At 45.0% G+C, this 285,278-nt stretch overlaps 4 protein-coding genes across 36 annotated transcripts in view; 2 read left to right on the plus strand and 2 right to left on the minus strand.

The window, feature by feature from the left end:
- Positions 1–61,480: 61,480 nt before the first annotated feature.
- On the plus strand, positions 61,481–102,581 carry LOC110530752 (kinesin-1 heavy chain). Of its 2 annotated transcripts, none has more exons than XM_036986457.2 (25): positions 61,481–61,930; positions 71,208–71,295; positions 74,264–74,442; positions 74,704–74,752; positions 75,522–75,577; positions 77,204–77,291; positions 77,475–77,599; positions 81,525–81,629; positions 81,917–82,062; positions 82,289–82,437; positions 84,640–84,827; positions 86,776–86,844; positions 87,056–87,142; positions 87,235–87,354; positions 87,517–87,660; positions 87,839–88,027; positions 94,562–94,679; positions 95,146–95,201; positions 95,439–95,548; positions 95,990–96,091; positions 96,508–96,568; positions 96,846–97,022; positions 97,789–98,005; positions 98,114–98,249; positions 98,932–102,581. In XM_036986457.2, exons 1-25 carry the CDS (start codon positions 61,802–61,804, stop codon positions 98,933–98,935), a joined length of 2,892 nt encoding a protein of 963 aa, XP_036842352.1. In that variant the 5' UTR covers positions 61,481–61,801; the 3' UTR covers positions 98,936–102,581. The 2 variants fall into 2 exon arrangements, with proteins under 2 accessions (XP_036842352.1, XP_036842351.1); XM_036986456.2 differs by having other exon boundaries at positions 61,493–61,930; positions 98,929–102,581.
- A 781-nt stretch (positions 102,582–103,362) lies between these two features.
- Positions 103,363–225,033, plus strand: LOC110530753 (rho GTPase-activating protein 12). Of its 32 annotated transcripts, none has more exons than XM_036986460.2 (21): positions 103,406–103,637; positions 103,784–103,911; positions 118,596–119,387; positions 175,258–175,401; positions 175,682–175,813; positions 179,082–179,291; positions 189,693–189,773; positions 193,790–193,924; positions 195,657–195,725; positions 197,118–197,198; positions 203,723–203,784; positions 205,657–205,738; positions 211,706–211,807; positions 214,358–214,456; positions 214,682–214,784; positions 215,002–215,121; positions 215,358–215,456; positions 219,231–219,308; positions 221,407–221,541; positions 221,894–221,999; positions 223,304–225,033. In XM_036986460.2, exons 3-21 carry the CDS (start codon positions 118,674–118,676, stop codon positions 223,473–223,475), a joined length of 2,724 nt encoding a protein of 907 aa, XP_036842355.2. In that variant the 5' UTR covers positions 103,406–103,637; positions 103,784–103,911; positions 118,596–118,673; the 3' UTR covers positions 223,476–225,033. The 32 variants fall into 32 exon arrangements, with proteins under 32 accessions (XP_036842359.2, XP_036842361.2, XP_036842357.2 ...); XM_036986463.2 differs by having other exon boundaries at positions 118,599–119,387; XM_036986462.2 differs by lacking the exon at positions 103,784–103,911 and having other exon boundaries at positions 103,375–103,637; positions 118,599–119,387.
- A 10,267-nt stretch (positions 225,034–235,300) lies between these two features.
- On the minus strand, positions 235,301–237,875 carry LOC149982159 (uncharacterized). The gene has a single exon (XM_090182837.1). It carries the CDS (start codon positions 237,791–237,793, stop codon positions 237,170–237,172), a length of 624 nt encoding a protein of 207 aa, XP_090038963.1. The 5' UTR covers positions 237,794–237,875; the 3' UTR covers positions 235,301–237,169.
- Positions 237,876–252,436: 14,561 nt separating this feature from the next.
- LOC110531011 (zinc finger E-box-binding homeobox 1) overlaps positions 252,437–285,278 on the minus strand; it is a 128,352-nt gene continuing 95,510 nt past the window's right edge. The window contains 9 exon segments of the mRNA XM_036986887.2: positions 252,437–252,610; positions 252,612–253,923; positions 256,606–256,786; positions 257,592–258,971; positions 259,397–259,863; positions 263,975–264,101; positions 265,893–266,104; positions 266,357–266,503; positions 280,648–280,812. Of these exon segments, the coding sequence (XP_036842782.2) occupies positions 252,532–252,610; positions 252,612–253,923; positions 256,606–256,786; positions 257,592–258,971; positions 259,397–259,863; positions 263,975–264,101; positions 265,893–266,104; positions 266,357–266,503; positions 280,648–280,812 (4,070 nt within the window). The 3' untranslated portion in view covers positions 252,437–252,531.

Genomic DNA, 285,278 nt, shown 5'->3' on the forward strand with positions numbered 1-285,278 from the left:
GGAATGTGAATTTCATCCCTCTGTGCCAGAGAGAGCTTAGGGAGTTCTGCAAACAAGACCTGAGCACACATAGGATCACACAGTTCTGCCCTGTACAACTCAGTATAAAACTCCACAGTTCACTCCCGCATCTCACCAACCACAGAGATCACCCGCCCATCAGACAGCCGTAGACAATGCATACCCTTGGCTTCACCACTCTGTCTTTCCAAACCAAAGAAGAAGGAGCTGGGAGCATCCATCTCCTTGAGGCATGGAGAACCTAGCTCTTACAAGTGCTCCCTTTGTTTTAACCTGGAAAAAACTGCCCAGGTCACTACGTAATTCAGCTAAATTTTCCTGGAGGCCTACATTGCCTTGCCCCACCATCTCTACCTCCATCTCATCTACGCTCTAGTTCCCACAACACTCTCCTAGCCTCTGAGGATGAGAGAGCTGTATACTGTTGACTTTCCCACATCCCACCATTAACCCAGAGCCTCATACTCCTCTCTTTGCTGCCTCCCCATTTCCCAAAAAATCTGGAAACCTGAGAAAAAAGTGGCAACTTGTAAGAGCTTTACATTAAACTTCCAATAGGATGCCTGTCGAGGCCCTGGTGAAATAGACAGCCGGGCCATGGATATGTGGTGATCTGAAAACCCCACTGGGAGAATGGTAGCACCCAACAGCCTATTGCTCTGATTTCTGGACATGTAAAACCGATCAAGTCGGGCTGAACTCACTCTAGCCCCAAATACCTTCACCCATGTTCTGCATTAGCATCAAATAGCCCCCGTGATATGCAACTTTTCAGGGAAGTTAGGAACAAATATACACAGGCGGTTAGGAAAGCTAAGACTAGCTTTTTCAAATGGAAAATTGCATCCTGTAGTACAAACTCAAAATAGTTCTGGGACACTGTAAAGTCCATGCAGAATAAGAGCACCTCCTCCCAGCTGCCCACTGCTCTGAGGCTAGGAAACACTGTTACCACCGATAAATCCACTATAATTGAGAATTTCAATAAGCATTTCTCTACGGCTGGCCATGCTTTCCACCTGGCTACCCCTACCCCGGTCAACTGCCCGGCACCCTCCACAGCAACCCACCCAGCCCCCACCATTTCTCCTTCACCCAAATCCAGATAGCTGTTGTTCTGAAAGAGCTGCAAAATCTGGACCCCTACAAATCAGCCGGGCTAGACAATCTGGACCCTTTCTTTCTAAAATGATCTGCCGAAATTGTAGCAACCCCTATTACTAGCCTGTTCAACCTCTCTTTCGTCTCGTCTGAGATTCCCAAAGATTGGAAAGCTGCCACAGTTATCCCCCTCTTCAAAGGGGGTGACACTCTAGACCCAAACTGCTACAGACCTATATCTATCTTACCCTGTCTTTCTAAGGTCTTCAAAAGCCAAGTTAACAAACAGATTATCAACCATTTCGAATCCCACCGTACCTTCTCCGCTATGAAATCTGGTTTCAGAGCTGGTCATGGGTGCACCTCAGCCACGCTCAAGGTCCTAAACGATATCATAACCGGCATCGATAAGAGACATTACTGTTCAGCCGTATTCATCAACCTGGCCAAAGCTTTCGACTCTGTCAATCACCACATTCTTATTGGCAGACTCGACAGCATTGGTTTTTCAAATGATTGCCTCACCTGGTTTACCAACTACTCTGATAGAGTTCAGTGTGTCAAATCGGAGGGCCTGTTGTCCGGAATTCTGGCAGTCTTTATGGGGGTGCTACAGGGTTCAATTCTCGGGCCGACTCTCTTCTCTGTATACATCAATGATGCCGCTCTTGCTGCTGGTGATTCTCTGATCCACCTCTACGCAGATGACACCATTCTGTGTACTTCTGGCCTCTCTTTGGACACTGTGTTAACTAACCTCCAGACAAGCTTCAATGAAATACAACTCTCCTTCCGTGGCCTCCAACTGCTCTTAAATGCAAGTAAAACTAAATGCATGCTATTCAATCGATCATTGCCCGCACCTGCCCGCCGGTCCAGCATCACTACTCTGGACGGCTCTGACTTAGAATACGTGAACGTGGTTAGACTGTAAACTCTCCTTCCAGACTCACATTAAGCATCTCCAATCCAAAATTAAATCTAGAATCGGATTCCTATATCGCAACAAAGCATCATTCACTCATGCTGCCAAACATACCCTCGTAAAACTGACCATCCTACCGATCCTCGACTTCGGCGATGTCATCTATAAAATAGACTCCAACACTCTACTCAACAAATTGGATGCAGTCTATCACAGTGCCATCCATTTAGTCACCAAAGCCCCATACACTACCCACCACTGCGACCTTTACGCTCTCGTTGGTTGGCCCTCGCTTCATACTCATCGCCAAACCCACTGGCTACAGGTTATCTACAAGTCTCTGCTAGGTAAAGCTTGCCTTATCTCAGCACCCACTCGTAGCACGCGCTCCAGCAGGTACAGTGGGGAGAACAAGTATTTGATACACTGCCGATTTTGCAGGTTTTCCTACTTACAAAGCATGTAGAGGTCTGTAATTTTTTATCATAGGTACACTTCAACTGCGAGAGACGGAATCTAAAACAACAATCCAGAAAATCACATTGTATGATTTTTAAGTAATTTTATTGCATGACATAAGTATTTGATACATCAGAAAAGCAGATCCTACCATTCTAGTGTTTAATTGCTATATTGTAATTACTTCGCCACCATGGCCTATTTATTGCCTTAACTCCATTATCTTACCTCATTTCCACTCACTGTATATAGACTTTTTGTTTTCTTTTTCTACTGTATTATTGACTAGGTTTTGTTTATTCCATGTGATACTCCGTGTTGTTGTATGTGTTGAATTGCTATGCTTTATCTTGGCCAGGTCGCAGTTGTAAATGAGAACTTGTTCTCAATTTGCCTACCTGTTTAAATAAAGGTGAAATAAAAATAAAAATAAATGTATACTGTCTTGTGTTGGGAAGTCTAGTTCTCCAAACATCCACTAGGTCAAACTGATTAATGATTAATGATGTCCCTTAGCACTCCCACTGACCCAGAATGAGGCTGTCTTCTGTCTTTAGTAAAAAATCCATTGTACAGTTCCAGTCCCCACCGACCACCAGAGTCTTCTCAGGCACTACCTGTGAGAGTTCCTGTCTAAGACACCCAAACAGATGCCCCCTCTCTCTCCCTGTGTTAGGGGCATACACATTTATAAAGACAAAACCCATGTTGTTAATTTCTGCTTTTACAACAAGCAGCCAACCCTACACACCTATTTTGAGGAGCACATTTTTACAGACAGCCCCGGTACAAAAAGGACTGCCACTCCTGCACTAAGATTTGTCCCATGGATCAACACACTTGCCCCTTTCCACCAGAGCTCCCAATCAACTTCATTCACCACATCACTATGAGTCTCCTGCAGAAACAACATCTGTACTTTTTTTGTTTTACATATTCACCCAACACACTCCTCATTCCCGCATCTCTGGCGCCATTTATATTGAGCGATCCTACCCGAAGAGTCTCCATAAGAAGTGGGAGAAAAGGCAGCAAAGAAAGAGACCAATAGCAAAGCTCAAAAAGCCCCAGTGTCAGTAAGAAATTATTCATCTAAACAGCATCTGTAGGTAGACCCTTACGCACTGTTGTGACCCACTTCCTCAACCTAAACCGTTTCCTGGGTGATTTTTCGTAGCATGTTGTACTGATCTTACAAACTTTCTCGGATCAGAAAAAAAACCCTCAAGATGAACTTTTTCCACCTTTTCCACTGGTTGTCAGCTCCAGGCCCATTGAAGAGGAGTCTGAAGAAAAGGCCTCCTCATCATCCTCTTCCTCAGACTCACTTTCCTCCTCCTCATCTCTATCTCCCATCCTGACCACCTGCCCTTCCTCTCTGGTCAGCCCCCCCCCCCCCCCAGCACCAGGTAAAGGTTCCTTGGGGCCTTTAACCACACCAGCCTCTCCCCTCCCACCTCCGTTCTTCTCCCCCTTTTTCATTTTTTTTAATGCTGGGCATAGTCATGGTGAAATTGGCATCAACACACCCCTTACAAATATTCCACTAACAATTAGCCTACCAACCAAATTTGCTCTTTTCATGAACACGACAACAGCTTTGTTCATTCTAGAAGCAGAATGTATAAATTCAGCTCCTACCTGTTCACCGACCGACCGCGAGCAGAACCTCCTCCACCTTAACTCCATTCTCAGGAACACACCTGAATCCATGCCGTATCGACAGCGTTTCCTCCGCGCTAGGTTGAGAAGCCATCGCGCACACCACATCTTCCAAACCCCAGGAAACTTACTCTGTCCTCTTCCACCCTAACTTTGAAAAAACTGTGGATACCGCTAAAACAAATATTCCATTAACCCTCCACCATAGAAAAATAACATTTCATGAAAATATCAAGGACAGAATCAAGAAAATAAGTTGATTCACACCAAACACACTGAACACATTCCAAAAAACTCCCAGCATGCACTGCAAGAGAGAGAGACAGAGAGACACAGAGAGAGAGACAGAGAGAGAGAGAGGGACAGAGAGAGACACACACAGAGATACACAGAGAGAGAGAGAGAGAGACACAGAGAGAGAGAGACAGAGAGAGAGAGACAGAAAGAGAGAGAGAACGAGAGACAGAGAGAGAGACAGAGAGAGAGAGAGACAGAGACAGAGAGAGAGAGAGAGAGAAAGAGAGAGAGACAGAGAGAGAGACAGAGAGATGCCAGCGAGGTGTGGGGTCCACACAAAACAAGATTTCACCAAATGGGACAAACCCCATTGAAACTCTGCATGCAGAGTTCTGTAAGATTCTCCTACATGTCCAGAGGAAAACTACAAACAATGCATGCAGGGCAGAATTAGGCCAATATCCACTAATAATAAAAACTCAAAAAAGTGCAATTAAGTTTTGGAAACATCTACAGTAGAGTGACCCCTCTCATATCATTACCAAGCCCTGCAATGCCAAGAGCTGAGCAAAGAAAAGAGTCCCCTCATCCAGATGGTCCTGGGGCTGAGTTCACAAACCTGTTCTACTAACACACTGAAGCCTCAGTCCCCTCATCCAGCTGGTCCTGGGGCTGAGTTCACAAACCTGTTCTACTAACACACTGAAGCCTCAGTCCCCTCATCCAGCTGGTCCTGGGGCTGACTTCACAAACCTGTTCTACTAACACACTGAAGCCTCAGTCCCCTCATCCAGATGGTCCTGGGGCTGAGTTCACAAACCTGTTCTACTAACACACTGAAGCCTCAGTCCCCTCATCCAGCTGGTCCTGGGGCTGAGTTCACAAACCTGTTCTACTAACACACTGAAGCCCCAGGACCAGAACATCCAATCAATCAGAATAAACCAAATTGCAACACAGTCAAAACAAAACTACATTGCTTAAGGGGAAACACAAGCACAAAGCTAAATGCAGTGCTATCTGGCCCAACATCGACAGTACACCGTGACTAAGTATTTGACTAAGGTTACTGATCAAAACCTTAGAAAAACCTTGACAAAGCACAGGCCCACTATGACTGTCTCTGACATGGCTAGCTTGTCATCAGCGGACCACTAAAAATAAAACAGTCAGACGGTTGCTGTGATGTGTTGTGTGTGTTTGTGCATCGTAACAGATGCAGCTGACTGAGTGTGTGTGGGAGGGAATGCTCTGTTTGGGGATTTTCTGGACACAGTCATTGTGTCCTATAAAAGGCGTTAAAATCTTGAAAAGGGGAGCTGAATGATAATGTGTTAAAGAGCAGGGGAAATCTGTCTAGCCACTCTGTTGTTATTGTAGGGGAGCAGTTTAATACAAGGAAAGTTATCCAACTGAAATGTGTCTTCTGCATTTAACCCAACCCCTCTGAATCAGAGAGGTGTGGGGGGCTGCCTTAATCAACATCGTCTGGGGAACAGTGGGTTAACTTGCTCAGGGGCAGAACAACATATTTTTACCTTGTCAGCTCGGGGATTCTGGGAGGACTCTGGGATGACAGGGTCTCTCCTAGCTGGGTCTCAGTCAGTTTGGTCAGGATTCTGATTTAACTCCTAGCTGGGTCTCAGTTTGGTCAGGATTCTGATTTAACTCCTAGCTGGGTCTCAGTTTGGTAACGATTCTGATTTATATCCTAGCTGGGTCACATTTTGGTCAGGATTCTGATTTAACTCCTAGCTGCGTCTCAGTTTGGTCAGGATTCTGATTTAACTCCTAGCTGGGTCTCAGTTTGGTAAGGATTCTGAATTAACTCCTAGCTGGGTCTCAGTTTGGTCAGGATTCTGATTTAACTCCTAGCTGGGTCTCAGTTTGGTAAGGATTCTGAATTAACTCCTAGCTGGGTCACATTTTGGTCAGGATTCTGATTTAACTCCTAGCTGGGTCTCAGTTTGGTCAGGATTCTGATTTAACTCCTAGCTGGGTCTCAGTTTGGTAAGGATTCTGAATTAACTCCTAGCTGGGTCTCAGTTTGGTCAGGATTCTGAATTAACTCCTAGCTCTGTGTTTGTCCATGATTTTAATTAGCAACATAAATGTTTTGTGTGTGTGATATGCTGTGTCCCCAGTGCAACATAGAGCTGCCATCTCAGTTCCCCTTAAAGCCTCTTGATGACAGAAGATCCAATGACTGAGTCTGAGATGCCTCTCTAGAGCCACCCAAGCCTGTGCTGTGTGAAAAGTTGCCACCATTTTGCAACATTTCTCGTGGCTTGCAGATTAGGCTGACATTGACTCACTGAAAGTGTGTGTGTGTGTGTGTGTGTGTATGTGGGTGGCTGGACAGGGGGAAGATGGGCTGTTGTATCCCTGGCAGCGGAGTGAGCACAAATGAGTGTCATTATGAAAAGTGCTTGTTGTGTCGTGTTCACAGTTACCTCATCCACCTCCTCACATCTCTCTCTCTCTCTGTCTCTCTCCCTCTCTTCTTGTCATCTCTCAATCTCTCTCGCTGTCTCCCTCACTATGTTTTTCTCTCCCTCCTCTCCCACTCTCACTCTCCCCGTCATCTCTCCATCTCTCTCTCTCTCTCTCTCTCTCTCGCTCTCTCCCTCTCTCTTTCTCTCTCTCTCTCTCTCTCACTGTCATCTCTCTATCTGCCTCTACTCCTCATTCTCTCCAAAGCCTCTGCAGCAAATTGGTTCACCAGTAGTGTTTACTGGGATGTCAATCACAGCCTGCAGAGTATTAGTTATCTCAACGTCGGCACACATACAATACACACATAATGAAGCTCCTGCTCAAGAGCTCAAGGCCTCTTATACCGTGTGTGTGTGTGTGTGTGTGTGTGTGTGTGTGTGTGTGTGTGTTTCTTCCCCTCTGTACGTCACAGCTCCTGGGATTCATCACTTTCTGACTAGGAGGTAGGAGGATAAGCTTTCTGGCTAGGAGGTAGGAGGATAAGCTTTCTGGCTAGGAGGTAGGAGGATAAGCTTTCTGACTAGGAGGTAGGAGGATAAGCTTTCTGACTAGGAGGTAGAGAGGATACGCTTGGAGTAGAGGAGATGGGGATGTCCACTAGAATATAGGGAGATGATGGAGTAGAGGCAATGGAGATGTCCACTAGGGTACAGGAGACATGGAGTAGAGGAGATGTCCACTAGGGTACAGGAGACATGGAGTAGAGGAGATGGGTATGTCCACTAGGGTACAGGAGACATGGAGTAGAGGAGATGGAGATGTCCACTAGGGTACAGGAGACATGGAGTAGAGGAGATGGAGATGTCCTATAGGGTACAGGAGACATGGAGTAGAGGAGATGGAGATGTCCACTAGGGTACAGGAGACATGGAGTAGAGGAGATTGGGATGTCCACTAGAATACAGGGAGATGATGGAGTAGAGGAGATTGGGATGTCCACTAGGGTACAGGAGACATGGAGTAGAGGAGATGGAGATGTCCACTAGAATATAGGGAGATGATGGAGTAGAGGCAATGGAGATGTCCACTAGGGTACAGGAGACATGGAGTAGAGGAGATGGAGATGTCCACTAGGGTACAGGAGACATGGAGTAGAGGAGATTGGGATGTCCACTAGAATACAGGGAGATGATGGAGTAGAGGAGATGGAGATGTCCACTAGGGTAAGGAGACATGGAGTAGAGGAGATGGAGATGTCCACTAGGGTACAGGAGACATGGAGTAGAGGAGATTGGGATGTCCACTAGGGTACAGGAGACATGGAGTAGAGGAGATGGGGATGTCTACTAGGGTACAGGAGACATGGATTAGAGGAGATGGGGATGTCCACTAGGGTACAGGAGACATGGAGTAGAGGAGATGGAGATGTCCACTAGGGTACATGAGACATGGAGTAGAGGAGATGGAGATGTCCACTAGGGTACAGGAGACATGGAGTAGAGGAGATTGGGATGTCCACTAGGGTACAGGAGACATGGAGTAGAGGAGATGGAGATGTCCACTAGGGTACAGGAGACATGGCGTAGAGGAGATGGAGATGTCCACTAGGGTACAGGAGACATGGAGTAGAGGAGATGGAGATGTCCACTAGAATACAGTGAGATGATGGAGTAGAGGAGATGGAGATGTCCACTAGGTTACAGGAGACATGGAGTAGAGGAGATGGAGATGTCCACTAGGGTAAAGGAGACATGGAGTAGAGGAGATGGAGATGTCCACTAGGGTACAGGAGACATGGAGTAGAGGAGATGGGATGTCCACTAGGGTACAGGAGACATGGAGTAGAGGAGATGGAGATGTCCACTATGGTACAGGAGACATGGAGTAGAGGAGATGGGGATGTCCACTAGGGTACAGGAGACATGGGAGTAGAGGAGATGGAGATGTCCACTAGGGTACAGGAGACATGGAGTAGAGGAGATTGGGATGTCCACTAGGGTACAGGAGACATGGAGTAGAGGAGATGGAGATGTCCACTAGGATACAGGAGACATGGAGTAGAGGAGATGGAGATGTCCACTAGGGTACAGGAGACATGGAGTAGAGGATATGGAGATGTCCACTAGGGTACAGGAGACATGGAGTAGAGGAGATGGAGATGTCCACTAGGGTACAGGAGACATGGCGTAGAGGAGATGGAGATGTCCACTAGGGTACAGGAGACATGGAGTAGAGGAGATGGAGATGTCCACTAGGGTACAGGAGACATGGAGTAGAGGAGATGGAGATGTCCACTAGGGTACAGGAGACATGGAGTAGAGGAGATGGAGATGTCCACTAGAATATGGGGAGATGATGGAGTAGAGGCGATGGAGATGTCCACTAGGGTACAGGAGACATGGAGTAGAGGAGATGGAGATGTCCACTAGGGTACAGGAGACATGGAGTAGAGGAGATGGGGATGTCCACTTGGGTACAGGAGACATGGAGTAGAGGACATGGGGATGTCCACTAGGGTACAGGAGACATGGAGTAGAGGAGATGGGATGTCCACTAGGGTACAGGAGACATGGAGTAGAGGAGATGGAGATGTCCACTATGGTACAGGAGACATGGAGTAGAGGAGATGGGGATGTCCACTAGGGTACAGGAGACATGGGAGTAGAGGAGATGGAGATGTCCACTAGGGTACAGGAGACATGGAGTAGAGGAGATTGGGATGTCCACTAGGGTACAGGAGACATGGAGTAGAGGAGATGGAGATGTCCACTATGGTACAGGAGACATGGAGTAGAGGAGATGGGGATGTCCACTAGGGTACAGGAGACATGGGAGTAGAGGAGATGGAGATGTCCACTAGGGTACAGGAGACATGGAGTAGAGGAGATTGGGATGTCCACTAGGGTACAGGAGACATGGAGTAGAGGAGATGGAGATGTCCACTAGGATACAGGAGACATGGAGTAGAGGAGATGGAGATGTCCACTAGGGTACAGGAGACATGGAGTAGAGGATATGGAGATGTCCACTAGGGTACAGGAGACATGGAGTAGAGGAGATGGAGATGTCCACTAGGGTACAGGAGACATGGCGTAGAGGAGATGGAGATGTCCACTAGGGTACAGGAGACATGGAGTAGAGGAGATGGAGATGTCCACTAGGGTACAGGAGACATGGAGTAGAGGAGATGGAGATGTCCACTAGGGTACAGGAGACATGGAGTAGAGGAGATGGAGATGTCCACTAGAATATGGGGAGATGATGGAGTAGAGGCGATGGAGATGTCCACTAGGGTACAGGAGACATGGAGTAGAGGAGATGGAGATGTCCACTAGGGTACAGGAGACATGGAGTAGAGGAGATGGGGATGTCCACTTGGGTACAGGAGACATGGAGTAGAGGACATGGGGATGTCCACTAGGGTACAGGAGACATGGAGTAGAGGAGATGGAGATGTCCACTAGGGTACAGGAGACATGGAGTAGAGGAGATGGAGATGTCCACTAGGGTACAGGAGACAAGGAGTAGAGGAGATTGGGATGTCCACTAGGGTACAGGAGACATGGAGTAGAGGAGATGGGGATGTCTACTAGGGTACAGGAGACATGGATTAGAGGAGATGGGGATGTCCACTAGGGTACAGGAGACATGGAGTAGAGGAGATGGAGATGTCCACTAGGGTACATGAGACATGGAGTAGAGGAGATGGAGATGTCCACTAGGGTACAGGAGACATGGAGTAGAGGAGATTGGGATGTCCACTAGGGTACAGGAGACATGGAGTAGAGGAGATGGAGATGTCCACTAGGGTACAGGAGACATGGAGTAGAGGAGATGGAGATGTCCACTAGGGTAAAGGAGACATGGAGTAGAGGAGATGGAGATGTCCACTAGGGTACAGGAGACATGGAGTAGAGGAGATGGAGATGTCCACTAGAATACAGTGAGATGATGGAGTAGAGGAGATGGAGATGTCCACTAGGGTAAGGAGACATGGAGTAGAGGAGATGGAGATGTCCACTAGAATACAGTGAGATGATGGAGTAGAGGAGATGGAGATGTCCACTAGGGTACAGGAGACATGGAGTAGAGGAGATGGAGATGTCCACTAGGGTAAAGGAGACATGGAGTAGAGGAGATGGAGATGTCCACTAGAATACAGGGAGATGATGGAGTAGAGGCGATGGAGATGTCCACTTGGGTACAGGAGACATGGAGTAGAGGAGATGGGGGTAGCTTTCTGGCTAGGAGGTAGGAGGATAAGCCTTCTGGCTAGGAGGTAGGAGGATAAGCTTTCTGACTAGGAGGTAGGAGGATAAGCTTTCTGGCTAGAAGGTAGGAGGATAAGCTTTCTGGCTAGGAGGTAGAAGGATAAGCTTTCTGACTAGGAGTTAGAGAGGATAAGCTTTCTGACTTGGAGTTAGAGAGGATAAGCTTTCTGACTAGGAGGTAGGAGGAAAAGCTCTTTGTCGAGCAAAATCGTCATGAATGGTTACGACCTTGGTTCCCATCTTCCATTTCATTATGTTTTATCAAGTTATCCTGCCTTTATTGGTATCAAATTGAATGTGTATGAAATTGAGAAAGAGAGAGAAAGATAATTGACATTTAACATTTCAGTATCTTTTATTGTATCAAACTGAATGCCTGTATGAAATTGAGAGAGAGCGAGAGAGAGAGAGGGTACAGGAGACATGGAGTAGAGGAGATGTCCACTAGGGTACAGGAGACATGGAGTAGAGGAGATGGGGATGTCCACTAGGGTACAGGAGACATGGAGTAGAGGAGATGGAGATGTCCACTAGGGTACAGGAGACATGGAGTAGAGGAGATGGAGATGTCCACTAGGGTACAGGAGACATGGAGTAGAGGAGATGGAGATGTCCACTAGGGTTCAGGGAGATGATGGAGTAGAGGAGATGTCCATTAGGGTACAGGAGACATGGAGTAGAGGAGATGGAGATGTCCACTAGGGTACAGGAGACATGAAGTAGAGGAGATGGAGATGTCCACTAGGGTAAAGGAGACATGGAGTAGAGGAGATGGAGATGTCCAGTAGGGTACAGGAGACATGGAGTAGAGGAGATGGGTATGTCCACTAGGGTACAGGAGACATGGAGTAGAGGGAATGGAGATGTCCACTAGAATACAGGGAGATTATGGAGTAGAGGAGATGGAGATGTCCACTAGGGTACAGGAGACATGGAGTAGAGGAGATGGAGATGTCCACTAGAATATAGGGAGACATGGAGTAGAGGAGATGGTAATGTCCACTAGGGTAAAGGAGACATGGAGTAGAGGAGATGGGGATATCCACTAGGGTACAGGAGACATGGAGTAGAGGGAATGGAGATGTCCACTAGGGTACAGGAGACATGGAGTAGAGGAGATGGGGATGTCCACTAGAATACAGGGAGATGATGGAGTAGAGGAGATGGAGATGTCCACTAGGGTACAGGAGACATGGAGTAGAGGAGATGGAGATGTCCACTAGAATACAGTGAGATGATGGAGTAGAGGAGATGGAGATGTCCACTAGGGTACAGGAGACATGGAGTAGAGGAGATGGAGATGTCCACTAGGGTAAAGGAGACATGGAGTAGAGGAGATGGAGATGTCCACTAGGGTACAGGAGACATGGAGTAGAGGAGATGGAGATGTCCACTAGAATACAGGGAGATGATGGAGTAGAGGCGATGGAGATGTCCACTTGGGTACAGGAGACATGGAGTAGAGGAGATGGGGGTAGCTTTCTGGCTAGGAGGTAGGAGGATAAGCCTTCTGGCTAGGAGGTAGGAGGATAAGCTTTCTGACTAGGAGGTAGGAGGATAAGCTTTCTGGCTAGAAGGTAGGAGGATAAGCTTTCTGGCTAGGAGGTAGAAGGATAAGCTTTCTGACTAGGAGTTAGAGAGGATAAGCTTTCTGACTTGGAGTTAGAGAGGATAAGCTTTCTGACTAGGAGGTAGGAGGAAAAGCTCTTTGTCGAGCAAAATCGTCATGAATGGTTACGACCTTGGTTCCCATCTTCCATTTCATTATGTTTTATCAAGTTATCCTGCCTTTATTGGTATCAAATTGAATGTGTATGAAATTGAGAAAGAGAGAGAAAGATAATTGACATTTAACATTTCAGTATCTTTTATTGTATCAAACTGAATGCCTGTATGAAATTGAGAGAGAGCGAGAGAGAGAGAGGGTACAGGAGACATGGAGTAGAGGAGATGTCCACTAGGGTACAGGAGACATGGAGTAGAGGAGATGGAGATGTCCACTAGGGTACAGGAGACATGGAGTAGAGGAGATGGAGATGTCCACTAGGGTACAGGAGACATGGAGTAGAGGAGATGGGTATGTCCACTAGGGTACAGGAGACATGGAGTAGAGGGAATGGAGATGTCCACTAGAATACAGGGAGATTATGGAGTAGAGGAGATGGAGATGTCCACTAGGGTACAGGAGACATGGAGTAGAGGAGATGGAGATGTCCACTAGAATATAGGGAGACATGGAGTAGAGGAGATGGTAATGTCCACTAGGGTAAAGGAGACATGGAGTAGAGGAGATGGGGATATCCACTAGGGTACAGGAGACATGGAGTAGAGGGAATGGAGATGTCCACTAGAATACAGGGAGATTATGGAGTAGAGGAGATGGAGATGTCCACTAGGGTACAGGAGACATGGAGTAGAGGAGATGGGGATGTCCACTAGAATACAGGGAGATGATGGAGTAGAGGAGATGGAGATGTCCACTAGGGTACAGGAGACATGGAGTAGAGGAGATGGGGATGTCCACTAGAATACAGGGAGATGATTGAGTCACCCAGGGAGTCATGCAGGGGGAATTATGATTTTGTTCAACACACAGGTAACACACTCAATAGAACCAATCAGGTGAAAGCTATGATCCCTTATTGATGTCACTGATGTTAAATCCACTTCAAATCAGTGTAGATGAAAGGGAGGAGACAGGTTAAAGAAGGAGTTTTAAGCCTTGAGACATGGATTGTGTATGTGTGCCATTGAGGGTGAATGGGCAAGACAAAATATTTAAGTGCCTTTGAACGGGGTATTGTAGTAGGTTCCAGACACACCGGTTTGTGTCAAGAACTGCAACGCTGCTGGGTTATTCACGCTCAACAGTTTCCCGTCTGTATCAAGAATTGTTCATCACCCAAACAGGAGTAGTGCATGTGTAAAATCCCTGAGGAAGCCAAGCCAGTAGAAAAAGCCATATTTCAACCGATACTGTCATCATTGTGTTGTTCGCTCTATAACCCTTTAGTTCATACGACACCGTGATGTACAACAAGGCATGACAACAAAAAGACAACAGTCACACAGTGGCGGAATAAGTTCGACGACACACACCTTTGTTTCATCACAAAACTGGAGAGCCACATCTGTCCGGTGAAGTCCACAAAGCAAATATTGCATACAAACAGCATGGTCAAGTATGTTCATGTTTGACAGTTTACTAAACATCTACTGATTTAGAACCACAGAGTTACCTCAAGTCAGCACAAAGACAACAGGAGCCTCCACTATTCCACAGAGAATTAAGTCAAAACTATAAATCCAAATGATAATCCCCATCCAAGGCTTAGGAAAGGGTCTATTTAGCAAACTAGCTACTGCAGGACACAAGCAGAACAGAAACAGACACGTTTTTCTGAAAATTACGTTTAGCAAAGGAAGTGATTTGATTGGTCTGAAGCCAAATTCTAACCGGCTTCCCTTGGGGGGCATTTTGCTGCACCAGGACAACCCGCAGTTGAGCTCAGATCAACGCTGATTGGCTAATTATTAATTTTGCTTGCTGGCATCAATCAATCAAATGCTACGGTGGCAACATGTTACACTCTTGGGCTACACATACTGAGACAGAGGGGCACTGTTTCCCTCGTTTGGATCACTTTGCCGGAATTTATTTTTGAAAACACAGAGGGACAAAAGATAAATCATTTCTTTATTGTGTTTTTTTTAATGGTCAAATATTTGGGGAAGCCTGGCTTCGCTTGGCCTCCATGAATAAACGCCACTGTCAAATGTCAAACGACATCCAGCCAATTTGACATAACTGTGAAGAATAACTTTTATTAAAAACAGAAATGGGGAACAACTATTGCTGCTCTGTCGAACACTGGATCTGTACATAGTCAGTGGAAGGCTACGAGGGGACTGGAACACTAGGTCTGTACATAGTCCGTGGAAGGCTACGAGGGGTCTATTTTGGGAGGTATACATGCAGCCAACCTCTTTGCAGTAGTACTGTAGATGTCATCACAGACTTAGATCCAGTGTCTTTCAGAGCATTCACAGTCAGCCCATTAAAACCACAGGGGAGAGAGCCCACTAAAACCACAAGGGAGAAGAGCCCACTAAAACCACAAGGGAGCAGAGCCTAGTAAAACCACAAGGGAGCAGAGCCTAGTAAAACCACAAGGGAGAAGAGCCTAGTAAAACCACAAGGGAGAAGAGCCCACTAAAACCACAAGGGAGCAGAGCCCACTAAAACCACAAGTGAGCAGAGCCCACTACAACCACAAGGGAGCAGAGCCCACTAAAACAACAAGGGAGACGGGCCCACTAAAACCACAAGGGAGCAAGAGCCTAGTAAAACCACAAGGGAGTAGAGCCTAGTAAAACCACAAGGGAGCAGAGCCCACTAAAACCACAAGGGAGCAGAGGCTAGTAAAACCACAAGGGAGCAGAGCCCATTAAAACCACAAGGGAGCAGAGCCCACTACAACCACAAGGGAGCAGAGTCCACTAAAACAACAAGGGAGACGGGCCCACTAAAACCACAAGGGAGCAAGAGCCTAGTAAAACCACAAGGGAGTAGAGCCTAGTAAAACCACAAGGGAGCAGAGCCCACTAAAACCACAAGGGAGCAGAGGCTAGTAAAACCACAAGGGAGCAGAGCCCATTAAAACCACAAGGGAGCAGAGCCTAGTAAAACCACAAGGGAGCAGAGCCCACTAAAACCACAAGGGAGCAGAGCCGAGTTAAACCACAAGGGAGCAGAGCCCACTAAAACCACAAGGGAGCAGAGCCTAGTAAAACCACAAGGGAGCAGAGCCCACCAAAACCACAAGGGAGCAGAGCCCACTAAAACCACAAGGGAGCAGAGCCCACTAAAACCACAAGGGAGCAGAGCCTAGTAAAACCACAAGGGAGAAGAGCCCACTAAAACCACAAGGGAGAAGATGTGAATATAGGTTTTGGCCTTCTCTGTACAACAATCTCTGGGCTGCTTGGAGCCGGAAAGCCATGATTCTAGAGGAAATGTCCACCAGGCCTTGCCCACCCTCGTGCAGTGGCAGGTACAGGGCTGCAGCTTTAATCCAGTGTTGTCCAGACCAGAAGAAATTGACAAGGGTCCTCTGAAGCTCTTGTATCAGACCCTTTGGTGGCTGCAAAATCATTAGTCTGTGCCACAGGGTAGAGGCAGCAAGATTATTAGCTACCAGGACCCTACCCGTATAAGACAGCTGGGGCAGCACCCATTTCCATCTTGACAGTCTGGCACACGCTTTCTCCACTACACCCTCCCAGTTCTTTTTATGAAAGACATCGGAGCCTAGAAAGAAAAAAAAAAGTATTCATCCCATCTCTGCCCCACTGAAGCCCCCTGGTAACCGTGGAGAGGTCCCCATCTGAATTCGCCCTGGTAACCGTGGAGCGGACCCCATCTGAAGCCCCCCTGGTAACCGTGGCGTGGTCCCCATCTGAAGCCCCCCTGGTAACCGTGGAGCGGACCCCACCTGAAGCCCCCCTGGTAACTGTGGAGCGGACCCCATCTGAAGCCCCCTTGGTAACCGTGGAGAGGACCCCATCTGAAGCCCCCTTGGTAACCGTGGAGAAGATCCCATCTGAAGCCCCCCTGGTAACCGTGGAGAGGACCCCATCTGAAGCCCCCCTGGTAACAGTGGAGAGGACCCCATCTGAAGCCCCCCTGGTAACCGTGGAGAGGACCCCATCTGAAGCCCCCCTGGTAACCGTGGAGCGGACCCCATCTGAAGCCCCCCTGGTAACCGTGGAGAGGACCCCATCTGAAGCCCCCCTGGTAACAGTGGAGAGGACCCCATCTGAAGCCCCCCTGGTAACCGTGGAGCGGACCCCATCTGAAGCCCCCCTGGTAACCGTGGAGCGGTCCCCATCTGAAGCCCCCCTGGTAACAGTGGAGAGGACCCCATCTGAAGCCCCCCTGGTAACAGTGGAGAGGACCCCATCTGAAGCCCCCCTGGTAACCGTGGAGTGGTCCCCATCTGAAGCCCCCCTGGTAACCGTGGAGCGGACCCCATCTGAAGCCCCCCTGGTAACAGTGGAGAGGACCCCATCTGAAGCCCCCCTGGTAACCGTGGAGAGGACCCCATCTGAAGCCCCCCTGGTATCCGTGGAGAGGACCCCATCTGAAGCCCCCCTGGTAACAGTGGAGAGGACCCCATCTGAAGCCCCCCTGGTATCCGTGGAGAGGACCCCATCTGAAGCCCCCCTGGTATCCGTGGAGAGGACCCCATCTGAAGCCCCCCTGGTAACAGTGGAGAGGACCCCATCTGAAGCCCCCCTGGTATCCGTGGAGCGGACCCCATCTGAAGCCCCCCTGGTAACCGTGGAACGGACCCCATCTGAAGCCCCCCTGGTAACCGTGGAGTGGTCCCCATCTGAAGCCCCCCTGGTAACAGTGGAGAGGACCCCATCTGAAGCCCCCCTGGTAACCGTGGAGAGGACCCCATCTGAAGCCCCCCTGGTAACCGTGGAGAGGACCCCATCTGAAGCCCCCCTGGTAACAGTGGAGAGGACCCCATCTGAATCCCCCCTGGTAACCGTGGAGAGGACCCCATCTGAAGCCCCCCTGGTAACAGTGGAGAGGACCCCATCTGAAGCCCCCCTGGTAACCGTGGAGAGGACCCCATCTGAAGCCCCCCTGGTAACAGTGGAGAGGACCCCATCTGAAGCCCCCCTGGTAACCGTGGAGAGGACCCCATCTGAAGCCCCCTTGGTAACCATGGAGCAGACCCCATCTGAAACCCCCCTGGTAACAGTGGAGAGGACCCCATCTGAAACCCCCCTGGTAACAGTGGAGAGGACCCCATCTGAAGCCCCCCTGGTAACCATGGAGCAGACCCCATCTGAAGCCCCCCTGGTAACAGTGGAGAGGACCCCATCTGAAACCCCCCTGGTAACAGTGGAGAGGACCCCATCTGAAGCCCCCCTGGTAACCGTGGAGAGGACCCCATCTGAAGCCCCCCTGGTAACAGTGGAGCGGACCCCATCTGAAGCCCCCCTGGTAACCGTGGAGAGGACCCCATCTGAAACCCCCCTGGTAACAGTGGAGAGGACCCCATCTGAAGCCCCCCTGGTAACCGTGGAGAGGACCCCATCTGAAGCCCCCCTGGTATCCGTGGAGAGGACCCCATCTGAAGCCCCCCTGGTAACAGTGGAGAGGACCCCATCTGAAGCCCCCCTGGTAACCGTGGAGAGGACCCCATCTGAAGCCCCCTGGTAACCGTGGAGAGGACCCCATCTGAAGCCCCCCTGGTAACAATGGAGAGGACCCCATCTGAAGCCCCCCTGGTAACCGTGGAGAGGACCCCATCTGAAGCCCCCTGGTAACCGTGGAGAGGACCCCATCTGAAGCCCCCCTGGTAACAGTGGAGAGGACCCCATCTGAAGCCCCCCTGGTAACCGTGGAGAGGACCCCATCTGAAGCCCCCCTGGTAACCGTGGAGAGGACCCAATCTGAAGCCCCCCTGGTAACCGTGGAACGGACCCCATCTGAAGCTGACCTGCCCACAGCGCTTCACTCTTTCCCCAATTGACTCTAGCCGAGGAGGCCCCCTCATACACCTTTAGAGTGTTGGAGAGAACCTTAACATCCTCACCTCCTGTAATAAAAACGGTCAGGTCATCTGCATATGCAGACAGTGCTATCGTCGGACCCTTCATTACACCTGGCACAGAGAAACCAGTAAGCTTCGCTCTTAAAAAACAACGCATTGGTTCAATCGCCAGACTATATAACTGCCCTGAAATTGGGCATCCCTGCCTGATGCCCCTTTGGACAGGGATGGGGCAACTCAAACCACCCCCCACCTTCACCATACATGAGGCCCCAGCATACAGTAAATTCATCCAAGAGAATAAAAACATCCCCAAACCCAAAGGCTTTCATTTAAACAAGTACTGGTGGTCCACACGATCAAAAGTCTTCTCCTGATCCAAAGAAAGTAAACCCACATTTACATCAGACAGTTTATAAATGTCTGAAACATCTCTTATTAGAAACAAGTTATCAACAATAGAGCGATAAGGTACACAGTAGGACTTTGTGCACCAACAATCCCAGATACTCTTTCAACCTGTTTGAGAGACATTTAGAAACAATTTTGTATTCAGCGCACAGCAAAGCAACAGGTCTCCATTTTTTTACGAGAGCCAAATCCCCCATTTTTTGGCAACAGTGAAAGCACCGCACGTTGACAGGATACAGGAAGAGAACCCTCATGAAAGGATTCACAAACCACTTCATAAAAATCCTCCCAAAAGACCCCCAAAAGTGCTTATAAAACTCAGATGGTAAACCATTGATGCCAGGGGCTCGGCCTGTTGAGAGCTGCATATCTGCTGTGGACAGCTCTTGCAGTGTAATGTCAGAGTCCAATGCGACTCTCTGCTCAGGTCCCAATTGAGGAAGACCGTGTAACAACTGTTCAGTACACAGAGTCACATTCCTCCGCCTTATAGAGGGCCGAGTAAAAATCCACGGCATGTTGACGCATTTCACTGCCATCCGTGGTCACCTTCCCATCAGGGAGACGAAGGCAGACCATCTGTTTATGTTGCAATGTCAACTGTCCTAGGTTTTCTTTTTAAGCGCTAGGAGCATCCATATCCTTGAGGGAAGCGAAACGAGACCTAATCAAGGCACCCTTCACTCTTTCATGCAGAAATGACCTCAGTTCGTGTCTCTTGTCCTGTAAGTTCATGACTAGTCCAGGGTCGTTCTGAGTGAGCAGCTTCAATTCAACAGACTTGATGTTTTGTTCAAGAGCCTTGATAGTCTCTTTAACTTCAATATGAGACAGAGCACTATACTGTTGACAAAATAATCGTATTTGGGTCTTCCCAACCTCCCACCATTGTCTCAAGGACTCAAAATTACCTTTTGTAACCCTCCATTTTTCCCAAAACAACAAAAACCTGTCACAAAACATGTAACAATTTAACATTAAAATACCAGTAAGGTGATGACCTTCGTGGACAGGACAAGTGAATATCAACAGTAACAATATGATGATCAGAGAAACCCACAGGAGTAATGGCACACTTTCCAACCCTACTACAGTATTGCTCAGATACATACAACCTGCTGCACTGACAAGACCTTCATTAACTTTTAGCCATGTGTATTGCCTATCTTTTGCATTCCTTACTCTCCACACATCAGAAAGTTCAAACTCAGTTAATAGGCCAGACAGGCAAGTGGCTGACCGCAGGTGAGGTTCTTCAGCGCTGCGATCAACAGTAAAATCCACTGTACAGTTCCAGTCCCCCCCTAAAACCATACACCCCTCTTGGTCACACTGTCTTAAGGTTTCCTTTATTTGATCAAATACAGCAACACGTTCTGTATCCTCATTAGGAGCAGAAACATAACAAATAAAAAAAATAAAAACATAACATCCACCTTGACCAATAAAACCCAACCCTTGACAATCTCTGTTGTAGATACCACAGTCACCCCTAAGCCTGAGGAAAACAGGATTGCCACCTCAGCACTGAAATTAGTACCATGACTGAGTATATGCTGCCCCTCCCACCACATACCCCAGTCAACCTCAATAGCCTCATCACTATGTGTCTCCTGTAGAAGTCAGCCTCATTTTCCTCATCACTATGTGTCTCCTGTAGAAGTCAACCTCATTTTCCTCATCACTCTGTGTCTCCTGTAGGAAAACTACATTAAGCCTTTTCTGTTTTATTACTTCTAATACCCAAGCCCTCTTATTCCTGTCCCTTCCCCCATTAATATTGAGAGAACCTACCCTTAGTACCTCCATATAGAAAAGAGAAAAGAAAAGCAGAAGAAACCACAGAGAAACCAAGGAGAAAAAAAGACATCCTATGTAGCATGATCATCATCATTATTTTAATCTTCTCTTAACCTGAACACGTTTCCCACCACCTTTTGCTGCTGAAACAGCAGTAATACATTTCCTCGAACGAAACCGCTTCATCTCACTCAGCTGGTCTAACCCCACCGTCTTCTGTAACATCACAGCTGACCTCACAAACTTATCAACATCAAAATAATCTGACAATTTGAAAGATTTCCCAAAGGTCTGATCCAGAAACCCATTTACCTCCTGTAGATTGTAAATTGAGTCGTCACCAGCTGCTGTCATATCAAAAGAGGTATCCATATCCTTCTCCTGATCCTCAACTGAGACCACAGACCCCTGACTCCCCTCTACCACATCCCTTTCAACACTCCCCACTTGCACCTCATCACTCGTACCAGGCATCTCCTCCACTACCTGGGAGACTAACCCCACCTGAACCTCATTACTCGTAGTGGGCATCTCCTCCACTACCTGGGAGACTAACCCTACCTGAACCCCATTACTCGTAGTGGGCATCTCCTCCACTACCTGGGAGACTAACCCCACCTGAACCTCATTACTCATAGTGGGCATCTCCTCCACTACCTGGGAGACTAACCCCACCTGAACCCCATTACTCGTAGTGGGCATCTCCTCCACTACCTGGGAGACTAAACCCACCTAAACCTCATTACTCGTAGTGGGCATCTTCTCCACTACCTGGAAGACTAACCCCACCTGAACCTCATTACTCGTAGTGGGCATCTCCTCCACTACCTGGGAGCCTAGCTCCACATGAACCCCCTCCTGTACCCCATTATTCGTAGTGGGCATCTCCTCCACTCCCTGGGAGCCTAGCTCCACATGAACCCCCTCCTGTACCCCATTACTCGTACTGGGCACCTCCTCCACTACCTGGGAGCCTAGCTCCACATGAACCCCCTCCTGTACCCCAGCACTCGTACTGGGCACCTCCTCCACTACCTGGGAGCCTAACTCCACATGAAGCCCCTCCTTTACCCCAGCACTCGTACTGGGCACCTCCTCCACTACCTGGGAGCCTAACTCCACATGAAGCCCCTCCTTCACCCCAGCACTCGTACTGGGCACCTCCTCCACTACCTGGGAGCCTAACTCCACATGAAGCCCCTCCTTTACCCCAGCACTCGTACTGGGCACCTCCTCCACTACCTGGGAGCCTAACTCCACATGAAGCCCCTCCTTTACCCCAGCACTCGTACTGGGCACCTCCTCCACTACCTGGGAGCCTAGCTCCACATGAACCCCCTCCTGTACCCCAGCACTCGTACTGGGCACCTGCTCACCAGTCTGAGGAACTGGCTCTTCAGATCCATCCTTACCTTCTACAACAATACTTTTCTGCTGCATAACATTTCCCTCTAATACAAGTTGCAACCCCGTGCCCTCAACACGGATAACTTGTTCCTCAGCAACAGGTGCTTGTGGCTGCTCTACCGCTGTCGGTCCACCTCTCCCTACATCAGTGGGCCAAGGCGTTAAGAGGACCACCTGCGCCCCTCTCTCGGCTTTCTCCCTTTTCGGGCAAACATGTTGCTTATGACCAACATCCCCACACTCAAAACACCGTTGACTACCCGTACTAGCATGAGCCATATACAATCTATTGTCATACTTGTCATACTTGATTTTAAAATCATGCACAGAAGAAAACAAAAAAATGCCACCAAGAAATAGAAAACCGAAAGAAAGTTGTGAATATCTAACTCTACACAACACACAAACACTCCCAGCATGCAGAGAGAGAGAGAGAGACAGAGAGAGAGAGAGAGAGAGAGAGCGAATGAGAGAGAGAGAGATGAGTGAAATACCACAGTGTGCCATCACAGCAGCAAGATTTGTGACCTGTTGCCACAAGAATAGGGCAACCAGTGAAGAACAAACACCATTGTAAATACAACCTATATTTATTTTCCCTTTGGTACTATAACTATTTGCACATCATTACAACACTGTATATATACATAATATGACATTTGAAATGTCTTTATTCTTTTAGAATTTCTGTGCGTGTAATGTTTACTGTACATTTGTATAGTTTATTTCACTTTTGTTTATTTCACTTGCTTTAGCAATGTTAACATATGTTTCCCATGATAATGAAGCCCTTTGAATTGAGGAGAGAGAGAGACATATGGTAGACATATAGAAAGGTGAGAGATAGATGAAAGTACACAAGTTGATGGAGGATTGTTGTGGTTTTGCTCACGTGTCTAATCCCCCCCCCCCCCCCCCCCCCCCAACAACCTTCTATAGCCACTGAGGCACGGGGGCCCAGCAACTAAGGGGGGAGGAATGGCACACAGTTGTCATGGTTCACCTTCCTTTAAACTAAGGTATCCATGGTGATTCCTTCTTGCAACACCTCTCTCTTGACTCTTTTTCTCTATATCTTCATCCTCTCTCTATATCTTCATCCTCTCTATTTCTTCATCCTCTCATAATATATCCTCTCTCTATATCTTCATCCTCTCTCTATTTCTTCATCCTCTCTCTATTTCTTCATCCTCTCTCTATATATTCATCCTCTCTCTATTTCTTCACCCTCTCCCTATATCCTCTCTATATTTTCATCCTCTCCCTATATCATCTCTGTATCTTCATCCTCTCCCTATATCCTCTCTATATCTTCATCCTCTCCCTATATCCTCTCTGTATGTTACGGTGCGTGAATGAGGACCCAAAAGCGAATCAACTTAAACAGAGCTTCTTTAATTACCAAACATAGGTAGGCTCAGATGGACCGGCAGATTCCGACAGGACAGGACAAGGTTACAGCAAACATGACGACAGTCTGGTTCAGGCATGAATGACACAAACAAACAAGAATCCGACAAGGACAGGAGCAGAAACAGAGAGAGATATAGGGACCTAATCAGAGGGAAAAAAGGGAACAGGTGGGGAACGGGGTGAATGGGTAGTTAGAGGAGACAAGGGACAGCTGGGGGAAAGCGGGGGAGAAAAGGTAACCTAACACGACCAGCAGAGGGAGACAGGGTGAAGGGAAAGGACAGAGACAAGACAACATGACAGTACATGACAGTACCCCCCCACTCACCGAGCGCCTCCTGGCGCACTCGAGGAGGAAACCTGGCGGCAACGGAGGAAATCATCAATCAGCGCACGGTCCAGCACGTCCCGAGAGGGAACCCAACTCCTCTCCTCAGGACCGTACCCCTCCCAGTCAACTAGGTACTGATGACCACGGCCCCGAGGACGCATGTCCAAGATCTTACGGACCCTGTAGATAGGTGCGCCCTCGACAAGGATGGGGGGGGGGGGGGGAAGACGAGCGGGGGCGCGAAGAACGGGCTTAACACAGGAGACATGGAAGACCGGGTGGACGCGACGAAGATATCGCGGAAGAAGAAGTCGCACTGCGACAGGATTAATGACCTGAGAGATACGGAATGGACCAATGAACCGCGGGGTCAACTTGCGAGAAGCCGTCTTAAGGGGAAGGTTCTGAGTGGAGAGCCAAACTCTCTGACCGCGACAATACCTAGGGCTCTTAGTTCTACGCTTATTAGCAGCTCTCACAGTCTGCGCCCTATAACGGCAAAGTGCAGACCTGACCCTCTTCCAGGTGCGCTCGCAACGTTGGACAAAAGCCTGAGCGGAGGGGACGCTGGACTCGGCGAACTGAGATGAGAACAACGGAGGCTGGTACCCGAGGCTACTCTGAAAAGGAGATAGCCCGGTCGCAGACGAAGGAAGCGAGTTGTGGGCGTATTCTGCCCAGGGGAGCTGTTCTGACCAAGACGCAGGGTTGCGAAAAGAAAGACTGCGTAAGATGCGACCAATAGTCTGATTGGCCCGTTCTGCTTGACCGTTAGACTGGGGGTGAAAGCCGGAAGAGAGACTGACGGAAGCCCCAATCAAACGGCAAAACTCCCTCCAAAATTGAGACGTGAATTGCGGACCTCTGTCCGAAACGACGTCTGACGGAAGGCCATGAATTCTGAAAACATTCTCGATGATGATTTGTGCCGTCTCTTTAGCAGAAGGAAGCTTAGCAAGGGGAATGAAATGAGCCGCCTTAGAGAACCTATCGACAACCGTAAGAATAACAGTCTTCCCCGCTGACGAAGGCAGTCCGGTGACAAAATCTAAGGCGATGTGAGACCACGGTCGAGAGGGAATAGGAAGCGGCCTGAGACGGCCGGCAGGAGGAGAGTTACCGGACTTAGTCTGCGCGCAGACCGAACAAGCAGCCACGAAACGACGCGTGTCATGCTCCCGGGTGGGCCACCAGAAACGCTGGCGAATGGAAGCAAGCGTACCCCGAACGCCAGGGTGGCCGGCTAACTTGGCAGAGTGAGCCCACTGAAGAACGGCCAGACGAGTAGGAACGGGAACGAAAAGAAGGTTCCTAGGACAAGCGCGCGGCGACGGAGTTTGAGTGAGTGCTTGCTTTACCTGCCTCTCAATTCCCCAGACAGTCAACCCGACAACACGCCCCTCAGGGAGAATCCCCTCGGGGTCAGTGGAGGCTACTGAAGAACTGAAGAGACGAGACAAAGCATCAGGCTTGGTGTTCTTAGAGCCCGGACGATAAGAAATCACAAACTCGAAACGAGCGAAAAACAGCGCCCAACGCGCCTGACGCGCATTAAGTCGTTTGGCAGAACGGATGTACTCAAGGTTCCTATGGTCAGTCCAAACGACAAAAGGAACGGTCGCCCCCTCCAACCACTGTCGCCATTCGCCTAGGGCTAACCGGATGGCGAGCAGTTCGCGGTTACCCACATCATAGTTACGTTCCGACGGCGACAGGCGATGAGAAAAATACGCGCATGGGTGGACCTTGTCGTCAGAGAGGGAGCGCTGAGAAAGGATGGCTCCCACTCCCACCTCTGACGCGTCAACCTCGACAACGAACTGTCTAGAGACGTCAGGTGTAACAAGGATAGGAGCGGATGTAAAACGATTCTTGAGGAGATCAAAAGCTCCCTGGGCGGAAACGGACCACTTAAAGCACGTCTTGACAGAAGTAAGGGCTGTGAGAGGAGCTGCCACCTGACCGAAATTACGGATGAAACGACGATAGAAGTTCGCGAAGCCGAGAAAGCGCTGCAGCTCGACGCGTGACTTAGGGACGGGCCAATCAATGACAGCTTGGACCTTAGCGGGATCCATCTTAATGCCTTCAGCGGAAATAACAGAACCGAGAAATGTGACGGAGGAGGCATGAAAAGTGCACTTCTCAGCCTTCACAAAAAGACAATTCTCTAAAAGGCGCTGGAGGACACGTCGAACGTGCTGAACATGAATCTGGAGTGACGGTGAAAAAATCAGGATATCGTCAAGGTAAACGAAAACAAAGATGTTCAGCATGTCTCTCAGGACATCATTGACTAATGCCTGAAAGACAGCTGGAGCGTTAGCGAGGCCGAAAGGAAGAACCCGGTATTCAAAGTGCCCTAACGGAGTGTTAAACGCCGTCTTCCACTCGTCCCCCTCCCTGATGCGCACGAGATGGTAAGCGTTACGAAGGTCCAACTTAGTGAAAAACCTGGCTCCCTGCAGGATCTCGAAGGCTGAAGACATAAGAGGAAGCGGATAACGATTCTTCACTGTTATGTCATTCAGCCCTCGATAATCTATGCAGGGGCGCAGAGACCCGTCCTTCTTCTTGACAAAAAAAAACCCCGCTCCGGCGGGAGAGGAGGAGGGGACTATGGTACCGGCGTCAAGAGCTACAGATAAATAATCTTCGAGAGCCTTACGTTCGGGAGCCGACAGAGAGTATAGTCTACCCCGGGGGGGGGTGGTTCCCGGAAGGAGATCAATACTACAATCATACGACCGGTGTGGAGGAAGAGAGGTGGCCCTGGACCGACTGAACACCGTGCGCAGATCGTGATATTCCTCCGGCACCCCTGTCAAATCACCAGGCTCCTCCTGTGAAGAAGAGACAGAGGAAACAGGAGGGATAGCAGACATTAAACATTTCACATGACAAGAGACGTTCCAGGAGAGGATAGAATTACTAGACCAATTAATGGAAGGATTATGACAAACTAGCCAGGGATGGCCCAAAACAACAGGTGTAAAAGGTGAACGAAAAATTAAAAAAGAAATGGTTTCACTATGATTACCAGAAACAGTGAGGGTTAAAGGTAGCGTCTCACGCTGAATCCTGGGGAGAGGACTACCATCCAGGGCGAACAAGGCCGTGGGCTCCTTTAACTGTCTGAGAGGAATGTCATGTTCCCGAGCCCAGGTCTCGTCCATAAAACAGCCCTCCGCCCCAGAGTCTATTAAGGCACTGCAGGAAGCTGACGAACCGGTCCAGCGTAGATGGACCGACAAGGTAGTGCAGGATCTTGAAGGAGAGACAGGAGTAGTAGCGCTCACCAGTAGCCCTCCGCTTACTGACGAGCTCTGGCCTTTTACTGGACATGAAGTGACAAAATGACCAGCGGAACCGCAATAGAGACAGAGGCGGTTGGTGATTCTCCGTTCCCTCTCCTCAGTCGAGATGCGGATACCTCCCAGCTGCATGGGCTCAGCACCCGAGCCGGCAGAGGAAGATGGTAGTGATGCGGAGAGGGAGGCGACGGAGAGCGCGAGCTCCTTTCCACGAGCTCGGTGACGAAGATCAACCCGTCGCTCAATGCGAATAGCGAGTTCAATCAAGGAATCCACGCTGGAAGGAACCTCCCGGGAGAGAATCTCATCCTTTACCTCTGCGCGGAAACCCTCCAGAAGACGAGCGAGCAAGGCCGGCTCGTTCCAGCCACTGGAGACAGCAAGAGTGCGAAACTCAATAGAGTAGTCTGTTATGGATCGATTGCCTTGACATAGGGAAGACAGGGCCCTGGAAGCCTCCTCCCCAAAAACAGATCGATCAAAAACCCGTATCATCTCCTCCTTAAAGTCTTGATACTGGTTAGTACACTCAGCCCTTGCCTCCCAGATTGCCGTGCCCCACTCACGAGCCCGTCCAATAAGGAGAGATATGACGTAGGCGACACGAGCAGTGCTCCTGGAGTAAGTGTTGGGCTGGAGAGAAAACACAATATCACACTGGGTGAGGAACGAGCGGCATTCAGTGGGCTCCCCAGAGTAACACGGCGGGTTATTGATTCTGGGCTCCGGAGATTCGAAAGCCCTGGAAGTGGCCGGTGGATCGAGGCGGAGATGGTGAACCTGTTCTGTGAGGTTGGAGACTTGGGTGGCCAGGGTCTCAACGGCATGTCGAGCAGCAGACAATTCCTGCTTGTGTCTGCCTAGCATCGCTCCCTGGATCTCGACGGCTGAGTGGAGAGGATCCGAAGTCGCTGGGTCCATTCTTGGTCGGATTCTTCTGTTACGGTGCGTGAATGAGGACCCAAAAGCGAATCAACTTAAACAGAGCTTCTTTAATTACCAAACATAGGTAGGCTCAGATGGACCGGCAGATTCCGACAGGACAGGACAAGGTTACAGCAAACATGACGACAGTCTGGTTCAGGCATGAATGACACAAACAAACAAGAATCCGACAAGGACAGGAGCAGAAACAGAGAGAGAGATAGGGACCTAATCAGAGGGAAAAAAGGGAACAGGTGGGGAACGGGGTGAATGGGTAGTTAGAGGAGACAAGGGACAGCTGGGGGAAAGCGGGGGAGAAAAGGTAACCTAACACGACCAGCAGAGGGAGACAGGGTGAAGGGAAAGGACAGAGACAAGACAACATGACAGTACATGACACTGTATCTTCATCCTCTCCCTATATCCTCTCTATATCTTCATCCTCTCTCTATTTCTTCATCTTCTCCCTATATCCTCTCTATATCTTCATCCTCTCCCTATATCCTCTCTATATTTTCATCCTCTCCCTATATCCTCTCTGTATCTTCATCCTCTCCCTATATCCTCTCTATATCTTCATCCTCTCTCTATTTCTTCATTCTCTCCCTATATCCTCTCTGTATCTTCATCCTCTCCCTATATCCTCTCTGTATCTTCATCCTCTCCCTATTTCTTCATCCTCTCCCTATATCCTCTCTGTATCTTCATCCTCTCCCTATATTCTCTCTGTATCTTCATCTTCTCCCTATATCCTCTCTATATCTTCATCCTCTCCCTATATCCTCTCTATATTTTCATCCTCTCCCTATATCCTCTCTGTATCTTCATCCTCTCCCTATATCCTCTCTATATCTACATCCTCTCCCTATATCCTCTCTATATCTTCATCCTCTCCCTATATCCTCTCTATATTTTCATCCTCTCCCTATATCCTCTCTGTATCTTCATCCTCTCCCTATATCCTCTCTATATCTACATCCTCTCCCTATATCCTCTCTATATCTTCATCCTCTCCCTATATCCTCTCTATATCTTCATCCTCTCCCTATATCCTCTCTATATCTACATTCTCTCCCTATATCCTCTCTATATCTTCATCCTCTCCCTATATCCTCTCTATACCTTCATCCTCTCCCTATATCCTCTCTATATCTACATTCTCTCCCTATATCCTCTCTATATCTTCATCCTCTCCCTATATCCTCTCTATATCTTCATCCTCTCCCTATATCCTCTCTATATCTTCATCCTCTCCCTATATCCTCTCTATATCTACATCCTCTCCCTATATCCTCTCTATATCTTCCTCTCTCTTACAGTCTATTCATTCGTCCCTTTCTTTCACGTATATTATTTTTCTCTTAATTGCCCTGTATCCTCCTGACCACCCCCTCTCCTCCTCTTCCTCCCTCTCACATCTTCCTCATACTCTCCGGCCCCTCCTCTCTCTCTCCTCCTCCTCCCTCTCTCATCCTCATCTTCCTCCCCCTCTTCGGCCTCTCATTCCGTGGTGAAAAGGTGTTCCTGTCTGTTATGTTGCAGGTGGTTCCTAACGAGCTGCATTGATGAGGTGATTAGCACAGAAACATGCTGAAGAGGAGAGAAAAGTGGAGAGGATAAGATGGGAGGACAGAGAATAAGAAGAGGGGAGAGAGGAGAGAAAAGTGGAGAGGATAAGATGAGAGGACAGAGAATGAGAAGAGGGGAGAGAGGAGAGAAAAGTGGAGAGGATAAGATGAGAGGACAGAGAATGAGAAGAGGGGAGAGAGGAGAGAAAAGAAAGATGTAGAGGAAAGGAGAGGAGGAGGAAAGGCAAGGGGAGGAGAGCGGAGGGGAAAGGAGGAGAGAGCAGGGAGAGAAGAGAGGAGAGGAGAGAGAGGATAAGAGAGGAGAGTAAATGAGAAGAGGGGGGAGACGAGAAGGGAAAGGAGAGGAGGAGGAAAGGAAAGGAAAGGAGAGTAGAAGGAACGAAAGAAGAGGAAAGGGGGAGAAATAAAAAGGATATAAGAGGAGAAGGGAGGGTGTTAGAACCGATTTGGACATATTTGTATAAAAGACTGAACATACGGAGCTCCATGTATATTTGTGTAAATATATTAAATATTAATGTAAATGATGAAATATTAGGTACGTACCTTTATGATGTATTTACCTGATTGAGAGATATTCGTTTGTTGTTAGTGATAAAGGCAGGAAGTTGGGCCTTCGGGGGGGGGGGGGGGGGGGGGGGGGTCCTTGCTAGATGCGGGAGCGGTGTAGTTTTTTGACCAGACATACATACAGACATACAGACATGTCATATTATGTATTTTCCATATCAAGTATTCTATTCTTCATTTATTTGTTAGATATAAGAAGAATAAACATTTTTGTTGCCCCATATCCCTGGATGTCATTGAATGTTTGGTCGTTTGGACTGTGTGTGTACCAAACAACCCCGCTTCAGGCTTGGGCAGTGGCTATGGTAAAGACACACCACTACAGAGGGGAAGGAGAGGAGAGGGAGCAGGGGAGGGGAGAGAACTTTTCATGTGCTGTTTGATGGGAGGAGGAGATGAGGGGTGTGTTTCAGTCGACTGCAGGGGACTTGATGTCTTTTCACAGTGCCACACAGACATGCTCATTCTGTACCTCATTACCTGCAGTGAGTCACCTATGCACACTTACCCTTTCACTAAAGAACATCCCAGCTGGTTTAATGCCTGCAAAATGCTATGGCAGATCTGGGAATAGATTTCCTATATATTCCCCTTATCTTTCCAGTCAGTGAGCGTTATGATGTCAATTATAATGGAAACCCTGTTTTTTCTCTCCTTGTTGACCATGTCCATATGATGCTGCCCTTTTCGTGTTATCTGTTCGTCTGTGCAGTCTCCAGACAGTCTCTATGTGTTCTTAATAATCCTATCTATTCCTCGTCTATTCATCCAAGTCTCCTCTCCTCTCCTCTCCTCCCCTCCCCTCTCCTCCTCCACCCCTCCTCTCCTCTCCTCCTCCTCTCCTCCTCCACATAACTTTATCACATTCACTCATTCCGCAGTGTGCTTCAGGCTATACCTCTCTACCTGTCTCTACCTGTCTCTACCTCTCCACATGTATACCTCTCTACCTGTCTCTACCTCTCTACCTGTCCATCTGTCTCTACCTCTCTACCTGTCTCTACCTCTCTACCTGTCTCTACCCCTCCATCTGTCTCTACCTCTCCACCTGTTTCTACCTCTCTACCTGTCTCTACCTCTCCACCTGTCTATACCTCTCTACCTGTCTCTACCTCTCTACCTGTCTCTACCTCTCTTCCTGTCTCTACCTCTCCATCTGTCTCTACCTCTCCATCTGTCTCTACCTCTCCATCTGTCTCTACCTCTCTACCTGTTTCTACCTCTCCACCTGTCTCTAACTCTCCACCTGTTTCTACCTCTCCACCTGTCTCTACCTCTCTACCTGTCTCTACTTATCCACCTGTCTCTACCTCTCTACCTGTCTCAACCTCTCCACCTGTCTATACCTCTCTACCTGTCTCTACCTCTCTACCTGTCTCTACCTCTCTAACTGTCTCTACTCCTCTACCTGTCTCTACCTCTCTAACTGTCTCTACCTCTCTACCTCTCTACCTTTCTCTACCTCTCCACCTGTCTCTACCTGTCTCTACCTCTCTACCTGTCTCTACCTCTCTACCTGTCTCTGCTTCTCCACCTGTCTCTACCTCTCTACCTGTCTATACCTCTCTACCTGTCTCAACCTCTCTACCTGTCTCTACCTCTCTACCTGTCTCTACCTCTACCTTTCTCTACCTCTCTACCTGTCTCTACCTCTCCACCTGTCTCAACCTCTCTACCTGTCTCTACCTCTCTACCGGTCTCTACCTCTCTACCTGCCTCTACCTCTCCACCTGTCTCAACCTCTCTACCTGTCTCTACCCCTCCATCTGTCTCTACCTCTCCACCTGTTTCTACCTCTCTACCTGTCTCTACCGCTCCACTTGTCTCTACTTCTCCACCTGTCTCTACCTCTCTACCTGTCTCTACCTCTCCATCTGTCTCTACCTCTCCACCTGTTTCTACCTGTCGACCTGTCTCTACCTCTCTACCTGTCTCTACCTCTCTACCTGTCTCTACCTCTCCACCTGTATCTACCTCTAACCTGTCTCTACCTCTCTACCTCTCCACCTGTCTCTACCTCTCTACCTTTCTCTACCTCTCTACCTCTCCACCTGTCTCTACCTGTCTCTAATTATCCACCTGTCTCTACCTCTCTGCCTGTCTCTACCTCTCTACCTGTCTATACCTCTCTACCTGTCTCTACCTCTCTACCTTTCTCTACCTCTCTACCTCTCCACCTGTCTCTACCTGTTTCTACTTCTCTAACTGTCTCTACCTCTCTACCTGTCTATACCTCTCTACCTGTCTCAACCTCTCTACCTGTCTCTACCTCTCTACCTGTCTCTACCTCTCCACCTGTCTCTACCTCTCTACCTTTCTCTACCTCTCTACCTCTCCACCTGTCTCTACCTGTCTCTAATTATCCACCTGTCTCTACCTCTCTGCCTGTCTCTACCTCTCTACCTGTCTATACCTCTCTACCTGTCTCAACTTCTCCACCTGTCTCTACCTCTCTACCTGTCTCTACCTCTCTACCTTTCTCTACCTCTCTACCTCTCCACCTGTCTCTACCTGTCTCTAATTATCCACCTGTCTCTACCTCTCTGCCTGTCTCTACCTCTCTACCTGTCTATACCTCTCTACCTGTCTCAACCTCTCCACCTGTCTCTACCTCTCTACCTGTCTCTACCTCTCTACCTTTCTCTACCTCTCTACCTCTCCACCTGTCTCTACCTGTCTCTAATTATCCACCTGTCTCTACCTCTCTGCCTGTCTCTACCTCTCTACCTGTCTCTGCTTCTCCACCTGTCTCTACCTCTCTACCTGTCTATACCTCTCTACCTGTTTCTACCTGTCGACCTGTCTCTACCTCTCTACCTGTCTCTACCTCTCTACCTGTCTCTACCTCTCCACCTGTATCTACCTCTAACCTGTCTCTACCTCTCTACCTCTCCACCTGTCTCTACCTCTCTACCTTTCTCTACCTCTCTACCTCTCCACCTGTCTCTACCTGTCTCTAATTATCCACCTGTCTCTACCTCTCTGCCTGTCTCTACCTCTCTACCTGTCTATACCTCTCTACCTGTCTCTACCTCTCTACCTTTCTCTACCTCTCTACCTCTCCACCTGTCTCTACCTGTTTCTACTTCTCTAACTGTCTCTACCTCTCTACCTGTCTATACCTCTCTACCTGTCTCAACCTCTCTACCTGTCTCTACCTCTCTACCTGTCTCTACCTCTCCACCTGTCTCTACCTCTCTACCTTTCTCTACCTCTCCACCTGTCTCTACCTGTCTCTAATTATCCACCTGTCTCTACCTCTCTGCCTGTCTCTACCTCTCTACCTGTCTATACCTCTCTACCTGTCTCAACTTCTCCACCTGTCTCTACCTCTCTACCTGTCTCTACCTCTCTACCTTTCTCTACCTCTCTACCTCTCCACCTGTCTCTACCTGTCTCTAATTATCCACCTGTCTCTACCTCTCTGCCTGTCTCTACCTCTCTACCTGTCTATACCTCTCTACCTGTCTCAACCTCTCCACCTGTCTCTACCTCTCTACCTGTCTCTACCTCTCTACCTTTCTCTACCTCTCTACCTCTCCACCTGTCTCTACCTGTCTCTAATTATCCACCTGTCTCTACCTCTCTGCCTGTCTCTACCTCTCTACCTGTCTCTGCTTCTCCACCTGTCTCTACCTCTCTACCTGTCTATACCTCTCTACCTGTCTAAACCTCTCTACCTGTCTCTACCTCTCTACCTGTCTCTACCTCTACCTTTCTCTACCTCTCTACCTGTCTCTACCTCTCCACCTGTCTCAACCTCTCTACCTGTCTCTACCTCTCTACCGGTCTCTACCTCTCTACCTGCCTCTACCTCTCCACCTGTCTCAACCTCTCTACCTGTCTCTACCCCTCCATCTGTCTCTACCTCTCCACCTGTTTCTACCTGTCGACCTGTCTCTACCTCTCTACCTGTCTCTACCTCTCTACCTGTCTCTACCTCTCCACCTGTATCTACCTCTAACCTGTCTCTACCTCTCTACCTCTCCACCTGTCTCTACCTCTCTACCTTTCTCTACCTCTCTACCTCTCCACCTGTCTCTACCTGTCTCTAATTATCCACCTGTCTCTACCTCTCTGCCTGTCTCTACCTCTCTACCTGTCTATACCTCTCTACCTGTCTCAACCTCTCCACCTGTCTCTACCTCTCTACCTGTCTCTACCTCTCTACCTTTCTCTACCTCTCTACCTCTCCACCTGTCTCTACCTGTCTCTAATTATCCACCTGTCTCTACTTCTCCACCTGTCTCTACCTCTCTACCTGTCTATACCTCTCTAACTGTCTCAACCTCTCTACCTGTCTCTACCTCTCTACCTGTCTCTACCTCTCTACCTGTCTCTACCTCTCTACCTTTCTCCAACCTCTCTATCTGTCTCTACCTCTCTACCTGTCTCTACCTCTCTACCTGTCTCTACCTCTCCACCTGTCTCTACCTCTCTACCTTTCTCTACCTCTCTACCTCTCCACCTGTCTCTACCTGTCTCTAATTATCCACCTGTCTCTACCTCTCTGCCTGTCTCTACCTCTCTACCTGTCTATACCTCTCTACCTGTCTCTACCTCTACCTTTCTCTACCTCTCTACCTCTCCACCTGTCTCTACCGGTCTCTACTTCTCCACCTGTCTCTACCTCTCTACCTGTCTATACCTCTCTACCTGTCTCAACCTCTCTACCTGTCTCTACCTCTCTACCTGTCTCTACCTCTCTACCTCTCTATCTGTCTCTACCTCTCTACCTGTCTCTACCTCTCTACCTGTCTCTACCTCTCCACCTGTCTCTACCTCTCCACCTGTCTCTACCTCTCTACCTGTCTCTACCGCTCCACCTGTCTCTACCTGTCTCTACTTCTCTACCTCTCTACCTCTCTACCTGTCTCTACCTCTCCACCTGTCTCTACCTCTCCATCTGTCTCTACCTCTCTACCTGTCTATACCTCTCTACCTCTCCACCTGTCTCTACATCTCTACCTCTCCACCTCTCCACCTGTCTATACCTCTCTACCTCTCCGTTTGTCTCTACCTCTCCACCTGTCTCTACCTCTCCATCAAATCAAATCAAATCAAATCAAATGTATTTATATAGCCCTTCGTACATCAGCTGATATCTCAAAGTGTTGTACAGAAACCCAGCCTAAAACCCCAAACAGCAAGCAACGCAGGTGTAGAAGCACGGTGGCTAGGAAAAACTCCCTAGAAAGGCCAAAACCTAGGAAGAAAACTAGAGAGGAACCAGGCTATGTGGGGTGGCTAGTCCTCTTCTGGCTGTGCCGGGTGGAGATTATAACAGAACATGGCCAAGATGTTCAAATGTTCATAAATGACCAGCATGGTCGAATAATAATAAGGCAGAACAGTTGAAACTGGAGCAGCAGCACGGTCAGGTGGACTGGGGACAGCAAGGACTCATCATGTCAGGTAGTCCTGGGGCATGGTCCTAGGGCTCAGGTCAGTTGAAACTGGAGCAGCAGCACGGCCAGGTGGACTGGGGACAGCAAGGAGTCATCATGTCAGGTAGTCCTGGGGCATGGTGCTAGGGCTCAGGTCCTCCGAGATAGAGAAAGAAAGAGAGAAGGAGAGAATTAGAGAACGCACACTTAGATTCACACAGGACACCGAATAGGACAGGAGAAGTACTCCAGATATAACAAACTGACCCTAGCCCCCCGACACATAAACTACTGCAGCATAAATACTGGAGGCTGAGACAGGAGGGGTCAGGAGACACTGTGGCCCCATCCGAGGACACCCCCGGACAGGGCCAAACAGGAAGGATATAACCCCACCCACCTTGCCAAAGCACAGCCCCCACACCACTAGAGGGATATCTTCAACCACCAACTTACCATCCTGAGACAAGGCTGAGTATAGCCCACAAAGACCTCCGCCACGGCACAACCCAAGGGGGGGGGGGGGTCGCTAACCCAGACAGGATGACCACATCAGTGAATCAACCCACTCAGGTGACGCACCCCCTCCAGGGACGGCATGAGAGAGCCCCAGTAAGCCAGTGACTCAGCCCCTGTAATAGGGTTAGAGGCAGAGAATCCCAGTGGAAAGAGGGGAACCGGCCAGGCAGAGACAGCAAGGGCGGTTCGTTGCTCCAGAGCCTTTCCGTTCACCTTCCCACTCCTGGGCCAGACTACACTCAATCATATGACCCACTGAAGAGATGAGTCTTCAGTAAAGACTTAAAGGTTGAGACCGAGATTGCGTCTCTGACATGGGTAGGCAGACCGTTCCATAAAAATGGAGCTCTATAGGAGAAAGCCCTGCCTCCAGCTGTTTGCTTAGAAATTCTAGGGACAATTAGGAGGCCTGCAGCCTGTGACCGTAGCGTACGTGTAGGTATGTACGGCAGGACCAAATCAGAGAGATAGGTAGGAGCAAGTCCATGTAATGCTTTGTAGGTTAGCAGTAAAACCTTGAAATCAGCCCTTGCTTTGACAGGAAGCCAGTGTAGAGAGGCTAGCACTGGACTAATATGATCAAATTTTTTGGTTCTAGTCAGGATTCTAGCAGCCGTATTTAGCACTAACTGAAGTTTATTTAGTGCTTTATCCGGGTAGCCGGAAAGTAGAGCATTGCAGTAGTCTAACCTAGAAGTGACAAAAGCATGGATTAATTTTTCTGCATCATTTTTGGAGAGAAAGTTTCTGATTTTTGCAATGTTACGTAGATGAAAAAAGCTGTCCTTGAAATGGTCTTGATATGTTCTTCAAAAGAGAGATCAGGGTCCAGAGTAACGCCAAGGTCCTTCACAGTTTTATTTGAGACGACTGTACAACCATTAAGATTAATTGTCAGATTCAACAGAAGATCTCTTTGTTTCTGTCTCTACCTCTCTACCTGTCTATACCTCTCTACCTGTCTATACCTCTCTACCTCTCTACCTCTCCACCTGTCTATACCTCTCCACCTGTCTCTACCTCTCCACCTGTCTCTACCTCTCTAACTGTCTCTACCTGTCTACCTGTCTATACCTCTCTAACTGTCTCTACCTCTCCACCTGTCTCTACCTCTCCACCTGTCTCTACCTCTCTACCTCTCCACCTGTCTCTACCTCTACTTCTCCACCTGTCTCTACCTCTCCACATGTCTCTACCTCTCTACCTGTCTCTACCTCTCCACCTGTCTCTACCTCTCTACCTGTCTCTACCTCTCCCCCTGTCTCTACCTCTCTACTTCTCCACCTGTCTCTACCTCTCCACATGTCTCTACCTCTCTACCTGTCTACCTCTCCACCTGTCTCTACCTCTATACCTCTCCACCTGTCTATCCCTTCTATACATCCCCCTTTACCTCCCTCTCTCTGTCTGTCTCTCTCTGTTTATCTTTCTCTCCTCCTGTCCGCCCCCCCCCCCCCACCTCTCCCTCTCTGTATGTGTGTGTGTGTGAGTGTTTGAGTGTGTGTCACCTTGGCTCTGTCTGACTCATCGCTGTTAGAGGTGCTGCGTGTGTACGACAGTGGGCTTTGTGTGTGTGTGTGTGTGTGTGTGTGTGTGTGTGTGTGTGTGTGTGTGTGTGTGTGTGTGTGTGTGTGTGTGTGTGTGTGTGTGTGTGTGTGTGTGTATGTGAGGGACGCAGTGTGACGCAGTCTCTGACGTAGGGGTAGTGAGAGGGGGAGGCATCGAGCTGAGCTTTAGAGACTGTTTCACCACTTAAAGGAATGAAGAAGACCTCCTAATAGAGACCGATTGTCTGGGGGAAAGGAACGCCTCCCATCATTTCTAAAAGAAAGGGTGCTATAACAAAAAAGATTTTCAACTTCTCCCTTCATAGGGGACCCTAATAAAATATATATATATAAACCGAGTGGTTTCAGCCCTGAATGCTGATTGGCTGAAAGCCGTGGTATATTTAAGCAATAAAGCCTGAGGGGGGTGTGGTATATGGCCAATATAACACGGCTAAGGGCTGTTCTTCCGCACGACACAACGCGGAGTGCCTGGATACAGACCTTAGCCGTGGTATACTGACCATATACCACAAACCCCCGAGGTGCCTTATTGCTATTATAAACTGGTTACCAACGTAGTTGGAGCAGTAAAAATAACTGTTTTGTCATACCCCTGGTACACGGTCTGATATACCACAGGTGTCAGCCAATCAGCATTCAGGGCTCTAACCACCCAGTTTGTAACAGACCGTATACCACGGGTATGACAAAAGAAAAACGTTTTACTGCTCTAATGACGTTGGTAATCAGTTTATCATATCAACAAGGCACCTCAGGGGTTTGTGGGGCCCAGTTTATCATATCAACAAGGCACCTCGGGGGTTTGTGGGGCCCAGTTTATAATATCAATAAGGCACCTCGGGGGTTTGAAGTCCATTGTTCTGTATCTATAAGTGAAGTCCATTGTTCTGTATCTATAAGTGAAGTCCATTGTTCTGTATCTATAAGTGAAGTCCATTGTTCTGTATCTATAAGTGAAGTCCATTGTTCTGTATCTATAAGTGAAGTCCATTGTTCTGTATCTATAAGTGAAGTCCATTGTTCTGTATCTATAAGTGAAGTCCATTGTTCTGTATCTATAAGTGAAGTCCATTGTTCTGTATCTATAAGTGAAGTCCATTGTTCTGTATCGATAAGTGAAGTCCATTGTTCTGTATCTGTAAGTGAAGTCCATTGTTCTGTATCTATAAGTGAAGTCCATTGTTCTGTATCTGTAAGTGAAGTCCATTGTTCTGTATCTGTAAGTGAAGTCCATTGTTCTGTATCTGTAAGTGAAGTCCATTGTTCTGTATCTGTAAGTGAAGTCCATTGTTCTGTATCTGTAAGTGAAGTCCATTGTTCTGTATCTGTAAGTGAAGTCCATTGTTCTGTATCTGTAAGTGAAGTCCATTGTTCTGTATCTGTAAGTGAAGTCCATTGTTCTGTATCTATAAGTGAAGTCCATTGTTCTGTATCTGTAAGTGAAGTCCATTGTTCTGTATCTGTAAGTGAAGTCCATTGTTCTGTATCTATAAGTGAAGTCCATTGTTCTGTATCTGTAAGTGAAGTCCATTGTTCTGTATCTATAAGTGAAGTCCATTGTTCTGTATCTGTAAGTGAAGTCCATTGTTCTGTATCTGTAAGTGAAGTCCATTGTTCTGTATCTATAAGTGAAGTCCATTGTTCTGTATCTATAAGTGAAGTCCATTGTTCTGTATCTGTAAGTGAAGTCCATTGTTCTGTATCTATAAGTGAAGTCCATTGTTCTGTATCTATAAGTGAAGTCCATTGTTCTGTATCTGTAAGTGAAGTCCATTGTTCTGTATCTATAAGTGAAGTCCATTGTTGTGTATCTATTCAGTCTATCAAATGTACACTACCGGTCAAAGGTTTTAGAACACCTACTCATTCAAAGTTTTTTCTTTATTTTTACTATTTTCTACATTGTAGAATAATAGTGAAGACATCAAAACTATGAAATAACACATATGGAATCATGTAGTAACCAAAAAAGTGTTAAACAAATCAAAATGTATTTTATGTTTGTGATTCTTCAAAGTAGCCACCCTTTGCCTTGATGACAGCTTTGCACACTCTTGGCATTCTCTCAACCAGTTTCATGAATGGAATGCATTTCAATTAACAGGTGTGCCTTCTTAAAAGTTAATGTGTGGAATTTCTTTCCCTCTTAATCAGTTGTGTTGTGACAAGGTACGGGTGGTGTACATAAGTTAGCCCAATATGGTAAAATACCAAGTCCATATTATGGCAAGAACAGCTAAAATCAGCAAAGAGAAACAAAGAGAAACAACAGTCCATCATTACTTTAAGACATGAAGTTCAGTCAATGCGGAACATTTCAAGAACTTTAAAAGTTTCTTCAAGTGCAGTCGCAAAAACCATCAAGCGCTATGATGAAACTGGCCACAGGAAAGGAAGACCCAGAGTTACCTCTGCTGCAGAGGATAAGTTCATTAGAGTTAACAGCCTCAGAAATTGCAGCCCAAATAAATGCTTCACAGAGTTCAAGTAACAGACACATTTCAACATCAACTGTTCAGATGAGACTACGTGAATCAGGCCTTCAGGGTCGATTTGCTGCAAAGAAACCACTACTAAAGGACACCAATAATAAGAAGAGATTTGCTTGGGCCAAGAAACACGAGCAATGGACATTAGACCGGTGGAAATCTGTCCTTTGGTCTGGAGTCCAAATTGGACATTTTTGGTTCCAACCGCTGTGTCTTTGTGAGACGCAGAGTAGGTGAACGGATGATCTCTGCATGTGTGGTTCCAACCGTAAAGCATGTAGGAGGACGTGTGACGGTGCTTTGCTGGTGACACTGTCTGTTATTTATTTAGAATTCAAGGCTCATTTAACCAGCATGGCTACCACAGAATTCTGCAGCGATAAGCCATCCCATCTGGTTTTGGCTTAATGGGACTATCATTTGTTTTTCAACAGGACAATGACCCAACACATCCAGGCTGTTTGACCAAGAAGGAGAGTGATGGTGTGCTGCATCAGATGACTGTGGCTCTGCCTGCGGCTATGGAACCCTGACCTGTTCACCGGACGTGCTACCTGTCCCAGACCTGCTGTTTTCAACTCTCTAGAGACAGCAGGAGTGGTAGAGATACTGTTAATGATCGGCTATGAAAAGCCAACTGACATTTACTCCTGAGGTGCTGACCTGTTGTACCCTCTAAAACCACTGTGATTATTATTATTTGACCCTGCTGGTTATCTATGAACATTTGAACATCTTGGCCATGTTCTGTTATAATCTCCACCCGGCACAGCCAGAAGAGGACTGGCCACCCTTCATTGCCTGGTTCCTCTCTAGGTTTCTTCCTAGGTTCATGCCTTTCTAGGGAGTTTTTCCAAGCCACCGTGCTCCTACACCTGCATCGCTTGCTATTTGTTTTTTTTGCTGGGTTTCTGTACAGCACTTTGTGACATCAGCTCATGTAGAAGGGCTTTATAAATACATTTGATTGATTGATGACTTGGTCTCCACAATCCCCCAACCTCAACCAAATTGAGATGGTTTGGGATGAGTCAGATCACAGAGTGAAGGAAAAGCAGCCAACAAGTGCTCAGCATATGTGGGAACTCCTTCAAGACCGTTGGAAAAACATTCCAGGTGAAGCTGGTTGAGAAAATGCCAAGAGTGTGCAATGCTGTCATCAAGGCAAAGGGAGGCTACCTTGAAGAATCTCCAATATAAAATATGTTTTGATTTGTTTAACACTTTTTTGGTTACTACATGTGTTATTTCATAGTTTTGATGTCTTCACTATTATTCTACAATGTAGAAATAAATAAAAACCCTTGAATGAGTAGGTGTTCTAAAACTATTGACCGGTAGTGTATCTATAAAGCCCTTCTTTTTTACATCAGCAGATGTCACAAAGTGCATATTCAGAAACCCTAAACAGCAATACAGATGTAGAAGCACGGTGGCTAGGAACATCTCCCTAAACTTTGAGGTGTGTTGTTCTATCAAATACTGTTGCTTAATAGCATTCTAGATAAAGACTCCTAATATATTAGTTATTAAAGGGCACTTGGTTCACTTGGTCAGAACTGTCAGACTTAGGTTACGCATACATACGGTTGATAACATCTCAGACTTTGGATAACAAGCAAAAGTGTGTATTTTTACACATCTTAGGACATACAGTTCAGTGTATTCTACCCGTTTCGCTCTGTAATGATATTCATGGGTTAAAGTTTCTGCCTGACTAATGGCCTCGGTACGCAGAGATCACAGCACACTGTGGGAGGTGCTTTGTTCTTTACAGTTCACCATCTCTCTCTCTCTCTCCATCTCTCCCTCTCTCCATCCCCCCATCTCTCCCTCTCTCCATTCCCCCCATCTCTCCCTCTCTCCATCCCCCATCTCTCCCTCTCTCCATATCTCCATCCCCCATCCCCCCATCTCTCCCTCTCTCCATCCCCCATCTCTCCATCTCTCCCTCTCTCCTTTAACACAGTGTGAGGTTGTGGAGGCGTTGTTCTGGAGCAGAGTCAACGATGGTCAGAAATGTGATAGTGTTGAAAATGCCAGGGTTAGACCATACTGAATATAGAGCTCATTAGACTATGGACACCTGCCTGTGTGTGTGTAGCTGTATGTGTGTAGCAGTGATTGTGTGTATGTGTGTGTGTAGCTGTGATTGTGTGTGTGTGTGTGTGTGTGTGTGTGTGTGTGTGTGTGTGTGTGTGTGTGTGTGTGTGTGTGTGTGTGTCTGCATGCACATGTGACAACACACCAGGAAAGAGGAAAACGTACACACATGAAATCAGACAGAAATGGACAGACAGATGAATACACACACACACACACACACACACACACACACACACACACACACTCACACACACATATATATGCTCTCAAGTGCACAAATCTGCACACACGCACGTCAGCTTTCTGAGTCATCAAACCAGCAGCAGTCTGCCACACCCCGATCCATGTCTGGATCTGTTATTGTGGTGATATTTTAAAAACAGCCCCCCTCCCCACTCCCTCCTCTACCTCTCCTACCTCTCCACCCTTTCTTCCCAGCCCATCCCTCCTCTCCTCCTCTCCCTCTCCTACCTCTCCACCCTTTCTTCCCAGCCCATCCCTCCTCTTCCTCTCCTACCTCTCCACCCTTTCTTCCCAGCCCATCCCTCCTCTTCCTCTCCTACCTCTCCACCCTTTCTTCCCAGCCCATCCCTCCTCTCCTCCTCTCCCTCTCCTACCTCTCCACCCTTTCTTCCCAGCCCATCCCTCCTCTTCCTCTCCTACCTCTCCACCCTTTCTTCCCAGCCCATCCCTCTTCTTCCTCTCCTACCTCTCCACCCTTTCTTCCCAGCCCATCCCTCCTCTTCCTCTCCTACCTCTCCACCCTTTCTTCCCAGCCCATCCCTCCTCTTCTTCTCCTACCTCTCCACCCTTTCTTCCCAGCCCATCCCTCCTCTTCCTCTCCTACCTCTCCACCCTTTCTTCCCAGCCCATCCCTCTTCTTCCTCTCCTACCTCTCCACCCTTTCTTCCCAGCCCATCCCTCCTGTTCCTCTCCTACCTCTCCACCCTTTCTTCCCAGCCCATCCCTCCTCTTCCTCTCCTACCTCTCCACCCTTTCTTCCCAGCCCATCCCTCCTCTTCCTCTCCTACCTCTCCTACCTCTCCACCCTTTCTTCCCAGCCCATCCCTCCTCTTCCTCTCCTACCTATCCACCCTTTCTTCCCAGCCCATCCCTCCTCTTCCTCTCCTACCTCTCCTACCTCTCCACCCTTTCTTCCCAGCCCATCCCTCTCTCTCCCTCTTTCCTTGTGTTCCTTACGTTCTATTTCTTTCCCACTCCCTTGTTTTTCTTAGTTTCTCCTCTCCCTCTCACTCTTTCTGTGATGATACAACTCGGGCTGTCTCCCAAAGCGTTTGCCCCTGTGCCTCCCCCTCTGCGTCCCCTAACTCCCCCCTCTACCTCCCCCGCACTCATTCTATAAATACCCAGCACCGGTGAGTCATCGGCCAGACGTATCAGTCGCTCTCTCTCTCTCTCTCTCTCTCTCTCTCTCTCTCTCTCTCTCTCTCTGTCTCTCTCTCTCTCCCTCCCTCACCCTCACCCCCTTTCTCTCATCGCTCTCCCGTCCTCATCCATCTCACCCTCCCTCATCCCTATCTCTCTCCCTCATCCCTCTCTCTCTGTCTCTCTCTCTCTCTCTTTCTCTCTCTCTCTCTCTCTCTCTCCTGAGTCTCTCTCATTAATGACCTCACACATGCAGCCAACCTTCACCTCAGCCTACACACAGCGTGAAACACAGCTCAGCCCAGCCAACACAACACAACACAGTACAGCTCAGCCCAGCCAACACAACACAGTACAGCTCAGCCCAGCCAACACAACACAGTACAGCTCAGCCCAGCCAACACTACACAACACAGCTCAGCCCAGCCAACACAACACAACACAGTACAGCTCAGCCCAGCCAACACTACACAACACAGCTCAGCCCAGCCAACACAACACAGTACAGCTCAGCCCAGCCAACACTACACAACACAGCTCAGCCCAGCCAACACAACACAGTACAGCTCAGCCCAGCCAACACAACACAGTACAGCTCAGACCAGCCAACACTACACAACACAGCTCAGCCCAGCCAACACAACACAGTACAGCTTAGCTCAGCCCAGCCAACACAACACAGCTCAGCTCAGCCCAGCCAACACTACGCAACACAACACAGTACAGCTCAGCCCAGCCAACACTACACAACACAGCTCAGCCCAGCCAACACTACACAACACAGCTCCGCCCAGCCAACACAACACAGTACAGCTCAGCCCATCCAACACAGCACAGCTCAGCCCAGCCAACACAACACAGCTCAGCCCAGCCAACACAGCTCAGCTCAGCTCAGCCCAGCCAACACAACACAGCTCAGCCCAGCCAACACAGCTCAGCTCAGCCCAGCCAACACAACACAGCTCAGCCCAGCCAACACAGCTCAGCTCAGCCCAGCCAACACAACACAACACAACACATCACAGTGAAAAACAGTACAGTAGAGTGCCAGCTCCAGCCCAGTACAGACTAACACAGACTCAGTATAGACTAACACAGCCCAGTACAGACTAACACAGCCCAGTATAGACTAACACAGCCCAGTACAGACTAACACAGCCCAGTACAGACTAACACAGCCCAGTACAGACTAACACAGACCCAGTATAGACTAACACAGACCCAGTATAGACTAACACAGTCCAGTGCAGACTAACACAGCCCCGTACAGACTAACACAGACCCAGTATAGACTAACACAGACCCAGTATAGACTAACACAGCCCAGTACAGACTAACACAGCCCAGCATAGATTAACACAGCCCCAGCACAGCCCAGTATAGACTAATACAGCCCCAGCACAGCACAGACCAGTATAGACTAACACAGCCCCAGCACAGCACAGCCCAGTATAGACTAACACAGCCCAGTATAGACTAACACAGCCCAGTATAGACTAACACAGCCCTGTACAGACTAACACAGCCCAGTACAGACTAACACAGCCCCAGCAAAGCCTTGAAAGTGTGAGCCAGGCTGTGGGTGTCTTGTCTGATTGTGAGAACAAACAACAAAAGTATTTGAACTCTGTTGAGAGTGTGGGCTGAGCATTGTGATTGAAGGAGATTGAAGGAGAGAGAGAGAGAGAGAGAGAGAGAGAGAGAGAGAGAGAGAGAGAGAGAGAGAGGGAGAGAGATGGGAGGAGAGAGACAAGTAGGTGCGAGACAAGCTTCCATGCACATGCGTACACACACACGCACACACACAGATACACACACACTCCTCTATGTGTGTGCATCAGAGGGTCAGTGGGCCAATACAGAATGTGTTTGAGCGGTGAGACAGGTCTGAAGGAGGAACAGTCAGGGAGACAGGTCTGAAGTGCGGACAGTCAGGGAGAGGTCAAAAGGGGGACAGTCAGAGGAGATCAGGTCTGAAGGAGGGACAGTCAGAGGAGAGGTCTGAAGGAGGGACAGTCAGGGAGACAGGTCTGAAGGGGGACAGTCAGGGGAGATCAGGTCTGAAGGAAGGACAGTCAGAGGAGAGGTCTGAAGGGGGACAGTCAGGGGAGATCAGGTCTGAAGGAGGGACAGTCAGATGAGAGGTCTGAAGGAGGGACAGTCAGGGGAGAGGTCTGAAGGAGGGACAGTCAGAGGAGATCAGGTCTGAAGGGGGACAGTCAGGGGAGAGGTCTGAAGGAGGGACAGTCAGGGAGACAAGTCTGAAGGAGGGACAGTCAGGGGAGACGGGTCTGAAGGGGGAGAGGTCTGAAGGAGGGACAGTCAGGGGAGAGGTCTGAAGGAGGGACAGTCAGAGGAGATCAGGTCTGAAGGGGGACAGTCAGGGGAGAGGGGTCTGAAGGGGGACAGTCAGGGGAGAGGTCTGAAGGAGGGACAGTCAGAGGAGACAGGTCTGAAGGAGGGACAGTCAGGGGAGAGGTCTGAAGGAGGGACAGTCAGGGAGACAGGTCTGAAGGGGGGACAGTCAGGGGAGATCAGGTCTGAAGGGGGAGAGGTCTGAAGGGTGACAGTCAGAGGAGAGGTCTGAAGGAGGGACAGTCAGGGAGAGAGGTCTGAAGGAGGGACAGTCAGGGAGACAGGTCTGAAGGAGGGACAGTCAGGGTGACAGGTCTAAAGGAGGCACAGTTAGGGGAGACGGGTCTGAAGAAGGAACAGTCAGGGAGACAGGTCTGAAGGAGGGACAGTCAGGGGAGAGGTCTGAAGAAGGGACAGTCAGGGAGACAGGTCTGAAGGAGGGACAGTCAGGGGAGAGGTCTGAAGGAGGGACAGTCAGGGGAGACAGGTCTGAAGGAGGGACAGTCAGGGAGACAGGTCTGAAGGGGGGACAGTCAGGGGAGAGGTCTGAAGGAGGGACAGTCAGAGGAGACAGGTCTGAAGGAGGGACAGTCAGGGGAGAGGTCTGAAGGAGGGACAGTCAGGAAGACAGCTCTGAAGTGGGGACAGTCAGGGGAGATCAGGTCTGAAGGAGGGACAGTCAGGGAGACAAGTCTGAAGGAGGGACAGTCAGGGGAGACGGGTCTGAAGGGGGAGAGGTCTGAAGGGTGACAGTCAGAGGAGAGATCTGAAGGAGGGACAGTCAGGGAGATAGGTCTGAAGGAGGGACAGTCAGGGAGACAGGTCTGAAGGAGGGACAGTCAGGGAGACAGGTCTGAAGGAGGGACAGTCAGGGGAGAGGTCTGAAGGAGGGACAGTCAGGGGAGAGGTCTGAAGAAGGGACAGTCAGGGAGACAGGTCTGAAGGAGGGACAGTCAGGGGAGAGGTCTGAAGGAGGGACAGTCAGGGGAGAGGTCTGAAGGAGGGACAGTCACGGAGACAGGTCTGAAGGAGGGACAATCAGGGGAGAGGTCTGAAGGAGGGACAGTCAGGGGAGACAGGTCTGAAGGAGGGACAGTCAGGGACACAGGTCTGAAGGGGGACAGTCAGGGGAGAGGTCTGAAGGAGGGACTGTCAGGGAGACAGGTCTGAAGGGGGACAGTCAGGGGAGAGGTCTGAAGGAGGGACAGTCAGGGGAGAGGTCTGAAGGAGGGACAGTCAGGGGAGAGGTCTGAAGGAGGGACAGTCAGGGGAGAGGTCTGAAGGAGGGACAGTCAGAGGAGAGGTCTGAAGGAGGGACAGTCAGGGGTGAGGTCTGAAGGAGGGACAGTCAGGGAGACAGGTCTGAAGGGGGGACAGTCAGGGGAGACGGGTCTGAAGGGGGAGAGGTCTGAAGGTTGACAGTCAGAGGAGAGGTCTGAAGGAGGGACAGTCAGGGAGACAGGTCTGAAGGAGGGTCAGTCAGGGAGACAGGTCTGAAGGAGGGACAGTCAGGGAGACAAGTCTGAAGCAGGGACAGTCAGGGGAGACGGGTCTGAAGGGGGAGAGGTCTGAAGGGTGACAGTCAGAGGAGAGGTCTGAAGGAGGGACAGTCAGGGAGATAGGTCTGAAGGAGGGACAGTCAGGGAGACAGGTCTGAAGGAGGGACAGTCAGGGAGACAGGTCTGAAGGAGGGACAGTCAGGGGAGAGGTCTGAAGGAGGGACAGTCAGGGGAGAGGTCTGAAGAAGGGACAGTCAGGGAGACAGGTCTGAAGGAGGGACAGTCAGGGGAGAGGTCTGAAGGAGGGACAGTCAGGGGAGAGGTCTGAAGGAGGGACAGTCACGGAGACAGGTCTGAAGGAGGGACAATCAGGGGAGAGGTCTGAAGGAGGGACAGTCAGGGGAGACAGGTCTGAAGGAGGGACAGTCAGGGACACAGGTCTGAAGGGGGACAGTCAGGGGAGAGGTCTGAAGGAGGGACTGTCAGGGAGACAGGTCTGAAGGGGGACAGTCAGGGGAGAGGTCTGAAGGAGGGACAGTCAGGGGAGAGGTCTGAAGGAGGGACAGTCAGGGGAGAGGTCTGAAGGAGGGACAGTCAGGGGAGAGGTCTGAAGGAGGGACAGTCAGAGGAGAGGTCTGAAGGAGGGACAGTCAGGGGTGAGGTCTGAAGGAGGGACAGTCAGGGAGACAGGTCTGAAGGGGGGACAGTCAGGGGAGACGGGTCTGAAGGGGGAGAGGTCTGAAGGTTGACAGTCAGAGGAGAGGTCTGAAGGAGGGACAGTCAGGGAGACAGGTCTGAAGGAGGGTCAGTCAGGGAGACAGGTCTGAAGGAGGGACAGTCAGGGAGACAAGTCTGAAGCAGGGACAGTCAGGGGAGACGGGTCTGAAGGGGGAGAGGTCTGAAGGGTGACAGTCAGAGGAGAGGTCTGAAGGAGGGACAGTCAGGGAGACAGGTCTGAAGGAGGGACAGTCAGGGAGACAGGTCTGAAGGGGGGACAGTCAGGGGAGATCAGGTCTGAAGGAGGGACAGTCAGGGGAGACAAGTCTGAAGGAGGGACAGTCAGGGAGACAGGTCTGAAGGAGGGACAGTCAGGGGAGAGGTCTGAAGAAGGGACAGTCAGGGGAGAGGTCTGAAGGAGGGACAGTCAGGGGAGAGGTCTGAAGGAGGGACAGTCACGGAGACAGGTCTGAAGGAGGGACAGTCAGGGGAGAGGTCTGAAGGAGGGACAGTCAGGGGAGAGGTCTGAAGGAGGGACAGTCAGGGGAGAGGTCTGAAGGAGGGACAGTCACGGAGACAGGTCTGAAGGAGGGACAGTCAGGGGAGAGGTCTGAAGGAGGGACAGTCAGGGGAGACAGGTCTGAAGGAGGGACAGTCAGGGAGACAGGTCTGAAGGACGGACAGTCAGGGGAGAGGTCTGAAGGAGGGACAGTCAGGGGAGAGGTCTGAAGGAGGGACAGTCAGGGGAGAGGTCTGAAGGAGGGACAGTCACGGAGACAGGTCTGAAGGGGGGACAGTCAGGGGAGATCAGGTCTGAAGGAGGGACAGTCAGGGGAGACAGGTCTGAAGGAGGGACAGTCAGGGAGACAGGTCTGAAGGAGGGACAGTCAGGGGAGAGGTCTGAAGAAGGGACAGTCAGGGGAGAGGTCTGAAGGAGGGACAGTCAGGGGAGAGGTCTGAAGGAGGGACAGTCACGGAGACAGGTCTGAAGGAGGGACAGTCAGGGGAGAGGTCTGAAGGAGGGACAGTCAGGGGAGAGGTCTGAAGGAGGGACAGTCAGGGGAGAGTTCTGAAGGAGGGACAGTCACGGAGACAGGTCTGAAGGAGGGACAGTCAGGGGAGAGGTCTGAAGGAGGGACAGTCAGGGGAGACAGGTCTGAAGGAGGGACAGTCAGGGAGACAGGTCTGAAGGACGGACAGTCAGGGGAGAGGTCTGAAGGAGGGACAGTCAGGGGAGAGGTCTGAAGGAGGGACAGTCAGGGGAGAGGTCTGAAGGAGGGACAGTCACGGAGACAGGTCTGAAGGAGGGACAGTCACGGGAGAGGTCTGAAGGAGGGACAGTCAGGGGAGAGGTCTGAAGGAGGGACAGTCAGGGGAGAGGTCTGAAGGAGGGACAGTCACGGAGACAGGTCTGAAGGAGGGACAGTCAGGGGAGAGGTCTGAAGGAGGGACAGTCAGGGGAGACAGGTCTGAAGGAGGGACAGTCAGGGAGACAGGTCTGAAGGACGGACAGTCAGGGGAGAGGTCTGAAGGAGGGACAGTCAGGGGAGAGGTCTGAAGGAGGGACAGTCAGGAGATCAGGTCTGAAGGAGGGACAGTCAGGAGATCAGGTCTGAAGGGGGATAATAATGATAAAGATAATGATAATGATAAAGATAATAATGATATCCCCAGTATTGCATCTCCATTATTTTGGCACTGTACATGTGTTTGCATATGTAGCCTATGTATTGGAATGATCCTGATATTCATGAAGGGTTGATCCAGGCCTTGATAGAATCGAACTACAATGTTACTGGTCTACCGGGGATGTTGGGAATTGACTTCCTGTGCGTTGGAGTGGAAGGCTTTTGTTTACTATAGCTCATATGAATGACTGTGAGGGTGTTATGAGTGATATGAGGTTGCAGTGAAGTCAACGGAATATGTAATGAGGAAAACCTGGAACGATTTGTTCTGTCCACGTCAATTCATCAGGCATCACACAGTCATCTCCAAATGTGAGACACTCACCACAGACACACACACACACACACACACACACACACACACACACACACACACACACACACACACACACACACACACACACACACACACACACACACACACACACACACACAAACACACACACCCTCGCTCCTGGCCTTCGTTGCCATAGAAACGCTGGCTTTGAGACATGATTCTAATCAAGCCATGGTGTTAGTCACTCTTTGTGTTTGTGGTAGAAAGTGCAGGTGTTAAACATACTGTACACAAAGAGACACAGTTCAAAATCATTCTCATTCAAAGGGCATTTCCACATTCACAAGAATCTGAATGATCCACACCCCATAGCAACTATGAATTAAACGAAATTAACACATACAAATATGGGATTTTTTCTTTAGACCAATCACAAAGTTTCACTTTCATGATATAATTTCTCAAAGCCAAATTACAAAGGAATAAGGAAAGAGACTCCTGCACATAGCTGATGATGTCACAATGCCAGTAAGCCACAAAAAAACGAGAAGGAAAAAGACCCCAAAAACAAGCTGATAACAAAGATGTAATAGGTTTAAATGAAATAGGTTTAAATGAGGTATTACATCTGTACAACTGGTATATCTTCCTGAACGTTGATCAAATTAACCTCTCCCCTCCCAACATAGTTACAGTATGAGAAACAATAAGTAGCCTTGAGCCAGAACGGCTCTTTGGAGCAGGAGCCTACGTATCTCCTGTTTCTGCAGCGTGAGCCATCTTATATCCCCTGTTTCTGCAGCATGAGGCAGCTTACTGTACAAGTACACCACCTGGACAGGATGCTAGTCTATCGCTAAGCCTGAGCAACAATAGGAGTGGTCAAATTAGCCCGTACACCACACTGTCTCTTGTCCTTAGGTACATCAGTAGTTTAGGTGTATGACAACACAACTAAGAAATGTACAGATGTAGGATCTTCATTTGAACAGTTTCTTACAGTAGGAAAATAATCCTGCAGCAATAGAACATTTGAATTATTATGTGGATTATAATACATTTGTGTAGGGGTTGATACATTTTTTTGTTAGGGTAAATCAGGTATAAAATTTAAAAGTGTCAATTACAAACTGTAGAAGCCTTTTTAAACCTCGAATACACTACAAGTTTAAATGTCCTGTGATGCAGGAAATGTACCTGCGACAACAGAGTGATCCAATTACGATGGAACATTTGTATGTGTTCCTCAGAGACAAACACTCGGGACAAAGCACTTAGTATATTCCCATGAACCATGTAGAAATCTTCTTAACCGTGCAACCAGGCAACCTACCGATGGTAGCCTGATGTGGTAAGCAGAGCATTGGGCTGGATAGAGATGGTTTGATGGTAGCCTGATGTGGTAAGCAGAGCATTGGACTGGATAGAGATGGTTTGTGGTAGCCTGATGTGGTAAGCAGAGCATTGGACTAGATAGAGATTGTTTGATGGTAGCCTGATGTGGTAAGCAGAGCATTGGACTGGATAGAGATGGTTTGATGGTAGCCTGATGTGGTAAGCAGAGCATTGGGCTGGATAGAGATGGTTTGATGGTAGCCTGATGTGGTAAGCAGAGCATTGGACTGGATAGAGATGGTTTGTGGTAGCCTGATGTGGTAAGCAGAGCATTGGACTGGATAGAGATGGTTTGATGGTAGCCTGATGTGGTAAGCAGAGCATTGGACTGGATAGAGATGGTTTAATGGTAGCCTGATGTGGTAAGCAGAGCATTGGACTGGATAGAGATGGTTTGATGGTAGCCTGATGTGGTAAGCAGAGCATTGGACTGGATAGAGATTGTTTGATGGTAGCCTGATGTGGTAAGCAGAGCATTGGACTGGATAGAGATGGTTTGATGGTAGCCTGATGTGGTAAGCAGAGCATTGGACTGGATAGAGATGGTTTGATGGTAGCCTGATGTGGTAAGCAGAGCATTGGACTGGATAGAGATGGTTTGATGGTAGCCTGATGTGGTAAGCAGAGCATTGGACTGGATAGAGATGGTTTGTGGTAGCCTGATGTGGTAAGCAGAGCATTGGACTGGATAGAGATGGTTTGATGGTAGCCTGATGTGGTAAGCAGAGCATTGGGCTGGATAGAGATGGTTTGATGGTAGCCTGATGTGGTAAGCAGAGCATTGGACTGGATAGAGATGGTTTGATGGTAGCCTGATGTGGTAAGCAGAGCATTGGACTGGATAGAGATGGTTTGTGGTAGCCTGATGTGGTAAGCAGAGCATTGGACTGGATAGAGATGGTTTGATGGTAGCCTGATGTGGTAAGCAGAGCATTGGACTGGATAGAGATGGTTTGATGGTAGCCTGATGTGGTAAGCAGAGCATTGGACTGGATAGAGATGGTTTGATGGTAGCCTGATGTGGTAAGCAGAGCATTGGGCTGGATAGAGATGGTTTGATGGTAGCCTGATGTGGTAAGCAGAGCATTGGACTGGATAGAGATGGTTTGTGGTAGCCTGATGTGGTAAGCAGAGCATTGGACTAGATAGAGATTGTTTGATGGTAGCCTGATGTGGTAAGCAGAGCATTGGACTGGATAGAGATGGTTTGATGGTAGCCTGATGTGGTAAGCAGAGCATTGGACTGGATAGAGATGGTTTGATGGTAGCCTGATGTGGTAAGCAGAGCATTGGGCTGGATAGAGATGGTTTGATGGTAGCCTGATGTGGTAAGCAGAGCATTGGACTGGATAGAGATGGTTTGTGGTAGCCTGATGTGGTAAGCAGAGCATTGGACTGGATAGAGATGGTTTGATGGTAGCCTGATGTGGTAAGCAGAGCATTGGACTGGATAGAGATGGTTTGATGGTAGCCTGATGTGGTAAGCAGAGCATTGGACTGGATAGAGATGGTTTGATGGTAGCCTGATGTGGTAAGCAGAGCATTGGACTGGATAGAGATTGTTTGATGGTAGCCTGATGTGGTAAGCAGAGCACTGGACTGGATAGAGATGGTTTGATGGTAGCCTGATGTGGTAAGCAGAGCATTGGACTGGATAGAGATGGTTTGATGGTAGCCTGATGTGGTAAGCAGAGCATTGGACTGGATAGAGATGGTTTGATGGTAGCCTGATGTGGTAAGCAGAGCATTGGACTGGATAGAGATGGTTTGTGGTAGCCTGATGTGGTAAGCAGAGCATTGGACTGGATAGAGATGGTTTGATGGTAGCCTGATGTGGTAAGCAGAGCATTGGGCTGGATAGAGATGGTTTGATGGTAGCCTGATGTGGTAAGCAGAGCATTGGACTGGATAGAGATGGTTTGATGGTAGCCTGATGTGGTAAGCAGAGCATTGGACTGGATAGAGATGGTTTGATGGTAGCCTGATGTGGTAAGCAGAGCATTGGACTGGATAGAGATGGTTTGATGGTAGCCTGATGTGGTAAGCAGAGCATTGGACTGGATAGAGATGGTTTGATGGTAGCCTGATGTGGTAAGCAGAGCATTGGACTGGATAGAGATGGTTTGTGGTAGCCTGATGTGGTAAGCAGAGCATTGGACTGGATAGAGATGGTTTGATGGTAGCCTGATGTGGTAAGCAGAGCATTGGGCTGGATAGAGATGGTTTGATGGTAGCCTGATGTGGTAAGCAGAGCATTGGACTGGATAGAGATGGTTTGATGGTAGCCTGATGTGGTAAGCAGAGCATTGGACTGGATAGAGATGGTTTGTGGTAGCCTGATGTGGTAAGCAGAGCATTGGACTGGATAGAGATGGTTTGATGGTAGCCTGATGTGGTAAGCAGAGCATTGGACTGGATAGAGATGGTTTGATGGTAGCCTGATGTGGTAAGCAGAGCATTGGACTGGATAGAGATGGTTTGATGGTAGCCTGATGTGGTAAGCAGAGCATTGGGCTGGATAGAGATGGTTTGATGGTAGCCTGATGTGGTAAGCAGAGCATTGGACTGGATAGAGATGGTTTGTGGTAGCCTGATGTGGTAAGCAGAGCATTGGACTAGATAGAGATTGTTTGATGGTAGCCTGATGTGGTAAGCAGAGCATTGGACTGGATAGAGATGGTTTGATGGTAGCCTGATGTGGTAAGCAGAGCATTGGGCTGGATAGAGATGGTTTGATGGTAGCCTGATGTGGTAAGCAGAGCATTGGACTGGATAGAGATGGTTTGTGGTAGCCTGATGTGGTAAGCAGAGCATTGGACTGGATAGAGATGGTTTGATGGTAGCCTGATGTGGTAAGCAGAGCATTGGACTGGATAGAGATGGTTTGATGGTAGCCTGATGTGGTAAGCAGAGCATTGGACTGGATAGAGATGGTTTGATGGTAGCCTGATGTGGTAAGCAGAGCATTGGACTGGATAGAGATTGTTTGATGGTAGCCTGATGTGGTAAGCAGAGCACTGGACTGGATAGAGATGGTTTGATGGTAGCCTGATGTGGTAAGCAGAGCATTGGACTGGATAGAGATGGTTTGATGGTAGCCTGATGTGGTAAGCAGAGCATTGGACTGGATAGAGATGGTTTGATGGTAGCCTGATGTGGTAAGCAGAGCATTGGACTGGATAGAGATGGTTTGTGGTAGCCTGATGTGGTAAGCAGAGCATTGGACTGGATAGAGATGGTTTGATGGTAGCCTGATGTGGTAAGCAGAGCATTGGGCTGGATAGAGATGGTTTGATGGTAGCCTGATGTGGTAAGCAGAGCATTGGACTGGATAGAGATGGTTTGATGGTAGCCTGATGTGGTAAGCAGAGCATTGGACTGGATAGAGATGGTTTGATGGTAGCCTGATGTGGTAAGCAGAGCATTGGACTGGATAGAGATGGTTTGATGGTAGCCTGATGTGGTAAGCAGAGCATTGGACTGGATAGAGATGGTTTGATGGTAGCCTGATGTGGTAAGCAGAGCATTGGACTGGATAGAGATGGTTTGATGGTAGCCTGATGTGGTAAGCAGAGCATTGGACTGGATAGAGATGGTTTGATGGTAGCCTGATGTGGTAAGCAGAGCATTGGACTGGATAGAGATGGTTTGATGGTAGCCTGATGTGGTAAGCAGAGCATTGGACTGGATAGAGATGGTTTGATGGTAGCCTGATGTGGTAAGCAGAGCATTGGACTGGATAGAGATGGTTTGATGGTAGCCTGATGTGGTAAGCAGAGCATTGGACTGGATAGAGATGGTTTGATGGTAGCCTGATGTGGTAAGCAGAGCATTGGGCTGGATAGAGATGGTTTGATGGTAGCCTGATGTGGTAAGCAGAGCATTGGACTGGATAGAGATGGTTTGATGGTAGCCTGATGTGGTAAGCAGAGCATTGGACTGGATAGAGATGGTTTGATGGTAGCCTGATGTGGTAAGCAGAGCATTGGACTGGATAGAGATGGTTTGATGGTAGCCTGATGTGGTAAGCAGAGCATTGGGCTGGATAGAGATGGTTTGATGGTAGCCTGATGTGGTAAGCAGAGCATTGGACTGGATAGAGATGGTTTGATGGTAGCCTGATGTGGTAAGCAGAGCATTGGACTGGATAGAGATGGTTTGATGGTAGCCTGATGTGGTAAGCAGAGCATTGGACTGGATAGAGATGGTTTGATGGTAGCCTGATGTGGTAAGCAGAGCATTGGACTGGATAGAGATGGTTTGTGAGTTGAATAGAAAAAAACTATCAAACGTCAGGAGAAGGAAATGGAAGAAGGGAACACTTGGGTTCCCTGTTGGTAACAGTATCAGTTTGACATCTTAACTGCATCATCCTTCATATAGACCTAGAGCTGGAACACTGGTGCATTGTGGGAGGCAACCCGTCTGTCTAGAGAGACTATGCTTCATACAGAGTTCATGCTTCATGCTATTAGTGAATTTGTGTACCAGAGCTGTGTTCTCGAACAGGAGGCGAGTGCAAATAATTCAAATGAACAAGAACGTAAACTGGCTTCAGACTTTACAGTATATCTGCCCAAAGTTGGTCAAGTAATGAAATGTTTCATTGGAACAAATCAAGACTCCAGTTGAACAATGAGACTAAGGCTATCTACTACGGTTATTGACTCTTGTAAAAATCACCTACAATCCAGAATAGAAGACATTTAAGTCAATACATGTCAAAATGTATGACAGTTGACAAAATATAGAACAGCCAACTTGTTCCTCTTCTATATACTGTACATTGCAAAAATACACAGTAATTAATTTGCAAGCAATACATAGAATATACACTAAGTGGCCAGTTTATTAGGTACACCAATCTAGTACTGTGTCGGACCCCCTTTGCCTCCATAACAGCTTGAATTCTTTGTGGCATGAAAACATTGATCAATTGGTATCACGGGACCTAACGTGTGCCAGGAAAACATTTCCCACACCATTACACCTCCGCCACCAGCCTGTACCGTTGGCACCAGGCAGGATGTGGTCATGGACTCGTGCTGATAACGCCAAATCCTGACTCTGCCATCAGCATGACGCAATAAGGAACTGGGTTTCATCGGACCAGCCGATGCTTTTCCACTCCTCAATTGTCCATTGTTGGTGATCGCGTGCCCAATGGAGCAGCTTCTTCTTGTTTTTAGCTGAGAGGAGTGGAACACGGTGTGGTCATCTGCTGCAATAGCCCATCAATGACAAAGACTGCTGAGTTGTGCAATCCGAGATGCCGTTCTGCACAGGTTGTACTGCAAAGTTATTTGCCAGTTTGTGTCCCGCCTGTTAGCTTGGACGATTCTTACCATTTTCTTTTAACCTCATATCAACAAGCTGTTGTCACCCACAGGACTGCCGCTGACTGTATTTTTTTCGTTTGTCGTACCATTCTCGGTAAACCAAAGACACTGTCATGCGTAAATAGCCCAGGAGGCCGGATGTTTCTGTGATACTGGAACTGGCCCGCCTGGCAGTGATGATCGTACCACGCTCAAAGTCGCTTAGGTCCCTCGTTTTGGCCTTTTCTAACATTCAATCGAACAGTAACTGAATGTCTCGAAGTCTGTCTGCCTGTTTTATATAGAAATCCACAGCCACATGACTCAATGTCTGTAGGAGCGAACGTATGGGGTGGTGTACCTGATAAATTGGCCACTGAGTGTATGGGGCCTATACATATGTCTTTTCATCGGGGATTAGATTTTTGAATCACGTGACCCAAATAACTTCCTGGAGACCCAAATAACTTCCTGTTCACCTGTAGTGAGTTTCTAACCCAAAGGCGCAACATCGCGAGGCTTCTGGGAGAGTTTGAGAAACAGACCAAATGCGTGATATTTCCACACATGAGTTTAGCTGGCCAACATCGCCTACAAGTGTGATCGGAGATTTCTATTGGAGAAGCAGTTTTCATACTGTACTGTCTTTGCCACTGTCTTCTTCTTTTACCACATTTACAAGACCAAAATATTGGTCTTTACTACAGAGTTCCCCATATAATAATCGGCACAGAACTTTCACAATCCAGAAAAACAGGTATGGAGTCATATTAGTGCCAACAAATGTGAATGAATTCAGATTCAATTTATGTTGGCACTATTGTGACTCCATAAAGAGACTATGCAACTACTTGTACAACAGTGTTTCTTGTCCTTCTGTTGGTCTGACTATTTGTTCTCCCTTAGGTTTCCTTTGTACATTTAGTTGGAAAGAAACAGAGCAGCTCCCTGTCTGCGCATTTTTCCTTTACATAATTTAGTTTTAGAATTTGTATTTCGTATAAATATTGCACATTCAATCCGTTCCTTCATATTTTATCATTGGTTCTCTTGGAGACATTCATGTGGTTCGTTAGGTCTCTCAGTCAATGTGAAAAACCTGCTCAGAACACAACAACAAATGAGCTATAAGACTGCCATCTTGTGGCGGTTTTGGAATACGGCTGCGGAAATGCTTCCATTGTAAAACTGTATGTATATTTATAATTTACATAAAAAACTATTGTATACACAACTGTGTGTATATATATTGAATCTACTTGGATTGTGGCTCTTTTAGTATGTATTTCTTGACATATATGAGTCCTGATAATCGTTTAGCCGTTTTCCTATAGACACTTACATTTCATAGTATTATCTTTAATGTCTTTGGTAGGTTATTGACTTGCCTCTGCTGTTTTATTAATTGAAACGTAGCCTACTACAGTGACATTTAATTGTGAAGCATTCTCTGTAAATAGTTTTCTAGTACTTTCCTCTCATTAGCTAAATTGACCACTAAATGAATGTCACTGTTCAAATCCAATCAAATGTTGGTTGTCACATGCAAACCTAAAACCAACTCATGCAAGCACAAATTCAAACAACAGTGTTTTTCCAATTATGATTATTATGTAAATAATGGCATAACACAATATATTTTGGGGAGTTTCTTTGAATTTTGATGCAGATACTAGATTTCCCTCTTGAATGACTGCATGCCTGCTGTCTTATTGCCAACACAGTCTTTGTTCCATGTAATAAGGCCTTTACTATCATTAACCATCTTTACAGCCTCCCAAGTGTAACGGATGTGAAACGGCTAGCTAGTTAGCAGTGGTGCGCGCTAAATAGTGTTTCAATCGGTGACCGTCACTTGCTCTGAGACCTTGAAGTAGTGGTTCCCCTTGCCTCGGATTTTGTGGAGCGATGGGTTTTGTGGAGCGATGGGTAACGATGCTTCGTGGGTGACTGTTGCTGATGTGTGCAGAGGGTCCCTGGTTTGCGCCCGGGTATGGGCGAGGGGACGGTCTAAAGTTATACTGTTACACAAGCACTGAAAAAGATAGACCTACGTCATCATCTTATAAAACTGAGGATTCTGGGCCAGCATTCCAAAAGTCCCCCCTATTCAGTGCACTACTTCGGACCAGGGCCCATAAGGCTCTGGTTAAAAGTAGTGCACTATCATAGGGCGAAAAAGGTGCAATTTGGGAAGCACTCTGTGTAATCCTGGTTTGAGAGAGATCCTTCTCGGTCATGTTTTTCCCACAAAAACCAGCAACAACATTTCTGGACAACGTAGCCTAAACCTAATGCCACTAGAAGTAGGTCTGCTGTTTTTCTACCGGCCGTCATTACACCTTGCTTCTGGTACTGAATGAAAACACCACTCTGATATTGTCAGTCAAGCTGCTTATGTGAAGTGATTATTATGATTCTACTAATTAACTACTTGCAGTGATTATGATGGTAATGACATCATCGATATAGGCTGCTCAGCCTTTCTCGCAGGTTGACAGTGAAGTGGGGCTGCTGTTAGAGGGGAACGAATGGGTTGAGTCCCAAATGGCACACCTTACTTTATAAGGAAATTTGAGACACTGTTTAAGCCTGGGGACTCCTCTGTTTCCTAGTGACAATGGTGACTATGATCCATGATCCAGTATCACAACCACACCTATTAACTCACTCTCACTCTGAGAAAATAAACAGAGAGCAACTCGATCTAGTATTTAAATGAGCTGAGACATCCCAAAAAATTGCCCTCCTTCGCTATTACAGGTAACAGCAGCCAGGAAATCTGTTTCAACACTATCTGGGCATTTTTCCATTGTGTTATATGTTGTGTGAGAGAGGAGGCTATAACAGAGAGTCTATAAGTCTACAGGGAATGATGTAGACAGTCATCTAATTGTTCTATATTACACACAGTGCCTTCAGAAAGTATTCATACCCCATTGACTTATTCCACATTTTGTTGTGTTACAGCCTGAATTCAAAATGTATTAAATATATATATTTTTCTAATCAAATCTACACACAATACCCCTGTGTCAATGTTAGACTCACATGTTAGATTCCATTTTTGGAAGCGATTACAGCTGTAATTATGTAAGAGCTTTGCACACATAGATTGTACAATATTTCCACATTATTATTAAAAAAATTCCTCAAGCTCTGTGGAAGTTGGTTGTTGATCAACTGCTTTTCAAGTCTTGCCATAGATTTCAAGCCGATTTAAGTAAAAAATGTAACTAGGCCACTCAGGAACATTCATTGTCATCTTGGTAAGCAACTCCAGTGTATATTTGGCCTTGTGTTTTAGGTTATTGTCCTTCTGAAATGTGAATTTGTCTCCCAGTGTATAAGACACAGGAAAGCCAACTGAACTAGGTTTTCCTCTAGGATTTTGCCTGTAATTAGCTCTATTCCATTTGTTTTTATCCTAAAAAAATATATATAATCCTTGCCAGTGACAAGCATACCCATAACATGATGCAGCCACCACCATGCTTGAAAATATAAAGACTGGTACTCAGTGATGTGTTGTGTTGGATTTGCCCCAAATATAACGCTTTGTGTTCAGGACTTAAAGTTAATTTCTTTGCCACATTTTTTTGCAGTTTTACTTTAGTGCCTTACTGCAAACTGGATGCATGTTTTGGAATATTTTCATTCTGTACAGGCTTCCTTCGTTTCACTCTGTCATTTAGGTTAGTATTGTAGAGTAACTACAATGTTGTTGATCCATCCTCCGTTTTCCCCTATCACAGCCATAAAACGCATAAAAACTGTTTTAATGTCACTATTGGCCTCATGTTGAAATCCCTGAGCGGTTTCCTTCCTCTCCTGCAACTGAGTTAGAAAGGACGTCTGTATCTTTGTAGTGAATGGGTTTACTGATACACCATCCAAAGTGGAATTAAAAACTTCACCGTGCTTAAAGGGATATTCAATGTCTGCTTAAAAAAATACATCTACCAATAGGTTCCCTTCCTTGTGAGGCATTGGAAAATATTACGGGGTATTGTGTGTAGGCCAAACACATAAAGTCTCAATTTAATCCATTTCATTTTCAGGCCTTCAACACAACAAAATGTGGAAAAAGTGAAGGGGTGCGAATACTTTTAATGATAACTAAACTCATGCATTAGCATCATTCATATGATCTGAGGGAATACTGGATAATCAATAACCATGCATTGCCATCAAGAAAAGCCAACATTATCTATTCATGCATGAGTAATAGCTAAGTAATAACTGATCTCAACAATTAGTCTATTGATTGGTTATTGCCATAGTATATTCATTTATATAGGTCAATGATATGAACTTGCAGAACCATAATCGACTAGACTGGATAGTGTACAGTAGCTACATCAGAGGGAGTGTTGACGATTTTGTGGTGACGTAATTTGGTATATGGGTCCCACGGACAGAGGGGGTGAGCAGCCAGTGATCCACCGGCATCATGGCTTCCACATTGGATATGAAGTGTTTTTAGCACACCCTAGAAGAAAATAGCCATTCATTGTTGAAAATCTGAGCCCATTCTAGTCTCATATTGGGACTGAGGGTCCGTGCCGCCCTCTTCTCTCCCTCGACCGCCTCTAGAAGGAGGATCTTCAGTGTTTTTATTGTGAGTTTTCATCCATAAATCGTGGAAGATGGCCGACGTACCGGCGGAGTGCACCATCAAAGTGATGTGCCGTTTCAGGCCCTTGAATAGTTCAGAAGTGACCAGAGGGGACAAATACATACCTAAGTTTCAAGGGGAAGACCATGTGGTCGTCGGGGTAAGTTGGTTTGTCATATTTCTTTTGTCTGCAAACGAGTGTCCTCTGTGACAGTCTGCGCTGCGCCATTGACACGGTGATCGGCTCGGCCAGCAGTGTCACTAGTGTGTTAGCGTAGCTAGCTAGCTGGCTAACTGACCTACCTGTCCACCCGCATCAGCTGTGTAGCGTTAAACGTTAGCACTAAGCTAGTTCACCCACACCATCACCGATCGGAAACAGGACACTATTGATTGCTAGCCAGTCACGTTTGTATCGTTAGCTAGCTGTATTTCTCTGCTTTACCGAGTCAACTTTTGTCATCGCAATGAACTAATCTTGCCGTGTCAGGTAACGTTAGCTACTGTAGCTGGTCAGTCAGCTGTCATCCAACAACAACAATGACAGGCAAGTGCTAGCTAACTTTAGCTAGCTAACTACAGTACCAACAACATGAGCTAACGTTGCGTTCAAAATAAATACTCATCATTTTTCAGTTAACACTCAACACCTGCTGGGAGTTCATCTCTAGCTATCCAGCTAACTTTAGGCCAGCTGAGATGGCAGTGGCAGTTTATCTGGCCTAAAGTTAGCTACACCCAGACGCAAAGATGGTGCAGAATTTGACTAGTTAGCTACTGTAACTGTTTCATCAACAAGATCACTGACAAGCCAGCTCCGACGACCGCCGCTGGGCCCAGTTGATTTATTTAGTCAAACCAAGACTGTTGTGCGGTACGTTACAAGACTAGAGTAGCCAAGTGCGGTACTGTATGAGGAGCAGAATTTACAATTTAGACACAACACATTTAATTAACTCGTAACCACTGTTACATTAGTAGATGTTTGTACGGTCTGTAGCTACAATGTCTGTTAATGTTGTTATAACGGCGGGTAGTGACATACATTTCTTCAAATGAGTGTAGTGCACTTAGGTAGCTACATCAGTTATTATCTCTGAAAATATCTGGTTAAAGTTACCACCACTGGCCCATTACTAAGTGGATTCAGGAAATGGCAGTTTGTTTGTTTTCTGTAGTCATCTGTCTGCACTCAAATGTCACTATATTCTCTATGTAGTGCACTACTTTTGACCAGAGCTCTATGGGGTGTATATAGGCAATAGGGTGTCATTTGGGACATACCCTTGACACCAGATAAGGATAATTAAATGGGTGCCACTCTGTTATGACAAAAGAAGGAAATGCCTTCCACACAAAGGGGTGCTTGAAGTTTAAAAAAAATAGTTTTATATTGTTCTCTCTAGACATAATCCCTTTCCTTGATCTGTGGGGAAATTGGTTTAAAAGAACTTGTCTGTACATGTCATATCATGCCATCTTTTCATATTTGCACTGTAGGCCAGAAGAGAATAAGCGCTAGATGAGGTATGACCACCTTTAGTCAGTGTTCAGACAGAGCCATGGACTTTGATTCCCTGGTCTGGACACACCTCACCAACGCCAACAAAATTAAGTCTAGAAAGGTTTATATAGTAGGCTACAAATAGCAAGCCGTTGTAGTTCTGTAACTTATTTGCACTGAGTGCATGTCCTTGCACATCTTCATCTTCAACTTCCCCTTTTACACTCCCGAGTGGCGCGGCGGTCTAAGGCACTGCTTCTCAGTGCAAGAGGCGTCACTACAGACACCCTGGTTCGAAACCAGGCTGTATCACAACCGGCTGTGATTGGGAGTCCCATAGGGCGGCGCACAATTGGCCCAGCATCGTCCGGATTTGGCCGGTGTAGGCCGTCATTGTAAATAACAATTTGTTCTGAACTGACTTGCCTACTAGTCAAATAAAAAATGTAAAAAACAACACAGTAAGTTTGTATATTTTAAATGTGGGTAGTACATACCACCACTATACACAACAATATCACGCTTGTAGGACTTGGCCTAGATTTGACTTTGTACTGGTACCCTCTGTATATAGCCTCACTACTGTTATTTTATTGTTGCTCTTTTGTTATTATTCTATTTTCAATTTAAATGTTTTCTTTCTTTCTTTTTGACTATAGTTTATTTTAGTAAATACTTTCTTAACACGTATTATTCTTAAAACTGCATTGTTGGTTAAGGGCTTGTAAGTAAACATTTCACTGTAAGGTCAACATCTGTTGTATTCAGGGCATGTCACAAATTAAATTTGATTTGAAGACTGAATAAAGAATGACATCATCATTCATGGGAAACACAGTATGATGACATCATGGCCATTGGCCACTGAAAGGGATGGTCAGTGGGGATATATAGTATATATTTGGGCCAGGTGTGGATCTGAGCTGGCATAATGGAACCTCAGCCACAAAGTTGGAAGACAATAATCTATTATAGCTATTATAGCGATAAAAAGTGATGGCTGTCTCCAGTGCTTGTTTTTGTTGACATTTTCAGTGCTTGTGATGTCATTACTTTCCCAGCGTATTATCAGAGCTTAGACCTCTTTTTCTGTCCAATCAGAGCTTAGGCCTCTCTCTCTGTCCAATCAGAGCTTAGGCCTCTCTGTCTCTGTCCAATTGCGCGCGCGCACACACACACACACACACACACACACACACACACACAGCTGGCCCCCTGGGTAATCCCCTTGTCTTTCTCCTGGCAACCAGCTGTTCCACCAATCAGAGCGAGTTCTGTTGGGTGCGGCTGTGTGCTTCCTCTGGGTTGGTGGGACTGTCTAGTGATTATTATTATTATAATGCTTGTTTCTTTCACGGATGCACCTATCCAGGGTGACTGACTCTAACTCACTTAGCTCATATTTTGTATCTATTTGAAACAATCCACTGTATTAATATAAAACCTCAACGGCAACATCTGTCCACTCCCTAGGCTTGGGACAAGTACCACACAGACAGTTTATCTCTGCTCTGATGTTCTTGGCACAGTGCAAACCAGGGGAGCTGAGATGGTGGGACAGATGATGCTTACACCTGGAACCTTGAACATACTGTATTTTTTTTTACTTCTCTCAGTCCTGATAGGCAGTCGTGAACCTTAACCAGTCAACTATTCAGAACCAGGATGTAGCCTCGACAATCTCAGTCAGCTTGGTACAGCAGTGGAGATGGAAGAAACTAAACTAACAGTCTTCCCTCCAGTCTCCGAGGAGACAGAGAGACAGAGAGAGTAGTTGACTAGATCTAGAATAGAAAATGCAGGGGTGAATTATTCAGGCTTCTATTACTGCCCTGACTGTCAGTCCTGCTGCTGGTGCTGCTCACGTAGAGAGAGCGATCACGTCAGCCTCCCAGGGTAGGATGCTGTCACATGATTCCACCATCTCCATACAGCTATACATGCACGCACGCGCACACGCACACGCACACACACACACACGCACGCACGCGCGCACACACACACACACACACACACACACACACACACAGCACCGTGAGAGTGTGCTACTTTTAGATTCAGCAGTGGAAACTAACAAAAGATAGGTGGAGGAGAGAGGAGGGAGGGAGGGAGGGAAGAGGAGTGAGGGTAGGGAGGGAGGGGAGGGAGGAAGGGAAGAGGAGTGAGGGAGGGAGGGAAGAGGAGTGAGGGAGGGAGTGGAGGGTAGAGGAGTGAGGGAGGGAGTGGAGGGAAGAGGAGTGAGGGAGGGAGTGGAGGGAAGAGGAGTGAGGGAGGGGAGGGAAGAGGAGTGAGGGAGGGGAGGGAAGAGGAGTGAGGGAGGGAGGGAAGAGGAGTGAGGGAGGAGAAGGAAGAGGAGTGAGTGAGTGAGGGAGGGAAGAGGGGTGAGGGAGGGAAAGAGGAGTGAGGGAGGAAGAGGAGTGAAGAAGAGATGAGAGAGAAAGGCTTCCACTATCAAATCACATTTTATTGGTCACATACACATGGTTAGCATGTTAATGCAAGTGTAGTGAAATGCTTGTGTTTCTAGTTCCGACAGTGCAGTAATATCTAACAAATTCACAACGACTACCTTATACACACAATGTAAGGGGAGGGAATAAGAATATGTACATAAAAATATATGGATGCGCGATGGCCGTGCGGCATAGGCAAGATGCAATAGATGGTCTAAAATACAGTATATACATATGAGATGAGTAATGTAGGATATGTAAACATTATTAAAGTGGCGTTATTTAAAATGACTGGTGATACCTTTATTAAATCCATTTCTTAAAGTGTCCAGTGATTTTAGTCTGTATGTAGGCAGCAGCATCTCTGTGTTAGTGATGGCTGTTTAACAGTCAGATGGCCTTTAGATAGAAGCTATTTTTCAGTCTCTCAGTCCCAGCTTTGATGCACCTGTACTGACCTCGCCTTCTGGATGATAGTGGGGTCAACAGGCAGTGGCTCGGTTGGTTGTTGTCCTTGATGATCTTTTTGGTCTTCCTGTGACATCGGGTGGTGTAGGTGTCCTAGAGGGCAGGTAGTTTGTCCCCGGAAATGCGTTGTGCAGACCGCACTACCCTCTGGAGTGCCTTGCGGTTGAGGGCGGTGCTGGTGCTGGTTTTAGGTGACAAGCCAAATTTCTTCAGCCTCCTGAGGTTGAAGAGGTGCTGTTGCGCCTTCTTCACCACACTACAGTGCCTTGCGAAAGTATTCGGCCCCCTTGAACTTTGCGACCTTTTGCCACATTTCAGGCTTCAAACATAAAGATATAAAACTGTATTTTTTTGTGAAGAATCAACAACAAGTGGGACACAATCATGAAGTGGAACGACATTTATTGGATATTTCAAACTTTTTTAACAAATCAAAAACGGAAAAATTGGGCGTGCAAAATTAGAGATTAGATCCCATGTCCAGGGTGGAGATCCAAACAAAGGTTCCGCTTCGGGAAAGACGTATTCCTGGTCGTAATGTTGGTAAATTGACGTCACTTTTATATCCAATAGTTTTTTGCTTAATAACACTTGAGGTTTTCTGGGCTAAAAATGTAAGAAATAATACATTAAAAAATGAATTACTGCATAGTTTCCTAAGAACGTGAAGCGAGGCGACCATCTCGCAGCACTAGGATTTAAACTGGGTATATACTTTCCAGGCAGTTATTACCATTCTATTGCCTAGTAAATACAGAGTCTATAGGGGGGGAGGGGGGGATCCAGTTGGCTAAAGCACTTCCACCCCCTGGGGCTGTTTATTCTGCACTCTGGGTGATCTTGTATTTATCACTGGCCTGATCAATAGATGTGTTTGTACATTCGAGACAAATCAGATTTTCCCAAGGCAGACCAAGAAGCCAGTAGTAGTGTCTGTGAAAGACATCACTTATAAATACTAGAACAATGGTTTCACTGTGTCATCTCCACTGAGTAATAATTACTCTTTCAGGCTGCAGTGTAGTGGAGGTAAAGGATCACTGCCTTCCAGACTCATGAGAACTTTGAACTTGGGCTGTACTACTGATAGTGAGGACAGGCCCAGCCTAATGTTGTCAGTACTGCAGTGTAAGTCTGGCTAGGTTGTGTTTTGTTGTGGCTGGCTGTGCCCCATCTTGTGACTGATCAGTGGGTCAGGTCAGGTGATGTCCTGTACGGATAACTCTGTGGTTCTGAGTAGTGAGCAGTGTTATAGCTGCTGTCCTGAATAGAGAGGTTCCTCGGAGCACAAACCCACATTTGCCTTTCGCTGTTCTACTGTGCTGCATTGATGTACAGTACCAGTCAAAAAGTTTGGGACACCTACTCATTCAAGGGTTTTTCTTTATTTTTAATATTTTCTACATAATATTTTCTACATAAATATGGAATCATGTAGTAACTAGAGGTCGACCGATTATGATTTTTCGACGAAGATACCGATTATTGGAGGACCAAAAAAGCAGATACCATTTAATTGGCCGATTTTTACATATACAGTTGAAGTCGGAAGTTTACATACACCTTAGCCAAATACATTTAAACACAGTTTTTTCCCATTCCTGACATTTAATCCTAGTAAAAATATCCACATACTTTTCCTGCCTCATGATGCCATCTATTTTGTGACGTGCACCAGTCCCTCCTGCAGCAAAGCACCCCCACAACATGATGCTACCACCCCCGTGCTTCACCGTTGGGATGGTGTTCTTCGGCTTGCAAGCCTCCCCCTTTTTCCTCCAAATATAATGATGGTCATTATGACCAAACAGTTCTATTTTTTTTTCATCAGACCAGAGGACATTTCTCCAAAAAGTATGATTTTTGTCCCTATGTGCAGTTGCAAACCGTAGTCTGACTTTTTTATGGCGGTTTTGGAGCAGTGGCTTCTTCATTGCTGAGCGGCCTTTCAGGTTTTGTCGATATAGGACTCGTTAAACTGTTGATATAGATACTTTTGTACCTGTTACCTCCAGCATCTTCACAAGGTCCTTTGCTGTTGTTCTGGGATTGATTTGCACTTTTCGCACCAAAGTACGTTCATCTCTAGGAGACAGAACGCGTCTCCTTCCTGAGTGGTATGACGGCTGTGTGGTCCCATGGTGTTTATACTTGCGTACTATTGTTTGTACAGATGAACGTGGTACCTTCAGGCATTTGGAAATTGCTCCCAATGATGAACCAGACTTGTGGAGGTCTGCAAAAAAAATTTATAAGGTCTTGGCTGATTTCTTTTGATTTCCCATGATGTCAAGCAGAGGCACTGAGTTTGAAGGTAGGCCCACAGGTACACCTCCAATTGACTCAAATGATGTCAATTAGCCTATCAGAAGCTTCTAAAGCATGACATCATTTTCTGGAATTTCCAAAGCTGTTTAAATGCACAGTCAACTTAGTGTATGTAAACTTCTGACCCACTGGAATTGTGATACAATCTGTAAACAATTGTTGGAAAAATGACTTGTGTCATGCACACAGTAGATGTCCTAACCCACTTGCCAAAACTATATTTTGTTAACAAGACATTTGTGAAGTGGTTGAAAAACAAGTTTTATTGACTCCAACCTAAGTGTCTGTAAACTTCTGACTTCAACTGTATTTGTAATAATGACAATTACAACAATACTGAATGAATAATGAACCCTTTTATTTTGACTTAATGCATGAATAAAATGTATTTAGTCTCAAATAAATACTGAAACATGTTCAATTTGGTTTAAATAATGCAAAAACACAGTGTTGGAGAAGAAAGTAAAATTGCAATATGTGCCATGTAAAAAAGCTAACGTTTAAGTTCCTTGCTCAGAACATGAGAACATATGAAAGCTGGTGGTTCCTTTTAACATGAGTCTTCAATATTCCCAGGTAAGAAGTTTTAGGTTGTAGTTATTATAGGAATTATAGGACTATTTCTCTCTATACCATTTGTATTTCATAATCCTTTGACTATTGGATGTTCTTATAGGCACTTTAGTATTACCAGTCTAATCTCGGGAGTTGATTAAGCTTGAAGTCATAAACAGCGCTGTGTGTCAAGCTGTGTGTCAAGCAAAGAGCTGCTCTCAAACGCAGTAAATTGCTGTTTGAATGAATGCTTACGAGCCTGCTGCTGCCTACCACCGCTCAGTCAGACTGCTCTATCAAATATCAAATCATAGACTTAATTATAATATATACACAGAAATTAGAAGCCTTTGGTCATTAATACGGTAATACGGTAAAATCCGGAAACTATTTCGAAAACAAAACGTTTATTCTTTCAGTGAAATACGGAACCGTTCTGTATGTTATCTAACGGGTGGCATCCATCAGTCTAAATATTGCTGTTACATTGCACAACCTTCAATGTTATGTCATAATTATGTAAAATTCTGGCAACCAAATTACGGTCTTTGTTAGGAAGAAACACAGTTCACAACGAGCCAGGTGGCCCAAACTGCTGCATATACCCTGACTCTGCTTGCACTGAACGCAAGAGAAGTAACACAATTTCCCTAGTTAATATTGCTTGCTAACATGTATTTATTTTAAGTAAATATGCAGGTTTAAAAATATATACTTCTGTGTATTGTTTTTAAGGAAGGCATTGATGTTTATAGTTAGGTACATTTGTGCAACGAATGTGCTTTTTTTGCGAATGCACTTTTGTTAAATCATCACCCGTTTGGCGAAGCTGAATTAGGCAGTGATCTGATGATAAATTAACAGTCACCGACTTGATTATGTAGTTAACTAGTGATTATGTGAAGATTGATAGTTTTTTTATAAGATATGTTTAATGCTAGCTTGCAACTTACCTTGGCTCATTGCAGCCACAAGGTCCTTTTGACGCTGCACTCGCGTAACAGGTGGTCAGCCTTCCACGCAGTTTCCTCATGGATTGCAATGTAATATTAATTGGCATCCAAAAAGGACGATTATCGATTGTTATGAAAACTTGAAATCGGCCCTAATTAATCGGCCATGCCGATTTAATCGGTCGACCTCTAGTAGTAACTGAAAAATTGTTAAACAAATCAAAATATATTTTAGATTCTTCAAAGTAGCCAATAGTTCTCCCACTTAAAAGGATGAGAGGCCTGTAAATCTTCATCATAGGTACACTTCAACTATGACAGACAAAATTAGAAAAAAAATCTAGAAAATCACATTGTAGGATTTTTAATGAATTTATTTGCAAATTATGGTGGAAAATAAGTATGGCTGGCATGGAGGGTCACCGGGGGTTTATTAGTGTGTGTATGTGCAGCTGATCACAGTGATGCTTTAACACTGATATGGTGTCCCATGAGGCTCAGTTGGTATAGTATGGCACTTGCAACTTCTCTGAATATTATTATTATTATTATTATTTAACCTTTATTTAACTAGGCAAGTCAGTTAAGAACACAGTCTTATTTACAATGACGACCAAACCCGGATGACGCTGGACCAATAGTACCTTTAGATAGCTCATCTGCAGCGTATAGCCCCTTACTGTGGGACACTTTATGCTGAGTCTTATGATGGAATAGGAAGTGTTTAAATTGAATGTCAGACAGACAGTTGTGAAACTTATTCTCTAATTTATTTTTCTCTCTCTGTCTCTCTGTCTCTCTCTGTCTCTCTGTCTCTGTCTCTCTCTGTCTCTCTGTCTCTGTCACTCTGTCTCTGTCTCTCTCTCTCTGTCTCTCTGTCTCTCTGTCTCTGTCTCTCTGTCTCTCTCTCTGTCTCTCTCTCTGTCTCTCTCTGTGTCTCTCTCTCTCTCTCTGTCTCTGTCTCTCTGTCTCTGTCTCTGTCTCTCTGTCTCTCTGTCTCTCTCTGTCTCTCTGTCTCTCTCTGTCTCTGTCTCTCTGTCTCTGTCTCTCTCTGTCTCTGTCGCTCTGTCTCTCTGTCTCTCTTTGTGTCTCTGTCTCTCTGTCTCTGTGTCTCTCTCTGTCTCTCTCTGTCTCTGTCTCTCTGTCTCTGTCTCTCTGTCTCTCTCTGCCTCGCAGAGCAAACCGTTCCAGTTTGACAGAGTGTTCCAGCCCAATACGACACAGGAGCAAGTATACAACGCCTGCGCCCAGAAGATCGTCAAAGGTGAGCTCTGCTCAGACATTGTTTATGAACACTCTGCTCTACTGTAGATGTTTGTTAACCCCTAAGGTCGATGTCCATGCCCCCGCAGAAATCTAATTAGCATAATACAAAAATCTCAATTTAAAATGTGTCAGTTTAAGCAGGAGATATGTTTTTTTTTTTGCATTGCGTCTCAAACCACCACATCCACCATGTCTCACTTCCACATCTTCGGTGAAAGCTGACAGAGCTCGAGCGGTGTTTGTCAGACCGTGAGACATCCCCAAAAAAACGGTTCTCTCACAAAATCGTCTGTAGCGTCTGAACAGTTTAGCTTACAAACTATTATGAGATATGAGACTCTCACAAACACAACGATGTTCTCCGTTGTACTGTACGACACTCACAAGCGTCTTGGGACTCGTCTGAAGTAGCATCCTAACATTTTGGGCTACACAGTAATAATACACTAATATACATCTGTGCAAAGGTGGGACTATCACGAACACGTCCATGTCGGCTGTGTTGCTCTAGGACGCCCACAGGCCTCACAAGACTCATCTGGGTCCCTCGGTACCAGTTTAAAAAATGTATGGAAGTATACTGTATATGGAGACTGTTTACTGCCCAAAGTATTGGGTTAAATACATGTAAATAGAACCCGCAGAGTTCCTCTGTCCAGTGTCTGTGTTCTTTTGCCCGTCTTAATCTTTTATTTTTATTGGCCAGTCTGAGATATGGCTTTTTCTTTGCAACTCTGCCTGTAAGGCCAGCATCCCGGAGTCGCCTCTTCACTGTTGATGTTGAGACTGGTGTTTTGCGGGTACTATTTAATGAAGCTGTCAGCTGAGGACTTGTGAGGCGTCTGTTTCTCAAACTAAACACCCTGATGTACTTCTCCTCTTGCTCAGTTGTGCACTGGGGCCTCCCACTCCTCTTACTATTCTGGTTAGAGTCCGTTTGCACTGTTCTGTGAAGGGAGTAGTACACAGCATTGTACGAGATCTTCAGTTTCTTTGTAATTTCTCGCATGGAATAGCCTTCATTTCTCAGAACAAGAATAGACTGACGGGTTTCAGAAGAAAGGTATTTGTTTCTGGACATTTTGAGCCTGTAATCGAACCCACAAATGCTGATGCTCCAGATACTCAACTAGTCTAAAGAAGGCCAGTTTTATTGCTTTAACATAATTGCAAAAGTGTTTTCTAATGATCAACTAGCCTTTTTAAATGATAAACTTGGATTAGCTAACACAACGTGCCATTGAAACACAGGAGTGATGGTTGCTGATAATGGGCCTCTGTACACCTATGTAGATATTCCATTAAAAATCAGCCGTTTCCAGCTACAGTAGTCATTTACAACATTAACAATGTCTACACTGTATTTATGATCAATTTGATGTAATTTTAATGGAAAAAAAATAGCTTTTCTTTCAAAAACAGGAACATTTCTAAGTGACACCAAACTTTTGCACTGTAGTGTGTGTCTGTGCATTTCTTTGTGTGTGTGTATTTCTGTCTGTGTGTGTGTGTATTTCTTTGTGTGTGTGTGTGTATTTCTGTCTGTGTGTGTGTGTGTATTTCTGTCTGTGTGTGTGTGTGTGTATTTCTTTGTGTGTGTGAGTGTATTTCTTTGTGTCTGTGTATTTCTGTCTGTGTGTGTATTTCTGTCTGTGTGTGTATTTCTGTCTGTGTGTGTGTGTGTATTTCTGTCTGTGTGTGTGTGTGTATTTCTGTCTGTGTGTGTGTGTGTATTTCTGTCTGTGTGTGTGTGTGTATTTCTTTGTGTGTGTGTATTTCTGTCTGTGTGTGTGTGTATTTCTGTCTGTGTGTGTGTGTGTATTTCTGTCTGTGTGTGTGTGTGTATTTCTTTGTGTGTGTGTATTTCTTTGTGTGTGTGTGTATTTCTGTCTGTGTGTGTATTTCTGTCTGTGTGTGTGTGTGTGTGTATTTCTGTCTGTGTGTGTGTGTGTATTTCTTTGTGTGTGTGTATTTCTGTCTGTGTGTGTGTGTGTATTTCTTTGTGTGTGTGTATTTCTGTCTGTGTGTGTGTGTGTATTTCTTTGTGTGTGTGTATTTCTGTCTGTGTGTGTGTGTATTTCTTTGTGTGTGTGTATTTCTTTGTGTGTGTGTATTTCTGTCTGTGTGTGTGTGTATTTCTTTGTGTGTGTGTGTATTTCTGTCTGTGTGTGTATTTCTGTCTGTGTGTGTGTGTGTGTGTATTTCTGTCTGTGTGTGTGTGTGTATTTCTTTGTGTGTGTGTATTTCTGTCTGTGTGTGTGTGTATTTCTTTGTGTGTGTGTATTTCTGTCTGTGTGTGTGTGCATTTCTTTGTGTGTGTGTATTTCTGTCTGTGTGTGTGTGTGTATTTCTGTCTGTGTGTGTGTGTGTATTTCTGTCTGTGTGTGTGTGTATTTCTTTGTGTGTGTGTATTTCTGTCTGTGTGTGTGTGTGTATTTCTTTGTGTGTGTGTATTTCTGTCTGTGTGTGTGTGTATTTCTTTGTGTGTGTGTATTTCTGTCTGTGTGTGTGTGCATTTCTTTGTGTGTGTGTATTTCTGTCTGTGTGTGTGTGTGTATTTCTGTCTGTGTGTGTGTGTGTATTTCTGTCTGTGTGTGTATTTCTGTCTGTGTGTGTGTGTGTATTTCTTTGTGTGTGTGTGTGTATTTCTGTCTGTGTGTGTATTTCTGTCTGTGTGTGTGTGTGTATTTCTGTCTGTGTGTGTGTGTGTATTTCTTTGTGTCTGTGTATTTCTTTGTGTGTGTGTGTGTATTTCTTTGTGTGTGTGTGTGTGTATTTCTGTCTGTGTGTGTGTGTGTATTTCTGTCTGTGTGTGTGTGTGTATTTCTGTCTGTGTGTGTGTGTGTATTTCTTTGTGTCTGTGCATTTCTTTGTGTGTGTGTATATTTCTTTGTGTGTGTGTGTGTTTCGGGGGATTTGGGTACATTTCCATCTTGGATTAACATTGATTCCTCTTCTTCTTCCAGATGTTCTGGAGGGGTACAACGGGACAATATTTGCATATGGACAGACGTCATCCGGCAAAACCCACACGATGGAGGGAAACCTTCATGACACAGATGGGATGGGGATCATCCCCAGGATAGTACAGGACATCTTTAACTACATCTACTCTATGGACGAGAACCTGGAGTTCCACATCAAGGTAACTACTGGCTAGAGCTCTACTACATCAGAACATAGAGTTCTACATCAAGGTAGCTACTGGCTACGGCTCTACTAGACAGAACATAGAGTTCTACATCAAGGTAGCTACTGGCTACGGCTCTACTACATCAGAGTTGAATTGCTTTACAGTAGCTAGTTGAAAGACATTCAGTAGAATCACTTTAGTTGACAGGGTTTTAAGACCTGTTGATTTGTCTCTCTGGATACTTTCTAATGAGACACTCCTCTTATTTTCCAGGTTTCATATTATGAAATTTACTTGGACAAGATTCGGGACCTCTTGGATAGTAAGTCTTAAGCAGAGTGAACACAGCATGTGTCCTAAATGGAAGGCCTATTACCTACGTAGTGCACTACTTTAGACCAAAGCCCCATGGGCCCTAGTTAAAACTAGTGCACTACGTAGGGAATAAGGTGCCATTTAGGACACGTCATGTATAGCGTGCCTCTACTCCTGGCTTGTGGCCATGCTGGTGTGTATAATTGGCTAGTTTACATCGCTGTCTGTTAAAAGGAGCTGATTGATGAAATGTTGCCTGTTGAAACAGGAAAGGGTGGATAGTGGTGTTCAGGACATCAGCTGGAAATGTTGTTACTGATATTAGAATGAATAGTCTGTTCATGTTTGGACTGAAGAGAAAGAAGGTCTGCATTGTGCCTCTGTAAACATGGTGTATTTGTATCGGTCGTTAAGGACGATACACCCAGTTTGAGCATGAGGTTTCTTCACACACACACAATGATACTTAAATGGCTAGTTCAATCTCCATTTAGACGGGCTTTCTGTTGTGGCTCCAGAACTATCCAGAATAGTCCACAGGAAGAGTGTCTAACTCATTCCATTGAGGGCCTATTGCCTGCAGGTTTTTGTGTTTTTTCCCTTCAGTTAAGATCTAGACAACCATGTGAGGGGAGTTCCTTACTAATTAGTGACCTTAATTCATCAATCAAGTTCAAGGGAGGAATGAAAACCCGCAGACACTCGGCCCTCCGTGGAATGAGGTTGACATCCCTGGTCTAGAGTCTTGACTATGTTGCATGTTTCCTTCTCTCCAGTGTCAAAGACCAACCTGTCAGTGCATGAAGACAAAAACAGAGTTCCCTATGTCAAGGTGAGTCTTTAGTCCAGAAATGAACTAAACGTCCTCACTGAGTTACTCACCCAGTACACTGTCTGAGTTAAGACTGCAGCCACCTAATAACATAAAACATGGTGTCACCTGACATAGACAATGTAGCGATTCCCTATGAAAAGACAGGCTCTGAAGCTACTCAACTGTATGCATGCACCACTCTAACTCTCTTTGGATAAAAGTGACTGCTTAAAGCCATTTATATCACTCTAACTCTCTTTGGATAAAAGTGACTGCTTAAAGCCATTTATATCACTCTAACTCTCTTTGGATAAAAGTGACTGCATAAAGCCATTTATATCACTCTAACTCTCTTTGGATAAAAGTGACTGCTTAAAGCCATTTATATCACTCTCTTAGGATAAAAGTGACTGCATAAAGCCATTTATATCACTCTAACTCTCTTTGGATAAAAGTGACTGCTTAAAGCCATTTATATCACTCTAACTCTCTTAGGATAAAAGTGACTGCTTAAAGCCATTTATATCACTCTAACTCTCTTAGGATAAAAGTGACTGCATAAAGCCATTTATATCACTCTAACTCTTTTAGGATAAAAGTGACTGCTTAAAGCCATTTATATCACTCTAACTCTCTTTGGATAAAAGTGACTGCTTAAAGCCATTTATATCACTCTAACTCTTTTAGGATAAAAGTGACTGCTTAAAGCCATTTATATCACTCTAACTCTCTTAGGATAAAAGTGACTGCATAAAGCCATTTATATCACTCTAACTCTCTTAGGATAAAAGTGACTGCTTAAAGCCATTTATATCACTCTAACTCTCTTTGGATAAAAGTGACTGCTTAAAGCCATTTATATCACTCTAACTCTCTTTGGATAAAAGTGACTGCATAAAGCCATTTATATCACTCTAACTCTCTTAGGATAAAAGTGACTGCATAAAGCCATTTATATCACTCTAACTCTCTTAGGATAAAAGTGACTGCTTAAAGCCATTTATATCACTCTAACTCTCTTTGGATAAAAGTGACTGCTTAAAGCCATTTATATCACTCTAACTCTCTTTGGATAAAAGTGACTGCTTAAAGCCATTTATATCACTCTAACTCTCTTAGGATAAAAGTGACTGCTTAAAGCCATTTATATCACTCTAACTCTCTTAGGATAAAAGTGACTGCATAAAGCCATTTATATCACTCTAACTCTCTTAGGATAAAAGTGACTGCTTAAAGCCATTTATATCACTCTAACTCTCTTTGGATAAAAGTGACTGCTTAAAGCCATTTATATCACTCTAACTCTTTTAGGATAAAAGTGACTGCTTAAAGCCATTTATATCACTCTAACTCTCTTAGGATAAAAGTGACTGCTTAAAGCCATTTATATCACTCTAACTCTCTTAGGATAAAAGTGACTGCATAAAGCCATTTATATCACTCTAACTCTTTTAGGATAAAAGTGACTGCATAAAGCCATTTATATCACTCTAACTCTTTTAGGATAAAAGTGACTGCTTAAAGCCATTTATATCACTCTCTTAGGATAAAAGTGACTGCATAAAGCCATTTATTTGTGTTATTACATTAAGAGTTGATAAGATGGTCCAGTGTCGTCACATCATAGGTTTTCTTTGTCCCCAGGGATGCACTGAGAGATTTGTCTGCAGCCCAGAGGAAGTCATGGACACCATTGATGAAGGCAAATCTAACAGACATGTAGCAGTTACAAGTAAGAGTCCACCCTAAGGTCCATCCCAAATGGCACCCTATTCCCTTTATAGTGCACTACTTTTGAGGGCTCTGATCGATGAAGGGAATAGGGTGCTTTTTCAGACACAACCAGTCTCTATTTGTGTGCTATTATTCTACCTGCCTGATCAGTGCTGATCCCAGATCTGTTGTCTTGTCTCAGACATGAATGAGCACAGCTCCAGAAGTCACAGTATCTTCCAGATCAACGTGAAGCAGGAGAACACTGCTACAGAGCAGAAACTGAGCGGAAAGCTCTACCTCGTCGACCTGGCTGGAAGTGAAAAGGTAGGAAAAGACTATCTGAGGTTAGCTTATTGCAGGTTCAGGAATAAAACAGTGAAAAGAGAAACCTGCACACTGGTCCTGTTCTGATGAAGGCAGACAACCGATTACGACATGTCATTTTTGAGAGCAGTGTGCAGGCGTTCTTTTTTTAGAGAAAAGTTACAACAACAACACAACATGTATGAGTCAAAACATCCTAATCTGGCCCCTCATGACTCTACTAACTGCCTGCTGTCTGAGGGAAACAGAGCTCCCTGACACAAATTCTCTCTCTCTGCTGCTCTCTCTTTTTTACCCTCTTTCTCACTCCCTCTCTCTGTTACTCTCTTTCTCTCCTGCTCTCTCTCTTATGCTCTCTCGTTCTCTCTCTATCCTGCTCTTTCTCTCGCTCTCTTTGCTGGTCTCTCTCTCCTGCTCTCTCTCTCTCTTTGCTGGTCTCTCTGCAGCTCTCTCTCTCTCTCTGCTGCTCTCTCTCTCTCTCTCTTTGCTGGTCTCTCTCTCCTGCTCTCTCTCTCTCTTTGCTGGTCTCTCTGCAGCTCTCTCTCTCTCTGCTGCTCTCTCTCTCTCTCTCTTTGCTGGTCTCTCTCTCTCCTGCTCTCTCTCTCTCTCCTGCTCTCTCTCTCTCTCTACTGCTCTCTGTCTCAATTCAATTTCAATTTTAGGGGCTTTATTGGCATGGGAAACATATGTTAACATTGCCAAAGCATGTGAAATAAACAAAAGTGAATAGTTCCAAAATAATTAACACATTTCAAATGTCATATTATGTTTATATGCAGTGTTGTAATTTATTTATTGAACCTTTATTTAACCAGGCAAGTCAGTTAAGAACAAATTCTTATCTACAATGACGGCCTACCGGGGAACGGTGGGTTAAGGGGGGAAGAACGACAGATTTTTACCTTGTCAGCTCAGGGATTTGAACTTGCAACCTTTCGGTTACTGGCCCAATGCTCTAACCACTAGGCTACCTGCCACACCAAATGCGATGTGCAGTAGTTAAAGTACAAAGGGGATAATAAATAAACATACACATAGGTTGTATTTATAATGGTGTTTGTTCTTCACTTTTCATGTGGCAACAGATATGGTAGATATGGGAGTTTATCAAAATCGGGTTTGTTTTCAAATTGTTTATGGGTCTGTGTAATCTGAGGGAAATATGTGTCTCTAATATGGTCATACATTTGGCAGGAGGTTAGGAAGTGCAGCTCAGTTTCCACCTCATTTTGTGGGCAGTGAGCACATAGCCTGTCTTCTCTTGAGAGCCAGGTCTGCCTACGGCCACTGTGTACTCTCTGTTTAGGGACAAATAGCATTCTAGTTTGCTCAGTTTTTTTGTAAATTCTTTCCAATGTGTGTCAAGTAATTATCCTTTTGTTTTCTCATGATTTGGTTGAGTCTAATTGTGTTGCTGTCCTGGGGCTCTGTGGGGTCTGCTTGTGTTTGTGATCAGAGCCCCAGGAACAGCTTGCTTAGGGGACTCTTCTCCAGGTTCATCTCTCTGTAGGTGATGGCTTTGTTTGGGAATCGCTTCCTTTTAGGTGGTTGTAGAATTTAACGGCTCTTTTCTGGATTTTGATAATTAGTAGGTATCGGGCTAATTGTGCTTTGCATGCATTATTTGGTGTTTTACATTGTACAGAATTCTGCATGCAGTGTCTCAATTTAGTGTTTGTCCCATTTTGTGAATTCTTGGTTTATGTTCCTTTTGATAGATAGTTCTTGACTTGTCTCTCAGATCGTTCAAGGCTTTGTGGAAGTTACCTGTGGCGCTTATGTTTAGGACAAGGTATGTATAGTTGTTTGTGTGCTCTAGGGCAACGGTGTCTAGATGGAATTTGTATTTGTGGTCCTGGCGACTGGACCTTTTTTGGAACATCGTTATGTTTGTCTTACTGAGACTTACTGTCAGGGCCCAGGTCTGACAGAATCTGTGCAGAAGATCTAGGTGCTGCTGTAGGCCCTCCTTGGTTGGGGACAGAAGCACCAGATCATTTTAGTAGGGTGAGGCCAGGTGCCGCAGACTTGTTGTTTGTGTACATGTATTTTATAATTTTGTATGATTTTCCTCCAACACCAATTTCCATCAGTTTGTATAGCAGGCCCTCTTGCCAAATTGAGTCAAAAGCTTTTTTGAAATCAACAAAGCATGATAAAACTTTGCCTTTGTTTTGATCTGTTTGTTTGTCAATTAGGGTGTGCAGGGTGAATACGTGGTCTGTCGTATGGTCATTTAGTAAAAAGCCAATTTCACATTTGCTCAGTACATTGTTTTTGCTGGGGAAATGTACAAGTCTGCTGCTAATGATAATGCAGAGGATTTTCCCAAGGTTGGTGTTGACGCATATCCCCCAGTAGTTATTGGGGTCAAATTTGTCTCCACTTTTGTGGATTAAAGTGATCAGTCTTTGGTTGCACATTTTGGGGAAGATGCCAGAGCTGAGGATGATGTTAAAGAGTTAGAATTTGTTGTCTGTATATTTTATCATTTAATTTAGGATACCATCAATGCCACAGGCCTTTTTGGGTTGGAGGGTTTGTATTTTGTCCTGTCGTTCATTCAGTGTAATTGGAGAATCCAGTGGGTTCTGGACATCTTTAATAGTTGATTCTAAGATTTGTATTTGATCATGTATATGTTATGTTCTTTGTTACAGAGCCAAAAATATTGGAGAAGTGGTTTACCCATACATCTCCATTTTGGATAGATAACTCTTCATGTTGTTGTTTGTTTAGTGTTTTCCAATTTTCCCAGAAGTGGTTAGAGTCTATGGATTCTTCAATTACATTGAGTTGATTTCTGCCATGCTGTTCCTTCTTTTTCCGTAGTGTATTTCTGTATTGGGGCGGCAGGTTTGCCAACAACAAATTCAATCCCTTCTGGACAATTTCCTGGACAAAATGTTTCACTGTAATAGTGAAGATAGTGAAGGTGTGAACTTGGCAGTAGAAACCCTACACAGTATATTTGACCTCTCAGCTTCCCTATCAAATCTAAACATTTCAAGCAGACCTAAGAAAATCGTTTTTTGGTAGATTTCCACACTATTTCCTTCCATCAATAGCATTTGTTAATATTATTCAGTTGCTTTGGCTTTGATGCCTCATGATTGAGCATAGCTCAAGTAGAGTGTGATTTTGCTGTGGTCTGATAGGGGTGTCAGTGCGCTGACTGTGAACTCTGAGAGACTCTGGGTTGAGGTCAGTGATAACGTAGTCGTCAGGACTACTGCCAAGAGATGAGCTATAGGTGTTCCTACCATAGGAGTCCTCTCGAAGCCTACCGTTGACAATGTAAATACCCAGCGTGCGACAGAGCTGCAGTAGTTGTGACCCATTTTTGTTGGTTATTTTGTTGTAATTGTGTCTAGGGGAGCATATGGGGGAGGGAATACTGTCACCTACAGGCAGGTGTTTGTCCCCCTGTGTGCTGAGGGTGTCAGGTTCTTGTCCGGTTCTGGCATTTAGGTCGCCACAGACTCTCTTTCTCTCTCTCCTGCTTTCTGTCTCTCTCTTCTGCTTTCTCTCTCTCTGTCGCTCTCTCTCTCTGCTGCTCTCTCTCCTGCTTTCTCTCTCTCTGTCACTCTCTTTCTCTGCTGCTCTCTTCCTCTTCTCTTTCTCTGCTGCTCTCTCTCCTGCTTTCTCTCTTTGTCGCTCTCCTTCTCTGCTGCTCTCTCCCTCTTCTCTTCTCTCTCTCTCTTCTGCTCTCTATCTCTCTTTCACCCTCTCTCTCTCTCTCTCTCTCTCTCTCTCTCATTCTCTTCTGCTGCACTCTCTTTTACCCCCCCCCCCCTCTAGATTTATCTCTGAGTAAATGTACATATCCCACAATGTCTCTTTTCCCAGTTGTCTAATCTGTTTATCAAGACTGATGAACATTGTTAGGTTACCAGACGGCCCCTGTCTGTCTCTGTCTTCCCAGGTCAGTAAGACTGGGGCGGAGGGAGCCGTGCTGGACGAGGCCAAGAACATCAATAAGTCTCTATCTTCTCTGGGCAACGTCATCTCAGCCCTGGCAGAAGGCTCTGTGAGTATCCCTCCACTATCACAGATACTGTGGCTGTTGGTTTGGTTGGTATAAAGATGAGTTGACCCACGAAAGCCTCACATCAACAGTATCCGTCATTATTTTAGAGATTTAAATATATGTTCCTAAAGGCCAGGTTTTGGTCCTAGCTGATTCACAGTTGTATAATTCCACTCCTTTTGTTTCAATCATAGATTGGTTTGTTTCGTTTCTTCTTTGCTCAGAATGTAACAACTTGAATGGGAATTGGATTGTTGTTTCTCTTAGTGAATGTTGTTTTGTTTCAGGGTTATATCCCGTACAGAGACAGTAAAATGACCAGAATCCTTCAGGACTCTCTGGGGGGGAACTGTAGGACCACCATTGTTATCTGTGCCTCTCCCTCTGCCTACAACGAGTCAGAGACCAAGTCCACCCTCATGTTTGGACAGAGGTGAGCTCACTCACTAGCTCCTAAAGGCATCGTTCACTCCAAAATATATTTGTAGTAGTCCGCTGTTAATACAATCCCACAAGTATGCATGGCAACAGTCACGTTTTCAAAAAAAAAACCATCAACAATTCACAATGAGTCACTACAATCACTGTTTAGTGAGCTATTCAGGGCTGTTGATTTAAAATAGGGTGTGACGGTTTAGTCCTGTTTGTGGTGTTTCCAGAGCGAAGACCATTAAGAACACCGTGTGTGTGAACGTGGAGCTGACGGCAGAACAGTGGAAGAAGAAGTACGAGAGGGAGAAGGAGAAGGGCAAGGCCCTGAGGAACACCATCACCTGGCTGGAGAATGAGCTCAACCGCTGGAGGAACGGTGAGGAGGAGAGGCCCAAAGTGATCAGCTGGCTAGGTCCTCATCTTTACTGTACAGACGTAGGAGTACAGCAAGGTCGTGTTCATTATGGCACAACGGAGCAAAACATTTCAAATGGTTTGCAATAGAATATGAAAATAAGTGTTTCTTATTGAAGAAGTACAGATACTACTACCTCCCTGATTTGTGTTTGTGTCATTTTCTTGAGAGAGGGACATTTGAGTAATTATGTGATGAATTAATTTGTTGGGGGGGAGGTGATTGAAGCCAGACACTCAGCTCAGATGAGAGCATTATGGCGATGAGAAGATAAATCAAATCAAATCAAATGTATTTATATAGCCCTTCGTACATCAGCTGATATCTCAAAGTGCTGTACAGAAACCCAGCCTAAAACCCCAAACAGCAAGCAATGCAGGTGTAGAAGCACGGTGGCTAGGAAAAACTCCCTTGAAAGGCCAAAACTTAGGAAGAAACCTAGAGAGGAACCAGGCTATGTGGGGTGGCCAGTCCTCTTCTGGCTGTGCCGGGTGGAGATTATAACAGAACATGGCCAAGATGTTCAAATGTTCATAAATGACCAGCATAGTCAAATAATAATGATCACAGGCAGAACAGTTGAAACTGGAGCAGCAGCACGGCCAGGTGGACTGGGGACAGCAAGGAGTCATCATGCCAGGTAGTCCTGACGCATGGTCCTAGGGCTCAGGTCCTCCCAAGAGAGAGAAAGAAAGAAAGAAAGAGAGAATTAGAGAGAGCATACTTAAATTCACACAGGACACCGGATAAGACAGGAGAAGTACTCCAGATATAACAAACTGACCCTAGCCCCCCGACACATAAACTACTGCAGCATAAATACTGGAGGCTGAGACAGGAGAGGTCAGGAGACACTGTGGCTCCATCCGCTGAAACCCCCGGACAGGGCCAAACAGGAAGGATATAACCCCACCCACTCTACCAAAGCACAGCCCCCACACCACTAGAGGGATATCTTCAACCACCAACTTACCATCCTGAGACAAGGCCGAGTATAGCCCACAAAAATCTCTGCCACGGCACAACCCAAGGGGGGGCGCCAACCCAGACAGGAAGATCACATCAGTGACTCAACCCACTCAAGTGACGCACCCCTCCTAGGGACGGCATGAAAGAGCCCTAGTAAGCCAGTGACTCAGCCCCTGTAATAGGGTTAGAGGCAGAGAGAATCCCAGTGGAAAGAGGGGAACCGGCCAGGCAGAGACAGCAAGGGCGGTTCGTTGCTCCAGAGCCTTTCCGTTCACCTTCACACTCCTGGACCAGACTACACTCAATCATATTACCCACTGAAGAGATGAGTCTTCAGTAAAGACTTAAAGGTTGAGACCGAGTTTGCGTCTCTCACATGGGTAGGCAGACCATTCCATAAAAATTGAGCTCTATAGGAGAAAGCCCTGCCTCCAGCTGCTTGTTTAGAAATTCTAGGGACAATTAGGAGGCCTGCGTCTTGTGACCGCAGCGTACGTGTAGGTATGTACGGCAGGACCAAATCAGAGAGATAGGTAGGAGCAAGCCCATGTAATGCTTTGTAGGTTAGCAGTAAAACCTTGAAATCAGCCCTTGCTTTGACAGGAAGCCAGTGTAGGGAGGCTAGCACTGGAGTAATATGATCACATTTTTTGGTTCTAGTCAAGATTCTAGGAGCCGTATTTAGCACTAACTGAAGTTTATTTAGTGCTTTATCCGGGTAGCCGGAAAGTAGAGCATTGCAGTAGTCTAAACTAGAAGTAATAAAAGCATGGATATATTTTTCTGCATCATTTTTGGACAGAAAGTTTCTGATTTTTGCAATGTTACGTAGATGGAAAAAAGCTGTCCTTGAAACAGTCTTGATATGTTCTTCAAAAGAGAGATCAGGGTCCAGAGTAACGCCGAGGTCCTTCACAGTTTTATTTGAGATGACTGTACAACCATTAAGATTAATTGTCAGATTCAACAGAAGATCTCTTTGTTTCTTGGGACCTAGAACAAGCATCTCTGTTTTGTCCGAGTTTAAAAGTAGAAAGTTTGCAGCCATCCACTTCCTTATGTCTGAAACACAGGCTTCTAGCGAGGGCAATTTTGGGGCTTCACCACGTTTCATTGAAATGTACAGCTGTGTGTCGGTTAGGCCTGCAGGGTGTGTCTGACCTCTCTGTGTGACCGTCACGCTGCCCCCTGCAGGTGAGAGTGTGCCTGTGGACGAGCAGTTTGACAAGGAGAAGGCCCAGGCTGAGGTGCTGGCCCTGGACAATGTGCCCAACGACAAGCCTGCCTCTACCCCCAACATGCCCCAGCTCCGTCTGACCGACGCAGAGAAGGACAAGTGTGAGGGGGAGCTGGCCAAGCTTTACAAGCAGCTGGATGATAAGGTGAGAGAGGCCGGCCACAGAGCGCGTGTGTGTGTGTGTGTGTGTGTGTGTGTGTGTGTGTGTGTGTGTGTGTGTGTGTGTGTGTGTGTGTGTGTGTGTGTGTGTGTGTGCGTAGGTGTTTGTGCGTGTTGAGAAGGACAAGTGTGAGGGGGAGCTGGCCAAGCTCTGCAAGCACCTGGACGATCAGGTGAGAGATGCCGGCCACAGAGCATCCAGCAGGAGGTAGCAACAGCCAATGTCTACGTCATAAATTGCACCCTATTCCCTATATTGTGTACTACTTTTAAACAGGACCCAATAGGGAACAGGGTGCCATTTAGGACTCAACTAATGAGTTGAAGGGAAAGAGCTGAGTAAGACACTCACACGGGTCTCATACACATGTTTAGCAGATGTTATTGCGGGTGTAGTGAAATGCTTGTGTTCGTAGCTCCTACAGTGCAGTAATATCTAACAATTCACAACAATACACACAAACCTAAAAGTAAAATAATGGAATTAACAAAATATACAAATATTAGGACGAGCCAACTGGACATGATGCAGGTGTGTTGTTGAACAACAATCCATCAAAATACACTATTTGTACTCCCCTTCAAATTGGTGGATTCATCCATTTCAGCCACACCCGTTGCTGACAGGTGTATAAAATCGAGCACACAGCCATGCAATCTCCACAGACAAACATTCGGTCAACTGTAAGTGGTAGTCCACACAAGCTCACAGAACGGGACCGCCGAGTGCTGAAGCTCGTAAAAATCGTCTATCCTCAGTTACAACACTCACTACCGAGTTCCAAACTGCCTCTAGAAGCAACGATGGCACAAGAACTGTTTGTTGGGGCCGAGCAGCCGCACACAAGCCTAAGGTAACCATGCGCAATGCCAAGCTTCGGCTGGAGGGGTGTAAAGCTCACTGCCATTGGACTCTGGAGCAGTAGAAACATGTTCTCTGGAGTGATGAATCACGCTTCACCATCTGGCAGTCCAACGGAGGCTTGAGGACCTCCAACTTTGTGGCAACAGTTTGGGGAAGGCCCTTTCCTGTTTCAGCATGACAATGCCTCCGTGCACAAAGCGAGGTACATACAGAAATTGACTGTCCAGTTCGGTGTGGAAGAACTTGACTGGCCTGCACAGAGCCCTGATCTCAACCCCATCGAACACCTTTGGGATTAATTGGAACGCCAACTGCGCAAGTCCCAGAGCAATGTTCCAACATCTAGTGGAAAGTCTTCCTAGAAGAGTGGAGGCTGTTATAGCAGAAAAGGGGGAACCAACTTCATATTAATGCCCAAGATTTTGGAATGAGATGGTGTCCACATACTTTTGGTAATTTAGTGTAGTTTACTGTCCATGGGAGACGTCCCATGTTGGAGCGTGTGTTTGTCTGTGTGTTTGAATGTGTGTTTGAATGATGATGATGCTAAACCTATCCTCTCTCTCTCCCTGCTGTCCTCTCTCTCTTTGCTGTCCTCTCTCTCCCTGCTGTCCTCTCTTTCCCTGCTGTCCTCTCTCTCTCTCTCTGCTGTCCTCTCTCTCTCTCTCTGCTGTCCTCTCTCTCTCTGCTGTCCTCTCTCTCCCTGCTGTCCTCTCTCTCTCTGCTGTCCTCTCTCTCTCTGCTGTCCTCTCTCTCTCTCTCTGCTGTCCTCTCTCTCTCTGCTGTCCTCTCTCTCCCTGCTGTCCTCTCTCTCTCTGCTGTCCTCTCTCTCTCCCTCCTGTCCTCTCTCTCTCTCTGCTGTCCTCTCTCTCTCTGCTGTCCTCTCTCTCTCTGCTATCCTCTCTCTCTCTGCTGTCCTCTCTCTCTCTCTGCTGTCCTCTCTCTCTCTCTGCTGTCCTCTCTCTCTCTGCTATCCTCTCTCTCTCTGCTGTCCTCTCTCTCTCTCTGCTGTCCTCTCTCTCTCTGCTATCCTCTCTCTCTCTGCTGTCCTCTCTCTCTGTGTGTCCAGGATGATGAGATAAACCAGCAGAGCCAGCTGGCTGAGAAGCTCAAGCAGCAGATGTTGGACCAGGAGGAGGTGAGTGCTGATTGGGCTGTTGTCATCTTGTTGTTACTGTAATTCTGGTTAAAGACTGTTGAACCTCAATCAAAGTAATCAAACTGTATGTTAGCTAAATGACCTTTCTATCTGTGTCATGGTCTCACTTTTCATTTGTGTGTGTGTGTGTGTGTGTGTGTGTGTGTGTGTGTGTGTGTGTGTGTGTGTGTGTGTGTGTGTGTGTGTGTAGCTGCTGGTGTCATCGCGACGCGACCATGACAACCTGCAGTCAGAGCTGAATCGCCTGCAGGCTGAGAACGAGGCTTCCAAGGATGAGGTGAAGGATAATAATATTGTTATTATTACTATAGTTATTTTTTAAAATTTATTATTATTATTAAAGTTACTATTAATGTTGTTGTGGTGTAGGTGAAGGAGGTGCTGCAGGCCCTGGAGGAGCTGGCTGTTAACTACGACCAGAAGAGTCAGGAGGTGGAGCAGAAGACCACGGACTTTGAGATGCTCAGCGAAGAGCTCAACCAGAAATCAGTGAGACAATGTCCACTCCTCATGAAGAAAGCTGTCTATTCATATTGTAATACGTTTTAAGACCTGCATGTTGTTTTTTGTTATCTGTATAAGTCAGTCATACCTCTATTTTTGTCCATATTATATTAAAATATGAAAATGTTTTTCTCTGTCTGTTTCCAGAACGTCCTGACGTCCATTGACTCTGAGCTGCAGAAAGTGAAGGAGATGACCAACCACCAGAAGAAGAGGACCAGTGAGATGATGTCATCACTACTCAAAGACCTGGCAGAGATTGGCATCGCCGTGGGCAGCAACGACATCAAGGTAAACAGGAAATGACACGTCACCACATGACATTCCAAAAGATGGGTATTATTTTATAAGCATCTAAAGGAAATATGTAATATATGTTTCCCCTAAACCCAAATAAAATTATAACCTTGCTCTTCTTTCTTTCTACATCTGTCTCTCTCTCTTTTCTCCCTCCCTCCCCCTCCCACAGCAACACGAGGGCAGTGGTCTGATAGACGAGGAGTTCACGGTGGCTCGTCTGTACATCAGTAAGATGAAGTCGGAGGTGAAGACCATGGTGAAACGCTGTAGACAGCTGGAGAGCACCCAGTCAGAGAGCAACCAGAAGATGGACGAGAACGACCAGGAGCTGGCCGCCTGTCAGCTGAGGATACAACAGGTTAGCCTGCTACTTATCATACAGTAGTTAATGTCCAACACATTCTTAGGCTGGAGTTATACCACGCAACTTTCACACCATTTTTTGTTACCGTTGTAAGTGACAGAATTTCAAGCAACTTTGCTGATACATGAAGCAACTCAAACGCAACTAAAATGACATGCAACAGCCAATCAAATTGAAGCTGCTTTTGTTTTGTCATATCATTTCACATGGTTTGGGAACTCTAAACCCACCCAATGTGGTTTGGGAACTCTAAACCCACCCACCTACTGCATTAAATTGTGATTTTCACAAATGTAATTGTTTATCCAACCATTTAGTTATTGTATAAGGATCGATTTAGACAACATTCTGGCTGTACATTTTTGCTAGCGAGCCCAAATTAAATTGACAGCACTGTTTTATCAAGCTAGCTAGCTAGCAACCATCTAACCAAGCTAGCAGCAAACTAAGCTAGCTAGCTAGCAACCAAGCTAGCAACAAATTAAGCTAGCTAGCTAGCAACCAAGCTAGCAACAAATTAAGCTAGCTAGCTAGCAACCAAGCTAGCAACAAACTAAGCTAGCTAGCTAGCAACCAAGCTAGCAACAAATTAAGCTAGCTAGCTAGCAACCAAGCTAGCAACAAATTAAGCTAGCTAGCTAGCAACCAAGTTAGCAACAAATTAAGCTAGCTAGCTAGCAACCAAGCTAGCAACAAACTAAGCTAGCTAGCTAGTGGCGCAGTTCATGTTGAACAATTTCAGTTGACACTGTTTAAAGAGAGGCCTGAGTTCACTTCAGAAATGACATTTATTGGCTGCCAAACCATATACATAAACCTTTACTAGCTTTGATGACAATATTTATATATACAGCTCCCGTTTAGCAAATCTCTCTTCACGATTCCCACAGCACTGGCAGTTGTACTGTTGACATGGCAACTGGGCACTGAGTTCTGACCCAAAGATATTTATAACTAACCCAAGATAGTTCATCTGTGTTGTTTTCAATGGAAGCAAATTAAGCACAATGGGCAACAAGGAGGAGGGCAGAGCCAGCTAGCGAGTTCTAACATGTATTTGCATATTTTCGAACACCTCTGTGAAGTGTGACAGTGCAACAACTCAATTCGCCCTTGCACTCCTATTAAAACAAATAAAAAACGGAGACTTTGGCGAAGGGTCACGTCTACAAAACTTAGTGCACCCTGTTCATAACTGAATGATGATGATTGTAGTTTTGGGAACAGAAAACTGCATTGAGATCGGGATTTTCTTCAATGAAAAAATCAGCAGAATGTGGGCTCGGTTTTATCTCTCTCCCACTGCTGGCCTTGGGGCTTCTTCTCATCACCATATTTAGTGGGTAGGGGAAATTCCAGCCAGATGTTTCAGATTATACATGCGGTAAAATAAACTCAGCATAAAAAGAAACGTCCTCACTGTCAACTGCGTTTATTTTCAGCAAACTTAACATGTGTAAATATTTGTATGAACATAACAAGATTCAACAACTGAGACATGAACTGAACAAGTTCCACAGACATGTGACTAACATAAATTGAATAATGTGTCCCTGACCAAAGGGGGGTTCGACTCAAAAGTAACAGTCAGTATCTGGTGTGGCCACCAGCTGCATTAAGTTCTGCAGTGCATCTCCCCCTCATGGACTGCACCAGATTTGCTAGTTCTTGCTGTGAGATGTTACCCCACTCTTCCACCAAGGCACCTGCAAGTTCCCAGACATTTCTGGGGGGAATGGCCCTAGCCCTAGCCCTCACCCTCCAAACCAACAGGTCCCAGACGTGCTCAATGGGATTGCGATCCGGGCTCTTCGCTGGCCATGGCAGAACACTGATATTCCTGTCTTGCAGGAAATCACACACAGAACGAGCAGTATGGCTGGTGGCATTGTCATGCTGGATGGTCATGTCAGGATTAGCCTGCAGGAAGGGTACCACATGAGGGAGGAGGATGTCTTCCCTGTAACGCACAGTGTTGAGATTGCCTGCAATACAACAAGCTCAGTCCGATGATGCTCTGACACACCGCCCCAGACCATGACGGACCCTCTACCTCCAAATCGATCCCGCTCCAGAGTACAGGCCTCGGTGTAATGCTCATTCCTTCAACGATAAACACAAATCCGACCATCACCCCTGGTGAGAGAGACAAAACCACGACTCGTCAGTGAAGAGCACTTTTTGCCAGTCCTGTCTGGTCCAGCGACGGTGGGTTTGTGCCCATAGGTGACGATGTTGCCATTGATGTCTGGTGAGGACCTGCCTTACAACAGGCCTACAAGCCCTCAGTCCAGCCTCTCTCAGCCTATTGCGGACATTCTGAGCACTGATGGAGGGATTGTGCGTTCCTGGTGTAACTCGGGCAGTTGTTGTTGCCATTCTGTACCTGTCCGCAGGTGTGATGTTCGGACATACCGATCCTGTGTCCGTCCTGTCTCCCTGTAGCGCTGTCTTAGGCGTCTCACAGTACGGACATTGCCATTTATTGCCCTGGCCACATCTGCAGTCCTCATCCCTCCTTGCAGCATGCCTAAGGCACATCCACGCACCATGCGATTATGTTAGGTCAGTACCTATTCACAAAAAACACAGCCATTTTCCAGGCAAAGAGAGGAGTCACAAAAAGCAGAAATAGAGATAAAATTAATCACTAACCTTTGATGATCTTCATCAGATGACACTCATAGGACTTCATGTTACACAATACATGTATGTTTTGTTCAATAAAGTTCATATTTATATCCAAAAATCTCAGTTTACATTGGCGCGTTGTAATGTTTTGCCTCCAAAACATCCGGTGAAAGTGCAGAGGGCCACGTCAATTTACAGAAATACTCATCATAAATGTTGATGAAAATACAACTGTTATGCATGGAATTAAATATATACTTGTCCTTAATGCAACCGCTGTGTGAGATTTCAAAAAAGCTTTACAGCGAAAGCACACCATGGAATAATCTGAGTACTGCGCTCAGAGACCAAAACAAGCCATACAGGTACCCGCCATGTTGTGGAGTCAACAAAAGTCAGAAATAGCATTATAAATATTCACTTACCTTTTGATCTTCATCAGAATGCACTCCCAGGAATCCCAGTTCCACAATAAATGTTAGTTTTGTTCGATAAAGTTCATCATTTATGTCGAAATACCAAATTTTTCTTCTCGCGTTTAGTACAGTAATCCAAATGCGCAGGCACTAGGTCCAGACAAAGTCAAAAAAGTTATTACAGTTCGTAGAAACATGTCAAACGATGTATATAATCAATCTTTAGGATGTTTTTATCATAAATCTTCAATAATGTTTCAACTGGAGAATTCCTTTGTCTTTAGAAATGAAAGGGAACGCAGCTAACTCTCACGGGCGCACGCCTGACTGAGCACATGGCCTTCTGGCAGATCCTTCTGGCAGACCTTACTCAATCAGCTCTTATTCTCTCCCCCTTCACAGTAGAAGCCTCAAACTAGGTTCTAAAGACTGTTGACATCTTGTGGAAGCCTTAGGAAGTGCAGTCGGACCAAATTTCCACTGTATATTGGATAGGCAAAGAGTTGAAAAACTACAAACCTCAGATTTCCCACTTCCTGGTTGGATTTTTTCTCAGGTTTTTGCCTGCCATATGAGTTCTGTTATACTCACATATATCATTCAAACAGTTTTAGAAACTTCAGAGTGTTTTCTATCCATATATACTAATCATATGCGTATCCTAGCATCTGGGCCTGAGTAGCAGGCAGTTTACTCTGGGCACGCTTTTCATCGGACATGAAAATACTGCCCCCTACCCCAAAGAAGTTAACTACCATTCCACAGGTGCACGTTCATTAATTGTTTATGGTTCATTGAACATGCATGGGAAACAGTGTTTAAACCCTTTACAATTATTTTGATTTTTACTAATTATCTTTGAAAGACAGGGTCCTGAAAAAGGGGACGTTTCTTTTTTTGCTGAGTTTATCTGGCTCCTTGTTATATCTGTGTCCAAACCTTCGAATGGATCATGTGACAAAAGCATCCTCTTGCACCAAGTTGAAAAGATGAGTTGCTTATAGTTCACAGAGCAATCAAGAAGCAATTATGTTGCAGGTTGCGTCGTGTAACAACTCTCAGGCACCACAGGTACAACAGTGGCTACTCGTCATCATTATTCTGTTACTTCTCACCCACTGCCTCTTGAAATCCAACAATATTGTGCTAGTTTCACAAATTGACAGTTAGACCTCCAAAAGAATCCAACAGATTTATCTGCATCTGCTTGGACCCCTTCTCTATAAAGACCCTGTATAGTGGTACTATACTGTAATAGAGTAAAGGGGGATACCTAGTCAGTTGTGCAACTGAATGCATCTGAATCTGAATCTGCCTTAATCGACATCCATGTCTTCGGCGCCCGTGGAACAGCGGGTTAACTGCCTTTCTCAGGAGCAGAACGACAGAGTTTTACCTTGTCAGCATGGTGATTCAATCCAGCAACCTTTCGGTTACTGGCCCAACGCTCTAACCACAAGGCTACCTGCCGTAGTCATGTAGTAATATAATGTAATACTGTCATATAATATAGTAGTGCAGTAATATAATATACTAATCTAATGTAGTAATATAATATAGTCATGTAATATAATATACTAATATAATGTAGTAATGTAATATAATATAGTAATGTAGTAATATAATAATGAAATGTAGTAATATAATGTAGTAATATAATAGTCAAATGTAGTAATATAATGTAGTAATATAATGTAGTAATATAATGTAGTAATATAATGTAGTAATATAATGTAGTAATATAATGTAGTAATATAATGTAGTAATATAATAGTCAAATGTAGTAATATAATGTAGTAATATAATGTAGTAATATAATGTAGTAATATAATGTAGTAATATAATGTAGTAATATAATAGTCAAATGTAGTAATATAATGTAGTAATATAATGTAGTAATATAATAATGAAATGTAGTAATATAGTAATATAATAATAAATGTAGTAATATAATGTAGTAATATAATGTAGTAATATAATGTAGTAATATAATGTAGTAATATAATAATGAAATGTAGTAATATAGTAATATAATAATAAATGTAGTAATATAATAATATAATGAAATGTAATATAATATAATAATGTAGTAATATAATATAGTAATATAATACAATAATGTAGTAATATAGTCATGTAGTAATATAATAATAAAATGTAGTGATATAATATAATGTAATAATATATTGTAGTAATATAATAATGAAATGTAGTAATATAATGTAATAATATAATAATATAATGTAGTAATATAATATGGTAATGTAGTAATATAATAATGTAGTAATATAATATAGTAATATAATACAATAATATAGTAATATAATAATATAATGTAGTAATATAATAATATAATGTAGTAATATAATGTAGTAATATAATACAATAATGTAGTAATATAATGTATCAATATAATCTAGTAATGTAGTAATATAATAATGCAGGAATACAATACAATAATGTAGTAATATAATATAGTAATGTAGTAATAATATATTAATATAGTAATAATATATAGTAATGTAATATAGTAATATAGTAACAGAATAATGAAATGTAGTAATATAGTAATGTAGTAATAATATATTCATATAGTTCTAATATGTGGTAATATAGTAATGTAGTAACATAATAATGAAATGTAGTAATAATATATTGTAGTAATATAATAATGAAATGTAGTAATATAATGTAATAATATAATAATATAATGTAGTAATATAATATGGTAATGTAGTAATATAATAATGTAGTAATATAATATAGTAATATAATACAATAATATAGTAATATAATGTAGTAATATAATAATATAATGTAGTAATATAATATAGTAATATAATACAATAATATAGTAATATAATGTAGTAATATAGTAATATAATGTAGTAATATAGTAATATAATGTAGTAATATAATATAGTAATATAATAATCTAGTAATATAATACAATAATGTAGTAATATAATGTAGTAATATAGTAATATAATGTAGTAATATAATGTAGTAATATAATGTAGTAATATAATGTAGTAATATAATGTAGTAATATAATAATATAATGTAGTAATATAATGTAGTAATATAATGTAGTAATATAATAATATAATGTAGTAATATAATATAGTAATATAATAATCTAGTAATATAATACAATAATGTAGTAATATAATGTATCAATATAATCTAGTAATGTAGTAATATAATAATGAAATGTAGTAATATAATGTAATAATATAATAATATAATGTAGTAATATAATATGGTAATGTAGTAATATAATAATGTAGTAATATAATATAGTAATATAATACAATAATATAGTAATATAATAATATAATGTAGTAATATAATAATATAATGTAGTAATATAATGTAGTAATAATATATTAATATAGTTCTAATATGTGGTAATATAGTAATGTAGTAACATAATAATGAAATGTAGTAATGTTGTAGTAATCTCCATCTCCCCCTGCAGCACGAGGCTAAGATCAAGTCTCTGACAGAGTACCTTCAGAACGTGGAGCAGAAGAAGAGACAGCTGGAGGAGAACGTTGACTCTCTGAACGAGGAACTGGTCAAGATCAGTGCCCAGGGTAACAAACCCCATCTCCTGTAACACACCCGAGCCGCTGTAACACACCCCCAGCCGCTGTAACACCCCATCCCCTCCAGCTGCTGTAACAGACACACCCAGCTGCTGTAACACCCCCCCCCCCCCCCCCCCCAGTCGCTGTAACAGACACACCCTGCCTCTGTAACAGACACACCCTGCCTCTAACAGACACACCCAGCCTCTAACAGACACACCCTGCCTACACCCTGCCTCTAACACACACCCAGCCTCTAACAGACACACCCTGCCTCTGTAACAGACACACCCAGCAGCTGTAACAGACACACCCAGCAGCTGTAACAGACACACCCAGCCTCTGTAACAGACACACCCAGCAGCTGTAACAGACACCCAGCACATAATAGAATACATTCCTTATAAACGTCTCTAAAACAGATTCACAACAAATAGTGCCATCTAGTGACAAAGGTCAAATGTTTTTGCAGAGAAAGTCACAGCCATGGAGAAGGAGAACGAGATCCAATCTGCTAATGAGGTCAAGGTATGTCACCCTGTTCATACTATAGAACTGCCTACTATGATCATATGTTATGGTTTATATATATATATATATATATATATATAGGGGAGACGCGGGATGTCTAAGTATCATTGGTTGTATATAAATTAGTTTGGAGCAGTCTGACTTTCCTTTCCGCCTTTCGTGGCGTCAGGAGCTGTTGTTGTTTCAGTTATCCAGATGATTGTTGACCTATTGACCTGTGTGTGGCATCCCCAGGAGGCTGTGGAGCAGCAGATCGCTGGTCACCGTGAGGCCCATCAGAAACAGATCAGCAGCCTGAGAGATGAACTGGACAGGAAGGAACACCTCATGACTGAACTGCAGGAGTAAGAGACACAGACACACACACACGCAGACACGCAGACACGCAGACACACACACACACAGACACAGACACACACACACAGACACAGACACACACACACAGACACGTAGACACACACACACACACACACACAGACACGTAGACACACACAGACACGCAGACACAGACACACACACACAGACACACACACAGACACAGACACACACACACAGACACACACACACACACACACACACACACACACACACAGACACGTAGACACACACAGACACGCAGACACAGACACACACACACACACACACACACACACAGACACGCAGACACACACAGACACACACACACAGACACAGACACACACACACACTATAAAGGGAATAGGGTGCCATAAGGAGATAACGGTGTTGTCCTACGCTGGGCTCACCGCGTTGTTGTTCTCCTCCAGTCTGAACCAGAAGATCATGCTGGAACAGGAGCGCCTCAGGGTGGAACACGACAAACTCAAGTCCACTGACCAGGAGAAGAGCCGGAAGCTGCACGAGCTCACGTACGTTACCTACACCTACAGACAGCATGTGATCGTTAAAGTACTGTGGCGTATGAACATTTGATTCTGTATTATTTAACCTTTATTTAACTAGGCAAGTCAGTTAAGAACAAATTCTTTTTTTCAATGACAGCTTACCGGGGAACGGTGGGTTAACTGCCTTGTTCAGGGGCAGAACGACAGATTTGTACCTTGTCAGCTCGGGGATTCAAGCCAGCAACCTTTCAGTTACTGACCCAACGCTCTAACCACTAGGCTACCTGCCGCCCCATATACAATGATGTTGTTCACTAGGGCCCACCTAACATGCTTACTATAGAAGTGTCACTTCTGGTTAGCTTTGTTTAGCACTATGACCTGTCCAATATCACTATAGTCAAGCTGTGACTAATGGCTCTGTGTGCTGTGTTGTGCAGGGTGATGCAGGACAGGAGAGAGCAGGCCAGACAGGACCTGAAGGGACTGGAGGAGACTGTGGTGAGTAGATGTGTATAACTGCACCTGCTTTCTCCTTCCACTGCAGCCACACTCAGGCACATGAACGCGGATGAAATCCTAAATGACCTACTGTACATTGTCCGTTTTTGTCCATCCACAGCACAACTCAAATCAACTATTTTCAGACCATACGTAAAAAGATAAGACTGTTAGTGTGTTTTTTAATGGACAATCGCTTCCTTTTATATATCCAACAACGGATCGCTCCCATAGAAATAGCTTTAAACCTCTTCTCTCTCTTTGTCCCCGTTCCCAGGCCAAGGAGCTCCAGACCCTGCACAACCTGAGGAAGCTGTTTGTCCAGGACCTGGCTACCCGAGTGAAGAAGAGTGCTGAGATGGACTCTGATGACACAGGAGGCAGCGCAGCTCAGAAACAGAAGATCTCCTTTCTGGAGAACAACCTGGAGCAACTTACCAAGGTTCACAAACAGGTATGTACTCTGTACTGTACAAACAGGTATGTACTCTGTACTGTACAAACAGGTATGTACTCTGTACTGTACTGTACAGCAGGTATGTACTCTGTACTGTACTGTACAAACAGGTATGTACTCTGTACTGTACAAACAGGTATGTACTCTGTACTGTACAAACAGGTATGTACTCTGTACTGTACTGTACAAACAGGTATGTACTCTGTACTGTACAAACAGGTATGTACTCTGTACTGTACAAACAGGTATGTACTCTGTACTGTACTGTACAAACAGGTATGTACTCTGTACTGTACTGTACAAACAGGTATGTACTCTGTACTGTACTGTACAACAGGTATGTACTCTGTACTGTACTGTACAAACAGGTATGTACTCTGTACTGTACAAACAGGTATGTACTCTGTACTGTACTGTACAACAGGTATGTACTCTGTACTGTACAAACAGGAATGTACTCTGAACTGTACAACAGGTATGTACTCCGTACTGTACAACAGGTATGTACTCCGTACTGTACAACAGGTATGTAATCAACTCGCCTATGAACCCAACAAACAGACCCAAATACACTGAAATCATACCGCTTCTTGTAACCTGGTCCCAGATCAACACCCCACCCCCCCATAGCCTGGTCCCAGATCAGCACCCCACCCCCCCATAGCCTGGAGTTGCTAGCACTAACATACTGACAGTCAGGCTACGCTTCTAGTGCTTTTGGAGATCACTAACTTGTTGTGATCTCCCCCCTTCCTTTTCTCAGCTGGTGCGTGATAATGCAGACCTGCGCTGTGAGCTTCCTAAACTGGAGAAGCGTCTGCGTGCTACGGCTGAGCGGGTCAAAGCCCTGGAGTCGGCGCTGAAGGAGGCCAAAGAGAACGCCGCACGCGACCGCAAACGCTATCAGCAGGAGGTGGACCGCATCAAAGAGGCCGTCAGGGCCAAGAACATGGCCAGGAGGGGCCACTCCGCTCAGATCGGTGAGGAGAGACACACACACACACCTCCCATAATGCAGTGCGTCTTTTAAAACAAATTGTTATTCAGTATATGAATGGATGCCGTTCCTCCCTCCACCCCCTCTACAGCCAAACCCATTCGTCCTGGCCAGCCCCCAGTGGCATCCCCCACCCACCCCAACGTGACCCGCATCGCAGGGGGTTTCTATCAGAACAGCCAGACCGTGGCCATCAGGGGAGGAGGAGGCGTCAAGCCAGACCAGAAGTGAGTGACTGAGACCACTGCCTCAATGAGGATAATATACTGTAGAATATGAGGAACAGCTGAGGTCAGGTCAGAGGTCAGGGTCTAGAGTAGAGACAGGTCACTGCCGGCATGATAGCCATAACACATAACAAAAGCAAAGCATGGGTTTGCTGTCTTACCTTATCCACAGACTGCTGAGGTCAGGTCAGAGGTCACCTTACCGGGTGAGGAAACATATGTCAGTTAGCAATTTGGGTGAACTACCCTTTTAATGGGCGAGGCTTGTGTGAGTGACAGCTAACCTGCTGCACAGAGCTTGGGAGTTTAGAAGGCTTTTGAAAGGATTTCCTAATAGTAAAGCTTTGAAGACAACTGCTGTGTGGTTGAAAGGCCTAGACTTTTCAGGAGGACACAGCAAGGATCCTGTAGTGATATGAGTCATGCTTGTTTTTTGCTAACCCGTGCTGATCACATTACCACATGTACATCACTCTAGGAAGATGCCAGTACGAATTTGTGTTAATAATCTCTTGGTAAAGTCCACTAATAGCCCTCTCTCCCTCTCCTACCTTCCCTCTCCTCCCCATCTTCCCTCTTCCCACCTTATCTTCTCACCTCCCCCCTCTATCTCTCCTCCACCTCCCCTCTCTTTCTCTTCTCCCCACGACATGTTCCTCTCCTCCTCTCGCCTCTGAAGCAGCTGAGGACAGGATGGGGCGTGATCACAGAAGAAGCAGAAGGATATCACCCTGACAACCTGTCATCCCATTACAGCCATTGGCTCCTTGCAGGGTATATATTAGAGTGAGGGAGGAGTTTTAATATAAATATATAAATATTCATTGCCTGTACAGATCCACCTACCCTCATGTTTCTTCTCTCTGAAACAAACATGAACTACAGAAATGAATTGAATATACAAAACAACACGACATCCACCAACCACAGAGTCTTGGTGTTATGAACGACATGTGACTTGAATGTGTAGCTTTGTTTCGTTGCACAGTTTGTTGTCATCTGTGTCTTAAGGTTTAGTCTGCACTGTGCCAAGTTGAATGTACTGTAACCAGGATTTCAGAAGAGGTGAGAGGAAAACATGAAAAGCGACTGGGGGGGGGGGGGGGGGAAGAAAGAAAAAGATGATTGATAACACAGATGTTATTTCACTAATCTCTTGTACAACACATTTCCTTATTGTCCTCCTGGTTGTACAACACTTCTTTCTCTGAATAGATTTTACAAGCTTGTTAAAAGGTCTGAACCGAATAGATGGCCATCGAGCACTACTGTCCTGTCGTACAGGTGTAACATGGCACTGCTTCCTTACGAGGTGTTTGGATTTGAAATGCCAAGAGGTGGGACTACAGTGTGGATCTATTTCATGACAGAAAACCTGTGGCGGCCATTGTTTTTTAGAGTAAGGAAAATAAAGCGACATGCGGGTGAGATGGCTACATTAAACGTATGAAGGAAAGAGGAGTCCGATCAGGAGCGTGCTGTCATGTCTGCGTCCCAAACGACACCCTTTCCCTTATATAGTGCACTTCTTTTCAACAGGACCAATAGGGCTCTGGTCAAAAGTAGTGCACTATATAAGGAATATGGTTATATTTGGGACACTACCTATACCTTATCACAGCCTATTTAGTCAATTTTAATGTGCTGTTTTTATCGGTTTTAAATGCCGGGTTGTTATTTATCTATCTGCACATAGGAGCACATGCATAGACTACTGGTCCACTGAGATAGATGGCACACACATGCTTGTCCTGTCCTAGCTAGGTCTTCTGATCCATTCATCACCTTTGCCCTGACCTCCTCTCTAAACAAACCAAGGATATTGGCTGGTTGCTGTTTTTCATTTTCTGTTTCTAGTATCTTATTGTTATCAAGGGGCTCCCATGTAGTGCCCTCCCTGTCATGTGAAGTGGATTAAACAAAGTTAATCAACTATGCTATTGGATACTGCTATATTTTATCCATCTATCTATTTTGTTTGAATCAATACTTTTCCCAGAGCCTTATATTGAGAATGAGACTTTTCCAAAAATATATATTTTTAAATGATCTGTATCTCTAATGCTACCAGTTACTACCCATAGAGTCAGCTCTATGGCTAACAGTTACTACCCATAGAGTCAGCTCTAATGCTAACAGTTACTACCCATAGAGTCAGCTCTAATGCTAACAGTTACTACCCATGGAGTCAGCTCTAAGGCTAACAGTTACTACCCATAGAGTCAGCTCTATGGCTAACAGTTACTACCCATTGAGTCAGCTCTAATGCTAACAGTTACTACCCATAGTGTCAGCTCTAATGCTAACAGTTACTACCCATAGAGTCAGCTCTAATGCTAACAGTTACTACCCATAGAGTCAGCTCAAATGCTAACAGTTACTACCCATAGTGTCAGCTCTAATGCTAACAGTTACTACCCATGGAGTCAGCTCTAAGGCTAACAGTTACTACCCATAGAGTCAGCTCTATGGCTAACAGTTACTACCCATTGAGTCAGCTCTAATGCTAACAGTTACTACCCATAGAGTCAGCTCTAATGCTAACAGTTACTACCCATAGAGTCAGCTCTAATGCTAACAGTTACTACCCATAGAGTCAGCTCTACGGCTAACAGTTACTACCCATAGAGTCAGCTCTAATGCTAACAGTTACTACCCATAGAGTCAGCTCTAATGCTAACAGTTACTACCCATAGAGTCAGCTCTAATGCTAACAGTTACTACCCATAGAGTCAGCTCTAATGCTAACAGTTACTACCCATTGAGTCAGCTCTACGGCTAACAGTTACTACCCATAGAGTCAGCTCTAATGCTAACAGTTACTTACTACTTATCGGTAGATTTCTGTGGATTGCTGTACTGTATCTGTCTGTAAATTGGATCTGGATTGGTTGGTTGGGATGGCAGTGTTTGATTGGCCCACCTTTGCCACTGATCAGCCAGTCAGATGAGCGGGGCCTTGGGTTAGGAAGGAGAGAATAGGGTATCCAGTTTTATATTTCCCCCACTGATGGTAAAGGTTAGGATTCGGGGAAGGGAAGCTGATCCTAGATCTGTACCTAGGGAAAACGTCACCCTGGAGCAGGTGGGGAACATAGTTTGGTTTAGTCTGCTGGTAAACTAAGGCTTTGTGTGAAATACCAGCCTATTCCCTATATAGTGGGCTTTCATACTCAGCCTATCCTAAAGAATATGGATTATTCATCAAATATCTAGTCAGGAGCCAAGGACTATACAGATAGATTTGACACTTCTTCTCTTGCATTTTTTTTAAATGTCTTCCCGAATCCCCTTATATATGAGAGTCAAATGTTTTCTCTTGATTTTATGTCCTGGTGTAAATTCTGAAACATTTGCAAAAACATTGCTGTGATTGTAGCTCAGCATGAATCAAACCAGCGACATCTTGTGAGTCCAATATGATTATACTGTATATCAACAATATATTGTTAGGCGTGACCAGGGTTTAATCTTTTTAATAGTCTTTAGCCATGACAAGGTGATGGTTTTTATGAAATGAACTTTTGTTGTCTTGGGAGGATTATACACACAAATTGATAGCACTTCAGAACTCTTCTCCACATACACCTTTAATGTAAACCTGACATTAGGTTCCCTTTTAAAACACTTCATACCTGTGGGAACTTATGAGGGGGAAGTGTAAAGCATTTTCAGAAGTCTGATAAATGTAACTTAAATGTATGCAACTTTGTTTACGTGATTGGCATAGTGGTCTATTTGCTGTTATTAGAGGCTAGTTTGGGAGAGGCTAGTTTGGGAGAGGTAGGTAGGCTATACCTATGACAGGACAATGCTTTCCGTCTATCACGTTTTCCTCTTTCTAACTTTTACAACAGTAAACACTTTGCAACGTGGTCTTCGAAGTGCTTCGTACCTTATCCTTACCTGCCCAGGGTTCTACTGATATGGATTTAATGGATATTAAATAGAAAAGTCTAGAACAAGAAGCACAGTAAACAGCCATTTGTCCATGGTAATTACCAACCAAATTAATTTGTTTGCATTGATTCTAAAGAAAAGCGTAGCCACTTTTATTACTGTGTAATAGTTACTCAACCATTTCTAATTTACAGATAAGGACAAAGGTACTGGATCATTCCTAGGGTTCTGTCCCAAATCGCATCCTATTTCCTATGTAGGGCACTACTTTGTACATAGGGAATAGGGTTCCATTTCGGACGGAACCATAGAGAACTGGGCCACAATCGCAGCGCTCTGATTGGAGGAGGAGGGGAGGTTAAAGGTTAATGATGATGTCACCTTTTTGGATTGACTGCATGTATGTGTGATTAAATCATTATGAGAAAAACATATCTGGCGTCATTCTCATTTTGTGCTCAACCCGTTCAGTCTCCTTCAAGCGTTCTTATTGTACAGATATTTTTTGGGCTGTTTCTGAGCTAATATCCTGCATTTTTTACATTTTAATATGGCTCAAGCATAATCATTTGGGTGGGCAACATGAAAGTTTGTGAGGGCAATGCTCTACCCTGTACCCCCATAGATGTTGGAAGAGATCTATTGAGGCTGATATTGACTAGTGTTCAAAAGTGATACAAATGAACTTTATCAGCATAAAACCTTTTTCCAATGTTGCATTACACCATATTTGTTATATTTCTCCCGCCACTGAGAATTCTTAGTGATTATTGAAATCCCTTCTTGATGTGTATACCATGTCCTACCAACCATTTTGGAAGCCTCCATACTGCCTTACAAAGGCAAAACGCAGCAACTACATGTTCTTTTTCCTGCAAAATCTGACTTCAATCTAGACTCTAGACAGACAGCAATTTCTGATACTCCATGATATATTCTGATCAACTGGCTTGTTCTTGTGTCAGGAAACTAAATACCACATTAATCAGATAAAAAATACCTGGCCATTACAACAGACCAAAGACATTTGACCAAATTCGTACTTACTGCGTTTTGCATTTGTAGGGCAGCATACATTTCAGTTGTAATGGGGTGTATGTAACCTTGATAGAAGCAGTTTCAAAATGCACCTTTGCTCGCCGAAGGTGTTTGGAGCCCTTTTCCCTTGCGCCACAAGGTGGAGCCGGTTTACCAACACTCCTCCCTCAAAAATAGTTGCGGACTGTGTTGAGCGGTAGGAGGCTGACGAAACTGGCAGATAGGCAAAAGCGGGAGCGAGCGCAGACGGGAACGTCAGGGAAAAGTGGAACAAGGCGGAGAAAGTGTGTAGTTAGTGCGGATACCTTGCTAGAAGTGTCGTAACTGATGACGGTGTAGTGTCCACAGGGAAGTCGAGGCGAAAAGATAAGACGAAAAGTTTATGGAATTATACCCTCTCCACAATTGCTTACTTTGACAAAACAAGGATTATTACAGCCTGAAGACAAGGTATGTCGAGTCTGACTGGTTGTCTTTCCCAGGAGAATGAAACATGTCTTATTTTCTGTTCTAGCTTGCTAGGTTGTTAATCCTGCTAACTAACTAACTAACTAACTAGCTAGCGCGTCTTCCCACACATTGAGTTTTGCTTTCAGCGAGTAAAACGAGCCACTGGCCTTCTGAAAGAAGAAGCAACCTGTTCCGACTCGCTGATCCACGGAACGATAGATTCAGGTGGTTGGATATTACTTGTACCTGGCGTTAGGAGGAAACACCAAACCAGGTAGACTTCCTTATTTCGTGCCCTTAGAATGTGAAATAGAGAAATATTGTACGTTGTTACTCCTAATAACACCACACTAGCTACCTAACCTAGGGGGGAGAGGAGGCATAAATATTCCAGGAAGCTGCTCAGTGGCTTCTTGGCTGGAAAACCGACGTTGCATTCCATTGAATTCTACGTCGGGCACAAATGAGTTACCTCACACGACCTCTACAAGCCATAATGTTGAATACAATTATATATTTTTCATACATTACCGGTTGTCCGTGCGGTTGGTCCTTTTTGGCGGTAGGTCATGTGAGACAGTATACCCACAGGAAAGTATCATTAAGGCAATTTTTCAAAGCACTGGTAGTGTTTTCAGATGTATATTACATTAAGCACGCACACAATATTAAAGTACATGCGGGAGATGCATGGTGCACGGTTTACATGGTTCTGCGCGTGTTTCAGGTGATAGAAATGTGAACCCACTTCCCCGTAGAAAGGTTTTAAAATTCTACTTTTCTGTGGATCTATTGTCACATTCCAACCGAACAACAGCACAGACAACTGGTAAAGTACATTAAAATATCATTTTAATTAAACATTCTGGCATGCAGAGGTGAGAGGAAACTTTCCTGATTCAAATGCTAATTTCTGCTCGATGTTGAATTAAATGCAGTTCAAAATCAGGTGTCCGGGCAACTTCTTGGCATGTTCCTACATGAAGAAGTACCCATAACTAGTAAGACAACTGCAGCTTGTTAACAAAATAGTTTATTTGGTTTTATACACAATCGAATCGAGTTACATTACCTTCATTAAGAATTCATACCCCTTGACTTATTCCACATTTTGTGTTACAGCCTGAATTCAAAATGGATTAAATGACTTTTTTTCTCACCCATCGACACAAAATACCCCATAATGACAAAGTGGAAAAAGTGTATTTATTATTGAAAATTCAAAGTATCTAATTTACATAAATAATCATATCACTGGCCCTGAGTCAATACATGTTAGAATCACCTTTGTCAGTGATTACAGCTGTGAGTCATTCTGGGTAAGTCTCTAAGAGCTTTGCACACCTGGATTGTACAATAATTGTCCATTTATTATTTTCAAAATTCTTCAAGCTCTGTCAATTTGGTTGTTGATCATTGCTAGACAACCATTTTAAAAGTCTTGCCACAGATTTAAGTCAAAACTGTAACTCGGCCACTCAGGAACATTCATTGTCTTCTTGGTATGCAGGTCCAGTGTAGATTTGGCCTTGTTCAGTCCTATTGAAAGGTGAATTCATCTCCCAGTGTCTGGTGGAAAGCAGACTGAACAGAGTTTTCCTCAAGGATTGCTTAGCGCTATTCTGTTTCTATTTTTGTCCTGAAAAACACCCCAGTCCGATTACAAGCATACCAATAAGTTCTTCCTAAATATTTCCAAAACTAAAAGCATTGTATTTGGGACAAATCATTCACTGAACGTTAAACCTCAACTATGTCTCGTAATGAATCATGTGGAAATTGAGCAAGTTGAGATGACTAAACTGCTTGGCGTAACCCTGGATTGTAAACTGTCATGGTCAAAACATATTGATACAACAGTAGTTAAGATGGGGAGAAGTCTGTCCATTATAAAGTGCTGCTCTGCCTTCTTAAGAGCACTATCAACAAGGCAGGTCCTACAGGCCCTAGTTTAACAACACTATCAACAAGGTAGGTCCTACAGGCCCTGGTTTCTACCTTCTTAACAACACTATCAACAAGGCAGGTCCTACAGGCCCTGGTTTTGGTGCACCTGGACTACTGTTCAGTAGTGTGGTCAGGTGCCACAAAGAAGGATTTGTGAAAATTGCAGTTGGCTCAGAACAGGGCAGCACAGCTGGCCCTTAAAAGTACACGGAGAGCTAACGTTACTGACATGCATTTCAATCTCTCCTGGCTCAAAGTGGAAGAGAGATTGACTTCATCATTACTTGTTTTTGTAAGATGTGTTGACAAGCTGAATGTACCGCGCTGTGTGCTAGTAGTTTAAACAGACAGCTCGGACACCCCACAACACAGAGTGAGAGGCAGGGAGGCAGACTATGGGAGGGACACAGTACTACATAGAGCCATGACTACATGGAACTCTTCCACATCAGGTAACTGATTCAAGCAGTAGAATCAGATTTAAAAAGCAGGTAAAAATACACCTTATGGAACAACAAGGTCTGTGAAGAGACACACAAAGGTACAGACACATGCATACGCACACATTGTGGTATTGTTGTATGGAGGTATTGAACATGTTGTGGATGTGTGGTGGTGTAGGGACGTTATATGATGGACTCTTTTGATCTTTAGCTCATTCAGTACAAACATAGTTCACTGTTTTATCTGTTGTTTTATATGTAATGTGGATGCTTTGGTGTGTTTGGACCCCAGGAAGAGTAGCTACTGTCTTGGCAGGAACTAATGGGGATCCATGATAAATCCACATAACGCAGCCGCTACTATTCTAGAAAATATGAAGAGTGGTACTCAGTAATGTGTTTTATTGGATTTGACCCAAATCTGTGGTACTCAGTAATGTGTTTTATTGGATTTGACCCAAATCTGTGGTACTCAGTAATGTGTTTTATTGGATTTGACCCAAATCTGTGGTACTCAGTAATGTGTTTTATTGGATTTGACCCAAATCTGTGGTACTCAGTAATGTGTTTTATTGGATTTGACCCAAATCTAACACTTTGTATTCCAGACAAAAAGTTAATTTCTTTGTCATAATTTGTTGTTGTTGTTGTTGTTGCAGTTTTACTTTAGTGCCTTGAGTTGAAAACAGGATGCATGTTTTGGAATATTTCTTATTCTGTTCACAAACTAGCCACCAAACTAATCACTGTAACCAAAAAAACATTTGGAAAGTTTGAGGTGAGGGAGAAAGTGTGGTGGAACAAGTATTAGCACTGTTAAGTGTCTTGCTAACTGTATCGACTTGTCCGTTAGCTAGCCAGAGAAATGTTGAGCAAAATTAGCCAACTCACCTGATCAAATAATTTAGTTTAATGTGTGAGAATTAGCTTGCTAATAAAGTCAGACAGCTAACGCTACAACATCAGATGAGCTAACATTAGTAACCTAACCAATTCGCTATTGTATTAACTATACGAATCCTTGCCGTTCTTCAAGTTGTAACACGTTTAGTTGCTCACTGGACCCCGGCAATCTGTGTGACATGTTAACTAGCTAACGAACTAACCGCTGTCTATTAACTAATCTTTTCCCTCTACAGTATGTGGTTCATTTTCAGAATGAGAGAATTAGGTGAAAATGAGGCGTTGCTTGTTAAACAAGTGGGATCAAGTGTAGCTGGAGCTGTGCCTGGTTTAAGATGGATGCCACTATAGAGGTGAAAGGAACACCACACACTTTCCCTCTTTCTCACTTTTGCTGACACATTGTAGAACAGATGTCCACAGGCAGAAAGTGTACAATGTAATAATGTGCAGTGTAGCCCAAAGATATCGTTTTTGTTTTCTTGACAGTAACACGTGTGAGTGAGGGGGGGATTATCATTTTTTATACTCAGTGAACGTTATTGTTGCACACATGTAGCCTTGTGCACTTGATCGATGTCTATAGTGGCCACTATAATATAGCAAAAATAGAATGCCTGTTTCATTCTATTTCTGCTTTAAGGTGTTTTTTTTATGTGTGTGGTAACAAGCGGTCTATTGTGAAGGCTGTCGTGGTAACAAGCGTTCTATTGTGAAGGCTGTCGTGGTAACAAGCGTTCTATTGTGAAGGCTGTCGTGGTAACAAGCGTTCTATTGTGAAGGCTGTCGTGGTAACAAGCGTTCTATTGTGAAGGCTGTCGTGGTAACAAGCGTTCTATTGTGAAGGCTGTCGTGGTAACAAGCGTTCTATTGTGAAGGCTGTCGTGGTAACAAGCGTTCTATTGTGAAGGCTGTCGTGGTAACAAGCGTTCTATTGTGAAGGCTGTCGTGGTAACAAGCGTTCTATTGTGAAGGCTGTCGTGGTAACAAGCGTTCTATTGTGAAGGCTGTCGTGGTAACAAGCGTTCTATTGTGAAGGCTGTCGTGGTAACAAGCGTTCTATTGTAAAGGCTGTCGTGGCTAACTGCAATATGTTTTTTTTCTCAAGACATGTCATTTTGCAGTAAAATCTTGGCAACAAATAACATTGGATTGCTTTCTTTACATGTTTTAGCTGTGAGTTAGGTTCACATTAACCACTTTTAATTTTACACAGAGACTGATCATGTAGATCACATTCTTTGTTATATGGGGCGGCAGGGTAGCCTAGTGATTAGAGCGTTGGGCTAGTAACCGGAAGGTTGCAAGTTCAAATCCCCGAGCTGACAAGGTACAAATCTGTCGTTCTGCCCCTGAACACGGCAGTAAATGCACAGTTCCTAGGCCGTCATTGAAAATAAGAATTTGTTCTTAACTGTCTTGCCTAATTAAATAAAGGTAAAATAAAAACATAAAATGTAATTAGTTAACCTGCATCTCCCCCTAGCATGTTTCAGTGCAACACAAAACAAAGTATCAACTTTTTGGGCCTTCAGCACTCTGTCACTCTGTCAATTAGGTTAGTATTGTGGATACAGTGTTGTTGATGTGGGTGTATTGATACACCATCCAGTGTAATGAATAACTTCACCAGGCTCAAAGGGATACTCAATGTCTGCTTTTTTTAACAAGCCCATCTACAAGGTCCCCTTTGTGAGGCAGTGGTAAAACTCCCTGGTGTGTGGTAGAATGTGTTTTTCAATTTACTGAGGGACCTGACAGTTAATTGTTTAGAGGTGAGGTAGTCATTCAAAAATCATGTTAAAGACTATTATTGCACACAGTGAGTCCATGCAACTTATTATGTGACTGGTTTAGCAAGTTGTTACTCCTGAACGTATTTAGACTTGCCATAACAAAGGGGTTGAATACTTAGACTCGACATTTCAGCTTTTCATTTTTGATTAATTTGTAAAAATGTCTAAAAACACAATTCCACATTGACATTATGGGGTATTGTGGTTAGGTCAGCGATGACAGAATCTAATTGTAATCCATTTTAAATTCAGGCCGTAACACAACAAAACAAGGTGTGGGGATACTTTCTGAGGCGCTGCATGTTGTCCTGCCTCCAAAGTGTTCCCACGCATAATAGAGAGATATGTGTTCATATACAAATGTAAACAAGGTTTGAAATTATTATTTTAGTCAAATATTATATCTGTTTGGGCTTCTTCCGGTCAATTTGCAATCTACAAATGATTTGAAATGATGTTCTGGCCCCCTGACCATCCGCTCTAGAAATAAATTGGGCCACGCCTGTGTCTAGTTGATGATCCCTGGTTTATGGTTTGATCATTTCTCTGGGCTTCTCTTTCTACATTCCATATGATATTGATTTATATGTAATGCCAGCAGCAGCAGGGAGGAAGGAACCTTCAGAAGAACCAGACTCAGCCCATCATTCCCCGGCTAGAGAAGGATTTCGTTTATTTAGCTTGACCGGGTCATTTAGCATCCATTGGATGTTGCAGCATAACCTCAGACATCCACAGGCTCAATTACTAGAGCGCCGTTTGGGGACGAGATGAGTTGGACTCACACCATGGCAATACCATCAAGTTGGCTGGATGTCCTTTGGGTGGTGGACCATTCTTGGTACACACAGGAAACTGTTGAGTGTGGAAAAACTCAGCAGCGTTGCAGTTCTTGACACAAACGGGTGCGCCTGGCACCTACTACCAGACCCCGTTCAAAGGCACTTACCTGTTTTGTCTTGCCCATTCACCCTCTGAATTCCACACAGACACCATCCATGTCTCAAGGCTTAAGAATCATTATTTAACCTGTCTCCTACCCTTCATCTACACTGATTGAAGTGGATTTAACTAGTGACATAAGGGATCATATCTTTCACCTGGTCAGTCTGTCTGTCATGGAAAGAGCAGGTGTTCTTAATGTTTTGTATACGCAGCAGTGGTGTAAAGTACTTCAGTAAAATACTTTAAAGTACTACTTAAGTAGTTTATTGAAGTATCTGTACTTTAACTGACTATTTATATTTTTGGACAACTTTTACTTTTACTCTACTACATTACTAAATAAAATAATATACTTTTTTATCCATTCATTTTCCCTGACACCCAAAAGTACCTGTTATATTTTCAATGCTTAGCAGGACAGGAAAAGAGTCCAATTCACACACTTATCAAGAGAACATCCCTGATCATACATACTGCCTCTGGTCTGGCAGTAGGGATGAACGGAAACCCCCCCCCAAAAAAACAATATGGTGCCGTTTGCTTTATATAAACCATTTGAAATGATTATACTTTTTCTTTTCGTACTTAAGTATATTTTATCAATTACATTTACTTTTGATACTAAACCAAATACTTTTAGGCTTTTGCTCAAGTAGTATTTTACTGGCTGACTTTCACTTTTACTTGAGCCATTTTCTGTTAAGGTATCTTTACTCTTTACTACTCAAGTATGACAATTGGATTCTTTTTCCACCACTGATACTCAGTGTATATTTAAGCAATAATGCACTAGGGGGTGTGATATATGGGGGTGTGATATATGGGGGTGTGATATATGGGGGTGTGGTATATGGGGGTGTGGTATATGGGGGTGTGATATATGGGGGTGTGATATATGGGGGTGTGATATATGGGGGTGTGGTATATGGGGGTGTGGTATATGGGGGTGTGGTATATGGGGGTGTGGTATATGGGGGTGTGGTATATGGGGGTGTGATATATGGGGGTGTGGTATATGGGGGTGTGGTATATGGGGGTGTGGTATATGGGGGTGTGATATATGGGGGTGTGATATATGGGGGTGTGATATATGGGGGTGTGGTATATGGGGGTGTGGTATATGGGGGTGTGGTATATGGGGGTGTGGTATATGGGGGTGTGGTATATGGGGGTGTGGTATATGGGGGTGTGATATATGGGGGTGTGATATATGCGGGTGTGGTATATGGTGGTGTGGTATATGGCCAATATAGCACATGTTTAGGGCTGTTCTTTGGCACAAAGCATACTGCCATCAGGTCTGTACCCTTTCATTCAGTAGAATTCTGTAAAGTGTTCTGTATTTTTTTTTTCCCCAAAATAACAATACACTTTGCTGATTGATGTATTGTTTTTTTTCTTACATTATTAAAAAACTTGAAAGTACTTTTTTAGGAGAGAGTTGGTCTGTGAGCAGGCAAGCAGGTTGCGCACGGCAGCTTGAAATTATTTGATTGACAGTTCTGGTTGCCTAGTGATGGAATTCAGAAGCAGCATTCCTGTTACAGACAAGTAAAATGTCCGTTCATATCACCGGAGAAGGTTTGGCATTTTAAAAACCCGTAATGTAGCCTACCCTAACAGACAGACAGACAGACAGACAGACAGACATGCTGTAGCCGAGGTGCGTTTAACGGGCCACGTTCCATTATGTCTGGAAAGCGTAATGAATACATGCTACCGATAGGTGCGTTTAACGGGCCACGTTCCATTATGTCTGGAAAGCGTAATCAATACATGCTACCGATAGCCGACTGTAATGAGGCAAAATGAAGAGAAGGATATTCTGTGCTTGCAGGACTGTCCCTGAAGAGAAGGATATTCTGTGCTTGCAGGACTGTCCCTGAAGAGAAGGATATTCTGTGCTTGCAGGACTGTCCCTGAAGAGAAGGATATTCTGTGCTTGCAGGACTGTCCCTGAAGAGAATGATATTCTGTGCTTGCAGGACTGTCCCTGAAGAGAAGGATATTCTGTGCTTGCAGGACTGTCCCTGAAGAGAAGGATATGCTGTGCTTGCAGGACTGTCCCTAAGACATCGGTACCATGAATACACTAGGATACACACAGACCTCCATTATTAGCCGGAGAGAGGGAGGCAGACGAAACATGCTCATATGTTTTGGTAATCTGCGTCTCGCAATGTCTTTTCATTCATGCCTTAAATTCACCAAGTAGCCTAAAGTTCACCTCCTCTCTGGTTTGATTTCAATTACAGTCTTCCCCCAGGCCTTTATAACCGATCGTTTAAAACATGGAAAACAATGTTTTATGATAACTGAAGTGTGATTTCAATGAAGTGGGGGGGGGGACATAAAAACATGTGGTAATGCAGACACCAGCCGTGCATCAGTCATTACCACGGTGTCTGGCATTGGTTATTAGATGAAGAGACAGGGTCCTGGTCAAACGTAGTGCACTACATAGGGAATAGGGTGCTATGGGTCCTGGTCAAACGTAGTGCACTACATAGGGAATAGGGTGCTATGGGTCCTGGTCAAACGTAGTGCACTACATAGGGAATAGGGTGCTATGGGTTCTGGTCAAACGTAGTGCACTACATAGGGAATAGGGTGCTATGGGTCCTGGTCAAACGTAGTGCACTACATAGGGATTAGGGTGCTATGGGTCCTGGTCAAACGTAGTGCACTACATAGGGAATAGGGTGCTATGGGTTCTGGTCAAACGTAGTGCACTACATAGGGAATAGGGTGCTATGGGTTCTGGTCAAACGTAGTGCACTACATAGGGAATAGGGTGCTATGGGTTCTGGTCAAAAGTAGTGCACTACATAGGGAATAGGGTGCTGTGGGTCCTGGTCAAACGTAGTGCACTACATAGGGATTAGGGTGCTATGGGTCCTGGTCAAACGTAGTGCACTACATAGGGAATAGGGTGCTGTGGGGTCCTGGTCAAACGTAGTGCACTACATAGGGAATATGGTGCTATGGGTCCTGGTCAAACGTAGTGCACTACATAGGGAATAGGGTGCTATGGGTTCTGGTCAAACGTAGTGCACTACATAGGGAATAGGGTGCTATGGGTCCTGGTCAAACGTAGTGCACTACATAAGGAATAGGGTGCTATGGGTTCTGGTCAAAAGTAGTGCACTACATAGGGAATAGGGTGCTGTGGGCTCTGGGCAAAGTAGTGCACTATATAGGGTGCTATTTGGGATGCTACCACAGAGTCCCAGCATTCCTAACTTGGCCTGACTTATGTCCTCTAGCTATTCTCTCTGTGACCCTTGTTTGTGTTCAGTACCATTGAAACTGCCCCTCCCTCCATGTCCCACCCCATACCTCATTATACGTAATCCTCTTTGTTCCTGGAGGAACATAGGGCGGGCCCGCCCTAAAGCACCTCCACTGTAAATCCCATCCCCTTATTGTCACGGAATACAAGTGGCCTTTAAAAGTCAATGCTGTGTCTTTTGGCTCTCTGCAGGCAGACCGATGCGGATCAAAGCCGTGTTAATGTGTGGTAGTTGTTCCTGTAGACAATGGCTCCAGAAACGGCCTTCGACTTCTTTCAAACTGCACGCAGAGACATACAAATGATATCCATCAATTAATCTGACTGGGTTTGTAGAAAAACGGGTTTAATTGCCCAAATGTCACACTGTCCTTTTAAGGGATGCTGCTAGGGACATACTCTGTTCCCGCCACTTTGATAAGAAGTGATCTTCATAGCAGGTTAGGAAAGCATTTTTTCTAACCCTAACCCTTTTCTTAACCTTAACCTGAGTCTCCTAACCTTAACCTGAGTCCCCTAACCTGCTACTTTAATTATCCTAATCTGCTGAAATAAATTCTCCAAACCAGCTATGAAAAAGTCACTTTGGTATGGGAAGGGGCGTGAAACGAGTGCTTCCCTACATTTCTAGGGTTGTTTATCTGGGACAGTGCCGTCTAGATATAGGTCTAATCAGCTGGTAGCAAACTGGTTCTCTGTCCAGTCCACACGGTGCTAGCCAGGCTCAGTCAGGTTGTCAGTCGACAGCAGTGCATGGACTTCGTATGAGAGGCCTAGGCATACAGTGGCAACAAAAACTACCTGAACCCTTTGGAAATACCCCGATTTCTGCATAAATTGGTCATAAAATTTGATCTGATCTTCATCTAGGTCACAACAATAGACGGACACAGTCTGCTTGAACTAATAACACACAAACAACTATACGTTATCATGTCTTTATTGAACACACCGTGTACACATTTAACAGTGTAGGGTGGGAAAAGCATGTGAATAACTAGTTGACCCTCCTTTGGCAGCAATCAACTCAACCAAGCGTTTTCTGTAGTTGCGGATCAGACCTGCACAACGGTCAGGAGGAATTTTGGACCCTTTCTCTTCACAAAACTGTTTCAGTTCAGCAATGTTCTTGGGACTTCTGGTGTGAACCGCCGTCTTGAGGTCATGCCACAGCATCTCCATCGGGTTGAGGTCAGGACTCTGACTGGGCCACTCCAGAAGGTCAGGACTCTGACTGGGCCACTCCAGAAGGTCAGGACTCTGACTGGGCCACTCCAGAAGGTCAGGACTCTGACTGGGTCACTCCAGAAGGTCAGGACTCTGACTGGGCCACTCCAGAAGGTCAGGACTCTGACTGGGAAGGTCAGGACTCTGACTGGGCCACTCCAGAAGGTCAGGACTCTGACTGGGCCACTCCAGAAGGTGTATTGTCTTCTGTTTTGTTGCTGTTGATTTACTTCTGTGTAATGGGTCGTTGTCCTGTTGCATCACCCAACTTCTGTTGAGCTTCAATTGGTGGACAGATAGCCTTACATTCTCCTGCAAAATGTCTTGATAAACTTTGGAATAGATTTTTCTTTCGATGATAGCAAGCGGTCCAGGCCCTAAGGCAGCAAAGCAGCCCCAAACCATGATGCTCCCTCCACCATACTTTACAGTTGTGATGAGGTTTTGATGTTGGTGTGCTGTCTTTTTTCTCCACACATAGTGTTGTATGTTCCTTCCAAACAACTCAACTTTAGTTTCATCTGTCCACAGAATATTTTTCCAGAAGCGCTGTGGAACATCCAGATGCTCTTTTGTGAACTTCAGATGTGCAGCAATGTTTTTTTTGGACAGCAGTGGCTTCTTCCGTGGTGTCCTCCCATGAACGAACACCAGTCTTGCACACTGTTTGTTTTATAGTTGTGACTTAGATGATGATCCAATCAAATTTGATGACCAATTCTATGTAGAAATACAGGTCATTTCAAAGGGTTCACATACTTTTTCTTGCCACGAGCTAGTTCTGAGATTTTTACAATATAATATGCCATGTTTAGCTGACACTTTTATCCAAAGCGACTTAGTCATGCGTGTATACATTTTCAGTATGGGTAGCCCCCGGTGGAAATCAAACCCACAATCCTTGGCGTTTCAAGCGTCATGCTCTACCAACTGAGCCACACAGACCCTAACCTAACACCTTGCAAAGCAGTACCCAATACCTTAGTCAGTCTGCAACTACCGCAGGCGAGGAGGCACACATCCTGTCAGTGCTGCTTTCTTCATGTGCCAGAGATGCCTGAAAAGCCTCTGGGAAGCAAGGTCGCTAGAAGAGACTGGCGTCTTGTCTTGGCCGCCCTCCATATCTCCTCAAAATAAGGTTTAGTCTGGACAGACTGAGAAGGGCTGCATCTTCCTGTCATTCTCGCCTGCCGAAACTGTCCGTCTGTCTGTCAGGAAATGCAGCTAGGAAATCACTCAGACCAAGTCTCCGTCCTAAATGTCACCCATACCCTATATAGTGCACTGCTTTTTGACCAGGGACCACACAGCTCTGGTCAAAAGTAGAACACTGAAATAGGGAATAGGTTTCCATTTTAGGATGCATTCACAGTCGTCCCATCTGGCCCCTAATTCAGTGTCCTATACTATAGTAGTGGCTCAGCTCAGCTGTGATTTATCATTCGGTAAACCATGGGATGTTTGGTTGGATTAATAGCCGTGGAGAGTGTGGTTGTGGTAATATGGGTGTTCTGGCTGAGGTATTCCTATTAGGGTTGTTAGTTAATCACACAGTCTCACGGTGTTTGTGTTTTAAGGTAATGATCTAAAGATAACATCTACTGGGAGTGACTGCAGACAAATGGCATCCCATTTCCTAAAGGTTCTGGTCAAAAGTAGTTTGTTAGAAAGGGTAAGGGGTGCCATTTGGGACAAACTAGGAGTGGCTGGAGAGACACTGCTATAATAGCCTATTGCAGACTGTGTAGACAGATGTTGATTGAGAACACATTTTATCTGTGTCTGAAATGGCAACTAGTGTCCGATATAGTGCACTACGAAATAGGGTGCTGTTTGAGATGCAACCTAGGCCTGACGAATTGTGATTCATAAAACCACCATCTGTTTGTTTACCATATTGGGTTTGAATTTAAATTACCCATGAGACACTGTGTTGTTGTTTATTTGGATCCTCTCTCTCTGGCTTCTTGTTCTTCTGTAGCGTGTGATGTGTGATGTGTGATCCACCTGAGTCTTCAGTGCTAATACATTCTGAGGGTTTTATCTTCACACTGCTCTGCTTTAAAAAAACAAACATGTATTGAACCTTTTATTTAACTAGGCAAGGTAAAGAAAGGATGAGAATAAATCCACAGTTGTCAGCACAGTGCACACTGAGCCACCTCAAGGCTGGACTTGCCTATCCCACAGTCTCCCCTATGAAGAGAGCAAGCGCTTTGTTGGTTTGTTAATGAGCGTTCTGCTTTAGGACCCTTTTCAGTACGGCTTGTCTGAGCCTGTTTCTGTAGCGTACGGCAGCTTGATGAACAAGTACACCCCCCCTGGACGTCTTTGGCATGGGTTGTCCTTAGTGAAAATCAAACCCACAATCCTTGGCGTTGCCAGCGCCATACTCTTTGGTACGACTCGACCGGGGATCAAAAAACCCCCCCAACCTTCCAATCTCAGGGCGGACACTAACCACATGGCCACATAACTCGTACCCCTTTCTGAGTCGTTTTTAGACCAGTCTCGGGGGGCCTCTAGCTGGGTGTTGGCTGGCTCAGTGGAGACAGGGCATAAATACTCAAAGCAGTTTGGCTCGCTGTGGTTTTCTTTCGGGGAGCCTTTTCTCAAGTCCCCAATAACTAGGCTACTCAAAACCAATGTTTTTGAAAAGGATGGTTTGGTGGACAGAAATGGGGGACATTTGAGAGCACTGACACCCTGTTTGTGTGACGATGACTGTCTTAATTAGCCTGTGTAAAGTTGGATGGCAGGATTTATCCAAGTACTGTACATGAAACATGGCCTAACTTTGAGGCTCGGAAAATCAGCAAGGGCCTCGGGCGGGGCAAATCAGCATGGGCCTCGGGCGGGGCAAATCAGCATGGGCCTCGGGCGGGGCAAATCAGCAAGGGCCTCGGGCGGGGCAAATCAGCAAGGGCCTCGGGCGGGGCAAATCAGCAAGGGCCTCGGGCGGGGCAAATCAGCAAGGGCCTCGGGCGGGGCAAATCAGCAAGGGCCTCGGGCGGGGCAAATCAGCAAGGGCCTCGGGGCGGGGCAAATCAGCAAGGGCCTCGGGGCGGGGCAAATCAGCAAGGGCCTCAGGGCGGGGCAAATCAGCAAGGGCCTCGGGGCGGGGCAAATCAGCAAGGGCCTCGGGGCGGGGCAAATCAGCAAGGGCCTCGGGGCGGGGCAAATCAGCAAGGGCCTCAGGGCGGGGCAAATCAGCAAGGGCCTCAGGGCGGGGCAAATCAGCAAGGGCCTCAGGGCGGGGCAAATCAGCAAGGGCCTCGGGCGGGGCAAATGACAAACTTCCCCTTCTGGAGCACAGTTTAGCCTGTCGGCATAACATCAGGACATTAAACATTATCACTGAGCTGGCACAGGGTTTTGGGTTGGATTTTGACAAGCTCAAATACTTGTACTGACTGTCAACTTCTTCTCTGGACCAATTGTGGGAATGTCAAAAGTGAAATGGAGCAATTCATTTTGGATTCCAGGCTAGTGAATGTCTCTCTTAGGTGGAGCTGCTCATCAAAGGTCAGATTGTGCAACAAGCTGCACATGACTGAGCTCATTTTTTTGTCCCTAGCCTCAGGTATGTGTGGCATCATGAGGGAAGTATGTGTGGGTTGAGTAATCAGAACAACGATTGGCACTGTGCTGCAGGTCTACGGCCAGTCAGTCAGAGCTGCAGGTCTACGGCCAGTCAGTCAGAGCTGCAGGTCTACGGCCAGTCAGTCAGTGCTGCAGGTCTGGGGCCAGCCAGTCAGTCAGAGCTGCAGGTCTACGGCCAGTCAGTCAGAGCTGCAGGTCTACGGCCAGTCAGTCAGTGCTGCAGGTCTGGGGCCAGCCAGTCAGTCAGAGCTGCAGGTCTACGGCCAGTCAGTCAGAGCTGCTTGCTCAGATTGAGAGTCCGTGTGTGAGTGGGGGAAAGAGGAACACGTGAGTCGTATTAGTCACGCTCACTCCCTTTAATGTTATCTAAACCCAGCCTAAACCCAGCCTAAACCCAGCCTAAACCCAGCCTAAACCCAGCCTAAACCCAGCCTAAACCCAGCCTTGTGGATGGGTTCACCCAGTCAGCCTTGTCTTCAGTCTTTTCTCTTGACTGTGTGTGTTCCTGTAATCTTATCTACCTGTTCCAGGCTGCTTCCTAGGCTAGGAGTACAACTCTTACTGTTTACAGTGTACATAGATGTGGGGAATGGGATTGCCAGTCAGTCTATGCTCTCTCGTCCCATCCCTCCATTCTATATTGTGAGTGTCTAAACTACACAAGCACAGAAATCTTGGAGTTGAAGGATTCCGGATTTCTTACTAATTCTCTCCTGATTCCAGGAATCTTTTACGGGACTTTTGCAACCCTAGTGTGTATATAAACTAATGATAAACTAGGCCTTTTCTCTCTTCTCTCCAGTAGTACGGTGGGCCATGCAGAGCCAGCCTGTGTCCCTGCAGGGGTGAGCTCCAGCACCAGCCAACGTTTTTCACCGTGATGGCAGCAGAGCGGGATGGGCGGGGGTGTGAGCTGCCCATCGCCCCGGGCCAGGTGTACATCGAGGTGGAGTATGACTACAATTACAAGTCCAAGGAGCGTCAGGTCTCCATCCACCAGGGAGAGTGTTACATGTTGGTGAAAAAGACCAACGGGGACTGGTGGCAGGTCAAGAAGGAGGAGGGGGCCAAGGCGTTCTATGTCCCAGCGCAGTACGTCAGGGAGGTCCGCAAGGCCCTCATGCCGCCTCCCAAGCCCCTGCACCTGGGGCATCACCGTGGGGGGAGCGGGGGGAACCCTGTGCGGGTCAAACCCATCGTCCTGGAGATGGACAGATCTAACGAGAGCCTGAATGTGACCAGTTTCAGTCGGCCCTCTCCCTCCTCACCCTCTCCCTCCTCCTCATCGGGGGCAGCCCTCACCCCTCCGAGGCAGCGCAGGGACAGGGATGCCAACAAGAACCCTGGTAGAGACCCTGGCAGTCCCACCGACCATGACAGGGCCTTGGTAGATGTCCTCCAAAACACCCACCCTCACGCTCCTGGACGGGGATGTAACACGCTGCCCCGTGCCCGTGCAACCTCCCCTGAGCTCCGCAGGGCGCCCCTAGACGTGGACATGCCTCCGGGGCAATGTGACTCGGAGGGGTCGGAGAGACGCAATGACTCAGAGTCTGGAGATGAGCTGAGCAGCGGTTCTAGTGAACACTTGCAGGTAAGATCTCTCCATCTCTCTCTCTGTTAAGGTCTCTCCATCTCTATCTGTTAAGGTCTCTCCATCTCTCTCTGTTAAGGTCTCTCCATCTCTCTCTGTTAAGATCTATCTCTCTGTTAAGGTCTCTCCATCTCTCTCTGTTAAGATCTCTCCATCTCTCTCTCTGTTAAGATCTCTCCATCTCTCTCTCTGTTAAGATCTCTCCATCTCTCTCTCTGTTAAGATCTCTCCATCTCTCTCTCTGTTAAGATCTCTCCATCTCTCTCTCTGTTAAGATCTCTCCATCTCTCTCTCTGTTAAGATCTCTCCATCTCTCTCTCTGTTAAGATCTCTCCATCTCTCTCTCTGTTAAGATCTCTCCATCTCTCTCTCTGTTAAGATCTCTCCATCTCTCTCTCTGTTAAGATCTCTCCATCTCTCTCTCTGTTAAGATCTCTCCATCTCTCTCTCTGTTAAGATCTCTCCATCTCTCTCTCTGTTAAGATCTCTCCATCTCTCTCTCTGTTAAGATCTCTCCATCTCTCTCTCTGTTAAGATCTCTCCATCTCTCTCTCAGTTAAGGTCTCTCCATCTCTCTCTGTTAAGATCTCTCCATCTCTCTCTGTTAAGATCTCTCCATCTCTCTCTCTGTTAAGATCTCTCCATCTCTCTCTCAGTTAAGGTCTCTCCATCTCTCTCTCAGTTAAGATCTCTCCATCTCTCTCTCAGTTAAGGTCTCTCCATCTCTCTCAGGTAAATATTGTTGAATGACAAAAGCTGGTGATGTTTTGGTCTTTCGCTCCTGTCTGAATCTTTTGAAATGTTTTCCTGCTGTTTGTGTGCAGTGGTGATGATGTGAAAGTAATCTGAGCCGACTGCAAGTGTTCTTTCTTTTAGGTAGCACAGTATGAGGTACTACTTGAACTGAATTATTGTACTATGGTACTATGGTACCCTGTTGTTCTCTGTAGTAGCTGGCTGATTAGGGCCTGGGTGTAGTAGCTGGCTGATTAGGGCCTGGGTGTAGTAGCTGGCTGATTAGGGCCTGGGTGTAGTGGCTGACTGATTAGGGCCTGGGTGTAGTGGCTGACTGATTAGGGCCTGGGTGTAGTGGCTGACTGATTAGGGCCTGGGTGTAGTGGCTGACTGATTAGGGCCTGGGTGTAGTGGCTGGCTGATTAGGGCCTGGGAGTAGTGGCTGGCTGATTAGGGCCTGGGAGTAGTGGCTGGCTGATTAGGCCCTGGGTGTAGTGGCTGGCTGATTAGGGCCTGGGTGTAGTGGCTGGCTGATTAGGACCTGGGTGTAGTGGCTGGCTGATTAGTGGCTGGCTGATTAGGGCCTGGGTGTAGTGGCTGGCTGATTAGGGCCTGGGTGTTGTGGCTGGCTGATTAGGGCCTGGGTGTAGTGGCTGGCTGATTAGGGCCTCGGTGTAGTGGCTGGCTGATTAGGGCCTGGGTGTAGTGGCTGGCTGATTAGGGCCTGGGTGTAGTGCATTGTTTCCTAAACTAGGGATCTTCTGAGAGAACTCTGAAATCAAATAAATCCAATTGAGCTTGGTTCATAGTACCAGGTGTTCATAGTACCAGGTGTTCATAGTACCAGGTGTTCATAGTACCAGGGGTTCATAGTACCAGGGGTTCTGTTTTCTTACTACAAATGCTCTGTCTTTTGTACCGTTTTATCTACTAAATATTATGACCCCATCACTGGTCCTCTGTGGATTAGAAGCCATGCAACCCTGCACCCACACTGGTCCTCTGTGGATAAGAAGCCCTGCAACCCTGGACCCACACTGGTCCTCTGTGGATAAGAAGCCATGCAACCCTGGACCCACACTGGCCTCTGTGGATAAGAAGCCATGCAACCCTGCACCCACACTGGTCCTCTGTGGATAAGAAGTCATGCAACCCTGGACCCACACTGGTCCTCTGTGGATAAGAAGCCATGCAACCCTGGACCCACACTGGTCCTCTGTGGACAAGAAGCCATGCAAACCTGCACCCACACTGGTCCTCTGTGGACAAGAAGCCATGCAACCCTGGACCCACACTGGTCCTCTGTGGATAAGAAGCCATGCAACCCTGGACCCACACTGGTCCTCTGTGGATAAGAAGCCATGCAACCCTGGACCCACACTGGTCCTCTGTGGATAACAAGCCATGCAACCCTGGACCCACACTGGTCCTCTGTGGATAAGAAGCCATGCAACCCTGGACCCACACTGGTCCTCTGTGGATAAGAAGCCATGCAACCCTGGACCCACACTGGTCCTCTGTGGATAAGAAGCCATGCAACCCTGGACCCACACTGGTCCTCTGTGGATAAGAAGCCATGCAACCCTGGACCCACACTGGTCCTCTGTGGATAAGAAGCCATGCAACCCTGGACCCACACTGGTCCTCTGTGGATAAGAAGCCATCTTCTTGTCCCTCACTTGTTTGTATTTTTTGTCCATCACTTGTAGGTATTCTATCCCTGATATCCCTCAACCCTGATCTTCTTCTTCTCTCTCTGCGTCACATGACTACCTGTCCACTCCGAACGTCTTGGAGAGTAGAGGTTTCTAATTGGTTCTAATCTTGGGAAAGGCTCTATGACTAGACATACTTAATAGGAGCATACTGGACTTAATCGGAGCATACTGGGCTTAATAGGAGCATACTGGGCTTAATAGGAGCATACTGGGCTTAATAGGAGCATACTGGGCTTAATAGGAACTTACTTAACTGACTTGCCTAGTTAAATAAAGGTTAAGAACAAATTCTCATTTACAATGACGGCCTGCCCCGGGCCAAACCCGGCCTACGCTGGGCCAATTGTGCGCCGCCCTATATGACTCCCAATCAAGGCCGGATGTGATAGAGCCTTGATTCGACCCAGGGACTGTAGTGACGCCTCTTGCACTGAGATGCAGTGCCTTAGACCGCTGCACCATTCGGGAGCCCTAACAATGGTGATTTATGGTGAAAAAGACAGAATAGAAAACTCTACTCGTAAAATATTTAGAAACAAATGGTTTTGGGGTATAAATATACACTGTAGAATACAATATTATGCAAAGTTAGTATTGATCATATCGAGTAATATATATTTATTTATTGTCATGTACATTCTGTGTAGCGAGAGCGTGCTGCTGTACCCCTTTCAAGCTGCCGTATTTACCCCTGGGTGACCTGACCAAATTCACATAGAAATATGAGTTATGGATCTGTTATTTCCATTGAAAGCAAGTCTAAGAAGCAGTATATCTGTTCTAAGGGTGCTATTACTATGCTTCCCGTTGTTAAGTTGTGTTTTTTGTGTTGTCTTTCGGTTCTGTACACCAGCTTCAAACACCTGAATTATTTTGTATTAAATGTAGTTACTGAACAGATATTTCACAGCAGTTTAGATGGGACATTGATTCTCTACACTATACAGTACATTGCTTGTTTTTGTCATGTAAACTGAAATTAGGAGAACTATCACAGTTTTAGCAACCAGAAAATGGATGCTCGATTTAAAAATAAATGTTTTTGCATAATGCACCTTTAAGCCCAGCTGAGATAAATGTCAAGTTAACAAAATGACATCTATGTTTAACAATGCAAGGCTCATTTAACAGTAACATAAGACAAAATGCATTTAAAAATGTAAGCTAGAAATGCCTGAAATCTTTTCTCTTGTTGTAGTTCACCAGGTTATGTTGCTACTGTGTGACTGAGTCACGCAGCCCCAACTGCTAGCATGAAAAGCCAGATGCTTTTAATGGTAATGAATGCCATTGAAATATGCTATCACTGGCATTCATCAGCACATCAATCTCTTCATTTTACATGAAGTATCATCGCCTATTTTAGCAGGTATAAAACATATTTTAAAAGTGTTTATCCGAGGGTCGCCTCAACCCAACTTTTTTTTTTTTGCAGCTTTGAAATTGACCACTACTGGGAACTTACACACAACTGTCAATCATTTAATAATAACACATTTGATTGGCTTAGAATAAAAACTGTTATGGATATAACAACCACATGAGTTGGTTGAAACATTAAACAGCACAACATTTGTATTTATTTGTCTTTTTACTTGAATCCAATAATGGAACTGGGGTTAATGGGAACGCTTACCCTAGTAGCTGGTATGGCCTTCGTTCCCATGCCACCCGGCTCTATTAGAGGTGCTGTGTCCCAAATAGAACCCTGTGTCCTACAAAGTGCACTACTATGGGCCCTGGTCAAAAGTAGTGCACCATAAAGGGATCAGGGGTGCCACTAGGGCGGGCCTGGCTGCTGGGGCTTGTGTTGCCATGCCACCCGGTTGGGTCTATTGGATCTTTATTGGAGTGTTTACATCGGAACAAAGGGGCCAGTGAATAGAAACTGGGTCACATTGGTGCAGTGCTGGGACACTGTGTGAATGGGCAACGGGCTGTGTGGGTGGGGGATACAGGTCTGCTCAGTTCATAGATGAATCTCCTAAACAAAACCACTATCTGGGTGTATAGGCTGCTATTCAGTTGGGGTCTTCAAAAAATAATAAGAAAGAAACATGCATAAAAGAAGAAAAAAAATACATATGACTTTTTAAAAACATTTTAAAATTTAAAAAAATTACACCCAAATAAAATAATTGTAAAAATACAAGAATTTCAAAGTTTCTGTTTTTTTCAGAGACGAGCAAAACAAACATGGGACTTAATGCTGCCATATGTAACTTTTTTTTGGTGACAACCCAAATAAACATAGAAATGTTATTTCTAGATCTGTCATTCTCATTTATTAAGCATGTCTAAGAAGCGGTCGATCAGTTCTATGTGCTCTATTTCTCATTAAGGTTTGTTTCTGTATTTTACTTTCTGTTGTACACCAGATTAAAACAGCTGAAAATACAATGTTTTTGTTTATGGGAATTATATTTCAGTGGTTTAGATGGTACAATGATTCTCTACTCAGTGACTGCTTGATTTGTCACACAAACTGAAATTAGGCAAACGATTTGGAATTTTAGCAACCAGGAAATGGAAGTGTGATTTTTGCATATTTAACTTTTTTTTATAATAAGGACTTAATGCTGAGTCAATAGGTGACTTTTTAACAGGAAGAAATGTCGTTTGAAAGAAAACAACATGTTTGTCTGCTCCAGAGTAGAGTTCCTAAGGCCTTTAAGTGGCCATTGAAATACTGCCCAAGATAAAGGTCAACAAAGTCCAGCCAGTTCTGGATGTGTAGGCAGCAAGCCAAGAGCAAGACAGCAAGCCAAGAGCCCAGCTCTAATCTATCTTCAGTCAATCACTCGCTTTGTTTCTCTCTCTCTCTCTCTCTCTCTCTCTCTGCACTGCTAAAAGTGTCTGGACTTGTCTTAGTCAGGGAACTGTAAAACACATAGTGACAACTGCTCATGTCAAAAAAGATTTTAAAAATCTATTTGATTGATTCTAATGTTGGCGCTAGGAACTCTAGCATTTTGCTACACCCACAATAACATCTGCTAAATGTGTGTGTGTGAGTGAGACCGATAAAATTTGATTAGATTCTTATGTACAGGGTGTTCAACTTAAAAAAAATATATATTTCACCTTTATTTAACCAGGTAGGCTAGTTGAGAACACCTTTATTTAACCAGGTAGGCTAGTTGAGAACACCTTTATTTAACCAGGTAGGCTAGTTGAGAACACCTTTATTTAAACCAGGTAGGCTAGTTGAGAACAAGTTCTCATTTACAACTGCGACCTGGCCGAGATAAAGCATAGCAATTCAACACATACAACAACACGGAGTATCACATGGAATAAACAAAACATAGTCAATAATACAGTAGAAAAATAAAACAAAAAGTATATATACAGTGAGTGTAAATGAGGTAAGATAATGGAGTTAAGGCAATAAATAGGCCATGGTGGCGAAGTAATTACAATATAGCAATTAAACACTGGAATGGTAGATGTGCAGAAGATGGATGTGCAAGTAGAGATACTGGGGTGCAAAGGAGCAAGATAAATAAATACAGTATGGTGATGAGGTAGATAGATGGGCTGTTTACAGATGGGCTATGTACAGTGATCTGTGAGCTGCTCTGACAGCTGGTGCTTAAAGCTAGTGAGGGAGATGTGAGTCTCCAGCTTCAGTGGTTTTTGCAGTTTGTTCCAGTCATTGGCAGCAGAGAACTGGAAGGAAAGGCGACCAAAGGAGGAATTGGCTTTGGAGGTGACCAGTGAGATATACCTGCTGGAGTGGGTGCTGCTATGGTGACCAGTGAGCTGAGATAAGGTGGGGCTTTACCTAGCAGAGACTTGTAGATAACCTGTAGCCAGTGGGTTTGGCGACAAGTATGAAGCGGGGGCCAACCAACGAGAGCGTACAGGTCGCAGTGGTGGGTAGTGTATGGGGCTTTGGTGACAAAACCGATGGCACTGTGATAGACTGCATCCAAGATGTTGAGGAGAGTGTTGGAGGCTATTTTATAGATGACATGGCCAAAGTCGTGGATCGGTAGGATGTACAGTTTTACGAGGGTATGTTTGGCAGCGTGAGTGAAGGATGCTGGCAGCGTGAGTGAAGGCCGGGGCGAAACAAGCTAGCAGTTAGTAGGCCGGGGCTAAACAAGCTAGCAGTTAGTAGGCCGGGGCTAAACAAGCTAGCAGTTAGTAGGCTGGGGCTAAACAAGCTAGCAGTTAGCAGGCTGGGGCTAAACAAGCTAGCAGTTAGTAGGCTGGGGCTAAACAAGCTAGCAGTTAGTAGTCTGGGGCTAAACAAGCTAGCAGTTAGTAGGCCGGGGCTAAACAAGCTAGCAGTTAGTAGGCCGGGGCTAAACAAGCTACCAGTTAGTAGGCCGGGGCTAACAATCTAGCAGTTAGTAGTCTGGGGCTAAACAATCTATCAGTTAGTAGGCCTGGGCTAACAATCTAGCAGTTAGTAGTCTGGGGCTAAACAAGCTAGCAGTTAGTAGGCCGGGGCGAAACAAGCTACAAGTTGCTCTAGGTAGCTCTAGGTAGCTAGCAGGCCGCGGTTAGCAGAATGGGCCTTCAACGGATGTCACGCCTGAGGGGCCTTTTGGAATATTCACGTCGTAGAGGATCGGCGGGTTTCCGTGCCCCGTACCGGCAGTAGAAGGGGTCCGGATATTGTAGCCCAGGAGTGGACTTCGGTGGTAGCACACGAGCCCTACCCGGGCTTGCTTCAGGCTAATTGGTGCTTGCTCCGGGATGCATTGTTGTAATGTTCTTAGAGAAATGTGCTTACGGTATTGTATCTTATCGTGGAAACACAGGCAGTCCCCTAGATGCTTGTTAGGCATATTGTTCAAGTTAACACCCTCCCTCCATCCCTCTGTTCTCTATCCTCTTTCAACCTGTTCAGCCCTTCCATGTGTTATTCTAACCAAGGCAGTGAGTCAGCAGAACCTCTCTTCCTCTCCCTCACTCTCTTCCTCCTCTCTCTCTTTCTCCTCTCCCTCTATCTTCCTCCCCTCCATTTCTCTTTCTCCCTCTTCCTCTCTCTCTTCCTCCTCTCCCTCTTTCTCCTCTCCCTCTTCCTCTTCTCTCTTTCTCCTCTCCCTCTATCTTCCTCCCCTCCCCTCCATCTCTCTTCCTCCCTCTCTCTTTCTCCTCTCCCTCACTTTTTTCCTCTCAAAGAAGCACTAAGGACATTATTTGTAGTCTAATCAGAACAATCAACGAGCCCTTCCCTCTCTCTAGTTTATCTCCGATCTCTCTCCTCTATCTTTTCCTCACTCTTCCTCCTCTTCATTCACGCTCTCTAGTTTATCTCCCATCTCTCCTCTATCTCTCCTTCCTCCTCTTCCTCAATCGCTCTAGTTTATCTCCCATCTCTCTCCTCTATCTCACCCTCACTCTTCCTCCTCTCCTCTTCCTCACTCTCTCTAGTTTATCTCCCATCTCTCCCCTCTATCTCTCCTGGCAGGCAGCTGTAATAAACATTTAAATCAACTCTCTTTGCCTGTGTAGCAGAGAGGGACACCACACACACACACACACACACACACACACACACACTGAACCCCTCTGAGGGAGCCAGAGATGTGTGCTAGAGATTGGCCAGCTGCAGTCATGTTGCTCATTCTCTTTTTAATAGGCTTATTATGTGACATGAGGGCAGGGGGCCGTATAGGCTTTCTAAAGGGGACACACAGTGGGAACAGGGACTGGGTTCTGTTTTGGCCTGGGATGTAGCCTAATGCTGGAATGACTCTGCAGTCTTGGTTGCCAGGTGTCCTTTGCCTCTGTGATAGGGCGATTAGTTCCCCCCTGTCCATGTAATCTTATTCAGTATGATCTAAAAAGGAGAACTGATCCTAGATCAGCAGTCTTACTCTGAGATGCTTGATAAATGCAGTACAACCCCTGCACTGTTTTGTACTACAGTGTACTACTGTAGTAGTGAGTCATGTTGAATGTCAGTCTGTAGGAACTTTCTGTTCTCCTCTGCTGTCCTTTCCTCTCCTCTGCTGTCCTCTCCTCTGCTGTCATCTCTCCTCTGCTGTTCTTTCCTCTCATCTCCTGTCCTCTCCTCTGCTGTCCTTTCTTCCCCTCTGCTGTCCTTTCTTCTCCTCTGCTGTCCTCTCCTCTGCTAACATCTCCTCTCCTCTGCTGTCTTCTCCTCTGCTGTCCTTTCCTCTCATCTCCTGTCCTGTCCTCTCCTCTGCTGTCCTTTCCTCTGCTGTCCTTTCCTCTGCTGTCCTTTCCTCTGCTGTCCTTTCCTCTGCTGTCCTTTCCTCTGCTGTCCTTTCCTCTGCTGTCCTCTCCTCTGCTGTCCTCTCCTCTGCTGTCCTCTCCTCTGCTGTCCTCTCCTCTGCTGTCCTCTCCTCTGCTGTCCTCTCCTCTGCTGTCCTTTCCTCTGCTGTCCTTTCCTCTGCTGTCCTTTCCTCTGCTGTCTTCTCCTCTGCTGTCCTTTCCTCTCGTCTCCTGTCCTCCTCTGCTGTCCTTTCTTCTCCTCTGCTGTCCTCCTCTGCTGTCCTTTCCTCTGCTGTCCTCTCCTCTGCTGTCCTTTCCTCTGCTGTCCTTTCCTCTGCTGTCCTCTCCTCTGCTGTCCTCTCCTCTGCTGTCCTCTCCTCTGCTGTCCTCTCCTCTGCTGTCCTCTCCTCTGCTGTCCTCTCTTCTGCTGTCCTCTCCTCTGCTTTCCTCTCCTCTGCTGTCCTCTCCTCTGCTGTCCTTTCCTCTGCTGTCCTTTCCTCTGCTGTCCTCTCCTCTGCTGTCCTCTCCTCTCCTCTGCTGTCCTTTCCTCTGCTGTCCTTTCCTCTGCTGTCCTTTCCTCTGCTGTCCTTTCCTCTGCTGTCCTCTCCTCTGCTGTCCTCTCCTCTGCTGTCCTTTCCTCTGCTGTCCTTTCCTCTGCTGTCCTTTCCTCTGCTGTCCTTTCCTCTGCTGTCCTTTCCTCTGCTGTCCTCTCCTCTGCTGTCCTCTCCTCTCCTCTGCTGTCCTCTCCTCTCCTCTGCTGTCCTTTCCTCTCCTCTGCTGTCCTCTCCTCTGCTGTCCTTTCCTGTCCTCTGCTGTCCTCTCCTCTGCTGTCCTCTCCTCTGCTGTCCTTTCCTCTCCTCTGCTGTCCTCTCCTCTGCTTTCCTCTCCTCTGCTGTCCTCTCCTCTGCTGTGCTTTCCTCTCCTCTGCTGTCCTTTCCTCTGCTGTCCTTTCCTCTGCTGTCCTCTCCTCTGCTGTCCTCTCCTCTCCTCTGCTTTCCTCTCCTCTGCTGTCCTTTCCTCTGCTGTCCTTTCCTCTGCTGTCCTCTCCTCTGCTGTCCTCTCCTCTGCTGTCCTCTCCTCTCCTCTGCTGTCCTCTCCTCTCCTCTGCTGTCCTTTCCTGTCCTCTGCTGTCCTCTCCTCTGCTGTCCTTTCCTGTCCTCTGCTGTCCTCTCCTCTGCTGTCCTTTCCTCTCCTCTGCTGTCCTCTCCTCTGCTTTCCTCTCCTCTGCTTTCCTCTCCTCTGCTGTCCTCTCCTCTGCTGTGCTTTCCTCTCCTCTGCTGTCCTTTCCTCTGCTGTCCTTTCCTCTGCTGTCCTCTCCTCTCCTCTGCTTTCCTCTCCTCTGCTGTCCTTTCCTCTGCTGTCCTTTCCTCTGCTGTCCTTTCCTCTGCTGTCCTTTCCTCTGCTGTCCTTTCCTCTCCTCTGCTTTCCTCTCCTCTGATGTCCTTTCCTCTCCTCTGCTGTCCTTTCCTCTCCTCTGCTGTCCTTTCCTCTCCTGTCCTTTTCCTCTCGTCTGCTGTCCTCTCGTCTGCTGTCCTTTCCTCTCGTCTGCTGTCCTCTCGTCTGCTGTCCTTTCCTCTCGTCTGCTGTCCTCTCCTCTGCCGTCCTTTCCTCTCGTCTGCTGTCCTCTCCTCTGCCGTCCTCTCCTCTGCGGCTGACTGATTTGTAAAGGCTGAGGGGTATGTTCTGTTTTCTTGGGAGAGACTCTGGCACTCTGCCCACTCCTGTGTCGTGCTCTCTCTCTCTGTCTCTCACTCACGCACATATATGTAAGAGACCAAAGGCTGGGCTTAGCATAGTGGAGAAGGCTGGGCTCAGGGGCTTAGCATAGTGGAGAAGGCTGGGCTCAGGGGCTTAGCATAGTGGAGAAGGCTGGGCTCAGGGGCTTAGCATAGTGGAGAAGGCTGGGCTCAGGGGCTTAGCATAGTGGAGAAGGCTGGGCTCAGGGGCTTAGCATAGTGGAGAAGGCTGGGCTCAGGGGCTTAGCATAGTGGAGAAGGCTGGGCTTAGCATAGCGGAGAAGGCTGGGCTTAGCATAGCGGAGAAGGCTGGGCTCAGGGGCTTAGCATAGCGGAGAAGGCTGGGCTCAGGGGCTTAGCATAGCGGAGAAGGCTGGGCTTAGCATAGTGGAGAAGGCTGGGCTTAGCATAGTGGAGAAGGCTGGGCTCAGGGGCTTAGCATAGTGGAGAAGGCTGGGCTCAGGGGCTTAGCATAGTGGAGAAGGCTGGGCTCAGGGGCTTAGCATAGTGGAGAAGGCTGGGCTCAGGGGCTTAGCATAGTGGAGAAGGCTGGGCTTAGCATAGTGGAGAAGGCTGGGCTTAGCATAGTGGAGAAGGCTGGGCTCAGGGGCTTAGCATAGTGGAGAAGGCTGAGCTCAGGGGCTTAGCATAGTGGAGAAGGCTGGGCTCAGGGGAGTGACGGGCGTGGGGGGAGTGACGGCCGTGGGGGAGTAGGGAGAGAGTGACCGGCGTGGTGGGGGGGGGGGGGGGGGGGCTGGCATGAAGGGGAGTGACGGGTGTCAGAGAGCGTAGAGACTGTTGTGCCAGACAGAGAGAGGAGAGACTGTTGTGCCAGACAGAGAGAGGATAGACTGTTAGCCAGACAGAGAGAGGGGAGACTGTTAGCCAGACAGAGAGAGGAGAGACAGTGAGACTGTTGTGCCAGACGGAGAGACATTGAGCTCAGATGGCATGCTCTTTTTTTCTATGAAAGTGTATTGGTCTGTGTGTGTTTGTGTAGCTGGCTGTCCTTCCCTAGTGCAGCAGTACCTATGTAGCGTTCCTCAGAGTTAGTCGGTGAGAGGGAAAGAGGGCTGCAGTGGGGTTTTGGCTCTCCTCTGCAACAGCACTACAGGATAGATCACTGCATCACTCTAATAGGGACGCCATGTACCCAACCGACGAGACAGTTACGGTAAGAATGCTGGCTTCATCTCACACACACACACACACGGCTATCAATTGCATGAACAATAGCAAACCGGAAGAAGAGAGTAAAGTCGACAACACAGAGGACCGTCGACAACACAGAGGACCGTCGACAACACAGAGGACCGTCGACAACACAGAGGACCGTCGGCAACACAGAGGACCGTCGGCAACACAGAGGACCGTCGGCAACACAGAGGACCGTCGGCAACACAGAGGACCGTCGACAACAAGCCAGCTGGCACTTTCAAATGAAGGTGTACTGTCTCTCTCTCTGCACTCTGAGAACTAGACCATTTATCATAATTGGGCTGCTACGGTATTTTATAATACTTAATGTATGACATAAAATACCACATTATTATACACAAGCTCTGAAAGCATGTATATACTGAGTGTACAAAACATTAAGGACACCTTCCTAATATTGAGTCCCCCTCAGAACAGCCTCAGTTTCTCAGGGCGTGGACTCTACAAGGTGTCAAGCGTTCCACAGGGATGCTGGTCCATGTTGATTGGTGGAACATTCTTAATACACACGGGAAACTGTTGAGCGTGAAAAACCCTACCATTCACCCTCTGAATGATTCACCCTCTTGTCCCCATCATTCACCCTCTGAATGATTCACCCTCTTGTCCCCATCATTCACCCTCTGAATTATTCACCCTCTTGTCCCCACCATTCACCCTCTGAATGACACACATACACAATCCATGTCTCAAGGCTTAAAAATCCTTCTTCAACCTGTCTCCTCCCTTCATCTACACTGATTTGAAGTGGATTTAACTAGTTACATAAGGGATCATATCTTTCAGCTGGATTCACCTGGTCAGTCTGTCATGGAGAGAGCAGGTGTTCCTAATGTTTTGTACACTCAGTGTACATGTAACTAAGCTTTATAGTCATGCAACACACACACACACACACACACACAATATACACACACACACACACAATACACACACACACACAATATACACACACACACAATATACACACAATATACACACACACACACACACAATATACACAATATACACACACACACAATGTACACACAATATACACACACACACAATATATACACACAATATACACACACACACAATATATACACACAATATACACACACACACACACACAATATACACACACACACACAATATACACACACACACACACAATATACACACACACACAATGTACACACAATATATACACACAATATACACACACACACACACAATATACACACACAATATACACACACAATATACACACACACACACACACACACACACACACACACACACACACACACAATATACACACACACACACAATATACACACACACACACAATATACACACACACACACAATATACACACACACAATATACACACACACAATATACACACACACACAATATACACACACACACACACAATATACACAATATACACACACACACAAAATATACACACAATATACACACACACACACAATATATACACACAATATACACACACACACACACACACACAATATACACACACACACACACAATATACACACACACACAATGTACACACAATATACACACACACACACACACACACAATATACACACACACACAATATACACAATATACACACACACACAATATACACACACAATATACACACACACACACACACAAAATGTACACCCAGTTTGTTGAGCTGCCTGCTTGGTGTGTAGGGATTATACCATCCTGTACAGACTTCCTGGTCTTATTGATCACTTGTTACATGTCATGATCACATTTTTTGAGGATTCCTTGAAGCTATAATGGCGCTCTTATACGATGTGATGCTCATCAATGAACAGTGGCTGACTGGGAGCTCGAGATTCATCGTTTGAATTTGACTTCTCGAGATTCATCGTTTGAATTTGACTTGAGGTGTGTGTGTGTGTGTGTGTGTGTGCGTGTGCTTGTGCGTGTGCGCGTGTGGAGGATGTGCTGCTAGGCTCTTGTCATGCCATATTACATAAGCAGCCTGGGCTGAGTGGAGGCTATATAACATTTGTTTGGACAGCTGGCTGGTGAGAATATGAAGGGGGGGGGGGGGGTGTAATAAGGTATTCTGGACAGAACATTCTGTAATATTGTTTTCTGGATTTGGGATTTTACTATTTGTTCCACAGAAGAGGGGAGAAGGAATCACAGATCCTGCCGGAACTGAAAAATGCCTTGTTGATACGATGAGGTTTGAGTTTTAGTGTCTGTCAGTCCTTTGTTGTGTATTTGTTCTGAAGTTATAGGTGGTGTAAGTATTAACTGGTGACAACAAAATGGCCCCTTTGGGGCGGCAGGTAGCCTAGTGGTTAGAGTGTTGGGCCGTACCTGAAAGGTTGCTGGATTGAATCCCCGAGCTGACAAGGTACAAATCTGTCGTTCTGCCCCTGAACAAGGCAGTTAACCCACTGTTCCCCGGTAGGCCGTCATTGAAAATAAGAATTTGTTCTTAACTGACTTGCCTAGTTAAATAAAGGTTCAATAAAACAATACAATGAATAAAGTGTTGTCTTATTCTTATCCAACCAAGTTGGGATGATTTCATTAATGTGTCATTGGTTGACTGGTTCCATATAGAAGTCCATAAATGTTGCCAGCTCGAGCTGAAATAACGCTTTTAAAGAAGTCCTTTATATAGGGGGCTTGTCTCTGGGATGGCTCTATGGTTCTCTGATTATAGGTAGGGGACAATTTTGGGAGTCTGGTGAAGGAAAGGGAGCAAGAGCCCCCAAACCTCCATGGCTAGCCCAAGGCTATCTCACCCACCCACCAGCCTAAATGACAGAGCACACTTACCACAGTATCATTTCCCATTCCTAAATACATGGAGACTCCCTGCCCATATGTACTTAACAGCTGTCTGAGACATCCTCATTCTCTGACTTCAGAAGAGAAGCCTTCCTCTGGGTATATCCCAAATAACATTTCCTATGGACCCTGATCAAAAATAGTGTACTATATAGGACATAGGGTGCCATTTGGGATGCTTCCGAGGAGTGCCTTTGTTTGCACTTAACCCTCAGTTTGAATGACTGCTTGGTCATTGAATTTCTAGGCGGGGAAGTGCTGCACAACAGGGCTTGATTTTAGTTTGTTCCATAGCAACAGGGCTTGATTTTAGTTTTTTTCCATAGCAACAGGGCTTGATTTTAGTTCCATAGTAACAGGGCTTGATTTTAGTTTGTTCCATAGCAACAGGGATTGATTTTAGTTTGTTCCATAGCAACAGGGATTGATTTTAGTTTGTTCCATAGCAACAGGGCTTGATTTTAGTTTGTTCCATAGCAACAGGGCTTGATTTTAGTTTGTTCCATAACAACAGGGATTGATTTAGTTTGTTCCATAGTAACAGGGATTGATTTAGTTTGTTTCATAGCAACAGGGATTGATTTAGTTTGTTCCATAGTAACAGGGATGGATTTAGTTTGTTTCATAGCAACAGGGATTGATTTAGTTTGTTCCATAGTAACAGGGATTGATTTAGTTTGTTTCATAGCAACAGGGATTGATTTAGTTTGTTCCAAAGCAACATGGGGGCATTTAGTTTGTTCCATAGCAACAGGGATTGATTTAGTTTCTTCCATAGCAACAGGAGATGTGTGATTGCGGACAACTAATCACACTCACAAATAGACAACTTGGAGTTTATTTTGCACAAGAACAGAATCAGCTAAATATGTGTATTCAACCCAACACCATAGCCTTATTCAGTTTCTGATCCATCATGATGTATTTAACCCTGTGGAAGAGCTGATTGTTATCCAACACTTGAACAGAATGACTTGATGTAAAAAAAAAATCAAAACTGTTTATTTTAAAACTCCAGTTGCAGAACACGTAATTAACACGTATAGAACTGGCAGTTAAAAACAGATGTGGCACCAGGCTTGTACACATCTATTTCTGCCTTCCTTATTCCTTCCTCCCTGCCCTAACTCACGTCCTCTGAGCTCGCTACGTTCTCTGATTGTGTGACTGTTTCTGGCTGCAGCTTGATTGAAGAGCGTCAGTCCTCAGTATTTTGACTGGGTTTTTATCTTTCAATCATATAGGTCTAGTTATCACTCAGCGTAGAAGGGGAGATTCTGACAGTCTTATTGACATCATTACCACTTGACCCCCACCCCCCCAACTGCTACTTTCACAGAGTCACTGTCACAGATTACTATATCGGACGTGTGGAGGGGGAGTCGATGAATGCCAGGCGTCCAGCCTGAGCAATATTATGACCACACAAGGTCAAGGGTCGTGGGATGAGAGGAACCCAGTGTATTCATCGTACTGAGGTGACATAAGGGATGATCCTTTACTCTGTCTCAGCACATATTGGGTGATAAGGTGAAGACACACTGATCTGGGAATCTTCTATCCAGGATTTCTGGATATATTTGGAAAGTGCAACCTTAAGGCAGGTATGAACAGAGAGACGTGTGAAATCCCAGTGAGGAAAGTGACTAGTCCGTGTCTGCTGTCTGATTGGTTTACAGTCAGGAAGTGACTGGTCTGCTGTCTGATTGGTTCATTGCCAAGTCCCTCCTGGTCAAATCACCTGACTCAATCTCAGATCAGATTAGTAGATTATTCTATTAGGCTTGCCTTCTTCCTCCCGATCCTCGTGGGCCATTTATGGGACCATTTCACAACACACTTCATTCTTTGCCCAGTTCATCTCTGGGTCTTTTGGGATCAGTCCCATTCCTTTGGGACACTAGTCTATCTGTGTTCAGAGGCACTGCAGTATGAGAGTAGGTGGGCCTCTCCTGTCACCAACAACAAGAGAGAAGAGAGACTTCCTCAGTCTACAGTACATCTCTATCTCTCTCGGAGTTACTCTTCCATGACCCATTTTTTTTTCTTCACTTTTCTGCCCATCCTAAACAGCTTCATGCATCAACTTGTCCCCCTCTTCTGAAAGAATGAAGAAGAGAAAAGGTGAGGGAACATCCCCTCCAGCAACAGAGAAAGATGTGTCCCTCCCTCCCTCCCTCCCTCCCTCCCTATCCACTGGCACATGTTATAACGGCACACCCCTACCTTTAGTACAGGAGGAGAGAGGGATGGTATGAGGACGGGAAAACGATTATATCCGTGTCCCAAATGGCACCCGGTTCCCTATATAGTGCACTACTTTAGACTACAGCTCTGTGGGCCCTGCTCAAAAGTAGTGTACTATATAGGGGAAAGGGTTCCATTTGGGACATAACCTGGGCCAAGTTAGACCTTGCCTTCTAAAACATTTGAGGAGGCATAACAGAGGAATTTAGGGGGAAAACATGGCAAGCCTGTTGGGCTAAGAGTTAAATACGCAGGGGGTGTGCAGGGGTGTGCAGGAGTATGCAGGGGTGTGCAGGGGTGTGCAGGGGTATGCAGGGGTATGCAGGGGTAAGCAGGGGTATGCAGAGCATGGTTCTAGTATTACCACGGCTATTTTAACACCATGTACCGATTTTAGCGACAGGAACGAGCTGCAACAAACACTCAAACTGGACAGTTTTATCTCATTCAAAGACTCAATCATGGACACTTACTGACAGCTGTGGCTGCTTCACGTGATGTATTGTTGTCTCTACCTTCTTGCCCTTTGTGTTGTTGTCTGTGCACAATCATTTTTGTACCCTGTTGTGCTGCTGCCATGTTGTGTTGCTTCCATGTTGTCATGTTGTGTTGCCACCATGCTGTGTTGTCATGTGTTGCTGCCTTGCTATGTTGTTGTCTTAGGTCTCTCTTTATGTAGTGTAGTGTTGTCTGTCTCGTTATTGGTGTGATTTGTCCTATATTTACATTGTATGTATTGAATTTCTTTAATCCCAGGCCACCGTCCCCGCAGGAGGCCTTTTGGTAGTCCGTCATTGAAAATAACAGAATTTGTTCTTAACTGACTTGCCTGGTTAAATAAAGGTGTTCTCAACTAGCCTACCTGGTTAAATAAAGGTGTTCTCAACTAGCCTACCTGGTTAAATAAAGGTTCAATAAGGAATACAAATGAAAGAGCTCAGCAGAAAAGTTTCATTGAAAAAGGAGAAAATAAAGTAATTGAATGAAGGCTACAGGCAGGGGGGCTGTTGGCTGGTCCAGCTGGCTGCTCCTCCAGATGAGGACTGGTGATGGCTGATTCTCAGGGGGGCTGTTGGCTGGTCCAGCTGGCTGCTCCTCCAGATGAGGACTGGTGATGGCTGATTCTCAGGGGGGCTGTTGGCTGGTCCAGCTGGCTGCTCCTCCAGATGAGGACTGGTGATGGCTGATTCTCAGGGGGGCTGTTGGCTGCTCCTCCAGATGAGGACTGGTGATGGCTGATTCTCAGGGGGGCTGTTGGCTGGTCCAGCTGGCTGCTCCTCCAGGTGAGGACTGGTGATGGCTGATTCTCAGGGGGGCTGTTGGCTGGTCCAGCTGGCTGCTCCTCCAGATGAGGACTGGTGATGGCTGATTCTCAGGGGGGCTGTTGGCTGGTCCAGCTGGCTGCTCCTCCAGATGAGGACTGGTGATGGCTGATTCTCAGGGGGGCTGTTGGCTGCTCCTCCAGATGAGGACTGGTGATGGCTGATTCTCAGGGGGGCTGTTGGCTGGTCCAGCTGGCTGCTCCTCCAGGTGAGGACTGGTGATGGCTGATTCTCAGGGGGGCTGTTGGCTGGTCCAGCTGGCTGCTCCTCCAGATGAGGACTGGTGATGGCTGATTCTCAGGGGGGCTGTTGGCTGGTCCAGCTGGCTGCTCCTCCAGATGAGGACTGGTGATGGCTGATTCTCAGGGGGGCTGTTGGCTGCTCCTCCAGATGAGGACTGGTGATGGCTGATTCTCAGGGGTACTGTTGGCTGGTCCAGCTGGCTGCTCCTCCAGATGAGGACTGGTGATGGCTGATTCTCAGGGGTACTGTTGGCTGGTCCAGCTGGCTGCTACTCCAGGTGAGGACTGGTGATGGCTGATTCTCAGGGGGGCTGTTGGCTGGTCCAGCTGGCTGCTCCTCCAGATGAGGACTGGTGATGGCTGATTCTCAGGGGGGCTGTTGGCTGGTCCAGCTGGCTGCTCCTCCAGATGAGGACTGGTGATGGCTGATTCTCAGGGGGGTTGTTGGCTGGTCCAGCTGGCTGCTACTCCAGGTGAGGACTGGTGATGGCTGATTCTCAGGGGGGCTGTTGGCTGGTCCAGCTGGCTGCTACTCCAGGTGAGGACTGGTGATGGCTGATTCTCAGGGGGGCTGTTGGCTGGTCCAGCTGGCTGCTCCTCCAGATGAGGACTGGTGATGGCTGATTCTCAGGGGGGCTGTTGGCTGGTCCAGCTGGCTGCTACTCCAGGTGAGGACTGGTGATGGCTGATTCTCAGGGGGGCTGTTGGCTGGTCCAGCTGGCTGCTCCTCCAGATGAGGACTGGTGATGGCTGATTCTCAGGGGGGCTGTTGGCTGGTCCAGCTGGCTGCTCCTCCAGATGAGGACTGGTGATGGCTGATTCTCAGGGGGGCTGTTGGCTGGTCCAGCTGGCTGCTCCTCCAGATGAGGACTGGTGATGGCTGATTCTCAGGGGGGCTGTTGGCTGGTCCAGCTGGCTGCTCCTCCAGATGAGGACTGGTGATGGCTGATTCTCAGGGGGGCTGTTGGCTGGTCCAGCTGGCTGCTCCTCCAGATGAGGACTGGTGATGGCTGATTCTCAGGGGGGCTGTTGGCTGGTCCAGCTGGCTGCTCCTCCAGATGAGGACTGGTGATGGCTGATTCTCAGGGGGGCTGTTGGCTGGTCCAGCTGGCTGCTCCTCCAGATGAGGACTGGTGATGGCTGATTCTCAGGGGGGCTGTTGGCTGGTCCAGCTGGCTGCTCCTCCAGATGAGGACTGGTGATGGCTGATTCTCAGGGGGGCTGTTGGCTGGTCCAGCTGGCTGCTCCTCCAGATGAGGACTGGTGATGGCTGATTCTCAGGGGGGCTGTTGGCTGGTCCAGCTGGCTGCTCCTCCAGATGAGGACTGGTGATGGCTGATTCTCAGGGGGGCTGTTGGCTGGTCCAGCTGGCTGCTCCTCCAGATGAGGACTGGTGATGGCTGATTCTCAGGGGGTTGTTGGCTGCTCCTCCAGATGAGGACTGGCGATGGCTGATTCTCAGGGGGGTTGTTGGCTGCTCCTCCAGATGAGGACTGGCGATGGCTGATTCTCAGGGGGGCTGTTGGCTGGTCCAGCTGGCTGCTCCTCCAGATGAGGACTGGTGATGGCTGATTCTCAGGGGGGCTGTTGGCTGGTCCAGCTGGCTGCTCCTCCAGATGAGGACTGGTGATGGCTGATTCTCAGGGGGGCTGTTGGCTGCTCCTCCAGATGAGGACTGGCGATGGCTGATTCTCAGGGGGGTTGTTGGCTGCTACTCCAGGTGAGGACTGGTGATGGCTGATTCTCAGGGGGGCTGTTGGCTGGTCCAGCTGGCTGCTCCTCCTGATGAGGACTGGTGATGGCTGATTCTCAGGGGGGCTGTTGGCTGGTCCAGCTGGCTGCTCCTCCTGATGAGGACTGGTGATGGCTGATTCTCAGGGGGGCTGTTGGCTGCTCCTCCAGATGAGGACTGGTGATGGCTGATTCTCAGGGGGGCTGTTGGCTGGTCCAGCTGGCTGCTCCTCCTGATGAGGACTGGTGATGGCTGATTCTCAGGGGGGCCTGTTGGCTGCTCCTCCTGATGAGGACTGGTGATGGCTGATTCTCAGGGGGGCTGTTGGCTGGTCCAGCTGGCTGCTCCTCCAGATGAGGACTGGTGATGGCTGATTCTCAGGGGGGCTGTTGGCTGCTCCTCCAGATGAGGACTGGTGATGGCTGATTCTCAGGGGGGGCTGTTGGCTGCTCCTCCAGGTGAGGACTGGTGATGGTTGATTCTCAGGGCAGACTGAGACTGAGTCTGGAATGGCACCCTATTCCCTACATAGTGCACTACTTTTGACCATGAGACTATGGACCCTGGTGAAAACATGATCGTTCCTCCCTAGTTCCTGCCCTGTTTCCTGTTTTATTGATGGAAGTATAATTTCCCTATAGCCTGAAGGACATTGAGTATGTACTGTATCACCACGTCAACATATTTCTACAAGTAGTATCATGTCTTGACCTTTGGTGTTGGCAAGAAAATCTGGGTTTGCGGTCTTAAGACCTAAGGTACAAGCCCTGTATATTCCAAGAACAAATAATTATTGATCTAGAACAGAAATATAGAACAGAAAAATCTGTGTGTGTGTAATAATCATACTAAAAGTAGAAAAGGGTACTCAGCGTACCAACAGGTGTTGTGCTGTGTGTGTGTTTCAACTAAGACCCTTCTTCAGTAGCAGGAAAGAAACGTGATGTAAATACACATCAAGAAAATGATAACAAGTGTTGACTCTGTCTCTGTGTCATTTCAGAATGTCAAACTCTCTTCTCTTTTATCTTATGAATGTTTTCTGATAAGGCCCAATATATTGGCGTATGCCTATTCTAGGAGTTTGCACCTCAGCTTCAGCAGTTAACTCACCTCTCTGATGGCTGAAGGGTTTATATGTCTCTTACTGGAGGTTGCCTCTGCATATGTGAGCTGGTAGTGAGGCTGAGGTGTGGTTTTCCAGCTGGGCTTGATGGAGCTGTTGTAGTGCATTGTCAGTATTAAGACACCAGCATTTAGCCGTCTGGAGGATAGTCTGCTATCTTCCACATACTTCCCATTAGAGTCTATCAGAAATACAGTTTTGGGAGGTCTCCTGGGTTGAACTGGATCCTGTTCCCTGTCCTCTGGAGGTGTGTTCTGCTGAACATGGTCAGACTGCTGGGAGGTTGGCGAGGCATGGTCGGCTGTGGCAGGCTGGGAGGTTGACAGGTCAGGGTCGGCTGTAGCAGGTCAGGGTAGGCTGTGGCAGGCTGGGAGGTTGGCAGCACGACTCTCCACCTGGAAAACCCTCAACTCTTCCATCAGTGTCAGTCACGTTCTTGTCGTTTGCTCTCCCTGAATTCTGTAATCTCGTACCTCATGTAGGTAGAGGCCGTTCTGGATTTGTTTCACCGACAATGTTTTTGCTGTGCACACAGCTGCTACAGGTGGGGGAGGGAGTGATGTACTGCGGGCCTCCTGTTATGAACCCCAGCTTTTCAGAGTTGCAGGTGTTGTTAGTGGAGACCTGTCCGATTTTTAGTTCTTCATCCACTAGATGTTTTAATCATGTTCAACTCTTCTTCAAACAGCTCTAGACGGGCCTCAGAGCCTTGGGTCATTACCGTTCCATTATTATGTTAGTATCACATGTTGGGGTTGTCCTCATACAATATGGGCTTGTTTCCTCAGATGTTGAAGATGTTAGTTTTTCTGGCGCAGGGCGATATGCATCACATTTTGAACCTTCAGTGAAAAGACAAGATCCACCTTGATTTATTTGGTCATTTTCTTGCATGAAGTCTGGTCTTATGGTCTGTGGGTTCTCTTTGTTAAATACCGGCTGAATATTTGACTGTAAGGCTGCTGAGCATGTAAATATATCCACCTTAGTTGATTACAGCTGGATGTGGTAGATGTTACAGCTGGATGTGGTAGATGTTACAGCTGGATGTAGTAGATGTTACAGCTGGATGTGGTAGATGTTACAGCTGGATGTGGTAGATGTTACAGCTGGATGTGGTAGATGTTACAGCTGGATGTGGTAGATGTTACAGCTGGATGTGGTAGATGTTACAGCTGGATGTGGTAATGTTACAGCTGGATGTGGTAGATGTTACAGCTGGATGTGGTAGATGTTACAGCTGGATGTGGTAGATGTTACAGCTGGATGTGGTAGATGTTACAGCTGGATGTGGTAGATGTTACAGCTGGATGTGGTAGATGTTACAGCTGGATGTGGTAGATGTTACAGCTGGATGTGGTAGATGTTACAGATGTAGTAGATGTAGTAGATGTTACAGCTGGATGTGGTAGATGTTACAGCTGGATGTGGTAGATGTTACAGCTGGATGTGGTAGATGTTACAGCTGGATGTGGTAGATGTTACAGCTGGATCTAGTAGATGTCACAGCTGGATGTGGTAGATGTTAGAGCTGGATCTAGTAGATGTTAGAGCTGGATCTAGTAGATGTTACAGCTGGATGTAGTAGATGTTGCAGATGGATCTAGTAGATGTTAGAGCTGGATGTGGTAGATGTCGCAGCTGGTTTACACTTGGCTAGTGGTAGCTAGGGGTTTTGGAATGTAAACCAAGCCTACCTTGTTTTCTGTCTGAATAGTTTTCTCTTGTTTGTTTAAGTTTATGCACTTGTTTTCCTATCCTTTGTCCTGACCTTTGTCTTTTTTGATTGTCCTTTTTGTTATTTGTTAGCTAAAGTTAGCTGGGTTTTTAGCTCACAGCAGGTAGCCAAGAAACTCTCTTAGCAATTCCCTAGCAATGTGTAAACAGCTGTTTAGCTTGTTAGCTATCCAGTTGACTTGTCAGGATAAAAATTCTGAGTTTAAATTTTGAGTTAATCTTCCTCAAATTTCTCAAATGTCCTCTTCGTCTAAATCATTTGACATATGATATATTATACTAGATATTAGGAGCAAATCCTTTTATCGGCTGAACCTGGAACATCTCACACTCTCTCTGTCTCGCTATTTCTCTCTCTCTCCCTCGCTCTCTCTCTATTTCTCTCTTTCTATTTCTCTCTCTCGTTTTTGTTTTCTTTCTCTCGTGTTTTCTCTATCTCTTGGTCTGAGTAGGAGGGAGGTATTCCCACTCAGGGACATTCAGGCCGCTGATTACCAGCCTCTTGTCAAAACACAGCAGCAGCACCAAGGCTGAGATGCTGGTGACAGACACAGAGGCTGCTAACCAAATGATACACTATCCCTTATGGGCCCTGGTCAAAAGTAGTGCACTATATAGGGAATAAGGTGCTATGGGCCCTTGTCAAAAGTAGTGCACTATATAGGGAATAGGGAGCCATTATGAGACACCCAGATACAAAGTGACTTGGTCAGTGTCTCTCAACAATCTCCACTTCCTGTCCTTTTGCTGCTCAGTGCTGCTGACTCCACCCCCATCTCCTCAGTCTGCTGACAGACAGAACTACCGTGTTGCTAGGCTACATCAAGAGGCTGGGGCTGTGCGTCTGGCTGGCTGCAGTTAGACACTACAGAACAGAGGGGGAAGATTAGACGTTCTCACTCTGTCCCATCGCGCTACTCTCATTAATCTGATACACCGTTATGTTGCATCCCAAATGGCACCCGATTGCCTATATCGTGCTATGAACTCTGGGTAAAAGTGTGGCACTATATAGGGAATAGAGTACCGTTTGAGATGCAGATTGCATAGTAAAAGTATAGGCTAGGTAATGGAGCTGAAGCAGTTTTATCATGGGCTTTTTTTTAAATCTGGAGTAAAATGTCTGCCAGTCCTTAAACTCTGTTCTCTATCCATTTCTGTCATTCGACTGTCAACCTGTATTTCTGGTCGAGCGTGTTAGTATAACAAAACTCATTACTATCTGGTCTCTGAGATGGCAACACAGAACTCCTCAAAACCAGTTGAGCGAGTCCAATGTGTTGGCTCAGTTGTCAGGATGCATCTACAGTCACAGGGAATGTAAATTCAACAGGAATAGCTTTTGCAGTGTCTAGGTACTGTGGGCAGAGGCACAAAGACTGCACTGTACTCCTGTACTCCTGTACTCCTGCTATAGATAAGTCGAAATCAAAGCTCAAAATAGAAACCTAGCTCAATGAAGGAGAGTGATAGAAGCCTGTTCCTGACCTCTCTCTCTCACGCGCACACACACACACACGCACGCACGCACGCACGCACGCACGCACGCACGCACGCACACACACACACACAAACATTTAATGGTGCATGTCTGACACTGCATCAGGCCAAGCCACTGCTTTATGAGAAAGGACTGTCTCTGGCTCAACTGAAGCTTCCAGCTCATCCAATCAGCAGAGCCAGCAGTGCCTGACAGTCTTCATATCTCTATAGTGTGTGCGTTATATGTCCCTGGAGAGAAGCATAGTGAGGCTGTATACGGACTACATTCATTCCACTGTGCAATCACAGCTCTGACATCTTGTAACCTAGCAGAATATTTAGCCTCCTGTACTGCATATTCCCTGATCCACAGTTATGGAGCTAGGCTATCTCCTGGATGGTAGCTTTCTCCTGGGTGGTAGCTAGGCTATCTCCTGGGTGGTAGCTTTCTCCTGGGTGGTAGCTAGGCTATCTCCTGGGTGGTAGCTTTCTCCTGGGTGGTAGCTAGGCTATCTCCTGGGTGGTAGCTAGGCTATCTCCTGGGTGGTAGCTAGGCTATCTCCTGGGTGGTAGCTAGGCTATCTCCTGGGTGGTAGCTAGGCTATCTCCTGGGTGGTGGCTAGGCTATCTCCTGGGTGGTGGCTAGGCTATCTCCTGGGTGGTGGCTAGGCTATCTCCTGGGTGGTGGCTAGGCTATCTCCTGGGTGGTGGCTAGGCTATCTCCTGGGTGGTGGCTAGGCTATCTCCTGGGTGGTGGCTAGGCTATCTCCTGGGTGGTGGCTAGGCTATCTCCTGGGTGGTGGCTAGGCTATCTCCTGGGTGGTGGCTAGGCTATCTCCTGCGTGGTAGCTAGGCTATCTCCTGGGGGTTGGCTAGGCTATCTCCTGGGTGGTGGCTAGGCTCTCTCCTGGGTGGTGGCTAGGCTATCTCCTGGGTGGTGGCTAGGCTATCTCCTGGATGGTAGCCTAGCTACCACCAGGAGAAAGCTACCATCCAGGAGATAGCTTTCTCCTGGATGGTAGCTTTCTCCTGGGTGGTAGCTAGGCTATCTCGGTGCTGGGACCAGAAGGAAAGGGCCAGCAACCCTAACCTGCCTGTAAAGCTTTAGCCTTCCTCAACCTTTAGTCAATTAGTTTCTCACAATCATTCTCTGTCAATATCACTCTTTCCGCTCTTTCTCCTCTCTTCCTCCCTCCCTCCCTTTCTTTCCCTTTCTTTGTCAGGCGATGGCTATTTATATTTCATGTCAGCCTGTTGAAGACTGACAGTGCCTGTGGGTCTTCCTGCTAATAAGCTTCCCTATTTGAAGTCATGTGGACAGGTGGTAAAGAAACCACCTCGGCGGAGTTTCCACATCCGGTTTGGATCCGGTTGTTGGCAGCTGTGAATACAATGTGATTCTGAGCTGTTTATCGTTGAACCCTGTCATTCCGTGCCATATCATGCTGCGCTCTGCTCTCCTGCACTGCAGTGTTTGGCCTCTCAGCACATGTTGCTGTGTTGTTGATAGCTGTCACAGGACCTGACAGACAGCATGTACTCCTATGTGAAGTCTCGCCAACTGTTGAGTAATGCCAGGAATCTTACGATGGCCTACTGTAGATTCACTCATCTTTCTTTAGGGGTTAGTGTGTTTGTGTGTCCTGTAGGGTGTGGTTTTATGTGGAGTGTCTGTGCAGTTGACATGAGAAATGTTTTGTGAAGCACCACTGCAATGTCCTCAATCTTTAGTGATGGGGGGGTCGATATTATTGTGGACGATGTAATTATTTACACTTTGATTTAGTTTGTTTGCTAGGTAGCGTTAGCTAGCGCTAGTCGGCTGAACCTCCGCCAATACTCATCCTAGCTTCTTTTTAAATAGTGAGCCTGTTTTCAGCACTTTTTTCCCCCATAACTGATCAAAACTTGTTTTTTCATGTCTCTCTGGCCTCTGCAGCAGACAGGCTATGGTGAGCAATGTGTTTGGAACATCAAATCACAATACAGTTGCAGTATCGAATCACAATACATTAAGAATTGTGAGAATCGCAATACATATCGAAGGTCCCTATAAAATCCGTGATACGGAGAATGCGGACGGAATCACGGAATCCAGACATTAAAATGGAATTCAAAAATGTATTGAACTTAGTAGGAAATCAACTAACTTATTAGAACATGTATTAACCCAAGATTATCATAAGACATGAACAAAATGCATAATTGAGTCATATCTCTTTAACTTCCTGAAGAGGAAATGCAGGAATGCCCCGGGCTGTGTGTAGCCGTTTGCGATGATGCTAATAATGCAGGAATGCCACGGTCTGTGTGTAGCCGTTAGCGATGATGCTAATAATGCAGGAATGACCCTGTCTGTGTGTAGCCGTTAGCGATGATGCTAATAATGCAGGAATGCTACAGAAACACTGCTAACCTAACAAGTCTGATGCTGGTGTGCATGTGAATCGAAGGGTGAAAATTACAATTGCTTAATTATTTGGAAAATGTGCTATTTTATGCACACAGGGCAGTCCAGCTCCAGTCATCTTGTCAGTAATTATAGTAGGTAGAGTATAGTAGCTATTTGTCTTGTCTTGATGAAGTCCTTTAAATCCCTTAGCCTGCAATCTCCACACCCATGCGGAAATCTAACATCCCGCTAGCTTAGACAAATCTGTCTAAACTAGCGATATCTGTTGATGCATGAGCTGCGTCTCAAACCACCGCACCCGCTGATATCGCCCTTCGTCATCTGAGGTGAAAGGTGGCAGAGCGGTGTTTGTCAGACCAGGAGACATCTCGAATATCTCAGTCTTCTCAGAAAAACGTCTGTTTGGCCTAATAAGTATTATGACCACTCCATGGAAAGATGACTCTCACGAACACGACGGCGCTCTCCCTTTTGCTCTAGGACACCCACAATCCTCACGAGACTCGACTGAGGGTCCCCGGTACCATTGTAAAAAAAAAAAATGCATGGAAGTATATATGGAGATACTTTTGTAAATATAGTGTGTGTGGACACCCCTTACAATTGGTGGATTCAGCTATTTCAGCCACACCTGTTGCTGACGGGTGTTTAAAATCGAGCACACAGCCATGCAATCTCCATAGACAAACATTGGCAGTAGAATGACCTTACTGAAGAGCTCAGTGACGTTCAACGTGGCATCGTCACAGGATGCCACCTTTCTAACAAGTCAGTTTGTCAAATTTCTGCCCTGCTAGAGCTGCCCCGGTCAACTGTAAGGGCTGTTATTGTGAAGTGGAAACGTCTAGAAGCAACAACAGCTCAGCCAGGAAGTGGTAGACCACACAAGCTCACAGGACAGAACCACCAAGTGCTGAAGTGTAGAGCGTAAAAGTCATCTGTCCTCTGCTGAAACACTCACAAACGAGTTCCAAATTGCCTCTGGAAGCAAGGTCAGCACAAGAACTGTTCGTCTGGAGCTTCATGAACTGGATTTCCGTGGCTGAGCAGCCGCAGACAAGCCTAAGACCACCATGTGCAATGCCAAGTGTCGGCTGGAGCTGCGTAAAGCTCGCCGGCATTGGACTCTGAAGTAGTGGAAACACGTTCTCTGGGGTAATGAATCACGCTTCACCATCTGGCAGTCTGACGTGCTAATCTAGGTTTGACGGGTGCCAAGAGGATGCTACCTGCCCCAATGCATTGTGCCAACTGTAAAGTTTGGTGGAGGAGGAATAATGGTCTGTTTTTCATGGTTCGGGCTAGGCCTCTTATTTCCAGTAAAGGGAATCTTAACATTACAGCATACAATGACATTCTGGAGACGATTCAGTGCTTCTGACTTTTTTGGACAACATTTTGGGGATGGCCTTTCCCTCTTTAAGCATGAAAATGCCCCTGTGCACAAAGGGAGATCATACAGAAATGGTTTGTCGAGATCTGTGTGGAAGAACTTGACTGGCCTGCACAGAACCCTGACATCAACCCCATTGAACACCTTAGGGATGAATTGGCTGAAAGACAGGCCTAGTCACCCAACATCAGTGCCCGACCTCACTAATGCTTTTGTAGCTGAATGGAAGCAAGTCCCCACAGCAATGTTCCAACATCTAGTGGCAAGTCTTCCCAGAAGAGTGGAGGCTGTTATAGTGGAAAAGACGGGACCTACTCCATATTAATGCCCCTGATTTTGGAATGAGATGAGCACATACTTTTGGTCATGTAGTTTAGTTCCTAAAATAGGGTAATAAATAAATACATGTAAAACATGAATAATGATCTTTCTTATATCTCGGATATTCCAAATCAAACAGCTAAATGATCATTGGAATGACCATCTTAAAACAATTCCATATGTTAGCTTAGAACCCCCCCCCCCCCCCCCGGCTTAGACAGGGCTTAGACTCTCGAGGGTTAATGGCCATGTTGTTCTGATGTCCAGAAGAACAAGCCTCTTGTCATGTCTTGGTCCAGTCATGACTCACTGTCTTTTCCAGTGCCCACTCTCTCTTCTATGACCTCATGGTCTTTACGTCTGTCTGTGAGGAACCGTTGTCTGTCTGTCTATCTGACATGAATGCCTGACAGGCACACTCCCATCATCTCTGTAGTCTACCCTATAGACCAGCACTACTGCTCTGATCTACTCCCACTAACTGCATGTTTTCTCTCCTCTCCTCGTCTCTCTGCCTCTGTGCCTTGACCTGCAAAAGTATTGTCTACTGTTCAGGTCTCCATATGTTATGTCTCTGCCTGTGGTAGTAGTTCTCTGTGGTCCACTGACTGATCCCAATCCACAGGCTAACCTCATGAGTCATAGTCCACAGTGGACCTACAGCTTCATTTACCCCACTGACACACAACACAGTGACATTGTACTTGGTACCCACCCATGCAGTACAGCACAAGCCATCATTAATACATGAAGGACAATAATGTGTCTTTTCATTGGCCTGTGACGGCTGTTGGGTTCCCAGTATTTTCCACCGTGTGGGACAAGCTGTGTCACTTGCTGGGGAACTCAGTAACTGCAGTAACATAGGTAGCCCTGTCTGTGTGGTTGTCCCATAGAACTATAATATAGATTCTAATTCTATGGGTAGTCCTGTCTGTGTGGTAGTTCCATAGAACTAGAACTAGAATATAGAATCTAATTCTATGGGTAGTCCTGTATGTGTGGTAGTCCCATAGTACTAGAACTAGAATATAGAATCTAATTATATGGGTAGTCCTGTCTGTGTGGTAGTCCCATAGAACTAGAATATAGAATCTAATTCTATGGGTAGTCCTGTCTGTGTGGTAGTCCCATAGAACTAGAACTATAATATAGAATCTAATTATATGGGTAGTCCTGTCTTTGTGGTAGTCCCATAGAACTAGAACTAGAATATAGAATCTAATTCTATGGGTAGTCCTGTCTGTGTGGTAGTCCCATAGAACTAGAATATAGAATATAGAATCTAATTCTATGGGTAGTCCTGTCTGTGTGGTAGTCCCATAGAACTAGAACTAGAATATAGAATCTAATTCTATGGGTAGTCCTGTCTGTGTGGTAGTCCCATAGAACTAGAATATAGAATATAGAATCTAATTCTATGGGTAGTCCTGTCTGTGTGGTAGTCCCATAAAACTAGAACTAGAATATATAGTCTAATTCTATGGGTAGTCCTGTCTGTGTGGTAGTCCCATAAAACTAGAATATAGAATCTAATTCTGTGGGTAGTCCCATTCCTAAGGAGAAAGGCCACTCTTCCCCTTGCACGTTGGTCGTCATGGCTCCCGTGTGTGGTACTACAGAGAGATGATCTATGGTATTATGGTCTAGAGGTCAACCGATTAATCGGAATTGTCTTCTCCGGAGACAGACACAGCCTGAAGGCTCTCCTCTCATCAGACAGGGACATCAGGGGTGTGTTCAGTGAAATGAAACGTTGCCGATAGGAACAGAATGAATATAGCTGATCATTTTTGTTCTACACAACACATTTCTAATGGAACGTTTTATCATTTATATAATCGTGTAACCGTCAATTATCGATGAAAAAACATTTATACAAAAATAATGAAGTTAATTTTAAAGTTGACAAACTTTACCCAAAAGCAGTAAAGTAAAAGTAAGCCTGGTTCACATCAAAACGCTGAGATATGGACTCTTTACAGCGTTGCTGCTACTTGTTTCAGGTTCTGTGGCAAACGAGTATCTTGAAATACATGCACCCAAGTATCATAAAATACCAACGGCTTACCAAAAGCAAGGCACACTGACAGTCTGGGGCGGCAGGGTAGCCTAGTGGTTAGAGCGTTGGACTAGTAACCGGAAGGTTGCAAGTTCATACCCCCGAGCTGACAAGGTACAAATCTGTCGTTCTGCCCTTGAACAGGCAGTTAACCCACTGTTCCTAGGCCGTCATTGAAAATAAGAATTTGTTCTTAACTGACTTGCCTGGTTAAATAAAGGTAAAATAAAAAATAAAAAAATAAAAAGGAGAGGAGAAAATATGTGACTAATGTTCATCTCCTGAACAGGCCCCTGAGCTGCAGACTAATGTTCATCTCCTGAACAGGCCCCTGAGCTGCAGGCTAATGTTCATCTCCTGAACAGGCCCCTGAGCTGCAGACTAATGTTCATCTCCTGAACAGGCCCCTGAGCTGCAGACTAATGTTCATCTCCTGAACAGGCCCCTGAGCTGCATTTAGTTTGTCACCCACTCCTCCTCATCATCATCACAAGGTTTCTCAGCCATCTACCTGGCTGTCCAGAACCAAACCCAGTGCCTGCCTGTCCAGAACTAAATCCAGTGCCTGGCTGTCCAGAACCAAATCCAGTGCCTGGCTGTCCAGAACCAAATCCAGTGCCTGGCTGTCCAGAACCAAACCTAGTGCTTGGCTGTCCAGAACCAAACCCAGTGCCTGCCTGTCCAGAACCAAATCCAATGCCTGGCTGTCCAGAACCAAATCCAGTGCCTGTCTGTCCAGAACCAAATACAGTGCCTGGCTGTCCAGAACCAAACCTAGTGCTTGGCTGTCCAGAACCAAACCCAGTGCTTGGCTGTCCAGAACCAAACCCAGTGCCTGCCTGTCCAGAACCAAATCCAGTGCCTGGCTGTCCAGAACCAAATCCAGTGCCTGTCTGTCCAGAACCAAATCCAGTGCCTGGCTGTCCAGAACCAAATCCAGTGCCTGTCTGTCCAGAACCAAATCCAGTGCCTGCATGTCCAGAACCAAATCCAGTGCCTGTCTGTCCAGAACCAAATCCAGTGCCTGGCTGTCCAGAACCAAATTCAGTACCTGGCTGTCCAGAACCAAACCTAGTGCTTGGCTGTCCAGAACCAAATTCAGTACCTGGCTGTCACATCAAAACGCTGAGATAAGGAGAGGCAAACCTAGCCAGTTTTAACATTTTGTTTTGTGGAAGGAACAGCTGACTGAAGACACGTGCTGGTTGAGTCCGTTTCCATTGTAGCATGGACTCTTTACAGCGTTGCTGCTACTTGTTTCAGCAAGGTTCTGTGGCAAACGAGTATCTTGAAATACATGCACCCAAGTATCATAAAATACCAACGGCTTACCAAAAGCAAGGCACACTGACAGTCAGGAGAGGAGAACATATGTGACTAATGTTCATCTCCTGAACAGGCCCCTGAGCTGCAGCCTAATGTCCTCCTCCTGAACAGGCCCCTGAGCTGCAGCCTAATGTCCTCCTCCTGAACAGGCCCCTGAGCTGCAGCCTAATGTCCTCCTCCTGAACAGGCCCCTGAGCTGCAACCTAATGTCCTCCTCCTGAACAGGCCCCTGAGCTGCAGCCTAATGTCCTCCTCCTGAACAGGCCCCTGAGCTGCAGCCTAATGTCCTCCTCCTGAACAGGCCCCTGAGCTGCAACCTAATGTCCTCCTCCTGAACAGGCCCCTGAGCTGCAGCCTAATGTCCTCCTCCTGAACAGGCCCCTGAGCTGCAGCCTAATGTCCTCCTTCTGAGCAGGCCCCTGAGTTGCAGCCTAATGTCCTCCTCCTGAACAGGCCCCTGAGCTGCAGCCTAATGTCCTCCTCCTGAACAGGCCCCTGAGCTGCAGCCTAATGTCCTCCTCCTGAACAGGCCCCTGAGCTGCAACCTAATGTCCTCCTCCTGAACAGGCCCCTGAGCTGCAACCTAATGTCCTCCTCCTGAACAGGCCCCTGAGCTGCAGCCTAATGTCCTTCTCCTGAACAGGCCCCTGAGCTGCAACCTAATGTCGTCCTCCTGAACAGGCCCCTGAGTTGCAGCCTAATGTCCTCCTCCTGAACAGGCCATTGAGCTGCAACCTAATGTCCTCCTCCTGAACAGGCCCCTGAGCTGCAACCTAATGTCCTCCTCCTGAACAGGCCCCTGAGCTGCAGCCTAATGTCCTTCTCCTGAACAGGCCCCTGAGCTGCAACCTAATGTCCTCCTCCTGAACAGGCCCCTGAGTTGCAGCCTAATGTCCTCCTCCTGAACAGGCCATTGAGCTGCAACCTAATGTCCTCCTCCTGAACAGGCCCCTGAGCTGCAGCCTAATGTCCTTCTCCTGAACAGGCCCCTGAGTTGCAGCCTCATGTCCTCCTCCTGAACAGGCCATTGAGCTGCAGTTAGTTTGTCATCACAAGGTTTCTCAGCTAGTAAACTAGTAAAAAACACTCTATTCAATTATATAGCAATCAGTTGCAGCAGCGTTGCTGTATAAACACACACAGATTATTTGAATACAATCCTACAGAAGGAATTTGAAGCTGGGTATTAGGTCGTGACCTCACCCTCCAAGGTGTTTCAGGGAGAGGTGGGATATGAAGCTGGGTATTAGGTCGTGACCTCACTCTCCAAGGTGTTTCAGGGAGAGGTGGGATATGAAGCTGGGTATTAGGTCGTGACCTCACCAAGGTGTTTCAGGGAGAGGTGGGATATGAAGCTGGGTATTAGGCCGTGACCTCACTCTCCAAGGTGTTTCAGGGAGAGGTGGGATATGAAGCTGGGTATTAGGTCGTGACCTCACTCTCCAAGGTGTTTCAGGGATAGGTGGGATATGAAACTGGGTATTAGGTCGTGACCTCACTCTCCAAGGTGTTTCAGGGAGAGGTGGGATATGAAGCTGGGTATTAGGTCGTGACCTCACCAAGGTGTTTCAGGGAGAGGTGGGATATGAAGCTGGGTATTAGGTCGTGACCTCACTCTCCAAGGTGTTTCAGGGATAGGTGGGATATGAAGCTGGGTATTAGGTCGTGACCTCACTCTCCAAGGTGTTTCAGGGAGAGGTGGGATATGAAGCTGGGTATTAGGCCGTGACCTCACTCTCCAAGGTGTTTCAGGGAGAGGTGGGATATGAAGCTGGGTATTAGGTCGTGACCTCACTCTCCAAGGTGTTTCAGGGATAGGTGGGATATGAAACTGGGTATTAGGTCGTGACCTCACTCTCCAAGGTGTTTCAGGGAGAGGTGGGATATGAAGCTGGGTATTAGGTCGTGACCTCACCAAGGTGTTTCAGGGAGAGGTGGGATATGAAGCTGGGTATTAGGTCGTGACCTCACTCTCCAAGGTGTTTCAGGGATAGGTGGGATATGAAGCTGGGTATTAGGTCGTGACCTCACTCTCCAAGGTGTTTCAGGGAGAGGTGGGAAATGCAAAGAAACACATATTATTGGTACACACTTGTACATGTATGAAATAGGACAAATACAAGCTCCCAACAAATGGTAATTATTAGGATAGCATCCTACATAATTTGATAAACACTGTGTGAGAGTATACTAACTAGCAACTTCATGTCTACTTTATCAACACCCTCGGTTGCATCCCTATATAGTGCCCTATGGGAAGTACAGTAGTAAACTACATAGGGAATAGGGTTTACTTTGGGATGCATAACTTCTATTTGCTTTACTGGGAAGGTGTTGGATGAGGATGGAGGATGTATTTTAGATGATGTGATAAATGCCAGCCCGATATAGCCCCAGGCAGGCAGCCATTTTTCCCTTTTGAGTTTTAATGTGGGGCCTTAAGTGTAGATGACTCTTGGACCACGGTTGTGTCCCGAAATTGGCATCGTATGTCTCCCTCTTCTCCTGGCGATGTTCCTCAGTGTTAGGATTATGTCTTGTTACCTTGTTGTTTCAGAGACAGACTGATGCAGCACCGTATGGGCCCGCCCATACCTCCTCTCCTCCCTCCTCTCCTCCCTACCTCCTACTCTCCTCCCTACCTCCTCCTCTCCTCCCTACCTCCTCTCCTCCCATACCTCCTCCCCTCCCTCCTCTCCTCCCTACCTCCTCCTCTCCTCCCATACCTCCTCCCGTCCCTCCTCTCCTCCCTACCTCCTACTCTCCTCCCTACCTCCTCCTCTCCTCCCTACCTCCTCCTCTCCTCCCATACCTCCTCCCCTCCCTCCTCTCCTTCCTACCTCCTCCTCTCCTTCCATACCTCCTCCCCTCCCTCCTCTCCTCCCTACCTCCTACTCTCCTCCCCTCCCTCCTCCTCCCTACCTCCTCCTCTCCTCCCATACCTCCTCCCCTCCCTCCTCTCCTCCCTACCTCCTACTCTCCTCCCATACCTCCTCCCCTCCCTCCTCTCCTCCCTACCTCCTACTCTCCTCCCCTCCCTCCTCCTCCCTACCTCCTCCTCTCCTCCCATACCTCCTCCCCTCCCTCCTCTCCTCCCTACCTCCTACTCTCCTCCCCTCCCTCCTCTCCTCCCTACCTCCTCCTCTCCTCCCATACCTCCTCCCCTCCCTCCTCTCCTCCCATACCTCCTCCCCTCCCTTCTCTCCTCCCATACCTCCTCCCCTCCCTTCTCTCCTCCCTCCCTATACCATATATACCTGGGACTGTTCACTAGGCTGGGGCGGTATACCATATATACCCTATATACCTGGGACTGTTCACTAGGCTGGGGCGGTATACCATATATATCCTATATACCTGGGACTGTTCACTAGGCTGGGGCGGTATACCATATATATCCTATATACCTGGGACTGTTCACTAGGCTGGGGCGGTATACCATATATACCCTATATACCTGGGACTGTTCACTAGGCTGGGGCGGTATACCATATATATCCTATATACCTGGGACTGTTCACTAGGCTGGGGCGGTATACCATATATACCCTATATACCTGGGACTGTTCACTAGGCTGGGGCGGTATACCATATATATCCTATATACCTGGGACTGTTCACTAGGCTGGGGCGGTATACCATATATACCCTATATACCTGGGACTGTTCACTAGGCTGGGGCGGTATACCATATATATCCTATATACCTGGGACTGTTCACTAGGCTGGGGCGGTATACCATATATATCCTATATACCTGGGACTGTTCACTAGGCTTGGGCGGTATACCATATATATCCTATATACCTGGGACTGTTCACTAGGCTGGGGCGGTATACCATATATACCCTATATACCTGGGACTGTTCACTAGGCTGGGGCGGTATACCATATATATCCTATATACCTGGGACTGTTCACTAGGCTGTTCACCTGATGGTTTCAACATACAGTAGTGTCTAGTAGTACACAGTACTGAACATGGAGCTGAATGTTTGGAGGACAGCTTTTCTTTTGTCTCCCTCCCTCTTTCTTTCTCCTTTCTCTTTTGACTCTTCTGAGTGGTTTGGTCTCTCTGAAACACATATCATTATAGCACTAAGTACAGAGGAGATTTAATGGTTCACATAAACATCCGTGTGTTGTGAAGCCACAGTGGCAGACCAGCCTCTCCATCCATCACTCTTAATAGCCTGCTGTCCTCATAATGACTCTGCTGTCCTCATAATGACTCTGCTGTCCTCATAATGACTCTGCTGTCCGGCATAATGGCTCTGCTGTCCTCATAATGACTCTGCTGTCCTCATAATGACTCTTCTCATAATTTTTTAAATGTTATTTTACCTTAATTTAACTAGGCAAGTCAGTTAAGAACAAATTCTTATTTTCAATGACGGCCTACCGGGGAACAGTGGGTTAACTGCCTTGTTCAGGGGCAGAACGACAGATTTGTACCTTGTCATCTCGGGAATTCGACCTAGCAACCTTTCGTTTACTGGCATAACGCTATAACCACTAGGCTACGCTGACGCCCATGAATCTTCACATAATGACTCTTCTCATAATGACTCTTCTCATAATGACTCTTCTCATAATGACTCTTCTGACTCTTCTCATAATGACTCTTCTGATTCTTCTCATAATGACTCTTCCCATAATGACTCTTCTGATTCTTCTCATAATGACTCTTCCCATAATGACTCTTCTGATTCTTCTCATAATGACTCTTCTGATTCTTCTCATAATGATCTTCTCATAATGATTCTTCTGATTCTTCTCATAATGACTCTTCTCATAATGACTCTTCTCATAATGACTCTTCTCATAATACCACATGCCAGACTACTGTTTTAGGTTGTGTTTAATCATCAGTGTGCAAACTTCCATCCATTATCCCTGCCTTATGAATGCATGTGTTGTGTATGATGTGTGCTGCTTGCCGTACGTTTGAATGTTGCTGTATCGAACCAACTCTGTGTTACGGGTGATCATAGTGCTGAGGTGAGCCCTAGGTATCTTGTCCTCTAACAGGAGAGGTGAGGTGAGTAAAAGGAGAGGAGAGGTGAAGTAAGGTAGGACAGTTGAGGTGACGCAAGTTAAAGAGACGAGAGGTACCGAGAGGTGAGGTTTTGAGAATTAAGATGAGAGACGAGGACAGTTGGGAGTTAAACTGAGGAGAGGAGAAGCGAAGTGTAGGTGAGGACCTAGGGTAATGTTAGGTGTGGACACCTCTGTACATCAGGGACATTTTAATCTTTAGCCAGAGTGTCTATGTATGCGGATGACTCAACACTATACACGTCAGCTACTACAGCGACTGAAATGACTGCAACACTTAACAAAGAGCTGCTGTTAGTTTCAGAGTGGGTGGCAAGGAATAAGTAAGTCCTAAATATTTCTAAAACTAAAAGCATTGTATTTGGGACAAATCATTCGCTAAACCCTAAACCTCAGCTATATCTTGTAATAAATCATGTGGAAATTGAGCAAGTTGAGATGACTAAACTGCTTGGTGTAACCCTGGATTGTAAACTGTCATGGTCAAAACATATTGATACAACAGTAGTTAACATGGGGAGAAGTCTGTCCATTATAAAGTGCTGCTCTGCCTTCTTAACAGCACTATCAACAAGGCAGGTCCTACAGGCCCTAGTTTAACAACACTATCAACAAGGCAGGTCCTACAGGCCCTAGTTTCTACCTTCTTAACAACACTATCAACAAGGCAGGTCCTACAGGACCTAGTTTCTACCTTCTTAACAGCACTATCAACAAGGCAGGTCCTACAGGCCCTGGTTTTTACCTTCTTAGCAGCACTATCAACAAGGCAAGTCCTACAGGCCCTGGTTTCTACCTTCTTAACAACACTATCAACAAGGCAGGTCCTACAGGCCCTGGTTTTGGTGCACCTGGACTACTGTTCAGTCGTGTGGTCAGGTGCCACAAAGAGGAACTTAAGAACATTGCAATTGGCTCAGAATAGGGCAGCACGGCTGGCCCTTGGATGTACGCTGAGAGCTAACATTAATACTATGCTTGTCAATCTCTCCTTGCTCCATGTGAAGACATTGACTTCATCACTACTTGTATTTGTGAGAGGTATTGACATGTTGAATGCACCGAGCTGTCTGTTTGAACTACTGGCACACAGCTCAGACACCCATTCATATCCCACAAGACATGTCACCAGAGGTCTCTTCACAGTCCCCAAGTCCAGAACAGACTTTGGGAGGCTCACAGTACTACATATAGCCATGACTACATGGAACTCTATTCCACATCAAGTAACTCATGCCAGCAGTAAAATTATATTTAAAAAACTGATAAAAACACACTTTATGGAACAGCGGGAAGAGACACAAACATAGGCGCAGACATATGTATACACACAAACGATAACATACACACTATACACACACGTACACATGAATTTGTGAACTGCCTTAATTTTGCCGGACCCCAGGAAGAGTAGCTGCTGCCTTGGCAGGAACTAATGGGGATCCATAATAAACCCCAGGAAGAGTAGCTGCTGCCTTGGCAGGAACTAATGGGGATCCATAATAAACCCCATGAAGAGTAGCTGCTGCCTCGGCAGGAACTAATGGGGATCCATAATAAACCCCAGGAAGAGTAGCTGCTGCCTTGGCAGGAACTAATAGGGATCCATAATAAACTCCAGGAAGAGTAGCCGCTGCCTTGGCAGGAACTAATGGACCCCAGGAAGAGTAGCCGCTGCCTTGGCAGGAACTAATGGACCCCAGGAATTTCATCTTTATTTAACCAGATAGGCTAGTTGAGAACAAGTTCTCATTTACAACTGCGACCTGGCCAAGATAAAGCAAAGCACTTCGACACATACAACAACACAGAGTTACACATGGAATAAACAAACATACAGTCAATAATACAGTAGAAAAAAGTATATATACAGTGTGTGCAAATGAGGTAGGATAAGAGAGGTATGGCAATAAATAGGCCATAGTGGCGAGGTAATTACAATATAGCAATTAAACACTGGAATGGTAGGGTGTGCAGAAGATGAATGTGCAAGTGGAGATACTGGGGTGCAAAGGAGTAAGATAAATAAATAAATAAATAAATAAATACAGTATGGGGATGAGGTAGATTGGATGGGCTATTTACAGATGAGTTATGTACAGGTGCAGTGATCTGTGAGCTGCTCTGACAACTGGTGCTTAAAGCTAGTGAGGGAGATATGAGTCTCCAGCTTTAGAGATTTTTGTAGTTTGTTCCAGTCATTCTTTTATTTCATCTTTTATTTAACCAGGTAGGTCAGTTGAGAACAAGTTCTCATTTACAACTGCGACCTGGACAAGATAAAGCAAAGCAGTGTGACACAGACAACAACACAGAGTTACACATGGAGTAAACAATAAACAAGTCAATGACACAGTAGAAAAAAAAGATAGTCTATATACATTGTGTGCAAATGGCGTGAGGAGGTAGGCAATAAATAGGCCAATAGTAGCGAAGAATTACAATTTAGCAGATTAACATTGGAGTGATTGATGAGCTGTTGTACAAAAGAGCAGCAAAGTAAATAAAAACAGTATGGGGATGAGGTAGGTAGATTGGGTGGGCTATTTCCAGATGGACTATGTACAGCTGCAGAGATCGGTTAGCTGCTCAGATAGTTGATGTTTAAAGTTAGTGAGGGAAATATAAGTCTCCAGCTTCAGCAAAAAAATTTTGCAATTAGTTCCAGTCACTGGCAGCAGAGAACTGGAAGGAAAGGTGGCCAAAGGAGAGATTGGCTTTGGGGATGATCAGTGAGATATACCTGCTGATATACCTGGTGGAGCTTTACCTAGCATAGACTTATAGATGGTCTGGTGACGAATATGTAGCGAGGGCCAGCCGACTATAGCATACAGGTCGCAGTGGTGGGTGGTATAAGGTGATTTGGTAACAGAACGGATGGCACTGTGATAGACTGCATCCATTTTGCTGAGTAGAGTATTGGAAGCTATTTTGTAGATGACATCGCCAAAGTCGAGGATCAGTAGGATAGTCAGATTTACTAGGGTAAGTTTGTCGGCGTGAGTGAAGGAGGCTTTGTTGCAAAATAGGAAGCCGATTCTAGATTTGATTTTGGATTTGAGATGTTTAATATGAGTCTGGAAGGAGAGTTTACAGTCTAGCCAGACACCTAGGTATTTGTAGTTGTCCACATATTCTAGGTCAGAACTGTCCAGGTTAGTGATGCTAGTCAGGCGGGCGGGTGCGGGCAGCGAACGGTTGAAAAGCATGCATTTGGTTTTACTAGCGTTTAAGAGCAGTTGGAGGCCACGGAAGGAGTGTTGTATGGCATTGAAGCTCGTTTGGTGGTTAGTTAGCACAGTGTCCAAGGAAGGGCCGGAAGTATACAGAATGGTGCCGTCTGCATAGAGGTGGATCAGGGAATTACCCGCAGCAAGAGCAACATCATTGATATATACAGAGAAAAGAGTCGGCCCGAGAATTGAACCCTGTGGTACCCCCTTAGAGACTGCCAGAGGTCCGGACAAAAGGCCCTCCGATTTGACACAATGAACTCTGTCTGCAAAGTAGTTGGTGAACCAGGCGAGGCAGTCATTAGAGAACCAAGGCTGTTGAGTCTGCCGATAAGAATACGGTGATTGACATAGCCGAAAGCCTTGGCCAGGTCGATGAAGGCGGCTGCACAGTACTGTCTTTTATCGATGGCGGTTATGATATCATTTAGTACCTTGAGCGTGGCTGAGGTGCACCCGTGACCGGCTCGGAAACCGGATTGCACAGTGGAGAAGGTACGGCGGGATTCGAAATGGTCAGTCATCTGTTTGTTAACTTGGCTTTTGAAGACTTTAGAAAGGCAGGGCAGGATGGATATAGGTCTGTAGCAGTTTGGGTCTAGAGTAGAGGTCGACCGATTTATGATTTTTCAACACCGATACCGATTATTGGAGGACCAACAATCGTCCGATTATTATAATATTTTTTTGTAATAATGACAATTACAACAATACCGAATGAACATTTATTTTAACTTAATATAATACATCAATAAAATAAATTTAGCCTCAAATAAATAATGAAACATGTTCAATTTGGTTTAAGTAATGCAAAAACATATTGGAGAAGATTTTTACCTTGTCAGCTCGGGGATTCGATCCAGCAACCTTGGCCCAACGCTCTAACCACCAGGCTACCACCGCATCCTGTCCCAGTGAGTGTTACTTCTACATCAAGATGCCTCACGCTACAGAAACCGCAGACTGGATCCTGCCCCATCGGCAAGCCTTACCCAGAGTTCTGCTAGTGCCTCCTATCCTGATTTTCTCTCAGCTGTTAGGTAATTGCCTCTCTTAACATTAGGCTTCACCTAGACTAAATCACTCTGCCTGATTTAAATGTTACTGTGTTATAGGTTACTGATGCTATCTGTGGGAGGACCTACTTGTGAAACCGCTCAAGTCGCTTTGTGTGTCTGTGTGTGTGTGTGTGTGTGTGTTGGCCTTCAGAACATCTCCAGTTTGTTTTAAGGCCACTCCACTGTGTTTTAGGGAAGCTAACATGTCAGCTCTATTGACTTGAGTAATGTTGGTGTGTTATTTAGTTCTATCTGATCCATTATAAATAGTTAACTGACTTCTTCCCTCTGGCAGGATCCTAAGGCCTTTACACTGACTGCTAGAGAGAGCCTGCACGCTTTACTGTTGAACAAGGTTACAGCCAGAGGCCAGACGTGCCCTTCTCTCTCTCTCTCTCCCTCCCTCGGGGCATTCTTGTTGACATTTCTCTTCCACCCACCTGTAAAATGGCTGCCAACTCTGAGAGAACAGAGCACCTCTTCACGAGGCACTCCTCTCTGAGCTCTACTGTGATGTAATCTAATCAGAGAAGAATGATTGGCCCCAAATGGCACCCTATTCCCTATATAGTGCACTACTTTTGACCAGGGCACATAGGAAATAGGTTACCACTTGGGATGTACATTTGGAAGACCACATGCCTTACTTACTAATGGAATTTCACTTTCCTGATTTCATGGCACTGTCAGACAGTTCAAGTACCCCCCTGCCTCTCGTCATTGGTCATCTCCACCTCTCCCTGCTGTCCATCAACGCTGGCCCCGCCCCCTCAACCTGTTCTCCCATAATTAAGTTACTAGGTTGGAGGGTGAGTTCTGTGTTCCAAATGGCACCCTATTCCCTATATAGAGCACTACTTTTCACCATAGCCCATAAAATGGCCAAAAGTGGTGTACTACGTAGGGAATAGGGTGCCATTTGAGATGCAGATGAGTACTGTTGGTAACAGCATGAAGGAGAGGAGCCTGTCTATCCGTCTATCCGTCTATCTATCCATCCATCCATCCATCCATCCATCCATCCATCCATCCATCCATCCATCCCAGCAGAGAGAGCAGAGGACATGTTGTACAGGAATGTCATCAGCACTGCAACCCTCCCTCCCTCCGTCCCTCCATCCCTCCCTCCCAGCAGAGAGAGCAGAGGACATGTTATACAGGAATGTCATCAGCACTGCAGCCCTCCCTCTCCTTGGTCTTTACTCTGCTAAGTGTTCACCACACACTGGCCATATGGCACGTTAGGCTTCCTCCTGGAGAAACAACATTTCCTGTCTCTGTGTGTGTCATCATACTTGGGTTACACTTCTTGCCTGTGTAACCAAATCCAGCTCTGAGTAGAGGAACAACTAAGTATGTGTGTTGGGGGGGGGGCAGGGTGTATGTTCATGTGAACGTATCTTGCGTGTGTTTTTGATTTATGTAAAACCATAACAGTTGATAATGGTGATTTAGGTATAAAACCATAACAGTTGATAATGGTGATTTAGGTATAAAACCATAACAGTTGATAATGGTGATTTAGGTATAAAACCATAACAGTTGATAATGGTGATTTAGGTATAAAACCATAACAGTTGATAATGGTGATTTAGGTATAAAACCATAACAGTTGATAATGGTGATTTAGGTATAAAACCATAACAGTTGATAATGGTGATTTATGTAAAACCATAACAGTTGATAATGGTGATTTAGGTATAAAACCATAACAGTTGATAATGGTGATTTAGGTATAAAACCATAACAGTTGATAATGGTGATTTATATAAAACCATAACAGTTGATAATGGTGATTTATATAAAACCATAACAGTTGATAATGGTGATTTAGGTATAAAACCATAACAGTTGATAATGGTGATTTTAGGTATAAAACCATAACAGTTGATAATGGTGATTTATGTAAAACCATAACAGTTGATAATGGTGATTTAGGTATAAAACCATAACAGTTGATAATGATGATTTAGGTATAAAACCATAACAGTTGATAATGGTGATTTAGGTATAAAACCATAACAGTTGATAATGGTGATTTAGGTATAAAACCATAACAGTTGATAATGGTGATTTTAGGTATAAAACCATAACAGTTGATAATGGTGATTGATATAAAACCATAACAGTTGATAATGGTGATTTAGGTATAAAACCATAACAGTTGATAATGGTGATTTAGGTATAAAACCATAACAGTTGATAATGGTGATTTAGGTATAAAACCATAACAGTTGAAAATGGTGATTTTAGGTATAAAACCATAACAGTTGATAATGATGATTTAGGTATAAAACCATAACAGTTGATAATGGTGATTTAGGTATAAAACCATAACAGTTGATAATGGTGATTTAGGTATAAAACCATAACAGTTGATAATGGTGATTGATATAAAACCATAACAGTTGATAATGGTGATTTAGGTATAAAACCATAACAGTTGATAATGGTGATTTTAGGTATAAAACCATAACAGTTGATAATGGTGATTGATATAAAACCATAACAGTTGATAATGGTGATTTAGGTATAAAACCATAACAGTTGATAATGGTGATTTAGGTATAAAACCATAACAGTTGATAATGGTGATTTTAGGTATAAAACCATAACAGTTGATAATGGTGATTTAGGTATAAAACCATAACAGTTGATAATGGTGATTTAGGTATAAAACCATAACAGTTGATAATGGTGATTTAGGTATAAAACCATTATCACTACCATACTACTACTACCATACTACTACCATACCACTACCACCATACTACTACCATACCACTACCACCATACTACTACCATACTACTACCATACTACTACTACCATACCACTACCACCATACTACTACCATACTACTACCATACTACTACTACCATACCACTACCACCATACTACTACCATACTACTACCATACCACTACCATACCACTACCATACTACTACCATACTACTACCATACCACTACCACCATACTACTACCATACTACTACCACCATACTACTACTACCATACCACTACCACCATACTACTACCATACTACTACTACCATACTCCTACCACCATACTACTACTACCATACCACTACCACCATACTACTACCATACTACTACTACCATACCACTACCACCATACTACTACCATACTACTACCATACCACTACCATACTACTACCATACTACTACCATACTACTACCATACCACTACCACCATACTACTACCATACTACTACTACCATACCACTACCACCATACTACTACCATACTACTACTACCATACCACTACCACCATACTACTACCATACTACTACTACCATACCACTACCACCATACTACTACCATACTACTACTACCATACCACTACCATACCACTACCATACTACTACCATACTACTACCATACTACTACCATACCACTACCATACTATTGCCATACTACTACCATACTACTACCATACTACTACCATACTACTACCATACTACTACTACCATACTACTACCATACTACTACCATACTACTACCATACTACTACCATACCACTGCCATACTATTGCCATACTACTACCATACTACTACCATACTACTACTACCATACTACTACTACCATACCACTACCATACTACTACCATACTACTACCATACCCTGTTCAAAGACACTTTAATAGTTTGTCTTGCACATTCACCCTCTGAATGACACACAGACACAATCCATGTCTCAATTGTCTCAAGTCTTAAAAGTCCTTCTTTAACCTGTCTGCTTCCCTTCATCTACACTGATTGAAGTGGATTTAACATCTGACATCCAATAAGGGATCATATCTTTCACCTGGATTCACCTGGTCAGTCTGTCATGGAGAGAGCAGGTGTTCCTAATGTTTTCTACACTCAGTGTATAGTGCTATTTGAGACGTAACACTGTTTTACTTCTGTATTTACTGTAGTCTGTATTTACTGTATTCTGTATTTACTGTATTCTGTATTTACTGTATTCTGTATTTACTGTAGTCTGTATTTACTGTAGTTTGTATTTACTGTAGTCTGTATTTACTGTAGTCTGTATTTACTGTAGTTTGTATTTACTGTAGTCTCTATTTACTGTGGTCTGTTTTTACTGTAGTCTGTATTTACTGTAGTCTGTATTTACTGTAGTTTGTATTTACTGTAGTTTCTATTTACTGTAGTTTGTATTTACTGTAGTTTGTATTTACTGTAGTTTCTATTTACTGTAGTCTGTATTTACTGTAATTTGTATTTACTGTAGTCTCTATTTACTGTAGTCTGTATTTACTGTAGTTTGTATTTACTGTAGTTTCTATTTACTGTAGTCTGTATTTACTGTAGTTTGTATTTACTGTAGTCTGTATTTACTGTAGTCTGTATTTACTGTAGTTTGTATTTACTGTAGTCTGTATTTACTGTAGTTTGTATTTACTGTAGTCTGTATTTACTGTAGTTTGTATTTACTGTAGTCTGTATTTACTGTAGTCTGTATTTACTGTGTTTGCACGGCCTCTCCTTCTAAATGACTTATGGTATCAAGCCAACGGTCAGGTCAATGTACGGAACCAATCTGTGTTTTACTTCACTTCCCTTCCTGACTATCTTCCTCTTTTCCCCTCCGGCCTTGTTTTCCCTTTTTGCTTACTATGATTTACTCTACCGTGGCTGTGGTTACCGTGGTTACCGTGGCTGTGGTTACCGTGGCTGTGGTTGATTTACTTTACCGTGGCTGTGGTTAATTTACTTTACCGTGGCTGTGGTTGATTTACTTTACCGTGGCTGTGGTTGATTTACTTTACCGTGGCTGTGGTTACCGTGGCTGTGGTTGATTTACTTTACCGTGGCTGTGGTTGATTTACTCTACCGTGGCTGTGGTTGATTTACTTTACCGAGGCTGTGGTTGATTTACTTTACCGTGGCTGTGGTTGATTTACTTTACCGTGGCTGTGGTTGATTTACTTTACCGTGGCTGTGGTTACCGTGGCTGTGGTTGATTTACTTTACCGTGGCTGTGGTTACCGTGGCTGTGGTTGATTATATACCATCTCCTTAACACCCCACAAAGTAAAATACTGCACTCATAACCTACTGATATCCTACTGTATGAAACACAGGTAAAATACTGTGCTCATAACCTACCTATATCCTACTGTATGAAACGCAGGTAAAATACTGCACTCATAACCTACTGATATCCTACTGTATGAAACACAGGTAAAATACTGCTCTCATAACCTACTGATATCCTACTGTATGAAACGCAGGTAAAATACTGTGCTCATAACCTACTGATATCCTACTGTATGAAACACAGGTAAAATACTGCTCTCATAACCTACTGATATCCTACTGTATGAAACGCAGGTAAAATACTGCACTCATAACCTACTGATATCCTACTGTATGAAACACAGGTAAAATACTGCTCTCATAACCTACTGATATCCTACTGTATGAAACGCAGGTAAAATACTGCACTCATAACCTACTGATATCCTACTGTATGAAACACAGGTAAAATACTGCACTCATAACCTACTGATATACTACTGTATGAAACACAGGTAAAATACTGCGCTCATAACCTACTGATATCCTACTGTATGAAACGCAGGTAAAATACTGTGCTCATAACCTACTGATATCCTACTGTATGAAACACAGGTAAAATACTGCGCTCATAACCTACTGATATCCTACTGTATGAAACGCAGGTAAAATACTGCTCTCATAACCTACTGATATCCTACTGTATGAAACACAGGTAAAATACTGTGCTCATAACCTACTGATATCCTACTGTATGAAACACAGGTAAAATACTGCTCTCATAGCCTACTGATATCCTACTGTATGAAACACAGGTAAAATACTGCGCTCATAACCTACTGATATCCTACTGTATGAAACGCAGGTAAAATACTGCACTCATAACCTACTGATATCCTACTGTATGAAACACAGGTAAAATACTGCACTCATAACCTACTGATATCCTACTGTATGAAACACAGGTAAAATACTGCTCTCATAACCTACTGATATCCTACTGTATGAAACACAGGTAAAATACTGTGCTCATAACCTACTGATATCCTACTGTATGAAACACAGGTAAAATACTGCTCTCATAACCTACTGATATCCTACTGTATGAAACGCAGGTAAAATACTGTGCTCATAACCTACTGATATCCTACTGTATGAAACACAGGTAAAATACTGCTCTCATAACCTACTGATATCCTACTGTATGAAACGCAGGTAAAATACTGCACTCATAACCTACTGATATCCTACTGTATGAAACGCAGGTAAAATACTGTGCTCATAACCTACTGATATCCTACTGTATGAAACACAGGTAAAATACTGTGCTCATAACCTACTAATATCCTACTGTATGAAACGCAGGTAAAATACTGTGCTCATAACCTACTGATATCCTACTGTATGAAACACAGGTAAAATACTGCTCTCATAACCTACTGATATCCTACTGTATGAAACGCAGGTAAAATACTGCACTCATAACCTACTGATATCCTACTGTATGAAACACAGGTAAAATACTGCTCTCATAACCTACTGATATCCTACTGTATGAAACGCAGGTAAAATACTGCGCTCATAACCTACTGATATCCTACTGTATGAAACGCAGGTAAAATACTGCACTCATAACCTACTGATATCCTACTGTATGAAACACAGGTAAAATACTGTGCTCATAACCTACTGATATCCTACTGTATGAAACACAGGTAAAATACTGCACTCATAACCTACTGATATCCTACTGTATGAAACACAGGTAAAATACTGTGCTCATAACCTACTGATATCCTACTGTATGAAACACAGGTAAAATACTGTGCTCATAACCTACTGATATCCTACTGTATGAAACGCAGGTAAAATACTGTGCTCATAACCTACTGATATCCTACTGTATGAAACACAGGTAAAATACTGCACTCATAACCTACTGATATCCTACTGTATGAAACACAGGTAAAATACTGTGCTCATAACCTACTGATATCCTACTGTATGAAACACAGGTAAAATACTGCACTCATAACCTACTGATATCCTACTGTATGAAACGCAGGTAAAATACGGCACTCATAACCTACTGATATCCTACTGTATGAAACACAGGTAAAATACTGCACTCATAACCTACTGATATCCTACTGTATGAAACACAGGTAAAATACTGTGCTCATAACCTACTGATATCCTACTGTATGAAACACAGGTAAAATACTGCACTCATAACCTACTGATATCCTACTGTATGAAACGCAGGTAAAATACGGCACTCATAACCTACTGATATCCTACTGTATGAAATGCAGGTAAAATACTGCACTCATAACCTACTGACATCCTACTGTATGAAACGCAGGTAAAATACTGCTCTCATAACCTACTAATATCCTACTGTATGAAACACAGGTAAAATACTGCTCTCATAACCTACTGATATCCTACTGTATGAAACACAGGTAAAATACTGTGCTCATAACCTACTGATATCCTACTGTATGAAACGCAGGTAAAATACTGTGCTCATAACCTACTGATATCCTACTGTATGAAACGCAGGTCAAATACGGCACTCATAACCTACTGATATCCTACTGTATGAAACACAGGTAAAATACTGTGCTCATAACCTACTGAGATCCTACTGTATGAAACGCAGGTAAAATACTGCACTCATAACCTACTGATATCCTACTGTATGAAACGCAGGTAAAATACTGTGCTCATAACCTACTGAGATCCTACTGTATGAAACACAGGTAAAATACTGTGCTCATAACCTAGTGAGATCCTACTGTATGAAACACAGGTAAAATACTGTGCTCATAACCTACTGATATCCTACTGTATGAAACACAGGTAAAATACTGCGCTCATAACCTACTGATATCCTACTGTATGAAACGCAGGTAAAATACTGCACTCATAACCTACTGATATCCTACTGTATGAAACACAGGTAAAATACTGTGCTCATAACCTACTGATATCCTACTGTATGAAACACAGGTAAAATACTGCACTCATAACCTACTGATATCCTACTGTATGAAACACAGGTAAAATACTGTGCTCATAACCTACTGATATCCTACTGTATGAAACACAGGTAAAATACTGTGCTCATAACCTACTGATATCCTACTGTATGAAACGCAGGTAAAATACTGTGCTCATAACCTACTGATATCCTACTGTATGAAACACAGGTAAAATACTGCACTCATAACCTACTGATATCCTACTGTATGAAACACAGGTAAAATACTGTGCTCATAACCTACTGATATCCTACTGTATGAAACACAGGTAAAATACTGCACTCATAACCTACTGATATCCTACTGTATGAAACGCAGGTAAAATACGGCACTCATAACCTACTAATATCCTACTGTATGAAACACAGGTAAAATACTGCACTCATAACCTACTGATATCCTACTGTATGAAACACAGGTAAAATACTGTGCTCATAACCTACTGATATCCTACTGTATGAAACACAGGTAAAATACTGCACTCATAACCTACTGATATCCTACTGTATGAAATGCAGGTAAAATACGGCACTCATAACCTACTGATATCCTACTGTATGAAATGCAGGTAAAATACTGCACTCATAACCTACTGACATCCTACTGTATGAAACGCAGGTAAAATACTGCTCTCATAACCTACTAATATCCTACTGTATGAAACACAGGTAAAATACTGCTCTCATAACCTACTGATATCCTACTGTATGAAACACAGGTAAAATACTGTGCTCATAACCTACTGATATCCTACTGTATGAAACGCAGGTAAAATACTGTGCTCATAACCTACTGATATCCTACTGTATGAAACGCAGGTAAAATACTGTGCTCATAACCTACTGAGATCCTACTGTATGAAACACAGGTAAAATACTGCGCTCATAACCTACTGAGATCCTACTGTATGAAACGCAGGTAAAATACTGTGCTCATAACCTACTGATATCCTACTGTATGAAACACAGGTAAAATACTGCTCTCATAACCTACTGATATCCTACTGTATGAAACACAGGTAAAATACTGTGCTCATAACCTACTGATATCCTACTGTATGAAACGCAGGTAAAATACTGTGCTCATAACCTACTGATATCCTACTGTATGAAACGCAGGTCAAATACGGCACTCATAACCTACTGATATCCTACTGTATGAAACACAGGTAAAATACTGTGCTCATAACCTACTGAGATCCTACTGTATGAAACGCAGGTAAAATACTGCACTCATAACCTACTGATATCCTACTGTATGAAACGCAGGTAAAATACTGTGCTCATAACCTACTGAGATCCTACTGTATGAAACACAGGTAAAATACTGTGCTCATAACCTACTGAGATCCTACTGTATGAAACGCAGGTAAAATACTGTGCTCATAACCTACTGAGATCCTACTGTATGAAACGCAGGTAAAATACTGTGCTCATAACCTACTGATATCCTACTGTATGAAACACAGGTAAAATACTGTGCTCATAACCTACTGATATCCTACTGTATGAAACGCAGGTAAAATACTGCACTCATAACCTACTAATATCCTACTGTATGAACCACAGGTAAAATACTGCTCTCATAACCTACTGATATCCTACTGTATGAAACACAGGTAAAATACTGTGCTCATAACCTACTGATATCCTACTGTATGAAACGCAGGTAAAATACTGTGCTCATAACCTACTGATATCCTACTGTATGAAACGCAGGTCAAATACGGCACTCATAACCTACTGATATCCTACTGTATGAAACACAGGTAAAATACTGTGCTCATAACCTACTGATATCCTACTGTATGAAACGCAGGTAAAATACTGCACTCATAACCTACTGATATCCTACTGTATGAAACGCAGGTAAAATACTGTGCTCATAACCTACTGAGATCCTACTGTATGAAACACAGGTAAAATACTGTGCTCATAACCTACTGAGATCCTACTGTATGAAACGCAGGTAAAATACTGTGCTCATAACCTACTGAGATCCTACTGTATGAAACGCAGGTAAAATACTGTGCTCATAACCTACTGATATCCTACTGTATGAAACACAGGTAAAATACTGTGCTCATAACCTACTGATATCCTACTGTATGAAACACAGGTAAAATACTGCACTCATAACCTACTGAGATCCTACTGTATGAAACGCAGGTAAAATACTGTGCTCATAACCTACTGATATCCTACTGTATGAAACACAGGTAAAATACTGCGCTCATAACCTACTGAAATCCTACTGTATGAAACGCAGGTAAAATACTGTGCTCATAACCTACTGATATCCTACTGTATGAAACACAGGTAAAATACTGCTCTCATAACCTACTGATATCCTACTGTATGAAACACAGGTAAAATACTGCACTCATAACCTACTGAGATCCTACTGTATGAAACACAGGTAAAATACTGCACTCATAACCTACTGAGATCCTTCTGTATGAAACGCAGGTAAAATACTGCTCTCATAACCTACTGATATCCTACTGTATGAAACACAGGTAAAATACTGCGCTCATAACCTACTGATATCCTACTGTATGAAACACAGGTAAAATACTGCACTCATAACCTACTGATATCCTACTGTATGAAACACAGGTAAAATACTGCTCTCATAACCTACTGATATCCTACTGTATGAAACGCAGGTAAAATACTGCACTCATAACCTACTGATATCCTACTGTATGAAACGCAGTTAAAATACTGCACTCATAACCTACTGATATCCTACTGTATGAAACGCAGGTAAAATACTGTGCTCATAACCTACTAAGATCCTACTGTATCAAACACAGGTAAAATACTGCACTCATAACCTACTGATATCCTACTGTATGAAACGCAGGTAAAATACTGCACTCATAACCTACTGATATCCTACTGTATGAAACACAGGTAAAATACTGTGCTCATAACCTACTGATATCCTACTGTATGAAACACAGGTAAAATACTGTGCTCATAACCTACTAAGATCCTACTGTATCAAACACAGGTAAAATACTGTACTCATAACCTACTGATATCCTACTGTATGAAACGCAGGTAAAATACTGTGCTCATAACCTACTGATATCCTACTGTATGAAACACAGGTAAAATACTGTACTCATAACCTACTGAGATCCTACTGTATGAAACACAGGTAAAATACTGTACTCATAACCTACTGATATCCTACTGTATGAAACACAGGTAAAATACTGCTCTCATAACCTACTGATATCCTACTGTATGAAACGCAGGTAAAATACTGTACTCATAACCTACTGAGATCCTACTGTATGAAACACAGGTAAAATACTGTACTCATAACCTACTGATATCCTACTGTATGAAACACAGGTAAAATACTGCTCTCATAACCTACTGATATCCTACTGTATGAAACACAGGTAAAATACTGTACTCATAACCTACTGAGATCCTACTGTATGAAACACAGGTAAAATACTGTACTCATAACCTACTGATATCCTACTGTATGAAACACAGGTAAAATACTGCTCTCATAACCTACTGAGATCCTTCTGTATGAAACACAGGTAAAATACTGCACTCATAACCTACTGATATCCTACTGTATGAAACACAGGTAAAATACTGCACTCATAACCTACTGATATCCTACTGTATGAAACGCAGGTAAAATACTGTGCTCATAACCTACTGATATCCTACTGTATGAAACACAGGTAAAATACTGCTCTCATAACCTACTGATATCCTACTGTATGAAACGCAGGTAAAATACTGTGCTCATAACCTACTGATATCCTACTGTATGAAACACAGGTAAAATACTGTGCTCATAACCTACTGAGATCCTTCTGTATGAAACACAGGTAAAATACTGCACTCATAACCTACTGATATCCTACTGTATGAAACACAGGTAAAATACTGCACTCATAACCTACTGATATCCTACTGTATGAAACGCAGGTAAAATACTGCTCTCATAACCTACTGAGATCCTACTGTATGAAACGCAGGTAAAATACGGCACTCATAACCTACTGATATCCTTCTGTATGAAACACATGTGGTCCGTCAACACTGGAGAGACACTGGGTGAGCAGGCTTTTGACACAACCCGGCTCAAACACACCAGAGTCAGCTTATCAAGGTCCTGTTGAGCAGCTGTTTTTTGTTTTTTTTACATTGTTGTGTGTTCGAGCAGGGCAGGAGCAAAAGCCTGCACCCTCTGTAGCTCCGCTGTAATCTCCTGGAGGAAGGTTGGCCACCCTGCTACATTGCAAGTACAGCCAAATAATTGATGTCTTTATTAAATAATTCCCTCTTTCACTGAAGCGGGGATCAAATGGTTAAGGTGGGTAATTCGTGAGGGCCGGTTGAACGTTATTTTAGGACTTTGGACATGGTGACATTAATACATGCTAATAGCTGAATAGTTGATCCTTAAGAGTCCGTTGAAGCACCAATGTGTCAATCTGAGTAACATAATAAAAACATCCCCATCAGAGAGATGTTTGTTTTGCATATGGGCTGCGTCTCCATCCACCACATCCGCTTAGGTTAGACTTCCTCATCTGTGGTGCAAGGTGGCCGAGCTACAGCTGTGTTCGTCAGACCATGAGAGACACACAAACTCTCTGGAAAGGGGGAGACTCTTACGAATACTATTGTGTTCTCCATTTTACTCTACGACCCCGACAAGTATCATGGGACACATCTGAAAGTAACCCATACAAACCTCTGTCTGTCTCTCATGCTCTGTCTCTGTCTCTCATGCTCGGTGAAAGTAACCCATACAAACCTCTGTCTCTGTTTCTCATGCTCTGTCTGTCTCTCATGCTCGGTGAAAGTAACCCATACAAACCGCCCACAAACAGTTTGATTATTTGAGGGTAAAGTAGCTAGATAACCAGCCAAAGTACACTGTTTTGAATTGGCTTTTTAGTTAGTCTGTATATAATAATTGTACCTGCTGTGCAAATGTCTCTCTCTCATGCTCTGTCTCTCATGCTGTCTCTCATGCTCTCTCGCTCTCATGCTCTGTCTCTCATGCTCTGTCTCTCATGCTCTGTCTCTCATGCTCTGTCTCTCATGCTGTCTCTCATGCTCTCTCGCTCTCATGCTCTGTCTCTCATGCTCTCTCGCTCTCATGCTCTGTCTTTCATGCTCTGTCTCTCATGCTCTCTCGCTCTCATGCTCTGTCTCTCATGCTCTCTCGCTCTCATGCTCTGTCTCTCATGCTCTGTCTCTCATGCTCTGTCTCTCATGCTCTCTCTCATGCTCTCTCGCTCTCATGCTCTGTCTCTCATGCTCTGTCTCTCATGCTCTGTCTCTCATGCTCTGTCTCTCATGCTCTCTGTCTCTCATGCTCTCTGTCTCATGCTCTGTCTCTCATGCTCTGTCTCTCATGCTCTGTCTCTCATGCTTTGTCTCTGTCTCTCATGCTTTGTCTCTGTCTCTCATGCTCTCTGTCTCTCATGCTCTGTCTCTCATGCTCTGTCTCTCATGCTCTGTCTCTCATGCTCTGTCTCTCATGCTCTGTCTCTCATGCTCTCTCGCTCTCATGCTCTGTCTCTCATGCTCTGTCTCTCATGCTCTCTCTCATGCTCTCTCTCATGCTCTGTCTCTCATGCTCTGTCTCTCATGCTCTGTCTCTCATGCTCTGTCTCTCATGCTCTCTGTCTCTCATGCTCTGTCTCTCATGCTCTGTCTCTCATGCTCTGTCTCTCATGCTTTGTCTCTGTCTCTCATGCTCTCTGTCTCTCATGCTCTGTCTCTCATGCTCTGTCTCTCATGCTCTGTCTCTCATGCTCTGTCTCTCATGCTCTGTCTCTCATGCTCTGTCTCTCATGCTTTGTCTCTGTCTCTCATGCTCTCCGTAGGTGTAAGACTGATACAGTTCTGATCAGAGTAGACTAATTGTTTGATATGGTGATTTTTTTTTGCGTGACTTTTTATTTTTTTCCTTGTCCATTCAGACAATTTAAATCTCTATTATTCTTGTCCATTTGTTTGTTTGTTTCTTACTTGCCCAAGGCAAGCGGACAAGCGTTTTATGTCGATCCCTGTCAGTCAAGTGTTCACCAACACGTCTATTACTAACCCATGGTGGTTTAGTGACACACTTGAGAAAAGGGGAATTTGAGACTGTGTTGTCATTTAAAAAAGGTCCTGACCTGCACCTGATGATGTTAGGATTCATTCTGTAGTGCCCGGAGTTATTCCTCATCAGGTAAACTATTCATTACGCTGTCTGTCCGTTCTGTTTCTCTCTCTCGAGTTTGTGTGGCTCACGTCAACATTAAGACAAGTCATTCATGTATTTAGGGCTCCTGAGTGGCGCAGCGGTCTAAGGCACTCCATCTCAGTGTTAGAGGTGTCGCTACGGATCCTGGTTCGATCTCGGGCTGCATCACAAACGGCCCTGTTCGGGAGTCCCATAGGGCGGTGCACAATTGGCCCAGTGCCATCCGGGGTAGGCTGTCATTGTAAAATTAAAAATCTAATTTACCAACCAATATCTCTCTCCTCTCCTCTCCTCTCCTCTCCTCTCCTCTCCTCTCCTCTCCTCCAGACTGTTTCTCTGCCGGGTCAGGGTGGTCGTCCTGAGTCTCCTGTCTACACTAACCTGCAGGAGCTGAAGATCTCTGGGACCAGCCTGCCCCCCGACCCCTCCAACTTCCCACAGCATGTCCTGGGGGACTGGGAGGCCCACAAGGTCTGTACTACTACCGTCATGGATTGTGTAGCTTCGCTATCGTCTCTGGGTGCGTCCCAAATGGAACCCTATTACATATTTAGTGCACTACAGGGCCCATAGGGCTCTGGTCAAAAGTAGTGCACTAAATGGGGAGTAGGGTGCCATTTGGGAATGATTCTATATGATGTTGTCTGATCTGTGTTTATATGTCATTTGACTGTTTTTAACCACGAGCCGAAGACAAATGTCAATTTGATTAAATGTTGTAATGGACAAAGATTTTGAATTCCTTTTGAAGGACCAGAGCGGCAGACAGTTCTACTTCAACCGTTCCACCCAGGAGAGGACATGGAAACCTCCCCGAGCCAGAGACGCCAGTAGTGGCAGCAGCCGGGGGGAATCCCACAGCAATAGCACTGGGGAGACGGAGGTATGTACTGGGACATGTGTTGGAAACACACGCACGCTCGCACACACACACACGCACACACACACTTACTCAAACACACACACGCTCGCGCACACACACACACACTTACTCAAACACACACGCTCACACTTACTCAAACACACACACTTACACACACACACACACACACACACACACACACACACACACACACACACACACAGTTACTCAAGCACACACTTAGGTACAGAAACAAGCAAATTCAAGCACATTTATGAAAAGTCATGAGGTGTATGTGCTTGTGTTCTCAAACACATTAGACAGAAAGAATCACTGCTGCAGGATCACAGTACATTTTGTTCTCTAGAATGATGATAATAGCACCACACTGCCACCTTGTGGCCAGATGCAGTCGGTGCTCCTCAAACTGTGAAACTGGTCCCATCCTCATTAGTTTGCTGTTACTGCAGCAGTAGATGTTTGTATTCTGCAGTATCCTCTGTCTGGCCACACCCAGTAACCGTGTTCAGACTGAGTCGGGTGCTTCGATGTTCCTGCCGTCTTCAACTCTCTGTGCTTTCACACCCCTGGGTTCAAGTACTATTTGAAGTCATTTTTTTTTTTTAAATGTACCTGTGCTTGATTTAATTTTCCTGCCTTAATGCACTTTAAGGGAAACTCCACTCAAATACAATCTCTTGACATTTTCTTCATTTATCCAGTGATGATAAAACCCACAAGTGTTTTGCGTGTCAGCAGTCAAGGTTTTAAGATATCGGACTTTCAAGAAGTGAAGTGTCACCGACCACGTCATCATGACGATGAAGACGACATGCAGTACATTTTGGGACTGTATCAGTGGACTAATGAAGAAAATACAGAAACTATTTTTAAGCTGAGTTTTTGAGCGGAGTTTTTCTTTAAAGGTGTACTTCAGGCCTCCCCGTGACGGATCATCTAAACATCTAGGCCTCGTTTCCCAGCTGTGATGTAACTTAAAGGGATCATCTAAACATCTAGGCCTCGTTTCCCAGCTGTGATGTAACTTAAAGGGATCATCTAAACATCTAGGCCTCGTTTCCCAGCTGTGATGTAACTTAAAGGGATCATCTAAACATCTAGGCCTCGTTTCCCAGCTGTGATGTAACTTAAAGGGATCATCTAAACATCTAGGCCTCGTTTCCCAGCTGTGATGTAACTTAAAGGGATCATCTAAACATCTAGGCCTCGTTTCCCAGCTGTGATGTAACTTAAAGGGATCATCTAAACATCTAGGCCTCGTTTCCCAGCTGTGATGTAACTTAAAGGGATCATCTAAACATCTAGGCCTCGTTTCCCAGCTGTGATGTAACTTAAAGGGATCATCTAAACATCTAGGCCTCGTTTCCCAGCTGTGATGTAACTTAAAGGGATCATCTAAACATCTAGGCCTCGTTTCCCAGCTGTGATGTAACTTAAAGGGATCATCTAAACATCTAGGCCTCGTTTCCCAGCTGTGATGTAACTTAAAGGGATCATCTAAACATCTAGGCCTCGTTTCCCAGCTGTGATGTAACTTAAAGGGATCATCTAAACATCTAGGCCTCGTTTCCCAGCTGTGATGTAACTTAAAGGGATCATCTAAACATCTAGGCCTCGTTTCCCAGTTGTGATGTAACTTAAAGGGGTACTTCAGGATTTTGGCAATGAGGCCCTTTTATCTTCCTCCCCAGAGTCAGATGAACTTGTGGATACAATTTGTATGTCTCTGTGACCAGTACGAAGCCAGTTAAAGGGGCCTCATTGCCAACATCCCAGACGAGAACAGATGTTCCAGTATTTGAACCCAGGACTGGTGCTTTACTGTGTTGTAAATGTCTCGTTCTTAGAGGACTGTGATTCATGATGACTGCTGATTGGTGCTTTCTATTCTCTGTGCATACGTAATTCAATGGTGATTGGTCCTTCTCTCGCTCTATTTATCTCTGACCCTCTCTCCCTCCCTCTCTCTCTTTCTCTCTGCCTCTCCCTCCCTGTCCCGTTTCCCTCCCTGTCCCGTTTCCCTCCCTTTCCCGTTTCCCTCCCTGTCCCGTTTCCCTCCCTGTCCCGTTTCCCTCTCTGTCCCGTTTCCCTCCCTGTCCCGTTTCCCTCCCTGTCCCGTTTCCCTCCCTGTCCCGTTTTTCTCCCTGTCCCGTTTCCCTCTCTGTCCCGTTTCCCTCTCTGTCCTGTTTCCCTCCCTCTCCCTCCCTGTCCCGTTTCCCTCCCTCTCTGTCCCGTTTCCCTCTCTGTCCCGTTTCCCTCCCTGTCCCGTTTCCCTCCCTCTCCCTCTCTGTCCCGTTTCCCTCCCTCTCTCCCTCTCTGTCCCGTTTCCCTCCCTGTCCCGTTTCCCTCCCTCTCCCATTTCCCTCTCTGTCCCGTTTCCCTCCCTCTCCCGTTTCCCTCTCTGTCCCGTTTCCCTCCCTCTCCCGTTTCCCTCTCTGTCCTGTTTCCCTCCCTGTCCCGTTTCCCTCCCTGTCCCGTTTCCCTCCCTCTCCCTCCCTGTCCCGTTTCCCTCCCTCTCTGTCCCGTTTCCCTCTCTGTCCCGTTTCCCTCCCTGTCCCGTTTCCCTCCCTCTCCCTCTCTGTCCCGTTTCCCTCCCTCTCTCCCTCTCTGTCCCGTTTCCCTCCCTGTCCCGTTTCCCTCCCTCTCCCATTTCCCTCTCTGTCCCGTTTCCCTCCCTCTCCCGTTTCCCTCTCTGTCCTGTTTCCCTCCCTGTCCCGTTTCCCTCCCTGTCCCGTTTCCCTACCTCTCTGTCCCGTTTCCCTCCCTCTCTCACTCCCTCTCTGTCCCGTTTCCCTCCCTCTCCCTCCCTGTCCCGTTTCCCTCCCTCTCCCGTTTCCCTCTCTCTCCTCCCTCTCCCGTTTCCCTCCCTCTCTCTCTCCTCCCTCTCTCTCTCCTCCCTCTCCCGTTTCCCTCCTCTCCTGTTTCCCTCTGTCCCGTTTCCCTCCCTCTCTGTCCCGTTTCCCTCCCTCTCCCGTTTCCCTCTCTCTCGCTCTCTCCCTCTCTGTCCCATTTCCCTCTCTCTCTCCTCCCTCTCCCAATTTCCCTCCCTCTCTCTCTCCTCCCTCTCCCGTTTCCCTCCCTGTCCTGTTTCCCTCCCTCTCTCCCTCTCTGTCCTGTTTCCCTCCCTCTCTCTCTCCCTCTCTGTCCCGTTTCCCTCCCTCTCTCTCTCCCTCTCTGTCCCGTTTCCCTCTCTCCTCCCTCTCCCGTTTCCCTCTCTCTCCTCCCTCTCCCGTTTCCCTCCCTCTCCCGTTTCCCTCCCTAATCATAGACGACTCCGCCGCTCTCTCTCTCCCCGTCCTTCCTTCCTCTCCTCTCGCTGTCCATTGGTCCGTTCCAGCCTCTGTTGTTGGAGGACAACTGCCACAGCACGTATTCTAGCCAATCAGACAGCCAGTACGGCTACCCGCCCCGGGGTTGGTCAGAAGAGCTGGATGAGCATGGACACACTCTGTATGTCAGTGATTATACTAATGAGAAGGTACCGGGGTCTCTTTCTGTTGATCTCTCTCTTTCTGTTGATCTCTCTCTCTCTGTTGATCTCTCTCTCTCTGTTGATCTCTCTCTCTCTGTTGATCTCTTTCTCTCTATTGATCTCTCTCTCTCTATTGATCTCTCTCTATTGATCTCTCTCTCTATTGATCTCTCTCTCTCTATTGATCTCTCTCTCGCTATTGATCTCTCTCTCTATTGATCTCTCTCTCTGTTGATCTCTCTCTCTGTTGATCTCTATTGATCTCTATTTATCTCTCTTGATCGCTCTCTTTCTCTTGATCTCTCTCTTTCTCTTGATCTCTCTCTTTCTCTTGATCTCTTTCTATCTTGGTCTCTTTCTATCTTGGTCTCTTTCTATCTTGGTCTCTTTCTATCTTGGTCTCTCTCTCTATCTTGGTCTCTCTATATATCTTGGTCTCTCTCTATCTTGGTCTCTCTCTCTATCTTGGTCTCTCTCTCTTGATCTCTCTCTCTATCTTGGTCTCTCTCTCTTGATCTCTCTTGATCTCTCTTGATCTCTCTTGCTCTCTTGATCTCTCTTGATCTCTCTTGCTCTCTTGATCTCTTTTGCTCTCTTGATCTCTCTTGCTCTCTTGATCTCTCTTGCTCTCTTGATCTCTCTCGCTCTCTTGATCTCTCGCTCTCTTGATCTCTCTCTATTAGAGGTTGACCGATTAATCGGGATGGCCGATTAATTAGGGCCGATTTCAAGTTTTCATAACAATCATGCCGATTTTATTTTTTTATTTTTTTATTTAACTTGGCAAGTCAGTTAAGAACTCATTCTTATTTTCAATGACGGCCTAGGAACGGTGGTTTAACTGCCTGTTCAGGGGCAGAACGACAGATTTTCATCTTGTCAGCTCGGGGGATCCAATCTTGCAACCTTACAGTTAACTAGTCCAACGCAATAACGACCTGCCTCTCTCTCGTTGCACTCCACAACGCGAATGCAGTAAGCCAAGGTAAGTTGCTAGCTAGCATTAAACTTATCTTATAAAAAACAAGCAATCATAATCACTAGTTAACTACACATGGTTGATGATATTACTAGATATTATCTAGCGTGTCCTGAGTTGCATATAATCTGACTGAGCATACAAGTATCTAAGTATCTGACTGAGCGGTGGTAGGCAGAAGCAGGCGCGTAAACATTAATTCAAACAGCACTTTCGTGCGTTTTGCCAGCAGCTCTTCGTTGTGCGCAAAGCATTGTGCTGTTTATGACTTAAAGCCTATCAACTCCCGAGATGAGGCTGGTGTGACCGAAGTGAAATGGCTGGCTAGTTAGCGCACGCTAATAGCGTTTCAAACGTCACTCGCTCTGAGCCTGTGGTTGTTTCCTGCTTCAATGGTGGCTGTTGGCGTTGTGTTGTTGGTTCAAGCCCAGGGAGGAGCGAGGAGAGGGACGGAAGCTATACTGTTACACTGGCAATACTAAAGTGCCTATAAGAACATCCAATAGTCAAAGGTTAATGAAATACAAATGGTATAGAGAGAAATAGTCCTATAATTCCTATAATAACTACAACCTAAAACTTCTTACCTGGGAGTATTGAAGACTCATGTTAAAAGGAACCACCAGCTTTCATATGTTCTCATGTTCTGAGTAAGGAACTTGCACATATTGCACTTTTACGTTCTTCTCCAATAATCGGTATCGGTGTTGAAAAAACATAATCGGTCGACCTCTACTCTCTATTGATCTTTCTCGCTCTCTCTTGCTTGCTCTATTGATCTCTAACACTAGTGATCTCTCTCTCTTGATCGCTCTCTTTCTTGATCTCTCTCTTGATCTCTCTATCGCTCTCTCTCTTGATCTCCCTCTCTCTTGATCTCTCGCTCACTATTGATTTCTCTTGATCGCTCTATTTTTCTTAATCTCTCTTTCCCTCTCTCTTGATTCTCTCTGTATTGATCTCTCTCTCTCTCTCTATTGATCTCTCTCTCTCTGTTGATCTCTCTCTCTCTATTGATCTCTCTCTATTGATCTCTCTCTATTGATCTCTCTCTCTATTGATCTCTCTCTCTCTATTGATCTCTCTCTCTATTGATCTCTCTCTCTCTATTGATCTCTCTCTATTGATCTCTCTCTCTATTGATCTCACTCTCTCTATTGATCTCTCTCTCGCTATTGATCTCTCTCTCTATTGATCTCTCTCTCTGTTGATCTCTCTCTCTATTGATCTCTCTCTCTCTATTGATCTCTCTCTCTGTTGATCTCTCTCTCTCTATTGATCTCTCTCTCTCTGTTGATCTCTCTCTCTCTATTGATCTCTCTCTCTATTGATCTCTCTCTATTGATCTCTCTCTCTATTGATCTCTCTCTCTCTATTGATCTCTCTCTCTATTGATCTCTCTCTCTGTTGATCTCTCTCTCTCTATTGATCTCTCTCTCTCTATTGATCTCTCTCTCTCTATTGATCTCTCTCTCTATTGATCTCTCTCTCTATTGATCTCTCTCTCTCTATTGATCTCTCTCTCTCTATTGATCTCTCTCTCTCTATTGATCTCTCTCTATTGATCTCTCTCTCTATTGATCTCTCTCTCTATTGATCTCTCTCTCTATTGATCTCTCTCTCTCTATTGATCTCTCTCTCTCTATTGATCTCTCTCTCTCTATTGCTCTCTCTCTCTATTGATCTCTCTCTCTCTATTGATCTCTCTCTCTCTATTGATCTCTCTCTCTCTATTGATCTCTCTCTCTCTATTGATCTCTCTCTCTCTATTGCTCTCTCTCTCTATTGATCTCTCTCTCTATTGATCTCTCTCTCTCTATTGATCTCTCTCTCTCTATTGATCTCTCTCTCTATTGATCTCTCTCTCTATTGATCTCTCTCTCTCTATTGATCTCTCTCTCTCTATTGATCTCTCTCTCTCTATTGATCTCTCTCTCTCTATTGATCTCTCTCTCTCTATTGATCTCTCTCTCTCTATTGATCTCTCTCTCTCTATTGATCTCTCTCTCTCTATTGATCTCTCTCTCTATTGATCTCTCTCTCTATTGATCTCTCTCTCTGTTGATCTCTCTCTCTCTATTGATCTCTCTCTCTATTGATCTCTCTCTCTCTATTGATCTCTCTCTCTCTATTGATCTCTCTCTCTCTATTGATCTCTCTCTCTCTATTGATCTCTCTCTCTCTATTGCTCTCTCTCTCTATTGATCTCTCTCTCTCTATTGATCTCTCTCTCTCTATTGATCTCTCTCTCTCTATTGATCTCTCTCTCTCTATTGATCTCTCTCTCTCTATTGCTCTCTCTCTCTATTGATCTCTCTCTCTATTGATCTCTCTCTCTCTATTGATCTCTCTCTCTATTGATCTCTCTCTCTCTATTGATCTCTCTCTCTATTGATCTCTCTCTCTATTGATCTCTCTCTCTCTATTGATCTCTCTCTCTATTGATCTCTCTCTCTATTGATCTCTCTCTCTCTATTGATCTCTCTCTCTCTATTGATCTCTCTCTCTCTATTGATCTCTCTCTCTATTGATCTCTCTCTCTCTATTGATCTCTCTCTCTATTGATCTCTCTCTCTATTGATCTCTCTCTCTCTATTGATCTCTCTCTCTCTATTGATCTCTCTCTCTCTATTGATCTCTCTCTCTCTATTGATCTCTCTCTCTCTATTGATCTCTCTCTCTATTGATCTCTCTCTCTCTATTGATCTCTCTCTCTATTGCTCTCTCTCTCTATTGATCTCTCTCTCTATTGATCTCTCTCTCTCTATTGATCTCTCTCTCTATTGATCTCTCTCTCTATTGATCTCTCTCTCTCTATTGATCTCTCTCTCTCTATTGATCTCTCTCTCTCTATTGATCTCTCTCTCTCTATTGATCTCTCTCTCTCTATTGCTCTCTCTCTCTATTGATCTCTCTCTCTATTGATCTCTCTCTCTCTATTGATCTCTCTCTCTATTGATCTCTCTCTCTCTATTGATCTCTCTCTCTATTGATCTCTCTCTCTATTGATCTCTCTCTCTCTATTGCTCTCTCTCTCTATTGATCTCTCTCTCTATTGATCTCTCTCTCTCTATTGATCTCTCTCTCTGTTGATCTCTCTCTCTATTGATCTCTCTCTCTCTATTGATCTCTCTCTCTCTATTGATCTCTCTCTCTATTGATCTCTCTCTCTATTGATCTCTCTCTCTCTATTGATCTCTCTCTCTCTATTGCTCTCTCTCTCTATTGATCTCTCTCTCTATTGATCTCTCTCTCTCTATTGATCTCTCTCTCTCTATTGATCTCTCTCTCTCTATTGATCTCTCTCTCTATTGATCTCTCTCTCTCTATTGATCTCTCTCTCTCTATTGATCTCTCTCTATTGATCTCTCTCTCTATTGATCTCTCTCTCTATTGATCTCTCTCTCTCTATTGATCTCTCTCTCTCTATTGATCTCTCTCTATTGATCTCTCTCTCTATTGATCTCTCTCTCTCTATTGATCTCTCTCTATTGATCTCTCTCTCTATTGATCTCTCTCTCTCTATTGATCTCTCTCTATTGATCTCTCTCTATTGATCTCTCTCTATTGATCTCTCTCTATTGATCTCTCTCTATTGATCTCTCTCTATTGATCTCTCTCTCTATTGATCTCTCTCTCTCTATTGATCTCTCTCTCTCTATTGATCTCTCTCTATTGATCTCTCTCTATTGATCTCTCTCTATTGATCTCTCTCTATTGATCTCTCTCTATTGATCTCTCTCTATTGATCTCTCTCTCTATTGATCTCTCTCTCTCTATTGATCTCTCTCTCTCTATTGATCTCTCTCTATTGATCTCTCTCTCTATTGATCTCTCTCTCTATTGATCTCTCTCTCTCTATTGATCTCTCTCTCTCTATTGATCTCTCTCTATTGATCTCTCTCTCTATTGATCTCTCTCTCTGTTGATCTCTCTCTCTGTTGATCTCTCTCTCTATTGATCTCTCTCTATTGATCTCTCTCTCTATTGATCTCTCTCTCTCTATTGATCTCTCTCTCTCTATTGATCTCTCTCTCTCTATTGATCTCTCTCTCTCTATTGATCTCTCTCTCTCTATTGATCTCTCTCTCTCTATTGATCTCTCTCTCTATTGATCTCTCTCTCTCTATTGATCTCTCTCTCTCTATTGATCTCTCTCTCTCTATTGATCTCTCTCTCTCTATTGATCTCTCTCTCTATTGATCTCTCTCTCTCTATTGATCTCTCTCTCTCTATTGATCTCTCTCTCTATTGATCTCTCTCTCTATTGATCTCTCTCTCTCTCTATTGATCTCTCTCTCTCTATTGATCTCTCTCTCTATTGATCTCTCTCTCTATTGATCTCTCTCTCTCTATTGATCTCTCTCTCTATTGATCTCTCTCTCTATTGATCTCTCTCTCTGTTGATCTCTCTCTCTCTATTGATCTCTCTCTCTCTATTGATCTCTCTCTCTCTATTGATCTCTCTCTCTCTATTGATCTCTCTCTATTGATCTCTCTCTATTGATCTCTCTCTATTGATCTCTCTCTCTATTGATCTCTCTCTCTCTATTGATCTCTCTCTCTATTGATCTCTCTCTCTGTTGATCTCTCTCTCTCTATTGATCTCTCTCTCTCTATTGATCTCTCTCTCTCTATTGATCTCTCTCTCTCTATTGATCTCTCTCTCTCTATTGATCTCTCTCTCTCTATTGATCTCTCTCTCTCTATTGATCTCTCTCTCTCTATTGATCTCTCTCTCTCTATTGATCTCTCTCTCTCTATTGATCTCTCTCTCTATTGATCTCTCTCTCTCTATTGATCTCTCTCTCTATTGATCTCTCTCTCTATTGATCTCTCTCTCTCTATTGATCTCTCTCTCTATTGATCTCTCTCTCTGTTGATCTCTCTCTCTCTATTGATCTCTCTCTCTCTATTGATCTCTCTCTCTCTATTGATCTCTCTCTCTCTATTGATCTCTCTCTCTCTATTGATCTCTCTCTCTCTATTGATCTCTCTCTCTCTATTGATCTCTCTCTCTATTGATCTCTCTCTCTATTGATCTCTCTCTCTCTATTGATCTCTCTCTATTGATCTCTCTCTCTATTGATCTCTCTCTCTCTATTGATCTCTCTCTATTGATCTCTCTCTCTATTGATCTCTCTCTCTCTATTGATCTCTCTCTCTATTGATCTCTCTCTCTGTTGATCTCTCTCTCTCTATTGATCTCTCTCTCTCTATTGATCTCTCTCTCTCTATTGATCTCTCTCTCTCTATTGATCTCTCTCTCTCTATTGATCTCTCTCTCTATTGATCTCTCTCTCTATTGATCTCTCTCTCTGTTGATCTCTCTCTCTCTATTGATCTCTCTCTCTGTTGATCTCTCTCTCTCTATTGATCTCTCTCTATTGATCTCTCTCTCTATTGATCTCTCTCTCTATTGATCTCTCTCTCTCTATTGATCTCTCTCTCTATTGATCTCTCTCTCTCTATTGATCTCTCTCTATTGATCTCTCTCTCTATTGATCTCTCTCTCTCTATTGATCTCTCTCTCTCTATTGCTCTCTCTCTCTATTGATCTCTCTCTCTCTATTGATCTCTCTCTCTCTATTGATCTCTCTCTCTATTGATCTCTCTCTCTCTATTGATCTCTCTCTCTATTGATCTCTCTCTCTCTATTGATCTCTCTCTATTGATCTCTCTCTCTATTGATCTCTCTCTCTCTATTGATCTCTCTCTCTCTATTGATCTCTCTCTCTATTGATCTCTCTCTCTCTATTGATCTCTCTCTCTCTATTGATCTCTCTCTCTCTATTGATCTCTCTCTCTCTATTGCTCTCTCTCTCTATTGATCTCTCTCTCTCTATTGATCTCTCTCTCTCTATTGATCTCTCTCTCTATTGATCTCTCTCTCTATTGATCTCTCTCTCTCTATTGATCTCTCTCTATTGATCTCTCTCTATTGATCTCTCTCTCTATTGATCTCTCTCTCTCTATTGATCTCTCTCTCTCTATTGATCTCTCTCTCTTGATCTCTCTCTCTCTATTGATCTCTCTCTATTGATCTCTCTCTCTCTATTGATCTCTCTCTATTGATCTCTCTCTCTATTGATCTCTCTCTCTCTATTGATCTCTCTCTATTGATCTCTCTCTCTCTATTGATCTCTCTCTATTGATCTCTCTCTCTATTGATCTCTCTCTCTCTATTGATCTCTCTCTCTCTATTGATCTCTCTCTCTCTATTGATCTCTCTCTCTCTATTGATCTCTCTCTCTCTATTGATCTCTCTCTCTCTATTGATCTCTCTCTCTCTATTGATCTCTCTCTCTCTATTGATCTCTCTCTCTATTGATCTCTCTCTCTCTATTGATCTCTCTCTCTCTATTGATCTCTCTCTCTATTGATCTCTCTCTCTATTGATCTCTCTCTCTCTATTGATCTCTCTCTCTCTATTGATCTCTCTCTCTATTGATCTCTCTCTCTATTGATCTCTCTCTCTCTATTGATCTCTCTCTCTCTATTGATCTCTCTCTCTCTATTGATCTCTCTCTCTCTATTGATCTCTCTCTCTCTATTGATCTCTCTCTCTCTATTGATCTCTCTCTCTATTGATCTCTCTCTCTCTATTGATCTCTCTCTCTCTATTGATCTCTCTCTCTCTATTGATCTCTCTCTCTCTATTGATCTCTCTCTCTCTATTGATCTCTCTCTATTGATCTCTCTCTATTGATCTCTCTCTATTGATCTCTCTCTCTATTGATCTCTCTCTATTGATCTCTCTCTCTATTGATCTCTCTCTCTCTATTGATCTCTCTCTATTGATCTCTCTCTCTCTATTGATCTCTCTCTATTGATCTCTCTCTCTATTGATCTCTCTCTCTCTATTGATCTCTCTCTCTCTATTGATCTCTCTCTCTCTATTGATCTCTCTCTCTCTATTGATCTCTCTCTCTCTATTGCTCTCTCTCTCTATTGATCTCTCTCTCTCTATTGATCTCTCTCTCTCTATTGATCTCTCTCTCTATTGATCTCTCTCTCTATTGATCTCTCTCTCTCTATTGATCTCTCTCTCTATTGATCTCTCTCTCTCTATTGATCTCTCTCTCTCTATTGATCTCTCTCTCTTGATCTCTCTCTCTCTATTGATCTCTCTCTATTGATCTCTCTCTCTATTGATCTCTCTCTCTCTATTGATCTCTCTCTCTCTATTGATCTCTCTCTCTTGATCTCTCTCTCTCTATTGATCTCTCTCTATTGATCTCTCTCTCTATTGATCTCTCTCTCTCTATTGATCTCTCTCTCTATTGATCTCTCTCTCTCTATTGATCTCTCTCTCTCTATTGATCTCTCTCTATTGATCTCTCTCTCTCTATTGATCTCTCTCTCTCTATTGATCTCTCTCTATTGATCTCTCTCTCTCTATTGATCTCTCTCTCTCTATTGATCTCTCTCTATTGATCTCTCTCTCTCTATTGATCTCTCTCTATTGATCTCTCTCTCTTGATCTCTCTCTCTCTATTGATCTCTCTCTATTGATCTCTCTCTCTCTATTGATCTCTCTCTCTCTATTGATCTCTCTCTATTGATCTCTCTCTCTCTATTGATCTCTCTCTCTCTATTGATCTCTCTCTATTGATCTCTCTCTCTATTGATCTCTCTCTCTCTATTGATCTCTCTCTCTATTGATCTCTCTCTCTATTGATCTCTCTCTCTCTATTGATCTCTCTCTCTCTATTGATCTCTCTCTCTTGATCTCTCTCTCTCTATTGATCTCTCTCTCTCTATTGATCTCTCTCTCTATTGATCTCTCTCTCTCTATTGATCTCTCTCTATTGATCTCTCTCTCTATTGATCTCTCTCTCTCTATTGATCTCTCTCTCTCTATTGATCTCTCTCTCTTGATCTCTCTCTCTCTATTGATCTCTCTCTCTCTATTGATCTCTCTCTCTTGATCTCTCTCTCTCTATTGATCTCTCTCTCTCTATTGATCTCTCTCTATTGATCTCTCTCTCTCTATTGATCTCTCTCTATTGATCTCTCTCTCTATTGATCTCTCTCTCTCTATTGATCTCTCTCTCTCTATTGATCTCTCTCTCTTGATCTCTCTCTCTCTATTGATCTCTCTCTCTCTATTGATCTCTCTCTCTTGATCTCTCTCTCTCTATTGATCTCTCTCTCTCTATTGATCTCTCTCTATTGATCTCTCTCTCTCTATTGATCTCTCTCTATTGATCTCTCTCTCTATTGATCTCTCTCTCTCTATTGATCTCTCTCTCTTGATCTCTCTCTCTCTATTGATCTCTCTCTCTGTTGATCTCTCTCTCTCTATTGATCTCTCTCTCTATTGATCTCTCTCTCTCTATTGATCTCTCTCTATTGATCTCTCTCTCTATTGATCTCTCTCTCTCTATTGATCTCTCTCTCTTGATCTCTCTCTCTCTATTGATCTCTCTCTCTGTTGATCTCTCTCTCTCTATTGATCTCTCTCTCTCTATTGATCTCTCTCTGTTGATCTCTCTCTCTCTATTGATCTCTCTCTCTCTATTGATCTCTCTCTCTCTATTGATCTCTCTCTCTATTGATCTCTCTCTCGCTATTGATCTCTCTCTCGCTATTGATCTCTCTCGCTATTGATCTCTCTCTCTCTATTGATCTCTCTCTCTCTATTGATCTCTCTCTGTTGATCTCTCTCTCTCTATTGATCTCTCTCTCTCTATTGATCTCTCTCTCTCTATTGATCTCTCTCTCTATTGATCTCTCTCTCGCTATTGATCTCTCTCTCGCTATTGATCTCTCTCGCTATTGATCTCTCTCTCTCTATTGATCTCTCTCTCTCTATTGATCTCTCTCTCTCTCTATTGATCTCTCACTCTCTCTATTGATCTCTCTCTCTCTATTGATCTCTCTCTCTCTATTGATCTCTCTCTCTCTATTGATCTCTCTCTCTCTCTATTGATCTCTCTCTCTCTATTGATCTCTCTCTCTCTCTATTGATCTCTCTCTCTCTATTGATCTCTCTCTGTTGATCTCTCTCTCTCTATTGATCTCTCTCTCTCTATTGATCTCTCTCTCTCTATTGATCTCTCTCTCTATTGATCTCTCTCTCGCTATTGATCTCTCTCTCGCTATTGATCTCTCTCGCTATTGATCTCTCTCTCTCTATTGATCTCTCTCTCTCTATTGATCTCTCTCTCTCTCTATTGATCTCTCACTCTCTCTATTGATCTCTCTCTCTCTATTGATCTCTCTCTCTATTGATCTCTCTCGGCTGATTTACAGACGTCTGTACTGTCACGTGGAATGTCTATATTTCACTTAGACTTGACCACACTACTATCACATATTTAGCATGGCTCATAGACCGCTGACAAAAGAGAGACATTTCTGTGTTTTTGAACGTCATGGTCTAGTAACCTGGTGTATCTCATCTCCCGTGTGTGTGTTTCCAGTGGATAAAGCATGTGGATGAACAGGGCAGACCATACTACTACAGTGCTGATGGCTCCAGGTCAGAGTGGGAGCTGCCCAAGGTACGGCCCTCTACACTACCTCACTGTTTCAGTTCAATGGTTTCATTGATTGTCCCCCAAGGTATTCACTCCTCTCTCCTCTCTGCAGTACCAACACTCCCCCCCTCCTCTCTCCTCTCTGCAGTACCAACACTCCCCCCTCCTCTCTCCTCTCTGCAGTACCAACACTCCCCCCTCCTCTCCTCTCTGCAGTACCAACACTCCCCCCTCCCCTCCTCTCTCCTCTCTGCAGTACCAACACTCCCCCCTCCTCTCCTCTCTCCTCTCTGCAGTACCAACACTCCCCCCTCCTCTCTCCTCTCTGCAGTACCAACACTCCCCCCTCCCCTCCTCTCTCCTCTCTGCAGTACCAACACCCCCCCCCTCCTCACTCCTCTCTGCAGTACCAACACTCCCCCCCTCCTCTCTCCTCTCTGCAGTACCAACACTCCCCCCTCCTCTCCTCTCTCCTCTCTGCAGTACCAACACTCCCCCCTCCCCTCCTCACTCCTCTCTGCAGTACCAACACTCCGCCCCTCCTCTCCTCTCTCCTCTCTGCAGTACCAACTCTCCTCTCTTCTCTCTGCAGTACCAACACTCCCCCCTCCCCTCTCCTCTCTCCAGTACCAACTCTCCTCTCTCCTCTCTGCAGTACCAACTCTCCTCTCTCCTCTCTGCAGTACCAACACTCCCCCCTCCCCTCTCCTCTCTCCTCTCTGCAGTACCAACTCTCCTCTCTTCTCTCTGCAGTACCAACACTCCCCCCTCCCCTCTCCTCTCTCCAGTACCAACTCTCCTCTCTCCTCTCTGCAGTACCAACTCTCCTCTCTTCTCTCTGCAGTACCAACACTCCCCCCCTCCTCTCTCCTCTCTGCAGTACCAACACTCCCCCCTCCCCTCTCATCTCTCCTCTCTGCAGTACCAACTCTCCTCTCTCCTCTCTGCAGTACCAACTCTCCTCTCTCCTCTCTGCAGTACCAACTCTCCTCTCTCCTCTCTGCAGTACCAACACTCCCCCCTCCTCTCTCCTCTCTGCAGTACCAACACTCCCCTCTCCTCTCTCCTCTCTGCAGTACCAACACTCCCCCCTCCTCTCTCCTCTCTGCAGTACCAACACTCCCCCCTCCTCTCTCCTCTCTGCAGTACCAACACTCCCCCCTCATCTCTCCTCTCTCCTCTCTGCAGTACCAACACTCCTCTCTCCTCTCTGCAGTACCAACACTCCCCCCTCCTCTCTCTTCTCTTCTCTCTCCTCTCTGCAGTACCAACTCTCCTCTCTGCAGTACCAACACTCCTCTCTGCAGTACCAACTCTCCTCTCTGCAGTACCAACACTCCTCTCTCCTCTCTGCAGTACCAACACTCCCCCCTCCTCTCTCTTCTCTCCTCTCTCCTCTCTGCAGTACCAACACCCCCCCCCTCCTCACTCCTCTCTGCAGTACCAACACTCCCCCCCTCCTCTCTCCTCTCTGCAGTACCAACACTCCCCCCTCCTCTCCTCTCTCCTCTCTGCAGTACCAACACTCCCCCCTCCCCTCCTCACTCCTCTCTGCAGTACCAACACTCCGCCCCTCCTCTCCTCTCTCCTCTCTGCAGTACCAACTCTCCTCTCTTCTCTCTGCAGTACCAACACTCCCCCCTCCCCTCTCCTCTCTCCAGTACCAACTCTCCTCTCTCCTCTCTCCAGTACCAACTCTCCTCTCTTCTCTCTGCAGTACCAACACTCCCCCCTCCTCTCCTCTCTCCTCTCTGCAGTACCAACACTCCCCCCTCCCCTCCTCACTCCTCTCTGCAGTACCAACACTCCGCCCCTCCTCTCTCCTCTCTGCAGTACCAACACTCCCCCCTCCTCTCCTCTCTCCTCTCTGCAGTACCAACTCTCCTCTCTTCTCTCTGCAGTACCAACACTCCCCCCTCCCCTCTCCTCTCTCCAGTACCAACTCTCCTCTCTCCTCTCTGCAGTACCAACTCTCCTCTCTCCTCTCTGCAGTACCAACACTCCCCCCTCCTCTCTCCTCTCTCCTCTCTGCAGTACCAACTCTCCTCTCTCCTCTCTGCAGTACCAACACTCCCCCCTCCCCTCTCCTCTCTCCTCTCTGCAGTACCAACTCTCCTCTCTTCTCTCTGCAGTACCAACACTCCCCCCTCCCCTCTCCTCTCTCCAGTACCAACTCTCCTCTCTCCTCTCTGCAGTACCAACTCTCCTCTCTCCTCTCTGCAGTACCAACTCTCCTCTCTCCTCTCTGCAGTACCAACACTCCCCCCTCCTCTCTCCTCTCTGCAGTACCAACACTCCCCTCTCCTCTCTCCTCTCTGCAGTACCAACACTCCCCCCTCCTCTCTCCTCTCTGCAGTACCAACACTCCCCCCTCCTCTCTCCTCTCTGCAGTACCAACACTCCCCCCTCCTCTCTCCTCTCTCCTCTCTGCAGTACCAACACTCCTCTCTCCTCTCTGCAGTACCAACACTCCCCCCTCCTCTCTCTTCTCTTCTCTCTCCTCTCTGCAGTACCAACTCTCCTCTCTGCAGTACCAACACTCCTCTCTGCAGTACCAACTCTCCTCTCTGCAGTACCAACACTCCTCTCTCCTCTCTGCAGTACCAACACTCCCCCCTCCTCTCTCTTCTCTCCTCTCTCCTCTCTGCAGTACCAACACTCCCCCCTCCTCTCTCTTCTCTCCTCTCTCCTCTCTGCAGTACCAACACTCCCCCCTCCTCTCTCCTCTCTGCAGTACCAACACTCCCCTCTCCTCTCTCCTCTCTGCAGTACCAACACTCCCCCCTCCTCTCTCCTCTCTGCAGTACCAACACTCCCCCCTCCTCTCTCCTCTCTGCAGTACCAACACTCCCCCCTCCTCTCTCCTCTCTCCTCTCTGCAGTACCAACACTCCTCTCTCCTCTCTGCAGTACCAACACTCCCCCCTCCTCTCTCTTCTCTTCTCTCTCCTCTCTGCAGTACCAACTCTCCTCTCTGCAGTACCAACACTCCTCTCTGCAGTACCAACTCTCCTCTCTGCAGTACCAACACTCCTCTCTCCTCTCTGCAGTACCAACACTCCCCCCTCCTCTCTCTTCTCTCCTCTCTCCTCTCTGCAGTACCAACACTCCCCCCTCCTCTCTCCTCTCTGCAGTACCGACACTCCTCCCTCCTCTCTCCTCCCTCCTCTCTCCTCTCTGCAGTACCAACACTCCCCCCTCCTCTCTCCTCTCTGCAGTACCAACTCTCCTCTCTGCAGTACCAACACTCCCCCCTCCTCTCTCCTCTCTGCAGTACCAACACTCCCCCCTCCTCTCTCCTCTCTGCAGTACCAACACTCCCCCCTCCTCTCTCCTCTCTGCAGTACCAACACTCCCCCCTCCTCTCTCCTCTCTGCAGTACCAACACTCCCCCCTCCTCTCTCCTCTCTGCAGTACCAACACTCCCCCCCTCCTCTCTCCTCTCTGCAGTACCAACACTCCCCCCTCCTCTCTCCTCTCTGCAGTACCAACACTCCCCCCTCCTCTCTCTTCTCTTCTCTCCTCTCTCCTCTCTGCAGTACCAACACTCCCCCCTCCTCTCTCTTCTCTCCTCTCTCCTCTCTGCAGTACCAACTCTCCTCTCTGCAGTACCAACACTCCCCCCTCCTCTCTCCTCTCTGCAGTACCGACACTCCTCCCTCCTCTCTCCTCCCTCCTCTCTCCTCTCTGCAGTACCAACACTCCCCCCTCCTCTCTCCTCTCTGCAGTACCAACTCTCCTCTCTGCAGTACCAACACTCCCCCCTCCTCTCTCCTCTCTGCAGTACCAACACTCCCCCCTCCTCTCTCCTCTCTGCAGTACCAACACTCCCCCCTCCTCTCTCTTCTCTTCTCTCCTCTCTCCTCTCTGCAGTACCAACACTCCCCCCTCCTCTCTCTTCTCTCCTCTCTCCTCTCTGCAGTACCAACACTCCCCCCTCCTCTCTCCTCTCTGCAGTACCGACACTCCTCCCTCCTCTCTCCTCCCTCCTCTCTCCTCTCTGCAGTACCAACACTCCCCCCTCCTCTCTCCCCTCTGCAGCACCAACACTCCCCCCCTCTACCTGGTGGAGGGGACCGGACCCCTAAGAGCCACAGTCTGGATAGGAAACATGTAGAGCCCATCGTCCTGACCAAGTGGGGAAACAGCAGCAACGTGCTGGACGCCAACGACACGGTGAGACAGACGCCCTGTCACGGCCCGCTCAGCCACTCTGCCTGTGTCTCAAATGTTATTCCCTATATAGTCCACTGCTTTTGAACAGGACCCGTAGGAGTGGTCTCTGGTAGTAGTGCACTATGTGAAGGATAGGATCCTATTTGGGATGCAGACTGGAAATAGTGACTGAGATTCAGCAGAGTCATTTGAGACGTGTGTAGCCTGTTGCTAATATCCATCTCCAGACTTCCGCAGCAAAACGGATGCACTTCCTACAACTCTAATTCCATAGCTATCGTTTCTCTTCCAACCAGGTCTCTGAAGTATCTTGTCCTGTGAGTGTGTTTAGGATGGGAGGTTCCCCGTGTGTCAAACACAGCTGGCGTCACAGTTGGGAATCGGGTTGCACTGACACACTGTAGACTCACACTGTAGACTCACTGTAGACTCACTGTAGACTCACACTGTAGACTCACTGTAGACTCACTGTAGACACACTGTAGACTCACTGTAGACTCACACTGTAGACACACTGTAGACACACTGTAGACACACTGTAGACTCACACTGTAGACTCACTGTAGACTCACTGTAGACACACTGTAGACTCACACTGTAGACTCACACTGTAGACTCACTGTAGACACACTGTAGACTCAGCCTGTAGACTCACACTGTAGACTCACACTGTAGACATACTGTAGACATACTGTAGACATACTGTAGACTCACTGTAGACTCACACTGTAGACTCACTGTAGACTCACACTGTAGCCACACTGTAGACTCACTGTAGACACACTGTAGACTCACACTGTAGACACACTGTAGACTCACTGTAGACTCACTGTAGACTCACACTGTAGACTCACTGTAGACTCACACTGTAGACTCACTGTAGACTCACTGTAGACTCACTGTAGACTCACTGTAGACACACTGTAGACTCACACTGTAGACACACTGTAGACATACTGTAGACTCACACTGTAGACTCACACTGTAGACTCACTGTAGACTCACACTGTAGACTCACTGTAGACATACTGTAGACTCACACTGTAGACTCACACTGTAGACACACTGTAGACTCACACTGTAGACTCACACTGTAGACTCACTGTAGACTCACACTGTAGACTCACTGTAGACTCACACTGTAGACTCTCACTGTAGACTCTCACTGTAGACTCTCACTGTAGACACACTGTAGACACACTGTAGACACACTGTAGTCTCACTGTAGACTCACACTGTAGACACACTGTAGACACACTGTAGTCTCACTGTAGACTCACACTGTAGTCTCACTGTAGACTCACACTGTAGTCTCACTGTAGACTCACACTGTAGTCTCACTGTAGACTCACTGTAGACTCTCACTGTAGACTCTCACTGTAGACTCTCACTGTAGACACACTGTAGACACACTGTAGACACACTGTAGTCTCACTGTAGACTCACACTGTAGACACACTGTAGACACACTGTAGTCTCACTGTAGACTCACACTGTAGTCTCACTGTAGACTCACACTGTAGACTCTCACTGTAGACTCTCACTGTAGACTCTCACTGTAGACACACTGTAGACACACTGTAGACACACTGTAGTCTCACTGTAGACTCACACTGTAGACACACTGTAGACACACTGTAGTCTCACTGTAGACTCACACTGTAGTCTCACTGTAGACTCACACTGTAGACTCACTGTAGACTCACTGTAGACTCATGATTCTGTTCTGCAGCGGCTCATCAAAAACATCAGGCGTTTCCGTACAGGATCTGGTCGCCCCCACCCCTACAGACAGACACAAGTCAGTGCCCCCCTCCCTCCGTGCCCTATACACCCTGCCTTCAAATCCCAGCAGCCAATCATTTTGCACATGGGTGGACAACTTCAGTCCTCCAGGGCCTGATTGGTGTAACTCTTCTTCTCCATCCTATCAAACACAGCTGATTAATCACATTGCGTTCTAAACTGAAGACCCTGATTAGGTGATTATTGGGGTCAGGTGTGTTAGCTGGGGCAACACTGTGACACCAATCAGGACCTTGAGGACGGGAGCTGCCCACCTCTTAGTCTAGCATGATGATCACTGAATGAGCTCATCAAATCAGACCAATCACTTTCCTTGTTGCCATCACTGAGTGCTGCTCTTTCCCTTTTAATTCCTGCTCTTCTGATTCACATGATCACCTCTCATGGCCCAATGATCACCTCTCATGGCCCAATGATCACCTCTCATGGCCCAATGATCACCTCTCATGGCCCAATGATCACCTCTCGTGGCCCAATGATCACCTCTCGTGGCCCAATGATCACCTCTCGTGGCCCAATGATCACCTCTCGTGGCCCAATGATCACCTCTCGTGACCCAATGATCACCTCTCGTGGCCCAATGATCACCTCTCGTGGCCCAATGATCACCTCTCGTGGCCCAATGATCACCTCTCGTGGCCCAATGATCACCTCTCGTGGCCCAATGATCACCTCTCGTGGCCCAATGATCACCTCTCGTGGCCCAATGATCACCTATCGTGGCCCAATGATCACCTATCATGGCCCAATGATCACCTCTCATGGCCCAGTGATCACCTATAATGGCCCAATGATCACTTCTCATGGCCCAATGATCACCTCTCATGGCCCAATGATCACCTATAATGGCCCAATGATCACCTCTCATGGCCCAATGATCACCTATAATGGCCCAATGATCACTTCTCATGGCCGTGCCCTTAAACCTGTTTGGTTTCTATAATCTAGTAGTGATACGAGCCTGACGATATCAACCTCTCCTTTCTCTGTCACTAGTGTGATTTGAGCTTCCTTCATTGAAATGTGTCATATCCTGTCATTGCGTGCATGGTTTAATTGTTATTTAAAAAATACCTAATTAACATTCAACCATTTCCTCAACTCTTGGTGTCCATGTAAACGCTCATTCCTTATGTGTTGGTTTTCCCCGGTAACCATGGTAGTCTCTGCAGACCTGGGTTCAAATACTATTTAAAATCTTTACAAATACTTTCTATGTGCTTGATTGAACTTGCCTGGCGCCAAAGTTCAAACTCCGCCCATCTAACACTCCAGGCAGGCTAAAGCAAACGCTAAAACTATTTGAAAGATTTTAAATATTATTTGAACCCAGTCTCTGCAGTTCTCTGTAGTAATTAGTCGGTGTTGTTGTCATTCTGATTACTAGGACGGTGCGTTGGGCCCCATGGTCCCTGGCTCTCCAGACTCAGCCTCCTCAGGCCCCTCGTCCCCCAAGCCCCCTACCTCCGTTAGTATCCCCCTCTCCTGCTCCGTGCTCTGTGCTCTGTTCTCTGTATACTCCTCTCCCCCTTCCCTGAACTGTGTCTGGCTTCCTGACTTCCATACTTGTCGACCAGCCACGGCCTTTTGGCCTTTTCTCAGTTGCTGTCTTCAATGGTGACGAGGCTGATGATCACGGTGATGATGATGATGATCACGGTGATGATGATCACGGTGATGATGATGATCCCGGTGATGATCCCGGTGATGATGATGATCCCGGTGATGATCCTGGTGATGATCCCGGTGATGATGATGATCCCGGTGATGATGATGATGATCACGGTGATGATGATGATGATCACGGTGATGATGATGATGATCACGGTGATGATGATGATGATCACGGTGATGATGATGATCCCGGTGATGGTGATGATCCCGGTGATGATCCCGGTGATGATGATGATCCTGGTGATGATCCCGGTGGAGATGATGATCCCGGTGATGATGATGATCCCGGTGATGATGATGATCCCGGTGATGATGATGATCCCGGTGATGATGATGATCCTGGTGATGATCCCGGTGATGATGATGATCCCGGTGATGATGATGATCCCGGTGATGATGATGATCCTGGTGATGATCCCGGTGATGATGATCACGGTGATGATGACAGTAACACAGACTGAGCTGTGGGGAAATCTATTTTTCAATTCAGAAAATGGGTTGTTTTGCTGTGTTTTTTCTGCTTCCTGTCTCTACTGTAACGCTGCTTTCTGTCTCTACTGTAACGCTGCTTTCTGTCTCTACTGTAGCACTGCTTTCTGTCTCTACTGTAACACTGCTTTCTGTCTCTACACTAACGCTGCTTTCTGTCTCTACTGTAACACTGCTTTCTGTCTCTACTGTAGCGCTGCTTTCTGTCTCTACTGTAGCGCTGCTTTCTGTCTCTACTGTAACGCTGCTTTCTGTCTCTACTGTAGCACTGCTTTCTGTCTCTCTACTGTAACACTGCTTTCTGTCTCTATTGTAGCGCTGCTTTCTGTCTCTCTACTGTAACACTGCTTTCTGTCTCTATTGTAACGCTGCTTTCTGTCTCTACTGTAACGCTGCTTTCTGTCTCTACTGTAACGCTGCTTTCTGTCTCTACTGTAGCACTGCTTTCTGTCTCTACACTAACGCTGCTTTCTGTCTCTACTGTAACACTGCTTTCTGTCTCTACTGTAGCGCTGCTTTCTGTCTCTACTGTAGCGCTGCTTTCTGTCTCTACTGTAACGCTGCTTTCTGTCTCTACTGTAGCACTGCTTTCTGTCTCTACACTAACGCTGCTTTCTGTCTCTACTGTAACACTGCTTTCTGTCTCTACACTAACGCTGCTTTCTGTCTCTACTGTAACACTGCTTTCTGTCTCTACACTAACGCTGCTTTCTGTCTCTACTGTAACGCTGCTTTCTGTCTCTACTGTAGCGCTGCTTCCTGTCTCTACTGTAACGCTGCTTTCTGTCTCTACACTAACGCTGCTTTCTGTCTCTACTGTAACACTGCTTTCTGTCTCTCTACTGTAGCGCTGCTTTCTGTCTCTACTGTAGCGCTGCTTTCTGTCTCTACTGTAACGCTGCTTTCTGTCTCTACTGTAGCACTGCTTTCTGTCTCTACACTAACGCTGCTTTCTGTCTCTACTGTAACACTGCTTTCTGTCTCTACTGTAGCGCTGCTTTCTGTCTCTACTGTAGCGCTGCTTTCTGTCTCTACTGTAACGCTGCTTTCTGTCTCTACTGTAGCACTGCTTTCTGTCTCTACACTAACGCTGCTTTCTGTCTCTACTGTAACACTGCTTTCTGTCTCTACACTAACGCTGCTTTCTGTCTCTACTGTAACACTGCTTTCTGTCTCTACACTAACGCTGCTTTCTGTCTCTACTGTAACGCTGCTTTCTGTCTCTACTGTAATGCTGCTTTCTGTCTCTACTGTAACGCTGCTTTCTGTCTCTACTGTAACGCTGCTTTCTGTCTCTACACTAACGCTGCTTTCTGTCTCTACTGTAACACTGCTTTCTGTCTCTACTGTAACACTGCTTTCTGTCTCTCTACTGTAACACTGCTTTCTGTCTCTACTGTAACGCTGCTTTCTGTCTCTACACTAACGCTGCTTTCTGTCTCTACTGTAACACTGCTTTCTGTCTCTCTACTGTAACACTGCTTTCTGTCTCTACTGTAACGCTGCTTTCTGTCTCTACACTAACGCTGCTTTCTGTCTCTACACTAACGCTGCTTTCTGTCTCTACTGTAACACTGCTTTCTGTCTCTACTGTAATGCTGCTTTCTGTCTCTACAGTAACGCTGCTTTCTGTCTCTACTGTAACGCTGCTTTCTGTCTCTACTGTAACGCTGCTTTCTGTCTCTACAGTAACGCTGCTTTCTGTCTCTACTGTAACGCTGCTTTCTGTCTCTACTGTAACGCTGCTTTCTGTCTCTACACTAACGCTGCTTTCTGTCTCTACACTAACGCTGCTTTCTGTCTCTACTGTAACGCTGCTTTCTGTCTCTACAGTAACGCTGCTTTCTGTCTCTACAGTAACGCTGCTTTCTGTCTCTACTGTAATGCTGCTTTCTGTCTCTCTACTGTAACACTGCTTTCTGTCTCTCTACTGTAGCGCTGCTTTCTGTCTCTACTGTAACGCTGCTTTCTGTCTCTACTGTAACGCTGCTTTCTGTCTCTACTGTAACGCTGCTTTCTGTCTCTACTGTAACGCTGCTTTCTGTCTCTACTGTAGCGCTGCTTTCTGTCTCTACTGTAACACTGCTTCCTGTCTCTACTGTAGCGCTGCTTTCTGTCTCTACTGTAACACTGCTTTCTGTCTCTACTGTAACGCTGCTTTCTGTCTCTACTGTAACACTGCTTTCTGTCTCTACTGTAACACTGCTTTCTGTCTCTACTGTAACGCTGCTTTCTGTCTCTACTGTAGCGCTGCTTTCTGTCTCTACTGTAACACTGCTTCCTGTCTCTACTGTAGCGCTGCTTTCTGTCTCTACTGTAACACTGCTTTCTGTCTCTACTGTAGCGCTGCTTTCTGTCTCTACTGTAACACTGCTTTCTGTCTCTACTGTAACGCTGCTTTCTGTCTCTACTGTAACACTGCTTTCTGTCTCTACTGTAGCGCTGCTTTCTGTCTCTACTGTAACACTGCTTTCTGTCTCTACTGTAACGCTGCTTTCTGTCTCTACTGTAACACTGCTTTCTGTCTCTACTGTAACACTGCTTCCTGTCTCTACTGTAGCGCTGCTTTCTGTCTCTACTGTAACGCTGCTTTCTGTCTCTACTGTAACACTGCTTTCTGTCTCTCTACTGTAACGCTGCTTTCTGTCTCTACTGTAACACTGCTTCCTGTCTCTACTGTAGCGCTGCTTTCTGTCTCTACTGTAACGCTGCTTTCTGTCTCTACTGTAACACTGCTTTCTGTCTCTACTGTAACACTGCTTTCTGTCTCTACTGTAACGCTGCTTTCTGTCTCTACTGTAACACTGCTTTCTGTCTCTACTGTAACACTGCTTTCTGTCTCTACTGTAACGCTGCTTTCTGTCTCTACTGTAACACTGCTTTCTGTCTCTACTGTAACGCTGCTTTCTGTCTCTCTACTGTAACGCTGCTTTCTGTCTCTACAGTAACGCTGCTTTCTGTCTCTACTGTAACACTGCTTTCTGTCTCTACTGTAACACTGCTTTCTGTCTCTACTGGAACGCTGCTTTCTGTCTCTACTGTAACGCTGCTTTCTGTCTCTACTGTAACGCTGCTTTCTGTCTCTACTGTAACGCTGCTTTCTGTCTCTACTGTAACGCTGCTTTCTGTCTCTACTGTAACACTGCTTTCTGTCTCTACACTAACGCTGCTTTCTGTCTCTCTACTGTAACGCTGCTTCCTGTCTCTACTGTAACGCTGCTTCCTGTCTCTACAGTAACGCTGCTTTCTGTCTCTACACTAACGCTGCTTTCTGTCTCTCTACTGTAACGCTGCTTTCTGTCTCTACTGTAACGCTGCTTTCTGTCTCTACTGTAACGCTGCTTTCTGTCTCTACTGTAACGCTGCTTTCTGTCTCTATTGTAACGCTGCTTTCTGTCTCTACTGTAACGCTGCTTTCTGTCTCTACAGTAACACTGCTTTCTGTCTCTACTGTAACGCTGCTTTCTGTCTCTACTGTAACGCTGCTTTCTGTCTCTCTACTGTAACGCTGCTTTCTGTCTCTACTGTAACACTGCTTTCTGTCTCTACTGTAACGCTGCTTTCTGTCTCTCTACTGTAACGCTGCTTTCTGTCTCTACTGTAACACTGCTTTCTGTCTCTACTGTAACGCTGCTTTCTGTCTCTACTGTAACGCTGCTTTCTGTCTCTACTGTAGCACTGCTTTCTGTCTCTACTGTAACACTGCTTTCTGTCTCTACTGTAACGCTGCTTTCTGTCTCTACTGTAACACTGCTTTCTGTCTCTACTGTAACACTGCTTTCTGTCTCTACTGTAACGCTGCTTTCTGTCTCTACTGTAACGCTGCTTTCTGTCTCTACTGTAACGCTGCTTTCTGTCTCTCTACTGTAACGCTGCTTTCTGTCTCTACTGTAACGCTGCTTTCTGTCTCTACTGTAACGCTGCTTTCTGTCTCTACTGTAACGCTGCTTTCTGTCTCTACTGTAACACTGCTTTCTGTCTCTACTGTAACACTGCTTTCTGTCTTTACTGTAACGCTGCTTTCTGTCTCTACTGTAACGCTGCTTTCTGTCTCTACTGTAGCACTGCTTTCTGTCTACTGTAACGCTGCTTTCTGTCTCTACTGTAACGCTGCTTTCTGTCTCTACTGTAACACTGCTTTCTGTCTCTACTGTAACGCTGCTTTCTGTCTCTATTGTAACGCTGCTTTCTGTCTCTACTGTAACGCTGCTTTCTGTCTCTATTGTAACGCTGCTTTCTGTCTCTATTGTAACGCTGCTTTCTGTCTCTACTGTAACGCTGCTTTCTGTCTCTACTGTAACGCTGCTTTCTGTCTCTACTGTAACACTGCTTTCTGTCTCTCTACTGTAACGCTGCTTTCTGTCTCTACTGTAACGCTGCTTTCTGTCTCTACTGTAACGCTGCTTTCTGTCTCTCTATTGTAACGCTGCTTTCTGTCTCTATTGTAACGCTGCTTTCTGTCTCTACTGTAACGCTGCTTTCTGTCTCTCTACTGTAACGCTGCTTTCTGTCTCTACTGTAACACTGCTTTCTGTCTCTACTGTAACACTGCTTTCTGTCTCTACAGTAACGCTGCTTTCTGTCTCTACTGTAACGCTGCTTTCTGTCTCTCTACTGTAACGCTGCTTTCTGTCTCTACTGTAATGCTGCTTTCTGTCTCTCTACTGTAACACTGCTTTCTGTCTCTCTACTGTAACGCTGCTTTCTGTCTCTACTGTAATGCTGCTTTCTGTCTCTCTACTGTAACGCTGCTTTCTGTCTCTACTGTAATGCTGCTTTCTGTCTCTCTACACTAACGCTGCTTTCTGTCTCTCTACTGTAACGCTGCTTTCTGTCTCTACTGTAACGCTGCTTTCTGTCTCTACTGTAATGCTGCTTTCTGTCTCTACACTAACGCTGCTTTCTGTCTCTCTACTGTAACGCTGCTTTCTGTCTCTACAGTAACACTGCTTTCTGTCTCTCTACTGTAACGCTGCTTTCTGTCTCTACACTAACGCTGCTTTCTGTCTCTCTACTGTAACGCTGCTTTCTGTCTCTACTGTAACGCTGCTTTCTGTCTCTACTGTAACACTGCTTTCTGTCTCTCTACTGTAACGCTGCTTTCTGTCTCTACTGTAGCGCTGCTTTCTGTCTCTCTACTGTAACACTGCTTTCTGTCTCTACTGTAACGCTGCTTTCTGTCTCTACTGTAACGCTGCTTTCTGTCTCTATTGTAACGCTGCTTTCTGTCTCTCTACACTAACGCTGCTTTCTGTCTCTCTACTGTAACGCTGCTTTCTGTCTCTATTGTAACGCTGCTTTCTGTCTCTACTGTAACACTGCTTTCTGTCTCTACTGTAACGGTGCTTTCTGTCTCTACTGTAACGCTGCTTTCTGTCTCTACTGTAACACTGCTTTCTGTCTCTACTGTAACGCTGCTTTCTGTCTCTATTGTAGCGCTGCTTTCTGTCTCTCTACTGTAACGCTGCTTTCTGTCTCTACTGTAACACTGCTTTCTGTCTCTACTGTAACACTGCTTTCTGTCTCTACTGTAACGCTGCTTTCTGTCTCTCTACAGTAGCGCTGCTTTCTGTCTCTACTGTAACACTGCTTTCTGTCTCTACTGTAACGCTGCTTTCTGTCTCTGTTTGTTTGGTCTGCTTGTTGCGTGTCTGTGTCCCATATGGCACCCTATTCCCTACATAGTGCACTACTTTTGGTCAAAAGTAGTGCACTATATAGGACATGCGGTGTCATTTGGGACACAGACTGTCTTGCTTTTTTTTCCCTGTCAGTTGTGTCTGGCCCTGTCTTCAAGTGATGATGACTTCTCTCTTTGTTTCTCTGCAGCCTTCGGAGAAGTGTGGTATTCTCAACGTGACCAAGATCACTGAGCATGGAAAGAAAGTACGGTGAGTTGTACTGGACAAGGATAGAAACAGGATGAGAACACCCTCGGAAAGTAGGGTGAGTTGTACTGGGATAGGATCGAAACAGGATGAGAACACCCTCAGAAAGTAGGGTGAGTTGTACTGGACTAGGATAGAAACAGGATGATAACACCCTCAGAAAGTAGGGTGAGTTGTACTGGGCTAGGATAGAAACAGGATGAGTACACCCTCCGAAGGTAGGCTGAGTTGTACTGGACTAGGATAGAAACAGGATGAGAACACCCTCAGAAAGTAGGGTGAGTTGTACTGGGCTAGGATCGAAACAGGATGAGAACACCCTCAGAAAGTAGGGTGAGTTGTACTGGACTAGGATAGAAACAGGATGAGAACACCCTCAGAACGTAGGGTGAGTTGTACTGGACTAGGATAGAAACAGGATGAGAACACCCTCAGAAAGTAGGGTGAGTTGTACTGGACTAGGATAGAAACAGGATGAGAACACCCTCAGAACGTAGGGTGAGTTGTACTGGACTAGGATAGAAACAGGATGAGAACACCCTCAGAAAGTAGGGTGAGTTGTACTGGACTAGGATAGAAACAGGATGAGAACACCCTCAGAAAGTAGGGTGAGTTCTACTGGACTAGGATAGAAACAGGATGAGAACACCCTCAGAAAGTAGGGTGAGTTGTACTGGACTAGGATAGAAACAGGATGAGAACACCCTCAGAAAGTAGGGTGAGTTGTACTGGACAAGGATAGAAACAGGATGAGAACACCCTCAGAAAGTAGGGTGAGTTGTACTGGACTAGAAAAGAAAAAGGATGAGAACACCCTCAGAAAGTAGGGTGAGTTGTACTGGACAAGGATAGAAACAGGATGAGAACACCCTCAGAAAGTAGGGTGAGTTGTACTGGACTAGGATAGAAACAGGATGAGAACACCCTCAGAAAGTAGGGTGAGTTGTACTGGGCTAGGATAGAAACAGGATGAGTACACCCTCCGAAGGTAGGCTGAGTTGTACTGGGCTAGGATCGAAACAGGATGAGAACACCCTCAGAAAGTAGGGTGAGTTGTACTGGGCTAGGATCGAAACAGGATGAGAACACCCTCCGAAGGTAGGGTGAGTTGTACTGGGCTAGGATCGAAACAGGATGAGAACACCCTCAGAAAGTAGGGTGAGTTGTACTGGGCTAGGATAGAAACAGGATGAGAACACCCTCCGAAGGTAGGGTGAGTTGTACTGGGCTAGGATCGAAACAGGATGAGAACACCCTCAGAAAGTAGGGTGAGTTGTACTGGACTAGGATAGAAACAGGAAGGAAACACCCTCCGAAGGTAGGGTGAGTTGTACTGGGCTAGGATCGAAACAGGATGAGAACACCCTCAGAAAGTAGGGTGAGTTGTACTGGGCTAGGATAGAAACAGGATGAGAACACCCTCTGAAGGTAGGGTGAGTTGTACTGGGCTAGGATCGAAACAGGATGAGAACACCCTCCGAAGGTAGGGTGAGTTGTACTGGACTAGGATAGAAACAGGATGAGAACACCTGTAGAAAAACTGCTCCTCCTTCTGAGTTTTTGATATGTGTGTTTATGTCTGTGTGTTGTTTATGTCTGTGTGTTGTTTATGTCTGTGTGTTGTGTTTGTATCTGTGTGTGTTGTTTATGTCTGTGTGTTGTTTATGTCTGTGTGTTGTTTATGTCTGTGTGTGTTGTTTATGTCTGTGTGTTGTTTATGTCTGTGTGTTGTTTATGTCTGTGTGTTGTTTATGTCTGTGTGTTGTGTTTGTATCTGTGTGTGTTGTTTATATCTGTGTGTTGTTTATGTCTGTGTGTTGTTTATGTCTGTGTGTTGTTTATGTCTGTGTGTTGTTTATGTCTGTGTGTTTACAGGAAGAACTGGACGTCCTCCTGGACGGTTCTCCAGGGCTCCTCGCTGATATTCGCTAAAGGCCAGGGGGGCGGGACCAGCTGGGTGAGTGGTGTCTGCTATTCTCTAAAGGCCATGGGGGCGGGACCAGCTGGGTGCGTGGTGTCTGCTATTCGCTAAAGGCCAGGGGGGTGGGACCAGCTGGGTGAGTGGTGTCTGCTATTCGCTAAAGGCCAGGGGGGTGGGACCAGCTGGGTGAGTAGTGTCTGCTATTTGCTAAAGGCCAGGGGGGCGGGACCAGCTGGGTGAGTGATATCTGCTATTCGCTAAAGGCCAGAGGGGCGGGACCAGCTGGGTGAGTGGTGTCTGCTATTCGCTAAAGGCCAGGGTGGGCGGGACCAGCTGGGTGAGTGGTGTCTGCTATTTGCTAAAGGCCAGGGGGGTGGGACCAGCTGGGTGAGTGGTGCCCCTCTTTTCCTCAATCCCTCCTCTCCTCAGTCCCGCCTCTCCTCAGTCCCTCCTCTCCTCCATCCCTCCTTCCTCCATCCCTCCTCTCCTCTGTCCTTCCTCTCCTCCATCCCTCATCCCTCCTCTCCCCATCAATCAATCAATCAAATGTATTGAAAAAGCCCTTTTTACATCAGCTGATATCTCAAAGTGCTGAAACAGAAACCCAGCCTAAAACCCCAAACGGCAAGCAATGCAGGTGTAGAAGCCCGGTGGCTAGGAAAAACTCCCTAGAAAGGCCAAAACCTAGGAAGAAACCTAGAGAGGAACCAGGCTCTGAGTGGTGGATGGAGATTATAACAGAACATGGCCAAGATGTTCAAACATTCATAGAAGACCAGCAGGGTCAGATAATAATCATCACAGTGGTTGTCGAGGGTGCAACAGTTCAGCACCTCAGGAGTAAATGTCAGTTAGCTTTTCATAGCCGATCATTCAGAGTATCTACCTCTCCTGCTGTCTCTAGAGAGTTGAAAACAGCAGGTCTGGGACAGGCAGCATGTAGCATGAAGAGGTCAGTGTTCTATAGCCACAGACAGAACAGTTGAAACTGGAGCAGCAGCACGACCAGGTGGACTGGGGACAGCAAGGAGTCATCAGGCCAGGTAGTCCTGGGGCATGGTCCTAGGGCTCAGGTCCTCCGAGAGAGAGAGATAGAAAGAGAATTGGAGAGAGCATACTTAAATTCACACAAGACACCAGATAATACAGGAGAAGTACTCCAGATATAACAAACTGACCCTAGCCCCCCGACACATAAACTACTGCAGCATAAATACTGGAGGCTGAGACGGGAGAGGTCGGGAGACACTGTGGCCCTGTCCGATGATACCCCTGGACAGGGCCAAACAGGCAGGATATAACCCCACCCGCTTTGCCAAAGCACAGCCCCCACACCACTAGAGGGATATCTCCAACCACCAACTTACCATTCTGAGACAAGGCCGAGTATAGCCCACGAAGATCTCCGCAACGGCACAACCCAAGGGGGGGGCGCCAACCCGGACAGGAAGATTACATCAGTGACTCAACCCACTCAAGTGAAGCACCACCCCTAGGGACGGCATGAAAGAGCCCCAGTAAAGCCAGTGACTTAGCCCCCGTAATAGGGTTAGAGGCAGAGAATCCCAGTGGAGAGAGGGGAACCGGCCAGGCAGAGACAGCAAGGGCGGGTCGTTGCTCCAGTGCCTTTCCGTTCACCTTCAAACCCCTGGGCCAGACTACACTCAATCATAGGACCTACTGAAGAGATGAGTCTTCAATAAAGACTTAAAGATTGAGACCGAGTCTGTGTCTCTCACATGGGTAGGCAGACCATTCCATAAAAATGGAGCTCTATAGGAGAAAGCCCTGCCTCCAGTTTGCTTAGAAATTCTAGGGACAGTAAGGAGGCCTGCGTCTTGTGACTGTAGCATAGGTGTAGGTATGTACGGCAGGACCTAATCGGAAAGATTGGTAGGAGCAAGCCCATGTAATGCTTTGTAGGTTAGCAGTAGAACCTTGAAATCAGCCCTGAGCCTTAACAGGAAGCCAGTGTAGAGAGGCTAACACTAGAGTAATATGATCAAATGTTCTTGTCAAGATTCTAGCAGCCGTATTTAGCACTAACTGAAGTTTATTTAGTGCTTTATCCGGGTAGCTGGAAAGTAGAGCATCGTTGTAGTCTAAACTATAAGTGATGACAAAAGCATGGATACATTTTTCTGCATCATTTTTGGACAGAAAGGTTTTGATTTTTGCGATGTTGCGGAGATGAAAGAAAAGCTGTCCTTGAAATATTCTTGATATGTTCGTCAAAAGAGAGATCAGCGTCCAGAGTAGCGCCGAGGTCCTTCACAGTTCTATTTGAGATGACTGTACAACCATCAAGATTAGTTATCAGATCCAACAGAATATCTCATTGTTTCTTGGGACTTAGAACTAGCATCTCTGTTTTGTCCGAGTTTAAAATTAGAAAGTTTGCCACCATCCACTTCCTTTTGTCTGAAATACAGGCTTCCAGGGAGGGCAATTTTGGGGCTTCACCATGTTTCATCGAAATGTACAGCTGTGTGACCATCCGCAAAGCATTGAAAGTTAACATTATGTTTCCAAATGACATCACCAAGAGGTAAAATATATAGTGAAAACAATAGTGGTCCTAAAACGGAACCTTGAGGAACACCTAAATGTACAGTTGATTTGTCAGAAGATAAACCATCCACAGAGACAAGCTGATATCTTTCCGACAGATAAGATCTAAACCAGGCCTGAATTTACCCGTGTTGACCAATTTATAATCTCTAAAAAAGAATGGAGCACGAGGACCGATGCAGAGCCTTGGTCTGACGCCATTAAAAGGTCATTTACTACCTTCACGGATGCAGTCTCCGTGCTATGATGGGGTCTAAAACCAGACTAAAGCGTTTCATATCCATTATTTGTCGTCAGGAAAGCAGTGAGTTGCTGCGCAACAGCTTTTTCCCAAAAAATTGAGAGGAATGTGCGATTCGATATAGGCCGATTTTAGTTTTTGATATTTTCTTGGTCAAGTTTTGGCTTTTTCAAGAGAGGGTTTATTACTGCCACTTTTAGTGAGTTTGGTACACATCCGGTGGATAGGGAGCCATTTATTATGTTCAACATAGGAGGGCCAAGCACAGGAAGCAGCTCTTTCAGTAGTTTAGTTGGAATAGGGTCCAGTATGCAGCTTGACGGTTTAGAGGCCAAGACTATTTTCAAAAATGTGTCAAGAGATATAGTATTAAAAAACTTGTCTCCCTTGATCCTAGGTCCTGGTAGTGTTGTGCAGATTCAGGACAACTGAGCTTTGGAGAAATGCGCAGATTTAAAGAAGAGTCTGTAATTTGCTTTCTAATGATCATGATCTTTTCCTCAAAGACGTTAATGAAGTCATCACTGCTGAAGTGAAAGCCATCCTCTCCATCCCTCCTCTCCCCCATCCCTCCTCTCCGCCCTATCCCTCCTCTCCGCCCCATCCCTCCTCTCCGCCCCATCCCTCCTCTCCCCCATCCCTCCTCTCCGCCCCATCCCTCCTCTCCATCCCTCCTCTCCGCCCCATCCCTCCTCTCCGCCCCATCCCTCCTCTCCGCCCCATCCCTCTTCTCCTCTCCATCCCTCCTCTCCTCTCCATCCCTCCTCTCCTCTCCATCCCTCCTCTCCGCCCCATCCCTCCTCTCCGCCCCATCCCTCCTCTCCGCCCCATCCCTCCTCTTCCCCACCCGTCCTCTCCATCCCTCCTCTCCCCCATCCCTCCTCTTCATCCCTCCTCTCCCCCATCCCTCCACCCCATCCCTCCTCTCCGCCCCATCCCTCCTCTCCGCCCCATCCCTCCTCTCCCCCATCCCTCCTCTCCCCCATCCCTCCTCTCCGCCCCATCCCTCCTCTCCATCCCTTCTCTCCGCCCCATCCCTCCTCTCCGTCCCTCCTCTCCATCCCTCCTCTCCGCCCCATCCCTCCTCTCCCCCCTCCTCTCCATCCCTCCTCTCCATCCCTCCTCTCCCCCATCCCTCCTCTCCCCCATCCCTCCTCTCCCCCATCCCTCCTCTCCCCCATCCCGCCTCTCCCCCATCCCTCCTCTCCGCCCCATCCCTCCTCTCCATCCCTCCTCTCCATCTCTCCTCTCCTCTATCCCTCCTCTCCATCCCTCCTCTCCCCATCCCTCCTCTCCCCATCCCTCCTCTCCTCCATCCCTCCTCTCTCCTCCATCCCTCCTCTCCCCCATCCCTCCTCTCTCCTCCATCCCTCCTCTCCCCCATCCCTCCTCTCTCCTCCATCCCTCCTCTCTCCTTCATCCCTCCTCTCCGCCCCATCCCTCCTCTCCCCCATCCCTCCTCTCCCCCATCCCTCCTCTCCGCCCCATCCCTCCTCTCCGCCCCATCCCTCCTCTCCGCCCCATCCCTCCTCTCCGCCCCATCCCTCCTCTCCCCCATCCCTCCTCTCCCCCATCCCTCCTCTCCCCCATCCCTCCTCTCCCCCATCCCTCCTCTCTCCTCCATCCCTCCTCTCCCCCACCCCTCCTCTCTCCTCCATCCCTCCTCTCTCCTCCATCCCTCCTCTCTCCTCCATCCCTCCTCTCCGCCCCATCCCTCCTCTCCGCCCCATCCCTCCTCTCCCCCCATCCCTCCTCTCCGCCCCATCCCTCCTCTCCGCCCCATCCCTCCTTTCCGCCCCATCCCTCCTCTCCCCCATCCCTCCTCTCCACCCCATCCCTCCTCTCCCCCATCCCTCCTCTCCCCCATCCCTCCTCTCCCCCATCCCTCCTCTCCGCCCCATCCCTCCTCTCCCCCCATCCCTCCTCTCCCCCATCCCTCCTCTCCCCCATCCCTCCTCTCTCCTCCATCCCTCCTCTCTCCTCCATCCCTCCTCTCCCCCATCCCTCCTCTCTCCTCCATCCCTCCTCTCCTCCATCCCTCCTCTCTCCTCCATCCCTCTCTCCCCCATCCCTCCTCTCTCCCCCATCCCTCCTCTCTCCCCCATCCCTCCTCTCTCCTCCATCCCTCCTCTCTCCTCCATCCCTCCTCTCCGCCCCATCCCTCCTCTCCGCCCCATCCCTCCTCTCCCCCCATCCCTCCTCTCCGCCCCATCCCTCCTCTCCGCCCCATCCCTCCTTTCCGCCCCATCCCTCCTCTCCTCTCCATCCCTCCTCTCCCCCATCCCTCCTCTCCACCCCATCCCTCCTCTCCCCATCCTTCCTCTCCCCCATTCCTCCTCTCCCCCATCCCTCCTCTCCCCCATCCCTCCTCTCCCCCATCCCTCCTTTCCCCATCCCTCCTCTCCCCATCCCGCCTCTCCCCCATCCCTCCTCTCCCCCATCCCTCCTCTCCGCCCCATCCCTCCTCTCCGCCCCATCCCTCCTCTCCGCCCCATCCCTCCTCTCCGCCCCATCCCTCCTCTCCGCCCCATCCCTCCTCTCCCCCATCCCTCCTCTCCCCCATCCCTCCTCTCTCCTCCATCCCTCCTCTCTCCTCCATCCCTCCTCTCCCCCATCCCTCCTCTCTCCTCCATCCCTCCTCTCCTCCATCCCTCCTCTCTCCTCCATCCCTCTCTCCCCCATCCCTCCTCTCTCCCCCATCCCTCCTCTCTCCCCCATCCCTCCTCTCTCCTCCATCCCTCCTCCATCCCTCCTCTCCGCCCCATCCCTCCTCTCCCCCCATCCTTGAAGAGGGAGGGGGTAGGTCAGACACAACTGTAGGTTGGCATCCTTAAAGTGGGAGGGGTCAGCGGGTCAAGTCAGTGGGTTCCATGTAGGAAGTGGGTTTCATAGGCTTGCGTCCCATATGACACCCTATTCCCTATATAGTGCACTACTATTCTACCCCATAAGGCTCAGGTCACAAGTAGTGCACTATATAGGGAATAGGGTGCCATATGGGACACAAGCCTATAGACTGAAGCAAGTGATTCAGCTGTAGTCTAGTGGATGACTCTCTAAGACACAACAGAGACCTCTGGGTTGACAGTGGGTTTGACAAGATCCTGTTTGTGTGTGTGTGTGTGTGTGTGTGTGTGTGTGTGTGTGTGTGTGTGTGTGTGTGTGTGTGTGTTTCTGCTCTCTTCCTGTAGTTTGGAGGGAACCAGTCTAAACCAGAGTTCACTGTTGACCTGAGAGGAGGATCTATAGAATGGGCTTCCAAGGACAAGTCCAGCAAGAAGCATGTCATTGAGGTGAGAGGGCTCTGACACTACAAAACATTCATATGTCCCCAGTTCTTTCAGGGCCACAACGCTGCTTCAGACACATACAGCCATAGCACTATGAGTATAGAATGTGCAAATCAAATCAAAATAATTTTTAAAGCTCTTTTTACATCAGCTGATATCTCAAAGTGCTGTACAGAAACCCAGCCTAAAACCCCAAACAGCAAGCAATGCAGGTGTAGACTCCCTAGAAAGCAGGAACCTAGAGAGGAACCAGGCTCTGAGGGGTAACCAGTCCTCTTCTGGCTGTGTCGGGTGGAGATTAGAAACCTAGAGAGGAACCAGGCTCTGAGGGGTAACCAGTCCTCTTCTGGCTGTGTCGGGTGGAGATTATAACAGTACGTGGCCATTAAGGCCAGATTGTTCTTCAAGATGTTCAAGTGTTCATAGATAACCTGCAGGGTCAAATAATAATCACAGTGGTTGTAGAGGGTACAACAGGTCAGCACCTCAGGAGTAAATGTCAGTTGGCTTTTGATAGCCGATCTTTCAGAGGTCGAGACAGCAGATGGGCTGAGGGTCGGGATGTGGAGTGGGAGTGGAGTTTCTGGGCAGGGGAAAGAAGGATTTAAAAAATTAAAGTCAAAATAAAACAAAAAGTAAGTTTGAAAGACACAGAGGAGCAGTGTTTTTACAGCTAATGCCTGTTTTCCTGAGGCAGATGTCGTGCAGGTGTTTTTGGCCGATACCGATATCCAATATTTTCCTTGCCCCCCCCCCCCCCCCCCCAAAAACGATACCGATAACGAATGAAAAAAAAATTGTGACCTTTTAAGCATTCTAGTACAGTTAAATAGTTAACACACACACACATGGATGCAGCAGTCTAAGGCACTTCATATCAGTGCAAGAGGCATCACTACAGTCCCTGGTTCGAATCCAGGCTGTATCACATCCGGCCGTGATTAGGGCGGCGCACAATTGGCCCAGCGTTGTCCGGGTTTGGCCGGGGTAGGCCGTCATTGTAAATGAGAATTTGTTCTTTAACTGACTTGCCTAGTTAAATAAAGACCACACACACACACACCACACTGACCAAAAGGTTATTTTGTTGACATTTACGTATGTCCCCATTACCAGTAAAACATCATCAACATGATGTGTTATGCAAATTAATTCAAATAGTAGAATTATGCCATAATTTAATAGATCATGCTAAACGAGGTTGGAATGTTATATAAAATCAACAAAAGACAATTTGTTCATTTGAAAAAAAATGTGTTGAAATCACACTGGCTGTATTATACTTTAGAGTTGCATTGGGGGCATACTTATTTCACTGTACAGCTTTACCTATGGAATGTGGATCAATGACATGGGGTATCAGTCTACTCAGTGACACATTAGCATTAGCATCGTAGCTCTTATTGTTGTCGACCTATGTGTATTGAAGACTATTCTAGAGGATAATCAATACTGCGTGGATGTTTTGGAGTCTGATAACTCTGAGGGGGACGTTGGGTTAAAATATCTTGGGTCCAATATCTTGGACTGATACCCAGTTTCATTGATCTCCAATCCTTAGGTAAAACTGTACAGTGCAATATGAATGTCAATACATATTGGTGGGGGGGTCTCGGGTTGGTAGAGGGGCAGCTCTTTGCGAACTGTGGGGGGGTCTCGGATGGTTGAGGGGCAGCTCTTTGGGAACTGTGGTGGAGGGTCTCAGATGGTTGAGGGGCAGCTCTTTGGGAACTGGGGGGGGGTCTCGGATGGTTGAGGGGCAGCTCTTTGGGAACTGTGGTGGAGGGTCTCAGATGGTTGAGGGGCAGCTCTTTGGGAACTGTGGGGGGGGATCTTGGATTGTTGAGGAGCAGCTCTTTGCGAACTGGGGGGGGGGGGATTTTTGGATGGTTGAGGAGCAGCTCTTTGGGAACTGTGGGGGGGATCTTGGATTGTTGAGGAGCAGCTCTTTGCGAACTGGGGGGGGGGGATTTTTGGATGGTTGAGGAGCAGCTCTTTGGGAACTGGGGTGGGGATTTTGGATGGTTGAGGGGCAGCTCTTTGGGAACTGTGGTGGAGGGTCTCAGATGGTTGAGGGGCAGCTCTTTGGGAACTGGGAAGGGGATTTTGGATGGTTGAGGAGCAGCTCTTTGGGAACTGGGGTGGAGGGTCTCTGATGGTTGAGGGGCAGCTCTTTGGGAACTGGGGAGGGGATTTTGGATGGTTGAGGGGCAGCTCTTTGGGAACTGTGGTGGAGGGTCTCTGATGGTTGAGGAACAGCTCTTTCGGAACTGTGGGGGGGGGGGCGGGGGGGGGGGTCTTGCATGGATGAGGGGCAGCTCTTGGAGAACTGTTAGAGGATCTTGGGATCTTTCGGGTCCCCGTTTTTGAACTTCTGGGAGATCTGTCAACGTGCCCTTGAGCTGGGTGTTGACCCTGGTTGCTTCTGTGTTTCGCTCTGGGTGGGACTCTGTTAGATGACTAATGTGATGTAGTTGTTGAGCGGCTTCACTGCAAGTAGATTGTATGTTTTAAATATTCAATAAAAAATAAAACTTCTTGTTCTCTTTGCAGGTGAAAACCCATCAGAGTACAGAGCTGCTGATCCAGTCAGAGAACGACGGCGTCATCAATGACTGGTACAGGGCACTGATGGACACCATCAGCACACACGTGAGTCTGGACACACACACACACACACACACACACACACACACACACACACACACACGTCTGATTTGTACCGCAGTTCCACATCTATCCACTAAGTGGCAGAGTTGTCATGTGTAGTCATTGGGCCAGTCCAAAGGTAGCCTACCTGTTTCTGTGTGTTCTTGACTGTCTCCTTTGTGCATCTGTCTCTGTCTGTCTGTCTGTGTGCTACATGCCTTACTGTAGGCCTGGGAGTCAGATGAGGCCATAGAGGAGGACATGCCAGAGTCTCCTGGAGCGGAGAAACAAGACAAGGAGAAAGAGCACAGAGACTCTAAGAAGAGCCGAGGTCAGAGCATCATGTCTGTCTGAGACCACTCCTCTTTGTCTACTAAGGATGTTTCTGTTCATCATTATAGGTCAGCAGTCCAGGACTAAAAGATCACTCAATGGAGAACCTCTAGAAAATAGATTTTTAGTCCAGGACTAGGCTTGAATTGTGTTCAGGAAACTGTCCCTATGTGTGTCAGGTTGTTAAGTCATCTCCCGTTGTCATTGGTCTGTAGCCATGAAGAGTTCCACCAGTATGGACGCGTCGGACAACAAGAAGACCAGAATCAAGCTGAAGAAGTTCCTGACACGTAGACCCACTCTGCAGACAGTCAGAGACAAGGGCTACATCAAAGGTATTACAAAGAGCTGTAGGGTTGGGGAACTGTGTTAACTTCCCCAGAATCCCCAGGTTTTTCTGAAATCCAGGCTGGAAGAGGAAATAAACAGAACATCTAGAAGCTTCCAACCTGGATTTCTGGGAAACCTGGACGGTTACCAGACGGTCAGCAGAAAAGGGCCTGTTGTTTTCCAGTAGCGGAGTACTTTGGACCTCTGTAATAATAACCCTGTTGATGTCTGTGTGTCTTAGACCAGGTGTTTGGCTGCAGTCTGAGTGACCTCTGTCAGAGAGAGAACACGGCCGTGCCAAGCTTCGTCACGATGTGCATCGACCACGTGGAAAACAACGGTAGGTGTGCTTCTCCCGTCTGAATGTGTCTGACTCAGTTGTCTCTCATTGTAACAGTGGTGTGGTGAGTTGAATGTCTGACTCAGTTGTCTGACCCTGGCAACAGGGATTCGAGCCCCGGCTCGGTCGTCAGTCGGTGCCCTTAAATCCTTTCTGTGTCCCTCTGTATCCATCACCATGTTTTCCCCACCTTTATTTAACCAGGTAGGCCAGTTGAGAACAAGTTATCATTTACAACTGTGACCTGGCCAAGATAAAGTAAAGCAGTACAACAACACAGAGTTACACATGGAATAAACAAACATACAGTCAATAATATAGTAGAAAAATACTATATACAGTGTATGCAAATGAGGTAGGATAATGGAGGTAAGGCAATAAATAGGCCATGGTGGTAAAGTAATTACAATATAGCAATTAAACACTGGAGTGATAGATGTGCAGAAGATGAGTGTACAAGTAGAGATACTGGGGTGCAAAGGAGCAAAAATAAATAAAATAGATAACAGTATGGGGATGAGGTAGTTGGATGGGCTATTTACAGATGGGCTATGTACAGGTGCAGTGATCCGTGAGCTGCTCTGACAGCTGGTGCTTAAAGCTAGTGAGGGAGATATGAGTCTCCAGCTTCAGTGATTTTTGCAGTTTGTTCCAGTCATTGGCAGCAGAGAACTGAAAGGAAAGGCGGCCGAAGGAGGAATTGGCTTTGGGGGTGACGAGTGAAATATACCTGCTGGAGCTGCTATGGTGACCAGTGAACTGAGATAAGGCAGGGCTTTACCTAGCAAAGACTTATAGATGACCTGGAGCCAGTGGGTTTGGCGACGAATATGAAGCGAGGGCCAGCCAACGAGAGCATACAGGTCGCAGTGGTGGGTTGTGTATGGGGCTTTGGTGACAAAACGGATGGCTCTGTGATAGACTGCATCCAATTTGCTGAGTATAGTGTTGGAGGCTATTTTGTAAATGACATCACCGAAGTCAAGGATCGGTAGGATAGTCCATTTTATGAGCATATGTTTGGCAGCGTGAGTGAAGGACGCTTAGTTGCGAAATAGGAAGCTGATGCTAGATTTGGTTTTGGATTGGAGATGCTTAATGTGAGTCTGGAAGGAGAGTTTACAGTAACCAGACACCTAGGTATTTGTAGTTGTCCACATATTCTAGGTCAGAACCGCCCTGAGTAGTGATGATGGGCGGGCAGGTGTGGGCAGCGATTGGTTGAAGAACATGCATTTAGTTTTACTTGCATTTAAGAGCAGTTGGAGGCCACAGAAGGAGAGTTGTATGTCATTGAAGCTCGTTTGGAGGTTAGTTAACACAGTTTCCATAGAAGGGCCAGAAGTATACAGAATGGTGCGTTCTGCATAGAGGTGGATCAGGGAATCACCAGCAGCATTAGCGACTTCATTGATGTATACAGAGAAAAGAGTCGTCCCGAGAATTGAACCCTGTGGTACCCCATTGAGACTGCCAGAAGTCCAGACAACAGGCCCTCCGTTTTGACACACTGAACTCTGTCTGAGAAGTAGTTGGTGAACCAGGCAAGGCAAACATTTGAGAAATCAAGGCTGTTGAGTCTGCCGATAAGAATGTGGTGATTGACAGAGTCGAAAGCCTTGGCCAGGTCGATGAATACGGCTGCACAGTATTGTCTCTTATTGATGGCAGTTATGAAATTGTTTAGGACCTTGAGCGTGGCTGAGATGCACCGATGACCAGCTCGGGAAACCAGATTTTATAGCGGGGTAGCCAGGTGGAAAGCATGGCCGTTTGACAGTGATGAGCGGTGGTCGTTTGACCCCAGACACATTACGGACGCAGGCAGTGATCACTGAGATTCTGGTTGAAGACAGCAGAGGTGTATTTGGAGGGCAGGTTGGTTAGGATAATATCTATGAGGGTGCCTGTGTTAACTGATTTGGGGTTGTACCTGGTAGGTTCATTGATAATTTGAGTTAGATTGAGGGCATCAAGTTTAGATTATAGGATGGCCGGGGTATTAAGCATGTCCAAGTTTAAGTTACCTAACAGCACGAGCTCTGAAGAAAGATGGGGGGCAATCAATTCACATATGGTGTCCAGGGCACAGCTGGGGGCAGAAGGTGGTCTATAGCAAGCGGCAACGGTGAGAGACTTGTTTCTGGAAAGGTGGATTTTTGAAAGTAGGAGCTCATATTGTTTGGGCACAGACCTGGATAGTAAGACAGAACTCTGTTAGCTGTCTCTGCAGTACATTGCAACTCCGCCCCCTTTGGCAGCTCTATCTTGTCGGAAAATGTTATAGTTGGGGATGGAAATTTCAGGGTTTTTGGGGGTCTTCCTAAGCCAGGATTCAGACACAGGTTGGCAGTGTGCTAAGTCAGTGAATAAAACAAATTTAGGGAGGAGGCTTCTAATGTTAACATGCATGAAACCAAGGCTTTTACAGTTACAGAAGTCAAGAAATGAGAGCGCCTGGGGAATGGCACTGCAGGGCCTGGATTCACCTCTACATCACCAGACTAACAGAGGAAAAGTAGGATAAGGATACAGCTAAAGGCTATAAGAACTGGGAGAGATAATGTCCCTATAAACATAATTTAAACCAGGTGAGGTCACCGCATGTGTGGGAGGTGGAACTAAAGAGTTAACTAAGGCGTATTGAGCAGGGCTAGAGGCTCTAGTGAAATAAGGCGATAATTACTAACCAAGACAGCAATGGACAAGGCATATTGATATTAGGGAGAGGCATGTGTAGCTGAGTGATCATAGGGGTCCAGTGAGTGGCTCGGGCCGGAGACATGGCGATTCAGACAGCTAGCGGGTCGGGGCTAGCAGAAGGGCCTTAGAGGGACGTCTCGAAGGAAGAAAGTCTCTTGTAGCCCCCTCGTGCTGTTACGTCTGCAGACCAGTCGTCGTGGATCAGCAGGGCTCCGTGTGGTAAAAGGGTCCAAGCCAATTGGCAGAATAGGTATAATGGCCAAAGAATTAGTCCGATGGGCCTCTTAAGCTAACAGTCCGATATGCTCTATAAAGCTAGCGGGCCACGGCTAGCAGATGGGCATTCAGGGGACGTCGTGAAGGAGGAGCCCGTTGATAAACCCCCTTGGGTGAATTACGTCGGTAGTCCAGTCGTGATGGGTCGGCGGGGGTCTAGGCTGATTGGCAAAATAGGTATTGTAGCCCAAGGAGTGGCTGATGGACCTCTTCGGCTAGCCGGAAGATGGGCCTAGCAAGGCTAGCTCCAGGCTAATTGGTTCTTGTTTTGGGACAGAGACATTTGCCAGGAGTGGCCACTCGGATAGCAGCTAGCTAGCTGCGATAATCCAGGTGAAAAGGTTCAGAGCTTGCGGTAGGAATCCGGAGATATGGAGAAAAATACGTCCGATTTGCTCTGGTTTGAGTCGCGCTGTGCAGACTGGCGAGAGTTGTCCGGGCTAATGGTAGCTGATGACCGCTAGCTGGCTACAAGCTAGTTAGCTGGTTAGCTTCTGTTGGGGTTCTGGTTCAGAAGTAAAGAAATAGCAGATCCATACCGCATTTGGTGAGGCAGATTGCAGGAGAGTATGTTGAAGTTGAAAAATAAAAAATATATGCTAAGAAAAAATCTATGAGAAGATATATACATGGGACAAGACGAGGACAAAGAGACGTCTGACTGCTACGCCATCTTGGATCACATGTCCTATGAAACACAGTAACTAAATATGTAAGGGTATCAGAACGTCCATCTCCTTTATAAAACTGTGAATGGTTGTGTGATGGTGCTCTTCTGTGTTCCTCTGTCTGAAGCTCTGAATGTGGATGGGCTGTACAGAGTGAGTGGGAACCTGGCTGTCATCCAGAAACTACGCTTCGCTGTCAATCATGGTAGGTGTTACTGTCCTCTCTCTTCACTGTCAATCATGGTAGGTACTACTGATACTACTGTCCTCTCTCTTCACTCTCTCGTCACTGTCAATAGAAAATGGTCAGAAGAAATGGCAGCAGTTTTACGGGCGCCTAACCAATTGTGTTATTATGTGTTTTTTTTTCGAGTTATTTCTTATTTTGTACATAATGTTTCTGACATCGTGTCTTACGCCAAAAAAGAGCCTCTGGATATCAGGACAGCGATCAGTCACCTCGGATTAGACAAAGATTTTTTCCTCAACAAGCAGAACTCACAGGATGTACTTCAGACACCCGACAAGGCCGACATCCCCGTCATTGTCAAGAGAAAGAGACACAGGTATAGAGGACACAGGGCGGGGTGCCTCGTAAGGATCCACCGACGGCGAGTGGGAAATCTGCCTTTACCATCAGTATTACTTGCCAACGTACTATCATTGGACAATAAATTAGAAGAGGTACGATCACAAGTATCCTACCAAAGGGACATCAAAAACTGTAATATAGATTTTGCCCGCCTGAAGTAGAGTATTTCATGATAAGCTGTAGACCACACTATTTGCCAAGACAGTTTTCATCTGTATTTTTTGAGGCTGTTTATTTACCACCACAGCCGGATGCTGGCACTAAGACCGCACTCAGTCAGCTGTATAAGGAAATAAGCAAACAGGAAACCTCTCACCCAGAGGTAGCGCTCCTAGTGGCCAGGGACTTTAATGCAGGGAAACTTAAATCAGTTTTACTGAATTTCTATCAACATGTTAAATGTGCAACCAGAGGGAAAACAATTCTAGATCACCTGTACTCCACACACAGAGATGTGTACAAATCTTTCCCTCGCCCTCCATTTGGCAAGTCTGACCATAATTCCATCCTCCTGATTCCTGCTTACAATTAAAAATTAAAGCAGGAAGCACCTGTGACTCAGTCTATAAAAAAAGTGGTCAGATGAAGCAGATGCTAAACTACAGGACTGCTTTGCTATCACAGACTGAAACATGTTCCGGGATTCTTCCAATGACATTGAGGAGTACAACACATCAGTCACTGGCTTTATCAATAAGTGCATTGAGGACGTCGTCCCCAGAGTGACTGTACATACATACCCCAACCAGAAGCCATGGATTACAGGCAACATTCGCACTGAGCTAAAGGGTAGAGCTTTCAAGGTGCGGGACTCTAACCCAGAAGCTTATAAGAAATCCTTCTTTGCCCTCCGACGAACCATCAAACAGGTAAAACGCCAATACAGGGCTAAGATTGAATCACACTACACCGGCTCCAACGCTCGTCTTATATGGCAGAGCCTGCAAACAATTACAGACTACAAAGGAAGCACAGCCTCGAGCTGCCCAGTGACATGAGCCTACCAGACGTGCTAAATCACTTTTATGCTCGCTTTGAGGAAATCAACACTGAGGCATGCATGAGAGCATCAGCTGTTCCGGGCGACTGTGTGATCACATTCTCCGTAGCCGACGTGAGTAAGACTTTTATACAGGTCAACATTCACAAGGCCGCTGGGCCAGACGGATTACCAGGACGTGTGATCTGGGCATTTGCGAGGTGTCTTCACTGACATTTTCAACATGTCCCTGATTGAGTCTGTAATACCAACATGTTTCAAGCAGACCACCATAGTCCCTGTGCCCCAGAACACTAAGATAAACTGCCTAAATGACTACAGACCCATAGCACTCAGGTCTGTGGCCATGAGCCATAAGACTCCTGAACAGGTAATGAAATGGCTACCCGGACTATTTACATTGTGTGCCCCCCCCTCCCCCATTATTGCCTTGCTACTGTTATTTTCACTGTCTTTTTATTGTTTACAAAAATATATGTATTTCCTTGTTCTATCTATTGTTTTCCTAATACGTATTCTTTACTTAAACATTGCACTGTTGGTTAGAGCTTGTAAGTAAGCATTTCACTGTAAGGTGTTTAATTCGGCTTACGTGACAAATAAACTTTGATTTGATCATGCCACTGCTACTGTCCCCTCTTTCTGTATACTGACAGCCTGAGTATGCATGGACCTGAAGGACACTGAATAACCGTGTGTGTGTGTGTGTAGATGAGAAGGTGAACCTGGAGGAAGGGAAGTGGGAGGACATCCATGTGATTACAGGAGCGTTGAAGATGTTCTTCAGAGAGCTGCCTGAACCCCTCTTCACATATGGATTATTCCATGACTTTGTCAACTCCATCAGTGAGTACATAATAATCCCATTGGTTTTATTATGAGGACAGTAACAACAGTAAATACACATCCTGGCTACTCCATTTTAATAGTTGAATTCTTTACTTCATGTTGTATTAGCGTCCATCTGTATTTCTACTTCTGTACTACTGAATGTAGTAAATGTTAAATGTATCCACTGGGGGGCGCTACATCACATTAAAGATTAGGAAATGGGACTCACCCAATGTGTTGTTGTTCTTCCTGCTAAACAGGAAGGGACAAGCTGAAGTTGTCCAATGAGAGAAGCTTTTTTTCTTTATCGGTTGCAAAGCGTTTTGCTACAGTATTCAGTATTCCTGTTCCTGTTCCTGCTCAACAGAGATCCCAGACAACAAGCAGCGTGTCCAGTCCATCAGGGAGCGGGTCAAACAGTTGCCAAAACCCAATCAGGACACTATGCAGGTCCTCTTCAAACACCTCAGGAGGTTAGTCAACCTGCACAGTTAACTAAATGACAATATAGTCTCATTGTGTTAGCCTCATTCATTTTGAGACACTGGGTTGCAAAATCCTTTTAACTTTCCCCAAATTCCCAGGTTTTCCAAATATATTTATGTAAAGTTCAATGCTAGAGCCTCTTGCTCTCAATGTAAATATGAAGTTGTTCTTAATTGACCTGCCTGGTTAAATGCCTGGGGCGGCAGGGTAGCCTGGTGGTGCAAACGCAATGCAAATCAATTTAGAACACTTCTGACATGCGTTTTTCTGGATTTGTTTTGTTGTTATTCTGTCTCTCACTGTTCAAATAAACCTACCATTAATTATAGACTGATAATTTCTTTGTCAGTGGGCAAACGTACAAAATCAGCAGGGGATCAAATACTTTTTTCCCTCACTAAATATGATATTACTTCTATAATGATATAGCTGTTAGCTATAATGCCCCTCTCTCTGTCCATATATAATGATATAGCTGTTAGCTATAATGCCCCTCTCTCTGTCCATATATAATGATATAGCTGTTAGCTATAATGCCCCTCTCTCTGTCCATATATAATGATATAGCTGTTAACTATAATGCCCCTCTCTCTGTCCATATATAATGATATAGCTGTTAGCTATAATGCCCCTCTCTCTGTCCATATATAATGATATAGCTGTTAGCTATAATGCTCCTCTCTCTGTCCATATATAATGATATAGCTGTTAACTATAATGCTCCTCTCTCTGTCCATATATAATGATATAGCTGTTAGCTATAATGCCCCTCTCTCTGTCCATATATAATGATATAGCTGTTAGCTATAATGCTCCTCTCTCTGTCCATATATAATGATATAGCTGTTAGCTATAATGCTCCTCTCTCTGTCCATATATAATGATATAGCTGTTAACTATAATGCTCCTCTCTCTGTCCATATATAATGATATAGCTGTTAGCTATAATGCTCCTCTCTCTGTCCATATATAATGATATAGCTGTTAACTATAATGCTCCTCTCTCTGTCCATATATAATGATATAGCTGTTAACTATAATGCTCCTCTCTCTGTCCATATATAATGATATAGCTGTTAGCTATAATGCCCCTCTCTCTGTCCATATATAATGATATAGCTGTTAGCTATAATGCTCCTCTCTCTGTCCATATATAATGATATAGCTGTTAGCTATAATGCCCCTCTCTCTGTCCATATATAATGATATAGCTGTTAGCTATAATGCCCCTCTCTCTGTCCATATATAATGATATAGCTGTTAGCTATAATGCCCCTCTCTCTGTCCTCAGGGTAATTGACCACAGCGAGGAAAACCGTATGACGACCCAGAGCGTGGCCATAGTGTTCGGCCCCACCCTCCTCAGACCCGAGACAGAGACGTGGAACATGGCGGTCCACATGGTCTATCAGAACCAGATAGTAGAGCTTATCCTGCTGGAGTACGAGGGCATCTTTAGGTAGACACCAAAGGGGTGACCTTTCCCCTGGGTACAGATCTAGGATCAGTTTCCCTTCCCACCCAATCATAACCTTAACCATTAGTGGAGGAAATGCTAAACCGACCCAAGATCAGCGTCTAGGTGCAACTTCACCCTACACTGGTAGAGACGGGAGGTGATGTTCACTAGAAACGACACGGAAGCTAACGGGATGAAACGGAGGGACTACGTGAACTTGTCCAATAAGAAACACTTGTTTTACGTGGTCAAATACTTTGTAACGTGCTGTAATGACTCCAACCCAGGCCTCCTCTCTGAACACCATCACCACCATGACAATGCAGAGCTCTAAACACAACCCAGGAGAGACCGGTCCAACTCACCTCCCTCTAACCCGAAGTCATTCACGCCTCAGAATCCATCTCCCGCCAACCAAACCTGTAAAACAAGGACTTATTATACACAACCAATAAACCCAAGTTGAGACTCTTAGCAGCCAACATGGAAGATGCTTTCCCCTCCTGCTCCTCTCTCCATGGCTGCTTTGTGGGACATTCTGCACAAGCCAACATCCAATCCTGACTGTCCATTCACAGGATTACTTTGACCATCGTAAATGATCCCCCTCCTCTAAAGTACAGACTCTCTCTCCTCAGTGAAGCAGTCCGTTCTACACACTGGCTGTGTCTGACGTGGCTCACTACTCACTATGAAGTGCACTACTTCTGGCCAAAGGTAGTGCACTATGTAGGGAATAGGGTGCCATTTTGGGACGCAGGCCACCGACTCATGGTGTTACTTCAGCCATCGTACCAAAACTATTCTGCTTCTCTGGTTTTCAGAAGAAATCTTCTCCAATCAGTCAGATTTCAAACTTGAAAATACAGAACTGGTCCTCTGGTGGTGAATAAGACAACCATTAATAATATGTACAGCTGTAGTGTGTTGTGTCAAATGGCTCCCTATTCCCTTTGTAGTACACTACTTTTAACCAGAGCTCTGATCAAAGGTAGTGCACTATAAAGGGAATGAACAGGGTAACATTTTGGACGCACCTCTGTGTGTTTGTGTGTTTGTGTGTGTGTGTGTGGTGTGTGGACGGGGGATTGACTGACTGGAAATATGTTGTACAGATGTTTGATAGTAATTATGTCTTGACGGTGAGCGGTAGAAACTTGGGGAAACAATCACTAACGTATTAAGATTCGTTCCATAACGTAGACTGATTGTGTAAAAGAAAATCTAAAATAATAATTTGGGGTTGAAAAATTCCGTTAACTTTCCTAAAATTCCCAGATTTTCCCCAAATCACTGTTGGGAGAATTCCCTGGATATTCTGCATATTCACTCCTGATCCAGGGAACATTCCAACCAGGATTTCTGGAAAACCTGGGGAATTTGGGGGAAATTAATGTAATTTAGCAACCCAAGAACTACTTACTATATGACCTGGGGTTGTGGAAGTTTACCTGAGTTGTGGGTAAATGACACATTCTGAATGTAATTATTTTCCAAACTAACTGCTGTTCATGACTTCTTTGTCTAATTGGAATAAAGGCCTCCATTGAGACCCTGTAAAACTCGTGTCACTTGTTTTCTCCTCTGTCTGACACACACACACACACACACACACACACACACACACACACACACACACACACACACACACACACACACACGTGAGCACTGATACCATCAATGAAAAACGTGCACCCATTTCCACCATCAATGAAAACAACACAATGGTCTTTCTGGTAGGGCTTGTTGACACTGGATTTTATGATATTCCTTTTTGCTGAGACAGCAAATTTCTACTTGACCTTTTGGGATACAAAATGTCATGAAACTCTTTGTTTACTGACTTAACTAATGATTTGAATACATTTTCTTGATGTAATACCACATTAATACCAAAAGGCAAATGAATATCAGTACAAGTTCAGTCCTTGAAATACACTTATACTTATACTGTAGATACAACATTATACTGTAGATACAACATTATACTGTAGATACAACATATAGTAGATACAACATTATACTGTAGATACAACATTATACTGTAGATACAACATTATACTGTAGATACAACATTATACTGTAGATACAACATTATACTGTAGATACAACATTATACTGTAGATACAACATATAGTAGATACAACATTATACTGTAGATACAACATTATACTGTAGATACAACATTATACTGTAGATACAACATTATACTGTAGATACAACATTATACTGTAGATACAACATATAGTAGATACAACATTATACTGTAGATACAACATTATACTGTAGATACAACATTATACTGTAGATACAACATATAGTAGATACAACATTATACTGTAGATACAACATATAGTAGATACAACATTATACTGTAGATACAACATATAGTAGATACAACATTATACTGTAGATACAACATTATACTGTAGATACAACATATAGTAGATACAACATTATACTGTAGATACAACATATAGTAGATACAACATTATACTGTAGATACAACATATAGTAGATACAACATTATACTGTAGCTACAACATTATACTGTAGATACAACATATAGTAGATACAACATTATACTGTAGATACAACATATAGTAGATACAACATTATACTGTAGATACAACATTATACTGTAGATACAACATTATACTGTAGATACAACATTATACTGTAGATACAACATATAGTAGATACAACATTATACTGTAGATACAACATATAGTAGATACAACATTATACTGTAGATACAACATATAGTAGATACAACATTATACTGTAGATACAACATATAGTAGATACAACATTATACTGTAGATACAACATTATACTGTAGATACAACATATAGTAGATACAACATTATACTGTAGATACAACATATAGTAGATACAACATTATACTGTAGATACAACATATAGTAGATACAACATTATACTGTAGATACAACATTTGATGAATAAATGCAGATTTTCTCTCAATTCTGTCAGGAATTTTTCCTGCTGTTCCCGGAAGACTAGTGAACGCTGTGTTGTGTAATAAAGTACCTGTTAGACTAGTGAACACTGTGTTGTGTAGTAAAGTACCTGTTAGGCTAGTGAACACTGTGTTGTGTAGTAAAGTACCTAGAAGACTAGTAAACACTGTGTTGTGTAGTAAAGTACCTAGAAGACTAGTGAACACTGTTGTGTAGTAAAGTACCTAGAAGACTAGTGAACACTGTGTTGTGTAGTAAAGTACCTAGAAGACTAGTGAACACTTGTGTAGTAAAGTACCTAGAAGACTAGTGAACACTGTGTTGTGTAGTAAAGTACCTGTTAGACTAGTGAACACTGTGTTGTGTAGTAAAGTACCTGTTAGACTAGTGAACACTGTGTTGTGTAGTAAAGTACCTGTTAGACTAGTGAACACTGTGTTGTGTAGTAAAGTACCTAGAAGACTAGTGAACACTGTGTTGTGTAATAAAGTACCTGTTAGACTAGTGAACACTGTGTTGTGTAGTAAAGTACCTAGAAGACTAGTGAACACTGTTGTGTAATAAAGTACCTAGAAGACTTAGACTAGTGAACACTGTGTTGTGTAGTAAAGTACCTAGAAGACTAGTGAACACTGTGTTGTGTAGTAAAGTACCTGTTAGACTAGTGAACACTGTGTTGTGTAGTAAAGTACCTGTTAGACTAGTGAACACTGTGTTGTGTAGTAAAGTACCTAGAAGACTAGTGAACACTGTGTTGTGTAATAAAGTACCTGTTAGACTAGTGAACACAGTGTTGTGTAGTAAAGTACCTGTTAGACTAGTGAACACTGTGTTGTGTAATAAAGTACCTGTTAGACTAGTGAACACTGTGTTGTGTAATAAAGTACCTAGAAGACTAGTGAACACTGTGTTGTGTAATAAAGTACCTAGAAGACTAGTGAACACTGTGTTGTGTAGTAAAGTACCTAGAAGACTAGTGAACACTGTGTTGTGTAGTAAAGTACCTGTTAGACTAGTGAACACTGTGTTGTGTAGTAAAGTACCTAGAAGACTAGTGAACACTGTGTTGTGTAATAAAGTACCTGTTAGACTAGTGAACACTGTGTTGTGTAGTAAAGTACCTAGAAGACTAGTGAACACTGTTGTGTAATAAAGTACCTAGAAGACTTAGACTAGTGAACACTGTGTTGTGTAGTAAAGTACCTAGAAGACTAGTGAACACTGTGTTGTGTAGTAAAGTACCTGTTAGACTAGTGAACACTGTGTTGTGTAGTAAAGTACCTGTTAGACTAGTGAACACTGTGTTGTGTAGTAAAGTACCTAGAAGACTAGTGAACACTGTGTTGTGTAATAAAGTACCTGTTAGACTAGTGAACACAGTGTTGTGTAGTAAAGTACCTGTTAGACTAGTGAACACTGTGTTGTGTAATAAAGTACCTGTTAGACTAGTGAACACTGTGTTGTGTAATAAAGTACCTAGAAGACTAGTGAACACTGTGTTGTGTATTAAAGTACCTAGAAGACTAGTGAACACTGTTGTGTAATAAAGTACCTAGAAGACTTAGACTAGTGAACACTGTGTTGTGTAGTAAAGTACCTAGAAGACTAGTGAACACTGTGTTGTGTAGTAAAGTACCTGTTAGACTAGTGAACACTGTGTTGTGTAGTAAAGTACCTGTTAGACTAGTGAACACTGTGTTGTGTAATAAAGTACCTGTTAGACTAGTGAACACTGTGTTGTGTAATAAAGTACCTAGAAGACTAGTGAACACTGTGTTGTGTAGTAAAGTACCTAGAAGACTAGTGAACACTGTGTTGTGTAGTAAAGTACCTAGAAGACTAGTGGACACTGTGTTGTGTAATAAAGTACCTAGAAGACTAGTGAACACTGTGTTGTGTAATAAAGTACCTAGAAGACTAGTGAACACTGTGTTGTGTAATAAAGTACCTAGAAGACTTAGACTAGTGAACACTGTGTTGTGTAATAAAGTACCTAGAAGACTAGTGAACACTGTGTTGTGTAATAAAGTACCTAGAAGACTTAGACTAGTGAACACTGTGTTGTGTAATAAAGTACCTAGAAGACTTAGACTAGTGAACACTGTGTTGTGTAATAAAGTACCTAGAAGACTAGTGAACACTGTGTTGTGTAATAAAGTACCTAGAAGACTTAGACTAGTGAACACTGTGTTGTGTAATAAAGTACCTAGAAGACTTAGACTAGTGAACACTGTGTTGTGTAATAAAGTACCTAGAAGACTTAGACTAGTGAACACTGTGTTGTGTAATAAAGTACCTGTTAGACTAGTGAACACTGTGTTGTGTAATAAAGTACCTAGAAGACTAGTGAACACTGGGTTGTGTAATAAAGTACCTAGAAGACTAGTGAACACTGTGTTGTGTAATAAAGTACCTAGAAGACTAGTGAACACTGTGTTGTGTAATAAAGTACCTGTTAGACTAGTGAACACTGTGTTGTGTAATAAAGTACCTGTTAGACTAGTGAACACTGTGTTGTGTAGTAAAGTACCTAGAAGACTAGTGAACACTGTGTTGTGTAATAAAGTACCTAGAAGACTAGTGAACACTGTGTTGTGTAGTAAAGTACCTAGAAGACTAGTGAACACTGTGTTGTGTAATAAAGTACCTAGAAGACTTAGACTAGTGGACACTGTGTTGTGTAATAAAGTACCTGTTAGACTAGTGAACACTGTGTTGTGTAATAAAGTACCTAGAAGACTAGTGAACACTGGGTTGTGTAGTAAAGTACCTAGAAGACTAGTGAACACTGTGTTGTGTAATAAAGTACCTAGAAGACTAGTGAACACTGTGTTGTGTAGTAAAGTACCTAGAAGACTAGTGAACACTGTGTTGTGTAATAAAGTACCTAGAAGACTAGTGAACACTGTGTTGTGTAATAAAGTACCTGTTAGACTAGTGAACACTGTGTTGTGTAATAAAGTACCTAGAAGACTAGTGAACACTGGGTTGTGTAATAAAGTATAGAACGACAGAAATGTCTCCCTCTCTCTGTTTCTCTCACACAAACATTTGTTCACAGGTGAGCACTGATACCTTCAACTAAAATAATGTAAACACTGACACCATCCATGAACACAACACAAAGGACTTTTAGGTGTGACTTGTTGATACTGTGTATCATGATATGAGGTTTGCTAAGAAAGCACATTTCTGTTTTACTTTTATATTTTACTTTTACATTTCTGTTGATGAAAAATATTTTATTGTAAATCATTCATTCATTCCAAACCTAATGATTAGAAGACTATATTATGAGGTAATAACCAATGAGACCAAAACCTGCTATTGACATTTAGACATTCTACGTTCTATTTGCTGTGTCACATGGTTATTATAGGACCATAGAAATCAGATAAAAGTGATCATGAGGTGAATCAGTCTGATTTACCACCTTGTTGATAGACTTCATATCTACACGTGTCCCAGTTATCACCAGGTCATGGTTTAAGAGGACAGGATATAAAGGGGTCAACTGAGACTCCAAAATAACAGCAGAAATAACCACAAGAAGAGGAAATCATCACCCAGGAATGAGAATGAAGAGTGTTGTATCTCTGCTGGTGTTGCTGCACTGCTGTCTGTCTGGAGCCCAGGTCCACAAAGACAGAGATGGAGTCAGTGTGAATGAGATCCAGCAGGTTGACTATGAGGACAGAGAGAGCAGAGGGAAGGACATTCAGACTGACAAGCAGAGAGCTGAAGCTGCATTAACACACAGCCAGCAAACCTGCCAGCCTGACATCCACACTGTGCTGAGAGAGATGAGCACCATGATGGCAGAGCAGAGAGTTGAGCTGAGACACACAAAGACTGAACTGGAAGCCATGGAGGCCCGACTGAGAGCCAGTGAGAGCCAGGTGGAGGAACTGATCAAAATGAATGAAGGTAAATCAGAATGATCTCTTTCATAGCTGTTGTTGTAACACAAAGGTCATAATCTGAGTCTAGGTACAGACCCAAACTGTATTTTATACTAATTAAGATGACATCATGAGTCATGAGTCATTTATACTAAATCTCACTGACTTGTTTATTGTTCATGTATCTGATTTCAGCACAAGCAGTGAAACTAAACTCCATGGAGACTCGTTCTAACATCACTGAGAGACATGTTGAAGTTCTGCAGAGAAACAGTCAAGGTAATGGGAGGAAGATTAAGTTTTAGTTCTGACAGTATTAAACAATATATATATATATATGGTCTGAATGATTGACCTTGTTGTTGATAACATGTCTAATCTACACCAACTAGTGTCCAGTTAGATCAAGTAGTGTTGACTCATCTCTGTCCCACAGACAGGAAGGTGGCTTTCTCAGCCTCACTAGCAGCACCTGGTAAAGAAGGAAACACTGGACCCTTCAACACCGGAATCACCCTGGTCTACAGAAATATCTACTCAAACATTGGCAATGCTTATAACCCCACTACAGGTATAGTTTAATGCATGTGTATAGATTATAAATGTCTTTGGGAGAATATTTCAGTTTTTGAAGTGGTGAAGTTATGAATTCTGAATAATCCCACTGTTTTGTGAATGTTGTGTTGCGCTACAGGGATCTTCACAGCACCAGTGAGAGGTGGTTTCAGGTTTTATATTTATGGTGGTGGTTTAGTTCCTACAACTGCTGATTTGCATAAGAATGGGCATCAAATAGCTATTGTACAGCTAGCCATGTTGTTAATTCCTCCAATGGAGTGTCACTGCTGCTGGAGGTAGGAGATGTTATCAACATGCATCTCTGGGCTGGGAGAAAGATATATGATGATGGAAATCACCACAGCACCTTCAGTGGTCACCTGCTCTTCACCATGTAGGAGGGTTGGTAAAATACTACCTGGTCTTTGTTGTGGTAACATTATATTTCTGAAGAGACCAGGTGCTGCTAGAGAGGCTGAGAAAGCCACCTTCCTGTCTGTGGGACAGAGACGAGTCAACACTACTTGATCTAACTGGACACTAGTTGGTGTAGATTAGACATGTTATCAACAATAAGGTCAATCATTCAGATCATATATATATATATATATATATATATATTAATACTGTCAGAACTAATATTTAATTTCCCTCCCATTACCTTGACTGTTTCTCTTCAGAACTTCAACATGTCTCTCAGTGATGTTAGAACGAGTCTCCATGGAGTTCAGTTTCTATGTTACCTCACCAAATAGACAAAGCTGCATACCATCTAAACAATACATCTGTAGTCTAAACTCCACACTTTGAGACGGTTATTCAGATTTCTTATTTAAGGGGTGGATCAGCTTTAATATTGCGGATAGATTGTTGCATCCATCAATGTAATTGTCTGCATCATTTCCAATCCCCAAATATATTTTGTGCGTAAATATATATATATATATATACATACATCCACATATCCACATACATATACAGTTGAAATCAGATGTTTACATACACCTTAGCCAAATACATTTCAACTCAGTTTTTCAAAATTCCTGACATTTAATCCTAGTAAAAATTCCCTGTCTTAGATCAGTTAGGATCACCACTATTTTAAGAATGTGAAATGTCAGATTAATAGTAGAGAGAATTATTTATTTCAGCTTTTATTTCTTTCATCACATTCCCAGTGGGTCAGAAGTTTACATACACTCAATTAGTATTTGGTAGCATTGCCTTTAAATTGTTTAACTTGGGTCAAACGTTTCGGTTAGCCTTCCACAAGCTTCCCACAATAAGTTGGGTGAATTCTGGCCCATTCCTCCTGACAGAGATGATGTAACTAAGTCAGGTTTGTAGGCCTACTTGCTCGCACATGATTTTTCAGTTCTGCCAATACATGTTCTATAGCATTGAGGTCAGGGCTTTGTGATGGCCACTCCAGTACCTTGATTTTGTTGTCCTTAAACCTCTAGGCTGAAATCCCGCTAACGGGATGACAGCCAGTGAAAGTGCAGGGCGCCAAATTCAAAACAACAGAAATCTCATAATTAAAATTCCTCAAACATACATGTATTTTAAACCATTTAAAAGGTATTCTTGTTGTTAATCCCACCACAGTGTCCGATTTCAAATATGCTTTACAGCAAAAGCACCACATACGATTATGTTAGGTCACCACCAAGCCACAGAAAAACACAGCCATTTTTCCAGCCAAAGATAGCAGTCACAAAAAACACAAATAGAGATAAAATGTATCACTAACCTTTAATGATCTTCATCAGATGACACTCATGGGACTTCATGTTACACGATACATGTATGTTTTGTTTGATAAAGTTCATATCTATATCAAAATCTGAGTTTACATTGGAGCGTTACGTTCACTAGTTCCAAAAACATCTAGTGATTTTGCATAGCCACATCATTCAACAGAAATACTCATCATAAATGTAGATGATAATACAAGTTATACACATGGAAATATAGATATACCTCTCCTTAATGCAACCGCTGTGTCAGATTTTTTTTTTACTTTACGGAAAAAGCAAACCATGCAATAATCTGAGACAGCGCTCAGAAAAATAGTAAAATTAGCCTTCATGTTGGAGTCAACATTAACAAGAAATTACATGATAAATATTCCCTTACCTTTGATGATCTTCATCAGAATGCACTCCCAGGAATGTTTGTTTTGTTCGATAATGTCCAAATACCTCCTTTTGTTAGCGCTCGTTCTGGTCAGCGTTACTTCGGACAAAAACTTCAAAAAGTTATATTACAGGTTGAAGAAACATTTCAAACTAAGTACAGAATCAATCATTAGGATGTTTTTATCATAAATCTTCAATAAAGTTCCAACCAGAGAATTCCTTTGTGTCTTGAGGAGCAAAGGAACGCAAGTGGATATCATGTGGAATGCGCATGACCAGAAAATGGCTGACTGCCAGACACCTGATTCATTCTGCTCTCATTCAGTCCCACAACACAGTAGAAGCTTCATTCAAATTTCTATAGACGGTTGACATCTAGTGGAAGACCTAAGAAGTGCAACTTCATTAATATCTCATAGGGATTTCAATAAGAACTGTGTTGAAAACATACCAACCTCAGATTTCTCACTTCCTGTTTGTATTTCTCCTCAGGTTTTTGCCTGCCGTATGAGTTCTGTTATACTCACAGACATCATTCAAACAGTTTTAGAAACGTCAGAGTGTTTTATATCCAATACTAATAATAATATGCATATATTAGCAACTGAGACCGAGGAGCAGGCCGTTTACTTTGGGCACCTTATTCGTCCAAGCTATTCAATACCATAAGGGTTAGGGTTAGGGTTAGGGTTAGGCCATTTTGCCACAACTTTAGATGTATGCTTGGGGTCATTGTCCATTTGGAAGACCCATTCGTGACCAAGCTTGAACTTCCTGACTGATGTCTTGAGATGTTGCTTCAATACATCCACATACTATTCCTTCTCATGATGCCATCTATTTTGTGACGTGCACCAGTCCCTCCTGCAGCAAAGCACCCCCACAACATGGTACTGCCACCCCCGTGCTTCACGGTTGGGGTGGTGTTCTTCAGCTTGCAAGCCTCCCCCTTTTTCCTCCAAACATAACAATGGTCATTATGGCCAAACAGTTCTATTTTTGTTTCATCAGACCAGAGGACATTTCTCCAAAAAATACGATCTTTGTCCCCATGTGCAGTTGCAAACTGCTTTTTTATGGTGGTTTTGGAGCAGTGGCTTCTTCCTTGTTGAGCGGCCTTTCAGGTTATGTCGATATAAGACTCGTTTGACTGTGGATATAAATACTTTTGTACCTGTTTCCTCCAGCATCTTCACAAGGTCCTTTGCTGTTGTTCTGGGATTGATTTGCACTTTTCTCGCCAACGTACGTCCATCTCTAGGAGACAGAACGTGTCTCCTTCCTGAGCGGTATGACGGCTGTGTGGTCCCATTGTGTTTATACTTGCGTACTATTGTTTGTACAGATGAACGTGGTACCTTCAGGCATTTGGAAATTGTTCCTAAGGATTAACCAGACTTGTGGAGGTCTACAATTATTTTTCTGAGGTCTTGGCTGATTTCTTTTGATTTTCACATGATGTCAAGCAAAGAGGTACTGAGTTTGAAGTTAGGCCTTGAAATACATCCACAGGTACTCCAATTGACTCAAATTATGTCATTTAGCCTATCAGAAGCTTCTAAAACCACAACATAGTTTTCTGGAATTTTCCAAGCTGTTTATGTCAGGGTTTTCGCTGCTGGTCATTCGAGTCAAGTGCAGGAGAGCAGAGAATAGGTGATCAGGGGACTTTATTAGCCAAGAGCAACAAACAGTCAGGCGCAAACAGCTGCAACTCAATCCAACCGGCAAAAGTGACAAGTGCAAAATACCGTCAATAATATAACAATAAGGTTCATCAATAATTCCCCAAATAGGGTACAGGCAATGCCCCGGGTGAAAAACCAGACTGGCGCGATACAACAAACACAAAACAAAACAATTCCACACAAAGACATGGGGGCAACAGAGGAATATACATATGCAGTGTGATAGTGAATGTAAACCAGGTGTGAGGGGAACAAGACAAAACAAATGGAACAATGAAAAATGGAGCGGCAATGGCTAGAAGGCCGGTGACGTCGACTGACGAACGCCGCCTGAACAAGGAAGGGAGCCGACTTCGGTGGAAGTCATGACAGTTTAAAGGCACAGTCAACTTAGTGTACGTAAACTTCTGACCCACTGAAATTGTGATACAGTGAATGATAAGTGAAATCATCTGTCTGTAAACAATTGTTGGAAAAATTACTTGTCATGCACAAAGTAGATGTCCTAACCCACTTACCAAAACTATAGTTTGTTAACAAGAAATTTGTGGAGTGGTTGAAAAACAAGTTTTAATGACACCAACCTAAGTGTATGTAAACTTCCGACTTAAACATTCATACATATACACATATATAAACATATATACACGTACACACTTTTTTTAGAATATACCTTTATTATTCCCCGCAAACCACCCCTCTCCCAAATGGAGTAAACTAATAAACAATAACGCTTGGGCTTCTAGCTTAAGTTTATACAGTCGTGGCCAAAAGTTTTGAGAATGGCTCAAATATTAATTTATACAAAGTTTGCTGCTTCAGTGTCTTTAGATATTTTTGTCAGATGTTACTATGGAATACTGAAGTATAATTACAAGCATTTCATAAGTGTCAAAGGCTTTTATTGACAATTACATGAAGTTGGTGCAAAGAGTCAATATTTGCAGTGTTGACCCTTCTTTTTTCAAGAACTCTGCAATCCGGCCCTGGCATGCTGTCAATTAACTTCTGGGCCACATCCTGACTGATGGCAGCCCATTCTTGCATAATCAATGCTTGGAGTTTGTCAGTATTTGTGGGTTTTTGTTTGTCCACCCACCTCTTGAGGATTGACCACAAGTTCTCAATGGGATTAACGTCTGGGGAGTTTCCTGGCCATGGACCCAAAATATCGATGTTTTGTTCCCCGAGCCACTTAGTTATCACTTTTGCCTTATGGCAAGATGCTCCACCATGTTGGAAAAAGCACTGTTTGTCACCAAATTGTTCTTGGATGGTTGGGAGAAGTTGCTCTCGGGGAAGTGTTGGTACCATTCTTTATTCATGGCAAGCTCTGTACTGGTGGTGGCCTGATCGCGCAGCTGAATCAACTTTAGGAGACGGTCCTGGCGCTTGCTGGACTTTCTGGGCGCCCTGAAGCCTTCTTCACAACAATTGAAGTTCTTGATAATCCGCTAAATGGTTGATTTAGGTGCAATCTTACTGGCAGCAATATTCTTGCCTGTGAAGCCCTTTTTGAAGCAATGATGACGGCACGTGTTTCCTTGCAGGTAACCATGGTTGACAGAGGAAGAACAATGATTCCAAGCACCACCCTCCTTTTGAAGCTTCCAGTCTGTTATTCAAACTCAGTCAGCATGACAGAGTGATCTCCAGCCTTGTCCTCGTCAACACTCACACCTGTGTTAACGAGAGAATCACTGACATGATGTCAGCTGGTCCTTTTGTTACAGGGCTGAAATGCAGTTGTCACGTCCTGACCCTAGTTCCTTTGTTATGTCTCTATTTTAGGTTGGTCAGGGCGTGAGTTGGGGTGGGCATTCTATGTTTTTGTTCTAGTTTTGTATTTCTATGTGTTTGGCCTAGTATGGTTCCCAATCAGAGGCAGCTGTCAATCGTTGTCTCTGATTGAGAACCATACTTAGGCAGCCTGTTTTCGCCCTTGAGTTGTGGGTAGTTGTTTTGTGTTTTGTCACCTAATAGGACGGTTTCGTTTCTGTCGTGTTTTCTACTTTGTTATTTTTGTGTTCAGTTTAATAAATATAACGAACACTTACCATTGGTCCGATCCTTCATACTCCTCCTCAGATGAAGAGGAACAGCGTTACAGCAGTGGAAATGTTTTTTTGTGTGATTCAGTTCATTTGCATGGCAAAGAGGGACTTTGCAATTAATTGCAATTCATCTGATCACTCTTCATAACATTCTGGAGTATATGCAAATTGCCATCATACAAACTGAGGCAGCAGACTTTGTGAAAATGAACACTTATGTTCTCAACTTTTGGCCACAACTGTCCATACTATACACATTTCACAGACACAATCTGTAGTTATATTTTGCTTGTTTTTAGTCCTGATTTACCTTTTTATTCAGATTTACCTCCACTTTGGATGTCAGCTGGACTTTCAGTTCCTCCACCTGTCTCTCACTGTCTCTCACTGTCTATCAGTCTGCTCTCACTGTCTGTCAGTCTGCTCTCACTGTCTGTCAGTCTGCTCTCACTGTCTGTCAGTCGGCTCTCACTGTCTGTCAGTCGGCTCTCACTGTCTGTCAGTCGGCTCTCACTGTCTGTAAGTCGGCTCTCACTGTCTGTCAGTCTGCTCTCACTGTCTGTCAGTCGGCTCTCACTGTCTGTCAGTCGGCTCTCGCTGTCTGTCTGTCTGCTCTCACTGTCTGTCAGTTGGCTCTCACTGTCTGTCAGTTGGCTCTCACTGGCTGTCAGTTGTCTCTCATTGGCTCTCAGTCGGGCCTCCATGGCTCCCAGTTCAGTCTTTGTGTGTCTCAGCTCAACTCTCTGCTCTGCCATCATGGTGCTCATCTCTCTCAGCACAGTGTGGATGTCAGGCTGGCAGGTTTGCTGGCTGTGTGTTAATGCAGCTTCAGCTCTCTGCTTGTCAGTCTGAATGTCCTTCCCTCTGCTCTCTCTGTCCTCATAGTCAACCTGCTGGATCTCATTCACACTGACTCCATCTCTGTCTTTGTGGACCTGGGCTCCAGACAGACAGCAGTGCAGCAACACCAGCAGAGATACAACACTCTTCATTCTCATTCCTGGGTGATGATGTCCTCTTCTTGTGGTTATTTCTGCTGTTATTTTGGAGTCTCAGTTGTCTCCTTTATATCCTGTCCTCTTAAACCATGACCTGGTGATAACTGGGACACGTGTCGATATGAAGTCTATCATCAAGGTGGTAAATCAGACTGATTACTTCTATCTGATTTCTATGGCCCTATATTAACCACATTACCCAGCAAACACATCAAATAATGCCTAAATGTCAATATCAGATTTATAATATAATGACCTTGGTCATTTGGTCTCATTTGTTATTAAAATAGATTAGAAAATAATATAGTCATTGTATGGTTTCCAGAAGGAAGTTAATCTGACTTTATTACCTCATGAGAGGCAAAGTTGAAGGCCGATGCTCCACAATTGGCGATGGGCCTAAGTAAGTAGGTTTTAATTCATAATAAAGCATTCTAATCATTAGGTTGGGAAGTGCATGAATTATTTACAATCAAATATTTTCCATTAACAAAGTAAAACAGAAATGTGCTCTCTCAGCAATAAGCCATATAGTGGTATACGGTATCAACAAGCAACAGCTGAAAGACCATTGTCTTGTGTTGATGGATAATGGCGTGAATGTGTGCACGTTGCTGATGTTAGCACTAGTCTGTGTGTGTGTGTGTGTGTGTATGCCTGTCTGTGTGTGTGTGCCTGTCTCTCTGTGTGTGTGTGTGTGTGTGTGTGTGTGTGTGTGTGTGTGTGTGTGTGTGTGTGTGTGTGTGTGTGTGTGTGTGTGTGTGTGTGTGTGTGCGCCTATCTGTGTGTTTGTGTGTGTGTGCATGTACAGATATGAAGTCTATCAACAAGGTGGTAAATCAGACTGATTCACCTCATGATCACTTTCATCTGATTTCTATGGTCCTATAATAACCATGTGACACAGCAAACAGAACATAGAATGTCTAAATGTCAATAGCAGGTTTATAATATAATGACCTTCGGCTTTTGGTCTCATTGGTTATTACCTCATAATATAGTCTTCTAATCATTAGGTTTGGAATAGACATGCCTATTTAATAATAATATGTGTTATTATTTCAAGAGATTCCATTCTATTTATTTGGTATGAAAGTCTATAAATTATTTATAATTCTATTTTCCATCACAAAGGTCAGGAAGAAATGTGCTCTCTCTCTCTCTCTCTCATCAAAAAAAAACGAATATAATGAAATTGCAGTATCAACAAACGTAACCTGAACGACCTCCAACTTGTGTTAATGGATGGTGGACATGTTTTCAGATGACCATATCAGTCCTCATGTGTTCACATGTGCAAGTGTGTGTGTGATAGTACTCTGATACACACAGGGGAGTTTCTGTAAAGTGCAACATTCTCTACCGCAGCTCTTTTATAAACTTTTACGTCTCTAAAAAGCTTTCGCTATCTTTTTAGTGTGTTACCATGCACCTTTTGAAAATAACTGGATGATAACGCGTTACTGTACGCTGAGTCATGCTAACTGGACATTAACATTACAGTACTGTATATACTGTACGCTGAGTCATGCTAACTGGACATTAACATTACAGTACTGTATATACTGTACGCTGAGTCATGCTAACTGGACATTAACATTACGGTACTGTATATACTGCATGCTGAGTCATGCTAACTGGACATTAACATTACAGTACTGTATATACTGTACGCTGAGTCATGCTAACTGGACATTAACATTACGGTACTGTATATACTGTACGCTGAGTCATGCTAACTGGACATTAACATTACAGTACTGTATATACTGTACGCTGAGTCATACTAACTGGACATTAACATTACGGTACTGTATATACTGTACGCTGAGTCATGCTAACTGGACATTAACATTACGGTACTGTATATACTGTACGCTGAGTCATGCTAACTGGACATTAACATTACGGTACTGTATATACTGTACGCTGAGTCATGCTAACTGGACATTAACATTACAGTACTGTATATACTGTACGCTGAGTCATGCTAACTGGACATTAACATTACAGTACTGTATATACTGTACGCTGAGTCATGCTAACTGGACATTAACATTACGGTACTGTATATACTGCATGCTGAGTCATGCTAACTGGACATTAACATTACAGTACTGTATATACTGTACGCTGAGTCATGCTAACTGGACATTAACATTACAGTACTGTATATACTGTACGCTGAGTCATGCTAACTGGACATTAACATTACAGCACTGTATATACTGTACGCTGAGTCATGCTAACTGGACATTAACATTACAGTACTGTATATACTGTACGCTGAGTCATGCTAACTGGACATTAACATTACGGTACTGTATATACTGTACGCTGAGTCATGCTAACTGGACATTAACATTACGGTACTGTATATACTGCATGCTGAGTCATGCTAACTGGACATTAACATTACAGTACTGTATATACTGTACGCTGAGTCATGCTAACTGGACATTAACATTACGGTACTGTATATACTGCATGCTGAGTCATGCTAACTGGACATTAACATTACGGTACTGTATATACTGCATGCTGAGTCATGCTAACTGGACATTAACATTACAGTACTGTATATACTGCATGCTGAGTCATGCTAACTGGACATTAACATTACGGTACTGTATGTACTGCATGCTGAGTCCTGCTAACTGGACATTAACATTACGGTACTGTATATACTGCATGCTGAGTCATGCTAACTGGACATTAACATTACGTTACTGTATATACTGCATGCTGAGTCATGCTAACTGGACATTAACATTACGGTACTGTATATACTGTACGCTGAGTCAAGCTAACTGGACATTAACATTACGGTACTGTATATACTGCATGCTGAGTCATGCTAACTGGACATTAACATTACGGTACTGTATATACTGCATGCTGAGTCATGCTAACTGGACATTAACATTACGGTACTGTATATACTGCATGCTGAGTCATGCTAACTGGACATTAACATTACGGTACTGTATATACTGCATGCTGAGTCATTCTAACTGGACATTAAGCATGTGTGAGTTATTGGAGTCAGTTTGGATAACAGCTCCTATGAATGATTACAGCACCCATACCTAACCCCACTCTCCCGCTTGGGAAAACAACGTCTTAACCACTAGGCCAAGAGGCAATCTACCCTTTGGGCCAAGGGTGACATTGATTTGAAGCCGCAGGCAGGGCTATGTGAGTCCCAACGTCGCGAATGTGAGTCCGACTCACCTCCACTACATCACCGTATAGTGACTTACTATTTTCCTCAACTGCATGTGTAAAGGGTTTGAGTTTGGGTTAAATGTAAAGTAATAATGGGATTAAGGTGTGTGTGTTTAAATCAGTCTGATTTTATATTCTGCTGGTGTGTGTTTAAATCAGTCTGATTTTATATTCTGCTGGTGTGTTTAAATCAGTTTGATTTTATATTCTGCTGGTGTGTTTAAATCAGTTTGATTTTATATTCTGCTGGTGTGTTTAAATCAGTTTGATTTTATATTCTGCTGGTGTGTTTAAATCAGTTTGATTTTATATTCTGCTGGTGTGTTTAAATCAGTCTGATTTTATATTCTGCTGGTGTGTTTAAATCAGTCTGATTTTATATTCTGCTGGTGTGTTTAAATCAGTCTGATTTTATATTCTGCTGGTGTGTTTAAATCAGTTTGATTTTATATTCTGCTGGTGTGTTTAAATCAGTCTGATTTTATATTCTGCTGGTGTGTTTAAATCAGTCTGATTTTATATTCTGCTGGTGTGTTTAAATCAGTCTGATTTTATATTCTGCTGGTGTGTTTAAATCAGTCTGATTTTATATTCTGCTGGTGTGTTTAAATCAGTTTGATTTTATATTCTGCTGTTGTGTTTAAATCAGTTTGATTTTATATTCTGCTGGTGTGTTTAAATCAGTTTGATTTTATATTCTGCTGGTGTGTTTAAATCAGTTTGATTTTATATTCTGCTGGTGTGTTTAAATCAGTTTGATTTTATATTCTGCTGGTGTGTTTAAATCAGTTTGATTTTATATTCTGCTGGTGTGTTTAAATCAGTCTGATTTTATATTCTGCTGGTGTGTGTTTAAATCAGTCTGATTTTATATTCTGCTGGTGTGTGTTTAAATCAGTCTGATTTTATATTCTGCTGGTGTGTGTTTTTCCCTTTTAAGGGGGGCTGAACTTCCTGATTTAGCATCGGTTTAAATTCTCCTGCTTTAGGAAATGTGACTGATAATAAGAGTTGGGTTTTGGAGGCGTGCTTTGATGTGTGTGTCTCTAGTGTGTTCAAACGTGGGAAGCGGTTGTATTTTCACACTGCCAAAACAGCACACAGTTACAGTCACTCACCCTTCTAGATAACTTGAAACAGTCTAACCAGGTATTGTGTCTGGAAGTAGCCTGGACAAGCTCCTGTAGCAAGCTCGCCAACTTCTTTCACCAATTAGCTTCAGCTGTGTGCAACCGTGGAAAAATTGGTTTGACTTTGGATAGCCTATCTCTGGGGCTAGTTAGGGACCGTCAATAAATTACACAATGTAAATGGGACAATATTTTCATGTTGCACACATTTTAGTTGTCTTATTAAATTATTTCAATATTTGTCAATTCATTTCTACAATTTATAGTTGGTTTGAGGTTTTTAAGTCAATGAAAGTCAGACATATTGACATTTTAAAATATTGTCCCCATGACCATTGTGTCATTTACTTGCCCCATAGGGATATCAGATGTCAAACCAAATTGACCACATGAATTACAATTGGATCTCGTGCAGCTGCTCTGAATTGATTACTTGGGTGCTGCTAGCTGTGGACATGTGGGCAGGCTTGAAATAAACCCAGCCCGAGGAAAACTGTTACAGTACCCTTCTTTCCGTGACATTCTTTTTCCCTCTAAATATTTGGCAAATCTCAGTTTTGGCGAGAATTACTTTAAGACCAAAAATTATCCTATTTACACTTTGTAGTCCATGTTGACAGTAGAATAGATGTTTCTGAATCATATCGATGCCACGTAGGCCGTGTTCAAATGGAGAAGTTGCTCTTAAATGAAAATGTACTTGACATTTCCCAGGAGGCACCGGATTCCACAAACTGGCTCAGTGTCAGAACTGTAATCTCCTTTATAGATCACCTTTAGACCGGAAATATAACTGGCAGAACAGAAAACATTTAGGAAATACAGTCAGGTATTTCATTCAAAGACGCAGCACTGCACTACCCACAATGCACCTTTTAAAGGCTATTTCCCTGACATTCACGTTCAAGATAAACGCTGAGGCGGATGGCTCAAGCACCTTTAAAAGGCTCATTGTTGATAGTCAGTGTACAGACTTGTGTTAATTTGATACAAACAGCAGAGGCTGCTGAGGGGAGGATGGCTCATAATAATGTCTGTAATGGAGTATGATGTCTGGAATGGAGTATAATGTCTGGAATGGAGTATAATGTCTGGAATGGAGTATGATGTCTGGAATGGAGTATAATGTCTGGAATGGAGTATAATGTCTGGAATGGAGTATGATGGCTGGAATGGAGTATAATGTCTGGAATGGAGTATAATGTCTGGAATGGAGTATAATGTCTGGAATGGAGTATAATGTCTGGAATGGAGTATGATGGCTGGAATGGAGTATAATGTCTGGAATGGAGTATGATGGCTGGAATGGAGTATAATGTCTGGAATGGAGTATGATGGCTGGAATGGAGTATAATGTCTGGAATGGAGTATAATGTCTGGAATGGAGTATGATGGCTGGAATGGAGTATAATGTCTGGAATGGAGTGAATGGCTGGAATGGAGTATGATGTCTGGAATGGAGTATGATGTCTGGAATGGAGTATGATGTCTGGAATGGAGTATAATGTCTGGAATGGAGTGAATGGCTGGAATGGAGTATGATGGCTGGAATGGAGTATGATGGCTGGAATGGAGTGAATGGCTGGAATGGAGTGTGATGTCTGGAATGGAGTATAATGTCTGGAATGGAGTATGATGTCTGGAATGGAGTATGATGTCTGGAATGGAGTATAATGTCTGGAATGGAGTATAATGTCTGGAATGGAGTATAATGTCTGGAATGGAGTGTAATGTCTGGAATGGAGTATAATGTCTGGAATGGAGTATAATGTCTGGAATGGAGTATGATGTCTGGAATGGAGTATAATGTCTGGAATGGAGTATAATGTCTGGAATGGAGTATGATGGCTGGAATGGAGTATGATGGCTGGAATGGAGTATAATGTCTGGAATGGAGTATAATGTCTGGAATGGAGTATAATGTCTGGAATGGAGTATAATGTCTGGAATGGAGTATAATGTCTGGAATGGAGTATAATGTCTGGAATGGAGTATGATGGCTGGAATGGAGTATAATGTCTGGAATGGAGTATAATGTCTGGAATGGAGTATGATGTCTGGAATGGAGTGTAATGTCTGGAATGGAGTATAATGTCTGGAATGGAGTATAATGTCTGGAATGGAGTATGATGTCTGGAATGGAGTATAATGTCTGGAATGGAGTATAATGTCTGGAATGGAGTATGATGGCTGGAATGGAGTATGATGGCTGGAATGGAGTGAATGGCTGGAATGGAGTATAATGTCTGGAATGGAGTATGATGGCTGGAATGGAGTGAATGGCTGGAATGGAGTGTAATGTCTGGAATGGAGTGTAATGTCTGGAATGGAGTATGATGTCTGGAATGGAGTATAATGTCTGGAATGGAGTATAATGTCTGGAATGGAGTATAATGTCTGGAATGGAGTATAATGTCTGGAATGGAGTATGATGTCTGGAATGGAGTATAATGTCTGGAATGGAGTGAATGGCTGGAATGGAGTATAATGTCTGTAATGGAGTGAATGGCTGGAATGGAGTATAATGTCTGTAATGGAGTATAATGTCTGGAATGGAGTATGATGTCTGGAATGGAGTATAATGTCTGGAATGGAGTATGATGTCTGGAATGGAGTATAATGTCTGGAATGGAGTATGATGTCTGGAATGGAGTATAATGTCTGGAATGGAGTATAATGTCTGGAATGGAGTATAATGTCTGGAATGGAGTATGATGTCTGGAATGGAGTATAATGTCTGGAATGGAGTATAATGTCTGGAATGGAGTATAATGTCTGGAATGGAGTATAATGTCTGGAATGGAGTATAATGTCTGGAATGGAGTATAATGTCTGGAATGGAGTGTAATGTCTGGAATGGAGTGTAATGTCTGGAATGGAGTATGATGTCTGGAATGGAGTATAATGTCTGGAATGGAGTGTAATGGCTGGAATGGAGTGTAATGTCTGGAATGGAGTATAATGTCTGGAATGGAGTGTAATGTCTGGAATGGAGTATAATGTCTGGAATGGAGTATGATGTCTGGAATGGAGTATAATGTCTGGAATGGAGTATAATGTCTGGAATGGAGTATGATGGCTGGAATGGAGTATGATGGCTGGAATGGAGTGAATGGCTGGAATGGAGTATGATGTCTGGAATGGAGTATGATGGCTGGAATGGAGTGAATGGCTGGAATGGAGTGTAATGTCTGGAATGGAGTGTAATGTCTGGAATGGAGTATGATGTCTGGAATGGAGTATAATGTCTGGAATGGAGTATAATGTCTGGAATGGAGTATGATGGCTGGAATGGAGTATAATGTCTGGAATGGAGTATAATGTCTGGAATGGAGTATGATGGCTGGAATGGAGTATAATGTCTGGAATGGAGTGAATGGCTGGAATGGAGTATGATGTCTGGAATGGAGTATGATGTCTGGAATGGAGTATGATGTCTGGAATGGAGTATAATGTCTGGAATGGAGTATAATGTCTGGAATGGAGTATGATGTCTGGAATGGAGTGTAATGTCTGGAATGGAGTGTAATGTCTGGAATGGAGTATGATGTCTGGAATGGAGTATAATGTCTGGAATGGAGTATAATGTCTGGAATGGAGTATGATGTCTGGAATGGAGTATAATGTCTGGAATGGAGTATAATGTCTGGAATGGAGTGTAATGTCTGGAATGGAGTGTAATGTCTGGAATGGAGTATGATGTCTGGAATGGAGTATAATGTCTGGAATGGAGTATAATGTCTGGAATGGAGTATAATGTCTGGAATGGAGTGTAATGTCTGGAATGGAGTGTGATGTCTGGAATGGAGTATGATGTCTGGAATGGAGTATAATGTCTGGAATGGAGTATAATGTCTGGAATGGAGTATGATGGCTGGAATGGAGTATAATGTCTGGAATGGAGTATAATGTCTGGAATGGAGTATGATGGCTGGAATGGAGTATAATGTCTGGAATGGAGTGAATGGCTGGAATGGAGTATGATGTCTGGAATGGAGTATGATGTCTGGAATGGAGTATGATGTCTGGAATGGAGTATAATGTCTGGAATGGAGTATAATGTCTGGAATGGAGTATGATGTCTGGAATGGAGTGTAATGTCTGGAATGGAGTATAATGTCTGGAATGGAGTATGATGTCTGGAATGGAGTATAATGTCTGGAATGGAGTATAATGTCTGGAATGGAGTATGATGTCTGGAATGGAGTATAATGTCTGGAATGGAGTATAATGTCTGGAATGGAGTGTAATGTCTGGAATGGAGTGTAATGTCTGGAATGGAGTATGATGTCTGGAATGGAGTATAATGTCTGGAATGGAGTATAATGTCTGGAATGGAGTATAATGTCTGGAATGGAGTGTAATGTCTGGAATGGAGTGTGATGTCTGGAATGGAGTATGATGTCTGGAATGGAGTATAATGTCTGGAATGGAGTATGATGTCTGGAATGGAGTGTAATGTCTGGAATGGAGTATAATGTCTGGAATGGAGTATGATGTCTGGAATGGAGTATAATGTCTGGAATGGAGTATAATGTCTGGAATGGAGTATGATGTCTGGAATGGAGTATAATGTCTGGAATGGAGTATAATGTCTGGAATGGAGTATGATGTCTGGAATGGAGTGTAATGTCTGGAATGGAGTATGATGTCTGGAATGGAGTATAATGTCTGGAATGGAGTATAATGTCTGGAATGGAGTATAATGTCTGGAATGGAGTGTAATGTCTGGAATGGAGTGTGATGTCTGGAATGGAGTATGATGTCTGGAATGGAGTATAATGTCTGGAATGGAGTGAATGGCTGGAATGGAGTATAATGTCTGGAATGGAGTATAATGTCTGGAATGGAGTGAATGGCTGGAATGGAGTATAATGTCTGGAATGGAGTATAATGTCTGGAATGGAGTATAATGTCTGGAATGGAGTATAATGTCTGGAATGGAGTATGATGTCTGGAATGGAGTATAATGTCTGGAATGGAGTATGATGTCTGGAATGGAGTGAATGGCTGGAATGGAGTATAATGTCTGGAATGGAGTATAATGTCTGGAATGGAGTATGATGTCTGGAATGGAGTGGATGGCTGGAATGGAGTATAATGTCTGGAATGGAGTATAATGTCTGGAATGGAGTATAATGTCTGGAATGGAGTGAATGGCTGGAATGGAGTATAATGTCTGGAATGGAGTATAATGTCTGGAATGGAGTATAATGTCTGGAATGGAGTATAATGTCTGGAATGGAGTATGATGTCTGGAATGGAGTATAATGTCTGGAATGGAGTATAATGTCTGGAATGGAGTGAATGGCTGGAATGGAGTATAATGTCTGGAATGGAGTATAATGTCTGGAATGGAGTATGATGTCTGGAATGGAGTGGATGGCTGGAATGGAGTATAATGTCTGGAATGGAGTATAATGTCTGGAATGGAGTATAATGTCTGGAATGGAGTGAATGGCTGGAATGGAGTATGATGTCTGGAATGGAGTATAATGTCTGGAATGGAGTGTAATGTCTGGAATGGAGTGTGATGTCTGGAATGGAGTATGATGTCTGGAATGGAGTATAATGTCTGGAATGGAGTGAATGGCTGGAATGGAGTATAATGTCTGGAATGGAGTATAATGTCTGGAATGGAGTGAATGGCTGGAATGGAGTATAATGTCTGGAATGGAGTATAATGTCTGGAATGGAGTATAATGTCTGGAATGGAGTATAATGTCTGGAATGGAGTATGATGTCTGGAATGGAGTATAATGTCTGGAATGGAGTATAATGTCTGGAATGGAGTGAATGGCTGGAATGGAGTATAATGTCTGGAATGGAGTATAATGTCTGGAATGGAGTATGATGTCTGGAATGGAGTGGATGGCTGGAATGGAGTATAATGTCTGGAATGGAGTATAATGTCTGGAATGGAGTATAATGTCTGGAATGGAGTGAATGGCTGGAATGGAGTATAATGTCTGGAATGGAGTATAATGTCTGGAATGGAGTATAATGTCTGGAATGGAGTATAATGTCTGGAATGGAGTATGATGTCTGGAATGGAGTATAATGTCTGGAATGGAGTATAATGTCTGGAATGGAGTGAATGGCTGGAATGGAGTATAATGTCTGGAATGGAGTATAATGTCTGGAATGGAGTATGATGTCTGGAATGGAGTGGATGGCTGGAATGGAGTATAATGTCTGGAATGGAGTATAATGTCTGGAATGGAGTATAATGTCTGGAATGGAGTGAATGGCTGGAATGGAGTATGATGTCTGGAATGGAGTATAATGTCTGGAATGGAGTATAATGTCTGGAATGGAGTATAATGTCTGGAATGGAGTATAATGTCTGGAATGGAGTATAATGTCTGGAATGGAGTATAATGTCTGGAATGGAGTATGATGTCTGGAATGGAGTATAATGTCTGGAATGGAGTATAATGTCTGGAATGGAGTATGATGTCTGGAATGGAGTGTAATGTCTGGAATGGAGTATAATGTCTGGAATGGAGTATAATGTCTGGAATGGAGTGTGATGTCTGGAATGGAGTGTAATGTCTGGAATGGAGTATAATGTCTGGAATGGAGTATGATGTCTGGAATGGAGTATAATGTCTGGAATGGAGTATGATGTCTGGAATGGAGTATGATGTCTGGAATGGAGTATGATGTCTGGAATGGAGTATGATGTCTGGAATGGAGTATGATGTCTGGAATGGAGTATGATGTCTGGAATGGAGTATGATGTCTGGAATGGAGTATAATGTCTGGAATGGAGTATAATGTCTGGAATGGAGTATGATGTCTGGAATGGAGTATGATGTCTGGAATGGAGTATAATGTCTGGAATGGAGTGTAATGTCTGGAATGGAGTATGATGTCTGGAATGGAGTATAATGTCTGGAATGGAGTATAATGTCTGGAATGGAGTATGATGTCTGGAATGGAGTGTAATGTCTGGAATGGAGTATAATGTCTGGAATGGAGTATAATGTCTGGAATGGAGTATGATGTCTGGAATGGAGTATAATGTCTGGAATGGAGTATGATGTCTGGAATGGAGTGTAATGTCTGGAATGGAGTATAATGTCTGGAATGGAGTATGATGTCTGGAATGGAGTGTAATGGCTGGAATGGAGTATGATGTCTGGAATGGAGTATGATGTCTGGAATGGAGTATAATGTCTGGAATGGAGTATAATGTCTGGAATGGAGTATTATGTCTGGAATGGAGTATGATGTCTGGAATGGAGTATGATGTCTGGAATGGAGTATGATGTCTGGAATGGAGTATGATGTCTGGAATGGAGTATGATGTCTGGAATGGAGTATAATGTCTGGAATGGAGTATTATGTCTGGAATGGAGTATGATGTCTGGAATGGAGTATGATGTCTGGAATGGAGTATGATGTCTGGAATGGAGTATGATGTCTGGAATGGAGTATAATGTCTGGAATGGAGTATTATGTCTGGAATGGAGTATGATGTCTGGAATGGAGTATGATGTCTGGAATGGAGTATGATGTCTGGAATGGAGTATGATGTCTGGAATGGAGTATAATGTCTGGAATGGAGTGTAATGTCTGGAATGGAGTATGATGTCTGGAATGGAGTATGATGTCTGGAATGGAGTGTAATGTCTGGAATGGAGTATGATGTCTGGAATGGAGTGAATGGTATCAAAACACATACCATTCCATTTACTCCACTCCGGACTTTATTATGAACTGTCTTCCCTTCAGCAGCCTCCACTGGATACAACCATATATATCTACTAACAACAAGCATCAATACATGAACTATTGTCTCCGGACTCCCACTAGGAACTAAAAGGCAACCAAACAATACAGTTGAGGAATTAAACGGTTTTATACTTACATTAAAATAAAATTAAAAAAGTTGAGCCCATCTCAGAAATGCTTTCTTGTATTTTATTGTGATGGGAAATAGTAAAAAAAATGGAACAAAAAAAACAAACTAAAACTATAAAAACAGAGTGGATTAAACGGGAAATGTAGAAAACAAATTGTAACCTCTGACATATAACAAGTACAACGTAACAAATTGGCACAAAACAGAACGACAAAGGGCATGAGAATCTAATTTTGGCTTTGAAAGAAAAAAAAAGGAGTTAACGTACATCTTCATAACGAGATCAATCCTTCAATACAACAGCAAGGACTCGTGCGTTTTAGTCACACAGTTAGTTTTCAGTAGCTTCATATCACAGTAAGAACAGGTCAGTCTAACCAGCGAGCCCGATGATGGATGAAACGCTTTCCGTTTCTCTCTCCATTTATTTATTCTTCTTTTCATGTTAATACCTTTTTCAAAACAACCTTCATCGCCCCCAGAGCGCCGCTTCCTACTCTGGATTCAATGACCTTCAAATCATTTTTCATACTAAAATATATTATTGTATCAATTCACACTACACTATTGTACACTACAATGTGTGTAATAAATAAGCATAAAGAAATAGAAAGATAAGACACGTAAATATAAAAAGTCCTCTAAAAACTAAACAGGTACGCTCTCCTCATGGAAAAGGTTTCTAATACTGCCATGGTTGAAAACATACACAGGACACACACATATAGAAAAACTCAAAACTAAAAAAACAAACTGAAAATAATTCTGTAACACTGTAAAGGTCAAATCAACTGAAACACTTCGTAAAACACAGGGACCACGTTCACTGACGTTTGTTACCTGAAGTGCGGGTTAGCTTGCCACCATTTTGTAAAACAAGTGCACTCATCTAATAATGTCTGACGCTCGAATACAGGAAAATCCCCTTAAATACTGTAAAAAACCTTTTGTATTCGTCCTATTCTCTCTTTGTTCCTCTTTGTTCACGCACACACGAAGGAGTCCTTATTCATGCTATCGTCTTGTATTCCCTACTGTACTACTTTTAACCAGAGCCCTATAGTGCACTATAAAGGGAATACTGAAGGGTGCCATTTGGGACGAAACCCAACTTAACAAGTGAAAATGAGTCCAACCAAGTAAACAAACAATCAATATGGGCCTGAAGCAGAAAATACATACTGACTACATCCGTTGGGGTACAGAGAACACGGTTCAATGGCACTTACAGCACACAGGTCTGGTCTTGCATAAGGCTGGAGATATTGGGGTGGGGTAGAGCACATATCTCCACCCCTCCTGCTTCATATGACCCTATGACACTGATGGTCACTGATTAAAAACTAACCAAACCAACTGATAACTAGGGTTCACGTCCCAATAATCTCTCCTTTCTCTAAAAGTGTGCACTTGATAACTTCCCTTCAAGGACTTTGAAAGGAAATGACTGGTGTAAGAAATATTGTGTAACATTCTATAGTCTAGCGAGCCCATGTCTCCACCAATCCAATGCTTTTAGATTCATGGGGATCAGTGATCAGGTTCACCCTTCAGGAGGAAGGATAGATTATTGGGACACAAACAAGGACAAGCATGGTTAAGAATGCTGGCTTTGAGGTTGTTTTCACTACTTTTCCCTGATAGGACAGTTTGGTTATGATGTCAGACAGATATCACATCAAACCCCTCCCACCCCCCACCCCCACATAGCCTGGTCCCAGATCTGTTTGTGCTCTTGCCAACTCCGCTGCTGTCCTTGTAAAGCCAAACATGACAGTGAGTGATGAGGAGTTGGCATGATAGCACTAACATACTGGAACTCAGGCTAACCCCTCCCACCCATACCAGGCTAACCCCTCCCACCCATAGCCCCAGAATCCTCTTTTCTTCTTAATGTTAACAAACCAACTGAAAGCAAAATGCTATGCTAACGTTAGCTAACATGAAGAGGATGTGCAGCTGGTGTGGACATAATAATACTGAAGGGTGGACAACACATCATGAGGCATGTCGTATCCATAGGTAAACCAGGATTACTGTAGTGCAGTTTTTTGTTTGTTTTTGTTTTACAACTCAATAAAATACTGATTTTAGCAAACATCATCATTGGCAATAAAAATGTATAGAAATGTTTCTTCAACTGTACAGGTTAAAAGGTTAAAACAAGAGTGGCAAAATTAGTCAAAAATAACACTGACAAACATAAATGACCTGGGATCAGATGTCTCACTCTCAGTAACAAAATAATTGAAAGGTCAGCTGTAACTTTTATACAAAAATGTATAATACGTCTATAAACAAGGTAACACCGATATTATTTTCAGGAGAAAAAGTCCCTTCTTTTTAGTCTATCTCAGGCACACCTGGGTTTCAACACAGTAGAGGACCGACACACGGCACCAACGCGGCTGCCTCTTTTGTTTTATTTTGACGAAAACACAAGATTTTCCTCTCCTGCTACTTGACACCTAGGATTTCCATTTTTTTTGTTGTCAGAGAATGTATTTTCTTCATTCACCGTTCATCTTGTCTTCCTCTGTTTCTCTCTGTCCAGTTTCCAACCCCTCCACCGGGATGTCCTCCTTGTCCTCTGTCCTCCGTTTCCATAGCTTCCTCTGTTACAAAGGTTTCCTTCTCTGCCACTCCTTCCTCCTCCTCTACACCTCCCATCACCTGTACCGCCATCACCTCCTCTTCCTCACACACATCCTCCTGCTCTAGGGACTCTTCTTTACAAATCTCCTCCTCTTCTCTCATCCCTTCCTCTTCCTCCTCCTGGAGTGCCTCCTCCTCTCTCATCCCTTCCTTTTCCTCCACCTCCTCCTGGTGTGCCTCCTCCTCTCTACTCCCTTCCTCTTCCTCCTCCTGGTGTGCCTCCTCCTCTCTCCTCCCTTCCTCTTCCTCCACCTCCTCCTGGTGTGCCTCCTCCTCTCGTCTCCCTTCCTCTTCCTCCTCCTGGTGTGCCTCCTCCTCTCTACTCCCTTCCTCCTCCTGGTGTGCCTCCTCCTCTCTCCTCCCTTCCTCTTCCTCCACCTCCTCCTGGTGTGCCGACTCCTCTCTCATCCCTTCCTCTTCCTCCACCTCCTCCTGGTGTGCCGACTCCTCTCTACTCCCTTCCTCTTCCTCCTCCTGGTGTGCCTCCTCCTCTCTACTCCCTTCTTCTTCCTCCTCCTGGTGTGCCTCCTCCTCTCTACTCCCTTCCTCTTCCTCCACCTCCTCCTGGTGTGCCTCCTCTTCTCTCATCCCTTCCTCTTCCTGCTCTTCTTCACACACCTGCTTCTGCTGTACCTCCTCCTCTCTACTCTCTTCCTTCTGCTCCTCTTCCTCTTTGCTCCCTTCCTTCTCCACCTCTTCCCCTCGGCTCTCTTCCTCCTCTTCCTCTCTGATCTCTTCCTCCTCCTCCTCTCTGATCTCTTCCTCCTCCTCCTCTTCCTCTCTGCTCCCTTCCTCCTCCTCTTGCCTCTCCTCCTCAAACTCCTCCACCTCGTAGATCTCACTCTCCTCGTCATCCTCACCCACTTGCACCACCCGTATGTCGTCCATGCTCATGGCCGCCATGCCCTCCTCTTCTTCCAGCTCCTCCTCACTCTCCCTCTCGTCTGAGTCCAGTTGGGAAGGTGGGGAGGTGGGTCGGCTGTCTGACTGCTGCTCTTCTGTTTGAGGACTCCTTTCGGGGCTCATCCCGAGCTGACGTCCCCCCTGCCGCCCTCCCTGGGGCTCCTTCTTGCAGTAGGAGTATCGGTGGTTCATGTGCTGGCTGTAGGAGCCAGAGTGGGAGAAACACTTGCCACATTTGTCACAGCGGTAGGGCTTCTCTCCGGAGTGCAGTCGCGTGTGTTCTATCAAGTGGTGCTTGTGTTTGAAGGCTTTGTCGCAGATGCCGCACTCATGTGGCCGTTTTCCTAAAAACAGAAACACACAAGGGTTCAGTGTTTCAATCTATTTCAAACTCATCCAGAAATTACAACAGAAATCGATCTGAAACCCATTACTCTTGATTTGCACTGTGAGTGTGTGAACTGCTTTTACCATTACATTAGTTCTGCACCAAGGCAGCCTGCCTGGCATCACTTCCTACAATCTACATTACACTGACCTGCCTGCAGCCTGCCTGGCTGGCATCACTTCCTACAATCTACATTACACTGACCTGCCTGCAGCCTGCCTGGCATCACTTCCTACAATCTACATTTCACTGACCTGCCTGCAGCCTGCCTGGCATCACTTCCTACAATCTACATTACACTGACCTGCCTGCAGCCTGCCTGGCATCACTTCCTACAATCTACATTACACTGACCTGCCTGCAGCCTGCCTGGCTGGCATCACTTCCTACAATCTACATTACACTGACCTGCCTGCAGCCTGCCTGGCTGGCATCACTTCCTACAATCTACATTACACTGACCTGCCTGCAGCCTGCCTGGCTGGCATCACTTCCTACAATCTACATTACACTGACCTGCCTGCAGCCTGCCTGGCTGGCATCACTTCCTACAATCTACATTACACTGACCTGCCTGCAGCCAGCCTGGCTGGCATCACTTCCTACAATCTACATTACACTGACCTGCCTGCAGCCTGCCTGGCTGGCATCACTTCCTACAATCTACATTACACTGACCAGGCTGCAGACTTCCTAACTGTGAAACCAACTGCACTTGTTATGAAAACAATATCATAACAAAAACTCTCACAAATACGTAAAACACTCCAAAAAATTCCCCTAAAAGGATTCTAGCAGGTCTGTTGCAATGGTAAAATATTTCAGTAAAATAAACAAACATAATTTGTGGAGATCGATATCAAACTAGCTGCCTGATGCTGATACGTTCTTCTGGACCTGGGTCTCATTGAACCCAGGAAGGAGGGATGAGGGCGTTTCAATCCCAGAAGGCACCCTATTCCCTATATAGTGACCTACTTTTGACCAGTGCCCTATGGCACCCTATTCCCTACATAGTGCACTACTTTAGACCATTGCCCTATGGGCCCTCATAAAAAGTAGTTCACTATAAAGGGAAAAGGGTGCCATTTAGGACATAATCCAGGTTGGAGAGGTTTAAGAGGACATTAGGCGGTTTAAGAGGGCGATATTCGGCTGTTATACCAAATTCAGGGAAGAAGCTGCCTGGGTTCTCCATAACGAAAGCAGTAGGCAGATACAAACTATAGGGTTCTATTCAAAGTCATTTCCGATTGAGCCAACATATTCAGCATTTACCTCAAGGGTCGGCAACAGACGGCCCGTGGACCAAAACTGTCAGGCAAAGTTTTTTGTGTGCCCCCCAAAAAATAATCTATATTTAGTTTTTGGTCAAAAAAATACAAGAATCCCCAGGAATTCAGCAAAAAATGTGTTTCATTTAGAAAATCTGTTCACCAAGTATTCCAGAGAAGAAGAAAGAAAAGATGTGATCGTGTCTCAATGTAATCAAGATATTTAATGACTGTTATTTTCAAATACATTATGTTTCTGGGCTTAGTTGTGGTCAATTTGCACTGTACAAATGATTATAATTATGTTCCAGCCCCCCAACTCTCCACTCTGACGAAAATGGTCCTGAGGTTGAATCTAGTTGCCTGCCCCTTGGTTTACCGTGAATGCAGTCTCCGCTAAACGCGGGAACATCGCTTTCTAATTTCAATCACGCTGTAACTATTTCCACGATACAGATTGAATAGAGCCCTTGGTCTTTTAAATGCCTGTCAATGTTATCACCATTCATATCAATCAGGTGAAGTCATGTCTCATAGATGAGAAGGAGTGGTATAAAGCTGAGAGCAGCCCTCATTAAAAAGGAACACAACAATAATTCCACCATACCCAGGGCTGTACGTATCAAGCATCTCAGAGTGGCAGTGCTGATCTAGGATCCTGTCCGCGGAATCGTATTTACTGTGATCTAAAAGGCAAAACTGATCCTAAATCAGCATTACAACTATAGCCCCGTTTATACCTGGTTCTAACATGTATCTTTTGTCCAGATCATATCCACATTCTGATCGTGCCCACATTTTCAGACAGGTGTAGATGGTCAAAATGCGCATTGTGAACATTGATCAGATCTTCCTGCCCACCCCTGGAGGTAGTCAGGCACACAGTGTGTCTGGATATATTACAAGTGTAGACGGATCTGGACAGGGAAACCATTTAAATCCTAATTATTCTGCCTCCTAAATCATTGACAGGTGCCACCATTGACTTATGGCATCAATATGTGGCTTAAAATAAATAAATAAATAATTATTAATTATTATTTTCCACCATAATTTGCAAATAAATTCATTAAAAATCCTACAATGTGATTTTCTGGATTTTTTTTCTCATTTTGTCTGTCATGGTTGAAGTGTACCTATGATGAAAATTACAGGCCTCTCATCTTTTTAAGTGGGAGAACTTGCACAATTGGTGGCTGACTAAATACTTTTTTTGCCCCACTGTATGTCAGAAAATGTGGTCTCAATCAGAAGGTGTACAATATCAGGACAAAGGCTGGCAGCAGGTCTAAGCTTTATGAGACACTTTATATATATACGGCCCCTGACCCAGGGGATCCTCAGACCGTGGCCACATTGTTTACCTGTGTGTTCGTATTTATGCCTGAGCAGGGAGCTGCTCTTCTGGAAGATCTTGTCACACAGGTCACAGGAGTACATCCCGCTCTGCAGCCGACGCATCTTCTTCAGCGGAGGGGAAGAGTCTGAGTTATCCTGCTCCTCTACCGTTGCCACACCCTCTGAGCTGTTGGCTGACTTCTCCTCCTGTCAGAGAAAAATACAGATTGTTTTTAGAATAACAATAATACTGATCATTGTGTTATTAGGAAGAAGAAGAAGAAGAATTCCAACAAAAACAATAGGTTACTAACTAATAATCCTATTTATATTATATTATTTAAACACAGTGTTTCCAATGTCAAACGCCTTTACGTGAGGAGAGATCAGCTGTAAAAAGCCCAGAGGGAGTAACGTAGAGAGATCTCTCTGCCACACCCGGCAGACACTGACACGCCTTTCAGACAGACGCTACGCTGTGAGCCGCTCACATGGGTGTTAACATACAATGGAGGATTCATCCTGCTTACACACACACACACACACACACACACACACACACACACACACACACACACACACACACACACACACACACACACACACACACACACACACACACACACACACACACACACACACACACACACACACACACACACACACACACACACACACACACACACACACACACACACACACAGTCAGAGTAAGGATGAGTCCCAAATGCCACCCTTTTCGGGATGTAGTGCACTACTTTAGACCAGAGCCCTGTCCCAAATGCCACCCTTTTCCCTATGTAGTGCACTACTTTAGACCAGAGCCCTAAAGTAGTGCACCTATTGGATACCATTGGAAATACAGCCTGACTCCTGAGGGCTGGCTTAGTCAGGTTAGTCAGTAAAGCTGAAGCAGGAAAAATAGGGGAAACTCTATCCACACTACCTATCTCTTTACATTGTCTTGTCTCGCACATAATCATACATTCTGAATAGCTCTTTCACCAACCAACCTGACAGCCGTTGATTCTGACGGTCTTCTGGGCTCCGTCGGTCCCAGTGGTACCGCTGCATGCTGTAGTGGTGTATGTGTAGGTGAGCTGGGGGATGAGGATGGTCCGTTTGGTGGTGCCGGTGGAGATGGCCCTGAGGCAGGGCACACCGCTGCCCTGGTTGGTGATGGCTACTAGCCGGGTGGTCATTATGTTCACCGGGCTGGGGATGGTCGTTTGGGGGGAGGAGGTGACGTAGATGGTGTTGGTGGTTCCCTGGAGTCCTGGGAGCTGGGCCTGGACTTTCTCCTTCAGGCAGGTGAGGTTGAGGGGCTGCTCCTGTGGAACATGGGGGACCTGGGGCTGTGACTGGGGCTGCTTGGGAAGGGACAGGTCCAGGGGAAGATCTTGAGCCTCGCGCTCAGAGTCGACCTCAGTCTTCACGATGACCAGGCCGCTGGAGGAGAGGTTTAGTGGTGAGGGGGCCGAGGCTGAGACAGAGGGGGACGTCGAGGCAGGGGAACTGTTAGGAGCTTGGGAAGATGATGTCTCCTGTGTTTGGGCTGAGGCATGCTGCTCCTCTATCTCTGTGCCGCTCTTCTCTTGGTCTAGCTGGGTCTCTGTGCTGGAATCTGAAAGTCCAGAGTCATCTGGAGAGGAACCAGGGGGTCCGACCGTGATCTGACCTGACCGCATTTTCTCAAACCACTTCTTGACCACGTCCACGGGCAGGCTGACATTGTCAGAGATCTTGGCCAGCTCTTCCTCGGTGGGCTCGGCGTTTAAGGCGAAGTAGGCCTTGAGGAGTGAGAGCAGATTCTTTAGAGGATGCTGGCCTGGTGTTATCCCTGCCTCGGCCAGGAGGGCGGCGATGGAGGGGTCGAAGGTGGCGCTGTCACCTCCCTCCCCGTTGGCAGGTTTACAATGCTGGAGCATGTGCAGTGCATCCAAATCACCAGGACAGTTGTCACACAGTAGACACCTTGTCTTGCCTGTCTGGGCCTTTGGTGTCTCAGCTTCAGTCTCTGTCTCCTCCGTCTCCATCTCTGACTCGTGCTCCGAGTCGTCCGGCTCGGTCTTGTTGATGTGGAGGTCCTGGGGGAGGTTCTCTGTTACTTTGGAGGCGGGCTGTGTGTTTGTGGCGCTGGCGGTGTTGGTGTTGGTGGTGGGAGGGGGAGCCTCCTGCTTGAGGAGCTGAGGGGCGTTGGGCTGCTGGGCTGGGCTTGGCTCCAGGCTGTAGTTAATGATGATCTTGGTGGTACCGTCCTGGTCCACGAAGCCAGGCAGGCTGATGGCTGAGATTACCTGCTGGCCAGCCTGTGTCACAAACCCCTGCTTGGAGGTCACCAGCCCGTTGGCCGTCCCCAACACCTGACGCAGCACGTTTCCATCCAAGGCCACCTGGGATATAAGAGGACCACCATAGATATAAGAGGACCACCATAGATATAAGAGGACCACCATAGATATGTTGTTATCCTCATTTTGCATCATCACATTTTAAAACCTTACTGTTGACATGCTACGTTTAGGACCATATCAACAGTGAACTTTTTGAGTAAAGAGATCTTTTAAAATGCATTGTATACATATGTGTGGTTGAATTGCTTTCAATTGTTTGTTTTTTAAATTAAATAATTTAAGTAATTTTTTTTCATTTCACTTCACCAATTTGGACTATTTTGTATATGTCAATTACATGAAATCCAAATAAAAATCAATTTAATTTCAGGTTGTAAGGCAACAAAATAGGTAAAATGTCAAGGGGGGCGAATACTTTTGCAAGCCACTGTCGGTTTTTATACCAATTATAAATCAAATCAAACCTTGAGCATGTTCTGCAGGTCGCTGAGGTTAATAGTGATAGGAGACATCAGACCCATGGTGGGCAGTACCACCGCCTGGACCATGCCCTGAGGCAGCGCCGTGCCCTGGGGTAGCGCCACGCCACCATTAAAAACCGTCCCATTCGTCCCCACCGCCCCGTTAGGCGCCACCACCACCGGCTTGAACTCATAATCCACAGGCTCAGATTTAATCTGAGTGTGGGGGAGCTGCTCCTGCAGGGGCTTGCTGTCTGTCTTCTCCCCACGGAGGAGCACTCGGACTGGGGCTGCGGCGGGGCCAGAGGGCTGGGTCTGACTGGGGGTCTGGTTGGAGACCTTAATGACTGGGCTGGGGTTGCCGTTGACAGGCACCATGCCAACACACTTCTTACTGCTGATGTGGGAACTGTAGGACCCTGAGTGGGAAAACCTCTTCTTACAGTTGGGGCACTCGTATGGCTTCTCACCTGCAAAGAAAGAGATGTATAATTCTAGGAAACAGCTGAACAGCTGAGGTTATGTTCCAAACGGCATCCTATTACCTAGATATTGCACTACATTTGACCAGAGCACCCTGTCAGGATAGGGTGCTACTATTTGGGACTCAGGTGAACCTATCGTTAACAAACAGGCCGAGGTAATAATAGCAACAGAATGACGACACATTGGCCAAGAGCACAGATTCAATAATTATCATAATCAAGACTCTGAAATAACAGAGCTGCATATTAGAAACATATCAAAGGAGAAATGGGTCAGTTCAGTACATCTGGATCCCCCACTGTGAATATAGGTGAGTTCAGTACATCTGGACCCCCACTGTGAATATAGGTGAGTTCAGTACATCTGGACCCCCACTGTGAATATAGGTCAGTTCAGTACATCTGGACCCCCACTGTGAATATAGGTCAGTTCAGTACATCTGGACCTCCACTGTGAATATAGGTCAGTTCAGTACATCTGGACCCCCACTGTGAATATAGGTGAGTTCAGTACATCTGGACCTCCACTGTGAATATAGGTGAGTTCAGTACATCTGGACCTCCACTGTGAATATAGGTGAGTTCAGTACATCTGGACCTCCACTGTGAATATAGGTCAGTTCAGTACATCTGGACCACCACTGTGAATATAGGTGAGTTCAGTACATCTGGACCTCCACTGTGAATATAGGTGAGTTCAGTACATCTGGATCCCCCACTGTGAATATAGGTGAGTTCAGTACATCTGGACCACCACTGTGAATATAGGTGAGTTCAGTACATCTGGACCTCCACTGTGAATATAGGTGAGGTCAGTACATCTGGACCACCACTGTGAATATAGGTCAGTTCAGTACATCTGGACCCCCACTGTGAATATAGGTGAGTTCAGTACATGTGGACCACCACTGTGAATATAGGTGAGTTCAGTACATCTGGACCACCACTGTGAATATAGGTGAGTTCAGTACATCTGGACCTCCACTGTGAATATAGGTGAGTTCAGTACATGTGGACCACCACTGTGAATATAGGTGAGTTCAGTACATCTGGACCACCACTGTGAATATAGGTGAGTTCAGTACATCTGGACCTCCACTGTGAATATAGGTCAGTTCAGTACATCTGGACCACCACTGTGAATATAGGTGAGTTCAGTACATCTGGACCCCCACTGTGAATATAGGTGAGTTCAGTACATCTGGACCTCCACTGTGAATATAGGTGAGTTCAGTACATCTGGACCCCCACTGTGAATATAGGTGAGTTCAGTACATCTGGACCACCACTGTGAATATACAGTGCCTTGCGAAAGTATTCGGCCCCCTTGAACTTTGCGACCTTTTTCCACATTTCAGGCTTCAAACATAAAGATATAAAACTGTATTTTTTTGTGAAGAATCAACAACAAGTGGGACACAATCATGAAGTGGAACGACATTTATTGGATATTTCAAACTTTTTTAACAAATCAAAAACTGAAAAATTGGGCGTGCAAAATTATTCAGCCCCCTTAAGTTAATACTTTGTAGCGCCACCTTTTGCTGCGATTACAGCTGTAAGTCGCTTGGGGTATGTCTCTACCAGTTTTGCACATCGAGAGACTGAATTTTTTCCCCAATCCTCCTTGCAAAACAGCTCGAGCTCAGTGAGGTTGGATGGAGAGCATTTGTGAACAGCGGTTTTCAGTTCTTTCCACAGATTGTCTATTGGATTCAGGTCTGGACTTTGACTTGGCCATTCTAACACCTGGATATGTTTATTTTTGAACCATTCCATTGTAGATTTTGCTTTATGTTTTGGATCATTGTCTTGTTGGAAGACAAATCTCCGTCCCAGTCTTAGGTCTTTTGCAGACTCCATCAGGTTTTCTTCCAGAATGGTCCTGTATTTGGCTCCATCCATCTTCCCATCAATTTTAATCTTCCCTGTCCCTGCTGAAGAAAAGCAGGCCCAAACCATGATGCTGCCACCACCATGTTTGACAGTGGGCATGGTGTGTTCAGGGTGATGAGCTGTGTTGCTTTTACGCCAATGTAACAGTACAAATTTATAGACCGTCCCCTCGCCCATACCCGGGCGCGAACTAGGGACCTTCTGCACACATCAACAGTCACCCTCGAAGCATCGTTACCCATCGCTCCACAAAAGCCGCGGCCCTTGCAGAGCAAGGGGAACTACTACTTCAAGGTCTCAGAGCAAGTGACGTCACTGATTGAAACGCTATTTAGCGCCCACGCTAACTAAGCTAGCCGTTTCACATCCGTTACACTCACCCCCCTTTTGACCTTCCTCCTTTTTCCGCAGCAACCAGTAATCCGGGTCAACAGCATCAATGTAACAGTACAAATTTAAACCGTCCCCTCGCCCATACCAGGGCGCGAACCAGGGACCTTCTGCACACATCAACAACTGACACCTACGAAGCGTCGTTACCCATCGCTCCACAAAAGCCGCGGCCCTTGCAGAGCAAGGGGAACTACTACTTCAAGGTCTCAGAGCAAGTGACGTCACTGATTGAAACGCTATTTAGCGCCCACGCTAACTAAGCTAGCCGTTTCACATCCGTTACACCAAACATAGCGTTTTGCATTGTTGCCAAAAAGTTCAATTTTGGTTTCCTCTGACCAGAGCACCTTCTTCCACATGTTTGGTGTGTCTCCCAGGTGGCTTGTGGCAAACTTTAAACAACACTTTTTATGGATATCTTTAAGAAATGGCTTTCTTCTTGCCACTCTTCCATAAAGGCCAGATTTGTGCAATATACGACTGATTGTTGTCCTATGGACAGAGTCTCCCACCTCAGCTGTAGATCTCTGCAGTTCATCCAGAGTGATCATGGGCCTCTTGGCTGCATCTCTGATCAGTCTTCTCCTTGTATGAGCTGAAAGTTTAGAGGGACGGCCAGGTCTTGGTAGATTTGCAGTGGTCTGATACTCCTTCCATTTCAATATTATCGCTTGCACAGTGTTCCTTGGGATGTTTAAAGCTTGGGAAATCTTTTTGTATCCAAATCCGGCTTTAAACTTCTTCACAACAGTATCTCGGACCTGCCTGGTGTGTTCCTTGTTCTTCATGATGCTCTCTGCGCTTTTAACAGACCTCTGAGACTATCACAGTGCAGGTGCATTTATACGGAGACTTGATTACACACAGGTGGATTGTATTTATCATCATTAGTCATTTAGGTCAACATTGGATCATTCAGAGATCCTCACTGAACTTCTGGAGAGAGTTTGCTGCACTGAAAGTAAAGGGGCTGAATAATTTTGCACGCCCAATTTTTCAGTTTTTGATTTGTTAAAAAAGTTTGAAATATCCAATAAATGTCGTTCCACTTCATGATTGTGTCCCACTTGTTGTTGATTCTTCACAAAAAAATAAAGTTTTATATCTTTATGTTTTAAGCCTGAAATGTGGCAAAAGGTCGCAAAGTTCAAGGGGGCCGAATACTTTCGCAAGGCACTGTAGGTGAGTTCAGTACATCTGGACCCCCACTGTGAATATAGGTGAGTCACAGGGCTCCATCCCAAATGGCACCCTATTCCCTATATAGTACACTACTTTTGACCAGGGCCCATGGTACCCTATTCCCTATGTAGTGCACTACTTTTGACCAGGACCCATGGTACCCTATTCCCTATGTAGTGCACTACTTTTGAACACGGCCCATGGTACCCTATTCTCTATGTAGTACACTACATTTCAACACGGCCCATGGTACCCTATTCCCTATGTAGTGCACTACTTTTGACCAGGGCCCATGGTACCCTATTCCCTATGTAGTGCACTACATTTCAACACGGCCCATGGTACCCTATTCCCTATGTAGTGCACTACTTTTGACCAGGGCCCATGGTACCCTATTCCCTATGTAGTGCACTACTTTTGACCAGGACCAATAGGGCTCAGGAATAGGGTGCTCTTTAGGATGCAGACACCATCCACTGGGGTCACACTGGTTGAATCAATGTTATTTCCACGTAATTTCAATGAAATTACTGTGGCTGGTGGGTATGAGTCATGATGACGGGGTGTGTGTGTGTGTGTGTGTGTGTGTTGCCACGGCGACCGGTGTGATGCCAATTTGACTCACCGCTGTGGATGCGAAGATGCTCCTTCAGGTGGTGCTTATATTTAAAAGCCTTGGAACACTCAGTACACTTGAACTTCCTGTTCCCCCCTGTTGTTATTGTTGTGGTGGTGGTCTGGGGTACATGACGCTGGCAGACAGACAGGACAGACAGACAGCGGTGAGTGTATGGGATGTTTTGTAACGTCAGTATCCTGTCTAAAGAGTACTCTTGTTACTGTCTGAAGGATGTGTTTTCATTCCCAGTAAAGCAGTAATAGACATATTTGTCTTGAATTACAGACACATTAATCAAATCGCTCCATTTAAAAAACAGGCTAAAGGGAGAATTCAAATAATACTGAAACAAGGCCTCCAACCACAGGGACATGGACATAGACATAGACAAGGACAGAAACAGGGACAGAGAAGATACAGGGACAGGGACAGAGAAGATACAGGGACAGAGAAGATACAGGGACAGGGACAGAGAAGATACAGGGACAGAGACAGAGAAGATACAGGGACAGAGAAGATACAGGGACAGGGACAGAGAAGATACAGGGACAGAGACAGAGAAGATACAGAGACGGAGATAGAGAAGATACAGGGACAGGGACAGAGAAGATACAGGGAAAGAGACGATACAGGGACAGGGACAGAGAAGATACAGGGACAGAGAAGATTCAGGGACAGAGACAGAGAAGATACAGGGACGGGGACAGAGAAGATACAGGGACAGGGACAGAGAAGATACAGGGACAGAGACAGAGAAGATACAGGGACAGAGAAGATACAGGGACAGAGACAGGGAAGATACAGGGACAGAGAAGATACAGGGACAGAGACAGAGAAGATACAGGGACAGAGAAGATACAGGGACAGAGACAGAGAAGATACAGGGACAGGGACAGAGAAGATACAGGGACAGGGACAGAGAAGATACATGGACAGGGACAGAGAATATACATGGACAGGGCCAGAGAAGATATAGGGACAGAGCCAGAGAAGATATAGGGACAGGGACAGAGAAGATACAGGGACAGAGACAGAGAAGATACAGGGACAGGGACAGAGAAGATACAGGGACATGGACAGAGAAGATACAGGGACAGGGACAGAGAAGATACAGGGACAGAGACCGGAACAGACACAGAAACAGAGACGAGGGCTAGGGACAGAGACAGGAACAGAGACAGGGGCTAGGGACAGAGACAGGAACAGAGACAGGGGCTAGGGACAGAGACAGGAACAGAGACAGAGACAGGGGCTAGGGAGAGAGACAGGAACAGAGACAGGGGCTAGGGACAGAGACAGGAACAGAGACAGAGACAGGGGCTAGGGAGAGAGACAGGAACAGAGACAGAGACAGGGGCTAGGGACAGAGACAGGAACAGAGACAGGGGACATGGACAGAGACAAGGACGGAGACAGAAACAGAGACTTGGACAGAAACAGGGACAGAGAAGATACAGAGACAGAGAAGATACAGGGACAGGGACAGAGAAGATACAGAGACAGGGACAGAGAAGATACAGGGACAGAGAAGATACAGGGACAGAGAAGATACAGGGACAGAGACAGGAACAGTGACAGGGGACAGAGACAGGAACTGTGACAGGGGACAGAGACAGGGGACAGGGACAAAAACAGAGACAGAGGACAGGGACAGAGACAGGAACAGTGACAGGGGACAGAGACAGAGGACAGGGACAGAGACAAGAACAGTGACAGGGGACAGAGACAGGGGACAGGGACAAAAACAGAGACAGAGGACAGGGACAGAGACAGGAACAGTGACAGGGGACAGAGACAGAGGACAGGGACAGAGACAAGAACAGTGACAGGGGACAGAGACAGGGGACAGGGACAAAAACAGAGACAGAGGCAGGGAAGAATCAGGGACAGAGACACACACACACACATACATACAGGTGCCTACCTGTACAGGATCCTTGTGTTGGTTCTTGTGTTGGGTCATATGACAGTCCAGTTGTGTCCGGTAGGTGAAGGTGTAGCTGCACTGGGAGCAGCTGAAGTTGTCCTCGCTCTTCTCGTGACGTAGCTTGATGTGGTCCTTCAGGGCCGTGCAGCGCTTGTAGCCTCGCGAGCAGTAGGGACAAGTCAGGAGCTGGGAGAGGGTGTCTGGCGTGCCTGGGGACAGAGCGGGGAAAGTAGTAGACTATGAAACAAAGAAGATATATTGGTGCCTGAAACTCAGAAGCTCTATAAGGGTGCCATTTGTGCTAAAGGGTGCAAAATAGTGCACTACTTTTATGCGCCCTGGTCCAAAGTAGTGTACTACATAGGGAATAGGGTGCCATTTGGGATGCAGAACCAAAAACAGCAACAGTATGAGGGTCTCAGTAAGTGTTGAGTTGTAAAAGGTGCAGTGATGCAGCCTACCGGTCTTCTCTGAGACCCCTCTCTCAGACGCGCTTTTCTGTTTGCCGCCCGGAGCCTTGGGGTAGATGACCGCCGTGTCTCCCTGCTGGATCATCTCCTCTTCCTCCTCCTCCTCATCCTCCTCTTCTGAGCCACACTCCTCCTTCACTGTAACACAAACGGTTTACAATTACATTACATGTAACAACACAATCTCAAATATGAATGTATAAGAAGTCTATGTATATAAAATATGAATGTATAAGAAGTCTATGTACATAAAATATGTGTTGACAGGTATGTGGACTGAAACGTCACAGCAGTCAATCTGATCTGGAATGTAGACTAGTCCTGTGCAAACGTTCCTTCCCTGAGACAACAGTCCCCTCTTTCTGTGTGCAGTGTGCCAGTAGACAGCTGGAGGGCGCCACAGGGCCTATGACCTCAACCAGCCTTCATGACCAGCCTTCCCTTTCACACAGCCATGAGTACAGACTACATACAGTACATTATAGAACAAGTCCCTGGGACAAGATATCTCTCTCTCTCTCTCTCTCTCTCTCTCTCTCTCTCTCTCTCTCTCTCTCTCTCTCTCTCTCTCTCTCTCTCTCTCTCTCTCTCTCTCTCTCTCTCTCTCTCTCTCTCTCTCTCTCTCTCTCTCTCTCTCTCTCTCTCTCCTCTCTCTCTCTCTCTCTCTCCTCTCTCTCTCTCTCTCTCTCTCTCTCTCTCTCTCTCTCTCTCTCTCCTCTCTCTCTCTCTCTCTCTTCTCTCTCTCTCTCTCTCTCTCTCTCTCTCTCTCCCTCTCTCTCTCTCTCTCTCTCTCTCTCTCTCTCTCTCTCTCTCTCTCTCTCTCTCTCTCTCTCTCTCTCTCTCTCTCTCTCTCTCTCTCTCTCTCTCTCCTCTCTCTCTCTCTCTCTCTCTCTCTCTCTCTCTCTCTCTCTCTCTGTCTGTCTGTCTGTCTGTCTCTTTATCTCTCTCTAAGAGGGGGATCTAGCCCGAACCATAAACAACAGTCCATTATTCTTCCTCCACTAAACTTTACACCAAACCAGCCGACGTTTGGCATTGCACATGGTGATCTTAAGCTTGTGTGCGGCTGCTCGGCCATGGAAACCCATTTCATGAAGCTCCTGATGAACAGTCATTGTGCTGACGTTGCTTCCAGAGGCAGTTTGGAACTCGATAGTGAGTGTTGCAACCGAGGACAGACGATTTTTACACGCTACACGCTTCAGCACTCGGCGGTCCGTTTCTGTGAGCTTGTGTGGCCTACCACTTCACGGCTGAGCCGGTGTTGCTCCTAGACGTTTTTCACTTCACAATAACAGCACTTACAGTTAACCAGGGCAGCTCTAACAGGGCAGACATTTGACAAACTAACTTGTTGGAAAGGTTGCATCCTATTTCAGTGTCACATTGAAAGTCACTGAGCTCTTCAGTAAAGGCCATTCTACTGCCAATGTTTGTCTATGGAGTTTGCATGGCGGTGTGCTCAATTTTATACACCTGTCAGCAACAGGTGTGGCTGAAATAGTCGACTCCAGTTGAAGGGATGTCCACATACTTTTGTATATACAGTGCATTTGGAAAGTATTCAAAATGTATTCCACATTTTGGTACATTACAACCTTATTCTAAAATATAAATATTTTTTTTATCTACACAAAACACAAATATAATGACAAAGAAAAAATATCAAATATTGTTATTCTGTTGAACACCTCCTGTCTGAATATTGGACTCCTCACCAATAAGAGAGGACAGCAACACAATTAGACAAAAAAATGGGAAAACAAAATGATAATTACTTTGACACATTGGAAAGAATTAACAAAAAACCAGAGCAAACTAGAACGCTATTTGGCCCTAAACAGAGAGTACACAGTGGCAAAATACCCAAACTTAAGGAAAGCTTTGACTATGTACAGAGCATAGCCTTGCTATTGAGAAAGGCCGCCGTAGGCAGACCTGGCTCTCAAGAGGAGTGTCACGCCTGCTCCCGCTCTTCCTCTCTGGCGCTCGAGGGCGCCAGGCTGCCTTTCATTACACACACCTGTCACCATCATTACGCGCAGCAGCGCTCACTGGTATCACCTGGACTCCTTCACTTTGTTGATTGCCTTCCCTATTTCTGTCTGCTCCTCAGTCTGTGCTCCGTTATGTGTTCATGTCCAGACGCTGTCCTGTGCCATGTCTGGTGCTAATTAAATGTTCACGCCCATATCTACTGGGTGAAATTCCACAGTGTGCCATCACAGCAGCAAGATTTGTGACCTGTTGCCACAACAAAAGGTCAACCAGCGAAGAACAAACATCATTGTAAATACAACCTATATTTATGGTCATTTATTTTTCCCCTGTTTTTACTTTAACTATTTGCACATCATTACAACACTGTATATATACATAATATGACATTTGAAATGTCTTTATTCTTTTGGAACTTCTGTGAGTGTAATGTTTACTGTACATTTGTATTGTTTATTTCACTTTTGTTTATTATCTACTCACTTGCTTTGGCAATTTTAACATATGTTTCCCATGATAATAAAGCCCTTGAATTGAATTGAATTGAGAGACAGAGACAGAAAGAGAGAGACAGAGAGAGACAGAGAGAGGTCGACAAAACAATGTGTTTGAGTTCAAGAGAGAGGGCATATTGTAGTAAATGCAAAGCATGTGTTTTCTCTGTAGTTTTAATGAGATTTGGAGCCAGTAATGAGATCATTAAGATTGATTAAAAGGTGACACTAGAGAGGGATGTGACCTGAGGATATGTGTGTGTGTGTGTGTGTGTGTGTGTGTGTGTGTGTGTGTGTGTGTGTGTGTGTGTGTGTGTGTGTGTGTGTGTGTGTGTGTGTGTGTGTGTGTGTGTGTGTGTGTGTGTGTGTGTGGGTGTGTGTGTGTGTGTGTGTGTGTGTGTGTACATGTTTTACTATACTTGTGAGTACCAGAAGTCCTCACAAGAATAGTAAACCAACTAAAAAGTGAGGACATTTTGCCAGTCCTCACTTGTAAAAAGGCTATTTCAAGGGGTTAGATTAAGGGTTAGGATTAGAATTAGGGTTAGGGTTAGAATTAAGGTTAGGGTTAGTGGTTAGGTTTATGGTTAGGAGTTTAGGTTAAATGGGAATCAATTGTTGGTTCCCAAAAATGATAATAAGACGTTGTGTGTGTGTGATGAGATGTGTGCGTGTGTGATGTGCGTGTGTGATGTGTGTGTGATGAGATGTGCGTGTGTGTCTGTGTGTTGTGATGTGTGGTGTGTGTGATGAGATGTGCGTGTTTGTGTGTGTCTGTGTGTTGTGATGTGTGGTGTGTGTGTGTGATGTGGTGTGATGTGTGTGTGTGTGTGGTGTGTGTGTGTGTGTGTGTTGTGATGTGTTGTGATGTGTGGTGTGTGTGTGTGTGTGTGTGTGTGTGTGTGTGTGTGTGTGTGTGTGTGTGTGTGTGTGTGTGTGTGTGTGTGTGTGTGTGTGTGTGTGTGTGTGTGTGTGTGTGTGTGTGATGAGATGTGTGCGTGTGTGATGTGCGTGTTTGTGTGTGTCTGTGTGTTGTGTTGTGATGTGTGGTGTGTGTGATGTGTGTGTGTGTGTGTGTGGTGTGTGTGATATGTGGTGTGTGTGTTGTGATGTGTGGTGTGTGTGATGTGTGGTGTGTGTGTTGTGATGTATGGTGTGTGTTGTGATGTGTGGTGTGTGTGGTGTGTGTGGTGTGTGTGTTGTGATGTGTGGTGTGTGTGGTGTGTGTGATGTGTGTGTGTGTTTGACCTGAGGACATACTGTCTGGTACTGTCTTTGTTCTTCCTCCGTCACCACCCCTCCTCCACTTCCTCTAATTAACACCACATACTTCTCAATAGGCTCCCAAATGTGATAGAATCCAACCTATCGCCATGGATATCGTTAGGATGATTGACAGTCAATTACAGATACAGTTCACAGCCTGAAGAGAACAGCTCTTATTGGTTTCCTCTGCCAGCTAGTGGAGCTGAAACCATCGCTACGACGACTGAACACTTCTGCAGACAGCGAAAGCATTTGCCACAGGGAATTAAGTATTTTAAACGGTGCCAGGACCTGTGCCAGCAGACCCCGCCACTTCCTGTTTAGAGAAGCCCAGAAAGGGACCGGTGCAGACTGAGAGAACCATATCATTAGACTAGAATAGAATGAGTAGAATTAGAATCCCCATTCACCAGTCAAATTTCCATGGTCAGAGGTTCGGGTCGGTTCTACTCATTATATTTCTATGGGCTCTGCTGCTGCAGGCCCTCTCATAACAGGAGGGGAGGAGCCCAGGCTACAGGACTCCTGCTAACCCTCAAGTTTAACTCAACCATTTCACTTCCCATGACCTCATGCTTTACCGGCACTCCAAAACAGTCCTACCTCTCTCTCTGCCTCTCTCTCTGCCCCTCTCTGCCTCTCTCTCTGCCTCTCTCTCTGCCTCTCGCTCTACCTCTCGCTCTACCTCTCTCTCTCTCTGCCTCTGCCTCTCGCTCTGCCTCTACCTCTGCCTCTGCCTCTCACTCTGCCTCTCTCTCTACCTCTCGCTCTGCCTCTACCTCTGCCTCTCACTCTGCCTCTCTCTCTACCTCTCGCTCTGCCTCTCGCTCTACCTCTACATCTCTCCTCCTTTTAATGATGTGCTTTGATCTCTCTGTGACTCATCAGACTTTAGTAATTCCCATTGAAAGTCAGAGCCTCAATGGAACAGGCAGATGTTCAATATCAGTGAGGAGTAAAAACAGGAAATCATCAGACCTGGATTGAAATGCTATTGGCACCAATAGAATAGTTGAAAAGGCGAGAGCCCCACCCATCTGCCACTCCAGGCAGGCTAGAACAAACACTCAAAGTTTTTGAACGATTTCAAGCTGTATGCAGCAGGAGAGAAATGGGTTGAGAAAGAGATGGAGAGAGAGAGATCTGGATAGAGAGAGAGAGATCTGGATAGAGAGAGAGAGTGATAGAGAGAGAGAGAGTGATAGAGAGAGAGAGAGAGATCTGGATATAGAGAGAGATCTGGATAGAGAGAGATCTGGATAGAGAGAGAGAGTGATAGAGAGAGAGAGAGAGATCTGGATATAGAGAGAGATCTGGATAGAGAGAGAGATCTGGATAGAGAGAAAGAGATGTAGAGAGAGATCTGGATAGAGAGAGAGATCTGGATAGAGAGAAAGAGATGGAGAGAGAGAGAGAGATCTGGATAGAGAGAGAGAGCGATAGAGAGAGAGAGAGATCTGGATAGAGAGAGAGCGATAGAGAGAGATCTGGATAGAGAGAGAGAGATCTGGATAGAGAGAGAGAGATCTGGATAGAGAGAGAGAGATCTGGATAGAGAGAGAGAGATCTGGATAGAGAGAGAGAGATCTGGATAGAGAGAGAGATCCGGATAGAGAGAGAGATCTGGATAGAGAGAGAGAGATCTGGACAGAGGGAGAGAGATCTGGATAGAGGGAGAGAGATCTGGATAGAGGGAGAGAGATCTGGATAGAGGGAGAGAGATCTGGATAGAGAGCGAGAGATCTGGATAGAGAGAGAGAGAGATCTGGATAGAGAGAGAGAGAGATCTGGATAGAGAGAGATATAGATCTGGATAGAGAGAGAGAGAGAGATCTGGATAGAGAGAGAGAGAGATCTGGATAGAGAGAGAGAGATCTGGATAGAGAGAGAGAGATCTGGATAGAGAAAGAGAGCGATAGAGAGAGAGAGAGGGAGAGAGATCTGGATAGAGAGAGAGAGCAATAGAGAGAGAGAGGGAGAGAGAGAGAGCGATATAGAGAGAGAGGGAGAGAGAGAGATCTGGATAGAGAGAGAGATCTGGATAGAGAGAGAGGGAGAGATCTGAATAGAGAGAGAGAGATCTGGATAGAGAAAGAGAGCGAGAGAGAGAGAGAGAGAGAGAGAGGGAGAGAGGGAGAGAGAGAGGGAGAGAGGGAGAGAGAGAGGGAGAGAGAGTGTGTGACTGTGTGTGTGTGCGTGCGTCTGGGCGTGTTAGTGATTTAACAGCTGCCTCCAGCTCCACTGACCTTTGACCTTAACTTCCTGTTTCTTAACATCAGGCCCCAAAGCAGCCTCCTGTCCAGGGCCCATATGGACCACAAACCAGGTCCGAGTAGTGCACTAGTGAATAGGGCGCTATTTGGAACACAGCCACTAACTTCAGTGTGTAACAATCACTGGTCTCTAGTGTCTGAATAACTATACATGACTAAAGACAATGTGTTGATCTCTGGAGCTTTGTGAGAAAAGGCAGATGCCAGACATACTTTGCCAACAAAAGGTACTGTGTTGTACAATTGACAAACTTAATTTAAGAAAGTTATGTTGTTTGACAAGCTCGTTCATTAACCGAGTTAAACATCGACTCGACCCGCTGATGGACTGTTCTATTATCCATGGTGGCATTTTGATTTAAACCGGTAAACAACACAGAAAGTGTTTCATTCCTAAAAACAGCATAAGTGTAGAATGTGACAGGTTGACATTTATTGGGATGAATCTTGTCCTGGAGGCAGAGCTGAGCGATTTCCACTAGATGGGCCAGCTGCAAACTCAAAATTGGCTGTATCAACAAAAATTTTATAAAAAACTAACATTAGCTTTTTTGGTCTTCATTTAAGGTTAGGGTTAGGCATAAGGATAGCAGTGTTAAGCGTTAGGGTTAAGGTTAAAAATCAGATTTGATGGCTTTGTGGCTGCCTCCAGTAGATGACTCATCCCAATAAATGCCAACCTGCTATAGAACGATGAAGACAAAAAGGAGGAGAGGCAACCAATATATAACCAGCTGAGAGGAGGGTGGGGCTGGCTGAGAGGAGGGTGGGGCTGGCTGAGAGGAGGGTGGGGCTGGCTGAGAGGAGGGTGGGGCTGGCTGAGAGGAGGGTGGGGCTGGCAGAGAGGAGGGTGGGGTTGGCTGAGAGGAGGGTGGGGCTGGCTGAGAGGAGGGTGGGGCTGGCTGAGAGGAGGGTGGGGCTGGCTGAGAGGAGGGTGGGGCTGGCAGAGAGGAGGGTGGGGCTGGCTGAGAGGAGGGTGGGGCTGGCCGAGACGAGGGTGGGGCTGGCTGAAAGAAGCTGAGAGGAGTGTAGGGCTGGCTGAAAGAAGCTGAGAGGAGGGTGGGACCAGCTGAATGAGGCTGAGAAAAGGGTGGGGCTGGCTGAAAGAGGCTGAGAGGAGTGTAGGGCTGGCTGAAAGAAGCTGAGAGGAGGTTGGGGCCGGCTGAAAGAAGCTGAGAGGGTGGTGCTGGCTGAAAGAAGCTGAGAGGAGAGTGGGGCTGGCTGAGAGGAGGGTGAGGCTGGCTGAGAGGAGGGTGGGGCTGGCTGAAAGAAGCTGAGAGGAGGGTGGCGGCTGGCTGAGAAGAGGTTGGGGCTGGCCGAGATGAGGGTGGGGTTGGCTGAGAGAAGGGTGGGGCTGGCTGAAAGAGACTGAGAGGAGGGTGGGGCTTGCTGAAAGAGACAGAGGAGGGTGGGGCTGGCTGAGAGGAGGTTGGGATTGGGGGGGGGGGGGGATGACATAAACTGCTAACCTCCCTGTTGTTGTTATGGTGAGAGGTTAGTATGTCTTGGGGGGGGGGGATGATATAAACTGCTAACCTCCCTGTTGTTGTTATGGTGAGAGGTTAGTATGTCTGGGGGGGGGGGGGATGATATAAACTGCTAACCTCCCTGTTGTTGTTATGGTGAGAGGTTAGTATGTCTTGGGGGGGGGGGGGGATGATATAAACTGCTAACCTCCCTGTTGTTGTTATGGTGAGAGGTTAGTATGTCTTGGGGGGGTGATATAAACTGCCACTCCACAATACTTATTTTCCACCATAATTTGCAAATAAATTCATTAAAAATACTACAAAAATACTACAATGTGATTTGTCTGTCATGGTTGAAGTGTACCTATGATGAAAATTACAGGCCTCTCTCATCTTTTTAAGTGGGAGAACTTGCACAATTGGTGGCTGACTAAATACTTTTTTGCCCCACTGTATCTCTACTACCATATATATCTCTACAGCCATATATATCTCTACTACCATATATATCTCTACTACCATTATTATCTCTACAGCCATATATATCTCTAATGCCATATATATCTCTACTACCATATATATCTCTACTACCATATATATCTCTACAGCCATATATATCTCTACAGCCATATAGATCTCTACTACCATATATATCTCTACTACCATATATATCTCTACAGCCATATAGATCTCTACAGCCATATATATCTCTACAGCCATATATATCTCTACAGCCATATATATCTCTACAGCCATATATATCTCTACTACCATATATATCTCTACTACCATATATATCTCTACAGCCATATACATCTCTACAGCCATATAGATCTCTACTACCATATATATCTCTACAGTCATATTTATCTCTACTACCATATATATCTCTACAGTCATATATATCTCTACTACCATATATATCTCTACAGCCATATATATCTCTACTACCATATATATCTCTACAGCCATATACATCTCTACAGCCATATAGATCTCTACTACCATATATATCTCTACAGCCATATAGATCTCTACTACCATATATATCTCTACAGCCATATATATCTCTACAGCCATATAGATCTCTACTACCATATATATCTCTACTACCATATATATCTCTACAGCCATATATATCTCTACAGCCATATATATCTCTACTACCATATATATCTCTACTACCATATATATCTCTACAGCCATATACATCTCTACAGCCATATAGATCTCTACTACCATATATATCTCTACAGTCATATTTATCTCTACTACCATATATATCTCTACAGTCATATATATCTCTACTACCATATATATCTCTACAGCCATATATATCTCTACAGCCATATAGATCTCTACTACCATATATATCTCTACTACCATATATATCTCTACAGCCATATAGATCTCTACAGCCATATATATCTCTACAGCCATATATATCTCTACTACCATATATATCTCTACTACCATATATATCTCTACTACCATATATATCTCTACAGCCATATATATCTCTACTACCATATATATCTCTACAGTCATATTTATCTCTACTACCATATATATCTCTACAGTCATATATATCTCTACTACCATATATATCTCTACAGCCATATACATCTCTACAGCCATATAGATCTCTACTACCATATATATCTCTACAGCCATATAGATCTCTACTACCATATACAGTTGAAGTCGGAAGTTTACATACACTTAGGTTGGAGTCATTAAAACTTGTTTTTCAACCACTCCACACATTTCTTGTTAACAAACTACAGCTTTTGCGAAGTCGGTAAGGACATCTACTTTGTGCATGACAAGTAATTTTTCCAACAATTGTATACAGACAGATTATTTCACTTCTAATTCACTGTATCACAATTCCAGTGGGTCAGAAGTTTACATACACTAAGTTGACTGTGCCTTTAAACAGCTTGGAAAATTCCAGAAAATGATGTCATGGCTTTAGAAGCTTCTGATAGGCTAATTGATATAATTTGAGTCAATTGGAGGTGTACCTGTGGATGTATTTCAAGGCCTACCTTCAAACTCAGTGCCTCTTTGCTTGACATTGAGGGAAAATCAAAAGATATCAGCCAAGACCTCAGAAAAAAAATGGTAGACCTCCACAAGTCTGGATCATCCTTGGGAGCAATTTCCAAACACCTGAAGACCAGGGTTATTTGGAGAGAGAGAGAGAGAGCATTACTTGTATTTATTATTGTTCTCATTCTGTCTGTCTGTCCGTCCATTCGTCCGTCCGTCCATAACACCAGGTGGAGTGACCCTCATCCTCTCTGCTTTCTGAAAATCAGCCAGGTTCTTAAAAGCTCCCAGCCTCACAACTAATACCCAGTACCACACAGAGGAGCCGGGTGGCGCCAACAGGGGGAAATTAAACCAAGACAAAAATGGAGGACCCACCACCCCGGTCCTTCTCTCCTTCTCTCAGAAAAGACACCAACAAAAGGCGGATCGAGCAAATTTACATTTTCTTCAACAATTTTCACAAAGCGTGATGTGAACATTTTTTTTTTTTTTTTTATCAAATGCTTTGGTTGCACTGAATCCCTTTTCAACCAAGATAGTGTGTTTCTTTGTCATGAAGAACCTTGGCTGGTGTAAGAGGGATTTGGTGAGTGAGGAGTATACTGTGTGAGACAGATGGGAGCAGCTGGAGGGATTAGAAGCCACAATTGTTTCCAAATGGACAGTTAGTTAGTACATGCTACACCTGTCCACAGTGTTGGCACTGGGTTACTGGACAACACAGGAGGCTGCTGAGGGGAGGACGACTCATAATAATGGCCAGAACAGAGCAAATGGAATGGATACAAACAACCTGTTCCTGGAGAGCTACCGTCCTGTAGGTTCTCTCTCTAACCCTGTTCCTGGAGAGCTACCGTCCTGTAGGTTCTCTCTCTAACCCTGTTCCTGGAGGGCTACCGTCCTGTAGGTTCTCTCTCTAACCCTGTTCCTGGAGAGATACCGTCCTGTAGGTTCTCTCTCTAACCCTGTTCCTGGAGAGATACCGTCCTGTAGGTTCTCTCTCTAACCCTGTTCCTGGAGAGCTACCGTCCTGTAGGTTCTCTCTCTAACCCTGTTCCTGGAGAGCTACCGTCCTGTAGGTTCTCTCTCTAACCCTGTTCCTGGAGAGATACCGTCCTGTAGGTTCTCTCTCTAACCCTGTTCCTGGAGAGATACCGTCCTGTAGGTTCTCTCTCTAACCCTGTTCCTGGAGAGATACCGTCCTGTAGGTTCTCTCTCTAACCCTGTTCCTGGAGAGATACCGTCCTGTAGGTTCTCTCTCTAACCCTGTTCCTGAAGGGATACCGTCCTGTAGGTTCTCTCTCTAACCCTGTTCCTGGAGAGCTACCGTCCTGTAGGTTCTGTCTCTAACACTGTTCCTGGAGAGCTACCGTCCTGTAGGTTCTCTCTCTAACCCTGTTCCTGGAGAGCTACCGTCCTGTAGGTTCTCTCTCTAACCCTGTTCCTGGAGAGCTACCGTCCTGTAGGTTCTCTCTCTAACCCTGTTCCTGGAGAGCTACCGTCCTGTAGGTTCTCTCTCTAACCCTGTTCCTGGAGAGATACCGTCCTGTAGGTTCTCTCTCTAACCCTGTTCCTGGAGAGCTACCGTCCTGTAGGTTCTCTCTCTAACCCTGTTCATGGAGAGCTACCATCCTGTAGGTTCACTCTCTAACCCTGTTCCTGGAGAGCTACTGTCCTGTAGGTTCTCTCTCTAACCCTGTTCCTGGAGAGCTACCATCCTGTAGGTTCTCTCTCTAACCCTGTTCCTGGAGAGCTACGATCCTGTAGGTTCTCTCTCTAACCCTAATCTAGCTCACCTAATTCTAATAACTAGCTGATTGATAAGCTGAATCAGGTTAGTTACAACTGGGGTTGAAACAAAAAGCTACAGGAAGAACAGATCTGGAGAGCCCTGCCCTACTTTTGACTCGCCGTAGCAGAGAAAGATTCACCGTAGCAGAGAAAGACTCGCCGTAGCAGTGAAAGATTCGCCGTAGCAGGGAAAGACTCGCCGTAGCAGGGAAAGACTCGCCGTAGCAGGGAGAGACTCGCCGTAGCAGAGAAAGACTCGCCGTAGCAGTGAAAGATTCACCGTAGCAGGGAAAGACTCGCCGTAGCAGGGAAAGACTCGCCGTAGCAGGGAAAGACTCGCCGTAGCAGGGAAAGACTCGCCGTAGCAGGGAGAGACTCGCTGTAGCAGGAAGAGACTCGCCGTAGCAGGGAGAGACTCACCGTAGCAGGGAGAGACTCACCGCAGCAGGGAAAGACTCACCGTAGCAGGGAAAGACTCACCGTAGCAGGGAGAGACTCGCCGTAGCAGGGAGAGACTCGCCGTAGCAGGGAGAGACTCGCCGTAGCAGGGAAAGACTCACCGTAGCAGGGAAAGACTCACCGTAGCAGGGAAAGACTCACCGTAGCAGGGAAAGACTCACCGTAGCAGGGAAAGACTCGCCGTAGCAGGGAAAGACTCACCGTAGCAGGGAAAGACTCACCGTAGCAGGGAAAGACTCATCGTAGCAGGGAAAGACTCGCCGTACGAGAGAAAGACTCACCGTAGCAGAGAAAGACTCGCCCTAGCAGGGAGAGTGGAGTCATGCAGGGCTGACATCGTAGCAGGGAAAGATTTGCCAAAGCACGGAAAGTGGAGTCATGCAGTACTAACAAATAAACATGTTGTTCTCAGCATGAGTGTGTCTGAGATATTCTAGTCTAACTAGAGAGAGAGGCAGAGAGCGAGAGAGACCCCACAAAGCCCCAGAACAGCAAAACAATTAGACCCAACCAAATCATGAGAAAACAAAAAGACAATTACTTGACACATGGGAAAGAATTCACAAAAAAACTGAGCAAACTAGAATGCTATTTGGCCCTAAATAGAGAGTACACAGTGGCAGAATACCTGACCACTGTGACTGACCTAAAATTAAGGAAAGCTTTGACTATGTACAGATTCAGTGAGCATAGCCTTGCTATTGACAGAGACTGCCGTAGGCAGACCTGGCTCTCAAGAGAAGACAGGCTATGTGCTCACTGCCCACAAAATGATGGAAATGGAAACTGAGCTGCACTTCCTAACCTCCTGCCAAATGTATGACCATATTAGAGACACATATTTCCCTCAGATTACACAGATCCACAAAGAATTCAAAAACATACCCAATTTTGATAAACTCCCATATCTACTGGGTGAAATACCACAGTGTGCCATCACAGCAGCAAGATTTGTGACCTGTTGCCACAAGAAAAGGGCAACCAGTGAAGAACAAACACCATTGTAAATACAACCCATATTTATGCTTATTTATTTTCCCTTTGGTACTATAACTATTTGCACATCGTTACAACACTGTATATATACATAATATGACATTTGAAATGTCTTTATTCTTTTGGAACTTCTGTGAGTGTCATGTTAAGTGTTAATTTTTCTTGTTTATTTCACTTTGGTTTATTATCTACTTCACTTGCTTTGGCAATGTAAACATAAATGTATGTTTCCCATGCCAATAAAACCCTTGAATTTGAAATGAGAGAGAGAGAGAGAGAGAGAGAGAGAGAGAGAGAGAGAGAGAGAGAGAGAGAGAGAGAGAGAGAGAGCGAGAGAGAGCGAGAGAGAGAGAGAGAGAGAGAGAGAGAGAGAGAGAAGAGAGAGAGAAGAGAGAAGCAGAAATAGTATATAGTTGAGAGAGAGAGAGAGAGAAAACAATCTTCAATACTACAGAACATCTGCAAAAACAGACCCTACCTACAGAGGCATCTTAACCACACCTATTCCCTTTCCAGTGCACTACTTTTGACCAGGGCCATAGGGCCTACGTAGGGAATAGGATGCCAGTCCTAGTCGGGAAGGTAGACTCTAACTCACTGCTTTAAGACACGTGAAATAACAGAGACCATGTAAGTACATTCCCAATTCAGGTGTTAAAGGAAACAGGAAACTCTTAGTTGAAGCTATGGCTCTCAAACCCCTGGTCTCTCTGGAGCAACAGAATGTAAATGTTGTTGTCCTACTTCCTGCATGACGTGTCACTTCCATTATCAGTGGAACTTGGTCTACGGTCAATGAAAAGACGTTAACAATTCATGCATTGTGGTTGTATGTTCTGTTCCTTGCGTTCACAGCTGCAATACGTTTTTCTGTCTTTTCGAAGAAAGGTCTACTTGCAATGACTGTGATATCTGAGATGTTTTCCTACTAAACTTAGTTGAAAACACTGAATGTAAACCGCTCTGGATTAGAGCATCTGCAAAATGACTAAAATGTAAATGTAGATGTTCTACATGTGGTGAGAGAAAGTGTGACAGAGAGAGAGAAAGAGAGAAAGAGAGGGAGAGAGGAAGGGAGAGAGAGGGAGAGAAAATGAGAGAGAAAGAGAGGGAGAGAGGAAGGGAGAGAGAGGGAGAGAGGGAGAGAAAATGAGAGAGAGAGAGAGAAAGAGAGAAAGAGAGGGAGAGAGGAAGGGAGAGAGAGGGAGAGAGGGAGAGAAAATGAGAGAGAGAGAGAGAAAGAGAGAAAGAGAGGGAGCGAGGAAGGGAGAGAGAGGGAGAGAGGGAGAGAAAATGAGAGAGAGAGAGAGAGAGAGAGAGAGAGAGAGAGAGAGAGAGAGAGAGAAAGAGAGGGAGAGAGGAAGGGAGAGAGAGGGAGAGAGGGAGAGAAAATGAGAGAGAGAGAGAGAGAGAGAGAGAGAGAGAGAGAATGAGGGAGTTCTTCAGTATGTTCTGTATTGTATGGTCTGGCGTTTTACCTCCATCCCAGGTGTCTTGGTGCGTCTCCGTCCCGTTCTGGGATAATACTGCGGAGGTGTCTTCTGGCACAGTGTTGTCTCCATCAGGGTCTTCCTCCACTATGTGTAGCTTGTCCTCATCGTCAGAATCTGACTGGGCCTCCACAACTTTGTTGTAATTCGTTACTGCAAAGAGACAAGAGAGAGGGAGGAGACAACCAGGAGGGACAATGAGTAGGAAGTTAGTAGGCTACACCTTGTATGAGTCAGAACAGCTCATAGGACACAAGTCTATCTCCTGTTTCTGTAGTGGAGTAGCTCGATGTACAGTACACCCCCTGGATGCTAGGTCGATTAGAGATAGAGGAAGTCTGGGCTTACAGTTTAGTGGATCACTGTTGCATTGTTGTTGCAGATATACAACATCTTATTTTAAGTAGAATGATAAGAAAATCACTACATGTTGGAATTCTTAAGAGGATAAAAACAAATTTAAAAAAGCTTAAATGACAACAGAGCGATTGAAAACGTAATGCAAAATAATCAAATCATTCCAAACACAACAAAAAAATGGTGTAACCTTTACCCTCTAACCTTTACCCTCTAAAAAAATGTTTAAATCTCTGCTTAGGACCAGTATCTATAACACTGCAAGCTATCTTGAATGTAATTTTCTCAAGTGGTGAACTGTGAACCTGAGACTTGTGTTCCAGCGTTTACACAGCCCCATTGACAGATAAAAGAGAGAGAGAGAGAGAGAGAGTCACACATACACCCAGGCCATGACCAGGCAAACAGGCCCATCCCCCACTCTTACACTAGACCAAGCCAATGGCATGTACCAGATGCTCTGCTCACACTTACTGGTTCAAGGCCAAACCACACGACTAACAACATTGGACACTTTATGGGACACAAAGCCTACACTATCTCATCCTGGAACATCCCAGACCTGAGGTCATCTGCCTTTGACCTAAAGAGCAGGAACCTGGACTTCAACAAATAAATCAGAAACACAGACATTGTCATGCTACAAGAAACATGGTATAGATGAGATGGACCCACTGGTTTTCCTCTAGGTTACAGAGAGCTGGTGGTCCGATTAACCAAACTACCAGGTGTGAAACAGCAAAGGGATGAGTTATACTCATTTAGTATAGAGCAGACCTAACTCAATCTATTACATTAATCATAACAGGAACATTTTACATTTGGTCAGAAATTCAAAAGGAAATGATCTTAACAGAGAGAAATGTCTCCCTGTGTGTTACCTATACCCCCCCACTAGAATCCCCATACTTTAATGAAGACATCTTCTCCATCCTGGAGGGGGAAATCAATCATTTCCAGGCCCAGGGACAGGTACTAGTCTGTGGCGACACCCTCAGCACACAAGGGGACAAACATCTGCCTGGTGGTGACAGCATTCCCTCCCCCATGTGGCCCCATAGACACAACTATGACAACATAACCAACAAAACGGGTAACATCTCCAGCAGCTTTGTTGCACACTGGGTATTTACATAGTTAATGGTAGATTTCGAGGGGACTCCTATGGTAGGTACACTTATAACTCATCTCTTGGCAGTAGTACTGACGACTACTTTATCACTGACCTCAACCCAGAGTCTCTCAGAGTTCACAGGCAGCGCACTGACACCCCTATCAGACCACAGCAAAATCACACTCTACTTGAACAGAGCTATGCTCAATCATGAGGCATCAAAGTCAAAGGAACTGAATAATCACTAAAACAATACAGAAATACACTATGGAAAAAGAAGGAACAGCATGTCAGAAATCAGCTCAATGTAATTGAAGAATCCATAGAATCTAACCATTTCTGGGAAAATTGGAAAAAACTAAACAAACAACAACACAAAGAATTATTTATCCAAAACGGAGATGTGTGGCTAAACCACTTCTCCAATCTTGTTGGCTCTGTAACAAAGAACAAACAGCAAAAACATATACATGATCAAGTACAAATATTAGAATCAAATATTAAAGGCCCACTGGATTCTCCAATTACATTGAATGAACTACAGGACAAAATACAACCTCTTTAACTCTGTGGTGTTGATAGTATCCTAAATGAAATGTTAAAATATACAGACCACAAAAAAAGACTAGTATATTTCCTCAGTAAAAACAACGTACTGAGCAAATGTCAAATTGTCTTTTTACCAAATTACTGTACGACAGACCACGTATTCACCCTGCACACCCTAATTGACAAACAAACCAAAGCAAAGGCAAAGTCTTCTCATGTTTTGTTGATTTCAAAAAAGCTTTTGACTCAATTTGGCATGAGGGTCTACCATTCAAATTGATGGAAAGCGGTGTTGGGGGAAAGATATACAACATTATAAAATCCATTTACACAAACACCAAGTGTGCAGTTAAAATAGGCAAAAAACACACATTTCTTTCCACAGGGCCGTGGGGTGAGACAGGGACGCAGCTTAAGCCCCACCCTCTTCAACATATATAAATTAATTGGCGATGGCACTAGAACAGTCTGCAGCACCCGGCCTCACCCTACTAGAATCTGAAGTCTACTGTTTGCTGATGATCTGGTTATTCTGTCACCAACCAAGGAGGGCCTACAGCAGCACCTAGATCTTCTGCACATATTCTGCCAGACCTGGGACCTGACAGTAAATCTCAGTAACTCAAAAATAATGGTGTTCCAAAAAAGTCGCCAGGACCACAAATACAAATTCCATCTAGACACTGTTGCCCTAGAGCACACAAAAAACTATACATATCTCGGCCTAAACATCAGCGCCACAGGTAACTTCCACAAAGCTGTGAACGAGCTGGAGACAAGGCAAGAAAGGCCTTCTACACCATCAAAAGGAACATAAAATTCGACATACCAATTAGGCTCTGGCGAAAAATACCTGAATCAGTTATAGAAACCATTGCCCTTCATGGCTGTGAGGTCTGGGGTCCACTCACCAACCAAGAATTCACAAAATGAAACAAACACCAAATTGAGACCAACTAATGATCAAAATCCAGAAAAGAGCCGTTAAATTCTACAACCACCTAAAAGGAAGCGATTCCCAAACAGTCCATAACAAAGCCATCACCTACAGAGAGATGAATCTGGAGAAGAGTCCCCCTAAAAGCAAGTTGGTCCTGGGACTCCAACAGAATTAGACCCATCCAAATCAGGTAAAACAAAACGAGTATTACTTGACACATTGGACAGAATTCACAAAAAAACTAGAATGCTATTTGGCTCTAAACAGAGAGTACACAGTGGCAGAATACCTGACCACTGTGACTGACCCAAACTTAAGGAAAGCTTTGACTATGTACAGACTCAGTGAACATAGAGTTGCTATTGAGAGAGACCGCCTTAGGCAAGCCTGGCTCTCAAGAGAAGACAGGCTATGTGCACACTGCCCACAAAATGAGGTGGAAACTGAGGTGCACTTCCCAACCTCCTGCCAAATGTACGACCATATTAGAGACACATATTTCCCTCAGATTACACAGACCCACAAAGAATTTGAAAACAAACCCAATTTTGATAAACTCCCATATCTACTGGGTGAAATATCACAGTGTGCCATCACAGCAGCAAGAAAAGGGCAACCAGTGAACATCATCATACAAACATCATTGTAAATACAACCCATATTTATGTTTATTTATTTTCCCTTTTGTACTTTAACTATTTGCACATCATTACAACACTGTATATATACACATAATATGACATGTGAAATGTCTTTATTCCTTTGGAACTTTTGTGAGTGTCATGTTTACTGTTAATTTTGTAAAGTTTGTTTCACTATTGCTCATTATCTATTTAACTTGCTTTGGCAATCTAAACATACGTTTCCCATAATAATAAAGCCCTTTGAATTGGGGAGAGAGGGAGACAGAGACAGGTGGGCCATAGAGACTGGTCGTCCCAGGCAAACCTGATTACCTAAAGAGGACAGGCTGTGCTCATTCTGCCCTCAGGAAGAGATAGATAGAGCTGCATCTTCTGTCAAATTGTGACAGATATTTTGAAGTAAGAAATTCTACCCCGAAATTATAAAAACAAAATGAAGAATTTGAAAACTTACTGTAAATGATGAAGATCAATGTAAATACGTACATGGTGAAAAACAAAATACTGTGTTTTATCAGCCAAATGTGTGTCCTCCTTCCACAACCTGAGGGACACACAGTGAGAAGTAGACAGCAAGTAGAGTGTGATTAGTCATATTAGTCTATTCCTTATTATTCTGGGTTGTAAATTTCTGTTAATATGATTACCACGTATTATTATTATTGCTTCATCACCAACAGTCTAGTCCTGTCTTTGACCATCGTTCTCATGTTTACTTTGACAATTTCCACGTTAATGAAGTATTACAGCGCATTCTGAAACTATTCAGACCCCTTCACTTTTTCCACATGTTGTTACGTAACAATGGATTCAATCTTTGTTGTCTCTCATCAATCTACACACATTACCCCATAATGACAACTCGAAAACTGTTTTTTAGACATTTTTGCAAAGGTAATTAAAAAATAAAATGTACATAAGTATTCAGACCCTTTGCTATGAGACTTGAAATTGAGCTCAGATGCATCCTGTTTCCATTGATCATCCTTGAGATGTTTCTACAACTTGATTTGAG

Source organism: Oncorhynchus mykiss, chromosome 8, assembly GCF_057628025.1.
Source record: "Oncorhynchus mykiss isolate SJ-2025 chromosome 8, ASM5762802v1, whole genome shotgun sequence".
In the NCBI taxonomy this organism is placed as follows: Eukaryota; Metazoa; Chordata; class Actinopteri; order Salmoniformes; family Salmonidae; genus Oncorhynchus; species Oncorhynchus mykiss.

Coding starts and splice junctions, on each gene's coding strand:
- LOC110530753 (XM_036986462.2), top strand. CDS start 118,674: ATGGCAGCAGAGCGGGATGGGCGGGGGTGTGAGCTGCCCATCGCCCCG. Junction 175,814..179,081: donor ATAGCACTGGGGAGACGGAG/GTATGTACTGGG, acceptor CCCTAATCATAG/ACGACTCCGCCGCTCTCTCT. Junction 195,726..197,117: donor ACCCCTACAGACAGACACAA/GTCAGTGCCCCC, acceptor TCTGATTACTAG/GACGGTGCGTTGGGCCCCAT.
- LOC149982159 (XM_090182837.1), bottom strand. CDS start 237,793: ATGAGAATGAAGAGTGTTGTATCTCTGCTGGTGTTGCTGCACTGCTGT.
- LOC110530752 (XM_036986456.2), top strand. CDS start 61,802: ATGGCCGACGTACCGGCGGAGTGCACCATCAAAGTGATGTGCCGTTTC. Junction 77,292..77,474: donor CAGACATGTAGCAGTTACAA/GTAAGAGTCCAC, acceptor GTCTTGTCTCAG/ACATGAATGAGCACAGCTCC. Junction 86,845..87,055: donor AGATGTTGGACCAGGAGGAG/GTGAGTGCTGAT, acceptor GTGTGTGTGTAG/CTGCTGGTGTCATCGCGACG.